Below are 270,584 nucleotides of genomic sequence, written 5' to 3'. Positions count from 1 at the left end.
TAATATTACCATAGGTGTGTCCCTTGAATCTCATCAGCTGAATGGAGAGCTACTGCCCAAAGGCCATTTCAGCTTCCATCTGTATCAAAACAGTCAAGAGGTCCTGTTAGGTTAGGGTACAAGCACTAGACCCTAACATCATCCTGCATTATTTGTCGAGTCTGCCTGATGTATTTCCTTAAACAGCTGACGCCTATCCTTTGCCTTCGTCCTGGAAGAGAATCCCTCTAGTCTGCTCATTCTATTTTTTTAAAGATTTTAAAATTTATTTATTCATGAGAGACACAGAGAGAGGCAGAGACATAGGCAGAGGGAGAAGCAGACTCCCTGCAAGGAGCCGGAGGCAGGACTCAATCCTAGGACCCCAGGATCAAAACCTGAGCCACAGGAAGATGCTCAACCACTGAGCCACCCAGGTGCCCCAAGTCTGCTCATTCTAATTAATACAGAACTAATGGGCTATTTTGACTTCTAGGTAGTCATGCTGGTATTGACACCCAAGTAGTCATACTGGTTTCTGAAAGCTTTGTGTCCTTTTCTGAGTGGAAAAATACAGATTCATAGTGGTGAATCACATCTCTTTTAGTCCAGTGCTCTGGACATTTGTCTGTTGTAGCATGGTAGTAAGATGTTACTTTTTTTCTGGAAAACACATGTTTCTTTGTTCTTCTGTAAGGCCTCTTCTGTTTTTCCTTGGCTTCTCTAAACTGGGGATTATGCATGGGAATTTCCTGGATTTGGTGTGAAAATTCCTTTAGCTCTCCAATCCCTGGAGATTGCATGTGGGGGTTCACTTGGCTCCCTGTCCTGAAGATTGCATGAAGGGTTCCCTAAACTCTAATCTTGGTTTAACTATCTGTTAATCCCATAGGTAACTCATTCTTTTAGGCACCTTCCTTCCTCTTCTTCCCTGTTTACTACATGATTTGCCATTACTGCACTTACTCAGTTTAAGATCTTCACAAATAGCAAAAATTTACCAAAGGCAATTTGGAACTTCAGTAACCTCTGGAAAACTCGAGGCTTTCCCAATCTGGCTCATTTAGGATCTGATCTATCTATCTATCTATCTATCTATCTATCTATCTATCTATCATCTATTATTTATTCATGAGAGACACACAGACAAAGGCAGATACACAGGCAGAGGGAGAAGCAGGTTCCCTGTGGGGAGCCGATGTGGGACTCAACCCCTGGATCCCGGGATCATGACCTGAGCCAAAGGCAGATGCTCAACCACCAAGGCGCCCTACAACCCTACTTTTCATTGCTGGTTATGTGTTCTCTTTTCTTCAGGAGCCTCCAGTTTTCCCTAAATTCCTATGCCCTTTCAGATTTAAGGGCATCCTTAGTGCTATCACTCAGAGGTGCTTTAGCTTTTCTCCCTAGATATAAGGAATCTCCTTCAATCTCAATACTTTTCAAGAAGGGCAATCTATGCTTAACCAGATTGATTTCTTTTTTCCTTTTTAAAAAGATTTTATTTATTTATTCATCACACACACACACACACACACACACACACAGAGGCAGAGACACAAGCAGAGGGAGATGCAGGGAGCCCGATGTGGGACTGGATCCTGGGACTCCAGGATCATGCCCTGAGCCAAAGGCAGATGCTTAACTGCTGAGCCACCCAGGCATCCCTCTTTTTTCATCTTAGGTACTCTATTACTTCTGATTTAAGTTTTCCAGACTCTAGATGAGCCAGAAGGTTTATAAAACCATGTTATATCTATATGTTTAGGCATACTTCAAGTCCCAGAAGGAGGCTGTGGCCCTTTTTTCTCATCATATTCTTAAGAAACCTTAGAACAAGAGACTAGACTAGGAGTAAATCTAAAAGTTTTGCTGCAGCAAATAATGTATGGGCAACCTCCATACTTAGACCTGCTGCTGCCATGTGGGCCACTCTGAAGTTCACCAGAACTCCTGCATCTTCCATACTCTGCCACAGGAATTAACCATGACTGTGGACAATTTTATCAGAACTACCAGGATGATTACCAAAGAACTCCAGGAACTCCAGGTCATCCTTCATAATTTTCTAGCATTGGACATGATCCTGGCTTTTCAAGGGGGCACCTGTTTAATGGTTGGAAGGTACTGCTATGCATGTACTCCCTGAAACCTCCCTGATGTTTATGCCATCCACAAAAACATTCAAACATTTCAGGAAATTCTTCACATCACCACTGTCATCCTCACTCCACTATCTGAATATGCTTCAGGCCCAATGTTTATGAATCTTCTTGACAGGATCTCTCTAAACTCTAACTTTTGCTTTTATTCCTTTATTTAACCTTTAATAACTATTATTTTATTTTATTCCTAGGTATATCTCTTGTTAAATGCCTAATCTCTAAGACATTCCAACAGGTGGTGGCCTGACAGCACAATCAATAGATGATACAACAGGAACAACAAGGAGAAGAAGGTCAGTACCTCTTGAAACTATTTGGACCAAACTCAACTTCCCAATGAGTCTTATTCCATCCCCTAATAGTGTTTAAGGACAGACTTGTCTGTCTTAAGGGGGGGACTAAGTGTTCAAAATTACCCGTTGCTTACCCTCTGCTTTGTCTTGACCTAACTTTAGTCAGGCTTCTCCTTTCTTCCAGGTTCCTGAACTCTGCTTATCTCCAAGCCTGAACAAACATACAAAAAGCAGAACATGCCCCCCTTCTCAGCTTCTCCTGGGAACTGACAATTCTTTGCTGTCAGTCCCCACTGGTCATTTTCCCTTCCAACTTCCCCCTCAAAGATTCAGCTTGTCTTTGGTTGCCTCCTCCTTATCCTATAAAATAAAAGCCTTGGGACACCTGGGTGGCTCAGTGGTTGAGCATCTGCCTTCGGCTCAGGTCGTGATCCCGGGGTGTTGGGATGGAGTCCCACATCAGGCTCCCTACAGGGAGCCTGCTTCTCCCTCTGCCTATGTCTCTGCCTCCCTCTGTGTCTCTCATGAATAAATAAATAAAATCTTTTTTAAGTCTCTTTTTCTGCTTCATTTTGAGACCCTTGCAAACTTAGTTACAGCACTCTCCCCATTGCGACCACCCTCCCTCCACCATTGAAATGGTCCTTTTCCCTCCCTTGCAATAATTATTTCTGAAAAAAAAGTTTCTCCTTACTAAGTCCTGATTTGTTTTTCTTTGACAACCAACATGGAGCAAGATGTATTAATAAGGGCTCAGACCTCTCTTTCAGCAGCCAATAGGTAATCCAGGCCTATGTTGTTGTCTAACACCATGTCTGCTAAAGTATGGTATGATTTGGTCAAGAGATGCAATTCTTGACAATTTATTTAATTTGTGTGGATAACTCCTAGGACACAGCTATCTGGATTTCTTTTTTTTTTTTTTTGGATTTCTTTTCATTGCTGTGTGGTGTCTTATACATATGCTGTTCTTATTGCTTCCCCCTACTCCAATTAGTGATCCTTAAGTGGTTGGTATTAGGGAAATAATTTTTAAGGATTTATTTATTTATTTATTTATTTATTTATTTATTTATTTGGGGGAGGGGAGAGAGAGAGAGAGAGAGAGAGAGAGAGAGAGAGAGAGAATGAGCAGGAGGGGCAGAGGGAGAGGGAGAGAGAATCTCAAGCAGTCTCCACACTGAGCATGGAGCCTGTCACAGGGCTCAATCTCAGGATCGAGCTGAAACCAAGTGTCGGATGCTTAACTGACTGTGCCACCCAGGTATCCCTATCAGGAATATTTGGAAAGCTTGTTTGTAGTGATAGCGAGTTGTGGCTAGTGTGGTTGCTGAGGGCAAGTCATGGGGGGGGGTTGATGCTGAGGAAAAATCTACTGGAATTTTGACTCAAGTCCAGTGTCCAGTGTTGGACAAGGGGAAGCCTGTAATAGGGGAAGACCTTTACAAAGGATTCCCTTATAGGCCCACCAGGCTCCTTCTGTTGCCTGTATTCTGTGTTCCTGTGAAGGCAAGTTGTGTGGCTTAATGCAATTCCAGGTGGTATCAACAGATGCTTATAATGTTATATATAGTATAGCCAAAAAAACCTATGTGCTATCCACTTCATATTCACTTCCTGGGTCAAATCAATTGGTTATGTCAGACCATGATTTGCCACATATTTGAAGTAAAAGTTGGCCCATAGGGTTAGAGGGCACTTGTGAGTCACAAGCTGTATGTTGTTTCCAGAAAGACCTTGTCAGCAGTAGGGTGTAGATTGCCAGGGCAGGATGATCCATCAGTGGGTGTGTAGCTGACACTGGTGAAGGTAGGAAGTTCTCAGGTAAGGAGGAGGCAGAGCAGCAGAGCAGAGGTGAAAATCAGAGGTCACCTGCGGGCAGCAGTGGGAAGAGAGAGGAGGGGCAGGTATTTGTCCCTTGGGAATCAGTCAAATGGCCCTACTGGTCTAGGAGGGATTAGTTCTACCTCCTGGGTTTGGGGAGCAGGCCCAGGTTTGTTCCATGGTGTTTTTAGTGGAGTATGTGGGCAGCAGATAAGGATGCCTCTCTCCAGACAGTGCTGAGTGCTTTGCTCAGCTTACACTAGATGAGGAGCAGAAGCAGGCTGAGAGGATGGTCCTGAAACCAGTGGTCCATGGCTGGTCCCTGTCAGGTTGGAAGTTCCAGTGGTTAGGCTCTGGGTTTTCTATAAGAGAGAAAAGAAAGGTGAAAGATACCATGTGGACATTGCTTTGCTGTGGTGGCAATATAAGGGGTCCCACATCTGTGAAAACTGATCATTGAGGGGTGCCTGGATGGCTCAGTTGGTTAAGCATGTGACTTCTGATATCAGCTCAGGTCTTGATCTCAGGGTTGTGTGTTCGAGCCCCACAGTGGGCTTCATGGAACCTACTTTTAAAAAAATAGGTAATTAAGTTGTGCCCAGTATGGGTGTGTACACTAGCAGGAGTCGTAGTATCTCTATTAGTGGTCTCTTTCATTTGTTGTGAATTTTAATATAGTGCGGTTATGCCATAGGGGGTGTGAATTTGATGTAATCAGGACCATGGGCAGTACTTTTGAACCCGAGGAACCATTGTCCTCCGTGTTTTCTTAGAAGAGTTTTAAAATACCATTATATCTTCCTGTGATACCTGCTGTTGTAGGACAATAGGGTAGATGAAAAACCCAAACAATGTTATTTTTATCATGCTTGTTGCATTTTCTCTGCAGTGAAGCAGGAGCCTTGATCTGATTATATAACTCGTGGCACTCTCAAAAGCTATCACTGCCGAGAGAGGCCTAATGAAATTGATTTGCTATTTCAGATGTAGCCCCCCTTCTTTGTGAATCTTTCTCCTGTGAGTTAAGCCCAGTGTCTAGATTTCTGGCATCTAGTGCAGTCCCTAATGGCTTTGTTTAAATAACTCCCTGTTGCATAGACTCCTGTATTAATAACCCATTAAATAAAAGAAATCCAGGATGCCTCGGTGGTTCAGTGACTGAGTATCTGCCTTCAGCTCAGGGCGTGATCCCAGGGTCTTGGGATCAAGTCCCACATTGGGCTTCCCACAGGAATGCTGCTTCTCCCTCTGCCTATGTCTCTGCCTCTCTCTCTGTGTCTCTCATGAATAAATAAATAAAATCTTAAAAAGAAAAGAAATCCATGTTTATAACCACATGATGCTCAAATGCTCTGACCTCTCATGTGTCCACTGATAAAATGGGTAGGGTGTTTCCTCTCAAAGGTCTGGAGACTCCCCTTCTTTCTAGAGCCCTACCTCCTTTGGTGGTTTGGTTAATTCATAAGGTCTGGCATTGTAGCATGCCTCCTCTGTCACTTGTTTGGCATGAATAGAGATACGTTGTACCCAGATGGGATAGCGGGAGCCATTGGGGTGATTTCCTCACATCTCTGTATCCCAAATGGATCAGCTTGTATTTTTTAGCCTGATTTTGCCAGAGTCCTGACCAAGTATTACACATAGTTCCACCCCCTGGGCACTTTGGTATGTCCCCCATATGGACTTTGGAGTGTTTGAATAGGAGTGACAGGCTGTAGCTATCCATTGCTGCTCACTCCATTGGTAAAGGAAGACCACTGCCTTTCTTGTTCTGAGAGTGTGAACCATCCTCCCTGTTGTCCCCATTGAGCAGAGGCAGAGGCATTTCTGCGATTTGGGCAAGTTAGCCTCAGTGGCAGGGTATGTAGCTATTTCTTCATGGAGTTTATAACATTCCAGTAGGGCTGGGTTTACCTCCACCATTAGATACCATTTCCATTAAAATAAGGGGGCCTCTATTGCTGATCTGATTTTTATGAGGAGCTTTTTCCTTTATGCAACTCATACTAGAAATCGCTGTCTGTGGGTAACTGGCTTTGCCCCAGAAAGGGCCTCAGTTTCCATAAATGCCTTGTATGCTAACAGGAGTTGCCTCTCCAGTAGCAAATACATTTGGGTTGAAACTGGGAGCCGCTTACAGCAAAAGCCCATAAGTAGGAGTTTGCCTGCCCATTTGGTCTAGAGGCATCAGGAAGCAAATTTTTTGGTGGCAGAAACTTCTCATTTTTTTCTAAAGTAGGCTCCACACCCAGCGCAGAGCCCAGTACAGGGCTTGAACTCATGACCCTGAGATCAAGACCTGAGCTGAAACCAAGGGTTGGATGCCCAACCAACTGAGCCACCCAGGCACCCCAGTGGCAGAAACTTCTAACTGTATGTGCTGCCCTTGGGGCACTATTGGGAGAGCTAACGTGAAAGCCCCCCTTAGTTTATCTGGTGCCTGTTGTTACTCAGGTCCTCACTGAATATGGAAGAGTTATGGACTAATCAGTAGATAGGGCTTAGCAGATAGTTAAGGTTAGGAATGTGTTAACACCAAAATCCAAAATTTTCTAGCAAATGTTGAGCCTCCTTACTGATGTGGGAGTTTGGAACGCTAGAGCTTTTCTTTTACCAGACTGGGAATAGTTGCTCTTCTCAGTTCCAAATGTAACCTCCGAATTTAACAGACTAGGAGGACCCTTGTATCTTATGGGAGGGGAATTGCCCATCCCCTCTCAGTGAGGTGTTCATTCAGCGTTGTGACAGCTCATGAGACAGAGTGTTGGCTAGATCCAGCGAAGAGGATGTCATCAATATGATGCCAAAGCCGAGTTTTTGGTAGGATAGGGGGCAGGCATTGAGGTCTTGTCTGCAAAACCCATGTGCAATGGCGAGACTATAGATGTTCCCCACAGGCAATGAGGAAAAGGTCTGTTGTTGATCTTCAAAGGTGAAGGCAGATTGTAGTCAATTCTCCTGTGATATTTTCGCTGAATGGAACATGTTATCCAAGCCTGTAACTCCAAACCATTTACCCATGTTATTTTGAATGTTGTTCATTAAGGTGGTGCTATGTGGTAGAGGAGCTCTAGTGAAGGGAAAAGCCTTGTTTAATCCTCTATCATTTATAATTAGCCTCTACTCACTAGCAGAGTCTGTAAGCACAGGCCATAATGGGGAACTGAAAGGTGAGAAGGTAGATACTCCTTCTTTCACTATGTCAGCCATGACAGGATGTGATCCTTAAGTGCCTTGCTTGTAGCTGTTACTGTGGTTTATTTACTGCCCACACAGATAGGGAAACATTAACTCATTTCTGCTGGGTGGTGCCCATCAACAGTGTAAAAGCCTTAGGTCTATTCCATGAGTTTATCTGCTGACTGAGATGGTCCATTCTAATAACAGAACAGGCATAGTCTCCAAGGGAACAACCAGGAGAAAAACATCTTTTAGCAAATCTGGGCCAAGTTTATTTTTTATTTCTTTCTCCCGCCCCCCCACCCCCAGGGCCAATTTTAATAGTTAAGTTGGTAATTTTCCCTTTAATTAATTCTCTCCCAGAGCACCTGGGTGGCTCAGTGGTTGAGCATCTGATCCCAGGGTCATGATCTTGAAGTCCTAAGATCAAGTCCCGTATCAGACTCCCTGTAGGAGCCTCTCTGTCTCTCTGAATAAATAAATAAAATCTTTTTTAAAAAGCAGACATGCATGCTCTAAAAAAATTAATTCTCCTCCCTATCTGGTCACCTCCTTTGAATAGCGCCTTTGAAGCATGAGTGCTCCCTCGGATTAGGGAGGATTCAGCACTCATGTCCAACAGAGCCAGCCAGTATACTTCTTTTTTGAGCCCCAAATCAGTTATTATGATACAAGGGTGATTTTCTTCTAGAAGGCTCCTCACTTCTGTGGCTGCTGGATCCCTATGTGGGGGCTGTCCTGGGTACCAATGGAGATAAGAGGTAGGTCCTGAAAGTAAGGCTGCCTCTGAAGGGGAAGCCTGCTGTAGCTAATAACCTAATCCTAGTATTGTGATTACTCGGCTTATTTGTTAGACAACATCCAATTTGGGACCCTCTTGTCTCTCAGGGTTTGATATAATCTGTGATGGTTAAGTTTATGTGTGAAGTGGACTGGGCCATGGAGTGCCAAGGTATATGGCCAACCATTATTCTGGGTGTTGTCTGTGAGGGTGTTTCTGGATGAGGTTATATTTGAATCAGTAGATTGAGTAAAGCAGATTGCCCTCCCCAATGTGAGTGACCCTCATGCAATCAGTTAAAGGCTTGAATAAAAAGGCTGACCCTCCCATGAGTGGGAAGGAATTTCTTCCTGCCTGACTGCCTTGAGCAGGGACTTTGTTGTGGTGGGTTTATTTTTTCTGCTTTTGGACTCAAACTGAATCATTGGCTTTTCCTAGGCCTTGAGCCAGCAAGTCTTTGGACTGGAACTATGCTGTTGGCTCTCCTGGGGCTCTAGCTTGAGGACTGTAGATTTTGGGGCTTGCCAGTGTCTCTAACCACATGAGCCAATTTCTTATAATAAATCTCTTTCTATATGTGTACATCCTATTAGTTCTGTTTCTCTGGAGAATCCTGACTAATGTATAACCTGTCTTGTTTTCTTAGGGTTTACGCTTAAGCAGAGGCCTGGCTGTAGGTGATTTGTTTGGCTCAGGAGAGGGGCGGCTTCACTGTTGATAGTAATTTTGATTTAGGTCAGGTGGCCTTAAACACTTGACTTGGCTCTATGTTTTTTATGAATTTCTATTAAATTCAGGGCAGCTATGGCTTCTTGTATTGTTTTAGCATTAGCTATCATTGTCAGTAAAGATGACTTATATTTGTCAGGAGCCCCCCCTGCCCCCCTCCCCCGAGAAACAACTGTGTGGACTCAGGATTCAATTCTGCCTCCTCTGACTTGCCAAGTCATGCAGCACACCATCTGTTACCTGATAAGCCCACTCCAGCATTCCCACCTGATGGAGGAGATCTTTGGCCTCAGCTAGCATTTTCTATTGACAGTCTGCTCAGGTGGCAATAAAGCCTCATGTAGGATTGGTGGTCCTCTAAGCCATAAAAATCTGCATCAACAAGGTGTATGTGGACTGGGGTCCAAAGTCTTCTCTGGGGGCTTCCTACCTTCCTTATCAATTGTGCAGGATCCTTTAGCAGGGACTCCACTTTTCCATCCTGTACTATGGAAGCCAGTTGTTTTTCTTTCAGCCCCTATTAGGTGGATATCTGAGTGAAAGAGCAGGGTGGGGGTGGGCGTAGAGAGAGAGAAGAGGGAGGAGGAGGAGGAGGAAGAGGAATCTCCTCCTTCAAATGAAAACCAGCCCCTCCTTCTTGACCCTTCCCATTTGTCTCTTTTGTCTATATTACCTTGCAGGTGGTAATGGGGAGAAGGTAGAGTCTTTTCTTTGCTACCGCTGTGGTATAGTGCTGCCTCTTCCTCTAGAGGACACTAGTCCTCTTCTCCTGGGTTCTCCCCTCTATCTTGTCGCCCTGTCCTGATGAGAAGCTGCCAAGGGGAAGGCCTAGTGTGCCTCTCCTGGTTTGGAGCCCCTGTTCAGCGGGACAGCCCCCAGTTTAGGAGTCTCGGAAGGAGCATGCATATAAACTTCCTTGTCTTTAGTCACTTTAATGATTTGGCCACCTCAACCCAAGGGGGGTCTGGACACCTCTCCAGGGAGAGACTAGAATGGGATCTGCAATAGCAGATCAGAGTCAGGCCAGCAGCTGTGTGCAAAGGGGCTTCCTCAAGCCACACTTAGGAGACCAGCCTTGGCCTGATGTCTCTGCCTTATAAGCTTGTTTAACTGCCACAGTGGTCCCCAGAGATGAGGATGAGCTCTCCTCTCAAAGTACCCCTGAGTGGCCAGTAACAGGGAGTTCCTCCCACCATAGCCTGTGATGGGGTGGGGGTAGCACACTCTTGGTCCAGGGGCATGCACTTCTCCCTCTTTTCTTTTCAGGCCTGCAGGTCTTACTTCTTCATCGCCCTGTTTAATGGGGCACCTAGGCAGGCGAGCTGACTTCCTTCCTCAGGCAGCTCAGTGCCTCTGACCTCAAAAGTCACTTACAATGGCTTGGATTCATTCAAATACTGGTATAACTGCCTGGCTAAGGTGATGAGGCATGGGGAGATGATGCAAAATACGTAATGCAGCACAGAGTAATGTCATGCCAAAATGCAGCAGTGGCATTTCAAATTTTGAGTTCCAGCCATTAGAGGCTGTCCAGGATTTTTGCCAATTGGTTGTCCTACTGACTGGGTGGCCCCCATCTCTATTTCCTAATTATCTCCAGAGATCCTCTCTTCCTCCTCATTGCCACTTGCAGGAGTTTGAGGTATGTGGGGGCTGATCAAGGAAAACTATATGACCACAAGGTGGCAGTAGCACACACAAGCTTTATTGGGTGACACTTGGACAGGGTTGGCAGGCAGGGTAAGTGCTTCACCGTGAGAGTCTGTACAGAGGCTAACGTTAAGGGCCACTAAGAAGGGCAAGAGGGCGAGGGAACTGCTGGGGGATAGAGGATCAGAGAGGGAACTTCTGTATCTAGGTGATGCCATTCAGCAGCAAAGTGGGGAGTCTCTAGGTCAGAGAGCTCTGAAGGGGAGTGGCAACTTGGGTCTCTTATAGCCCAGGGCTTACCTTACCTATTGCCAGCAGATGTAGGGTGAAGTTTCATGGGATGTGCAAAGCAGGTAGGTTCTAATTGGTGAAAAATCTGCTTGTTTGGGTTATAATTGGATTTGCAAACATTTAAGTTTGGCACCAGCAGGCTTTTGGGCTATTTGGTCTCAGCTTGCAGTGAAGAAATAAACAACCTAGGGACCAATACACAGAGGTCATCTTTGGCCCATTTATATAACAGGCAAAGGCATAATCCATCCTATTAGGTCCTTAGGAATGCTGGAATAAAGTTTAGAAGTATAGTTACAGTCTCTCATTTAAGGATCATGCCTGCTTCTGGCATCTGCAGGTGTAGCTGGGGTCTCAGGATGACTGCTTCAGGGAGGGAAGAAGAAAATTGATGTCAGATTGGGAAAGAATTGTATTGTATTACCAGCATCTTCCCCACCCTCAGCTTCAGACCTCTCAGAAAACTGTAGGAATCTAGTGGAGACCCTCCTCTGGCCCATCTTGTTAAATGCAAGCATATGTTCATGAAAGGGTGTAAGGCAACTCTCCATGCCATTATCTCCCTCATTTTACACAATTGCCTGTTCTAATTCTCTATCAAACCAGTACTCTGAGGATGATATGCAAAATGATATATCCATTTGATGTGATAGCTCGTTGTCCATTGTTAGACACTATGAGCTGTAAAATGTGTTCTTCAGTCTGAAAAAATGTAACACAGGGGTTCCAATTGCTCTAGCATCTTCTATTCCAGTTTAAAAAATAGTATTTGGGGGACGCTGGGTAGCTCAGCAGTTGAGCATCTGCTTTGGCTCAGGGCTTGATCCTGGAGTTCTGGGATTGAGTCCCACATCGGGCTTCCTTCATGGAGCCTGCTTCTCCCTCTGCCTATGTCTCTGCGCCTCTCTCTCTGTGTGTCTCTCATGAATAAATAAATAAAAATCTTTAAAAAATAAATAAAAATAAAAAATAGTATTCTGAATATTTGCAGCTACCACCAAGTATGCAAAGCCCGGCACAGTGTCTATTCCTGTCAAGACCCATTTATAAAAGAAATAATTATGTGATATGATAGAGGCATTAGCTAATGCTATAGCGGTAATCATATCACAATATGTAAATGTACCAAATCAACACCACTGTATACTTTAAACTTACATGATGTTATATGTCAGTTATATCTCAATTAAAAAACAGAGACCTGTTGACAGCCTCCCAGAACTATCAGCAGTAGTCTGCCATAATCTACTTGCCAGTTTATGTGTGGGACCTTCCCCAAAGGACTATCTGCTCCATAGTTATCTGAGGTCTCCATCTTGTCTTCGACAGGACAGTTCTTATTGACATTTTGTGTCTCATTGGGTGCTGGAGGAATATGTCAATGATTAGCTCATGTCTATATTGTTGCATCTATCCCACATCCACTCATTTCATAGACCCAGAGGACTGCCTCGAGCCAACACACCAGGATATCCACTTGCCAGTTCCTTTGGTTTCTGGAAAGGGGTTCTTCTGAGGGGCATTGACATATTCTACTTTACTGCACCGTTTAAATTCCACTAGTGATTTTCACAGGACTGTGACCCATATGGGGACCCCTTTAATAATCCAATTTTCTGTTGCCCATCTGCCTGACCATATGGCCAAGCCAGTGGCTACTACCCATTATTCAGTAGAAACTCAAACATAGTGATTCTTATCCTTGTGCTATTTCTTCTATCACTGCAAGGAAAACAGCATGCAATTCAGCCCACTGAATTGATTTGTTCTCACCATCTTCCACCAGCGTTTTTACATCAGTCAGTTGCAGTGTGGTGGCCTTCCACACAGGGTGTCATCTGTCTACCTTGGAACTGCCATCTGTAGACTAAGCAGCTTTTTGTTGTTCAATTTCGAGCTGTTTATAGGACACCATCCACATAGCTATAGGATTTGGGAGTGCCTCAGGTGATTCCAAAATCAGCCCTCAGGAGAGGAGTCTATCTGCTTATGAATATGATTTCTTGCATTCCTCTGGGAGTGTGTTCCTATGTAAACCATTTCCATTTCATTATGGAAATTTTCTGGGCACTGCCTTCTTTCTTGGAGCATTTCTCTGACATTACCCAAGACATTATGGGTATTTCATATTTCAAGATCATTGTATGACCTTCAGTCATGGGGACAGTTTCAATTGATGCCTAATAGCAAGCTAGTAATTGTTTCTCAACCAGTGTCTATTATTTGGTGTCTGGAAATTTTCTGGTCCAGATTCTTAGTGATTGCCACTGGGTGGCACCCATGGACTTTTGTCACAAGTTCCAGTCTATTACCTTTTGTCCACCAGGTATTCTATACTGTTTCAAATTAAGAACCTGTGTGGGCTCTGGCAATTCTGTAGGTTCCTGTTTAACATGTTCAGTTAATGGAGGGTAAATTTACATGCCTTCTGTCCTACAATACTAGGTAGGAGAAGTGTTCTGCAGTCAGACTTATCCCAATAACACATTCAGGTAAGGGAGATGGCAACCACTTCACATCAAGTCCATTTACACATTTCAATTTTCTCTTATTTTAAAGATTTTATTTATTCGAGAGAGCACACATCCACAGAGAGAGTGAGAGAGAGAGAGAGGAGAGAGAGAGTGAGAGAGTGAGCACAGGTTGGGGGGGAAAGGGCAGAGGGAGAGGGAGAAGCAGACTGAGCAGGGAGCCCAACATGGGGCTCGATCCAGGACCCTGGGATCATGATCCAAGCTGAAGGCAGACACCTAACTGACTGAGCCACCCAGGTGCCCCAAGACATTTCAATTTTCATCCAAACTTTCATCTTAATTTCCTCAACTACTGCAGCTCAATATTCTCCCAATATAGGTGTGAGGACTTCACCAACAAGTTTTGGAAAACTGTGCAATGGGATTCCATGTCAAGGAATCCCAGAAAGCTTTTCCCTACCCTGGCCACTTTACTCACTCATGTTCATATAGCCTTACTCATGTTCATATAGCCTTGAGTCCCCAGTCCAGGGATCTGTCAGGGACCCTGTGGCTCCTTCATCAATCCATATCCTGATAATTTTGCCAAACCATTACCCATAGTAACTCAAGGTCAGTTTTCCCATCATTACCTTTGCATTCTGGCTTTTAAAATTTCTCCAAACTAGGGAGAATAGAGTGGATTTGTTTAGGGCACGTCAATGTTGGTGGACCAGCAGAGGGTCCCATCAGTCCACCCAACCTCCAATAGAGCTGCATTAAGGCCTTGGTTTTGGCTCCATTAATATCTGCTTTATTAATCCCATTTCCACCCTGTTAAAGTTCCTTGACCCTCCCTTATTTATTTCTCCATTCTTTTGTGAATCACTCTAATTTTCTTAGCATCTATGATATAGTAATTGATAAGAAATATGTATTTGGTCATTCAGATGACCAAAATATATTTCTCAGATACACTTGGTTTTCATCAACAGTTCCTAAGAGGGCTTCAGAAACATAAAGGTGACATGGGTGTCTTGTTACTAATGAAGGTGACTCCTGGATCCCACTCTTGGTAAGCTTGTTGTCGAGAGGACCAACCATGTGATTAGAAGTTTGGAAATTTCAGCCCCACCTCTTGACCTATGGGGAGAGGAGAGGGACTGGAGGTTGAATCAGCCAATAGCCAATGACTTAGGCAATCATGACTATGCAATGAAGCCTCCATAAAAATTCAAAAGGACTGGACTCAGAGAGATAATGGGTTGCTGGACACATGGAGACATGAGGACAGTGGTGCTCTTTCCCCCCATACCTTGCCCTATGTATCTCTTCATCTGGCTATTGATTTGTATTTAATAAACTGGTAAATGTGTATAATATAATATAGAATAGAACCAATAATAAGAGACGCCTCCATGGCCCAGTAGTTGAGAGTCTGCCTTCAGCCCAGGGCGTGATCCTGGAGTCCCAGCATCAAGTCCCACATTGGTCTCCCCACATGGAGCCTGCTTCTCTCTCTGCCTATGTCCCTGCCTCTGTGTGTGTCTGTGTGTGTGTGTGTCTCATGAATAAATAAAATCTTAAAAAGAACCAATAATAAATCAAAATCTAAAAACATATATAATTGGTTTTGTTTCTCTGGAGGACCCTAATACATTCAGTGACCCAACTGCTCAGGAGTTAGGTCTGTCATTTCTGAATTTCATTGGTAACTTTTACCTCTAGTAACTGATCACAGTATAGCTACCATTTTATACCATGGGTGACTTAGTAGCTATCCAGGCATCAAAGGTTCATGAACTCCCACTGCCTCATCCTTTTCTCAAACAATGCCTTTGCCATGTTTCAGTGAACCAGGGTCATTCTAGTGAACATCACTCCTGATGCCAAATATGTGGTCTCCAGGATCACTCTTAGGTTTAATGACTCACTGGAAAGACTCATAGAACTCAGAAAAGTGATTGTATGCACGATTGTGGTTTATTACAGCAAAAGAACACAGATTAAAATCAAATGAAAAAGGTGCACAGGGCAGCCCAGGTGGCTCAGCGGTTTAGCGCTGCCTTCAGCCCAGGGCATGATCCTGGAGACCCAGGATCAGGTCCCACGTTAGGCTCCCTGCATGGAGCCTGCTTCTCCCTCTGCCTGTGTCTCTGCCTCTCTCTCTCTCTCTCTCTCTCTCTCTCTCTCTCTCTGTCTGTCTCTCATGAATAAATAAATAAAATCTTAAAAAAATAAAAAGGTATACAGGGCAGAGACCAGGAGAAACCAGGTGCTACCTTCCAGCTTCTTCTCCCAATGGAGTTACATGGACAGCACTTAATTTTCCCAGCAATGATGTATGACAACATGTATAAAGTATTGCCAATCAGGGAAGCTCCCTGGAGCCTTGAGTCCAGGGTTTTTATTAGGGGTTAGTCTTAAGCAATGGGCACTTACGTGACTCAGCTATTTAGTCTCTAGCCCCCTAGGGGCCAAACTAATACAGTGTGGTCTGAACACCCAGACATATAAAAATGTACATTCTCCATAAATCAGATTGTTAGCATAGATTACCTGGTGTGGCCTGAGGTCTTAGGTATACAAAGACATACCATATCTATCAGGCAAGATGTTCCAAGGATTCAGAGGTTATCTCTCAGGAGCTGCTTATTAAGTGCCAGTCCTGAAGACATTTGGAAGGTGTCAGGTTTGGAAAGCCCAGGCCTTATGAATTAAGTCTCAACTGCACATCTCAGTAGGGACTGTATCATTTTCTATTCCTGTTTAGAAAGGACATAAAAGGAAGAATAGAGTGTTCAGAGGCTAGTGTGGCAGATACTTTTATATTGGAAAGTATATATGGACAAATTATTGCCCTGATGAAAGGAAATAAATCTGCCAACCGAAAATTCTATACCCAATCTATCCCATTAGTTTAAAAAATCAGGTGAAATAAAGCCTTTTACATACAAAGAAACCTAAGAGAGTTGATCACCAGTAGGCTTGTAGTACTAGAAATACTAAAGGGAGTTATTTAATCTGATCCCAAATGGAAGCAAGAATTATAGAAAGGAATGAAGAGGTATAAAAAAGTCAAACATAAAAGGGTGGAGAAAGATATGCCATGAAACCAATAATAGAAAGCTGTTATAGCTATACTAATAGTCAAGTAGGCTGTAAAGTAGAAGTACTGCTACATATAAAGAGGGAAATTTCATAATAATAAAAGGGTCAAGTCAAGGGAAAATGTAACAATTCTAAATTTTTAATCTACCTGTATAATTCATTTTTTGTTGCTATTTTAACAAATAACCACAAACTTGGCAGCTTAAAATAACACCCATTTATTACTTCACAGTCTCCATAGGGCAGAATTCCAAGCAACATGCAGCTCAGCTGGGCTCTCTTCTTAGGGTCTCATAAGGTTGAAATTATGGTGCTGGCAAGGTTGCGTTCCTTTCTGGAGGCTTTGGGGAAGAATCCACTTTCAAAATCATCCAGTATATTGGCAGAATTCAATTCTTTTGCACATGGCCACCTCCATCCTTAAGCCTACGATAGCACATCAACTTCTTTATGTGCTCCAAATCTCTAACTTTCCCTTCTGCCTTCCTTTCCCACCTCCCAGCATCTGCTCTTTTATCAAGTTTTCATTTAAATTCCAGTCAGTTAACATACAGTGTTACATTAGTTTCAAGTGTACAATACAGTGATTCAACACTTCCATACAACACCTGGTGCTCATCAGGACAAGTGCACTCCTTAATCCTCTTCACTTATTTTATGTACCCCCCCACCTTCCCTCTGATAACCATCAGTTTGTTCACTATAATTAAGAGATTGCTTCTTGGTTTGCCTCTCTCTCCTTTTCCCTTTGCTCATTTGTTTTGTTTCTTAAATTCCATATATGAGTAAAATCATGTTATATTTGTCTTTCTCGGGCTTATTTCACTTAGCATTAGTATTTTATTGAGAATTTTTACATCCATGTTTATCAGGGATAGTGGCCTGTTCTCTTTTTTAATGGTATCTTTATCTGGTTTTAGTATCAGGGTAATGCTGGCTTCATAGAATGAATTTGGAAGTTTTCCTTCCTTTTCTATTTTTTAGAATGGTTTGAGAAGAATAGGTATCAATCCTTTTTAAAATAGTAGAATTTGCCTGCGAAGCCATCTGGTCCTGGACTTTTGTTTGTTGGAAGTTTTTATTTTTATTTTTTTTTATAAATTTATTTTTTATTGGTGTTCAATTTGCCAACATATAGAATAACACCCAGTGCTCATCCCATCAAGTGTCCCCCTCAGTGCCCATCACCCAGTCACCCCCACCCCCCGCGCACCTCCCCTTCCACCACCCCTAGTTCGTTTCCCAGAGTTAGGGGTCTCTCATGTTCTGTCTCCCTCCCTGATATTTCTGTTGGGAGTTTTTAAATTACTGATTCAATTTCTTTGCTGGTTATTGCTCTGTTCACATGTTCTATTTTTTCCTGTTTCAATTTTGGTAACTGCTTGCAAGAACTCATGAAATTCAACCCCTCTTGTTTTCCAATCCAATGGCTTTGGGGAAATTTCCTTGTGTGTTCCCCTGTGTGTTCTTCTTCTCTTGGCCTTCTCAGTGATCATGGCTCCCTCCCCTCTGCAAAGCCTGTGATCCATCCGTTTGGTCCCCTAAACTAAATCCACACACTTCCTACCTTTTTCAAGGTGGCCTCTTCTCTCCCTTTAGTTGTGGAGTTTGTTTTGTCAGCCTTCAGGTTGGTTTCTGGGGTATTTAGGATGATCTGATGGATATTCTAGTTTTGTTTGTGGGATGAGGCAAGCCTAGGGTCCTCCTACTCTGCTGCCATCTTCCTGCCTCCACCCCCCAACATCGGCTGTTAAGGGCTCATGTAATTACACTAGGCCCATATGGGTAATCTAGGATAATGTCTCTACATTAAGATAAACTGATTAATAATCTTAATTACATCTGGAAAATCCCTTTTGTCAATATGACAAAACATATTCATGTATATGGCAACTCATATTCGTTTCTGAGAATTAGGACAGGATATCTTTGGGTGTCCATTATTCTGCCTGTTATATCACTTAATCATATAGGTTCAAAATAAATAAAGTGAAACTCAATAGAATTAAAAGGAGAGATAGGCAAATCCACAACATAGTTAGGCACTTTAAAGTATTTCTCTGAGTGATATAATAAGCAGAAAAAAATTGATATAAAAGATTTGAACAACACAATTAATGAATTTCATATAATTGGTACATAGACAACACCACACCCAGCAACTGAAGAATTCACATTCTTTTCAGGTGCACAAAGAGAATTTACCCAAATAGATCCTATGCTCATCTATAAAAAAGTCCCAACAAATTTCAAAGGATGAGGTTCTATAGTGTATGTTCTCTGACCACAATGGAATTAAATTATATATCTATAACATAACTAGGAAATCCTCAAATGTTTGAAAATAAGTAACACACTTGTAAATAACTCAGGAAAAAATCACATTAGGAAATGTCTTGGACCACATGTTAATGAAAATATGTCATCTCACTGATGCAGAAAAATATTTGACAAAAATCCAACATCCTTTCATGATAAAAACACTCAACAAACTAGGAATAGAAGCGAACTTCCTCAACCTGATAAAAGGTATTTATGAGAAACCCATAGCTAACATTATACTCAATAGTGAAAGAACAAAAGTATTTCCCTAAGATCAGGAACAAGGAGGCCCACTTCTGCCAATTTTATTAAACATTGTACTCAGAGTTCTCACCAGAGCAATTTTCAGACAAGAAAAAGAAATTAAAGGCACTCAAATTGGAATGGAAGTAAAACTATTTCTATTCCCAGATAATATTTCATATATATATATATATATATATATATATATATATATATATATAATCCTAGCAAATCCACAAATAACTATTTGAGCTCATAACTGAATTCAACAAATTGGCAGAATACAAGATAAACAGACAAAAATACTTGTATTTCTGTACACTTGTAATGAACAATCTGAAAAAGAAATTAAATTAATTCTATTTATAATAGGATCAAAAAGAATAAAATACTTAGGAGCAAATTTAAGCAGGTTCAAGACTTGTGCACTGAAAAGTACAAAACATCAGTAAAAGAAATGAAAGGAGACTTAAATAATGGAAAGACATCCAGTGTTCATGGATTGGAAAACTTAACATTGAGGAGTATTGTGGCAAATACTCCTCAAAGCAATGTACACATTTAATGTAATCGCTATCAAAATTCCAATGGAAACAGTGTGGTACTGGTACAAGGATGGACATATATATTTCAGTGGAATAAAATTGAAAGTCCAGAAACAAACCCATCCATGTATGGTCAATTGATTTCAACAAGTGTGTCAAGACAATTAAATGGAGGAAAGGACAGTCTCTTCAACAATGTGCTAGGACAACTGGATATCCACATACAAAAGAAGGCAGTTGGATCCTGACCTCACATCACATATAAAAATTAACTCAAAATGTATCAAAGACCTAAATATAAGAACAAAAGTATAAAATTCTTTGACAAAAACATAGGAGTAAGTCTTAATGACCTTGGGTTTGGCAATGGTTTCTGAGATATGACACCAACCATCAGCAACAAAGAAACAATACGTAAACTGGACTTCATCAAAATCGAAAACTTCTGTGCATCAAAGGACATTATCAGGAGAGTAAAAAGACAACTTAGAGAATGGGAGAAGGTATTACTAATCATATATCTGATAAGGGTTTGGTATCCAAAATATATAAAGAACTCTTACAATTTAACAACAAAAAGACAAAAATCCATTTTAAAAATGGGCAACAGTGCCTGGCTGGTTCAGTTGGTGGAACAGATGACTCTCAATCTCAGGGTCGTGAATTCAAGCCTCATGTTGGGCATGGAGCCTAGTTAATTTTTTTTAATGGGCAAAGGATTTGAAAGGACATTTCTCCAAAGAAGATATACACCTGGTCCATAAACATATGAAAGTATTCTCACCATCATTAGTCATCAGGGAAATGCAAATCAAAACCACAATAAGATACCACTTCATACCTACTGGGATGGCTATAAAAAAAAAACAGAAAATGACAGCTGTTGGGCAGGATGTAGAGAAATTGGAACCCTCCTACATTGCTGGTGGGAATGTAAAATAGTGTAGCCATAGTGAAAAACAGTTTGGTAGTTCCTTAAGTAGTTAAACATAGAAATACCATATGGTCCAGCAATCCCACTCCTGGGTATATAGGTATATACACAATAAAATTAAAAACAGGTATTCTGGGATGCCCGGGTGGCTCAGCGGTTTGGCACCTGCCTTTGGCCCAGGGCGTGTTCCTGGAGACCCAGGATTGGGTCCTGCTTTGGGCTCCCTGCATGGAGCCTGCTTCTCCTTCTGCCTGTGTCTCTGCCTCTCTGTGTGTGTGTCTCTTATGAATAAATAAATAAAATAATTTTAAAAAAACAGGTGTTCAAACAAAAATTTATACACAAATGTTCATAGCAGCAGTGTTCACAATAGCTAGAAGATAGAAACAACCCAAATGTCTACCAATCAGTGAATGGATAAACCAAATGTGGTATATCTCTACAATAGAGTATTTAAAAAGGGAATGAATACTGATACATGACACCACATGGATGTATCCTGAAGACACTACGCTCAGTGAAGGAAGCCAGACACGAAAGCCATGTAGTGTATGATTCTATTTATATGAAATATCCTGAATAGGCAAATCCATAGACAGAAAACAGATTACTGTGAAGCAGGGGCTGAGGGTGACAGTGGTGGAAGAATAGGGAATGACTGCTTTATGGGTACAGAGTTTCATCTTGGGGTGATGAAAATAGTCTACAACTAGATAGTGGTGATGGTTGCACACCATCAGGAATGTACTAAATGACACTGAATCGTATACTTTAAAATGGTTAAAATAATAAATTTCATGTTATATGTATTTTACCACAATAAAAAAGGTGTTAATTCTCTCTCCCTTTCTTTGCTATTGTGGTGTGCATGATTGATTTTGTTCCTCGTCATGTCTTTTCATGAGACTTTCAAGATCAAATGATTCTTGACCAAGAAATGTAAGCAGAATCATCTTATTCCTCAATGGGTTTGAATGAAAACTGGTGATAAAACCAGGTGCAACTCCAAGAGGAGACATCAGGGAAGAACCAAGGTAGGTGTGTAAGGAATTGTACATGAGATTGCACACATATTTATGCTGTTTCTTTTTTTAAGATTTCATTTATTTATTCATGAGAGACAGAGAGAGAGAGAGAGAGAGAGAGAGAGAGAGAGAGAGAGAGAAGCAGAGGCACAGGCAGAGGGAGAAGCAGGCCCCATGCAGGGAGCTCGATGCGGGACTGGATCCTGGGACTCCAGGATCATATGCTCTGGGCTGAAGGCAGGTGCTAAACCGCTGAGCCACCCAGGGATCCCCTGTTTACGCTGTTTCAAGGTCACTAGCATCTCACCCTATCAAGCTGAAAACATCACTCCTGGACAGCTGGACATGTTTAATTGGGAAAATGATTTTTCTGTACTTCTGCATTTGCAGGTTGTTTCAATAATAGATATGTGAGACCTTTTTTAAAAAAGGTATTAATATGGGGTACAGTATGTGTGAATGATGGCCATGAAGCAGAGTGGATGGAAGTGAATAAACAGTGGGACTGAATGAGGAAATCTGGGGCACAGTGGGATGACATAGATTTAAATGATTGGTAGAGTAGGAAGGAATGGGAGCCATAAGGGGCAAAGGTGAGCTGGACTGGAGGGGCCTGGCAGAGTCAGACTTTATATATGAATGAATCCTGTTCTTCCAGAAAGCACCGATCGAGAAGAAATACCACCACATGTTTGTGTTCCAGGAAATAGAGAACTGCAAGTTTCCCAGTATTAGTAAGCTCAGGTTGCCATAACAAAATACCATAGACTGGGGGGCTTAAACAACAGAAAATAATTTCTCACAGTTCCGGAAGCTGGGAAGTCCAAGATCTATGCACCAGCTGATTTGGTTCCTGGGGAGAACTCTCTTCCAGGCTTGCAGAGAGCCACCTCCTCAATGTGTCCTCACATGACCTCTTCTTCATGTGCAGAGGTGTCTCTTCTAAGGATGCTAACCCATCCAATCTGGGTCCCCTGTATGATCTCATCTAACCTAATTAACCTCCCAAAGGTCCCATCTCCAAATGTCATCATTTTGGGGACAAGGGCTTCAACATATGAATTTTGAGGGGTATACAATTCAGTCCATAGCAATTCCCAATGCTTTTGCATATTCCAAGATAAGACCCATCTCTGTTGTTCATGACTCAAGGATGACTTTTTTTTTTACCTGCCTCTTGTTAAAACAAAAACAAAAACAAAACAACCCACAGGCTCAAAATGGTGTCACTTAGACCAAGTTCTCAAATATATTCCCAAAAACATAATCTTTTAAATTATTATTTAAATTTTGTTAGTTAGCATACACTTCAATATTGGTTTCTGGAGTAGAATTCAGTGAATTATCACTTGCATACAACACCTGGTGCTCATCACAACAAATGCCCTCCATAATTCCCATTACCCATTAGCTCATCCTCCACCCACCTCCATCAACCCTATTTGTTCTCTATTAAGAGTCACTTATGTCTTGTTTCCCTCTCTTCTTTTCTCCTATGTTCATCTGTTTTCTTTCTTAAATTCCACATATGAGGGAGATCATATAATATTTGTCCTTCTCTGACATATTTCACTTAGCATAATACCCTCTAGCTCCATCCACATCATTGCAAATGGCAAGATTTCATTCTTTATGATGGGCAAGTAATAGTACATTGTTTGTATATATACCACATCTTTATCCATTCATCAGTTGATAAACATTTGGGCTATTTCCATAGTTTAACTATTGTTGATAATGCTGCTATAAACATTGGGGTGAATATACCCCTTGAAATCTGTATTTTTTTATTCCCCCAAGACATAATCTAATTGCAGCTTCAATCTCCTGCAGAAGTATAGTCTTAACCAGACAGCAAGGGATTTTTCAATCCATACCAATGAATCTGCCACTTGGGCCCTTTCCATCCTCCTTTCCAAGAAAGATGAGATAATCTGCATGATAAGACACCTTGCTTTTCCCTCTAGAGTGAGGCTTGGTTTGGTACAATCCTTTTCTTTGGCTAGTAACTTTCTTACCTCCACCCATCTTCTGTGCAAACCTGCCATTTTTTACAACTCCTTAGAGCACCTCTCCACTTGCTAGGTGAGGTGCTGCTGGATTTATGAACCATTTAACAAAACCAATTAGATCTTCAAATTTACTTGGTTAAATTTTGTTATTTAACACTTTCTGAAACCCCAGGTCCCTTTTCTTGCCTTTGAGATGTTCCTCATTAACGAGTTTCCCCCACTGCAATAGCCTGAAAAAAAAAAATCATCTCCTTAATTAGCCCGTGCATTTTGCCTTTCACACGACTAAGTGGTAGAGTGTGATTAATAGGGTAGAGTGTTTAAGACACCCAAGCACTGTGTCCCCTTTGCTCCTCCACAGGTAACTGAGACCTGCAGGCCTGGAACGGGGGGGGGGGGGGGGGGCGCTATCGGACTCTGACTTGGCATCTCGACCCTCCCACAACACAACTTTCTGGGGGCAGATTCCTAGAAGGAGGGATGGAATGTGTGCCTGGTAGATCACCGTCAGGTTTGGATTCTTATCTAGGTCCAAGTCACCCCAATCCCCCCAGGCTTCTGTCTCTGACTCTCCTTGCACTTATGTTTACCCTGGTCACTTCACACATCTCGTCCTCCCAGGACGCAATTTCTTTCATCTGCACTTCCGGAATCTCCCACAGAGGACGGCTAGCCCAATAGTATCTATTAGGACTGGTGCTCCCCAGTTCTCCCTCTCCCCTCTCCCCAGTGTTACTTTTGTTTTCAAGATTTTATTTATTTGACAGAGAGAGAGAACACAAGCAGGATGGTGGCAGGGAGAGAGAGACAGAGAGGGAGACGCAGAATCCCCGCGAAGCAGGGTTCTCCATCCCAGGATGCTGGATCCCAGGATGCGGGGATCACACCTTAGCCGAAGGGAGACACTTAACTCCCTGAGCCCCTCAGGCGCCCCCCAGTGTTACTTTCTTGCAAGGTCCACGACCCCTCCACTTTCTCCCCCTCTCCCAGTGGTGCCGATCTGTAGAGGAAGGGATCACTCCCGGTTTCCCTCCTTTCTTTCCACTAATGGTTCCCGGGGATATCTGTGCTCTTCCCGGTCCCCCCAGCCCCAACTCTGCCGCGGTATCTTCCCGCGGAGGGGGTGGTCTTGTCCTGAGCCCTAGTTTGTCCACATCAGCTCCCATTAAACCCGCCTTTACGCGCGTAACTCGCCCACCACTAGCCTTTGCGCCGAGGACCTCACTCCCGGCAAGTTTTCAAAGTCCTCCCGAAATCCCCTCTCTTCTGAACTTTCCGAGGCGCAGACCTCCGCTGAACGGAACTGGAACTTTCGAAAGATGCCTGCTCCATGACAAATCAGTTTAGGGGCGCGGCCATCCCCCTCCCCCGCCTCCCCGCCGTGCGGTCAACGCAGTTGCAGAACCGCAAACGCACGGCGACGCCACTGGCTGCTGGCACTGACCTCTCGGGCGAGGCCAAATGCGCACGCGGAGGCCAGAGCCCCAGCCCCTCGACGGTGGGGTAAAAGACCGAGACAGGGCTCGTCCCAGGAACTTGGGACTGATTTGAGAAGCTCCAGGCAGGCCTCGCCGGAATCCAGGTGGAAAACCGGAAGAGTAGGGGATGGAGGGCGGAGGGTTCACTGGGAGCGGCGGGGAGACGGCGCTGGTCTGGGGCTGCAGCGGCACCGGCGAGTGTGGGCTTTGCAAAGACGCGAACTTGCCAGGTGAGTACTTGGAGGGGGCTCTGAGATGGGTCATGGGAGTCTGGTGGGGTACGTGATGGGGAGCCTCTAAGGTGAGCGACGGGGGCTGTGGAGGTGGGGTCTCTGGGGTGTGGGGGGTGTGGTGGGAGGTCTTTGGAGTCGGTGACGGGGGATCTGTGAAGTGAGTCATGGGGGCTGTGGGGTGAATAATGGGGGTATTTGGGGCGATAGGGAGTGTCTAGAGCCAGTGATGGGTGAGGGGGGAGTGTTGGGAGGTCTGGAGGTGCATAACAGAGCGGAGTTGTTGAATGATGGCGCTCTGTGAGGCAAACGAATGTTCTTTCCCGTTTTTCTTGGCTACAGCATGGCCATTTTACCAGCTGGCATTTATGGATTGCCAGCCTGATGATTTGGTGAACTTTCCATTTTCCCATGCTGTTACAAACTCTTCTCTTTCCTTTCCCCCTCTCTCAATAGCTTTGCTTTTCTAGGCCACTGCCCTCCCTTCACAAGGCAGACATGACTAATTTCCAGGTGAGTTCTTATTTGCTCCCCTCTCCCTGACCTGTGTGAAAACACTTAGAAGCAAAGGAAGGGTAATGTGTGGTGGTTAAGAGCATGGACTCTGGGCCAAAATGTTCATAATAGCTGCTTAAGTCTATTAGGCAGTCTCTAATTTCTCTGTGCCTTAGTTTCCCTATTTGTTTTTTAAAAAGATTTTATTTATTCATTTGAGAGAGAGCGAGTACGAGGTGGGGAGCAGAAAGGAGAGGAAGAAGCAGACTCTCTACTGAGCTGGGAGACTGATGCGGGGCTTCATCCCAGGATCCAGAAAGGAGAGGAAGAAGCAGACTCTCTACTGAGCTGGGAGACTGATGCGGGGCTTGATCCCAGGATCCCGGGATCATGACCTGAGCTGAAGGCAGATCCTTAACCCACTGAGCCACCCAGGCACCCCTCCCTTATGCCCTTTTTAAAAAATGTCTATATTATTTTGTCATTTTTTCCCCCTCATGGCAATAGAAGTGGCACCGAAACCTCAAACTCTTTTAAGAATGTACAATATAAAAAAAGAAAGTATCTCAGGATTTCATATCATTGCTCATTCCAGATAACCAATTCTATGGTGAATTTAATTGCCATCTCTGGACACCTCTCTGTCCCTCCTTCTTTATATTTACATACACATAAAAGTATAGAGTTGATATAAACCTTCCTTTGCTAACATTTGCTCATAATACACAAACTTTTGCAACTCGTTGTTTTCCCTTCACATAGTAACATTGATGAAGGTGGTAGGAGTAATGATAATGATAATGATAATACAGATGATGATGAGAATATTAGTGGCAGGAACAGCAGATAACACCTAAAGAGCCTGCACCGGGCCTGGCACTATACTAAGTACTTTATACACATGACCACCCTAGTCCTCACAACCATCCTGAGAAGTGGGTACCTTTAATATCCGCATCTTACAGATGAGAAAACTTGAGTCCCACAGTAGATAAGCAAGTGGCGTGGGGTTACAGAGCTGGTTACTGGCATAGCTGGGATAGTCCCTACTCCATGAATACTTGTTGATAGAACATATTTCACTGCCAAGACAGAGATTTTTAACAGCTGCACATTTTTTTGTCTTGTATACCTGTGTCATGTTGCATGGCAAGGCAATAATCTTTCATGTCCTGTCTTGTACTGTGCTGAGCGTTTCTAGAATTTCTGGTTCAAAAGATGGGCATGTTTTGAACTTTTTTTCTAAAGATTTTATTTATTTATTCATGAGAGACATATATATAGAGAGGCAGAGACATAGGCTGAGGGAGAAGCAGGCTCCCTGGGGGGAGCCTGATATGGGACGTGATCCCAGGATCCCGGGATTAGGACCTGAGCCAAAGGCAGATGTTCAACCACTGAGCCATCCAGGTGCCCCCCATTTTGAACTTTCATAGACTTTGCCAAACTGCCTTTGAAAAAGTTCATGCAAGTTTATACTCCCTGCTACTGAGTGAAAATACCCTTTCTAATCTGTCATGTTTTTATTTTATTTTATTTTATTTTATTTTATTTATTTATTTATTTTTGGTGAAAAGAGATGTTTCGTTATTTATTTGGTATTTTCCTCATTACTCTGTTGTCAATACTTTGATTTATTTGTAAACTTTTTTGTTTTCTGGGACACCTGGGTGGCTCAGCAGTTGGGCCTCTGCCTTCGTCTCAGGGCATGATCTGGGAGTACTGGGATTGAGTACCACATCGGGCTTCCTACTTGGAGCCTGCTTCTCCCTCTGCCTGTGTCTCTGCCTCTCTTTCTGTGTCTCTCATGAATAAAAAAATAAAATCTTTTAAAAGAAAACTTTTTTGTTTTATTTTTTCTTTTTTTCTTAAAGATTTTATTTATTTGAGAAAGAGAGAATGAGCAAGTGTGAGCGAGTGGGGGGAGGGGCAGAGGGAGAGGCAGAAGCAGACTCCCCACTGAGCAGAGAGCCTGACATGGGGCTCCATCCCAGGACCCTGAGATCAAGACCTGAGGTGAAGGCAGACACTTAACTGACTGAACCACTCAGGCACCCCTTTTTAAATTTTTAAAAAGATTTTATTTATTTGAGAGAGAGAGAGAGAGAGAGAGTTGGGAGGGGACAGAGGGAGAGGGAGAAGCAGATTCCCTGCTCAGTGCACAGGGAGTCTGATGGGCCAGGGGCAGGGAGCTAGATCCCAGGACCCTGAGATCATGACCTGAACTGAAGGCAGATGCTTAACCAGCTGAGCCATCCAGGTGCCCCAAGGTGACTCTTAATGTACATCAAAGAATCCATTCAGGAAAAAAACTGATGGATATGGAAAGGTCTTCTCCTGGAAGTCCTATTTCATGTTACATCAGAGAGCTCATATAGAAGAAAGACTTGAGAAATCCTGTGAATTTGCATTCATTGCTGAATGTGTGAATGCAATGAATGTGATAAAGCTTTGTTACAGAAATCACATCTCATTATTCATCAGAGAGTTCACACAGGAGAGAAGCCCTATGAGTATAATATATGTGAGAAAGCTTTCTCCCAGAAATCATATTTAATTATACATAAAAAAAAACTCATATAAGAGAGAAGCCCTCTATGTCTGAGAAGTGTAGTAGAGCCTTCAGGATGAAGTCAAAACTCACTATATGTTAGAGAACCCACACAGGAGAAAAACCCTCTGACTTCTCTCTCTCTCTCTCTCTCTCTCCTCTTTTAAAGATTTTTATTTATTTATTCATGAGAGATACACAGAGAGAGGCAGAGACATAGAGGGAGAAGCAGGCTCCCCACAGGATCAATCCCAGGCCCCTGGAATCACAACCTGAGCTAAAGGCAGACTCTCAACCACTGAGCCACCCAGGTGCCCCAGACTCTCTTGAATATGAGAAAAACTTTCTTCCATAGTAAAAGCTCATCGTGAGTTAAAGACCTCAGAGAGAAAAGAAACTTTGTGAAAGAAATGAAAATGGGAAATCCTTTATAGAGTCAAAGGAAACGAAAAAGGCAGGGTGAGGGATCCTGCTTTAGCTAACATGGTCAGGGAAGGCCTTTCTGAGAAGGTGCCATTTGAGCTTAGACCTGAAAATGAGGTGCCAGCCATACTAGGGGTAAGAACATTCCAAGAGGAAGGAGTAGCATGAGCCAAGGTCTTGATGCAAAAATCATGGCCTCTGTACTTGGCTACCATGGGTGTGTGTTGAATGACTATTTTACATCAGAGAGGTGGTTCATGTCTTCAGTCTTTGGGGCCTTGAATATAATGAGAAGCTTTAGCTGGAAGCCAAGCCTCGCTATAAATTTGGGCACAGGTATCGAGAGAAACCCAATTTAATTAACTTCAATAAACATAGTCCTCTGGGGAGGGATATAGTCCAGATTTAACACCAAATTCTCATAGAAAAAAGTAACAAAATCTGTTTAGATATTTTGACGGCTCTCATGATGGGGAATAAGTGCCATCCACAAGAAAAAGAGAGTTTGCCAATTGATATAAAGCTACAGATTTAAAGATAATTACTAGGGGTGCCGGGGTGGCTCAGTCAATTAAGCATCTGCCTTCTGCTCAGGTCCTGGGATGGAGCCTGCATGGGACTCCCTGCCCAATGGGAAGTCTGCTTCTCCCTCTCCCTCTGCCTTCTGCTCTACTTGTGCATATTTTCTCTCTCTGTGTGTCAAATAAATAAATAAATAAATAAATAAATAAATAAAATATTTTTTGAAAATAAAGATAATGAGGATCCCTCGGTGGCTCAGCGGTTTAGCACCTGCCTTTGGCCTAGGGCCTGATCCTGGAGTCCTGGGATTGAATCCCACATCAGGCTCCCTGCATGGAGCCTGCTTCTCCCTCTGCTTGTGTCTCTGCCCCTCTCTCTCCCTCTCTGTGTCTCTCATGAATAAATAAATAAAATCTTTTTAAAAAATAAAAATAAAATAAAATAAAAAGATTTTGGCTTTGTGTCTATGTGTATACCTCTCCTCTTCCTGGGCTTGATCACGCAGTCTTTCCAGAAATGCTATAGGCTACCTATAGGCTTTTAGGAGACCCACTTATTTACTTAAATTCAGCAGAATTTATTTTTGCTGCTTTTGATAAATACAGAAATTGGTACCGAGAGTGATGGCCCCCTTTATGGATCCCCAGGGAAATGTGAAATTTGGTCATCTAGGCTGGTTGGGGCTGAAGGCAGAAATCAAATTGGCATTTTAGGAAGGAGGCTCGGTCATTCTTACACTGGTGGATATGTGCTTTAATGATCACCTGTGCTTACCTTGGAGGAAACAAACACTGAAAACAAGGCTTTAGGTGGGTGAATATCCACCCCCAACCAAAAAGTACAAAAGACGTGAGGGGACTGCTTCCTCACGGGGATGGCGGCTTCTGATGGGGCTGGTACAAAGAGAAAGAGTGGCAAGTTTAAATTCCTAAATTCTCTGCCCAAGACACATCAAAATCCAGGCATTCGTGAAAAGAAATTACTACCCTGTGTATCCATTGAATTCCTGGCCTAAATTCCCACCCTGTCATTTGAAATTTAGGATACTCATAGTGAAAGAGGGAGTGGTGGGGTGGGGCTGAGGGGGTGTGCAGAATGTTAGAATGGGAAAGTGTGGGAGGATGTGGGAGAATGTGAACGCTTTAATTCCCACTGAGCCTCCAGTGTAAGCTGAAACCAATATTATTTTCCCTGGGGAATACCTTAATTAAAGACCCTATAGTGACTTCTGAAAGTGATGCTTTTTAAGGAAAGCCAATTTTCACAGACACTCATCCCGCCCTTCTGTTTCCAGACCTATACCTGCCTTGTGTACCAAGCACTTTATGTGCTTGCTGAACACTCATTAATTTGATTCTCCCAATGATCCTATGAAATAGTTGCTATCATTATCATCCTCATTTTGCCAATGAGGAAACTGAGGCACAGAGAAATTAAATGCCTTGCCCAACACAACACAGCTCATAAATGGTAGAGATGATATTTGAACCCAGGAGAAGCTGCGCTCTTACTTACACCCTGAGTTATCTGGTGTCTCTGATTAGAACTCTGAATGTATGGAGGAAGTGATTGAATGGGGATACTTCCAGGCACTGGGAAAATGAAGAGTTAGGCATCAGAGGTCTCTTGTATTATTTATAGATAGCATCCTTTATTAAATCCAGGAAATCTCTATCTCTGGGAAACTGAGTCATGAATTAATTTTCTTTGAGTCAGATTTGGCATGCATATTGCATCCCTTGAGCCATTCAGATAAATAATGGCCAGAACAGTGCCGGGTCCAAGAATCCCTGGGAAATGAAGGGAGGGAGGATGGGAGGATGAAGTGGATAGGCTGATGGGGTGGCAGTGCCATTATCCCAGCTGCCCAGGGCCCAAGCCACCCCCATGAACTTACCAGGCAGTCATACCATTCTTTGATAATGCCACCTGCCTGGCACACAAGATATCATCCAGAATATGGCGGTTGAGCAGGTCTGGGAGGAAGGAAGAAAGTGACATAGTGATCTGGTGCTTTGGGGACAGGGTGACAGTATATGGCTGGCCCAGGGGTTCTGGATTCCTTGGAGCCTGAATAACTTCAACCACTACATTGGCTGATTCTGGATGACCTTGGATTCACTTGTCAGCTGGTTGTGAATTCAGTCTTGCTGACTTCAAACATTATGTTGTTAGTTCCTAGATAACCTCAACTGCCACTTTGGTTACAAATGACCTCCATCTGCATGCTGTCTAGTTCCAGTCAACCTCAGTCATTATTGTGTTTGGTTCTTGATGATCCCAACTGCTCAACCAGGGTGACCTTCACTACCCTTCTGACTGGTTAATGATCTTAACCACCATGGTGACCAGTCCTGGACAACCTCAATTGCCATTTTTTTTTTCACAGCTAGTTCGTATTTTATTGGACTGTTGATTTCAGTGCTTCTGTGATGTCAACCTAACAAAGGACTAAATGTTTAGTCAAGGGGATGAAGCTACCCACAAATCTGAGCAAACTTAAGGTAGTTGGAATTAGGGAAAAGTCTACTGAAGGGAGGCCCTTGGTTCCTAACAGTTCTAGAGATTTAATGATCCAACGATCAAGCTTTATGGAAAAATTCGAAGTGTCCAGATGTCCTTTTGGCAGGAGAAACGGGCAGGACCGGAGGACATAGGCAATAGGGGCAGACGGTCTGCAGCACGGATGGCTGGGCTGGAGAAGCCACTTTCCCATCAGTCCATAGGATGAGGATGCTTTCCTCAGACAAGGTCAATTGCCATTTTGACTAGTTACAAATAATTCCAACCTCCATGTTGACCATTCTAGGACCTCAACTTCCATTGGAGCTGATCCCTCCTCAACTTCCATGTGAAGTGAAACACACAAAGTCCTCAAAGTGAACAACCTTAACCCATTTTAGCCAGTCTTGAGAAACTGTACTATTCATGTTACCCTGTCCTAGACAGCTTTAACCTCTGTGGTGGCTAGTCCTGGACAACCTCAACCTTCAAGCTGACCAATCCTGGGTAACCTCTTCTGTTATTGCAGCAGGACTTGGACAACCTCAACCTCCATTTGGTCTAGCCCCCAGTAACCTCAGTTCCCATTTTGGTCTGTCTCAGACAACCTCTAGCACCATTTTGGCCAACCCTGAACAACTACTGCCATTAAATTTTGTCTGCAATAACACCACACTCTTGTCTGGAAAGCTCTCTCCTTTCTGCACAGATACACTTTATTTCTGTTCCTATAGCCAGATACGTGTTTCTTCCCTCAGAGCCTGAACAACCTCAGCCCCAAATCAGGACAATCTCCCCCTCCATTCTGCATGGAGCCAAGTTTCCTGCTTCCTGAGTCCCAGAAAACTGCAGCCTCCATTCTCAGTGAGGTCCAGGAGCTCTGAGCCCTCCTGACCTGGACAACATCTCAGTGTAATCAGTAAAGATACAGGATCGTGTCTCTAATAGCCCAGGCAAGTCTGTTCCTTTCTCTATCATGTTTCTGCTTGTTACCGGAGATTATGGCTTAGGCAACCTTGCACTCTGTGTGTTGGGCAGTGGGGCCAGGCAGGGCTTCAGGGTGTCCCCAGTGCTGCCTCACCACGACACTCCATGTGACAGAGGTTCTGGGTGGGTGTAACACCATTGTTACACCACCAGGCGGAGTTCAGCTGGAAAATGCCATATTCACTGCTGCCGTCGGGATTGTGGTCCACGAAGGAGGTGTCAAAGCCACTCTCATAGTGTGCCATGCACAGCCCTGGGACAGGGAGGGGGTAGGTAGCAGGTAGGCATGGGTCCTGGGACAAGGGGATGGCAGGACAAGGGGGAGGGGGCGGGGATGGTTGTCATCTCAGTTGTGGGGGTGATGATCCTGGTTTGGTGGTGGTGATGATGTTGGTGATTCTGGTGAGATCTCAGTGATGGCAGTGGTGATAGTACTTGTCATGATTTTGATGGTAGCGATGGTATTGATGGTAGAGATGAGGGTGATGGTTGTGAAGGCAGTGATGGTAAGGACATGAGAGAAGTCAGTCTGGGGATGACCGAGAGGATGGTGCCCTGGCCCAGGGAGATGATAAGTGACAAGGGGGGCCTGGGTCTGAGTGTGATGGGTGGCTAGGGGGTGTGTGTGGGACTTGGGGCAGCTGGAGTCTCACAGTCTTCAATGCTGTAGCCCTTGAAGCCATTGAGGCCCGCCTTCTCCAGCTTCATTGCCAGTTCACAGCGTTCATAGATTTTGGCATCCACAGGGGCAACTGTCAGCGTGGCCAGGGTCACCACCATGGTGACCCAGGCCTGCATTATAACATCCATAGGCCCTCCTGCCCAACTCTTTGCTCTAGACTCACCCTGCCCTGTTTAGAACTAGGGGCATTCTGGAACTCTGGGCTCTATGAAGAAATAGCTACATGGTAGATTCTGGAACACAGAGCCAGAGGTCTGGACACCTCAACATCTTTCCCAGTGCTACCCTTATTAGAGACAGGCACACAATGAAAAAGAAAGATACTGACCTATACACAGAGAAGGGAGGAGGAAAAACCAGGGAGAAACCCTGAGATGTCAGAAAGAGATGCAGGAAGAGAGGGGCCAGAGATGCAGAGCACAGACAGGACTCAGGCCCTGGGCTTCATGATCAGCCCACATTCCCCCACATTCTTTAAATACTGTCCCACTCCACTGTTTTTAATCATGCTGTACCACTTGGTTACCTCCATTTCCACTTACACTGCCCCTCATCGTCTCCCTTCCCCCCACTCTGCTCAGCAGTCAGTACTGTTCACGACACTGTGCCTACTATGGCCTCAGTTTCTCCCGCTCCATACAATATGACCACCATGCCCTTCCATTCTCAGCACTTCCTGCACTTCACTTATTATGCACCGTTCCACCCCAGTTTACTGGAATCTGGCCCACGTTAGCCCCATTCACTCTCTGCCCTCCATTACATACTATACACAACACATTACATGTAGATGCACACCCTACCACTGTTTCCACCTCCATTCTTGTTCCATCATTTATTCCCTCGTTCACTTATAGTGCCTCTCGTCCACCTACCTTCAGTCACCCTGGGCCTCATATTGCCACAGTTCCTTAACCCTCTCCTTACATGACCCCAATTCTCTCACATCATATTTCTTCACCTCCGTTCACTCTCAGACTCTCATTTTCTACTTCCCCCTCCACTTCTGGACACTGCATGAAGTGACTCTCATTCACTCTCAAAGGGCCCATCCTTCGGCTTTGTTCATGGACTCTAGGCCTCATTCTTTCCCTCCTTCATTCTCTTTCTGCCCCTTCTTCCCCTTTATTCTCTCAAATGCTACTCCCATGTTATCCCCATTCCCCATATTACTCCCAAACACTAGCTCGCGTTGCCCACGGATTCTCATTCTATGCTTGCTCACCCCCATTCCTCACATTCTCTTCATCGACTCCATTTACTCTCACTCAGCCTCTCATTCATTGAAATGATCTCATTCATTGGAATTCATTTCCAATGTAACCCCTATTCCCACTCACCACTCCTGTTCTGCACCTGATTGCCTGTCTAGTTGTTTCTGTTGTGCCCCATAGTGCCTTCATTCAGTCACATTCTGCCTTGAATTCACCACTTTTTTTGCTAACACTGGGCCCTATCCCCCCCTTTATTCCCGTGGGGCCATGTGACTTTCATCTTGCCCTTTGACTCACAACACCCACAGTTCCTCACGTTCTTCTGCTCTTTGCTTCCATTCCCTCTCATTCTTCCCAGAATTAGCTCCATTCATGCACATGCATCAGCTCCTTCACCTGAGCTGATTGAATCTGGGATCCCTGGACATTCCTAGAGCCCCTCATTACCCTAGTCTGCCCCTTATTCACCTCTAGTCACTCCCTTTCTCCTTCAGAGTGTGGCCACTCAACTCAACCTGATTCACATATTCACATTCTACCTTGTATACATCTTTATTCCCTCTTCTTTGTCCCTTGTGCTCCCCATTTTTCCCTCTATGGCCCACATTACCTCCATTCACTCCCACTCTCCCCCTAAATTCACCTCCCTTGCTCTTATATGCCCCATAAACCATCATTTATTCACACTCTGGTCCTTAGTGCTCAGAATAACTTGCACTCTGCTGCTTTATTAGCTCTATTCACATTCACCACCTTGAATTGCTCCATTCACTCAGTTTGCTCCCATGTTCATTTTTTGTCACTTTAGACCATGCCTCATTTTCCCACCGTTTACTCAGCCCTTATGCATGATCTCACATTAATTCAAAATTAAATGCATAGTCATCCCCTCATGCTGCTCCACACTACCCATTTTCACTCCACTCTACTCATTCACCTCACCTTTCATCACCCTCCATCTCTCCTTGCTGCATTCACCCACAATTTGTCCTTCATTCACCATTATTCACCCCTGCCCCCAACCAGTCCCATAAGCCCCTGATTTAATGACACTTGCATTGGCCAAGACAGAGAAGTCTGACATATTGTTCAGGATTCATATACAAGTGATGGTATATACTACAAATACCAGTGGCTTCAGAGGAATGGAAGGGGAAGCAAGTAGTTCAGAGCTAGCATGGCAGCTTCAAAGAACTGGCTCGTGTGCTCTGACAGACTCACCTGTTACCTTATGGCCCAAAATGACTCCTCCTCACAATTGGCCACACTAATATAATTTGTTTGTTTGTTTATTTATTTATTTATTTATTTTTCACACTAATATAGTTTTGATGAAATGTATCTTTATTTTATTATTGTTTTTTTAAAAAGATTTTATTTATTCATGAGAGACACAGAGAGAGAGGCAGAGACACCGGCAGAGGGAGAAGCAGGCTCCATGCAGGAGGCCCGATGTGGGACCTGATCTTGGGACTCCAGGATCACGCCCTGGGCCAAAGGCAGGCGCTAAACCGCTGAGACACCCAGGGATCCCCAGTATCTTTTATTTTAAAATAAGCTCTATGTCCAATGTGGGGCTTGAACTCATAATTCTTAAGATCGAGAGTCACATGCTCTACTGACCAAGCCAGCGAGACACTCCTTGGATGAAATGGCTCTTAAGAGCAATTGTGATAATGACTCACTAGTGAGGTGGGGGGCCTTTGGGTGGGAATGTCACATTTTACAGATTCTGTAGTGGGACCAGTTACTGTCAGCTTTCCATACCCGTCCACCTAGCCATGTGCTGCTTAGACCATGGTATGAGGAGGTTGCACCTGTGGGGATTGACGGCAGAGGATGCCCAGGACAGAGTGGGAGTCCTGGCTCCGTGCAGAAAAGCTGGCCTCACAAAGCTTGTGGTTGTGCATTGTGAACCCTGGGACAGTTTTTGGGGGGCTGTATCCCTGGCTCAGGGACATTTCTGGAGCTGGCATTCACTGTATCCCAATACCCACCAACCCTAAAAGATTCTCTCTACACACAGGAGTGTGTGAACAAGGTTGGGGGGATGATATTTGTAAGATGGAAGAGGCCAGGCTGGGATGAGCCCTACAGGTCCAGCCCTTCCTACTTCCCACCTTCTAATGCATTCAGAGAGAACTGACATGTTTTGTACCCAAGAAGTGCTGATCCTTCCGGGAGCAAGAGGTAGGAGTTATTCCTCTGTTTCCTCTCTTTGCTTTGTCTGCTAGGAAGCTCCATCTAGATTTCTGATAGAATCATTTCCTTGGCTACTTTTAATGGTTCTGGGATGAAGACCCTCAGATACTTTCTGGAAGTTGTATTGGATACTAAATAAACAAAAGAGGAATATTATTGAGTTGTATTGGATACTAAGTAAACAAAAGAGGAATATTATTGGGTAGAAGTCAAGGATCCAACCTTAGGAAACTGTGTGACATTGGGCAAGTTACTTAGTCTCTCTAGGACTCAGTTTCCTCATCTGACAAATGGAGGCCATGGGACTGTTCACAGATAGTGGGGACTATATGAGTGAAGTAGGTCGTGTCCTGTGCTTTATACAGCATGTGGCACACAGGAGATACTGAGCTAGGTCCGAGCCACCATTATCACTTTGCTGGGCCTGTTGGCTGAAGCCACACTGTTTTTCCTGCTTTTACCCTTGCCATCTGTAGTCTGTTCTCCAAAGGAGCCTGCAGGTTATCTTTTAATTTTTTTCCTTTCTATTAAAAAAAGCTTAATACTTATACACACCTAATTTTATTTAAATAATCATGATAATAAAACATGTAGTGCTTGCTATGTGCCATGCATTGTTCTAAACATAAATGATACGGGAAAGCTAGGTTCTTGTCTCATGGAGTGGAAGAATGAATCTCACAGACAACAGAATGAGTAAAGCGATAGAAGTTTATTTATTTATTTTTTATTTTTTTGCAATAGAAGTTTATTAAGCAAAGATACAAAGAAAGCTCTCAGAAGTGAGACAGGTCCTGACAAGAGTTGTGACTGAGGGCTTTTAGTGGCAGTCTTTTATTGAGAAGCTAGCCAGGTAGCCCATGGCCTTGAGATTCTTGTGCAGTCTTAGTTTGAGCAGGGACTGTTGATAACACCTTAATGACTTATTTCTTTGTGGTCTGGTGAGTTTCTTTGATTATTACTTAGTAACTATTAAAGGGAGATACTCCCTAACATTTTGGAGCTAGGGAGCCAAGTTTCTTTTTGTTTTTGCTGCCCTATCTCTATTTTCTTGGGATGAGTAGAAGCCTGACTCTAGGGCCTCTCAGTGTCCTTGGGGTTTATGGGAGCCCACAGATTTATGGGAGCCTGACTTTGGGCCTTTCCCTTATCTTTCCCTGTCTAGCCCCATCTGCCCCTAACTCGTTCCTACATCATAATTATCAATTCATTTGTCACTGTCCCCGTTTTTTGGATGAGGAAACAGCACAGAGGAGAGTTCTGCCCTAATTAGTTACAAAGCTGGTAGGTGGGGGTTTGAAACCAGGCCATCTCCATCGTGTTTGTTTGGTTCTGTCCTCTCCCTTGCTGTATTCCTAATGTCTAGAATACTGTCCTACAGGAAGTGCTTAAGCAAATCTCGGTGAAGCTCATGTTCTAGTGGTCCAAGATTCGCAATAAACAATGAGAGAGATTGCTTCTGAGGGGGTCTTTTAAAAATCTTTCCCCTGGGCAGCACCGGTGGCTCAGCGGTTTAGTGCTGCCTTCTGCCCCGAGTGTGATCCTGGAGACCTGGGATCGAGTCTCATGTCGGGCTACCTGCATGGGGCCTGCTTCTCCCTCTGCCTCTCTCTCTGTGTGTCTGTCATGAATAAATAAATAAAATCTTTAAAAAAATCTTTCCCCTTTTACGCCTTCGCATTCTGTCTAGAATGAAGCATGAGCTCTGTTCCTGGCAAAGGAGGTCCTGTGCATCTGGCCCCCACCTGCCTCTCCCTCCCTCACACCTCCTACGCTCCCAACACACTGCCAGTTTCCATTCCTCCAACACATGGAATTAGATCCCACTTCCGGGCCTTTGCAACAAGATGTGCCCTCCATCAGAAAGTTCATTGCTCGGATCCCTGGGTGGCTCAGTGGTTTAGCACCTGCCTTTGGCCCAGGGCGTTATCCTGGAGTCCTGGGATCGAGTTCCACGTCGGGGTCCCTGCATGGAGCCTGCTTCTGTGTCTCTGCCTCTCCCTCTCTCTCTCTCTCTCTCTCTCTGTGTCTCTCATGAATAAGTAAAAAATCTTAAAAAAAAAAAAAAAAGAATGCTCATTGCTTCAGCTATTTGTGTGGCCAGCTCCTTTTGGTCAGCAAAATTGTCACCTCCGAGGAAAGGATTTCGTTCCTGGCCATCCAGAGAAAGCAACCCGTCAGCCCCTGCTTAACACATTCCCTTCACCCCAGGGTGTGGGAATCCTAGGTTGCCGTTTATTTATTCTTCAGCTTGTTTTTTATGCCGTCCCTCAAAACTCCCAGCTCTAGACACTGGAGGGAGCCAGTGTGATCTTTCTCCACCTCCCAGCCTTTGTGCACGCCGCGCAGTTCTGCCACGCATCCCGGCTTCCTATTCAGTTACACCTGTACACCCGATGCTGCCCTTCGGGTTCAAGACACCAAGTTCCCGCCCGCCAGAATTTTCCTCAATTGGGCAATTCCCCTCCCTGCCATAAGGAAAATGGTTTTCGAAGTCTCAGGAATGACAGCCTCGGCAGAACAAAGTAAACACCTGCCCCACGCAGCAGCCCTCGAGGGGAAGAGCCCCCGTGGGCGCGGCCATCTCAAGGCAGGGACCGCGCGGGTGCGGCCATCTTCCCTCCGCGCAGGCGCCGCGGCCCCGCCGCGTTCGCGTGGGGCCAGGGGGAGGGGGGCGGGAGGGGGCCCAGTGGTGACTATTGGCGGACGCGGGCTCAAAGCCCCACTGAGCGTGCGCACGCCCAGCTGCTGCAGCCCTGTAGGCTGCGGAGCCCGAGTCGGTCCCGAAGCGGAAGTGCTTTTCGGAGCCAGTTCTTGTACTGGTCTTCTCTGCAGTGAGCAGAAAATCTATTGTCGAGAGGGTGAGAGGGGGGTGGAGGTTGAGAGGGCGAGCGCTAGAGGTGATGGGCTGTGATGGGGACTTGTGTGGGGGACGAACGACGGGGGATTTGGTGTTGGGGGGTCATTGATGGGGGGAGTTGGGGGGTGATGGGGTGATGGGAGACCGATTGAAGGTCTCTGGGCACGATAGTGAACAAAGTTATGGGACTAGTCAGGGTTGAATGGGGCTTGCTAAACGTTGACTTTTACACATTTTCCAGCACAGTGACCTGCGCTAAGGGTTCATACGCACTCCTCAGGCCCCTCCTTAGGCGCGCCCCCCTCTCTTGCCCCTCTCCCCTTGCCCACGCGCCCCAGGGTAGGGGCCTGGTGTGAATACCACCTCTGAAGTGAATCTGCACCCGAAGGCTTCCTTCTGACTCCTGGGCAAGCCGGCCCCAGTGAGGTGAGGAGAAGGAAGAGGCACCTGAGAGGACTCACCTCAGAGCTTAAAGCTTGGGGTTGGGGGGGCGGGGTGGGAGACACTACTGCTACCGGGTCTGCGGGGGTGGGGCGGGGGGGGGTTGGGATCGTCGGGATTCAAGTATCACGAGGATGATAGTTTTCAAAGTTCAGTGTTCTTGGTGTTTAACAAATGCTAGCACTTTTGAATTACAGATTAATTAAAAATAGAGGGAAAGAAAATCAGAAGAAATTGATTTTATCCCCCTAAATTTAAATGTCCATTCTTAGACAGTTTTTAGTGTGTATTAGGGGTATGCATTTTTAAACATTTCACGTATACTTTGAAATGAGTTCCTGCAGTTTTATAACCTACCTTTTTTTCATTCAGAAGTTTACTGTGATTCAGCTTAAAAATTTATTGTGACATTTTAAAAACTTTTAATTTAGAAATATGTACAGAAAAGTACACAGATACTAAAGTATACAGTTCCATACAATATTTTAATAGCTGTGTAGCATTTCTTCCCTTGTATTTTCTTAATAATCTCTTACCTTGAGTCATATAAGGTTAATTTTGGCATCTATAAAGTCAGTGATGAGATGAAAGTACTTATAGAGGAATCGTGAAGCATTAGAATACATTATTTCATTAAGGAAAATGGCTGGAAATACAATTTTTGGGTCAGTACACAAGTGTATATAGGAAAAAATCTTTTGTGTTAGATGCTTATGTGAGGAAGAGTCAAGAATACACAGGTGGGTGTTCAAACCACAAGGGTGCCCAAACTTCCACAAATTGGCTTCATTCCCAGCCAATGAGGGGATTTCTAGGCAGATAATTCCGGGCAGATAAGCCTGATGAGTACTCTCATATGCTGTACACTTCTCCATTCTTCCAGTTCAGCCTTCACACGTCTCTGCCTTTTCCCAAGAAGAGCAGGAAATGGCCAAGTCCCAGGTAAGTATGTTGTCTGTTCCTCCCCACCGCACCCCCCCTTTTTGAACCATGGATGTGATGAGCTATGTAGGAATTTCTTACATAAAATAGGAAATTATTTGTAAATAAGCATTAGGATTGGGAAATGAGAGGCAGCCGCAAGGCCAAGTTAGAATGTAGACATGGAGGACTTAGGATGTAACATATACTAACATTGACTTACAGATATCTCTTTGAGCCTCTGGCTGCCAGAGGGAAACTTAAAGGAAGCTGGCTCCCCTTAGTTATCAGGAGAGAGCACACCGAGTCCTCAGGGAAGTAAAGGTTTCCTGTAATTGCCTTCCAAGGCATTTCTTTTCTGAGTCTTCATATGGATGGTGGAATTGTCTTCAGCCACAGCAGTGATAAATGCAATCCGTGGTTTCCTGCAGATATTTCTTATGGCATTCCTCAGTGAGCTGAAGACACAATGTCAAACTGGAATTTGGGAATGAAATATCTTAGAGAACTTGCTTTTCTTGGAATCGTTTTCCTGACGTAATTTTATAAGTCAGACTTAGGATTTTCACTTGGCCAAGAGACAGAGTCCTGTAGGTGCTCACAGCCAACCATCTTTTTCTATTCACTTAAAAAAATGTTTAAAATTAGTGTGCATTAGTAATTGTTTTTGTTGTTATTGTCCAGTACAATAAATGTGAACACATTTGGCATTGTTAAAGTCAGTGCTGGGATGAAGGCATGTCACCAATACAGACTGGTGTAACTAATCTATGGGATAGAGAATGGTTTCATCAAGCCAAAAAAAATGCCTTACGCTACCCCTTTATGTCTAATCCTTCCCCACCTATAACTTCAGGCAACCACAGATTTGTTCTGCGTCACTATAGTTTAATCTTCAAGAATGTCATATAAAGGAATCATATGGCACGTAACCTTTTTTAAAAAAATTAAATGATCTTTTGAGATAATCCACTGATGTGCAATTATAAAAATAATACAGAGAAATCCTGTGTATCCTTTACCTAGTTTCCCCCAATGGTACATCTTAACAAAGCTATGGTATAATGTCATGACCAGGATGTTGATTGTGATATGGTCAAGACATAGTTCCACCACCAGAAACATCCCTTATGTTGCCCTTTTATTGCTAAATCCACCCCTTTTCCCCAGTCCTTCCATTCTTTTTAGACTCCTGGGAAATACCATTCTTCATTTCTAGAATTTTGTCATTTCAAGAATGTGATAAAAAAATTAAATCATAGAGTGTGTGACCTTTTGAAACTGAGGGTATTTTACTTGCTGTAATTCCCGGGAGACTGAGATAAGTTGTGTGTATCAGTTCTTTTTTTTTTTTTTTTTTTTTTTTTTTGCTGGATAGTATTCATGGTATAGAGGTACCACAGCTTATCTATCCATTCTCCTGTTGAAAGACATTTGAATTGTTACCAGTTTTTGGAAATTATGAGTACAACTAAACATTCATACATAGGTTTTTGTGTGAACATATGTTTTCATTTCTCTAGAATAAATATTGGATTGCTGGGTCATACGGTAAGTGTATGTTTAACTTTTTAAGAATCTGCCAAACTGTTTTCCAGAATGATTGAGTCATTTTTCATTTCCACCAGCAACGTACAAGAATTCCAGTTGCTTCACATTTTTGCCAGCACAGGATATTGTCAGCATTTTTAATTTTAGTCATTCTAGCAGTATAGTTGGTATCTCATCATGGCTTTAGTTTGCATTTCACTAATAGCTAGTGATGTTTAAGATCTTTATATATGCTTATTTACTTTTCGTATATCCTCTTTGATGAAGTGTGCAATCAGCTCTTCTGCCTATTTAAAATTGGATTTTTTGTTTTCTCACTATTGAGACTTGAGAGTTATTTATATAGTCTGTGTACAAGTCCTTTGTCAGATACATAGTTTGTATGGTTTTTTTTTAATTCTCTTAACAATGTTGTTCACAGAGTAAGAATTTTTAATTTTGAAAATGTCCAGTTTATGAATTATTTCCTTTATGTGTTGTGATTTTGGTGTCAGGTTTAAGAACTCTCTGCTGGATTCTAGGTCGTGAAGATTTTTTCCGATTCTATAAGTTTCACAGTTTAAAATTTTACATTTAGACCTATGATCTCTTTTGAATTAATTTTTATATAAGGTGTGGAGATTAGGTTGAGGGTTATTATTTTGTATATGGAATTCCATTTGTTCCAACACCATTTGTTGAAAGGATCATTTTTCTCTTTTGAATTGCTTTTGGAGTTTTGTCATAAATCTGTTGACCATATTTGTGGATCTATATTCGGATTCTGTTCTATTGATCTATATATCTTACCTAACCCTTTGCCGGTACCATGCTGTCTTTTTTTTTAAGTTTTCATTTAAATTCCAGTTGGTTACCATGCAGCTGTTTCCATAATTTAGCTATTGTAGATAATGTTGCTATAAACATTGGGGTGCATGTATCCCTTTGAATTAGCATTTTTTAAAAGATTTTATTTATTTATTCATCAGAGACACGGGGCGGGGGCAGAGACACAGGCAGAGGGAGAAGCAGGCTCCCCGCAAGGAGCCCGATGTGGGACCCAATCCTGGATCCCGGGATCATGCCCTGAGCTGAAGGCAGATGCTCAATTGCTGAGCCACCTGGGCGTCCCAGTATTTTTTTATTCTTTGGGTAAATACCTAGTAGTGTGATTGCTGGGTTGTAGAATAGGTCTATTTTTTAATTTTTGAGGAACCTCCATACTATTTTCCAGAGTGGCTGCACCAGTTTGCATTCCCACCAGCAGTACAAGAGGGTTCCCCTTTCTCCACAACCTCACTAACACCTGTTTTTTTAAAAAACGTTTTAAAGATTTTATTTATTTGAGAGAGTGCAGGAGCACGGGGAGGGACAGAGAAAGAAGCAGACTCCCCACTGAGCAGGGAGCCCCACGGGGAGGGACAGAGAAAGAAGCAGACTCCCCACTGAGCAGGGAGCCCCCTCCAAAAAAAAAGCTGAAGACAGATGCTTAACCCACTGAGCCATCCAGGCACCTGACACTTGCTGTTTTTTTATGATTGTTGATTTTAGCCATTCTGACAGGTGTGAAGGGATAACTTACTGTAGTTTTGATTTCCATTTTACTGATGATCAGTGATGTTGAGTGTCTTTTCATGTGTCTCTTAGCCATCTGGATGTCTTCTTTTGAAAAAAGTCTATTGTCTTCTGCCCATTTTTTTTTAAAGATTTATATATTTGAGAGAGAGCGAGTGTGCAGGGGAGGGGGGCAAAGGGAGCGAGACAGAGAGAATCCCAAGCAGACTGTGTGCTGAGCATGGAGCCCAATACAGGGCTCTATCTCACAACCCTGAGATCATGGCCTGAGCTGGAACCAAGATTGGATGATTAACCGATTGTGCCACCCAGGTGCTCCTTCTGCCCATTTTTTAAATTGGATTATTTGTTTTTGGGGTGTTGAGTTTTGTAAATTTGTTATATGTTTTGGATACTAACCCTTTTTCAGATAGGTCATTTGCACATATATTCTCCCATTCTGTAAGTTGCTTTTTAGTTATGTTGATTGTTTCCTTCACTGTGCAGAAGCCTTTTATTTTGTTTGAAGTCCCAATAGTTCATTTTTGCTTTTGTTTCCCTTGCCTCGGGAGATACACCTAGAAAGCTGTTTCTGCCCATGTCAAAGAAGTTACTGCTGGTGTTCTCTTCTAGGATTTCTATGGTTTTGTGTCTCACATTTCATCTATTTTGAATTTATTTTTGTGTATGATATAAGAAAGTGATCTGGTTTTATTCTTTTGCATGTTGCCTTCCAGTTTTCCCAACACCATTTGTAGAATGCAAATTCCTGCTTTGTCCAAGATTAGTTCACCATATAGTGTGGGCTTATTTCTGGGGTTTCTCATCAGTTCTGTTGATCTATGTGCCTATTTTTGTGCCAGCACCATACTGTTTTGATTACTATAGCTTTATAATATAACTTGAAGTCTGGAATTGTGATGCTTCCAGCTTTGCGTTTCTTTTTCAAGGTTGCTTTGGCTATTCGGGGCCTTTTGCGGTTCCATACAAATTTTAGGATTGTTTGTTCTAGCTCTGTGAAAAATGCTGTTGGTATTTTGATAGGGATTGCATTAAATATGTAGATTGTGCTTTGGGTAGTATAGGCATTTTAACAATATTTGCTTTTCCAAACTATATGCACAGAATGTCTTTCCATTTCTTTGTGTCATCTCCACAATTTCTTTTTTTTTAAGATTTATTATTGGAGAGAGGGAGAGTGAGCGAGCAGGAGGAAGGCGCAGAGGGACAGGGACAATCTCAAGCAGGCACCACGTTGAGCATAGAGCCTGATGTGGGGCTTGATCTCACAACCCCGAGATAATGACCCGAGCCGAAATCAAGAGTCTTAGCTCTAGCTGACTGAGCTATCCAGGCACCCCTGTCTTTCCATTTCTTTGTGTCATCTTCAATGTCTTTTATCAGTATTTTAGTTTTCAGAGTTCAGGTCTTTTACCTCTTTGGTTAGGTTTATTCCTAGGTATCTTACTGTTTTTGGTGCAGTTGTAAATTGATTCTTTAATTTTCTTCTGCTGCTTCATTATTGGTAAATAGAAATGTAACAGATTTTTGTACATTGATTTAGTATCTGAGACTTTACTGAATTCGTGTATCAGTTCTAGCAGTGTTTTGGTGGAGTCTTTCAGGTTTTCTATAGACAGTGTCGTGTCATCTGCGAGTAGTGAAAATTTTACTTTTTCTTGCCAATTTGGATGCTTTTTATTTATTTTTGTTCTCTGATTGCAGTGACTAGGACTTCCAGTACTCAGGTAAATAAAAGTGGGAAAGTAGATATTTCTGTCTTGTTCCTGACTATAGAGGAGAAGCTCTCAGTTTTTCCCCATTGAGGATGATATTAGCTGTTGGTTTTTCATAGATGGCCTTTATGATGTTGAGATATGTTCCCTCTAAACCTACTTTGTTGAGAATTTTTATTATGAATGGATATTGTACTTTGTCAAATGCTTTTTCTGCATCTATTGAAATGATCATTGGTTCTTATCCTTTGTTTTATTAATGTGATGTATCACATTGATTGATTTGTGAACATTGAACCACCCTCACAACCCAGGAGTAAATTACACTTGATCGTGGTGAATGATTTTTTTACTGTATTGTTGGATTTCGTTTGCTAGTATTTTATTAAGAATTTTTACATCCATGTGAATTCATCAGGGATATTTGGTCTGTAGTTCTCTTTTAGTGGTGTCTTTATCTGGTTTTGGTATCAGGGTAATGCTGGTTTCCTAGAATGAATTTATAAGTTTTCCTTCCTTTTCTATTTTTGGAATAGTTTGAGAAGAATAGGTAGTAACTCTTCTTTAAATGTTTGGTAAAAAAATTTGTCTGTGAAGCCATCTGGTCCTGGACTTCTTAGTATATCTGCTGCCGAAGTGAACACTCTGGACTTTGTTTGTTGGGAATTTTTTTGATTACTAATTCAATTTCCTTGCTGGTTAGGGTCTGTTCAAGTTCTCTATTTCTTCTGTTTCAGTTTTGGTAGCTTATATGTTTGTAGGAATTTATCCATTTCTTCTAGGTTGTCCAATTTGTTGGCATATAGTTTTTCATAATATTCTCTTATAATTGATTTCCATGCTGTTAGTTGTGATCTCTCCACTTGGATTTGTGTTTTTATTTATTTGGGTCCTTTCTATTTTCTTTTTGGTAAGTCTGGCAAGAGGTTTATCAATTTTATTATTTTTTTCAAAGAACCAGCCCCTCATTTCATTAAACTGTTCTATTGTTTTTTTTTTTTAGTTTCTGTATCATTTATTTCTGCTCTAATCTTTATTATTTCCTTGTTTCTGCTAGCTTTGGGCTTCATTTGTTGTTGTTTTTCTAGCTCCTTTAGGTGTAAGGTTAGGTTTTTTATTTGAGTTTTTTTCTTGCTCTTTTTTGAAGATTTTATTTATTTATTCATGAAAGACACACACAGAGAGAGGGGCAGAGACATAGGCAGAGGGAGAAGCAGTCTCCCTGTGGGGAGCCTGACAGCGGACTCGATCCCAGGACCCTGAGTTCACGCCCTGAGCTGAAGGTGGATGCTCAACCACTGAGCCCCCCAGGTGTCCCTTATATCTTACCAGATTTTTTCTTGTGGTTGACTTCAAGTTTCATAGCATTGTAGTCAATCTTTTTGTATTTGTTGAGTCCTATCTTGTGACCTAATCTGTGATTTATTCTGGAGACTCTCCCATATGCACTTGAGATTTTTTTTTTAATTTATTCATGATAGGCATAGAGAAAGAGAGGCAGAGACACAGGCAGAGGGAGAAGCAGGCTCCATGCCAGGAGCCTGATGCGGGACTCGATCCGGGGACTCCAGGATCGTGCCCTGGGCCAAAGGCAGGCACTAAACCGCTGAGCCACCCAGGGATCCCCTCCCATATGCACTTGAAAAGAATATATATTCTGCTGTTTTGGGATGGAATGTTTGAATATATCTGTAAGTCTATCTGGTCCAGTGTGTCATTCAAAGCCATCGTTTCCTTGTTGATTTTCTGTCCCTTGATGTAAGTGAGGTGTTAATATCCTCTACTATTATTATCAATTAGTTTCTTTATGTTTGTTATTAATCATTTTATATATTTCAGTGCTCCCAGGTTGGAAGCATAAATACTTTCAATTGTTCTATCTTCTTGTTGGATTGTCCCGTTTATTATGCTATAGTGCCCTTCTTCTCTTGTTACAGTCTTTGTTTTAAAGTTTAGTTTGTTCAGTATAAGTAGTTACTCTGGCTTTCTGTTGACATTCATTTATGTGATAAATTTTTCTTTATCCCTTCACTTTCAATCTATAGATGTCTTTCAGTCTAGAATGATTCTCTTGTATGAAGTGCCTGGCTAGTTAGGTCAGTAGTCATGTGACTCTTGGAGTTGTGAGTTTGAGCCCCATGTTGGGTGTAGAGATTACTTTAAAAATAAATAAATGAATGAATGAATGAATGAATCTCTTGTAGGCAGCATACAGATGGGTCTTGTTTTTTTGTTTTCTTAAAGATTTTCTTTATTTATTCACAAGAGACACAGAGAGAGAGAGGCAGAGACATAGGCAGAGGGAGGAGAAGCAGGCTCCATGCACGGAGCCCGATGTGGGACTAGATCCCTGGACTCCAGGATCATGCCCTGAGCTGAAGGCAGACGCTCAACTGCTGAGCCACCCAGGCATCCCCAGGTCTTGTTTTTTTTAATCCATTTTGACACCTTATGTCTTTTGAAACATCTAGTACATTTACATTCAGAACAATTATTGATAGATATGCATTTATTGGCATTTTGTTTCTTTTGTTGTTTCTGGAGATTTTCTCTGTTCCTTTCTTGTCTTTGTCACTTTTGGTCTTTCCTTTCCACTCAAAGACTTCCTTTTAATATTTCTTGCAGGGCTAGCTTAGTGGTCACGTACTCCTTTATTTTTTGTTTGTCTGGGAAACTCATTATCTCTCTTTCTATTCAGAATGATAGCCTTGCAGGATAGAGTATTCTTGGCTGCAGATTTTTCCAGTGATCACTTTGAATATATTATGCCACTTCCTTCTGGCTTGCCAAGGTTCTGTTGATAAATCTGCAGCTGGCCTTATGGGTCTTCCCTTGTACATTAAGGACTAATTTTTTTAAAGATTTCATTTTTTAAGTCATCTCCATACCCAAAATGGGGCTCAAGCCCACAACCTCAAGATAAAGAATTGCATGCTCTACTAGCTGAGCCAGCCAGGCATCCCTAAGAACTTCTTTTGTTTTACTGCTTTTAAGATTTTATTCTTTATCATTATATTTTACAAATCTAATTACAGTATATCTTGGTGTTGGCCTGCTTTTGTTGATTTTGATAGAAATTCTCTGTGTCTTGTGGATCTAGATGCCTGTTTCCATCCCCAGATTAGAGTAGTTTTCAGCTACTATTTCTTCAAATAAATTTTTTGCCCCCTTTTCTCTCTTCCTCTTCTGGGACTCCTACAATATGAATGTTATTACATTTGATGGTGTCACTGAGTTCCCTGTCTATTCTCATGTTGCATAATTCTCCCCTCTCTTTTTTTCAGCTTCGTTACTTTCCGTTACTTTGTCTCCTACATCACAGATTCTTACCTCTGAGTCTTCCAGCCTGCTGTTTGTTACATCAGGTGTGTTTCTAGGGTTTTTTTTTTAAGATTTTATTTATTTATTCTTGAGAGACACAGAGAGAGAGTGAGGCAGAGATACAGGCAGATGGAGAAGCAGGCTCCATGCAGGGAGCCCGACATGGGACTCGATCCCGGGTCTCCAGGATCACACCCTGGGCTGAAGGTGGCGCTAAACCACTGAGCCACCAGGGCTGCCCATGTTTCTAGTTTATTGCACTTTTCATCTCTGATTATTTATTTTTTTAAAATTAGCCCCCCCTCCCACAGTGTGGGGCTTGAACTCACAATGCTGAGATCAAGAGTTGGACACTTAACTGACTGAGCCACGCAGGTATCCTTGATTCTTTTTTTTTAACTTGTATCTCTCTTTTTAAGTGTCTCACTGATGTCTTCTCCTCTTTTCTCAAGCCCAGTGAGTATCCTTATGTTTGTTGCTTTAAGTTCTCTATCAGGCCTTTTACTTATATCTGTTTTGGTTAGATCTCTGGCCATGGCCTTGCTCTTTTCATTTAAGAGTTTGCTTTATCTTCACATTTTATCTAAGTCTCTGCCTTTTTCTGTGTGGTGGAGAACCATTTATTTATCCTGCTTCTGAAAGTAATGGCCTTATGAAGAGGCTGTGTAGTGCCCAGGGCCTGGCACTTCATGGAGTGTGTCCTGTGTGTGCTGTTTGAGCCCTGCTGTTGTAGTTTCAGCTGCTCTGTCCTTCACACCAGTTATCTGCAGAGGCTCTCCTTGCCTACTCTGGGCAGCATTTGGTCCCTGGTCTGAATGTAGCGAGTTTGAACTAGGTGTGCTGTGGTCTGCCTGTGAAACGAGACCCATCACCAACTTCACTGGAACTAAGGCCCTGCAGAGCCCTCTGGTCAGGAGATGGGTGGACAGGGGTTTGTGCTGGCCTCTGAGGAAGGGGCATGCCGTGCTGGGACTGAGGCTGGCGTGACTGAGAAGGGCAGTTCCACCCGAGTGCTGGAGCAATAGACTTGTTGTAAGCAAGTCAGATAGCCGGCATCAGCGACACATTCCTTGCTACAGATGGCCCTGTGTATGCTGAGGGGTAGGGAATTGAAATGGCATTGGCCAGCCTCTTTGTTCCCATGGAGGTGTCTCCATGAGTGTTGCCTCTCAGGCATACCCTCCAAGAAGAGTGAATAATCTTCCTACTGTGTTCCCCAGGTATTGAGCTTATTTTTGTATATGCTATATGAAAGCGGTCCAGTTTCATTGTTTTGCCTGTAGCTGCCCACTTTTCCTAGCACTCATTTATTGAAGAGACTGTCTTTTCTGCATTGTTCTATTCTTGCCTCCTTTGTTCTCGATTAGTTGACCATATAAGCATGGGTTTATTTGTGGGGTCTCTATTTCATTCCATGATCTATGTGTCTCTTTTTGTCCCAGTACCATACTTTTTTGATTTCCTTTGTAGTATAGTTTAAAATTAGGAAGCAGGATCCCTGGGTGGCGCAGAGGTTTGGCGCCTGCCTTTGGCCCAGGGCGTGATCCTGGAGACCCGGGATCGAACCCCACGTCGGGCTCCCGGTGCATGGAGCCTGCTTCTCCCTCTGCCTATGTCTGTGTGACTATCATAAATAAATAAAAAAAATTTAAAAAAGGATATAAAATGTTTAAAAAATAAATAAAAAAATAAATAAAATCAGGGAGCATGATACCTAGCCTTGTTCTTTCTTAAGATTGCTTTGTCTGTTGGAGATGTTTTGTGGTTCCTTTTAAGGTTTAGGATTATTTGTTATAGTTCTGTGAAAAATGCTCTCAGTATTTTAATAGAGGTTGCATTAAATCTGTAGATTGCTTTAGCTACAGCATTTTAACAATATTTTTTATTTCAGCCTATGAGCATGATATCTTTCCATTTATTTATTTGTGTCATCTTCCATTTATTTTGTCAAAATACATGGTTTTCAGAATACATGACTTTTGTATCCTTGGTTAAATTTATTCCTAAGTATTTTAGTTTTTTTGATGCACTTGTAAATCTGTTTTTTTTAAGATTTTATTTATTTATTCATGAGAGACACTCAAAGAAAGAGAGAGAAAGGCAGAGACACAGGCAGAGGGAGAAGCAGGCTCCACACAGGGAGCCTGATGTGGGACTCAATCCCGGGTCTCCAGGATCAGGCCCTGGGCTGAAGGCGGTGCTAAACCACTGAGTTACCCAGGCTGCCCCTGATTTACTTTCATTATTAGTAATTGTTCTTCAGATTTTCTAATTCATCATGATTCAGTCTTGGAGAATTGTATGTTTCTAGGAGTTTATCCATTTCTGTCTGATTTGTTGGTGTATAATTGTTGATAGTATTTTCTTAATCCTTTGTATTTCTGTGGTATGAGTTGTAATTTCTCCTTGCTTGTTTCTGATTGTATTTATTTGGGCTCTCTTTTCTTAAGTCTGGCTAACAATTTGTTGATTTTGTTTACCTTTTCAAAGAAGCAGCTCTTAGCCTCATTGATGTTTTTTTTCTTTTTCTTTTTTTAAGATTTTACTTATTTATTCATGAGAGACACACAGAGAGAGGCAGAGACATAGGCAGACATAGGCAGATGTGGGACTTGACTCCAGGACCACACCCTGAGCCAAAGGCAGATGCTCAACCAGCCACCCAGGTGCCCCAAGATAGTGTTATATTAGTTTCATATGCACAATATGATTCAACATTTACATATAACACCTGGTGCTCATCACAAGTGCCTCCCTTAATCCCTATCACCTGTTTCACCCATCCTCCCACCCACCCACCCTCCTACCTCCCCTCTGGTAATCATCAGTTTGGTGTCTGTAATCAAGAGTCTGGGGCAGCCCGGGTGGCTCAGCGGTTTAGCGCCGCCTTCGGCCCAGGGCATGGTCCTGGGGGCATGGTACTGGAGACCTGGGATCGAGTCCCACATCAGGCTCCCTGCATGGAGCCTGCTTCTCCCTGTGTCTCTCATGAATAAATAGATATAAATCTTTGGGAAAAAAAGAGTCTGTTTCTTGGCTTGCCTGTCTCTCTCTCTCTCTTATTTTCCCCTTTCCTTGTTCATTTTGTTTCTTAAATTCCATATATGAGCGAAATCATACGGTATTTATTTTTCTTTGATGGACTTATTCCACTTAGCATAATACTCTCTAGCTCCATCCACATTGCAAATGGCAAGATTTCATTCTTTTTTTATAGCTGAGTGCTGTTCCATTGTATACATATACCACCACATCTTCTTTGTCCATTTGGGCTCTTTCCATAATTGGGCTATTGTAGAAAATGCTGCTATAAATGTTGGGGTGCATGTATCCCTTCAAATCAGTATCTATGAATCCTTTGGATGAATACCTAGTAAAGCAATTGCTGGATTATAGGGTAGTTCTATTTTTAACTTTTTGAGGAACCTCTATACTGTTTTCCAGAGTGGCTGCACCAGTTTGCATTCCCACCACCTTTTCTCCACATCCTTGCCAACATCTGTTGTTTCTTATGTTAATTTTAGCCATTCTGACAAGTGTGAGATGGTTTTGATTTGTGGTTTCTCATCGTGGTTTTGATTTGTATTTCCCTGTTGTACTTTTAATCTTGTAACATTTATAAACCTTTTCCTTTATGAGTAACATTTTTCACATCTTGTTTTAGAATTCTTTCTCTACCCCAAGACTATGAAAACATTTTCCTGTACTCTTTTATAGGCTCCTTATTGTGTTATCTTTCACATTAGATTTATAATTTCTCTGTAGCTTATTTTTGTGTATGGTGAGTTGGTGGCTAAATGTGATTTTTCCCCCTATAAAGGTATCCAGCTAATCTGTCCATATTTATTTAAAAAGATCATCTTCTCCCCACTGCCTTGCCAGTGTCAACTTTGTTGACACTCAGGTGTCCATACATACTTGGATTTTCTTTTTAGTCCTACTGGACTATTTGTCTATCCTTGTGCAAATACTACATCGTCTTACGTATATCCTGTATTCTTATGGAATATTCCATATACTTGATGGAATAGTTTTTTTTTTACCCTGGTTTGTAATTTTCCAAGGAAGTAGGCATCCTGTATTAAATCATCATCATGAACTGGGAACCCAGTCAGCATTTCCCTACATTGCATCCTCATCACCCAGTTGTCAGTGTTTTAGAGTAAAAGGAATGTGCAATTACAGGAACTCGTGGCATTTGAGGATGTGCTTGTGGATTTCACCCCAGAAGAGTGGCAGTACCTGAACTCATCACAGAAGACTCTGTACAGAGAAGTGATGCTGGAGACCTACGGCAACCTGGTCTCTGTGGGTAAGAATGGCTCCATCGAGTAATTTTGCTGCTTCTGATTATTGTGTATGGTAGAGGGCCATTCTTTTCTCAGTTTGGAAAACTTGTAAGGTCTCTGAACTGCTTGAAAAGTTTGACATTGAAACGTTCTGGGATCAAAGTTTCCTGACAGGGTGTTTGTGAACTCAAAACCCAGGTGAAATGGTTTGACTTGACCATTGAGTCAAGTGATAGGTCTCTCATGCTGCCCCAAACTCCACCTTCCTATTTCTCAGAGGCTCTGAAGACCCAAGGAGGTATCACTGTCATTTATCATTAGCAGGGCAGCAGGATACCAAACCAGATCTCATCCTCAAATTGGAGTTAGAAGGTCCATGCCTGGCAGAAAGAAAAATCTCAGTTTGGAGCTTTCCAGGTAAGTGGGGTTGACTCAGATGATGAAGACAAGAGGTGCCAGCTTGTCAACCAGGGGTGAGGACCTCTGAAAGAGCTTTCAGGGGTGTCTGGAGAAGGGTTGTGACCCTTTGATGTTATTGGATAAGAGACCAGAACACCCCAGACATGAGACTGACATTCCTCACCCTTGTCCCACACCTACCAGACCACTTCCCTTAAGTTGGTGCTTACCCAGAAGTTTACTTTCCCCAGTGGATACATGTCAAGTGCCAGTCCCCACCCCCAAGCCCTGCCACTTCTCTCATTTTCATTTCCCATTGCCTTATCTGAAGCCAGGCCCAAAGGAATCATAGGCCAAGGGACTGATAGTCTAATTCCAAATTGGATTACCTACTTCTATCCAGTTTAGATAGTCCTATCAGACTTGTTTGCCTAAAACATCTTGATTGTCTTTTTTTTTAAAAAAATAGCTTTATCAAGATATAATTCACAGACCATAACATTCACTCTTTTTGAAGTATACAAATTCAGCGATTTTTAGTATACTCATCAGGTTATGAAGCCATCACCATTATCTAATTCTATAATGTCATTATCACCCCCAAAAAGAAACCCTCACCCCTATCAGTCAGTCTCCATTTCCAACCACCACTCCCCTCAATGCCCTGGCAACTACTTCCTGCCTCAATAGTTTTTCCTATTCCAGAGATTTCATATAAATGGAACCATACAAAATGTGGCCTTTTATGTTTGGTTTCTTTCACTTGACATGGCTTCAAGTTTCATTCATAGTGTAGCACATATCAGGACTTCAATCCTTTTTATGGTAGAATCATATTCTCTTGTCTGGATATGCCACTTTTGTTTATCCATTTATCTGTTGATGGATATTTAGGTTGTTTCCACTTTTTTGGCTATTATAAAGCTACTATGTGGGAGCTTGGGTGGCTCAGCAGTTGAGCGTCTGCCTTTGGCTCAGGGCATGATTCTTGAGTCCTGTGATGGAGTCCCACATTGGGCTCCCTGCATGGAGCCTCCTTCTCCCTCTGCCTGTGTCTCTGCCTCTTTCTCTCTGTGTCTCTCATGAATAAATAAGTAAAATCTTTTTAAAAAGCTGCTATGAACATTTGCATAGAATTTTTTTAAATTTATGATAGTCACACAGAGAGAGAGAGAGAGGCAGAGACACAGGCAGAGGGAGAAGCAGGCTCCATGCACCGGGAGCCCGACGTGGGATTCGATCCCTGGTCTCCAGGATCGCGCCCTGGGCAAAGGCAGGCGCCAAACCGCTGCGCCACCCAGGGATCCCTGCATAGAATTTTTATGGCGATGAATGTTTTGAGTATGTACATGGGAATGGAATTGTCAGACACGTGTTTAACATTTTGTAGAACTGCCAAATGGTGAATATCCTGTTCTCAAAAATTTTTGTCCAGTATTTTAATACTCACAGATGATTCTTGCCTGAGTCAATTTATAAGATGGTTGGAAGAAGGGTGAATTTTCTATCATTCCTTATATATTTATAACTAGGCATTCTTCTCTTACCCCATCCCATTAATGAACTAATTTTAGTATCAGTATGGATTCAGGTTTTTATTTTCTAGTATGCTCCAATACATTAAAGTCTACTGTTATTATACATCTTGTTGGGTTTATTAAAAAAAGATTTTTGAGAGTGAGAGTAAGCAAGAGAGAGCATGAGCAGAGGGAGGGGGCATAGGGAGAGGGAGCAGCAGGTTCCCTGCTGAGGAGGGAGCTGATGCGGGGCTCGGGGGCTCGATCCTGGGATACTGGGATCGTAACCTGAGCTGAAGGTAGATGCTTAACTGACTGAGCCACCCAGGCAACCCTCATTATTCATTTTGATGTTCAAATTGACCTCAGTTTGTCTAGTAGGAGTCCTTTCAGGCTGGCTCCTCTGTCTTTTAACATGACCCCATCTTTCTTTGAGTACTTTCTAACACAAAAATATGTTCTAGGTTCACGCTGTACTTTCCCTGTTTCAGACCTAGAATCAGCAACGTCTCCAAGGATCTTTGATTCCTTTTAGTGGGGAATATCATTGAGAAATCAGGATTTGAGTGCAGAGTGTGCTCGGATTCTTGTTTCTCAAAACCTACAAATGATTCCTGTCCATCTTTCCCCCGCCCCCCTTTTATTTTTTTTAAAGTAACTAGTCAATTTGTCTTTTAGTTTCCCACAATCTGGACTTTACTGAGTACCTTATGGTATTTAACATATTCGTCTGTCCCTTGTTTTTCTTGTAAATTGGTGGTTAGATTCTGAAATTTGATCAGATTCAGGGTTCTACTTTTTCTTTTAACAAGTTTACTTCCTAGCTGGTGTGACATACTTCCATCAGGAGGTGTGTAATGCTTGGTTGTTTATTGTAGTTAACAGTAGTGACTATTGCTTTTATCTTCATTAGTGTTTGCAAAATGTGGGCAGCCCTGGTGGCTCAGTGGTTTAGCGCTGCATTCCGCCCAGGGTGTGATCCTGGAGACCCGGGATCGAGTCCCACCTCGAGCTCGCTGCATGGAGCCTGCTTCTCCCTCTGCCTCTGTCTCTCTCTGTGTGTCTCTCATGAATAAATAAATAAAATCTTTAAAAATTTTTTAAAAAATGTTTGCAAAATGGTGATATTTTGTTCCTTCTTTGTTGATTAGCTGGAATACTTCTATAAAGAGGACTGCCTTTCATCTGTTATTTGCTTATATGTTAGTTGCATGAGTTCTGTTTCAGTTATGTATGTTTTTCTATTTGTTTACCAGTTTTAAAAGTAATGAGTTGGTTTTGTAGCATTATTCAAAAGATGACTATTGTGTGTTTTAATCCATTGCCTTATTCTCACTATGAATCAAACTGCCCTATCTCTGGCCAACAGAAACCCCTTCAAATTGGCTCCTGAGTCTTTGGTAGCTTCCTTGCTTTCTGATGTTACAAGATGTTCCAGGTTCATTTCATGGCCTGGAATCAGCCATTTCTCTAAGGAACCCTGTGTTTTTTCCTTTTTTGTGATAAATACTGTTTTGAGACCACAATTTGGATGTTAGGGAATTGTTTCTAGGCCTTTTAAAAATTGACAGGGCTTGGAACTATGTAAAAAATATTTTTAAAAAAATTTTCTTTCTTTATTTGAGAGAGCATGAGCAGGGGGAGGGGCAGAGGGAGAAGCAGACTGTCCTCTGAGCGTGGAGCCTGATGCAGTGCAGGGATTGATCCTGTGACCTTGGGATCATGACCTGAGCTGAAGGCAGATGCTCAACTGACTGAAACACCCAGGTATCTCACAAAAAGGCTTTTAAAAGAAAACATATCATGTTTTCAAATTGGTATTTCCACTTCATTTAAAAAAATCGGTATTTCCAAATCTAATTCCGGACTTAAAGGTTTTTAATTTGTTAATCTTACATCTTTTTTTAAAAAGATTTTATTTATTTATTCATGAGAAATACAGAGAGAAGAGAGAGAGGTAGAGACACAGGCAGAGGGAGAAGCAGGCTCCATGCAGGGAGCCCTATGTGGGACTTGATCCTGGTCTCCAGGATCACGCCCTGGGCTGAAGCCGGCGCTAAACCGCTGAAACACCTGGGCTGCTCTGTTAATCTTAAATCTGATGGTAATATTGTTAATATTATTCTGAGACTGCTGTCTATAGTGGTTTGAATCAATTGAGGTAATCATGTTGGTATCATTGATAATCAAGACTTCATGGTTGGAAATGATTTAGAAATACAGATGAGGATATATTATTATTGTGGAATCCTTTTAAATTCAGTTTTGCTTTATGATAATATAAAATACTTGGTTCCAAAGTCAAGTCTAGAAAACAAGGTGTATTTGAAGCAGTTCAGCTTCTTTCCCTTCATTTCACTCTTTTCCTTCCTTCTGTAGGTAACCATTCATTAAAATTGAAAGGTATATTCTTCCATTGTTTACATGATGAGTGTATATAAATATATATTTCTTTCCTTAGAAAAATGGTAGTCCACTATGTACATTTTTTAAAAGATTTTATGTATTTATTTTTAAGGATTTATTTATTTATTCATGAGAGACACAGGCAGAGGGAGAAGCAGGCTCCTCACAGCCCACAACTCCAGGATCATGCCCTGAGCCGAAGGCAGACGCTCAACATGGCTGAGCCACCCAGACGTCCCAAGATTTTATTTATTTAACAGAGAGAGAGTGCACAAGCAGGGGGAGTGCCGGCAGGGAGCCTGATGCAGGTCTTGATCCCAGGATTAAGTTAAATATAATTCCTTTTTATAGTAGTGTAGTGGCTGTTAATCAAATAGTTGTTCTTGCAGTAGTAGCATCAGTTGTTTTAGTAAACAGTTGAAAGTACTTCCTGTGTGCCATGCATGCCCTGTTATAAATAGTTTAATCCCATCAACATATTTAGGTGGGTACTGTTATAATTCCTGTTTCCAGGTAGGAAATAAAATATGAATAGATAAGTAAGTTGCTAAGGTCACAGAGCAAGTGAGTGGTTGAGTCAGGATTTGATCCTGGATTAGAAGGTTTATGGCCCTAATTATGCTGCTTCTTACCACCTAATGACATCCAGATTTAGTAGATGCTTGGTGGAGCTTGTGTTCTATTAGGTGTACTTTGAAAGTTTTTTTTCTGAACCTGGGTGGATCAGTCGGTTGGGCATCTCAGAGTACTGTGATCAAGCCCCGCATGGGGCTTCCTGCTCATCAGGGAGTCTGCTGATCTGTCTTCCACCTCCTTACCCCTCACCACTGCACAGCTCAGTCTGTCTCAAATAAGATCTAAAAAAAAAAACCTTTTTCTGTGATTCTGATGTTCATGTGTGACTAAGAATTAGTGCTTTGCTAATGAAATTAAGGATGTCCTAACAACATGCTCCATTTTAAAATTCAGTTTTACTATTTCAAATGTTATCACTATTAAATCTAAGTGGTAGTATGAGTAGTTTTCTACTGTTTCATCTTCTCTGTATGTTTGATAATTTTGTTACAAAATTTTAGGAAAAGGTGAAAACTACAGAAATCATTAAAATTCATTATATATGCAAAAATTATTTACCATATTTTACTGACTTCAAGATCCAATTGATTTTAATACATACTACTAAGAAAAATTGGCACCAATTAATTGATGACATGCCATTGGTTATAAGGTACATTTGGATTCAGTGATGTGTTAAAATGTGAAATAATATGCATCTTACAGTTGATGAAATATGGTATATTTAAGGCGAAGCTTTGCAACTTTAACTGTCTAAATGAGCAGTACAGATGACTACTTTAGAAATTTAAAAAATTAAAGTTAGGAAGATCAGAGTAAGCTTTTTTGAAAAGACTGAATTGTTTCTTGAAAGTTATCTAAATTCTGATTATAGCATAACATGAGGAAGGAGTTGGCATTAATATAGACATAGTTTTTAGTGAAAATAGTGAAAACAGGAGCAGAAAATAGTGAAAACAGGAGCAGAAGGTAATATTGAAGTATGAATGCAAACTTAGATGAATCCAGATTGGGGAAAGTTCTTTAAGGTTTTTTTTTTTTTTGTTTTTTGTAAGGTTAATTATTCTAGATCTTTGTCCTATTCACTAAGAATGTGGATTTGGGATTGTTGTAAGATTTGAATCCACTAACCACAGTTGCATTTTACCTAGTTATAAATAGCGTAAGTCATGTACGCTTAAAGGTTGATAAGTTCCCCAGAGTTTATGGAAATCCGAGATGATGTAAAAGTAAAGGTAAGAAATACTGAGATGTCAGGGTAAGATTGTTCTTGGTAACAAAGAGACTAGCAGGTGGGATTTCAGTAAAAGAACAAGATTTGATGGTTAAGACTCTCTCTAGGAACTCAGATAAAATGAGATAATACTGTCAGCATTTATAGGGTAGGGTATTTTTAAAAAAGGTCCATTATAGAATGTTAAATTACAAAAATGATTTATTTATTTATTTTATTTATTTTATTATTATTATTTAATAATATATAAATATTATTATTTATTATTTATTTTATTATTTATTATTTTATTTATTTATTTCCTTCTAGAAGAAGCCTGTCAAGTTGATGAACAGATTGAGAGACAGCACCAAGTTGACCAAGATAGATATTTGTTGATGCAAGTTGGATTCCCTGACAAAACAATTATCACCAAGACTGGCTATGACTACAATGAATTTGGAAATGCATTTCATCTGAATACAAACCTTGTTGCTTCAATACAAAGATCCCATAAACATGAGTCATTTGGAAATAGTATGGTAGATAATTTAGACCTATTTACCAGAAGCTCTGTAGGAAAGAAACATGATAATGGATGTGCAAAATTATTCTTCCATACCGAATATGAGAAAACAACTCCTGGAGTAAAACCCCATGGATATAGAGAGTATGGGAAAGCCCTCAGGCGAAAGAAAGGTCTTAGTCTACAAGAGAGAATTAAAAATGGAGAGAAACCCTTTGAATGCACCGCGTGTAGGAAAACCTTCAGCAAGAAGTCACACCTCATTGTACATTGGAGAACTCATACAGGAGAGAAACCTTTTGGATGTACTGAATGTGGAAAAGCCTTTAGCCAAAAATCTCAGCTCATTATACACTTGAGAAGTCATACAGGAGAGCGACCTTTTGAGTGTCCAGAATGTGGAAAAGCCTTCAGAGAAAAGTCAACTGTCATAATACATTACAGGACTCATACAGGAGAGAAACCTTATGAATGTAATGAATGTGGAAAAGCCTTCACTCAGAAGTCAAACCTCATTGTCCATCAGAAAACCCACACAGGAGAGAAAACTTACGAATGCACTAAATGTGGGGAATCTTTCATACAGAAGCTTGATCTAATTATACATCATAGTACGCATACAGGAAAAAAACCCCATGAATGTAATGAGTGTAAGAAAACTTTCAGTGATAAGTCAACCCTCATTATACATCAAAGAACTCACACGGGGGAGAAACCTCATAAGTGTACTGAATGTGGGAAGTCTTTCAATGAGAAGTCAACCCTCATCGTGCATCAGCGAACTCATACAGGAGAGAAACCCTATGAATGTGACGTGTGTGGGAAAACCTTCACCCAAAAATCAAACCTTGGTGTACATCAGAGAACTCATTCAGGAGAGAAACCTTTTGAATGTAATGAATGTGAGAAAGCATTCTCTCAGAAATCCTATCTCATGCTCCACCAGAGAGGTCATACAGGAGAGAAGCCCTATGAATGCAGTGAATGTGAAAAAGCATTTTCCCAGAAATCATACCTCATTATACATCAAAGAACTCATACGGAAGAAAAACCCTACAAATGTAACGAATGTGGCAAAGCCTTCAGAGAAAAATCTAAGCTCATTATACATCAGAGAATTCACACAGGAGAGAAACCCTATGAATGTCCTGTATGTTGGAAAGCTTTTAGCCAAAAGTCTCAGCTCATAATACATCAGCGAACACACACAGGAGAGAAACCCTATGCATGCACCGAGTGTGGCAAAGCCTTCAGAGAAAAATCCACGTTCACTGTACACCAGAGAACTCATACTGGAGAGAAACCCTACAAGTGTACAGAATGTGGAAAAGCCTTTACCCAAAAATCAAACCTTATTGTGCATCAGAGAACACACACAGGAAAGAAGGCCCATGGGAAAGGCCACAGCCGTAAGTCAAAGCTCATTGCACATTAGAGAGTAGGATCAAGGGTGCCTGTTTACGTTCACTGAGGGAAAGTTTTGTCCATTGAATTAACACTTCAAAAGTACATTCTGACTTCTGGTTCAAATACAGGGAGTAAAAGTCAGCCTCTCTTCTTTTTAGCTCAGTCTTCACCAAAACACTACAAGGAGCAAAAGCAAAAGTGTAATCTCTAATGTGACACAATGAGAAGATAGCCGAAATCCCGATGAGAGAACTGCCAGAGGCAGAGGAGATTGAGCACCGGGGCAGGAGACGTCAAAGGGAACACTCAGGGCTGCAGCTGTGAGACAGCACTGGTGAGGACACTTAGTAGAGGTTCAGGATAGCCTCTGAGTGCAAGGCCAACCACCATCCACAGCAGTACCAGCTGGCATGGGCAGGAAGGAGGTAGGAGGTCTCTTAGACCCATTTGGGGGTCCAAGGAGAGGCCTCGACAAGGGATTGCTCAGACAAGCCATATTTGTAGAAAGTAGTCTGTACTCATGAGCAGAGCACTTGGCAGGGGCTAGGGTGAGAGAAGGGGAGTGTTCCTTCTGAAGAACCCTACAGCTGCCCAGTTTACTGACTCTTAGAGGTCAACTCTAAAAGAAATACCAAATGGAAAAAGAAAAAAAAAAGCAATTTTAAGAAAAACTTATCCGCCTAGAATGTGGCCCTGGTTTCTTACCCCACATGAACCTCCAGGAAGCAGCAAGTCCAGGAAAAACTCTTACTTAAAAACTATTCTGAAGTAATGAAAACCACAAATGCAATTCCACGTCTGGAAATGTATATACTCATGCACGTACAAAATGATGAATGCACATCAGATACTCACTAGTGCATGGTTTGTGAGAGCAAAAGGTTGAAAGTTGTCCAGGTGGTAGGGGTCTGGATCCTGAAATCCATTTAATGCAGCAAACTCCTAGGTAGACAAAGTGAATATATAAAGAGAACTTGGACATCAAGTGTCCTGAGTGTACTGATGTGGGATGATCTCCAACATACATTATTATTAGGTGCAAAAAGCAAGGTTCAGGATGGTGAATATAATAGGCTACTGTTCGTATATAAAAAGAATAGATGGCAAGTACGTAATTGAGCATATATGCATAAATGAGCTCTGGGAAGTTACAAAAGAAGCTGAGTACCCTGATTACCTCTGGGGAAGGGGAAGGGAAGTGGGTGGCTTAGGGGTATGGAACCAGGAGGGAGACAACTGTATGTCCTTTCATAACTTTTGAAAATTGTGCTATGTGGATGTACTACCTTTTCAATGAATTAAACTTTTAAAAATGAATATTTTGTTCCATGGAAGTGATTATGAAGTTAGATTCTAGACATGGGATTTCATAACATTTAACACACATATGTTCAATGGAGAGTTTAATTATTTTTGAGTGAATAAGGAGAAGAATCGGTCAGAACAACAGGTACCCAGCCAGTTCCGAAGGCTCACAGGCATTGCTTTCCTGAGGGTGCCAAATAAGGTGATTCTTAGGTCAGTTGGGATCACATCATGGAAACCGGAAGTAATTGAGACCAGAATACATTTATTTGGTGAGCCTGGTGACCTCTGAAAATATCCTGTAATAAAGCCCACCATTGTCTTTCCATATTTGAACAAAATGATTTTAAATCACTTCACTTGTAGTTTGCGTGTATGTATATTTTTATGAGATAAAAGCATGAATACACAGGGAGATTGGGTAGCTCACCCCCTAGGTCACACTACTGCTGTTGATGTATCTGTAGCCACGGTCTGAATGCTACCAAAGACCAGGTAGAAGCATGTCTGCTCCAGAATAAGAGCTCCCACCATGTGCCATATTGTGGCCCTCACAGTTCTGTGGCTTTTCTCTGGGGCTCTACCGAGCTATGTAAAACCTGGGTATGGTCAGTGTTCGGATTTAACAAAACAAGTGAGTGAGTCAGACCTCCAGGACCTGTCTGTGCCCTTCTGGGCCTTTTTTTTTCCTGTAAATTATCCTGCAAGAAAAAGAGGTGTGGGCCCACTTTTATGAGCTCTGTAAGTCAGACATGTCCCATTTAGTGCCTTTCTAGGAAGAAGGAAACTTGGGAGAAAAAATATGCGGCTGGATGACTTGCTTCTGGTGCAGTCAGCTGAGAGGTTACCCAAAGGTCCTAAGAATGAAGCCTTTCATCTTCCTGCTCAAAAGGAATATTCCTGGGGATTCAGGCCTCTCAAAGGTCATCCTGAAGTGCGGTGTGAATAGGGTGTTGGATCTGCCGTTTCAGGTTGATCGTGGACACCAGTGTCCTGAGACACAGATGGCAGTCTGATGGGCCATGTGTGTGAGTGGAAGTGAGTGCAGTGTGGACCGAGGAGGGAAACGGAGTGTGACAGCAGGATGTGGGTAAATGGATGAATTAGGGGAAAGTAGAGGAGGGTAATGAAGGGCCAAGTGTTGGAGGAATGGGGGGACTGAAGAGGCGGGGTGGGGCGAACAGGGAAGAGTAGGGGGAAAATGGGTTAAATAGCCAGTGGGGTGAGTTACTGGGGAAGAACGAGTGTAAGTCAGTAGGAGTGATGATGGGGAAAGTGGGAGTAAGTAGTTTGAGTGAACGGGCCAAGAGTGGATGTTGGACATGTGGACAGCATGGAGTAAGCTGGGATGTGAAGCCTACTGGGGATGATGGTGGTAAATGGGGCTAAGAACAGAACAGTCAAGACAAGTGGCAAAACGTGGCCGAGCATTAGCAAGTGTGAAGAGGAAGAGTATGGGTGTCAGTGCGGGACAGGCCACTGGATCCAGGGAACAAAGGGTGCTCTGTGGTGAGCAGCTGGGATCTGTGGAGTTGGGCTTTAGGGTCTTGGGGTTTCGGTGATGCAGGATCTTGTGGTATTGGCAATGAGGGTTAGGGGGGACTGAGTGGAGGAGGCAGGAGATGGTCACGGGTTTCTGCACAAAGAGGAGCTGCCCCCGAAGACCCTGCAGTGATTATAAGCATATAGGATGGGAACAGCCCACATTTGGGATGCAGTGCTCAGCAAATGTTCCTCCCGTGTTCTATGTTCTTGTTCTTATTTGTATACAGTGGGAGAGGGAGAGGCCCCAGCACAATGTATCCTTGATACCACCCCCAAATCAGCTCTGCTGTGCCCATAGGCCAGCTTCAAGTCCTGTCTCCCATTATTTATGCCAGTTATTTGTCTTACTGCTTTAGCTAAAACCTCTAAGATGATAAACATAATGACGTCTTTAGCCTGTTTCCCAGGATCCTAGAGACTACTCAGATTCCGAAGATCAGCCCTGTGACCCTTGACTGGCCCTGTAAACCACCCAGATCAGCACTGCCCCCCCACCCGGTTTTTTAGCCAGCTACTTCATATTATCTCATTTCTTTGGGAAAACTCCACACTGATTTATGATCCCTTTTCACCTCACCCTTTGGGAATTGTTACTATGAGAAATCCCCCTGATACAATGATGGACTCCAACATACTACCAGGCAAGCTATCCAAAGGTCACAGAGTAGGATGGCTCACAGACCAAAATAAAATGCTCCAGTCACGTGGCTTATTGTCACTTTAAAAGCACAAGATCTATATAAAAACCCAAGAAGCAAACGGAAAGAGATGGGTAGTTAACACATTTAGAATAGGGCACAAACAGGGTGATGGACATTTCCCTGATTCCTTTGTTATGTAATGTTCATACACCCTTAGCTCCGTGTCTCCGGATCTCTTGCATCAGCCTCACTGGTTATGAAGACCCGAGTTGAAGTTTAAACAAGGGGCCAATGACATCCCCTGCTTGCCTCAGCTGTAGCTCACCAGTTAGCTTCCTGCAGTGTTCTGGGTTTTATCTGTGATCAATGGAACAATACTGTCACCAACTGGTGGGGAATTGAAGTAAAATGTGGCTGTTTCTTTGGGTTGCAGGATACCTCATGACCTAGTCTTCGCATTCCTCTCTATCTTAAACTAACACCCTTGTTCCATCATGTATTTGATATATTCTATTCATCTTTAGTGTACCCTATCACCTACTAACTTACTTGCTAACTAGTTAATACATTGTATGGGGCAGCCTGGGTGGCTCAGCGGTTTAGCGCCGCCTTCGGCCCCAGGTGTGATCCTGGAGACCGGGGATCGAGTCCCACATCGGGCTCCCTGCGTGGAGCCTGCTTGTCTCTGCCTCTCTCTGTGTCTCTCATGAATAAATAAATAAAATCTTTAAAAAATACATCGTATGAATTCTCAAAAGTAGCTTGTTATATATATATATATTTTTATTTATGATAGTCACACACAGAGAGAGAGGCAGAGGAGGAAGCAGGCTCCACGCACCAGGAGCCCAACGTGGGATTCAATCCCGGGTCTTCAAGATCGGGCCCTGGGCCAAAGGCAGGCGCCAAACCGCTGTGCCACCCAGGGATCCCAGTACCTTGTTATTTATACTTCACTCCTTAGGGTGAAGCTTAGCTATTTCAAGCTCCTAGCTTATTATCTATGCTTAACACTTAGAGGAATTTCCTCCATCACATTTGTTTTCATGTCCTCTAGAGGACAAACGATAAGAGAGAATCAAAGGGAGTTCTTTGAAAGGGTTAAGAAACAGGAGAAAGGGCAGCCCCGGTGGTGGCGCAGCGGTTTAGCGCCGCCTGCAGCCTGGGGTGTGATCCTGGAGACCCGGAATCCAGTCCCATGTCCGGCTTCCTGTATGTGGCCCCTTTCTCCATCTGCCTGTGTCTCTGCCTCTCTTTGTGTGTGTGTGTCTCTATGAATAAACAAAATCTTTAAAAAAAAAAACACGAGAAAGCCTAAACTGATCAAGAAAAAGGGAAAACAAACTTTCAAATTAGGAGCGGTAATAGTGGACTTCCTTACAGATTTCATAAACATTAAAAAAGGGAATTGTGAAAAAAAACTTTATGCCAACAAAATTGACAATTTAGTCAATGTAATTAATGGAGAAAATCACATAATAATCCCCATAGATGCAGAGAAGGGGATCTCATACAATTCAACACCCATTCATAATATAAATTCTTAGCAAACTAGGAATAAGAGAGAACTTCCTTAGTCTGATAAAGGGTGTCTCAAAAAAAATGGTAACAGTAAAAACTTTCTTTTTGAGATTGGGAATGAGAACTAGGATGCACTGTACTGGCAGACTTAGTGACATACAGTAAGAGGGTGAAAAGGAGTAATGACTGGAAAGGAATAAACCCCTCAATTTTTACAGTTGATGTACGTACACAGAAAAACCCAAAAGCATCTATAAATGAACTGATAGACTTAAGTGAATTTTGCAAGGCTGCTATATATAAGCTTGAACACAGACATTCTTTTCTAGTTGTTGTCAGTACAAAGAAAAATACCATAGCGTCAATTTGGGGAATAGAAGAGCAAATAATAGATGGGGCCAGGTAACGGAGATCCCTGAGAGGAGGAGTTTACATGTGGGTGGGGTGGAATCTGATTGAAATCTGAAAAAGCAGCTTACAGCTTCTCACAAGGAGGAGAGAAGGAAGCAGAAGGAACAAAGGTCACAAAGGTAAGGTATCAATGTCTGCATAAAAAAAAAAGACTGATGACAACTGGAGGGTTGGAGAATGAAAAGGCCTGGGAAAGGGAGAATGACCTAGAAGGGCTTGTTCCAGCTGAAGGAGGCAGGGATGAGATCTGAGGAAAAAGGAAGGCAGGTATGTTTCTTTCTCAAAGCTAAGCAAAGAATACGGGGTGGAAGGGCTGTGGGAATGTGGAAAGGTCATTTAAACCAAGGAGCTCACCCTCTTGTCCTATAATCACCAGTGGCCTACCTCCTCTCCTTTAAGGAAGACCAAAGGTATATGTCGATGGCATGTCAAATCTCCCTCTCACCAGCTAGAACCTTCCACCCACCATCACCAACCTTCTTAGTCCTTACCTATGCAACTGTAGATTTTTTTTCTGCCATTCAAGGCTCTTTCTCAAAGGTGAAGATCAGGTCTGGTTTGGTAACTTGATCACCTACTTAGGCTCAGGGGCCTCTGAAGACTGAGGAAAGGGTAGCTTCATGGACTACATAACAAAGCTGCCCAATTATATCTTGTCCAAGTCTGGTCATTTCCCTTGGGAGGTGAGAGACCATCTCCAGGGGCCAAAGGGGATAAGGAATCTTTTGCCCCTGAAAATTTTCAGAACTCTACAGGCAAGAAGCTCCCATCATCACCCACGGATGATGTTGGTTTGCCAGCTGGCCACTCCACACGGAATGCAAGGAGAGACCAAAGAGGCAGACTGTTCTAGACTGGTATGCGGTGAGTTTGATAAGCAAGGGAACTTGCTAAGAGGCTTGTCTAGGGTGGCTACAAGATTAGTGAGTAGATCTCCACACCCACTGGCCACGATCTTAAAAGTTTATACAGAGACCTTAACTAGGTTTGGTCACATATACCAACCAGATGGGCTCAACAGTACATTATTCTCTGAGGTCTGCATCCTTGAAAATGGCTCCCACTGTGGGAATGGTGGACATAATAAATCCCAAGGACAGGAGATGGGGTGAGAAGCCTCTCACTGCCTGGGTCCAGCTCACAGATGAACTGGAAGTCCTCCTCCAACACTCCAGCCCTTGCAATTGGTTCTTATAATCTTACACAAGCCCCTCTTCTGTGATGGGCCGTGATCAGTCACCAAGAAGTATCACTAGCATGGAAGTGGCTCCTTTGGAGGCTCCTTTGGGCCCTGGAGGCAGACACCCACAGAACAGAATAGGCACATGTAAGAGAGAACACAGATTAAAATGATAATTCCCAAAATAAGTTTTTTCCATCAAGAACCCCATGACCCAGATCACTGATTTATTTATTCCTATAAGCTGGGGACTGGATCACTCAGTGATCCAGGTGCCTCCTTGCAAGGCAGTAATAATGTCCAAGGCTACCCTATTTTGGAGGACATTTTTTCTCACTAGAGACCCTTTAGTGTTCAATAAAAGGTGCTGCTGGCTATCATTTTGTTGGGTGAATTGAGTAAGGTTTCTGTGTATGCTATAACACCCTCCAGGTCAATGGAAGGGACAAAGACAGCAGCCAGATTATCATACTAGTGGAAAACAGAATGTGCCCACCTGGTCTTGAGGAAAGGGAGATTGGAAGCTTTAGGAACTTGACCAGGTTATGCACACCATATATGTTGGCTGCTGGAGACAGTACTGTCAGACCAGAGGAGATGGATTAATGACAGGATCTCCTTCTTTTCCCTTCTTTCAATAGTGCATGTTCCATTCCAGGCATAGTGCATTTCAACGGGTCCAGCTTATAGCAGGACAGTGGGATCTCAATGGAGAAGAGAACCACTGTTCCCTTTCACCAAGGGGTGTGAAGTAATTCACCCATCCTGGTGAAATGTCCCATTGCAAATTTCAGTACATAATGCCTTTCCCAAGAGTGTTAGCAGCATAGTGTGTCGAGCCATGGTGAAAGGGCAATGGCTGTCTCCTGTGACTTCCATACCGTTAGAGTGTTGGGTGTCTCCATAGTGCCCCCCAGTCTGGCATAGGGGACAAGTGGCCCTACTGGTTGACCATCCAACTATATTAAAGGCTACAACACCTGGCCAATGTGTGTTCACCTGTTAGTAATTTAACCTGCTGCTTTAACATTCCATTCTTCCTTTCTGCCAATCTGCTTCTTGTGGGTTGTAGGGGAGATGGAACCTCTGTTCAAGGCCATGTTCTTTTGCCCAGTCTTGCCCATCATGACCTTGGAACTGTGACCCCCCCCCATCACTGTCTGCTCAACGAGGGTACCTGTACACAGTATGCAGCTTCTCTACCCCTAATGGTGGCAGCCTGGTTTGCACAGTGATGGAGGGAAGCTTGGGTTGGGCCAGATGCAGTGTCCATACAAACCACAGCATATATAGAACCCTGATTCGGGGGAGGCAGGGGCAATATGATCAATTCACCAATCTCTCACCAGTTGGGAACTCCAGTAGATGGTTCAGACTCCCATCGGCAGCTGTCTTGGGCTCTGTTTAGCACACACAGGACATGCTGTTACCGCATTAACCGAGTCACTGTATTTCAAGGACATGTACCATCCCACACAGGAGATAGAGTGGCCACTCTTCCTTTGCACCTAATGTGCTGTATCTACTGAAGGATCTGTTGCTAGGGCTTGTACCCAAGCAGGGGCATCAGCTGCCCGATTGCCAGGGGGTGTCAGAGCCTTATGACCCAGGGTGTAGAAGACAGTGAAGAAGGCCTCACGCTCTTGAAAGTGAACCCAAATGCCTTTCCACTTATCTTGACCTGAAGAGGACTTATTCATGACCATCCACCACTCGGTTTCCCATTGTCTAAGCCATAGAATTAAATACCTTTAAAACAGCCAACTGTCTGTGCAAAAGGTTAAGCTGCAGCTCATGAGTGATCACCAGCCAAACCACTCTGAGTTAAGCCTTATGGCTTCCATGGCTTGTTCCTGTTTCTAGGCACCTGTCTACCAGGCATCAACAGGAATCCCCCCCACTCCCACTCTATGAGCTTCAGGGTTGCCACAGGACTAGGGGTAGGGGCATGTGGAAGAGCTTCGTAGCACCTGTATTTCTAGAGACAGTGGGCTGGCGGGCAAGGTGCTCTTCTGTTGCAAACAGGCATGTGACTCGTTCAAAAATGAGGGCTTGAAGCATGGCAGACGTGGGTAGATGGAGCATACTCTGAACTGACCCTTTCACAGGGAGGGAGGTTCTTACCAAGATGTGTTGTTCCTTCATGAGAGGCTCTGCCTGAAGGAGCACTATGCATACTGTCAGAAACTGTCACTCTGTGGGGGTATACTTGGCTTTTGCCCCATTCCAGAGCTGGGACCAAAATCCTAGGGGTACTCGCTTTTTCTGTTGTTTCTGCCACAGGTGCCCAACTCATTCCTCTGGAGTCACATCTAACTGAAATGATAGCTCTACAGGCTCGGGAGATGTCCAGAGCTTTAATCTGCTCCATTAGTATTTTTGCCTTCTCAAAGGGGGCTTGCTATTCTGATCCCCAGGCCCACACGTGCCCTTTCTTTATGAGGCAGTATAAAGGATGAAGGAACCGTGCCAGGTGGAGAATAAAAGTCCCCCCCCCTCAAACCGCAAAACTCCTACAAAGGTCTGCCTTTCTTTCATGTTCTCAGGGATTGGGGAGGCTTGCACTCTATCAATCACAGCTTCTGAGACAAGGCACACCTTACCCAAACAACTTGCCAAAACTACAGTGGTGCCTGGGCTTTGGATTTTCTGTGGGTTCATGGTTCATCCTCTGCCTCACCAATGTTCCAGCAAAGTCTGCAGAGTGTCCTACAGCAGAGGAAAGTCTTCGCATGTTAACATTATATCATCAATGAAATGGGCTTATTTCACCACGTGAGGAAAGAGAACAGGAACAGGTCTCGGGCTATCATCCCATGACACACTGTGGGGCTGTGCAGGTAGCCGTGGGGAAGCATTCAAAAGATGCATTTTTGCCCCTCCCGCATGAAGGCAAATTCATCTGTTATCAGAAACCTGCACCAGTCTGTCTTCTCTGTGAATCTCCTTGAAGATGATGTACTTTTGCAGGGACACTTTTGCAAAAGCATAACCATCTATAAATGACAGAAGACTTAAAAAAAATAGTCCTGATTAGAGATCTGATGAGAGTTCATTATAATGCAATTGACAAGGAAATTTCTTTCTTTCTTTGGAGAGAACAACTCTTACGTATCTTTCATTTATACAAACAGGGCATGTTTTGTTTTGTTTTGTTTTGTTTTCAAACAGGGCATGTTAAGGAAAAGACACATCAAGACAAATTTTGCTATGGCCCAGGAGACAAGGAAGGGAGTGACAGGCCTCTTGAGGCCCTGTTGGGAGAGAGGGAGTCTGGGAAGCGTGGTGAAAAAATCTGGGGGAAATTTGATTATTTCTGTGATAGCCTTTAAAAAATAACAACTAGAATTATTATTGGTAACATTATACCAGGAAATATCAGAGTTTTAGAAATTTCTCTTTTTAAAATATTTTATTTATTCATTCATGAGAGACACAGAAAGAGACAGGTAGAGAGAGAAGCAGGCTCCATGCAGGGAGCCCAATGCGGGACCCGATCCCGGGTCTCCAGGATCATGCCCTGGGCCAGAGGCAGATGCTCAACCACTGAGCCACCCAGGCATTCCAGTTTTAGAAATCTCATATAATTTCTGGAACACTTATATTTATACAAATATAATGTATTTATATGAATATAACCCAATTAAAGTTTAGTATCACTTCTAATTTGACAATGCTTCCCATGTAATTTAACACATCAAATAAGCCTAATCACCTTAATACCTGACTTTTACAAGGAGAGAGAACACATCTTTTGGGATGTTCCAGGGAACCTCTAGAAAATCCCAAAGTTAGTTTGAGGTCTAAAAGACTTCAGGGGCACCTCCTGGGTGGCTCAGTCTGTTAAGCATCTGCCTTCAGCTCAGGTCGTGATCTCAGGGTCCTGGGATGGAGCCCCCCTCATTGGTCCCTAATTGGGCTCCCTGCTTGGCAGTGAGTCTGCTTCTCCCTCTCCCTCTTCCCTTCCCCATTTGTACACAATCTGTCTCTCAAATAAATAAAATCTTTAAAAAAATAGACTTCAGAATTTGGGCCGCCGGGGTGGCACAGTTGGTTAAGGGTCTGACTCTAGTTTCAGCTCAGATCGTGATCACAGGGTCATGGAATCCAGGCCCCCATCCCCCCTCATCAGGCTTTGTGCTCAGCATGCAGAAAGATCTCCCTTTCCCTCTCCTTCTCCTCCCCCTGCTCATGCTCCCTCTCTCTCTAAAATAAATCAATCTTGGGGGAAAAAAAGACTTCGGAATTTGATTTTTGTGAAATTTGTCAAAAATATCAAAATAATGTAAAAACACTTGATGAAACAGAATCATAGATCACTGTGAAACAATAGCTGTCCATTTAATCAGTGACAAAGACATCAAAGCCAAATATAGAAAGTTACATAGTTACAAAAAAACTTAGCTCTTTCAATAGAGAACACTGTTTTCTTAAGCAAAGACATGATTAAGACAACATTTGCGCACAGGGAAGTATTTTGATAAAACACAGAGTCTGTTTCCTAGGCAAGTTACTGAAAAGGTAAAGGAAAACCTTTCACAACTTCATTAGGAACAGACCACTGGGGCAGCCCGGGTGGCTCAGTGGTTTAGCGCTGCCTCTGGCCCAGGGCCTGATCCTGGGGCCCCAGGATCGAGTCCCATGTTGGGCTCCCTGCACGGAGCCTGCTTCTCTCTCAAGAATAAATAAATAAAATATTTTTTTTAAAAAGGAACAGACCAATAGTACAAGAAAACTTTTTCTAGCAGATGAGAGAAAATTAAGTTTTAGTTTTACCTACATGTACTATTAAAACTCAATTTTCTTTAAGCCAATTACATCAAGCTCTTTTACAAAACAATTTTAGCAATATCCTCCACAGGTAGGAAAACCTCACGTATATATAACATGTATCCATAAACATAGAGACACAGAGACCCCATAGCTTTCATTCCAAAGCTTTAGTCATGAATCAGGAACAAGGCAAAGCTCATTAGTTTATAGATAACAGCTGAATCCAAATTGTGTCTGTGGAAGATGGAGCAAATTAAGGTTACCGGCTTACATGGCTAAGGCTTTTCACTAACGTTTGGGGAGAAGACTTTTAAGATTTGAATTTGCCCTTGACATACAATCTTATGGAAGCTGTGGACTACATTTTGGGCAAGGGAGCTTCTGTAGTACTATTTTAAAAAGCTTCTTTCTCCTTTTTTTCTTTTCAGCCTCACGCAATCATGGGCAGCGTTTTAGTTATCTCCCAGGGTGTTTACTTTTCAAAGACACAATAAATATGATTTACAATTTCAAGGGACAGAGAAAGAATGCAAGATTTCACCTATGAGTTTTGGGGTACATTTCTCTATCAGAAGTCTAGGATTGGGCACCTGGGTGGCTCAGTGGTTAAGCATCTGCTTTCAGCTCAGGTCATGATCCCGGGGTCCTGAGACCAAGTCCTGCGTCAGGCTCCCCGCTGAGCTGGGGGTCTATTTCTCCCTCTTTCTCTGTCCCTCCCCATGCTTGTGCCCTCTCTCAAATAAAATATTTTTTAAAAGTCTAGGATTATTATTTAAATTTTTCCTTTGTATCAGGGGTCATATGGCACGGGGCACTTCACCTTTTCTACTATCAATCACCACAACACCCCCCTCTTCACTCTCTTCACCTTCCCAGGGACTCCACCTCTCGGCATCTTTATCAGATTTTACCCCGAGTGCTCAGACCTTAATCTGTTGCAGCTTGCCCCCTCCCAGCTTTGCAAAATGGCATGCGAAGGTCTCCAGTTTATTCTCTTGTTCCCCTACCTCGTCTGCCAGCCCCGAAGCTGGTGAAGCAGTAGACCACTGCATGCCTTTCTGTAACCTCAGCTCCTCTCCCAGCTTTCTAACTCAAGCTTCAGCCTCCAGTTGGGCAGATGAACTGGTGCAGGCAGCAGCCAGCTCACTGAGACAGCAATTTGTTTCCCTTCTCTGGGGCAGTACACTCTGCATGGTTCCCCAGACACACACATCAGACCAGCCAGTGTTATGGGGCATCCCGACACCCACATGGCAGCCCGGGAACATCACCACCTCCCCACAGAGAGGCTGTGACCAGCTCAGGATTTCCCCTATGGATGCTTCCTTCCCAAGGCCCATCGTGTTGGAGAAAGTCATCGAAAGGAAGTGTCTGACAGTTAACTTGTGGGCCAGCCCCAGACCCCTGGAGGCTCCTTATTCCCCACCCTGTCCTTGAAGCGTGGGCTCCACTTGCCTTTCCTGCTCACAGAGGCGGCTCCAAGGACACAGCCTTGAGATAATGAGGTGCTGTTGAGAACACCTGCAAGTATACTCGACTGAACAGTTAAACCCCCTCCCTCCCTCCTCTCTCTCTCTCTCTCTCTTTCTCTCTCTCTCTCTCTCTCTCTCTCATCTCTCGGGGCACCTGGGTGGCTCAGTGGTTGAGCATCTGCCTTTGGCTCAGGTTGTGATCCTGGGGTCCTGGGATCAAGTCCCCCATCAGGCCTGCTTCTCCCTCTGCATATGCCTTTTGCTCTCTGTGTCTTTTGTGAATAAATAAATCTTTTAAAAAAACCCACTCTCTCTATATATAAACTTTTAAGATTTGCTAGGCAGGCACGGGGGTCTACTCATCTCACTTTTCCCCAAGACAAATCTTGTAAGTTTCCTTGCTTATTAAATCGGCTGGCTACGTACTAACCTGGACTGGCCTGCCTCTTTTATTGTTCTCTCGCTGCCCTCTGAGTACCAGGAGCCAGTTTCAGAGTATGCCCTGGAAGGTTCTGGGAGGGTTGCAAACTGGTGGATTTGTTTGGACTTTTGGACAGCTCACCAGGTGTTGTCTCACAATCCGGCCCCCATACACGGAGAGCAACGACAGACCAGAGAAGGAGGCCGCCCATTCCAGATTGGTAGGTGGCAGTTTTAATAAATCAGGGGAACTTCCGAGGCTTGTCGTGGGTGGCCATGAGATGAGTGGATCTCCATATCTGCCTGCCCAAGTCTTATAAGTTAATATAGATGTCTTAGCGGGGTTGAGTCATGTATCACCCTTAAGGCTCCTTGAGAACAGCTCCCACTATGCAAATGGCAGGGATTCCAAGGGCAGGAGAGGGGGGTGGGAGCCTCTGATTGCCTGGGTCCGTCTCACAGGTCCCCTGGTGGTCACATCCTCTGGATGACCTTCTTTAATAGAATGACAACTTCAGATGGAGTCATCACTAAATTGGGGACATTTGAAGACAAGGCTGAGGACTTCCCCTGACAGGAGTGGTAGCACACAGGCCCTGCTCAGAGAACTCCGTGTGGAGATGTGATCTTACAGAAGTACAGCCACCGGGCCTCTGGGCAAGGTAGGCTTGCCCAGGTAATTTGGTGTTCATGATTATTGTGTCCTACACAATACCTTTTATTTGTACGTTTTGAAAGCTATCTTTTGTCCTTATCCTCAAACATCACTGATTCTGTAATGACATGTAATGACTACATCTAAATGGCCATCGCTGGGTGATGAGGAAAATATATGCAGGAACATCTTCTCTGTTCAAGAAAGAATGCCTGCGGGGTGCCTGGGTGCCTCAGTTGGTTAAGTGTCTGCCTTTGGCTCAGGTCATAATCTCAGGGTCCTGGGATGATTCGGGCTCCCGCTCTGCGGGGAGTCTGCTTCTCCCTCTGCCCCACCCCCTGCTGATGCACATTCTCTCTCTCTGTCTCTCTCTTAAATAAATTTTTTTTTAATTTTTAATTTTTGTCTTAAAAAAAAAACAAAAACCCACAAAAAAGAACACCTGCACTCAACCTGGTTTTTGTCACATGTTGAGAAACAAAAATCTAATTGGAGAAAGTTCTGCTTTTGGTGATGACACAGAAACTTTTAGCAGACCAATTATCCTGCTGAGATCAACTAAAAAACTGGATAAAATACAGTATTTATTTGGAGGCACCATAAAGCTGCTGAGGGGATGGAGATCTGAGAGGCCAAGAGCACAGAGAATTAAAAGACCAAAACTGTCAGACCAGTTGAGTACTGAGCCCAACTATAGCATATGCTACCTATGAGAGACAACTTTCTTTAGTCTTGCCCATAGACACTGCAAATGGGGACTCCAGGCCCTGAGTGGGTAGCTGCTTCTAAATTTTCTAAGTCTCTCTCCAGTGCCTGAAACCAGCTGGGGCCAGTGCTATCTGGGTGGGTCCCCAGGTCTGGTTCTAGTACCACAAACAGATTGCACTTACTACATAGCACCACATTTCTTTCAAGGGCCCTCATGAGATCAGGCCACCAGAATGGTGCTGACATACTAATTTTGGATGATGCTCACAGAGAACGTGGGACGCGTTCTGGGCTCTGAGTGATAAAGGCCCACCACCAAGCCTGTGCTTGAGCTACATGTGTGGGCCTGTGTATTGGCTCATCTGCTGGTGTTCTGACTATAGTGCCACCTCTGACTTTCAGCATTCAAGAACAGTGAGGTGTCTTTATTATTTAAAAAAAATGTAGAGAGCAAAAGGATGGAGAAAGATATAGGATGTAAAGACCAACCCAAGAAACTAGATGCATCTGTACCAGCAGACTTGGCTGGGATGGAGCCTGGAGAGCACTATCCCAGCACCTGGAGAGAAGGGGCCAAACAACTCAGGGGCAGTTGGCATGGAAACAGTGATCTGAAAAATGCCTGGGACACATGGGGGAAGATTATTCGCTCTTCTTGGAGTTCTTCCCTGATCAGGCAGTGGTCACAGAGATGCCTCTCTGGGCACAAAGGAGCTGGCTGGTGCCATGTCCCTCTCCCAGTCTCAGCATACCCACGGCCACCTAAGGGAAGCAGCATGGCACTGACAGTGGCTTCCTGACTTGCTCATACTAAGTCCCCTGCCCCTCCACTCTGGCAGGACTGCCCCTTCTCAGTCACACCTGCCTCAGTCCCAGCACAGCGGGCCCTTCCCCCAGAATACCAGCCCAAACCTACGCCCATGTCATGTCTCCTGACCAGAGAGTGCTACAGCCCCTCAGTTCTGGTGCTAGTGGTATCCGGTTTTATTTAACAAGCAGACCAGAATACAACTAGTTAAAACTCCCCACAAAACAAACAAACAAACAAACAAACAAACAAACAACCAAACAACAACAAAAAACAACTCCTCACATTCTGGCCAAGGACAAAATGCTGCCCACAGCAGGCAAGATGAGCCTTTATGGGTGACTGGCCTGAAGGAAAGAACAGTGAGAACATAACAGCAGAGCGCAAGCAGCACACACCAGAGGCACTCCCTAAAGCATCAGGCCCTGGACACAACATGCCCTCTTCTTCATAAAGCCATTACTGCCAGGAGCAGGAAACATAACTGGCTTTTCTAACACAGAGAAAAAGGTAAAGACTTAGACAAAATGCCAAGACACAGGAATTCATCCCAAATGAAAGAACAAGATAAGACCATGGCCACAGATCTAACCAAAACAGATATAAGTAACAGGCCTGATGGAGAATTTAAAGCAACAATCATAAAGATACTCCCTGGGCTTAAGAAAAGACTGCAAGACATCTTGGAGGCGCTTATCACAGAGATAAATAATAAAAAAGAATCAGAAATGAAAAATGCAGTAACAGATTGGAAACAGGCCTGATGCAATGAACGATAGACTAGAAGAAGCAAGGGAATGAATTAGTGATAGAGAAGACAAAAGTGATAGGGAAAACAAAGATGCTGAACAAAAGAGAGAAAGAATAATTATGGAATATGACAATAGACTTAGGGAACTCGGTGACTGCATCAAATGTAATAATGTATTATAGGAGTTCCAGAAGAAGAAGAGAGGGAAAACGGGGCAGAAAATTTATTTGAGGAAACAATAGTGAAAACTCCCCTAATCTGAGGATGGAAACAAATATCTAGATCCACAAGGCACAGAGAACTCCCATCAAAAGCAACAAAAGCAGGCCAACACTAAGACATATTGTAATTAAATTTGAAAAATATACTGATAAAGAAAAAATCTTAAAAACAGCAAGACAAAAGAAGTCCTTGACTTACAAGGGAAGACTCATATGGCTAGCTGCAAATTTATCAACAGAAACTTGGCAATCAGGAAGGGAGTGACATGATATATTCAAAGTGCTGAATGGGAAAAATCTGCAGCCAGGAATACTCTAGCCAATAAGGCTAGCATTCAGAACAGAAGGAGAGATAAACAGTTTCCCAGACAAACAAGAAATAAAGGAGTACGTGACCACTAAACCAGCCCTGCAATAAATATTAAAGGGGACTCTTTGAAGTGGGAAGGAAAGACCAAAAATAACAAAAAATAAAGAATCAGAGAAAATCTCCAGAAACAATGACAAAACAAGTAAAAAATGCACTAAATTCATATCTATCAATAATTACTCTGAAGGTAAATGGACTAAATGCTCCAATCAAAAGACACAGGTGTCAGAATGGATTAAAAAAAAAAAACAAGATCAACCTATATGCTCCCTACAAGAGACTCATGTTAGATCTCAAGACACCTGCAGATTGAATGTGAGGGGGAAGGAGAAATATTTACCATGTAAATGGATGTCAAAAGAAAACTGGATAGCAATACTTATATCAGACAAACTAGACTTTAAAACAAAGACTGTAACAAGAGATAAACTTATAGATAAACACTATAGGGCAGCCTGGGTGGCTCAGTGGTTTAGCGCCGCCTTCGGCCCAGGGCGTGATCCTGGAGACCTGGGATCGAGTCCCACGTTGGGCTCCCTGCGTGGAGCCTGCTTCTCTCTCTCTCTCTCTCTCTCTCTCTCTCTCTCTCTCATGAATAAATAAAGTATTTTTTTAAAAAGGCACAATATCATAATAAAGGGGACTATTCAACAGGAAGATCTAACAATTGTAGGTATTTATGCATCCAACATAGGTGCACCCAAATATATAAATCAATGAGTAAACATAAAGGAACTAATTGATAATAATACAATAATAGTAGGGCATATTAACACCCCACTTACATCCAGGAACAGATCATCTAAACAGAAAATCAACAAGGAAACAGTGGCTTTGAATGACACAGTGGACCGGATGGACTTAACAGATATATTCAGAACATTCCATCTCAAAACAGTGGAATATCCAATTTTTTTCATGCATGCATGTGATATTCTCCAGAATAGGTCACACATTAGGACACAAAACAGGCCTCAACAAATTCAAAAAGATGGAAGTCACACCATGCACCTCTTCTGACCACAATGTTAGAAAACTTGAAGTCAGTCACAAGAAAAAATCTGGAAAGACCACAACTACATGGAGGACAAACAACATGCTAGAAAAGAATGAATGGGTCCAGTAAGGAATCAAAGGAGAAATTTAAAAAGTACATGGAAACACATGAAAATTAAAACACAACCATCCAAAACCATTGGGATGCAGCAAAAGTGATGCTAAGAGGAAAGGCATACAGGCCTACCTCATGAAGCAAGAAAAAGCCCAAACAAACTAATCTTACACCTGAAGGAACTAGAAAAAGAACAACAAAGCCTAAAGCCAGAAGAGGGAAGGAAATAATAAGGATTAGAGCAGAAATGATATAGAAACTAAGAAAAAAAAAAAGAAGAGATCAATGAAACCAGGAGCTGGTTCTTTGAAAAAATAAAATTGATAAACCTCTAGCCAGACTTAACAAAAGGAAAAGGGAAAGGACCCAAATAAATAAATCATAAACAAGAGAGGAGAACTCACAACCAACACCACAGAAATACAAACAATTATAAGAGAATGTTATGGAAAACTATATGCCAACAAACTGGACAACCTGGAAGAAATGGATAAATTCTTACAAACATATAAACTACCAAACTTAAACAAGAAGGAATAGAAAACTTGAACAGAATGATAACTAGCAAAGAAATTGAAATAGTAATAAAAAATCTTTCAACAAACAAAAGTCCAGGCCCAGATGGTTCAAAAGTCAAATTCTACCAAACATTCAAAGAAGCGTTAAAATTTATTCTTCCCACACTTTTCCAGAAAAATAGAAAAGGAAGGAAAACTTCCAAATTCATTCTGAGGCCAGCATTACCCTGATATCAAAACCAGATAAAGATTCCACTAAAAATGGGAACTACAGAATATCCCCAATGAACATGGATGCAAAAATTCTCAATAGAGTACCAGCACACCAAAACCAACAGTACATTAAAAGAATCATTCATGGGATCCCTGGGTGGCGCAGTGGTTTAGCGTCTGCCTTTGGCCCAGGGCGCGATCCTGGGGACCCGGGATCGAATCCCACATCGGGCTCCCGGTGCATGGAGCCTGCTTCTCCCTCTGCCTGTGTCTCTGCCTCTCTCTCTCTCTCTGTGTGACTATCATAAATAAATTTAAAAAAAAAAAGAATCATTCATCCAGTGAGATTTCTTCTAGCTTTTTTTTTCTAAGATTTTATTTATTTATTCATGAGAGACACACAGAGAGATGTAGAGACATAGGCAGAGAGAGAAACAGGCTCCCTGTGGGGAGCTTGATGGCGGGACTTCCTCCCAGGATCATGCCCTGAGCCAAAGGCAGACACTCAACCACTGAGCCACCCAGGAGTCCTTTTTTCTTGTTTTGTAAAGATGGTTCAATATTCACAAATCAATCTCATTCATCACATTAATGAAAGAAAGGAAAGAATCATATGATCGTTTCAATAGACACAGAAAAAGCGTCTGACAAAGTACAACATCCATTCATGAAAATCCCTCAACCAAGTAGGTTTAGAGGAACATACTTCAACATAATAAAGGCCATCTATGAAAAACTCACAGTTAACATCAACTTCAAAGGGGGAAAACTGAGAGCTTCTCCTCTACAGTCAAGAACACGACAGGGATGTCCACTCTCACCAACGTTATTTAACATAGTACTAGAAGTCCTTGCCACAGCAGTCAGACAACAAAAAGAAATAAAAGACATCCAAATTGGCAAGAAGTAAAACATTTATATTTGCAGATGACATGATAGTCTATAAAGAAAACCTGAAAGACACCACCAAAACATTGCTAGACCTGATATACTAATTCAGTAAAGTTGTAGGATATAAAATCAATATACAGAAATCTGTTACACTTCTATACACAAGTAATGAAGCAGCAGAAAGGAATATTAAGAAATCAATCCCATTTACAATTGCATCAAAAGCCATAAGATACTTAGGAGTACCCAAACAGGTGAAAGACCTGTACTCTTAAAGCTGTAACACGCTGATGAAAGAAAGTGAAGAAGACACCAAGAAATGGAAAGCCATTCCATGCTCATGGGTTGGAAGAGCAAATATTGCCAAAATGTGTATACTGCCCAAAGCAATCTACACATTTAATGCAATTGCTATCAAATTACCAACATATTTCCCCAGGGCTAGAACAAACAATCCTAAAATTTACATGGAACCAAAAAAGACCATGAACAGCCAAAATAATCTTGAAAAAGAAAAACAAACCTGTAGGTATCACAATTCCAGACTTCAAGGTACAGTACAAAGTTGTGGTAATCAAAATAGTATGGTACTGGAACCAAATAGATAATTATACAATTACATGGCTACAATTATATGGTTAATCTTTGGTAAAGGAGGAAAGAATATATAGTGGGAGGGGCACCTGGGTGGTTCAGTGGTTGAGTATCTGCCTTTGGCTCAGGTCGTGATCCCAGAGTCCTAGGATCCCCACAGGGAGTCTGCTTCTCCACTGCCTATGTCTCTGCCTCTCTGTGTCTCTCATGAATAAATAAATAAAATCTTTAAAAAAATTAAGAATAGAACTACCCTACAATCTAGTAATCATGCTAGTGTAATTTCTCCCCAAAACAGAATAACACTAATTCAAAGGGATATGGGCACCCCCATGTTTATAGCAGCATTCTTTAACATCAAATAATAGTCAAATAATGGAAGCATCCCAAGTGTCCATTGACCAATGAGTGGATAAGGAAGATGTGATGTGTGAGTGTATGTGTGTGTGTGCACGCACACACTAGATTATTCAGCCATATAAAGGAATTAAATCCTGCCATTTTCAACAACATGGATGGAGCTAGAGAGTATAGTGCTAAGTGAAATTAGTGAAAGACAAATGCCATATCATTTCATTCCTATGTGGAATTTAAGAAACAAAACAAATGAGCAAAGGAAAACAATGTGACAAATCAAAAAACAGACACTTAAGTATAGAGAACTGGTGGGTACTAGAGGTGAGGTGGGTGGGTGAGGGATGGGTGAAATAGGTGATGGGGATTTAAAGGGTACACTTATGATGAACACTAAGGAATGTATGGAATTATTGAATCACTACATCATACATCTGAAACTAATATAACACTGTATGTTAGCTCTACTGGAATTAAAATTAAAATCTTAATAAAAAAAGAACTTAGTCAACTAGAAATAACAAGAACTCCCTTAATCTAATAAAGGGCATCTATATAAATCCTACAGCAAACATAATTGTTACTGGTGAATGAGTTAAAAGTTTATCCTCAGATCAAGAGGAAGGAAAGAATATCGGCTATCACTACACCATTTTTATTCAGTATTGAACTGAAGGCCCTAGCCATGCAGTAAATCAAGAAAAAGAAATTTAAAAAGTAAGGATATGAAAGAAGAAATAAAACTGTCATAATTTGCAGATTATATTTTTAATGTAAAAAATTTTAAATATCTTCAGAGATCTATTAGATTTTATAAGTGAGGTTAGCAAAATTAATAAAATGTCAATATATAAAATTGTATACACACAATTGTATTTCTTTTTTTTATTTTTATTTTTATTTTATTTTATTTATTTATGATAGGCACACAGTGAGAGAGAGAGAGAGAGGCAGAGACATAGGCAGAGGGAGAAGCAGGCTCCATGCACCGGGAGCCCGATGTGGGATTCGATCCCGGGTCTCCAGGATCGCGCCCTGGGCCAAAGGCAGGCGCTAAACCGCTGCGCCACCCAGGGATCCCCACAATTGTATTTCTATATTACAGCAACAACTGGAAAATTAAAGTTTAAAATTATGCAATTTACAATTATAGCAAGAAATGTTTTTTAAAAACCCCAAGGAATAAATATAACAAAATATGCATGAGATCTTTGTAGAGAAAATTACAAACATTAGTGAAAGAATGTCAAGCCCTAAATAGCATTTATTGGAATACTAAACATTGTAAAGGCATCGATTTTCCCCCAACTGACATTTAGGTTCAATGTAGTCCCAGTACACTTTCTGGAGAAGTTGACAGCTTCTCAAATATACATGGAAATACAAAGGACCTAGAATATCCCAGATGATCAGGAAAAACAAAATTGGAGGACTCACACTACTTGATTTCAGGACGCACTATAAAGCTACAATAATCCAGACTTGAAGAACAAGGACAGACCAGCAAATAAACAGAACAAACAATCTAGAAATAGATGTACAAATCAGCTGAACTGCAACAAATTCAATGAACAACAAACAATGAAATTCAGTAGAGAAATTACAGTCTTTTGGAAATAAGCAATGTTGGAGTAACCAAGTATCTATTTGCAAAACAAATGCTCTTATTATCTCGCATAAAATTTAAAGGCTATTACATAAATGAAGCAAATATGGCCCCTAAATCCTGGCCTTCTTCTATTTGTTACTTCTTCATAGCAAACTAGGACCATTACTTCAAAGCTTGCCAGTGCCAAACTCAAATTTTACAAATCTGCTTGCTTTGAATTAGCCCAAATAATGTTTTCAGCCATTTAGAGCCTGCCTGCTTCACGGACCCTGCAAATCTGTACCCCAAATCTGCTAGCCATAGATGAGACAAGCCCTGGGGCCACGGACACTGAGCAGCTGTGGCCTGTAAAAGCCCTCTGACAAAGGCTCCCATCTTGCTGCTGAGTGACATCACTGAGTGCAATACCCCATTCACCCAAAACCCCTCCTCACTGGGAGTTCCACTGCCTTCTTGCTTTTCTAGCTGGTGGCCCTAAGCCATTAAATTGGGAGCTTTCCTGCTATGAGGGACCTCAGTCACATGCACCCTGTCCTAGCACCACTACAAAAACGAAACAAAACAAAACCTTGCTGAGAAATACTGACATATTATGATCATGTCTTTTCTTTGATTAGCCCCAAATCCTCAAACCCACTACGTGAGGCCATAAGCACGGGGAACTGGCATGTCTACCTAGTCAGGAGGACACTCAAATGGCAAATTCATTTTGGATGGTTTCAAGTGGTTGGGGCTCAACTCTGGAATGCCTCCGTGTCAGTTTGGCATGGCACTGTTCTTTTCAGTTGCTCCAGTGTGTGTGTGTGTGTGTGTGTGTGTGTGTGTGTGTGTTCGTGGTATGCTCTCTCTCTTTTAAAAAATATTGTATTTATTTATTCATGAGAGACACAGAGACATAGGCAGAGGGAGAAGCAGGATCTCTGCAAGGAGCCCAATGTGGGACTCGATCCCGGGATCATGCCCTGAGCCGAAGGCAGAGGCTCAACTGAGCCACCCAGGTGCCCTTGTGGTCTTCTCTTGTGCTTCATTAGCCCGGTCAAGCAGTAACACCAGTATTTGAATGAACTCACACCATTAGAACTGACTTTTGGCATCAGAGGTGCTGAGCTGCCCAGGGAAGGCGATCAGCTCGCCTGCTTGGGTCTCTGATACCAGGCAGGTGCTGGATACCATAAGGCCTGTAGGCCTGAGAGAAAAAGAAGAGGAGTGTCTGCCCCTGGACTGAGGGAGGGCTACTCCTGACTCCATATCAGGCTATAGAAGGAGGAGCTCCCCGTGGCTGGGCCAGGGGCTTGGGGATGAGAGGATGTCCTCTTCCCTGGAGACCACTGTGACAGCCTGAGGCCAGTTGCCTTAGTGCAGTTGTGGTTGTGGTGGGGTGGGGTGGGGGAGACATATTTGTAAGCAGCCAGCATGTCTCAGCTGTTGTGACATTGAATTATTCTGTGGCAGAATTATAATTATAATAGAATTATAGTGTCAACCGGCTAGCCTGTCCCTGGAGGGATATCCAGAGCGCCACCTTTGGGTTCATCCAGGTAAAGCATTACTTAAAGTGACCAAGGCAAGGAAGTTTTCATTCCTGACCCTCACAGAACCACTAAGGAGGTTGCTGTCTTCCTGGATAGGGGCTCAGAACCCACGAGAGGCGTGCTGGGCCTTGCTTCCAGGCAGCTTCTCACCAGGATACAGCCTGGAGAGGACTAACAGCCCAGACTCTGGGGGAAGACAAGATGGAGGTGAGGGCCCCGGGGAGGCAAAATGCCAAAAGATCTTTTTGTCCTGGTTGTTCCCTTGGAGACTATGCCTGTTTCCATTATTGGAATGGGCTGTCTCAGTCATCAGGGAGTAACAGACTAAGGCTTGTACGCTATTGGTGGGCACTGATAACCAGTTAACATTCCCTCATTGGCGTGGGTGGTTAGGACACCACAGTAGCAATTATGGCAAGGTGCTAAAGGATGACGTACTGTCATGGCTGACGTGAAGAAGCGGTACTACCATTTCATCATTCAATCCCCTGTCTGCCTGTGCTGACAGCCACTGGTAGTGAGTGGAGGCTATAAAGCTATAAAGCTTTTTCCCTTCACTAGAGCTCCTTTACCACATAGCACCACTTAGTTTTTTTAATTCTATTCTTTAAAGATTTTATTTACTCATTTGAGAGAGAGAGAGTGCGCACATGCACGCAAGTGAGAGAAAGCATGAGTGAGGGGCAGTCAGAGGGAGAGAGGAACAGAGAGAGAGGGAGAAGCAGACTCCCCGCTGAGCAGGGAGCCCAACTGGAGGCTCAATCCCAGGACCCTGGGACCATGACCTGAGCCAAAGGCAGATGCTTAACTGACTGAGCCACCCAGGTGCCCTCAGATAACAGCACTTTAATGAACAATATTCAAAATAACATGGGTAAATGGTTTGGAGTTATAGGCTTGGCTAACATGTCTCATTCAGTGAACATATCACAGGAGAATTGACCACAATCTGCCTTCACCTTTGAGGGTCAACAACAGACCTGTTTTGTTCCTGGTCGTCCGTGGGGAGACGTCAATAGTCTTGCCATTGCACATGGGTTTTGCTAACAGGACCTAGATGCCTGCCCCTCACTCCTACCAAAAGTGGCTTTGGCATCATATTGATGATATCCTCTTCACTGGACCTAGCCAAGTCTCTGTCTCAAGGACCCACAACAATGAGTGAATGCCTCCCAGAGAGGGGATAGATGATTGTCCCATTCCATAAGGTACAAGGTCTAAGGTACTCTATATAAGGTTCTTCTACTCTGTTATGCTTGGGGGCTACATTTGGAACTGAAAAGGGTAAACTATTTCCAGTCTGGTAAAAGAAAATCTCCTAGTGCTCCAACCTCCCACATCTGTGAGGAGGCTAAATGGTTGCTAGAAGTTTGGATTTTGATGCCTACACATTCTTCACTCATGCTATCTGCTGGGCCCTATCTACTGGGTAGTCCAGGGGTCTTCCATATTCAGTGAGGACCTGAGTAACAAGAGGCACTAGATAAACTAAAGGGGGCTTTAGTTTCAGCTCTCCCAATAGTGCCCCAGGGGCAGGACATACAGGTAGAAGTTTCCACCACCGAAATTTGCCTCCTGGGGCCTCTGGGACAGGCAAACTCCAACCCATGGACGTTTACTATAACCAACTTCCAGTCTCAGCCCAAATGTATTTGCCACTGGAGAGGCCACTCCTGGCAGCATACAGGGCAGTTTGGGAAACTGAGGTCCTTTCTGGGGTGGAGCAAGTTACCCCACAGACCTAGATTTCTAGTATGTCCTGCATAATGGAAAAGGCCAAGAATCTAAGTGTCTACTGATAAATGAGTGGATAAAGAAAATATGGTATATATAAAAATACTATTCAGACACTAAAAAGAATGAAATCTTGTCATTTGCAACAATATGGATGGACCTTCAGAGCATTATCCTGATGTATATATGTATGTGTGTGCGTGCGTGCGTATGTGTGTGTATGTGTGTGTATGCAAGCTCCATGTGTAATGTGGGGCTTGGACTCATGACACTGAGATCAAAAGTTGCATGTTCTACCGATGAGCCAGCCAGGTGCCCCCCAGAGCATTATTCTAAATGAAATAGCTCAGACAGGGAAAGACAAATACCATATGATCTCACTTATATGCAGAATCTAAAAAGAAACCCAAAACGAAAACCAAGCTCATAGATACAGAGAATGGATTTATGGCTGCCAGTGGCATGGTTGTGAGGTGGGCAAATGGGTGAAAGGAGACAAAAGGCACAAACTTGCAGTTATAAGCTAAATAGGTCCTGGGGATGCAATGTCCACCATGGTAACGAGAGTCAATAATATTGTATTGCATATTTGAAACTTTCTAAGAGAGTAAATCTTAAAAGTCCTTAGCGCAAGGAAAAAATATTTTTGTAACAATGTATGGTGATGGATGTTAGACTTTTGTTGTGATCATTGCACGATATATGAAAATATTGACTCACTACACAACATACTTGAAACTAACATAATATGTGAAGTATACCTCAATAAAAAATAGCATAGCTTAGATTTTCCACCTACCCTGCCATCCTACAGGCAAGAGAGAGCATAGAAAAAAAAATGGTATTTTAAAACAAGGACTCCTGAGAGAACAATGATCCTTCAAGTTCAAAAGTACTGCCCGCAGTCCTGATTACATTAAATTCACACACACACACACACACACCGTGGCATAACTGCATCATTAAAATTCACAACAAGGGTACCGGGGTGGCTCAGTCAGTTAAGCATTGCCTTCGGCTCAGGTCATGATCCTGGCTCCAAGTCAGGCTCCCTGCTTGCCAGAAGTCTGCTCCCTCTCCCTCTCCTCCACTCCTGCTCTCTCACTCTCTTGCTCTCTTGCTCTCTCTCTCAAACAATAAAATAAAATAAAATAAAATAAAATAAAATAAAATAAAATAAAATATTAAAAATCACAACAAATGAAGAGGCCACCAATAGAGACGCTATGACCTCTGCTAGTGCACACATCCACACTGGACATAACTCAATCTGTTCTCACAGATGTGGGACCCCTGACATTGTCACCAAACAGCAAAGCAATGCCCACATGGTATCTTTCACCTTTCTTTTCTCTCTTATAGAAAACCCAGAGCCTAACCACTGGAACTTCCAACCTGACAGGGACCAGCCATGGACCACTGGTTCCAGGACCATCCTCTCAGCCTGCTTCTGCTCCTCATCTAGTGTAAGCTGAGCAAACCACTCAGCACTGTCTGGAGACATCCAGACATCCAGCATCCTTATCTGCTGCCCACATACTCCACTAAAAACACCATGGAACAAACCTGGGCCTGATCCCCAAACCCAGGAGGTAGAACTAATCCCTCCTAGACCAGTAGGGCCATTTGACTGATTCCCAAGAGACAAATACCTGCCCCTCCTCTCTCTCCCCACTGCTGCCCGCAGGTGACCTCTGATTTTCACCTCTGCTCTGCTGCTCTGCCTCCTCCTTACCTGAGAACTTCCTACCTTCACCAGTGTCAGCTACACACCCACTGATGGATCACCCTGCCCTGGCAATCTACACCCTACTGCTGACAAGGTCTTTCTGGAAACAACATGCCACATGCACAGCTCAGGGTGACAAGTGACATAGGTCAGGATGGGGAGCACAAGAACTATGCCGTTGGCTATTCAGATGGCTCAGTCCTACTAACATGATCACAGACACCAACACTGAGGCTAGCGCTCCTCCTCTTCCTCTACTACTACCAGCACCACCCATGCTGGCTAAGCCAGACTCTAACACATGGCTTGTGACTCCCAGGTGCCTTCTAACTCTATGGGTTAACTTTTACTCCAAATCAGATGAAATTGACTATCACCAACTAGTGCCATCAAACAAATAGAGCAATGGGCCACTACTTATGAATCTCATTTAAGGTATTCCCAGAGAGGGTGTGCACCAATACTACAACCAGGATGCTCATGATTGGTGCAATCAAATTAAAAATGTTGTAGTCCAGACCTAATACCAACAAACCCTACAGGGCTTACAGAAAGAAAATTCCACCTCTTACCTATTCTCCAGATGATGATAAATTAAACCTTGCCAACAATGTACACCCTTAAAATTGGCCTCTCCTCCTATTAATAATAACGATCTCTTTCCTCCTTCGAAACAAGTCACGTTTATTGAAGGAGAAAGAAAGTGTACTAACCAAGTGACCCAGGGGACTTTACCACAAACTTCCTTCCTGGCTGCTAATCAATATATACAAGGAGAGCAATGTATACTACATCTTTCCTAGGTCAAAGCATGCCTAAAATATCAGTCTATGATCAGCTTGGGAATTCCTAACATTCCACAACACCGAGGACAACTTGACCCTACACTCAGTGGAAGCGGGCTCTGCAATAGATGCAACATTCATTAGCTGCCACAGTGAACAAGCAGAGCTCCTAGGTATTACAGCAAGGACAATTCCCACAAAACCCATATACGATCCCATGGAGAAATCTAACTGCTCTCTGCCTGGGAGTCTTTCCACCCAAATCCACATCTACTTGCTTACAGCTACAATCACATTTGCTGGGCCTACCAAGACCATTAACAAGGCTTCAGAAATATTTGAGTGAGACTGTCACTCTCCTTGGAGAATCCTTTTAAAAATGTCCAGAATCCCATAATAGAAGAGACAGAAACAATAATCACAAGATTAGAGGCAAGGCTAATCTGGGAGGAAATTTAGTGGTGGGTACCATCACCTTCTTCCAAGGGGCAACCTCTGAGTCTGCCTTAGAAAAATCTCCTTTAGAACAGAAGTGATAGAGCAGGTGGTCTTCTACTGCAACACAGCGAAGTCAAGATAAAAAGGGACAGAAATTGGCCAAATGTATAATACAGTTAATGTCTATTTTGGAGATACTTTGGTCCCCATGTAAAGATCCTATCTATATGTTAGTACCCCGTAGTTCACGATATAATTTGGTGTGTGGCTAAATTAACAGCTTTTTATTTTTCAAACTGCCGAGAGCACCTGCAAAGTGTATCCCACACACTGGAATCACACTGATGCTACATACTACTACTGGCAACTGGCAGGGAACCCAAGCATCAGAGCCCACTTATCAGAAGAAGGAGAAGATACAATTTACCCACCAAACCAAACCTGCATATTGCCTTTGCCACAACCATCCACAAGATGGCACATTTAACTTCATGCTGTCCTTGCTTCTGCCAACCTGATTTTAGTACACGTAGCATAACTGCCTGGCCAAGCTCCTCCATCAACGTCTTTTACCAAGAGAAGCCTATTCCTGTAAGTATCCACATCCAACAACAATATCCAGAGGCTAATCTCACAGAAATATGTGGTTAACCGTGGGCTGTGCCCATGACTATTTTAGTTGACCTAGGTGCTGAATCCACAGTAGAGAACAAGCAAAGTTGTCCGACGGCAACATTCTATCCTTCTATTAACACTCCCTGGAACTTCAGTAAGCCATGCAAACTGACCTTCATAGGAATAGAGATGCTTTACACTGCTCCCAAGCTCATGTGTTAAGAATTACAACTTAAAAAAAAAAAAAGAATTACAACTTTAGCTATAAAACAACATGGGGACAGGGGACAGATTGTTATATAAATGAGCCAATGACAGTCTCTATATATTGGTCTTATGTTGTTTACTTTTTCACAGCAGGTCAGTACCATTAGTTCAAAAATCATTGTTTCCAAAAATTTTAATATCCACATGTGGGTTTTTTTGACTTATTTAATTTAAATTCAATTTGCCAACATATAGGATAAATACTCAGTGCTCATCTCATCATGTGCTCTCCTTAATGCCCTTCCCCATCTACCCTATTCCCGTACCCACTTCCCTTTCTGGAATCCTTTGTTTCCCCATGTGTTTTTTTAAAAGATTTTATTTATTCATTCATGAGACACACACACACACACACACACACACACACACACACACAGAGGCAGAGACACAGGCAGAGGGAGAAGCAGGCTCCATGCAGGGAGCCCGATGTGGGACTCGATCCCGGGCCTCCAGGATCATGCCCTGGGCCGAAGGCAGGTGCTAAGCCACTGAGCCACCAAGGATCCCCTCCCTATGTGCTTTTTTAAAATATTTTATTTATTTATTTATTCATGAGAGACACACAGAGAGAGCCAGAGACATAGGCAGAGGGAGAAGCAGGCTCCCTGTGTGGAGCCGGATGCAAGACTTGATCCCAAGACCCTGGGATCATGCCCTGAGCCAAAGGCAGATGCTCAGCCACTGAGCCACCCAGGTACCCCTCCCTATGTATTTTAAATATAGCCCCAATAAGCAGAATTTTTGCCAGTTAGAGCCTGTCTGCTTTGTATACCCTCAAAACTGCAGGCAAAATTTGCCTGCCATAGATAAAATAAACCCTAGATCTATCTATAAAAGACACAAAACCACTGCTGCCTTTGGAACTCTTTAACCAGGAGATTCCCCACCTATCATGACATATAAGTTCCCTCTCAGATACCTCTTGCTGGGGAGTTCCCTTGTCCTCCTCCCTTTCAGATTGGTGTGGCCTTCTCCTGCTGTGAAGGAAATCCCCTGCACACATACTTTTTTTTTTAAAAAAAAAAAAGATTTTATTTATTCATGAGAGACACACACACACAGAGAGAGGCAGAGACACAGGCGAGGGAGAAGCAGGCTCCATGCAGGGAGCCTGACATGGGACTTGATCCCAGGTCTCCAGGATCAGGTCCTGGGCTGAAGGCAGACTCTAAACCACTGAGCCACCCAGGCTGCCCCCATCCTTTTCAGGCTTGTCATAGGCTATTGCCAGTTTGTGACCACATCTTTTTCCTTGAACAGCCCTGAAATCCCTTGAACTAATTATAAACAACCAGTAAATCCATTAATGAGAAACATCCTACTAATAGAATAAAAGACAAAAACCACATGACCATCATCCCCACAGACACAGAGAAAGCACTTATCAAATTTCAATACCCTTTCATCTGTAAAAGCCTTAAAAAACTAGGAATAGGGATCCCTGGGTGGCTCAGCGATTTAGCGCTGTCCTTCGGCCCAGGGCATGATCCTGGAGTCCTGGGATCGAATCCCACATCGGGCTCCCTGCATGGAGCCTGCTTTTCCCTCTGCCTGTATCTCTGCCTCCCTCTGTGTCTCTCATGAATAAATAAATAAATTATTTTTTTAAAAAAGAAAAAAGGCAAGAATATCAGTACTCCCCACTTCTACTCAACATTGCATTGGGGATTCCAACCAATATAATAAGGCAAGGAAAATGTATTAAAGGCATACATACTGGAAAAGAAGAAGCAAAATTGTTTTTATTCACAGACAACACAATCTTTTCATAGAAAATCCTGAGTTACCTACAGTAAGAAAAAATCTACTAGAATTAATAAATGGGTCTAGTGGGGTCATAGGATAATAGATAAGTAAACCAAATCAATTGCATTCTATACATTAACAACAATTTAAGAAGAAAATTAATAGTCATTCCATTTATAATGGAATGAAAAAAGAATAAAATATTTAGGAATAAATTTGACATAAGAACTTCATGACCCATACACTGAAAAATACAACACATTATCACCAGAAATTAAACAAGACCTTTCAAAAATGGAGAGATATACTATGTTCAAGGATTGGAAGACTTAACACATTTTTGAGAGAGAGAGAGAGAGGAAGAGAGAGAAAGCGGGGGAGGAGCAGAGAGAGGGATAGAGAGAATCCTAAGCAGGCTCCATGCCCAACACAGGGTTCAATCTCACAACCCTGAGATCATGACCTGAGCTGCAATCAAGAATCGGACACCCAGGTACCCCAGGAAGATTCAATATTTTTAAGATGTCAATTCTCCCCAAATTGATTTATAGATTCAGTGTAATCCCTATGAAAATCCCTGCAGGGTTTTTGTTTTGTTTTTAGAAGTTGACAAACTGATTCTGAAATTTATATGGAAATGTAAAGAACATAGAGTAGCCAAAATAATTTTGAAAAAGAGCAATATTAAAAAAAAAAAGAAAAGGAGCAATACTGGAGGACTTACACTCCCTGAATCCAAAGCTTAACAAAAAGATACAATAAGCTATATTTTTAGCTAAGGGTAGACATAGAGCTTAATGGGACAGAATAGAGTTCAGAAATAAATCCTTACATTTTTGATCATCTGATTTTTGACAAAGGTGCCAAGGCAATTTAATGGTAAAAGGCTAATCTTTTCAACAAATGGTCCTGAAACAATTGCATAACCATATGCAAAATAGAACAAAAATGAATTTAGACTCTTCTATCCCACCATCCATAACTCAAAATGAATTATAGACCTAAATGTAAAGTCTAACATGAAAAAATCTTGCAAAAGAAACATAGGAGAGGGCAGACCAGGTGGCTCAGCGGTTTAGCACCGACTTCGGCCCAGGGCGTGATCCTGGAGACCTGGGATCGAGTCCCACGTCAGGCTCCCTGCATGGAGCCTGCTTCTCCCTCTGCCTGTGTCTCTGTCTCTGTCTCTCATGAATGAATAAATAACATATTTTTAAAAAAAGAAACACAGGAGAAAATCTTTGTGACTGTGGCTTACACAAAGATTTTTTAGATGGGATGTTAAGAGTGCCATCCATACAAAATGATGAATTGGACTCCACTTAAATTTTAAAAATATTTCCTCGAGATGCCTGGGTGACTCAGTGGTTGGACATTTGCCTTTGGCTCAGGTCCTGGGATTGAGTCCCACATCAGGCTGCCTACAGGGAGCCTGCTTCTCCCTCTGCCTGTGTCTCTGCCTCTCTCTCTGTGTCTTTCATGAATGAATAAAATCTTTTAAAAAATATTTCCTCAAAAGACATCATTAGGAAAATAAGAGGACCAGCCACAGACTGTGAGGAAATACTTGTAAATCATATATTGCATAAGGAATTATATCCTGAATATACCAAAAACCTTACAATAAGATGACAACCCAATAAAAAAATGGGGCAATGGGAAGAAGTTAAGATAGTGGAGGAGTAGGGGGACCCTAAGCTTTCCTCATCCCTCAAACACAGCTAGATAAATGTCAAATCATTCTGAACACCCGAGAAATCAATCCGAGGACTCAGAGCAAAAGACTGCACATTTAAAGGTAGAAAAACAGCCACATGATGGAAGGTAGGAGCTGTGGAGAGCTGATTTGAGGGAGAAAAGAATTGCAGGTCTGGGGAGGGGAGGGAGCCCTGATCACAGAGAGAGGAGTGAGAGAGAAAGAGAGAGGGGGGAACCAGAGTGAAAGCTGTGCACAGGGGATTACACAAGAAAAACTCTTCCCCAAAGCCACTGCCTGGTAAAAGGAGAAATGCTGACTACTGCAAGTTTTTATTAGCAATAGAGCTCAAAGTCTGAAGTTTTGGAAGTCTGTGTCATCACTGGGGTCACGCCTGGCGGGCTTAGAAGGCGTGGGGAAGGAGGGCAGAGGCCTGGGAGTGAGCAGCATGGTCTGAGGATCCCCTGGGTCACACGGAGAGAAACAGTTCCCCTCCTTGTAGTGTATCTGGGAGAGGTGGCACAGCCTTGTTGGGGACAAAAGAGCTGGTGGGCACCAATGTGCTGCCCCGTTCACCAGCATAGGAACAGAGACACCTGCTGAGGGCAGCAAACCTTGGTGCCCACTGTCTGCTGTGCTTTGCCATTAATTTTGAACTGCTGTGTGGTCATGGGCCTGCCTTCCTGGGACAAACCAGCACTAGCCACAGTGTGGCAAGATCCTCCCTGAGAGGATCTGTGTGGGTCTGCCCTGTGCGGGTCCCTAAAATTTGGAGCTTTGAAACACAGTGGTGTGACTGTGATAAAACCCAGGAGTAGTGGGCTGCCTGGCCGGCAGACAGCTCGGGCACAGACAAGGTGAAGCCAGGGATCTGACGGAAACCAGGGACACAGGAGAGGAGATTGTTTGCTCTTCTGTGAGGATTTCTGAAAAGTGGTGAGCACCAACTCTCCACTCCGGGGAAAGACAGCAGGGTGAAAGACAGCAGGGTGACACCATACACCCCACCCACTTGCCCATCAGGACGGACCAACTTCAGTGAGCAACACAGTGCCCCCGAGTGGAGGCTGGAGCCACTTACACCAAGCCCCGCCCCCCTGCATCCTGCAGGTGCAAATCCACCTGAGAATCAGCAAAGAAGTATCTCTCCCAGAAGACCAGCACAAACCTCTTGCATGCACCAAGTCTACTGCTGATAGAGTGCTGCAAAGCCTCAGATCTAGGGGAAATAGGATCCTGCTTCTTTTAACAGGCAACCCAAACTCACCTAGTTAAACTTGCTACACAGTGGACAAGGCCGAAACATCCCCCACTGCAGGCAAGGAGACACTTTGCAGAGGACTGACCTGAGGGAAGGAGCAGCCACAACACAGCAGCAGAGTGCACACTCTGAAACAGGCCCTGAAGCACCAGGTCCAAGACAGTAGAGGATTTCTTCCTAATATAGCTATTACTCTCAGGAGCAGGAATATAACAGGCTTTCCTAACAATCACAAACAAACAAAAAAAAATTGACCCAGACAAAATGACAAGATGGAGGAATTCACCCCAAAACAAAGAAAATGAAGACATCACGGCTGAGGATTTAATCAATACAGATACAAGTGAGATGTCTGAACTAGGATTTTAAACAATCATCACGGGACGCCTGGGTGGCTCAGTGGTTGAGTGTCTGCCTTTGGCTTGGGTTGTGGTCCCTTGGTCCCAGGATCAAGTCCCACATCAGGCTTCCTGCAGGAAGCCTGCTTCTCCCTTTGCCCATGTCTCTGCCTCTCTCTCTGTGTCTCTCATGAATAAATAAATAAAATCTTTAAAAATAAATAAATAAAAATAAAACAATCATCATAAGGATACTAGCTGGGTTTGAGAAAAGTATAGAAGAAACTAGAGAATCCCTTACTGTGGAGATAAAAGAACTAAAAACTAGTCAGGCTGAAATTAAAAATGCTATAAATGATATGCAAACTGACTGGATTTAATGAGAGTGAAAATAGATGAAGCAGAGGAACAAATCAGTGATGTAGAAGATAAAATTATGGAAAATAATGAAGCTAAAAAAAAGAGGGAAAGAAAGGTATCAGATCACAAATGTGGACCTAGGGAACTCAGGCAACTCCTTAGAGCATAATAACATTCATATCATAGGAATTCCTGAAGAGGGATCCCTGGGTGGCGCAGCGGTTTGGCGCCTGCCTTTGGCCCAGGGCGCGATCCCGGAGACCCCGGATCGAATCCCACGTCGGGCTCCTGGTGCGTGGAGCCTGCTTCTCCCTCTGCCTGTGTCTCTGCCTCTCTCTCTCTCTGTCTCTCTCTCTCTCATAAATAAATAAAAATTTTAAAAAAAGGAATTCCTGAAGAGGAAAATGGAGCAGAAGGTTTATTTGAGGAAATTATAGCTGAAAACTTCCCTAATCTGGGGAAGGAAACAGACAGCCAAATCCAAGAAGCACAGAGAGCTCCCATTAAATACAACAAAACCTGGCTATCACCAAGACATCATAGTCAAATTCAGAAAATACACAAAGACAGAATCCTGAAAGTGGCAAGGGGGGAAAAAAGTCCTTAGCCTACAAGGGAAGACAGATCAGATTCATAGCAAACCTATCCATAGAAACATGGCAGGTCAGAAGACACTCGCAGGATATATTCAACATGCTGAATAGGAAAAATATGCAGCCAAGAATACCTTATCCAGTAAGGCTGTCATTCAGATTAGAAGGAGAGATAAAGAGTTTCTAAGACAGGGGTGCCTGGGTGGCTCAGTCAGTTGGGTGTCTGCTTTTGGCTCAGGTCATGATCCTGGGTTCCTGGGATTGAGCCCTGCATTGGGCTCCCTGGTCAGCGGGGAGTCTGCTTCTCCCTCTGCCCCCTCTCACCCTCTTATGCTCTCTCTCTTGAAGAGAATGTGCACACACATTCAAATAAGTAGATAAAATCTTTTATTAAAAAAAAGAGTTTCTAAGACAAAAACTAAAGGAGTTTGTGACCACTAAACCAGCCCTGCAAGAAATATTAAAGGAGACTCTTTGAGTAGGGGGGACAAAAGACCAAAAGCAATAAAGACTAGAGAGAAACAGAGACCATTACCAGAAACACCAACTTTACAGGTAACACAATGGCACTAAATCATTTCACCATCATAAAGGCCATATGCAAAAACCCACAGCTAATATTATCTTCAAGGGGGAAAAACTGAGAGCTTTTCCTCTACAGTCAGCAACAAGGCAGGGATGTCTTGTCAACACAGTTATTTTTTTTAATTTTTATTTGTTTATGATAGTCACAGAGAGAGAGAGAGAGAGGCAGAGACATAGGCAGAGGGATAAGCAGGCTCCATGCACCGGGAGCCCGACGTGGGATTCGATCCCGGGTCTCCAGGATCGAGCCCTGGGCCAAAGGCAGGCGCCAAACCACTGCACCACCCAGGGATCCCAAGACTGTTATTTAACATAGTACTGGAAGTCCTAGCCTCAGCAATCAGACAACAAAAAGAAAAAGTATCCAAATCAGCAAGGAAGAAATCAAACTTTCACTATTTGCAGATGACATGATACTCTATATAGAAAACCTAAAATACACCATGAAAAATTTTCTAGAACTAATACATGAATTCAGTAAAGTCACAGGACATTAAATCAATGTACAGAAATCTGCTGCATTTCTACACACTAGTAATGAAGCAGCAGAAAGAGAAATCAAGGCATCGATCCCATTTATAATTGTACCATAAACAGTAAGATACCTAAGAATAAACTTAACCAAAAAGGTAAAACATCTGTACTCTGAAAACTATAGAACACTAATGAAAGCAATTAAAGATGACACAAAGAAATGGAAAGAATTTCTATGCTCACAGATTGAAAGAACAAACATTGTTAAAATGCCTCTATTACCCAAAGCAATCTACACATTTAATGCAATGCCTATCAAAGTATCCATAGCATTTTTCACAGACCTAGAAGAAACAATCCTAAAATTTGTACAGAAACAAAAAAGACCTCGAATAGCCAAAGCAATCCTGAAAAAGAAAAGCAAAGCTGGAGGCATCATGGGATGGTTGGGTGGCTCAGCAGTTGAGTGTCTGCCTTTGGCTAGGGGTGTGATTCGGGAGACCCAGGATTGAGTCCTGCATCAGACTACCTGTGGAGAGCCTGCTTCTCCCTCTGCCTATGTCTCTGCCTCTTTCTCTCTGTGTCTCTCACAAATAAATAAATAATCTTTTAAAAAATAAAACAACAAAGCTGTAGTCATTAAGGCAGTATGGTACTGGCACAAGAACAGACACATAGATCAATGGAACAGAAAAGAAAACCTGGCAATGGATCCACAACTACATGGTCAACTAATCACTGACAAAGCAGAGAAGACTATCCAATGGAAAATAGCCTCTTCAACAAATGGTGTTTGGAAAACTAGACAGTAACATGCAGAGGAATGAAACCGGACCACCTTCTTACACCACACACAAAAATAAATTCAAAATGGATGAAAGACCTAAATGTGAGACAGGAAACCACCAAAATCCTAGAGGAGAACACAGGCAGTAACCTCTTTGACCTCGGCTGCAGCAACTTCTTAATAGACATGTCTCTAGAGATGAGGGAAACAGAAGCAAAAATGGACTTTTGGGAGTTCATCAAGATAAAAGCTTCTGCATAGTGAAGGAAACAATCAACAAAACTAAAAGACAGCCTATGGAATGGGAGAAGGTATTTACAACTGACATATCTGATAAGGGTGAGTATCCAAAATCTATCAAATAGCATTCATAACTAAAGTTTTATTAGAACACAGCCATGCCCACTTCTTTAGAAGTTGTCTAGACTGCTTTCCCACTACCATGGCGGAGACAGGCAGAGACCATATATGGCCCAGAAGGCCTGAAGTATTTCCTACCTAGCCTTTCATTGAAAAAGTTTGGGGGATCCCTGGGTGGCTCAGCGGTTTAGCGCTGTCCTTCGGCCCAGGGCCTGATCTTGGAGACCCAGGATCGAGTCCCACATCGGGCTCCCTGCATGGAGCCTGCTTCTCCCTCTGCCTGTGTCTCTGCCTCTCTCTCTGTGTCTCTCATGAATAAATAAAATCTTTAAAAAAAAAAAAAGAAAAAGTTTGCCGACTCCTATAGTAAACTACATGAAACATAGAGTTTCTTTAGATCAGTGGTTCTCGGATGGGGTCAGTTTTGTCCCCCAGGGGCCATCAGTCAAGGCCTAAAGACTTTTTTGGTTGTCACAACTGGGAGGGATGCTACTTCATCCAGTGGGAGACCAGGGATGCTGGCAAACATCCTATGATGCACAAGTCAGCCCCCGCAACAAAGAATGATCCAGACCCAAATGTCAATAGTACCAAGGTTGGAAACTCCGGTCCAGAAAACAGAGACAACTGCATATTTAAAGGTGGATACCACGGCCTCGCCCTGAATAAACTAAACACTATACTCTTGCCCTTGACTCTACTAACTATGTCCAGCCTCTACATCCCTACCCTCCATGTCACTATAGCCTGACTCCATGCAAGGTATGTTCCCAGTGGGCCCTGCTCACGGCCCTCACAATTCCTCATCAGCCTCCTTAACCTCCCATCCTTGCTGCCATGCTCTGCTCATCTAATTCCATATAGCATCACCCTTCCATGTCTCTACTGGTCAGGTTCTTTCAGTTCAGACCTATCCACCCCTCCCCTGGCTCCCTGGTTGACTAGCTCTCCTGATTCTCCATCATTGCCCAGACCAGGAGGGTCTCAGTGGCAAGCCCATTCCCAGTGCTGGGAAGGTAAGAAGCTGTACCTCATACCAAACTGACTGACCCACTCCCAATTTTTGTCCTGGGGGACATTGGGTGCTTGAGGCAGAGCTTCCCGAGTCAGGGGTAGGTATATTGCCCTCCACCCAGATCACTGGGGCTGAAAGTTCAATGGGGGAAAGCATAAGAGAGAGAGAGAGAGAGAGAGAGAGAGAGAGAGAGAGAGAGAGAGAGAGAATGCTGCATAATGGCCTATTAGGTCTGGCTCTAAAGCTATGAATCCTACCTCAGATGCTTGTGATATGTAGACACTTGAGCACCTTATTCCTAGGCCTTTCTGGGACTTGGCTTTCTAAATTTTTGAGAAGAGAAGGGTGATCACACATACTGTGTGTGAGGATTATAAATACCAAGGATTATTGGGCACCAATACTATTGGTTATTAGTATTATTAGTCAGTTGAATGTTTGACTTGATCTCCACTCAGGCCTTGATCTCATCATGGTCATGAGTTCAAGCCCCACATTGGGCTCCATGTTTTACTTAAAAATAAATACCAAGGATTGTTATTACTGTAATATAGTAATAAGTATAGGATTCAGAATTAGGCTGTGAGCATCCTGAGGAACTTGTGGGGGTTTCTAGGGAGAGAAGGGGACATTCTGGTTGGGGGCAGGGGGATGGGGATAGGCATGCGGTAACAGAAATAACAACAGGGCAGCCCCAGTGGCTCGACGGTTTAGCGCTACCTTCAACCCAGGGCGTGATCCTGGAGACCCAAGGATCGAGTCCCATATCAGGCTCCTAGCATGAAGCCTGCTTCTCCCTCTGCTTGTGTCTCTGCCCTTCTCTCTCTCTCTCTCTCTCTCTCTCTCTCTCTCTCCCATAAATAAATAAAATATCTTTTAAAAAAAGAAATAACAATAATAATAGCCAACACTTACACAGCCTCTACTATGGCTCCCCCTGACCACTGTGTGAGGGGCTTTCTACCAGTAAGTTTGTCTGATCCTCCCAAAAGCCCTGTGAGGCAAATATCCCTATTTCACATGTCAAATGTTTTCGTCATGGGACACCTGGGTGGCTCAGTGGTTGAGCATCTGCCTTGGGCTCAGGTTGTGATCCCGGGGTCCTGGGATTGAGTCTCCCCACAGGGAGCCTGCTTCTCCCTCTGCCTATGTCTCTGCCTCTGTTTCTCGTGAATAAATAAATAAAATGTTTTTTTTTTTTTAAAAAAAACCCACAAATGTTTTCATCACTGGAGCAATCTCCCAGCCTTCAGAACCCAAGAGGTAAAAGCTCTGAATGGAAAATACCAACCTGAAATGCCCACGTGCACAGGGAAGCTATCCTTGCCCATGGAGACCAGGTGGCTCCAACTCTCCAGCATCAGGCTCCTGAGAATGGTCCAGCTTCCTCCAGCTGGAGGGCCATCCACAGCCACATCCTCAGGTGGCACAGCTTGTAACCATACATTCCTGTCCACTCTGGGCAATGTAGGAAACACAGGTGGGGGATTTCTCATCGCTTTCCTAGTCATACTGCTCTGTGAGGAGTGAGGTAGGGTTCCTACCTGAAAACAAGTCTGTGTTACACCTTGGGGAAAAACCAAAATCAGAGAGGAAATGATGCCTCCAGATATGAAGCACTGAGAAGGACACAGCATCACTTCTGGTGGCATTCCTACCAGAGGTGCATGATCTGAATCCAATCATGAGAAAACATGACATAGATCCAAACTGAGGGCCATTCTCAAAGCACATAACCTTCAAAAGTGTTGAGGTCACACAAATCAAGGATATTACCTTGCTTGGACTGCCATGACAAGGCACCACAGGCTGAGTGGCTTCAACAGAGATCTATTTCCTCACAGTTCCAGAGTCCAGAAGTCCAAGATGAAGATGTCACCAGGTTCAGTCTTATTCTGAGGTCTTGCTCCTTCGCTTATAGATGGCCACCTTCTCCCTGTCTTCACATGGTCTTCCCTCTGTATGTATCTGTGTCCTAACTTCCTTTCCTTATTTTTAAAAATATTTTATTTATTTGTTCATGAGAGACACAGAGAGAGGCAGAGACACAGGCAGAGGGAGAAGCAGACTCCCTGCAGGGAATCCGATGTAGGACTCCATCCCAGGACCCCATGATCACCCCTGAGCCAAAAGCAGATACTCAGCCACTGAGCCACCCAGGTGCTCCCTAACTTCCTCTCCTTATAAGGACACCAGACAGATTGGAGGAGGCCCACCCGTATGAATTTATTTAACCTCAATTACCTCTTTAAAGACCTCATCTCCAAATAGAGTCACATTATGATATGCTGGGAGTTACAACTCCAACACATGAATTGGCAGGGGGTAGTGGGCAGCTGGAAACAATTCAGCCTATAACATCAAGGGAAGATTTGAGAAACTGTTCCAAATTAGAGGAAACTAGAGAGACATAACTAATCCAATGTGTGGTCCCAAATCAGATCCTGTACTGGAACTGGTGAAAATGAATGAGATCTAGGGGTGGATGTAACACAGTTGTGTCAATGTTAAATTTCCTGATTTTTTAAAATATCTTTTTTTAAAGATTTTATTTATTTATTCATGAGAGACAGAGACATAGGCAGAGGGAGAAGCAGGCTCCATGCAGGGAGCCCAATGTGGGACTCAAACCCAGGACTCCAGGACCACACCCTAGGCTGAAGGTGGCATTAAATCACTGAGCCACCTGGGCTGCCCAAATTTCCTGATTTTTATAACCACTGCATTGTGTTGGTTGTTGTTAATGGACTCAATGTTTGTGCCCCTCCTCAAATTTATATGTTGAAGCCCTAACACTCAGTATGGCTGTGTTTGGAGATGGGGTCTCTGAAGAAGTAATTAAAAAGTAATGAGGTTAAGTGGAGATTGTAAGGGAAGGGCTCTGACCAGGAAGATTGTAAGACTTTAGAGACCTTGCTCACACGGGTACACCCCCCTCTCCCCGATGTCCACACACAAGGAAAGGCCACGTGAGGACACAATGAGAAGGGAGTTACCAATACATCAGGAAGAAAGCCCTCATTAGAGATGGAGTTAACTAGAACCTTGACCTTGCACTTCTCACCTCCAGAACTGTGAGAAAATACATTTTTGTTGCTGAAGCCACTTAGTCTGTGGTATTATGTTGTAGCAGCCTGAGCTAAGACAGTGGTAGGTAGAACATACTTGTCCTTAGGAAATGCACAGAGACGTTGAGAGGCATGGAAGCATCATGTTCACAACTTACTCTCAAATGGTTTGGGGTAAAAAATACATACATAATGTGTGTGGGGGTGGGGTGGGGGGGAGATAGAGGGAAGAATCTTAAAACAAATGTGGCAAAATACTAACAACTGTTGAATCTGGCTGAACGGCACATAGGAGTTCTCTGTATTGTTTATGGAAATTATCTCTAAGTTTGAAATTATTGGTAAATAAAAGGTTAAAAGTTAACTTTGTTAGTTCCATTGGGATATGGGATCGATAGGAATTAAAGTATTTTTTTATTTGAGAGAGTGCATACAAGTAGGGGGGAGGGGCAGATGCTTAACCAACTGAGCCACTCAGGCACCCCTAAAGCAGTATTTTAGAACAATATTTATGGAGTCTTTCCAATCTGGCTGGGTTCTCTGTATTGAAGATAATCTCCATGGGGCACTCAGGTGGCTCAGTTGGTTGGGTGTCTGCCTTCAGCTCAGGTCACTATCTCAGGGTCCTGAAATCGAGCTTTGTGTCCGGCTCCCTGCTAAGCAAGGGAGTCTGCTCCTCTGCCTCTCACTTGTGTGCTCTCTCTCTCAAGCAAATAAATAAAATTTTTAAAAAAGATGACCTCCTTACTTGGGTACAATATTGGTCCCTTGGGCCTACACTTTGAGTGACCCCATCTTTGCTCTCTCTGCAGTCCTGTGTCTATAAGACAAGCAGATTCCCATCATTCTAAAGATGAAGTTGTTGCTGCTGAATGGGTGGCCTGGGTCATCTTCATTAACTCTCCCAGCCTGCTAGGAGGGCCACTGCAGGGAAATTCATCCAGAGCACTACAAAGCATTTCCCTGTTCCCTAAAGCATCTTGACACAGCTCTCTTTGCTTTGTGTGAGACAGAGGGCACAAGCCCCTACCTATGCTCACCAGGAACACGATAATGACTCAGGACACTTCCTCTTACCACTTCTTCCTTCCCTCTCACCCAAACGAAAAGGCCATTGCCCTGACCGGAGGAGACCCCACCAACACACTTTGTCTCCTTTCCACAGGGGGGCAGAGCCCAAAGTCTTCAGCATACAGAGAGCCTGGCAGAGCCAGCTAGGGAGATGGAACATGCTCAGGACTCCTCTGGAAGAGCCCCATGGCCCTCAGTGGCTGGCTTTCACCTGGCGTACGGCTCCCTGTCAAGCCTCCCTCTGTTGCTGAGGAGCACCCTCTGCTGCTGAGGAGCACCCTCTTCTGCTCCCTTTGCTTAGAGGGCTTCTTGGGGCTCATTCCCTGAGGGGTCATCCAGCCCTGCCCCCACATCCTGGGAAACCTCTGCCCACCCCCTCTTGGAAGAGTGACCCCCAGCTGGCACCGGAGCTGGCCCCCCTTCAGCCCTTCCTGGGTGCCCCCACCCACAACCATTTCTGTCCATCCACAAGGCATTCTCTTCTTTCTTTAGATCGTGGCTGATATCCCTACTCCCCAGGCCCTTCCTGCACACTCCTTCTCAATTGCAGTTAATCCCCTGCTCCCTCAGGACCTTTCCCAGAGGAGCGCCTGGTGGCAGATGCATAGTACTTTTGAAAGCTGTTGTGCATTGGTTCTTGGAGTCATTTCTCAGTCAAGTGCTGGATTCTATGTTAGGAACTACGGTTCAGCCTCTGCCCCTGGGGGACAGAGGGGCTGCATTGCAACAGCACCCTTGTAGGACACTGTTCCTGGTGTATCAGGAGCCAGTTTCAACCACTGCCCTGCCAATGTGACCTGGGCTCTTCATTCCGGTGGTCTGGGACCCAATAAGCCTCACCATGCAGCAGATGGAGGCAGTGCTCTGGGGAACAACAGTGTGCTTTGTGACCCTCTACCCACAGAGGGCCACCGACCACCTTGGCCTCTTGATGGGGGTGGGAGGTGAGGGAATGTGCCTTATTTGAGCCTGGATCAAAGCCCTCTGAAGTCTTTTCATTATGGCAGTTCCACCTCCACCCTAATTCCTCCCCCCTTCTCAGTACCAGCAGCCTCGGGCCACACTACCCTCCCAGCCAGTGCCAACTCTTGTCTTCCTTGCTCCTCATAATGTTCATGGTGGTGTCGTCAGGATAGATTTCTCAGCTCCTTCAGAGCAGATTCCATTTTATAGTGCTCTTCATCCCTTCACTTGGCATAACCTTGGCATATTGTAAGAGTCCGAAGATTAGCGTTTCTGAATGTGTGGAAGAGGAAAGAAATTTCCTACTCAGGCCTCAAACATCACCTATTACTTCACCTGATTTCTGTGTCTGCTTTCTGTACCTGCGTGGCTCAGTGGTTGAGTGTCTGCCTTCAGCTCAGGTCATGATCCTGGGGTCCTGGGATCAAGTCCCGTATCAGGCTCATCGCAGGGAGCCTGCTTCTCCCTCTGCCTGTGTATATGACTCTCTCTCTCTCTGTCTCTCATGAATAAATAAATAAAATCTTAAAAAAATAAATCACTGATTTTTAAAAACCCGGTCTCCCCTGTGAAACCCGAAGATCCATTTTTCTCAGAGCACTGACAAATGGCGTGCCTATTATTCTTAAAGGACTTGGAAGAAGAAGAGCCAATGTCCAATGATCAATCACTAGTGGAAGACACAGTGTCATGGAAGTTCCATCCTTGCTGTCATTGGCAGTAGGCCCGACATACAGGGCAAATCAGGGAGGGCCACAGGGTCTGCGTAAGAGCCACCCAGCTGTACGGTGAAAGAATTGGGATCCACCCCCAGGTGACCTGCCTCCTTGACTTTACCATCTCACACCCAGTGGACCAATAACCATTGCTGCAGCCACTCTACCCAGCACAGAAAAGGCTCAACTGTGGGCAGAGACTCTTCTGGGGCCCTCTGCCCCCTGGCTGTGTTAAACACATTGGTACAGGGGATGGCAGTCTCTTTTAAGTGAAAGCTTCAATGACGCTCACTTGGTATAATAGCCTCAGACAGAAGTTGCCAGTTTCTAGTGGAGAACCAGATCGGCCTGTGTGAAGAAGAGCAGAAGAGAGCAGGAATGCCATTGCTCTGGCCTGTCCCATCTAAAGATGCCAGGCATGGGTGAGGGAGAGCAGGCAATGAAAGACTCTGACCCACTGAAAGGGAATATAGAGCTCACTGTTCAGGACCTGGCTGTCTAGATAGCAGGAGACCAAACAGGTGCTGAACAGATGAAGGGTCTACTTGGGTACTTTGAACAGCCCTGATGTGTCGTTAAACAAAATCTTGCTCTTTTGCTTTTTGCTTTTTTGCACGAGTGGTATACACATCTTTGGGCCCCTTTATGGCCTCCTGCGCTGGCCCCCACCTATGGCTAGTGTTGGCTGCAAAGGGCAGACCTGGCACCAATGGTGTGCCCATGCTTTCTGTCTCTGTTAAGCCTGTATCACACTGGAAGTATTATTTGGGGTATAAAATTTTTATTTAAAAAAGATTTTATTTATTTATTCATGAGAGACACAAGACGGAGAAGCAGGCTCCCTGTGGGGAACCCGATGCAGAACTCGATCCCAGGACCCCAGGATCACAACCTGAGCTGAAGGCAGATGCTCAACCACTGAGCCACCCAGGTGCTCCGGGGTATGAAATTTTATTTTATTTTATTTTATTTATTTTTTGGGGGTATGAAATTTTAAATAAAATAATCTCTCCATAATTCAACCCAAGTAATCATTGCCCTCTAGAACAAACAGAATAAAATTTGAGATATCCACTTGTAAAGCTATTAAAAAGAATGAAATTTTGCCATTTGCCACATGGGTGGACCTGGACGGTATTCTGCTAAGTGAAATAAATCACAGAGAAAGACAAATACCACATGACTTCACTTTTATGTGGAACATAAGAAACAAAACAAACAAACAAAACAAAACATAGCCCAGACTTAGAAATAGAGAAAACAGATTGGTGATTGCCAGAGGGGAAGAGGATTAATGGGTGGAGATAATGAGTAAGGGGGGATCAAGAAATAGGAACTTCCAGTACTAAAATATGTAAGCCATGGGGATATAATGTATAGCATGGGGAATATAGTCAATAATATTGTGTTAACTTTGTAACAGATGGATTCTTCCACCTTCATGTATTCCAAAAAAATCAACAAAATGAAAAGGCAAGCTACTGAATTGGAGAACGTATTTGCAAATCCTCTATTGGATAAGGGGCTACTCTCCAAAATACATAAAGAATTCAAGTTTGAAAGTTGCCGAGAGAGTAGATATTAAAATTTTTTTTGATTGCGGCAGAGATTACTAAAGCAGGAGAACCCCAGTGGAGGAAGGTACATTTCAGGACAGAGTCAGGACCACTTGTTCAGCTGCCTCTCCACACCAGGGAACTCTGCTTCCTAAGTTAAAGCCCCGAAGGTCCTAGAGTGTGAGGAGACAAATATTGTCAATTATACTTCAATAAAAGTTTGATGCTCCTGTGTCTCTGCCTCTCTCTCTGTCTCTCATGAATAAATAAATAAAATCTTAAAAAAAAAAAAGAACGGACAAAGGACCTGTGGTAAATCTATAGAGTGGAATACTCGAGAGTAATGGAAACAACAGGTCGATGCAACGATGTGGGTGAAAGTCATAAAGATAACGATGGCTGGAAGGCTGACCTCAAAGGGCACATACCATGCGATGCCATTTAGATAAGTTCAAACACAGACACAACTAACCTAGCCTGGGAGAAATCAGGATAACAGTTACCTTTGGGGGGGCGGGGACTGTTATGGAGAGTAGATAGGAAGGGAATTCTGGGATGCTAGTAAGAAAGGAAGCTGGCCTGACACAGCTGGGCCTTGGGATTCCTCTGCTGAACGGGAACATTTTTACAGAAGAAAAACAGACCAGGTCACTCTACAGCTGGGATGAATCAAGACAACATCTCTAATCATGTCTGACCACAAACAAAAACACATTGTCCAAACCACAAAAATGATCGAATACCCTCCCTTTGTCAGCTAGTGTGAGTGACTCGTGCTTCTTTACCGATTACTTTTAGCGTTTCTTCACTCCTTCCACCATACAGGCTTCAGACACTCCCTGCTTCCTGACAGCACCCAATCTAGAGCCACATCTGGCTTCTTTAATCCTCCCCCAAATCACCTACAAGAGGCCCATATCCTGCAGGTCTTTTATCACACCCCCTTACTGAGACACCACACTGTTGTGCATTCTTCCTCGCTGCACTGAGTGATAAATCCAACTTGCTCAACCTCATGTGTGTCCCTGGTGGTCTTCGGCTAGAGCGCTCGGACACACAATATGCTCTGTTCCTTGAAATGAATAATGTCTACATGGAAGTGTTCATTTGAGAGATTCATCATGCTTATGTGCTTGTTACTTATGCCTTTGTGTGTGTGTGTATATATACACATATAATTGCAAGACCTCCTCCATATGGATCTCCATAACCTCTTCCACCATACCCTCCTCTTCCACCATAGCCCCCTCCTCTTCTACCATAATCTCCCCTCCCACCATAATCTCCTCTGCCTTGAAAACCTCCTCCTCTACCTCCCCCTCCCCCACTTCCTCCCCACCCTCCTCCTCCTCCTCCTCCTCCTCCACTACCACCACCACCGCTGCCTCCCCAACCTCCCCCACCTCTCCAGCCACCTCTTCCACCCCCACCACCTCCTCGACCACCCCCACCACCCCAACCACCCCTTCTGCCCCCTTCTTGTCTCTTTTGCCAAGGGGGCATTTCAGGGGGTGGTGGTTCAATTTCATTTGGCCATCCTCCTCGGTCAGGCACCCTTCCCATCAGCATACCCATACGCATGCTTATGGCAAGTTACCCAGTGTATTAAAGCTTCCCAATTAAAAAAAAATTAATGTAACAAATACCAAACCACTGAGTGTTCATATAACGAAACTTCTTTGAACTCCTGTAACGCACTTGGGACTTTTCTGGGTGTCTGGGTGCACAGAAATGCAGAATACACATTTCCTGTCCTCGAGGGGTTTATAGCCAGTGAGTAAGGGACAGGGGAGGCAAAGTAGGGAGTGACAGGTAGGGGGCTACGAACCAAATTTGCAGAAATCCCAGTTGTTGAGAAATGTTATAGACAAGATATTAACCAGAGAGAAAGGAACATAACAAATCTACCTTGTTTTAAATATAGGTGAGATATTCTCATAATATTTATAAATCCACCTTGTTTGTCTTAAATGTTATAGATATTTACCAAGGTCCCTGGTTAGCTTTCTATAAAAGACCGACCAGAAAAGCCCTCAGTGGCAACCCACTCAGAGCCCCACTCACTCTAGAGTGCTTCTTTCCTTTCTGTTCTAACCCTCTCTTTTTTAAAAAAAAGATTTTATTTATTCATTCTTGAGAGAGAGAGAGAGAGAGAGAGAGAGAGAGAGAGAGAGAGAGAGGCAGAGACACAGGCAGAGGGAGAAGCAGGCTCCATGCAGGGAGCCTGACATGGGACTCAACCCCGGGTCTCTAGAATCACACCCTGGGCTGAAGGCGGCGCTAAACTGCTGAGCCACCTGGGCTACCCCCTGTTCTCACCTTCTCACCTTCACTTAATAAACTTTCACCTCACACATAGCCAACAAGCATATGAAAAAAAGCTCCACATCACTTGCCATTGGGGAAATATAAATCAAAACTACAATGAGATATCATCTTATACCAGTGAGAATAGCTAAATTTAATAAGACAGGAAACAGCAAATGTTGGAGAAGATGTGGAGAAAGAGGAACCCTCTTGCACTGTTGGTGGGAAGGCAAGCTGGTGTAGCCACTCTGGAAAACAGTGTGGAGGTTCCTCAAGAAGATAAAATAGAGCTACCCTATGACCCAGCAATTGCACTACTGGGTATTTATCCCAAAGATACAGATGTAGTGAAAGGATAGCTGTACGCCAATGTTCATCGCAGCAATGTACACAATAGCCAAACTGTGGAAGGAGCCAGGATGTCCTTTGACAGATGAAAGGATAAAGATGTAATACACACACACACACACACACACAATGGAATATTACTCAGCCATCAGAAAGGATTAATATTTACCATTTACATCAGCATAGATGGAACTGGAGGGTATCATGCTGAGTGAAGTAAGTCAGTCGGAGAAAGACAATTATCATATGGTTTCACTCATATGTGTAATATAAGAAATAGCGAAAGAGACTATAAGGGAAAGGAGGGAAAGTGAGTGGGGAAAAAATTAGAGAGGTAGACAAACCATGAGAGACTCCTAACTGGGAAACAAAGGGCTGCAGAAGGGGATGGGGTAACTGGGTGATGGGCATTAAGGAGGGCACATGATAAGATGAGCACTGGGTGTTATACTATATGTTGGTAAATTGAACTTAAAAAAATATTTAAAAATTAAATTAAATTTAAAAATAAAACAAAATAAACTCTCACTTCATCCTTTGTCTGCAAGGTTCATTCTTTGGCTCCATGGGACAAGAACCCAGCAAATATGCTGCAAAGCTGTGGAAGAGCTGTTTTGACAGGTGCACCGTGTCCCTCGGCTGATTGGGAAAAGGCATTTCCCTGTGGTCACATCAGGAGGGACAGGATGCAGCAAGTGCTGGATAAATGTGGTAGGTAGCTGCCCACACCCAGGAATGAAAAGTCTGGAATGGAGGGTTTAAGAGGCCTTTAGTTTCTGGTTTCAAAACCAAACACCACTAAAAAGAAAAAGACCGTTTTTTAACATATATATTTTAAGATTTTATTTATTTATTCATGAGAGACACACAGAGAGAGGCAGAGACATAGGCAGAGGAAGAAGCAGGCTCCCCGTGGGGAGCCTGAAGCGGGACTCGATCCCAGCACCCCAGGATCACGACCTGAGTCCAAGGCAGACGCTCACCACTGAACCACCCAGGTGCCCTGAGACCAGTCAAATTCAATTAAGATAAAATTAAGATGAAAACAGAATTAGGCATGAGAAAGGAAGTATAATTAAAATATCTAGAGATTTTTTTTTATGATAGTCACAGAGAGAGAGAGAGAGAGAGGCAGAGACATAGGCAGAGGGAGAGGCAGGCGCCAAACCTCTGCGCCACCCAGGGATCCCATATCTAGAGATTTTTAAAGTGTGAGAACACTATGTGAATTTTCCAAAGAAAATGGGGATAATGATAGTCCTCACTTGATAGCTTCTTAGTAGATAAAATAAAAGCCGAAGAAAGCAAAGCACTTAGCACAGGGCAGCCCGGGTGGCTCAGCGGTTTAGCGCCGCCTTCAGCCCAGGGTGTGATCCTAGAGACCCGGGGTTGAATCCCACGTCAGGCTCCCTGCATGGAGCTTGCCTGTGTCTGTATCTTTCATGAATAAATAAATAAGATCTTTTTTAAAAAGCACTTAGCACAGTGTTAGCACCTAAGGGCTGAACTGTAGCTATTATTTCTGTTAGCACCTGCCTATCTCCCCCAATCAGGATGCCCCCTTTTTTGCCCTAGAAAACCCATCATTCCGTGAGCTCACAGCCTAGCTCAGGACGCTCCGCACCAGTCACGAGTTAGCTATTACTACCATCTTCATTTCAAAGTTGTAACTGAAGAAACTGAGGCACGGATAGGAAAAGAAAACAAAAACACAGTGGCCAAGTTTACAGAAACCACAATCTTCAGAGACTCGGTCCGGCCACAGATCGAGCTCCTAAATATTAGGTAACGCCGCAGCCACCCCGCTAGTGGGCGCAGCTCTCGCCCCGAAAGACAACGCCCACAAGGAAGCGCAAGGAAGCCCTTGCTCTGGAAGCCCCATCCAGTGGGCTGCGAACCGTAGTGGGCAGGGCGTATGGGGCGCCTAGGAACGCCCCGCTTTCGTTAGAATGCCCCTGGACTCCCCACCCCTTACTTGACGCCCCGCCCTCACGTAGAGCTCCCAAACGAACTTTCCCTCACGTACACCGGCCCCCCACGCCCCGCCCCCCACGTCCTGCACACCCCGGCCCCTAGAGAACGCCCCACGTGCTCCGCCCATCACGCAAGAGTGCGCCGGTGCACCGCCCGCCACGTTAGACCGCCCCACTCGCCACGCCCTCACGTAGAACGCCCCAAACCCCACCCTCACGTGGAAAGACCCACAGGTCCTGCCCACCACGTAGCGCGGCACTCGCCCCGCCCACACATAGGACGCCCTCACCTGCCCTGCTTTTACATTAGACCGCCCACACGCCCCGCCTTCTATGTAGAACCGCCCACATATCCCGCCCACCACGTTAGACCTCTGCGCTTACCCTGCCCCCACGTAGAACGCCCTTCACGTAGAACCCACATGTCCCGCCCACACGTAGAGCGCGCCACTCCCTCCGCACACACGTAGCAAGACGCCTAACCCCGCCCACTACGTTAGGCCGCCCCCGTGCCCCGCCCAACACGTAGAGCGTCCCGCTCGCTCCGCCTGCCCGTAGGACACCCCCCCACATCCCACCCCCTACGTAGAACCACCCACTTGTACCGCCCCCCACGTAGAGCATGCCACTCGTTCTGCCCACGCGTAGAATGACGTCACAGTCCTGCCCACCGTTAGATCGCACACCCTGGCCCCGCCCAACACGTAGAACGCCTGCTCGCTCCGCCTCCCGTAGAACGCCCCCACACCCCACCCCCTACGTATACCCCTGTCCCGCCCATCACGTAGAGCGCTCCACACGCCCGCCCACCCTTAGAACGTCCTCACATGCTCCTCCCAGCACACTCCCGCCCTTCACGAAGAACGTCTCGCTCGCTCCGCCCACACGTAGAACGCCCCCAAACCCCACCCACCACGTAGACCTGTCCATAGCCTGGCCCACTGCGTAGACCACGCCACACATCCCGCCCTTCACGCAAAACGTCCCGCTCACCCCGCCCTTCAGGTAGAACGCCACACCGGTTTCGCCCAACTTTTGATCTCGGTGCTTGCCTCGCCCTCTTCGTGGAAAGGCCGCCCAGGTTGTAGCCTTTCTAGTCCCTGGAATAGACTCGCACCTGGGACTCCTGCTGCTTCAGTCCCCGCGAGCACTGTCTTTACCACCTCTCCACGGATGGCGTAGAACCAAACTGAGCAATGGAGAGAGGAGAAGGGCTGTGCTGTATAGAATTGGACGGGCGGGCGGAGAACTCTAGATTTCTGTCCGAGTGGGGACAGGTCTAGTGGGAATCCTATGGGGAGCGTGCTCGGCAGCGGGACGGGCATCAGGGGATTGCAAACGACGGTGAGAGGCGGGACGCACAGGTTAATCCCAGGCAGGGGTGAAACGGCTATGTGAGGGATGGGGACCTGGATGCACCCTTATGTATGTAATGGCAGGGGCATCTTAGCAGTTGAAAGTCCCCAGTTATAGGTGAAAATAGCCTAGTGGGTCTGGGGTCAGTGGGAGTCTGTTTATCCCTCTGCCCCTCACCCGACTCATGGTCTCTCTCTCTGTGTCTCTCAAATAAATAAATAAAAAAATTTTAAAATTTAAAAACCCCACCTTTTTGTACTGAAAATGTCTTAAGGATTCTTTCTTGACTGCCACTTCTGGCCCACATCACAACAGGTGTCAACGGGGGCAAAAGGCCTTCAGAGCACATGTGTTATGTGTAGAAGGGGAACTGGCATACACATGAGCTACTCTTTGTGGTCCCTTGTGCCACACGTGGGTTTTACAGGGTCAAGGGTGGGGGTTTTCAGAGTACCAGATCTGTATCCAAAGGGCTGTGGGCTGGCTTTTGCCAGGCTGAGGCTGCCAAGTCACAGTGAGATAGTGCTCTGGGCCCGTGACTCAGGCAGGATGGATGTCTTTAAAATCCACATGGAAGGGATCCCTGGGTGGCGCAGCGGTTTGGCGCCTGCCTTTGGCCCGGGGCGCGATCCTGGAGACCCTGGATCGAGTCCCACGTCGGGCTCCCGGTGCATGGAGCCTGCTTCTCCCTCTGCCTGTGTCTCTCTGCCTCTCTCTCTCTCTCTCTCTACCCCCCCCCGTATGACTATCGTAAATAAATTTAAAAAAATTAAAAAAAATAAAATCCACAGGGAAGACTCCTTCCCCCCCTACACCATAAACTGTAGGAAGCATCTTCCTCCTGTCATGTCCTTTCAGTGAGCGAGTGCCCTCTCCTGAGAAATCTTAACCTTCTGCTCACTTCAAAGAAGAAATGTTCGGGCAGCCCCGGTGGCTCAGCTGTTTAGCACCGCCTTCAGCCCAGGGCCTGATCATGGAGACCCGGGATCAAGTCCCATGTTGGGCTCCCTGCATGGGGCCTGCTTCTCCCTCTGCCTGGGTCTCTGCCTCTCTGCGTCTCTCTCATGAATAAGTAAATAAAATCTTAAAAAAAGAAATGTTTATAGGAAGTTGGTTGCTTATCATAAAGTATATATTGAAGAGTGCTCACAGCAAAGAGGCAATAAATTGATAATGCCACAGATATAAAACAGCAATAGTAACATAAAGGGGGCTTTCTACATTCCGCATGAAGTTTTAAAATATGAATTCCAATCAGTCTGTGAAAAGCTAATATATATTTAAATTCATAGCAATACCGTTAAAATATACATTAAAAGGGATATAGTCAAAAATTTACTAGACAAATTGGAATGCTGGAAATATACAAATAATTTAAAAAGGAGTCAGGAAAAAAACAAAAATAGAGGAAACAATCAGAAAAGTAATAAACTATAGGACATAAATCCTAACAATAATTACATTAAATATAAATATCCTACAAATTTTAGTATTATTTGTTATAGTTCTGTGAAAAATGCTGTTGGTATTTTGATAGAAATTACATTAAATCTGTAGATTGCTTTGTGTAGTATAGACATTTCAACAAAATTTTTTCTTCCAAACCATGAACATGGAGCATCAGTCCATTTGTTTGTATTGATGAGGGAGCAGAAGGCAAGCTGAGGACAAAGCACAAGCTAACACCTCCCTGCCCCCGCCCACTTCCTGCCCCAGGAGGGATGTGTGTGACATTCCTCTGCACTCCTAGCTGCACTAGAACAAAAGAAAGGGAAAAACAAATAGTTAACTGATAGGATCAGAGTCCTGCCTGCATGATTCCATGAGTTTGCAACTGTCTTAATGATTGATAAGAAGAAAGCAATCTTCAGAAAACCTATAAACTCGATTTCCTGGAGTCCTAACATCACCCTCCCCTCCATAGGACAGAAAATCTTATATAATCAGTCATTCCTCACAACCCCAGTGCAGCTCTTTGCACCCATGGGTCCTGTCCCTGAGTTTTAATAAAACCACCTTTTTCCACCAAAGAGTCTCAAGAACTCTTTCTTGGCCATAGGCTCCAGAGCCCACAACTCCAAACCACATCATCAGGGTGGAAGAATGTTGTACCTACATTCCAACAGACTCTCTGGGATCTTTAACATTACTAAAAATATCAGAGAAACAAACAAATCAATACATTTGGTGTTTTTGCTAGCACCCCAACATCTGATTCTGTATGCTCTTCTGATTAGAAGTGGGATCTGCTCTTTTCGTGTAACTTGGGTAAATGTGGCTCCTGACTTATAAGTGGACTACACATTCTTGATGAAGTTTTGGAATAGAGGTGAGGTCCGGAGCCAACAACCAAGAAAGAATTCTTGAGACATCTTTGGTGCAAAATGGTGGTTTTATTAAAGCACGAGGACAGGTCCCATGGGCAGGAAAAGCTCCTGCCCTGGGCCTGTAAGGGGTGGCTGATTATATACCTGAGAGTTGGGAGAGGTTTGAGGATAGCTGTACTCTCTAAGGAATTTTGGAAGCAAGGTTTCCAGGATGTTGAGAGGGCTAGCTATTGTTGGGAAAAGGTCATTTATTACCGTCTAATAAAACCTGAGTCATGAGACCCTTCAGATGTGTATCGGTGGGCCGTGTGCTTGTGCCTTGTCCTCAGCTACCCCTGTGTTCCCCCATCACCAGGACCTCAGGATCACAACCTGAGCCAAAGGCAGACATTCAACCACTGAGCCACCCAGGTGTCCCACAGTGTAGGCTTTAAAACGTTTTCTATTTACATAATCTCCACACCCCATGTGAGGCTTGAACTCACAACCTTGAGATCAAGGGTTGCATGCTTTTCCGACTGAGCCAACCAGGTGCCCCAGTTTAAGCTTGTTAAACACAAAAACCCAGCACTGGCTCCAGGCCAAGTCAGCAAACCAGGGCTTAATACCTAACCTAACTGCAGTTTAAACCTTCCCCGGAAATGTAAGTCTTAACCTGTCTAATCAGGAATGTTCTGATCAGCAACAATAAGGTAATCTGTTACCCTCTCCATTACCCTTTCCATTGCCCAAAGGAAGATGAGGTAATCCACCTAAAGACCCCTGTCCTTCCACTGAAGGGAAGGTGACTTTGCTTGGAACAAGCCTATCTTCTCTTCTGCTAATAACTTTCTTGACCCACTCTTTTCTCTATAAAACCTTCCATTTTGTACAACTCCTTACAGCTCCCCTCTACTTACTAGGTGGGGTGTTGCCCTGCCCCATGCATGAATCACTTAATAAAGCTACTTAGATCTTCAAACTTGGTTGGAGTTTTGTTTTTTAACAGGCTGCTATAACAGAATATCATAGTGGCTATATAAACAACAGAAATTTATCTCTCATGGTTCTGATGGCTGGGAAGTGCAAGATCAAGGTGCTCACAAGATTCTTTGTCAGGTCAGAGCTTTAGTTCTTCATTCAGAGATGTCAGTCTTCTCACTGCGGTCCTCACACAGCAGAAGGGGCAAGGAAGTTCTCTGAGGTCACTTTTGTAAGGGAACTAATCCCATTCATGAGAGGTTCACCCTCATGACCTAATTACCTTCCAAAGCCTCCACTTCCAAATGAATGACATGGGGGATTGCTTTCAACATATGCATTTTGAGAGGACACAAATATTCAGTCTGCAGCATTATGCCCCTGGTCCTCCAAAGTTCATGTCCTTCTCACATGCAAAATACATGCATTCCATCCCAGTAGCTCCCAAAGTCTTAAGTCATTACAACATCAACCCTAAGTCCAAAGTCTCATCTAAATATCATCAAAATCAGATATGGGTGAGACTCAAAAGATGATTCTTGCTGAGGCAAAGTCCTCTTCAGCTGTGAACCTGTGAAACAAGTTATGTGCTTCCAAAACACAATGGTGGGACAGGCATGCGATAGACATTCCCATTCCAAAAGGGAGAACTAGAAAGAAGAAAGTGGTAATGATCCCAAGTAAGTCCCAGATCCAACAGAGCAAACAACAGTAAACTTTAAAGCTGGAGAATAATCCTATGTAGCTCAATGTTCTCCCTCTGGGCCCTTTGGGGGGGGCAGTGTGACCCCTACAGGGTACTGCCCACAATAAAGCTCTCTGAGGTGGCCCCACTCATGCTGTTACACCCTTTTTATATAAAAAAAAGATTTTATTTATTCATGAGAGACACAAAGAGAAAGGCAAAGACATAGGTGGGAGGGAGAGAGACATAGAGGGAGAAGTAGGTGGGTCCCTGTGGGGAGCCCAGTGCAGGACTTGATACCAGGATCCCTGGATCATGACCTGAGCCAGAGGGAGATGCTCAACCATTGAACAACCCAGGTGCCCCACAGTCACAGCCTTTGAGACTGCTCGGGGCCACAGGGCCTAGCACTCTGGGGCTGTGGTGGCAGCAATAGCCCTGAGGATCTCTGAATCACCTTCAGGGTCATTCTTCCATAGTCTTGAAGAATAGTGTCTGGCTTCTGTTTGGATGGCTGGTCCATACTAATTTCCTTATCTTTGGCCACACCATTGATGTTCCTGATTGGATCCAGAATGCTATAACTACATACATAAAAACGCTACCAATGTTTTGATTTTTACTTTCAATCATAATGCATATTTTAAAGAACTCAAGAGAATAGAATATGTACCTAGCTATTTAACTAAGTTTGTTGCTCTTCCTTCATTCCTGATGTCCCAAGTATCCTTCTGTTATCATTTCCCTTCTATTTGAAAAACTTTCTTTAATAATGTTAGAGGGTGGGAGACTGGGAGAGAAAAGGTAGCGCATAAGCGCTCTGTTTTTTTAAAAAAATTAAAAAGATTTTATGTATTTATTCACGAGAGACACTTAGAGGCAGAGACATAGAATGAGACTAGAGAGAGAAGCAGGTGGGTCCCTGTGGGGAGCCCAGTGCAGGACTCAATCCCGGGACCCCTGGATAGCCACCTGAGCAGAGGGCAGATGCTCAACCACTGAGCCACCCAGGCGCCCCCTCCCCCCCTTTTTAAAATAAAGGTATCAGTCCCATCAGGGGGACTCCATCGTCATGATCTCATCCAAGCCCAAGCACCTCCTAATACCATCACATTGAGGGTTAGGGTTTCAACACACAAACATTCCATAGCAGCAATCAGTCTGACTGAGGTAAGGCTGCTGGTTGCAGTTTCATTTTCAAAGCCTTTTCAGTACTATTTGGATGTGTCCTATGTGTGTGTCAATCTATCTCTTAGCTCAGAGAAAGCCTTTGGAACAGATCCATGCATGTACAACTTGTGGGTAAGCAAAACCTCAGTTTTCAAATTGACTTGCTTCACCTTAAGAAGTGTCAGGAAGGGGATTAAGGAGTACAGTTGTCATGATGAGCACTGTGTAATGTGTAGAATGTAGAACTGTTGCACTACCTTGTACACTTGAAACTAACACAATGCTCTATGTTAAAAATACTGGAATTAAAATTAAAAATACTAATTAAGAAGAAGAAAAAAGTTTCAGGGAACTGTTTTTTTTTTTCCTGTTAACTGTGGTAATTCATACCACAAGTCTCAGAGGAGAACAGAAAACTTGAATATTTCTCAGGCGGGGGTCCCACAGCATCACCCCCACTTCACTCTTGGCAGGGGAGGGGATAGGGGGTAGGGCAAATGAACTCCAACCGTGCTCTATCCAAATGCTTGTGAGGGTTCTGGAGAAAATCCCTCCCCCATGTGCTTTATCTGAGTCTCCACCCTTAGCTCTCCAGCTTTTGAAAGTGGCCTGGATAGGGAAGTTGTTTTTCTTTCAAAGAAGGGCATATAATAATAATTTTTTCCCATGCCAGAGTGTAGAGATGAAGCATGAGACCAGATTGATGGGCCCAACACATGAACCACTATATTCTGTGGGGAGGGAATCTCTCAGGGGTAAGGCAGGGTTTTTCCATATCTTCTCTCATAACCCACTCTTGAGATATGGTGCTGAGAACTGTCCCAAGCAATGGGTTGTGACAGTAGCCACAGGGATTGTTGGGGGAATACCTACAGACCTCCTGCTCCTAAGCTTACTCCCACCCATTCTTGGCCAATAATATTTCATTTATTTGCTCCCTTGGACAACCACACCTTGGGCCCCACTTTGTCCAGGATGCCAACTGTACTACTTGTGTGCAAATGACATATCTTGTGCATTTTCACTTTTTTTTCCTAATATAAATATTCTGGCTTTCTAGAAAGAAAAGAAAAGAAAGAAAGAAAGAAAGAAAGAAGAAAGAAAGAAAGAAAGAAAGAAAGAAAGAAAGAAAGAAAGGTTGCTAAAGCAACTCCCAAAAATCTCCTGAATATCACTGGTAAATTGTCACCCCTTAGAATGGTGTTGATACATTTAGTCACCCCATCCCATTCTCAAAGACTCTGTAGAAGCTCCCAGCAGAAATTTCCCCATGTCAGTATCTTGGACTCTCTTGTTAAAATACTACTGAATCTAGGACGCCTGTGTTGCTCAGAGATTCAGCGTTTGCCATTGGCTCAGAGCGTGACCCCTGGTCCAGGGATGGAGTCCCACATCGGACTCCCTACAGGGAGCCTGCTTCTCCCTCTGCCTATGTCTCTGCCTCTCTGTGTCTCTCATGAATAAATAAATAAAATCTTTAAAAGAAAAACTACCAAATCTGATTTCACTTACATGTGGAATCTAAAAAAGAAAACCAATAAATAAACAAGAGCAACAGAATAGACTCATAAATGGAGAAAACTTATGGTTGCCAGAGAGGAGGAAAGCTGGTGAAATAGGTGAAAGGAATTAAGAGGTACAAACTTCCAGTTATAAAATAAATAAGTCACAGAGATGAAAAGTACAGCATAGAATTATATACTCAGTTATGTTGTGAAAACTTTGAGTGGTGATGGATGGTAACTACACTTCTTGAGATGAGCATTTTACTTTTTTTTTTAAAGATCTCATTTATTTATTCATGAGAGATACAGAGAGAGAGAGGCAGAGACACAGGCAGAGGGAGAAGCAGGATCTATGCAGGGAGCCTGAAGTAGGATTTGATCCCAGGACCCGATCCCGGGACTCCAGTATCACACCCCAAGCTGAAGGCAGATGCTCAACCACTGAGCCACCCAGGCGCCCCTGTGATGAACATTTTATAATGTATATTAATTGCCAGATAACTATGTGGTATGCCTGAAACTAATATAACTAATAAAATTATATGTCAACTATACTTCACAAAATTATAATTATATATATATATATATATATATATATATATATAATTTCCCTCCCCCCAGTTTTAAGCCATTCTCACATTTCTGATGCAAACACTATTTGGTCTTAGTTTGGTCTACAGTTTATTATTTTAGTATATTTAGCATATAACTTATCATTTTTGTATTTATATTGAAAATGAGATTGATACTGGTTTTCCAATTGGAGGTTCTCTGTCAGTTTTTGCTATCATGATTGCTACCTTTGTAAAGTGAATTTGGAAGAATCCCATCTTTTTCAAAGATTTAAAACAATTTAGAATGGGAATAATCAGTGCCTTGAAAATTTGAGAGGATGGCAATCAGACAATAAAAAGAAATAAAAGGCATTCAAATTGGCAAAGAAGTCAAACTCTCCCTCTTTGCAGATGACATGATACTGTACATAGAAAACCCAAAAGACTCCACCCTGAGATTGCTAGAACTCATACAGCAATTCAGCAGTGTGGCAGGATACAAAATCAATACTGAGAAATCAGTGGCATTTCTATACACTAACAATGAGACTGAAGAAAGAGAAATTAAGGAGTCAATCCCATTTACAATTGCACCCAAAAGCATAAGATACCTAGGAATAAACCTAACCAAAGAGGTAAAGGATCTATATCCTAAAAACTACAGAACACTTCTGAAAGAAATGGAGGAAGACACAAAGAGATGGAAAAATATTCCATGCTCCTGGATTGGAAGAATTAATATTGTGAAAAGGGCAACGATACCCAGGGCAATTTACACATTTAATGCAATCCCTATCAAAATACCATGGACTATCTTCAGAGAGTTGGAACAAATCATCTTAAGATTTGTGTGGAATCAGAAAATACCCCGAATAGCCAGGGGAATATTGAAAAAGAAAACCAGAGCCGGGGCATCACAATACCAGATTTCAGGTTGTACTACAAAGCTGTGATCATCAAGACAGTGTGGTACTGGCACAAAAACAGACACATAGATCAGTGCAACAGAATAGAGAATCCAGAAATGGGCCCTCAACTCTATGGTCAACTAATAGTCGACAAAGCAGGAAAGACTATCCACTGGAAGAAAGACAGTCTCTTCAATAAATGGTGCTGGGAAAATTGGACAGCCATGTGCAGAAGAACGAAACTAGACCATTCTCTTAACCCATACACAAAGATAAACTCAAAATGCATGAAAGATCTAAATGTGAGACAAGAATCCATCAAAATCCTAGAGGAGAACACAGGAAACACCCTTTTTGAACTTGGCCACAGCAACTTCTTGCAAGATACATCTAGGAAGGCAAGAGAAACAAAAGCAAAAATGAACTATTGGGACTTCATCAAGATAAGAAGCTTCGGCACAGCAAGTGACAGTCAACAAAACTAAGAGACAACCTACAGAATGGGAGAAGATATTTGCAAATGATGTATCTGATGAAGGGCTGGTTTCCAAGATCTATAAAGAACTTATTAAACTCAACAGCAAAGAAACAAACAATCCAATCATGAAATGGGCAAAAGACATGAAGAGAAATCTCAGAGGAAGACATAGACATGGCCAACATGCACATGGGAAAATGCTCCGCATCACTTGCCATCAGGGAAATACAAATCAAAACCACAATGAGATACCACCTCACACCAGTGAGGATGAGGAAAATTAACAAGGCCCCTGAAAGCAGCAGGCGCAGCCCCCTCCAGCCAGAGCTGCTGCCTGACCCACCGGCTTCTCCCCGAGGCCCCGCCAGGCACGTGCTCCAGGCGGCGGGGTGTGGCACTCTCTCCCCTGGGCGCCGCCTCCTCCGTTAGTGACCCCGGGAACCTGGAGGCCCCACTGCCCCTCCCGCGATCCTGCCCAAGTTCCCTGCTAAGCGCCTTTCAGTCTGGGAAGAATCCGGGGCGGATTTTTAAAGTTCCTGCTTCTCTGGGGCTGGGCTTTCCTGTCCCAGAGGCTCTCGCCCAGCTCCTCGCGGGACCCCTCCCCCACTGGATTCTTTTTACATTTTTTCCCATCTTCCTACCTTGTTAGAAGCACAAACTCTTCTCTCTGTAGTGTTCCAGCTGTTCTCTCTTTAAATCTCAGGCCGAATTCGTAGGTTTTCAGGATGATTTGAAAGTTATCTAGATAAGGTGGTGGGGACAGGTGAGTTGGGGACCCTAGTCCTCCGACATCTTGCCCCGCCCCCTTTTTAAAATTTAAATTCCAGTTAGTTAATATACAGTGTAATATTAGTTTCAGGTATACAATTTAGTGATTAATCACTTATATCCAACACCCAGTGCTCATCACATTGTGTCCTCCTTAATACCCATCATCTATTTAACCTATCCCTCCACCCACCTCCCCTCTGATACGTATCAGTTTGTTCTCCATAGCTAAGAGTCTGTTTCTTGATTTCCCTCTCTTTTCCTCGCCATGTTCATTTGTTTTGTTTCTTAAATTCCGTGAGTGAAATCATATGGCATTTGTCTTTCTCTGACTTATTTCACTTAACTTAGTACTCTCTAGTTCCATCCACATCATTGCAAATGGGAAGATTTCATTCTTTTTTATGCCTGAATGATATATATATATTATCTCATCTTCTTTTTTTAAGATTTTATTTATTTATTCATGAGAGACAGAGAGAGAGAGAGAGAGAGAGAGAGAGAGAGAGAGAGGCACAGACACAGGGAGAGGGAGAAGCAGGCTCCATGCAGGGAACCTGATGCAGGACTCGATCCTGGGTCTCCAGGATCATGGCCTGGGCTGAAGGCAGGTGCTAAACTTCTGAGCCACCCAGGGATCCCCTCATCTTTTTTAAAGTAGGGCTTGAACTCACAACCCTGAAATGAAGACCTAAGCTGAGATCAAAAGTCAGACACTTAAATAACTGAGCCACCCAGGCACTGCCCCCACCTTTTTTTATACCACATCTTTATTCATTCATCAGCTAATGGACATTTAGTCTCTCTCCATAGTTTGGCTATTGTTGATAATGCTGCTATGAACATCAGGGTGCATGTATCGCTTCAAATTAGTATTTTTGTGTCCTTTGAGATAAACCTAGTAGTGCAATTGCTGGATTATAGGGTAGCTCTATTTTTAACTTTTTGAGGAACCTCCATACTGTCTTCCAAAGTGGCTGCATCAGTTTGCATTCCCAACAGTAAGAGAGTTCCCCTTTCTCCACATCCTTGCCAACATCTGTTGTTTCCCATGTTGTTAATTTTAGCCATTCTGTGTTAGGTGATATCTCATTGTATTTTTGATTTGTATTTCCCTGATACCAGTGATGTTGAGCATCTTTTCATGTGTCTGTTGGTTATTTGGATGTTTTCTTGGGAAAAATATCTCTTGTCGGCTTATTTCTGGATTTTCTATTCGATTTTATTTTTGTGGAGTACCATATTGTTTAGATTACTACAGCTTTGTAATATAACTTGAAGTCCAGGATTGTAATGCCATTAGCTTTGCTTTTCTTTATCAAGATTGTTTTGACTATTTTGGGCCTTTTGTGGTTTCATAGAAATTTTAGGCTTTTTAAAATTCTAGTTTTGTGAAAAATGCCGTAGTTATTTTCATAGAGGTTGCATGAAATGTGTAGATTGCTTTGGGTAGTATAGACATTTTAACAATGTTTGTTCTCCCAATCCATGAGTTGGTAATTCTTTTCATTTCTTTGTGTCATCTTTAATTTCTTTCATCATTGTTTTATAGCTTCAGAGTAGAGGTCTTTTAGCTCTTTGGTTAGGTTTATTCCTAGGTATCTTATTATTTTTCGTTCAATTGTATATCAGATTGTTTTCTTAATTTCTCTTTCTCCTGCTTCATTATTAGTGTATAGAAATGAAACATCTATTTCTGCAAACTGATTTTGTATCCTGCAACTTTGCTGAATTCATTTATCAATTCTAGCATTTTTTAGTGGAGTCTTTGGGGTTTTCTACATATAGTATCATGTCATCTGCAAATCGTGACAGTTTTACTTCTTCCTTACTGATTTGGATTCCTTTTATTTCTTTTTGTTTTCTGATTGCTGTGTCTAGGACTTCGAGGACTATATTAAATAAAAGTGGTGAGAAGGGACATCCTGATCTTGTTCCTAACCTTAGGACTTTATCGACTGAGACACCCAGGTGTCCCTATATGAATGTGTTATTAACCCATGCCATACACATTTTGTCTTTCTTTTAAAAAAATTATTTATTTATTCATGAGAGACACACAGAGAGAGAGGCAGAGACAGAAGCAGGCTCCATGCAGGAAGCCTGATTTGGGACTCAATCCCAGGACTCCAGAATCACGACTTGAGCCAAAGGCAAAGGCTCAACCGCTGAAAACCCAGGCATCTCCGTCTTCCTTTCTTTCTGTCTTTTTCTCTCTTTCCTCTCCCTTCCTCCTTTCCTACTTTCTTTCCTTTCTTTCTTTCTCCCTCTGTCTTCCATCTACCTACCTACTTCTGTACTTACCTACCTACCAGGCTCTGATTCCAAACCTACACCACAGGGCTCATTCCAGCTTTACCTTTTCCTTAATTATAATTTCTTTCACTCACAGTGAGAAATCTGGTTCTCATTAACTACAGTATATTTACTTATTTGTTCAACTATAGTATTCACATAAGGAAATTTCAAAATTGCCAACACATACCCCTGGGAGAAACAAATTTATTATAGTATAGTATTTATGCGCAGTTCTTTTCCCTTACATCCAGTGAAAATGTTGTTTTCCAATTTATGTAGGTTATGTCTTTCTTCTCCATCATCTGCAGTGTAATGTTATTAATTTGTAAAGTAATTAGGTTCATATTTAAAAGTTTGTGATCCATTTTGGTTTCCCCCCACATCCAACTTAAAAATTTATGTATTGTAAAATTCACATTCTGTGGTATATATTTCTATGGGTTTTGACAAGTGCAGAGTCATTTGTGCACTACCACATTCATGATACACCAGTTGAAGAACATAAATTGTTTCCAGTTTTTGGCAATTATAAAGGAAGCTGCTTAGACATTTACATATAGGTTTTAGTGTGAACATAAGTTTATCTTGGGTGAATACCTAAGAGTGAGATTGCCGTTTAATTTTATATGAAACTATGTAATGTATGAAGGCTCTAGTTGGTCCACATTTTTCAAAGCAGTTGTTATCATCAGCCCTTTCTATTTTTTTATTTTTATTATTTGTTTAAGATTTTATTTAATTCATGAGACACACACACACACAGAGAGAGAGAGAGAGAGAGAGAGAGAGAGAGAGAGAGAGGCAGAGAGAGACACAGGCAGAAGGAGAAGCAGGCTCCATGCAGGGAGCCGGATGTGGGACTGGATCGGGTCTCCAGGATCAGGCCCTGGGCTGAAGGCGGCGCTAAACTGCTGAGCCACCCGGGCTGCCCTCGTCAGCCCTTTTTAAAAGTCATTTTAATAGGTGTGTAGGGGTATTTTGTTGTGGTTTTAGTTTGCATTTTCCTAATGACAAATAATGTTGAACATATTTTCATGTGCTTATTTGCCCTTTGGGTGAAGTGTCTGCTCAAGTCTTTTGCCCATTTTTATGGGTGGTTTGTTATAAAGTCTTATTATAAACTTTTGATTTTTTTTTTACACATTCTGGATACAAGTCAGATACGTGTTTTGAAATTATTTTCTCCTAGTCTTTGGATTGTTATCCTTTCAAGAACAGTTTCTTTGATGAAGTCTAATTTATCAAATTCATTTTTTACTGGATTGCGGGTTTCATGTTATATCTTCTTAGATTTCTTAATCTTTGCTAACCCAAGGTCACAAGGTTTTCTTCCATGTTTACTTCTAGAAGTTTTTTATTTTTATGTTTCACAGTTAGGTCTATGGTCCACTTTTTTATGGTAAAATATACATAATATTCATCATTTTATCCATTTTAAAATGCACAATATGGTGGCATTTAGTATATTCACAATGTTCAACAATCATTACCTTTATCTAGTTCCAGAATATTTTCATCACCACACAAGGAAACCTATCCATTAAGCAGTCACCCCTCATTCCACACTCTCACCAGTCCCTGACAACAACTACTACTTTCTGTCTCTACAGATTTGCCTATTCTGGATATTTCCTTTCAGTGGAATCATACAATATGTGGCCTTTTGTGTCTGGCTTCTTTCACATAGCATAATGTTTTCAAAGTTTATATTGTGGCACGCATCTATGCTTCATTCCTTTTTATGGCTGAATAATATTGCATCATGTGAATACACCACATTTTGTTTATCTACTTAACAGCTAATAGACCCTTGGGTTATTTCCACCTTTTGGCTATTATGAATAGTGCCTCTATGAATATCTGTGTATGAGTTTTTATTCAAACACAGGTTTTCAACTATTTTGGGTATATACCTATAAGTAGAATTGCTGGATCATATGGTAATTCTATGTTTAACTTATTGAGGAACTGCCAAACTATTTTCCACAGAGGTGGCTCAATTTTACATTCCCATAAGCAAGGCATGTATTTTCTCCATATCCTTGCCAAAATTTCAGAATACATCTTTTTTTTTTTTTTCAGAAAAAAAGGAGGGAATACTTCCCAACTCATTTTATTAGGCCAGCATTACCAAATACTAAAATAAGAAAAAAATATGACAGAAAAAGAAATCTGAAGACCATTACCTCTCACAAACATGACACAAAAGTCTTCATTAAAATATTGATAATATAGGGGCGCCTGGGTGGTTCAGTCAGTTAACCGTCTGACTTAGTTTTGCCTCAGGTCATGATCTTAGGTCGTGGGATCGAGCCCTGCATTGGGCTCTGTACTCAGTGAGGAGTCTGCTTAAGACTCACTCCCCTATTGCCCCTTTCTCCATCCTCTCTCCAAAATAAATAAATCTGGGACACCTGGGTGGCTCAGTGGTTGGGCCTTTGGCTCTGGGCATGATCCCAGAATCCAGGATCGAGTCGCACATTGGGTTCCCTGCAGGGAGCCTGCTTCTCCCTCTGCCTATGTTTCTGCCTCTCTCTGCGTGTATCTCTCATGAATAAATAAATAAATCTTAAAAAAATAAAGTAAATAAATCTTTAAAAAATATTAGCTACATATATGTAAATATATTTTATATATATTTAAATTTATTAAAATATATAAAAACATACAGGAGACTTATAAAAAGATGACACACACATATGTATATATCTCATACATCATAACAATGAGGATTCATACCAGGAGTGCAAGGCTGTTTCAACATATGAGAATCAATCATTTTAATTTACCATATTAACAGACTAATAAGCCAAACCATATAATCACCTCAGAAGATGCAGAGAAAGCATTTTATGAAATTAAATATCCATTTATTATAAAAGCTTAAAGCAAACTAGGAATATAATGGAAATTCCTTAACCTAACAAATGGCATCTACACAAAACCTACAAGTTACATCATGTTGAATGGTGAGAAATTGCATGCTTTCTTCCTAAGATCAGAGAAAAGGTAAGGATGTCTTCTCTGACTACTCTTATTCAATATTTTGCTGGAAGCCCTAAATAGTGCTGTTAGATAAGAAAAAGAAATAAGAGGCATTCAGATTAGAGAGAAATAAGACTCTATTTCCAGACACATTGTTGTCTATGTAGGAATAATTTAAAAATCTACAACTAGAACTAGTGAGTTTAGTAAAGTTTCAGGATACACTGTCAGTATACAAAAGTCAATTATATACTATATACCAGTTATGAACAGGAGGAATTTGAAATTTAAAAATATAACATCACAATATATCCCCACAAAAATGAACTATTTAGGTAGATATTTAACAAAATATGTGTGAGATCTGTATATTGAAAAGTAAAAAGCATCAATGAAAGAAACCAGTCATCATTTAAATAAAAGAGACGGCACCTGGTGGTTCAGTCAGTTAAGCCTCCAACTTGATTTTGGCTCAGGTCATGATCTGAGTTGAGAGATTGAGCCCCAGGTCAGACTCTGTGCTGGGTGTGGCACCTACATAAGATTCTCTCACTCTCTCTCTCTGCCCCTCCCCTCTTTCCCTCTATAAATAAATAAATAAATAAATAAATAAATAAATAAATAAATAAATAAATAAGGTAGACCATGCTTAAAAATTGTAAGACTCAAAAAATTATGATGCCAATTGTCCCCAATTTGACTTATCGATACTACATAATTCCAGTCTAATACCCAACAGACCCTTTTTAAACCTTATTTAATTTTTAAAAATTTTAAAAATATTTTATTTATTTATTCATGACAGACACAGAGAAAGAGGCAGAGGCAGAGGAAGAGAGAGGAGAAGCAGGCTCCCTGTGGGGAGCCCTATGCAGGACTCAATCCCAGGACTTCAATCCTCAATTCCAGGATTATGCCCTGAGCCAAAGGCAGATGCTCAACTGCTGAGCCACACAGACGTCCCAAAACCTTTTAGATATCAATACACTAATTCTAAAACTAATATAGTAAAATAAAAGAGTAAGAATAACCAAAACAATTCTGAAAAATAAAGCAAAGTTGGAGTATTTGCATTATTTAATTTCCAGACTCACTATAGAGCCTCAATTATCAAGACAGTGTGGTATTGACACTGCAAGAAACACAGATTGATGGAACAGAATAGAGAATGGAGAACAATATAGAGAACCCTAAGATTGGCCACACAAATGGAGTTGTTTTTCTTTCCTGTCAGAGAAAAAAGTACAAATAAGCGAGGAAAGGCAAAGGGCTAAAGGAAACCTGTGGTATTGGGTTTGAGTCAGAAATATCAGTATAAACTCATGTTTATTTAAAAAAATATATAGCTAAAGAAGTAAAAATAAATATGTAAGTATACATGGGTTAGAATATATATATATATATATATATATATAATGTATTTCCTTGCTGTTTGACATCACTAGCAGTGATATACCAGTAGCAATGAACGCATCTAATACCAAGAATTTGGTTTCTAATGCTACTTTCCAGGAAAGGAATAAGATCTCATTGGAGAAATTTATAGCTGATTCTAGATCTGGAATAGGGAAAATACAAGATAAATCTGGACCAACCTATTGTTCTAGTAAATAAGGAAGTGCTCTCCTCTACAGTAGAAGGATGGTGGCATGTCAGAGGGATGCAGGAGCCAACCTCAAAGACCTAACAATGGCCAAACCTGTTTGTGCCACACGGTCATAATAAAAAATGCAGTATTGGATTATAACACAGAATAAAATGTCCATTCATATTGATATAAACAAATAACTGAATGAATAAATAAATAGATCGAGGATGGAAAGGGCAAATCTTTTTTTAAGATTTTATTTATTTATTTATTCATGAAAGACAGAGAGAGACATACAGAGAGGCAGAGACACAGGCAGAGGGAGAAGCAGGCTCCATGCAGGGAGCCGGACAAGGGACCAGATCCCGGGACTCCAGTATCACACCCCAGGCCAAAGGCAGGCGCTAAACCGCTGAGCCACCCAGGGATCCCCGGCAAATCTTTTTTTAAAGACTATTTATCAGGCTCCCTGCGGGGAGTCCGATGGGGAACTCGATCCCAGGACCCTGGGATTACGACCTGAGTGGAAGGCAGATGTTCAACCACTTAGCCACCCAGGTGCCCCAGGGGCAAATCTTTCTAGGAATCCCCCCTGCCAAAAAAAATAACAGAGGAATCCCAATTAATAAGTGTAGAAGCAATCAGAGAAACAGAAAATCACTATTAAAACAAGACAGGAGTATTGCTGAAGGGAAGATCGACTGATGAATGCTAAAATTACTGAGTAAAACTTTAAGGAGAAACAAGATATTTTCATAACTTCAAAATAATTCCTTGTGGTAGTTTTATTTATTTTTATTTTTTTAAGATCTTATTTATTTATGAGAGACACACAGAGAGAGGCAGAGACATAGGCAGAGGGAGAAGCAGGCTCCCCCCTCCCCAGGGAGCCCTACACAGGACTTGATCCTGGATTCTGGGATCATGCCCTGAGCTGAACTCACCGCTGAACTCACCACTGAACTCAACCGCTGAACCACCCAGGCGTCCCCTTTGTGGTGGTTTTTTTTTTTTTTTTTTATGATAGTCACAGAGAGAGAGAGAGAGAGAGGCAGAGACACAGGCAGAGGGAGAAGCAGGCTCCATGCACCGGGAGCCCGACGTGGTATTCGATCCCGGGTCTCCAGGATCGCGCCCTGGGCCAAAGGCAGGCGCCAAACCACTGCGCCACCCAGGGATCCCCTTTGTGGTGGTTTTATTTATTTTTTATTTTTTTTGAATTTGTGGTGGTTTTAATATATGACCATAAACTCGTTGATACCCCTCCATCCAGATGTGGAGCTTAATTCCCCTTCTCCTTTACTATTGAGGATTTTGATTCATTTCTAATGAAGAGTAGTATGGAAAGAGGAAAAATAGTAACTTTATGACAGAGAAACTTAGGAGATACCATTATAACAAAGCAACCAAGGTGAGTATAACCAGTAATAAATCATATTGATATCATCTGTCCCTGAAATAATGCAATAAGGGCACAGGATCTCTGTGATTTCATCCATCCCCCAAATCCATAATCTCATCTCATCTGTTTATGATAAAACGTCAAACACAAGATACATGACTACTCTTCAAAGGTGTCAAGCTCATGAAAGACAAAGAAAGACCAAGACCAAGAAAGTCACAGACTGGAGGAGACTAAGGAAACATGACATCTAAAGGAATGTGAGAGGTAGCTGGGTGGCTCAGTGGTTTAGTGTCTGCCTTTGGCTCGGATCCTGATCCCAGAGTTCTGCTGGGATCGAGTCCCGAATCAGGCTCCCAGACATAAAAGCCTGCTTCTCTTTCTCTCTCTCTGCTTCTCTTTCTCTGTGTCTCTCATGAATAAATAAAATCTTAAAAAAATAAAAAGAATGTGATATCCTAGACTAGATCCTGGAATAGAAAAAGCTTAGTAAAGGATTAACCTTGCCCAAAGAAAGGTTTGGCTATTTGCCCTGGCTCCTAGGAGGTACCTCTAAGCCTTTGGAGTGTCTTGCTTGATAAGAGAATCTGTTTACCTGAAGGCTTGAGCCATGCTGGACAATTTATACTAACTATATAATTTATGGTATGGGTTTTGGGCCGTGGTATCAACTTAGCCAGCCTCTGGAGGGCTAAAGACAATATATATCATGGGAAAAGACATACTTACTAAAAACTAATTGAAAGAAAAAAAATGGAGTGGAGAATATATATATATATATATATATATATATATATATATATATATATATATAAATTTATAATGAAATAAACCCTGTTTATGGATCTGAAAGCTCAATATTGTTAAAATGTCAATTATTTCCAAATAGATCTATAGATTCAATTCAATTCCAATCAAAACCCAAGCAGGCTTTTTTACAGTAACCAATAAACTGATTTTAAAATTCATACGGGGGCACCCCCAGTGCGGTTTAGCGCCGCCTGCAGCCCGGGGTCTGATCCTGGAGACCCAGGATCGAGTCCCGTGTCAGGCTCCCTGCATGGAGCCCGCTTCTTCCTCTGCCTGTGTCTCTGCCTCTCAGTCTCTCTCTCTCTCTGAATAAATAAATTAAAAAATACTTAAAAAAATAAAAAATAAAATTCATACGGAATTTCAAAAGACCTCGAATAGCCAAAACAACTGTGGACAAGAAGAGTAAAGTTGGAGGAGTTACACTATCTGATTTCAGACTTATTATGAAGCTACAGTACACAGTAATGCTATAGTGATACAGAAGCTACACAATACCAGGAGTGGTACTGGCATTAAGATAGACAAAGAGAAAAACAGAACTGAAGTACTGCCAAATGATCTTTTACAGAGATGAGAAGGAAATTCAATGGAGAAAGAATAATCTTTTTCAACAAATGGTTCTTGAACAACTGAACAGCCATATGCAAAACAAAATGAATTTAACTTAAATCTTTTCCTAAGTAAGACCATATAGAAAATTAAATCAAAATGGATGATAGAACTAAAAGAGTCATTATTATAAAATATCTAGATGAAAGCATAAGACAAAATCTTAGTGACCTTGAGTTCTATAAAAATTTCTTATCATTACTCAAAAGCATGAGCTATAAAAGAAAGTATAAATGAGGGATCCCTGGGTGGCGCAGCGGTTTAGCGCCTGACTTTAGCCCAGGGCGCGATCCTGGAGACCCGGGATCGAATCCCACGTCCGGCTCCCGGTGCATGGAGCCTGCTTCTCTCTCTGCCTATGTCTCTGCCTCTCTCTCTGTGTGTGACTATCATAAATAAAAAATAAAAAAAAAAAATTTAAAAAAAAAAAAAAAAAAAAAAAAAGAAAGTATAAATGAATTGGAATTATTAAAATTAAAAACTTTTGCTATTCTGTTATTCGAATGAAATGGCAAACCTGGAAGAAAATGTCTGCAAATTATATATCTAACAAAGGATTTATCTCTAGGATATAAAAAGGACTTTTCCAACTCAATAACAAGACAAACAGCCCAATTTAAAAGTGGGCAAAATATTTTAAGGGAAACATCAACCAAGATGATATATAGATGGCAGAAAAGCATAAGATTCTCAACAGCATTAGTTATTAGGAGAGTGTCCATTTAAAACCACAGTGAGATACCACTTCACTCCCACTAAAATAGATAAAATTCATAGGAATAATCATACCCAATGAGGGCAAAGATATGAAGCAAATGGAACACTTATATACTGCTGGTGGGAATATAAAATTGGTACACCACTTTGGAAAACAGTTTAGCAGTTTCTTAAAAAGTTAAATATACACTCACCATATGACCAAATCATTCATTCCTAGATATTTATACAAGATAAATGAAAGCTATGTCCACACAAAGACTTACATATAAATGTTCATATCAGTTTTATTTGTAATAGAAACAACACATTTTAATCAACACATGAATGGATAAACAAATTTGGCTATTATATATACAATGAAATACCACTTAGTAATAAAAGGAAATGAATATAGATACCTATAGCAACACAAATAAATCACAAAATAATTAGCTAAATGAAAGAAGACAAGAGTGCCTATTATATGATTCCATTTATACAAAATTGTAGAAATTGAAACTAATCTATGACTGAAAACAGATCAATGGTTGCCTGTGGATAGGGGAAGGGTGTAGGGAGGGATAGTTGGATGACAAGGGGCATAAAGAAACTTCTGGGGGTAATGACAATGTTTATTATTCTTTTGTAATGATGGTTTTAAAGGTGCATATATATGACACAACTCATCAAAATCTATTTACTGTGTGCTAATTATACCTCAATAAAGCTGGAAAATACATTTGAGGACAATGGGAGAAATTTGAAAATAGGTTGGCTAAGAAATATAGAATTAGGTTGATAATGATAATCCAGTTATATGGGAGAATGTCCTTATTTTTATGAAATGGATGCTCAAGTATTTATGAGTATAATGCTATGTCTATAAACTTACCATCAATTTTTTAGGAAAAATGTACATATACATTGTTGAATCAAGGTAAAACTTATATGTGTGTTCACTGTACTGTTCTCTTAGTATTTCTACATGATTAGGAATTTGTGTAATTAAAATTTGGGAAAAATAATATTGCTATATTGTTTTATTGCCCATCCTCCTCTTCAAAGAGAGAAACATTTACTTTATTGTACTAGAATGTAGGCAAATCTTTTCTGGGAATTTCTCCAGGGAAAAAAACATTCTCTATCTTTACTGCCCAGGGATATAAATAAATCTGAGCACACTGTCTGTTGATGTCCAGACAATAAGAAACATGAGAGATTCATGGAGAACTATCTTTGAACACAAGGCCAGAGACAATCACTCATAACTATAAAGAATAACGATATGAAATGAAAGTCGACAGGTATGAAATGGATGGAGATGACAAAGACATATTATATATGCAATAATTGATGCCCTTGAAGAAGAGAACTGGATCAGAAAAAAAATGCATCAGAAAAAAAGTTTATAAAACTTCACTGAAATGAAAAGCTTGAATCATGATTGCAACAGCTCATTGTAACTAAAATTAATTCACAAAAATCAAGACCAAGGCATATGTCTCTAAAGATCCTTAACTTCGAGCATAAAAAATTATACGGCAGAAAGGTACAAGAAAAAAAGAGAGATTAGTCTAAGACTTCTCAATGGCATCACTCAATTTTAAAAGATTTTCAGGAAAAGGAAGTAACTTATCAATCAGGGTTCAATCACGGAAGTGGATTCACTATAATTATTATGGAATAAGTAATTTTTATAGAAATTCGACCATGCACAATTGTGGGAGTAGCTAAGAAAGTAAAGGTATAGAAAGGGGAGATGGAAGATTAGAGAAGTCACTAATCCAGCCCTTTTGAAATGCTGGCATGGATAGGTAAATCCCAGCTTGCAGGCAAATCTGAGAAGCCAGGCACATCCAGCTGCTGAAGTGAGACTGTCAAGGGAGAGCTTATAGAGAAGTCTATGAAAAACTGTTGCCTTTGTGGGCCTCAGCCAAGCATCTGGTGGTTGGCCTGGGACCACTGTGGTCAACAGTGTTGGGAGATACAAAGAAGGGCTGAATACTGAATGAAAGCGAGTAAGTAAGGAAAAATTAAAACTTTCTGGGTACCTCTGCATCTGTCCTTCACTGTATGTAACATTAAACTTGTAGAGTAATGATTGCTCCTTCACTTTGAACTCTCAAATCTCATGCAATCTCTACTTCTGGCCAACTCTAACCTGGAGTCAAATAGAATTCTTGAAAATGCATTTCTTTGATATGTGCCCAGACAACAATAGAGTAATACAGCCCAAATGATCTAGTATTTTTCTATCGAAAAAGTTTTGAAGTGAAGTAACATTACTGAGTTCAGAAATTTCTTCAGATTTGCTCAGTTTTTTTTCTTTAGTTAAATTCACTTTGAAAATAATATTCATCAAAGTTAACAGTGACCTCCTTGCTACAAATTCCAAGAATCAGTTTTCCATCTTCATATGAATTGATCTCCAGTCTGGACAATTCTTCCACTGTGACATTGCTTCCATAGTGTTTCCAACACTATCTTCTTTGAGCCTCTAAGTTTTACCTCTCTGGCTGCTCCTTCCCATTATCCTCTATTGATGAATCCCTCTTAACCTGGTCCTCAAATGTTGGTAGCACAAACCTTGGTCCTAGGCCTGTGTTTCCAGTTACCGAATAAATTTTCTTTAGGTAACTAGATGAGACTAAGATACCACAGACGAGCTCTCAGGTCCTGCCATTTGATTAGAATAATGCATCTACTTGCCAAGGAATGCCTGAAGCTACCAGAAATTTGGAAGAGAGGCATGGAACAGTTCATTTCCTAGAGCTTTCAGAGGTAATCTGGCCCTGTAACACCGATTTCAGACTTCTGGCCTCCATAACTGAGACCAAGCAATTTCTATTGTTTTGAGCTAATATACTTCTCATGTCAAATCTGTGAGGTAGGTACTACTGCGAACATCCTTTACAGCTGAAGAAATTAGGACAAAAAGGTTAACTAAACTGCCTAAGGAAACATTGCCAGTAACTAGTAGAGCCAGGATTAAAACCTTAGCAGACTGGTTCCTGGGCCCATCTACCTAACCACTATGAAAACTACCTCTTCATATTTTTTTTAAATTTATTTATTTATGATAGTCACAGAGAGAGAGAGAGAGGCAGAGACACAGGCAGAGGGAGAAGCAGGCTCCATGCACCGGGAGCCCGATATGGGATTCGATCCCGGGTCTCCAGGATCGCGCCCTGAGCCAAAGGCAGGCGCCAAACCACTGCGCCACCCAGGGATCCTGCTCTTCATATTTTTAACAACATTGCTCCTTGTGACAAAAAAGTTTAAAAATAAAAAGGTGTGTATATAAATCTTAATAAGAAAAAGGTTGAATAAATTATTGTATATCCATCCCTATGAACTATCATGCAACAAAATTCTTGTTGAGTAATAAAGCAAGATGCAGATACAGTTGTAGGACATGATCCTGTATTTGAAAATCAAGGAAGAGGAACATCTGGGTGGCTCAGCGGTTGAGCATCTGCCTTCGGCCCAGGGTGTGATCCTGGAGTCCTGGGATCAAGTCCCACAACGGGGAGCCTGCCTCTCTTTCGCCCTATGTCTCTGCCTCTTTCTGTGTCTCTCACGAACAAATAAAATCTTTAAAAAAAGAAAATCAAGGAAGAAAACAATCCATATATAGCTTCTATCTGATTATAACATGGGAACATATATGTCTATATATATAATTAAGACCACAGATTAAAACATGAAAGTATTCATAGTAGTTGATTAGTACTGGTTATCTGTTGGAGATGAATAGTGGAGGAGGAAATTCAATAAATAATAAATATATTAGTTAGCTTTTTCTGGGTTACAAGTCACCCAAAATTTAGCATTTAAAACAATCAATACTTAATTCATGATTCTACGAGTTGTCTGGGATGGGTGGGATGGAAGGCAGAGCTCTTCTAGTCCAGGCCAGTGTATTACTAATCTATTACTATGTAACAAGTTGCCCTAAAATTTAGTAGCTTAAAACAACAAATATTTATTCTCTCACAGTTCCTGTGGGTCAGGAATTCAGGTGAGGTTCAGAAGGGTGTATCTGGTTGAAGGTCTTCATAAGGTTGCAGCCAAGCTGTCATTTAGGGCTATGGTCTCATACAAAGGCTAGACTGGGAGGATATGCAACCAAACTTATTCACTTGGGTCTCTCCATAGATCTGCCTCATGAGATGGCAACTGGCCTCCCCTAGGGTGAGGCATCTGAGAGAGTACCCAAAAGGGATGCCACAGTTTCTCTGTAACCTAACCTTGGAAGTGACATCTCATAAATTCGGCTTCATTCTATTTATTAGAACCAAATTCACCAAATCCAGCTCAAGCTTGAGAAGAGGGTTATACAAAGGTGTGGATACCAAGAAATGGGGATCATGCAGGGTCATCTCAGATGCTACTGACCACAATGGGCTTGAACAGGGTTGGATGGCTAGTATAGCTTCATTTGCATGTCTGGCAGATGAAAATCTGGTTGGTGTAGGGAACCTCAATTGGGATGGTTCATCTCTATTCCATCACTGCTCCATGAAGTCTGCCATTATCTAATAGCACAGCCCAGGCCTTTTCACACTTGTCCTTAGGATTCCAAAGAGGAGCAAAAGTGGGCAAACCTCAATGTGCAAGCACTTCTCAAACATCTGCTTGTATCATATTTGCTAATGTTCCATTGGCCAAAGAAATGGCCAAACCCAGTATTTTTTTTTTAGGATTTTATTTATTTACTTGAGGGAGACAAAGAGTGCGACAAGCAGGGGGCAGCAGAGGAAGAGGTGGAAGCAGACTCCCCACTGAGCAGGGAGCCCAATGTGGGGCTTGATCTCAAGACCCTGAGATCATTACCCAAGCTGAAGGCAGCCACTTAACAGAGCGGGGGCTAAAAAAAAGGGAGGAGGGAACAAAAAACAAAAAACAGAGCCACCCAGGTGCCCCTGGCCAAACCTAGTTTTAAGGTTTAGAGAAGTGGACTCTATCTCTTGATGGATGAAGTAGAAGAGTCACATTGAAAGGGGAGCATATATTCTGATGTTAGTGGTCTAAAGGAGACAATCTAGACTCCTGGCTTCTGCCCAGGATGTAGATATCTGGAAAGAGCATAGGTCCCATTCTTATAATCAAAAAAATGGGTAATCTACAAAATCATAATTTTTGAACTTATCAGAGAACTATGATCACAAGGCAACCAATTAGCTTGATACATAAAACAACTGCTTCAATCCTCAACAGGAAGTTGTCACTGGGTCACTTGTGGCAAAGCAAGAAGGAAGATGGGTCCACTATACCAGCATTAAGATTTCAGCATGAAGTTTAATGAAGTTCTAAAGGCTGAGTGTAAGATAGTACAAAAATAGAGAACACCTGAGAGCTGGAAACCTAAGAGTAGTTGGCCTTCACTTGCAGGCTCTTTTCTACATACCTCCACTGGATGCTTACAAGAAATAATAGGGGTAGAGAAAGAGACAGGAGAAAGCCTCTCTCAGTGATGTAGGCCTGCAAGGGGACAGCTGCAGATAAAGAAATGGCACAAAGCCCCAGTGGGACCCTACTGCCTTACAGAGCAAAAGCCTTAAGCCACTGGGGGAAGTGATGTAAACCCAGCTGCCTCCAGGACACAGGTACAGATCCATTGTGGCTAGAGAAAAGGGAAACGGAAAAAAAAAACTTCCATTCATGGGGGAAGGGCAGTTAATCATCCTGAGTTGAAACCATTAAAGACCTTATACCAATGGGGAGGAGCAAGATCACTGAAAAACCCCCACCCTGAAGACCTAGGGATATAAGGCCTGCCTAAAAGTGAGGTTGGCCCAGGACAACTCCTGACCCCCTACTCATCAGGTCACCAAGAACCAAGTAATAACAGCAGTCTACTACTAAGGGAGAGACAAGGGCATAGAGAGAGATCTTCCCTGAGTTGCAGGCACACAGGCCTAAAGGCCTAAAGGCAAGTGTGGTATAAGAATATTGAGAAAAATTATCTTGAAAACCATTGCCTGCTCTAAGCCCAAGGTAATACTTGAGAAATTTGATGTCTATGGTACAATGAAGATATCATAGCAGCAACAAAACCTAAACCCAGACCAAATTCTGACTAGATGAACTCACCCCCTTCCCGCTTAACGATTTATCAGAAGAGCCGTCATAACTATTTCCAGGAATAAATATTATTTACCTCAGTTTCTACTCTCCTACATACAACATCTGAAATTTGGCCAAAAATTATTAGATGCAAAACAGAAAGAAAAAACAGTCCAGGGATCCCTGGGTGGCGCAGCGGTTTGGCGCCTGCCTTTGGCCCAGGGCGCGATCCTGGAGACCCAGGATCGAATCCCACGTCGGGCTCCTGGTGCATGGAGCCTGCTTCTCCCTCTGCCTGTCTCTGCCTCTCTCTCTCTCTCTCTGTGACTATCATAAATTAAAAAAAAAAGAAAAAGAAAAAACAGTCCACTATAAAGAGACAGAATAATAAAAAAAAATCCAGACTCAGCTGACCCAGTTGTTAGTACTATCAAATAGGGAATTTAAATTAACAATGATTAATATGTTAGAGAGGATGGTGGGAAATGTGAACAACAGGTATGAACAGATGGCGAATTTCATCAGAAAAATGAAAACCTGAAGAGTCAAATGGAATACTAGAAATAAAGAAAACATAACTGAGATGAAGAATGCCTTTAATGGGTTCATCAGTAGACCTAACAGAAGTAGGGATTAAACAGATTGAACAGGGTAGGGGTCAACATCCATGAACCTGAAGATAGGTTAACAGAAATTATTCCAACTGAAACACAAAGCAAAATAAAGATTGAAAAGGGACACACATAGAGGGATGGTAGAAATTTGTAACATTTTTCTATCTAACACAACCTATTTTCTGGTCATTAATTATTTATATTACCACACCATGCAAAAATATGTTCACCCTCATTCCAAGACTTCCAAACTTCTCATCCCAAATTGGCATCAGGCTCAAATCCAGGACCTCGAGTCTGAACCTGCATCAAGGTTCAGATGTGGCTGAAGCAGCTTGGGTGCAATTTCTCAGTTTCTTGATCCAGAGACCTGTGAGCTAAATGACAAGTTATATGACTATCACCACCCCCCCACATACACACTCAACACACACACACACACACACACACACACACACACACACACACACACTGGTGACATAAGGATTGAACTGTAGTAGATACCCTCATTTAAAAGAAGGGAAGAATAAGAGGCACATGTTAATCACTGTTCCATAACAATTCTGAAATCCCACAGAGCTAATGTTGTCAGATTTCCCCTGCCCACTCCAGGGGCAGATGTTTCTGGATTGGGTCACAGTTCTATCTGGGAACAGCTTCCCAGTCTATTTTAAGATATTGTTCTTGGGTCTTCTCTTTGAGACATCTGTCTTTTCCCATAAGAAACGGCAGCTGAGTAACTTTCTCTGCTTGCTTCATGTTCATAGAAGTTAGAGAAGGTAGTCCAAGGCTGCTTTTCATTTTGGACTGTTTCAATTCCTTTAAGTCCAACTTGGAGGTAGTAAAACTCTATTAGAAACTTTATAGGTGTTTGTGAATCTCATTTGTATTTACTCCATGCCCCAAATGCCACATTAACAATTCTTTTTTAGACAGGCCCCTCTCTACATCAGCAATGTATCAGGGTGCTGGACAGACAGTGTCATGAAGTTTTTAGAAACCATTTGGTTTAGCTGAGAGAGTCTCCCAAACACCAACTTAAATATTTCACACATTTTAACAAAGGGTCTTAGAGCCGCATCCATGATTTGATCTCTAACCTGAGACCATTTTTCACCTTGAGAATATTCTGATGAATGGAGAGACTGGAGGTGTGAGGAATAGTTATTTTCCAACCCAGCAAGTCCTGGCTTTTTTGTATTTCTTTTTAATTCTCTGCTTGTAAATGGTACAGTTATTTCTGTAGTTCATCTCTCCTTTGGTACCTTGCCATATGTGGCTTTTTAGAAGCAAACTGGTATTTCCAACATTCTGTTGGAGATATCCTTAGCCAGATCCACAAGTTCATTTGGTATATTCTCTATCTTCTCACAGAGCATGGTGACTGTTTTGCTATTCTTTCCTTAGTAAATAACATGAGCTGCCATCTTTTCCAGCCTTTTTAACAGTTTTCCTCATTATTTCCAGTCTCCATCTGCCACCCAGGCCCAAAGCTAATGCCACATGTCTTATGTTTTGGTATAATACCCCCCTACACACACACACAAGTATACACTTTTAGGTATTACTTAGCATTTTCTGTGCAACAAACTACCCAAAACAGTAGCTTAAAACAATTATCATTTTATTTAAGTCATGATTCTCCAGGTTGGCTGGGGTAACTGGTATGGCTCTTTTGGTGTGGGCCAGTTTGGTTGGGGCTGGAGGTTGAGGACGGTCTCACTCTCATGTCTGGAAGTTGATCTAAGAGGCCTCATCTGTGCTGGCTTATCTCTTTTACATGTGGTTTCTCATCCTCCAGCAGAGCACTCTTGAGTTTCTTCACATGAAGATCTCAGAAAGAGCAGCAAGGGAAGACAAGCCTCAAGACACACTTCTCTCCAGCTTCTTGAATCTCTTTGCTAATGTACATTGGCCAAAGCAAATCACATGGCCAAGCTCAGGGTCAAGGAAAAGAGAGAGCTCTACCTCTTAATAAAAGAAAAAAAAGTAACATTTCAAAGGGGTATGCATAAAAGGTTGGGAGAGGTCTGTGGCTCTTTTGCATTGTACCACAATGAAAAAAAGATAAACAATGTTGTGGAAACCAGTATGAATAATAGGATTAGAGTTATGTATTAAAGTAAGATTGTATTTGTAGATGTGTGTGTATATATGAAACCATAATGGCTTTAAAACTGTGGAAAGACATTTGACAGACACAATTATATTAAATTCAAAACAAGAATTTCAATTCAATTATCCCTCCTGTGGTGCAATGTCTTCTGCCACAAACACCCTACAGAACTGAGAGTTGGTCTACACATCAAATACATTCTTCTGTTCTTTCATTTTGTTGCCACTTCAAATCGCTTAATATAACACAGTACACAGGACTGTCATTTATATACTTTTGCTCACTCCATTTATAAAGAATTTGATAACAATTTGCTTTATAATACTTTCTACAGGAAAGGTTTTCCTAATGCATCAAACTGACAGCATTTTTTCCAGTAGGAGTTCTATTATCTTTTGTGAGGCATGTAAATATGAAAAGTCCCTTTTATTCTGTGCATTTTGAGAGGATCTCTTTTGAATAATTTTTCTCATGTCAGGTGAGAGAGCTGATGAATGCTTTTTATCATGCAGTGTATTCATATAGGATCTGTCTTGGATGGATTTTATAATATACACTAAGACCTGACTTCTGGGATAAGGCTTTCTCATTTTTAAGAAACGGGTACTTTCATGCATGGATATTGCGATGCATACTCAGAACTGATTTCTGAGTGAAGCCCTTTCCACAGTCACTGCATTTATAGGGTTTATCTCCAGTATGAATTGTCTGGTGTTTATTGAAATTTGACCTGTCAGTGAATGCCTTCCCACATTCTGCACACATGTATGGTTTCTCTCCTGTGTGAATTCGCTGATGTACTTTGAGATGTGGTTTCTTGGAGAAAGATTTCTCACACTCAGGACATTTATAAGGCTTCTCTGTAGTATGAATTCTCTGATGTGTAATTAACTCTGACTTCTGGATGAAGGCCCTCCCACAATCACCACAAACATAGGGTTTCTCTCCAGTATGAATTGTTTGGTGTTTATTGAAATTTGACCTGTCAGTGAAGGCCTTTCCACATTCAGCACATATGTAAGACTTTTCTCCAGTATGAGATTTCTGGTGAGTATTGAGATTTGACCTGTTGGTAAAGGCCTTCCCACATTCAGTGCATATATAGGGTTTTTCTCCTGTGTGAATTCGCTTATGCATCTGGAGTTGTGACTTAGAAGGGAAAGATTTCCCACAGTCACTGCATTCATAAGGCTTCTCTCCAGTATGAATTCTTTGATGGGCAATCAAGTGTGCTTTTTGGATGAAGGCCTGCCCACATTCAGTACATATGTAAGATCTCTCTCCTGTATGAATTCTCTGATGCATCCTGAGCGTTGATTTTTGGGTAAAGGCTTTCCCACACTCACCACATTTGTGGTGTCTCTCTCCAGTGTGAATTTTCTGATGTACATTGAGGGCTGAGTTCAGGGAGAAGCCTTTCCCACATTCACTGCATTCATAGAGTTTTTCTCCAGTGTGAGTTGTCTGATGTCTAAGTAGAGAGGACACCTGGAAAAATGATTTTCCACATTCATTGCATTTATAGGGTTTTTCTCTAGTATGAGTTTTCTTATGCATGATTAATTCTGAATTCTGGATGAAAGCCTTCCCACATTCAGGACATATATATAGTTTTTCATCTCTATGAACTCTCAGATATATACTGAGTAGTGGCTTCTGTGTAAACACATTTACACATTTGCTAAGTTCATGAGGTTTTTCCATAGTATGGATTCTCTGAGGTGCAAAGAGGTGTGACTTCTGAGTGAAGATCTTCCCAAAATCAGTACACATATCTGCCTTCTCCCCAACAGGAAATTTCAGATTGTGACTGAATGCTTGTTTGAGACTGAGGACTTTTCCACACTGATCACTTTCACAGAATTGTACTCCTGTACAAGTATTTTCATGGTTAGTATAAGAAGAGCCCTGTGTGAAAACGTGACCATGCCCCATATTTGTATCAAAGTTCTTTGTTGCATTGTTTTTACTAGGAATATGTAAGTCTAAATTATGCCTAAAACTCTTTCCAAATGAGTCACATTTCTGGGGTCTTTTCTGTGAAGGAATACGATTTGGGCTTGGATGAATAAATTTTCCATGGTCTTTATATTCAAAATCCCACTCTGTATTCAATACTTTCTTATTGATGAAAGCAGAATGACTCAGAGGTTTGCTCTGTTTTTCCTGATATCTTTCTATCTGTTCAGAATCTTGCCACAGTTCTTCTAAAATGGAATACAATGAACCGTCTCTTGTATCTTCACCCTCTTTTTCATTATGAAATGAAGCTTTTCCAGAAATTCTTTTTTGTGGGGTCTTAATCCCAAACCTCCCATCTAAAAAGAGAAAGAAAAAGTAAAATTGACACAAAGAATAGATAACAGAGGATTAAAAGGTAAACAAGCTATTCAAAATTGAATACAGGGAAACTGGTAAATATGATGATGATGACCACAGTGATGACAAGAAAAACACATATAGCACATACAGTGTGCCAAGTTCCTGCATAACATTTATGATGTTCCAGGTATTACTCTAAGAAATACACACACACACACACTCAATCCTTTCAAAGACCCTTTGAGGTATTTTCTATTATTAATCCACCTATTGTAGATAAGGAAAGTGAAGCTCAGAATAATTATTTATATAATTTGCCCTAAAACATAGTTATTAAGTGTTGAAGGCTGGAGTTCAACATAAGCAATCTAGTTCTATTTTGGCTGGAGGCTTGGATATAACATAGACTGAAGATTAAAAAGACAAAGGTTTTCAGGGAAAATGTCTGTGGAGAGAGTAGGTTTGGAGGGGATGATTCAGAGTCTAAGTTCTCATTAGCTTTTGATTCTAAATCCTCATTAATCTTGTTCCTTTTTACTTGTTAGCAGCAATACCAAGTTAATGCGATCAAACAACCAATTTAATTTGCTAACAGAGTAGATTCTAAAAGTTCTCATTACAAAGAAAAAACACTTTTTCTTTTTTTGGTATCTTTATGAGATGGACTATAACTAAGCTTCTCCTTTTTTAAAAGATTTTATTCATTTATTCACGAGAGACACACAGAGAGAAGCAGAGACATAGGCAGAAGGAGAAGCAGGCTCCCCATGGGGAGCCTGATGTGGGACTTGATCCCATTACCTGGGATTACGCCCTGAGCCAAAGGCAGAGGCTCAACAGCTTAGCCACCCAGGTGTCCCTGTAACTAAGCTTCTTGTAATCATTTCACAATGTATTTAAGTTAAGCCACTATGAGTACACCTTAAACGTATACAGTGATATATGTCAATTATATCTCAATAAAACCAAGAAAAAACTAATTTATTCATGCCTATAGGAAAAATACTGTAGTCATAGCCATCCTGACCTATACAAACAATAAATAGCTATTTATACTCCAACTCTCCATCTAGGTATAATTGTTTTCTTGGACCTGAAAATATTTATATCTAATAAAGTAGCATGAAATCAGAGAAAAAACAAGCTATCCGTGGTAGACTAAAAGCTGTTCCACCATCCTTTTGTATTAACAGAGTAGTAGCCAGGCATATGGCTGCCTAGTCATATAACATCTCTCAGCCTCCTCTGAAAACTGGTATGGCCACGTGACAATGTTATCATCAACAGAACGTGAGAGAAAATGATGGGTGCCATTTTCAAGCCAGAGCATGGAGACAGCAGGCATGTTTTCTCTACACCCTCTTCTACCTTCTTGCTGGATTTGGCAGTAACACAGATACAAATATGCAGATGCCACACACACACACACACACAAAAAAAACCCCAAGAGATGGTGGGGTTATGTTAATGGAAGGAACCCAGAATCTGGAATAAACATGAGCAATGAAGTGTTCCAAAGGCCTGTGATATTAGAAACTTTATATAAGAGAGAAGTAAAATTCTTTAGCATCTAAGTCACCATCTTATAATCTCTTTATTACTGCAAATAAGTTTTAATTAATATACTATTTTCATCCAGAGTGGGGATCACAGATATTTCCATTACCAGCATAATGCATGAGGTGTATTAGATTCTCGATAATTTTAAAGTGGAGAAATTACACATTATTTCATTAGCAAGAGATGTGAAATAGTGAGAATGTTCTGAGTCATCAAATCCAGTTTTCCCCTGTTGGTCACTTTGATATTGTATTCTAGATACATATCCCATCCAAAATCTCATCCTCTTATTTTTAAGTTGCATTTTTATTCTCATGCACTTGGCTTTAATTTATTCTGTAGATATTAAGAACTGGATTCCTAGGCATGGCTTCAAAAGTGGTTCTGCTTTTCACTTTAACTTATAAATATATAGAGAAAGTATAACTTATGGATAATTAAGTTAACTTCTAAACCCCTCATGTATCAGACAATGTTTAGATCACCAGTACCAATTTTCATCGTAAAAAATCTGCTCCTGCGGGGGGGGGGGGGCGGAGCGCCCTGCAGGGGGGGAGCCAAAAAAAAATCTGCTCCTGCAATAATAAGCTCCTCTACACCTTTCCTGAGCCCACAGATTCAATGAACAGTATATAAATGGAGAGTCAACAGTCTAGATAACAGCTGTGTGTGCAAGCTTGCATTCTATTTACCACTCCAAAAGTCCCGTTTATTCTTAAATCAAAAGACACATTCATGCCCTCTTCCTCCATTTAGCCTGCTTAGCATTTTCTTTTGTGCCTTTTTTGTGCCCCTTAAAAGGTATTCATGCTTCATTAAGCATTTTTGAGTCTTTTACTTTGAAAATTAATCTGATCATATTGCTACTGAGACTTTTTTCCCCTAAATTTCAAAAGCAGACACCTTCTGTGCTATTCATTTTGCCAATCATTTTAATAGATTTCTGTTATAATAGAAACACAATACACAAGCAGTAAACTTTTAATATTTGATATCATTATTTTTACTTTCCAATTATAATCTATGTCCTATTGAAACCTCTCAGTCAAGTTTTTAAAAACACTCTGAAATATAGCAAAAAACTCTTAAGATCTTATCCCCCACAAACTCAATTAGTTAATAGTGCTAAGTATTTCCTTCATGCTTAGTGTTCAAATAATGAAAATAAGATAGACGCTCTTGTTTTCAGGGACTTTCAAAATTACTAGGGGCAGAAGCATCTGAGAGATAGAGGAAGAGAAATGGAGAAGAGCAATGAATTTGCCATTCCATGGGATAGATGATAACTTTAAATGAAACAAAAAGTGTCTATTACTTTAGGCAGAACACAAGATAAAGATCCTAGATGCAGAGATAAACTTCATATATGGTAGGCATTAAAGGCAAGGTGAAAATCTGAGGAAAGCATGAATTAAGAAACTGTACAGATACAACTTTATTTATTTTTATTATTTTTTAAAGATTTTATTTATTTTTTCATAAGAGACACACAGAGAGAGGCAGAGACACAGGCAGAGGGAGAAGTAGGCTCCCTGTGGGGAGCCCGATTCAGGACTTGATCCCAGGACCCCAGGATCACAAACAGATACAACTTTAAATGGAAATACATGGCCACACTGGTCATGTGTTATATAATACAGAGTAATTGTAAGTTTACTTTATTAAGCTGATGCCAAAGATAATGGCAATGTTTTAGGTAATGAAATATAGCAGGAGGATTTAAGATGAACTAGATACAAGAATAGAATCTGCAAATCTCATTAGGAACAGAATAATCCAAGCATAAGAAAATATACATCTGTTTTTGGGTGGTGCTAATAGGAATTAAGATGAGAGTACATCTGAATAGTATTCTTTTAAAAAATAGGAATTGCAGAGTAATTAGAGAAGATAACTAAGAGGGAAGAAACAAGAAAACAGCAGAATCTGACAGAATTTAGAACATGAGGGTTCCTGATTTGGGTAATGATGATGCCAATTTTTCACATACTAGTAAGGATGAATAAAGTAGAATATTCTATGGGAATTGTCTAATATGCAGGTAAATGTCATACTAGAACCCACTTATAATATACCAACTAGTGGTGTCAATATAGAAGTCATCAGAATACAAATAAAAAGCTTAAGTGTTCAGAATGGAAGACTCCTTTGAGTTAATTACTATAGGAACAAATACCCAGAAGATAGTAAACAGCATCCATAACCAGGGGGATCTCAATGGGGGTAAAGCCTCCATGGAAAAGGAAATGACCAAATTAGGTGCAAATCAAGAAGAAAAAAATGATATAGTTAGAAAAGACAAAATAATCGGAACAAGCAATTCGCAGAAGGGGAAACCCAAATGGATAACCAATATTAGAAAGAACAAGAAACAATACTACTTCACATTCATTAGATTGGCCACAAAATAAGAAATCTGGATAATTCCAAGTGTTGCCATAGATGTTATGAAATGGGCATATTTGTGTACTTCATGTATATCCCAATGATCGAGTAGTACCATTTCTATATAAATATCCCCAAGGAAAAATCTCATAGGCTTGTAAGATGTGTATAAAAAATTCTTTGTTTTGTTTTTTTTTAAATTGAGGTATAATTTCTACATAGTAAAATGCAGATCTTAACTGTAGAGACCAATGAGTTTTTTATTTTATTTTTTATTTATTTTTAATTTTTAATAAATTAATTTTTATTGGTGTTCAATTTACCAACATACAGAATAACACCCAGTGCTCATCCCGTCAAGTGTCCCCCTCAGTGCCTGTCACCCATTTACCCCACCTCCCCCTCCCCTTCCACCAAATGAGTTTTTTAATATGTATATACCCATGTAACCTCTACCTAAATGAAAATCTAAAACATTTTAATTGTCCCACAAAGTTCCTTGTAGCTTTTCCCAGTCAATAACTGACTCTCAGAGATAATTACCACTCTGATCATAGGCCACTAATCATTTATCACCATAGATTAGTTTTGCTTGTCCTTGAACTTCACGTAAGTTGAAATTCATCTGTATACCTGGCTTTTCCGTTCAATACACTTTTCTGAGATTCATCCAAGTTCTTGTGTCTGTCAGTAGCTCTTTCTTTTTCATTGCCATGTATTATCATATTATAAGAAAATAGCACAATATTAACCCATTCTCCTGCTGATGGACACTTGGGGTGTTTCGCATTTTTTCGCAATTATGCCAATGCCAATATGAACATTCTGTACATTTCTTTTAGTGGACATATATATTCACTTAAGTAAATGCCTAGGAGTGGCATTGCTGGGATACAGGAAAGCCATACATTTAGCATTAGTAGATACTGACTGTTTCCCAAAGTGGTTGAAGGTATTTACATTCCTACCATCAATGCATGTAAATTCCAGTGGCTCCAAATACTCGAGTAAGTATTGATATTGTTAAGTCTTTCTAATTCTATCCATTCTTTTATATGTATGTATCTGTGTACGGTTGTCCCACTGTGGTTTAATTTTCAGTTCCTTGATAAGCAGCGATGCACAGCATTTTTTCTTTTTTAAAGATTTTATTTATTTATTCATGACACACACACACACACACACACACACAGAGAGAGAGAGAGAGAGAGAGAGAGAGAGAGAGAGAGCAGAGACACAGGCAGAGGGAGAAGCAGGCTCCATGCAGGGAGCCTGACGTGGGACTCGATCCCGGGTTTCCAGGACCAGGCCCTGGGCTGAAGGTGGTGCTAAACCGCTAGGCCACCCGGGCTGCCCCAGCACTTTTTCATATATAATGGCCATTTATTTGGATATTTCTTTTAAAAGTACCTGTTTGGGACACTTGGGTGGCTTAGTGGTTGAGGCATCTGCCTTCAGCTTAACATGTGATCCTGGAGTCCTGGAATTGAGTTCCACAGTCCCACATCAGGCTCCCCACAGGCTGCCTTTTTTCCTTCTGCCTGTGTCTCTGCCTCTTTCTGTGTGTCTCTCATGAAAAAATACATAAAATCTTAAAAAATATAAAAGTACCTGTTCGTATCTCTTATCCATTTCTTTTTCTACTGGGTTGTCTGCCTTTCTCTTTTTGATTTCTAAGTTTTTTTTAATATATTCTAAATATAGGTCATTTATCAAATCTATGTATTGTAATTATCTTCTCCCAGTTTGTGGTTTCATATTTACTTTCTTAATATGTTTTGGAGAAGTGTAATTCTTCAATCTAATATAGTTCCACTTACTATCAAATGAGATGGGAAGTGCTCTCTCTCTCTTTTTGTCTTCAAAAGAACTTGAATAATATTGGTATTATTCTTTCTTTAAATAAGAGGAAGAATTCACTGATGACATGCAGGCTGGGAGCTTGTTTGTAGAAAGATTTTATTTATTTTATTTTATTTATTATTATTATTTTTAGATTTTATTTATTTTAAAGATTTTATTTATTTATGAGAGAGAGAGGGGGAGAGAGAGTCAGGAGAGGGGCAGAGGCAGAGGGAGAAAAAGAGAGAGAATCTCAAACAGACTCTGCACTGAGCGCAGAGCCTGACAGTGGCTCTATCCCTTGACCCCGAGATCATGACCCAAGCAGAAACCAAGACTCAGACACTTAATTGATTGAGCCACCTAGGTGCTCCTGATGTGCTATATTTTCATTATCATTCTGCTCAAAACATTTTCTAATTTCATTGTGGCTTCTTCTTTGACTTATGGGATATTTGCTTGTGTGTTGCTTACTTTTCAAACATTTGGATATTTTCTGGTTGTCTTCTGTTCAGTTTTAATTTATTTCAATAGTAATCAGAGAACATTTAGCATATGATTTCAATCCTTTGAAATCTGCTGCAATAAGCCTTATACCCTAAAATTGAGTCTATTTTGCTCAGTATGCATATGTACTTGAAAAAATGTATATTCTATAGTTGTGGGATGCAGTGACTTATGGTCTGTCAATTAGGTCATATTGGTTTATCAAGTTCAAATCTTCTATCTTTTTTAAAGATTTATTTGAGAGAGAGAGAGAGAGAGAAGTATGCATGGGGGGAGAGGGACAGAGGGACAGGGAGAGAGAGAATCTCATGCAGACTCCCCACTGAGTGCAGAGCCCAAGGTGGGGCTAGATCCCATGACCCTGAGACTATGACCTGAGCCATAATCAAGAGTCAGACACTCAACCGACTGAACCACCCAGGTGGACCTCAAATCTATATCCTTAAAGATTCTTTCGTCTGTAAATAGACAAAAATTAGTTATAGAGATAGGTATGTTAAACTTTCCAACTATAATTATGCATTTTGTCTATCTCTCCTTTTAGCACTGTCAATATTCACTTTATATATTTTGAAGCTACATTATTAAGTGCACAAAAATATAGATTTTTAATATATTCCTGTTGAACTGAAGTTTTATCAATTTCAGAGAAAGACAGTACATTGTGGAAGATACAAAAAACATTAAAACAATGATAGAGGAATATTATGAAAAAACCACATTCCAAAAATTTGATAACATAGATAAAATGTACAAACTCAAAGAATCAAAACAAGAAGAAAACTAGAAAATCTGAATATTTCTATATCTATTGAAGAAACTGAATTTGAGGGGCTCCTGGGTGGCTCAGTGGTTGAGCATCTGCCTTTGACTTAGGGTGTGATCCCAGGGTCCTGGGATCGAGTCCTGCTTGGGCTCCCAGCAGAGAGCCTGCTTCTCCCTCTGCCTGTCTCTCTGCCTGTCTCTGGGTGTCTCCCAATAAATAAATAAAATCTGGGGATCCCTGGATGGTTCAGCGGTTAGGTATCTGCCTTCGGCCCAGGGCGTGGTCCTGTAGTCCTGGGATCGAGTCCCACGTTGGTCTCCCTGCATGGAGCCTGCTTCTCTCTCTGCCTATGTCTCTGCCTCTCTCTCTCTGTGTCTCTCATGAATAAATAAATAAAATCTTTAAAAAACTGAATTTGAAATTAAAAGTGATCCCACAAAGAAAACTTCAGACCCATATGAATTCACTGGTGTATTTTTATCTTATATTTAGAGAAAAGTTATAAAATTTATTTTTATCTTTTTAAAAGATTTTATTTATTTATTCATGAGACAGACAGAGAGAGGCAGAGACCTAGGCAGAGGGAGAAATAGGTTCCTCGCAAGGAGCCTGATGTGGGACTCAATCCCTGCACCTGGGATCACGCCCTGAGCCAAAGGCAGACACTCAACTGCTGAGCCACCCAGGTGCCCCAAAATTATAAAATTTAAAGCAATCTTACACAAAATAAAAAAACAGAGGAGTGAAGATTTAAAAATCCTAGCAAATATAGCGGTTTTACATAAAGTCTTTCAGAAGATAGAGCAGGCATGAAATTTCACAGCTCATTTTATGAGGCTAGCATTAACATGATACTAAAAGTCAAAGATATTATAAGCAAAATATCCCCCAAAACTAAAGACTAATACCTCATTTAAACAGAGAAGTAAGAATCCTTACCAAATATTAGCAGATTGATTCAAGAAACATAAAAAAGATAATATAATCATGATCAAGTAATGTTTATCCCAGTAAGGCAGTCAGTTTAACATCTGAAAATCTGTGAAATTCACCATATCAGCAGAATAAAGTGTTCATCTTAATAAAGGCAAAAAAAAGCATCTGGAAAACCCAATATCCATTCATGTTAAAGACCTTCACCAAGCTAGAAATAGAAAGAAATTGCCACAAATTAATAAAGGACATCTAAGGAAAACCACAGCTAATATACTCAATGCTGAAAGAGTGAAAGCTTTTGCCCTTAAGATAAAATAAAAATAAAGGGCATGCAGACTAAAAAGGAAATGATAAAAAGACATGGTAATTGATGCAAAAACTTTGTAAGGAATTTACAAAAATATTCACTAGAATTAATAAGTGAATTCAGCAAGTGTCAGAATACAGGATCAATGTACAAGAATCAATTAAAAAATTTCCACCTCTAGTATGGAGAAGTAAGCTCCTTAAAAAAAGTCCTCTACGGACAGTAACTGTATTCTCTAGGAAAACAAAACAAAACGTGTAATGGTAGAGTGAACAAAAGCAAGTGGATTTTGAAGAGGAGTTAGAAGTCAGAAGAAGTCTGAGCAGAGATCTAAGTTGCTACCCACCATAGGTGAGGCAGCATCTCCAGTTTGAGTTAACTGACTACTATGACAACAACACAGAAGAATATCACAGAAAATGGTGTTATTATAGCAGAATCTTGTTAATATTTGGGATAACAATCCAAAATTACTCAATATAAGATGACCCAGAAAAATGTTTGGTCACTTTCCAGTGTCTTCAGTAGTTTTTTTTTTTTCCTCAAATTTTTATTTAAATTCCAGTTAGATAAGGTATAGTGTAATACTGGTTTCAGGAGCAGAATTTAGTGAGAAATCACTTACATACAATACCCAGTTCTTATCATAACAAGTGCCCTCCTTGATACCCATCATCCATGGGTATCATTCCTCACTTACCTCCCTCCATCAACCCTCAGTTTGTTCTCTATCATTAGAGTCTCTTATGCTTTGCTTCTCTCTCTTTTTTGCCCCTTTCCATATGTTCATCTCTTTTGTTTCTTAAATTACACACATGAGTGAAATCATATGATATTTGTCTTTCTTTCTGTAGTTTTTAAAGTATGTTTTTCATAGTTAACAGGATTTATATCTTTTAGATAGGTGGGTCTAATAGAAATGATTCAATCATATTAAACTCAAGTTATTTTTATATATGGTGTGAGGTCAAGGGTATTTTTCCTCCAATACTGATATCCATTTGTTCTAGCTCAATTTGTTCAAAAACAAAATTCCTTTCCCCCCACTGAATTGTATTTGTACTTCTAACAAAACTCAGTTGTCCATATATGTAGTGGGTCTATTTTTGGATTCTCTCTTCTATTCCATTTATATATCTGTTTGTCCTTACATGAAAACCACACTACCTGGATCATTGTAGCTTTACAGTAAATCTTAACACTTCTTTTTAAAGACTATGTTGGCTATTCTTGGGCCTTTTCTTATCCATAACAACTTTAAAATCTCTGTCAGTTTTTATTCCCTAAAATTATAAATAATTGATTGAACAAGTAGAATACAATTCATTAAGCAATAGATTTCAACAACATGCAACCAACTCGATTTATACACTATAGAATACAACACTGAACAACAGCTGAACACACATTCTTTTCAGAGACACATAGAACATCCCCCTACATAGACCATACACAGAAATCATACAGAGTGTATTCTCAGACTACAACAGAATTAAATTAGACAACATAAAGTAAATAGACAAATTCCTAGAAAAATACAACTATGTCTGACAAAAGATGAAAGAGAAAATCTGTGTAACTCTATGTCTATGACAGATTGAATTTGTGGATTTTTTAAAAAAGATTTTATTTATTTATTCATGAGAGACACAGAGAGAGAGGCAGAGACACACAGGCAGAGGGAGAAGCAGGCTCCCTGCGGGGAGCCCGATGTGGAACTTGATCCCAGGACCCCAGGATCATGCCCTGAGCCAAAGGCAGATGCTCAACCACTGAGCCACCCAGGCATCCCAGATATTGAATTTATTATTAAAACTTTCCCATCAAGAATATTCCAGGTCCAGATGGTTTCACTGGTGAATTCCATGAAACAGTAAAAGAAGAAATAACAATCTTACACAAACTATTTCAGAAAATAGAAAAGGGAACACTTCACAACCATTTATGTGTCCAACATAGTCCTAACACCAAAACCTGACAAACACACTGCAAAAAAAAAAAAAAGAAAACTAAACTAGTATCACTCATAAAAATGCAAATACTTTAAAACAAAATATCAGTAGATATAATCCAACAATATATAAAATAAGGGTTATACATTATAATCAACTAATGTCTCAGAAATACAAGGTTAATTTAACATTTGAAAATCAACTCACATATTAACAAAATAAAAGCAACAATTCATATGATTAATAAAGATGAAGAAAAGGATTTGACAAAATTCAACATGTAACCGTGATTTTAAAAAAAAAGCTCTTCAACAAGCTAGGATTAAAAAAGAACTCACATAATCTGATAAAGGGCAGCTTCAAAAACATAATAGAGAATGGAATGATTTTTTTTAACTCTAATATTGGGAATAAGGCAAGCATGCCCTCACCACTTCTATTTAACATCAAACTGAAGTTGTTAGTGAAATAAGAAAAGAAATAAAAAGCATGAAATTGGAAAGGAGAAAGTAAAAGTGTCCCTAAAGTGATAATGATTACTTACATAAAAAACCTCAAAGAACCTACAAGAAAACTAATAGGTGAATGTAGGAATGTCTCAGGATACAAAGTCAATGTACACAAATCAATCACCAGCAATTTATACTAGTTATGAACAATCCAAAATAAACTAAAAAAACCAATGTCATTTTACCACAGTGTCAAAAAGCATCAAATATGTAGGAATAGGGACACCTGGGTGGCTCAGTGGTTGAGCGTCAGCCTTTGGCTCAGTGCCTGATCCCAGGATTCAGGATAGAATCCTGCATCGGGCTCCTTGTGGGAGGCTTGCTTCTCTCTCTGCCTGTGTCTCTGCCTCTCTCTCTCTCTGTCTCTCATGAATAAGTAAATAAAATCTTTTAAAAAAACTATGTAGGGATAAATTCAATGAAGGACGCAGAAGATTTTTTTAAAAGATTTTATTTATTTATTCATGAGAGACACACAGAAAGAGAGGCAGAGACACAGACAGAGGGAGAAGCAGGCCCCATGCTGGGACATGCTGGGCTCCATGTGGAACTCAATCCAGGGACTGCAGGATCATGCCCTGAGTCGAAGGCAGATGCTCAACCAACCGCTAAGCCACCCAGGCATTCCTGCAGAAGATTTCTACACTGAAAACTATAAAACAACAACAAAAACAACAAAAAAAGAAAACTATAAAATACTGCTGAAAGAAATCAAACATCTAAATACATGCAGAAAATATGCCATGCTTATGGATTAGAAGGCTCAATATTGCAACGATATCAATTCCCCTAAAACTAATCTATAGCGTCAACTCCAAACAAAACCTCAGCAGGCTTTAAAAAAAAAAGCAAACTGATTATAAAATTTATATGGAAATGCAAATGACCTAGAAAAGCCAAAGTCATTTTTTAAAAAAAAATGTAAAGTTGGAGAACTTACCCTGCCTGATTTCAAGACTCATTATAAAAGCTATAGTAATAAAGAATATATGGGTTTGCCAAAAGGACAGTATATTAACTGTTTTCTGTATTTTTTAAAAAAGTTTTTAATTTGAATTCCAGTATCGTTAACATAGTGTTATATTAGGTTCAGGTATATAATATAGTGACTCAACAATTCTATATATTACTCAGTGCTCATCATAAGTGAATTTTTTAATTCCTATCACTTCTTTTACCCATATTCCCACCCACTTCCCCCCTGAGAATCATCAGTTTGTTCTCTATGGTTAAGAGTCTGTTTCTTGGTTTGTCTCTTTTTTTCCTCTTTATTCATTTGTTTTGTTTCTTAAATTCCACATACGAGGGGCACCTGGGTGGTTCAGTTGTTGAGTTTCTGCCTTCAGCTCAGGGCATGATCCTGGAGTCCTAGGATCTGGTCCTGCGTCAGGCTCCCTGCAGGGAGCCTGCTTCTCCCTCTGCCTATGTCTCTGCCTCTCTCTGTGTCTCTCATGAATAAATAAAATCTTTTTTAAAAAAATTCCATATATGAGTGAAATCATATGGTATTTGTCTTTCTATAACATTAGCATAATACTCTTTAGTTTCATCCATGTTCTTGCAAATGGCAAGATTTCATTCCTTTTTATAGCTGAGTAATATACCGTTTTCTATATATCACATCTTCTTTATGTTATTTCTGTATTCTTGATGCTCTGCCATCTGGTGCCTTCCTTGCTCATCCTGGAGAAACTGCCTTTCTCAGTGCTAGTTAATTCCTAGAGATAGCACATGACTTCCGTTACAGCACATCTTTCATATGCAAACTAATCCAGAGCCCACAGTCACCAACTCTCCTCCTTTGTTAAGCTTTCAAAGGTTGAGCTACCATCCTCCAGCCCTAATCACCTCAGTATCAGGTATCAGGTAACTAGAGACAGTCCCTACATCTCTGGTGCCCTGCTGAAATGACTCAAACTAGTCAATACTCAGCCTCCCCAGCCTGCTTACTCTGCTTCACCCATTCTTTCCCATGAAAATAACAATAAAGGCTCTTCTCCATGCTTTCCCCTTAAAACTTTGGCCTCCTGATGGACCCTAGTGTTTCCTGGTGTGGCCTTGCATGGTGTGGCAGGTCTCCTCTTCTTGGGAACTGTGAATTACAAATTATCTTTTCAATGGCAGTCATCTCTGGATCTGTTGGTCTCCCCAGACCCAAATAATATTAAAACTTACATTTTTGAAAGATTTTTTATTTATTTGTTTGTTTGTTAGAGAGAGAGAGTGTGTGTGTGAGAGCATGTGAGCATCGGGGGTAGGGGCAGAGGGAGAAACAGACTCCCCTCTGAACAGGGAGCCCAACCTGGGGCTCGATCCCAGGACCCCAGTCTCATGACCTGGCCCAAAGGCAGCTGCTTAACTGACTGAGCCACCCAGGTGCCCCTAAAACCTACATTTTAATTTTTTTTTAATTTTTATTTATTTATGATAGTCACAGAGAGAGAAAGAGAGAGAGGCAGAGACATAGGCAGATGGAGAAGCAGGTTCCATGCACCGGGAGCCCGATGTGGGATTCGATCCTGGGTCTCCAGGATCGCGCCCTGGGCCAAAGGAAGGCGCCAAACCGCTGCGCCACCCAGGGATCCCTAAAACCTACATTTTAAAACAGAAAGACATACAGATCAATTGAGCAGAATAAAGAGTCCAGAAATAGGTTCACATATATAAAGTCAATTGATTTTGAAAAGCACGACGAGGAAATGCAATGGGAAAAAAATCTCTTCAGCAAATGGTTCTGGAACAAGTGGATGTTGTACTGATAAAAATGGATTTGTAGGTCTAAACTGAGAAAGATAAAATGCTAAAACTTATGGAACATGAGAAAATCTTTGTGACTCTGTGGGAGGCAAAGATTTCTTAGATAGATCACAGAAAGCACTAGAAAATTTTAAAAGATGATAAATTAGGGCAGCCCTGGTGGCTCAGCAGTTTAGCACCGCCTTCAGCCCAGGGCATGATCCTGGAGTCCCAGGATCGAGTCCCACATCGGGCTCCCTGCATGGAGCCTGCTTCTGTCTCTGCCTCTCTCTCTCCCTCTGTATGTGTGTGTGTGTGTGTGTCTCGTGAATAAATAAAATCCTTTTAAAAAAGATGATAAATTAGACTCCATCAAAATCAAAATGTTTGCTTTTTGTTTAGGCACCAGTAAGAAAAGTGAAAGCCATAAATTGTAACAAGATATTGGCAATGTATATATCCGGCATAGGAGTTACATCCAGCAAATATAAACAACTCTGAAAACTCATTAAGAAAATAACCCAATTAAAAAATGGGAAAGGTATCGGAATAGATGCTTCAAACAAAAATGAACAAATGGTCAATAAGCACATAAAACGATACTTATCGTTACTCATCAGAGGAATGCAACTTAAAATAATAATGAAATACCATTACACATCCACTATAATAGCAAAAATTAAACAGATCTATAGCAGTGAGTGTTGGCAAGGATGTGGAGTGACAGAAATTCTTGTATGCTGCTGCTGGAAGTGTAAGATCATACAGCCATTTTGGAAGGTAGTTTGGCAATTTCTTTTTTTAAGATTTTATTTATATGAGAGAGAGAGAGAGAGAGAGAGAGAGAGAGAGAGAACACACCAGCTGGGGGGAGGGGCAGAGGGAGAGGGAGAAGCAGACTCCCCATTGAGCAGGGAGCCAGATATGAGGCTTGATCCCAGGACTCTGGGATCATGACCTGAGCTGAAGGCAAATGCTTAACTGACTGAGCCACGCAGGTGCCCCAGTTTGGCAATTTCTTACGAAGACAATCATACATTCATACAATTATATGACCCATCAGTGCCACTCCTAGGTATTTACCCAAGAGAAATGTAAACATATGGTCAAAGACATACCAGAATGTTCACTACAGCTGCATTCATAATAACCAAATAATAACCACCTGTCATCAACAGGTATGGAGAGAAACAAATTGCAATCTATTCATATCATGGAATAGTGTTCAGCATTTACAAGGAATAAACTCTCAATATACTCAGTAACATGGATGAATGACAAAATCATTAAGCTGAACAAATGAAGCCAGACCCGAATGGGTATTACCGTAGGATTTCACTCGTATGAAACCCTAATAAAGACAAATCTAACCTATAGTGACAGAAAGCATTTAATGGTTTGCCTGGGGCCAAAGTGGTGGTGCATACTGACTGCAAGGGACAGAGGTTCATTTTTATGAGACAAAATGTTCCCCATATTGTGATTAGGGTGGTGGTTAAACCAGTATGTGCTTTCATCAAACTGCATACTTTAAATAGATACATTTTACTGTACATAAACTAGACCTTAATACACTTAATTTATTTAAAAGACAAAAATGCTGAGGCACCTAGGTGGCTCGGTCAGTTAAGAATCTGCCTTTGGCTCAGGTCATGATCCCAGGATCCTGGGATAGAGCCCCGAGTTGGGCTCCCTGCTCAGTAGGGAGTCTGCTTCTCCCTTTCCATCTGCCTTTCTCCCTGCTTGTGCTTGCTCTGCTCTCTCTCTCTCTCTCAAATACATGAATAAAAAATTTTAAAGCTTTTATTTATTTGAAAGAGAGAAATTATGAGCAGGGGTAGGGCCAGAGGAAGCAGACTCTATGCTAAACAGGGAGCCCAATGTGGGACTCAACCCCAGGACTCTGGGATCATGACCCAAGCCGAAGGCAGACACCCAACCAACTGAGCCACCCAGGCACCCACATAAATAAAATCTTAAAAAAAAGACAAAAATGCTAAGTGACAGTGATCCTAAGGTCAGAAGATGGGAGAGAGGCAGGGCAATAGGGGAGGTGGAGAGGAGTAAGGTATCTGAAAGCAGTACCTTCAAAGAGAAGAGGAAGTGAGGCTGGTTGTGGATGAGTTTACTGGTATCTTAGAGTTAAGAAGAAAATGAGGAGGAAGAAAGTGAAAAGGTCATTGGAGGAACAGGAATGGGGCAATCAACTGGTTTTCAGAGAAGGCAAAACCATTAAAACCTGACAGTATATATTGTAAAAATCTAAGACTTTGAGGGTGGGGTTTAGGTAATGAAGCATAAAAATGTGATGGAAGGAAAGAACATTCAAAGAAACAAGATCTATAGGGAGGAAGCCTGGCATATGATCCTGAGTGCAGGAATTGTAGCAATCCTCCAGGAGGAAAGCCAGCCAAAAAAAGACACTGATCACAGGAAATAAAGGGAGAGAGCAGTCGGGTACCTAAAAGGCCAATGTTCACTCTTCTTAAGCAGTTTCCAAAGTTGAAATCCTTCAAGAAGGTAGCAATAATAGCATTTTAAAGGCATAGGCCTTTTAGGAAAAGAAAAGTGTCTCCATGTCCCCCATCTGTCTGGGTTGTACTCACTCACCGGAACAGCTCTGATGTGGGGTTTTCCTCTCCAAAATCCACGGCTCCTCTCCTTGTTCCAACTTGAAGATGACTTCTGGTTTGGGAACTTCATATCCTGTTAATAGGACATGATAGAATTGGGACTGGCTAACTGCTTTCCACTTGTTTTTTTTTTTTTTTTGAAGTAACCACATTTCATTGGGAAAATGAGTAGTCATCACAGAGGTTAATGGACTGAAGGATCTCAGGCTAATCAAAGGACACCACCAGCACACCCTTCAGATGGCTCAGATTACTCAGCAGCTCAGAATGGAAATACTCTCATGGAGGCTCTGTGTTAGTTTCCTAGGGTGGCTGTAACAAAATGCCAAAAACTGGGCGGCTCAAGACAGCAGAAAGTCAGTCTCCTGCTGGAGCCTTTCAAGTCTGAAATCAAAGTGTTAGTAGGGCTATGATTTCTCTGGCGGATATAAGGGAGGCTCTCCCTTGAATCTTTTAGCTTGTTTGCTGGCAATTTTTAATGTTCTTTAGCTTCTAAACGCATCACTCCAGTCACATGGCCATCATATATCCCTGTGTGTCTCCACATACTCTTCCCTCTATATGTGTCTATTTCTATGCCCAAATTTCTCTTTTTTATAAGGACAGCAGTCATTAGATTAGGGCCCACCCCAAGAGACTCATTTTAACTTGATTACCTCTATAAAGACATTATATCCAAATAAGGTCATATTCTGGGGGTACTGGGGGTTCAGATTTCCATATATTTTTTCCAGGGGGACACAACTCAACCCATAAAAATATGCCCTCTAAGCCACCTGGGTGGCTCAATGGTTGAGGGTCTGCCTTCAGCTCAGGTGGTGATCCCGGGATCCTGGGATTGAGTCCTGCAACAGGCTCCCTGCAGGGAACCTGCTTCTCCTGCTGCCTCTGTCTCTGCCTCTCTATGTCTCTCATGAATAAATAAATAAAATCTTAGAAAAAAATCTGCCCTCTGATCCTCCCCACCAAATTCATGTCCTTCTCACGTGCAAAATATACTAACCCCATCCCAATATCCCCCAAAGTCTTCATCATTCTAGCATCAAGTCTGAAGTTCAAAATCTATCTAAACACCAACTCAAAGTCTCAAATCTTATCATCTAAATTACCCAAATTCATTATGGGTGTGATGTGAGTGTGAGTCATCTTGGGGCAGCTTTTCTCCGCACAAACCTGTGAAAGCAGACAAGTTATTTGCTTCCAAAACACAATGGTAAGAGGCATAAACTAGACATTCCCACTTCAAAAGGGAGAAATTGAATGAAAAAAGGGATCATATCTGCCCTACGACCCAGCAATTGCACTGCTAGGGATTTACCCCAAAGATACAGATGCAGTGAAACGCCAGGACACCTGCACCCCGATGTTTATAGCAGCAATGTCCACAATAGTCAAACTGTGGAAGAAGCCTTGGTGTCCATCGAAAGATGAATGGATAAAGAAGATGTGGTTTATGTATACGATGGAATATCACTCAGCCATTAGAAACGACGAATACCCACCATTTGCTTTGACGTGGATGGAACTGGAGGGTATTATGCTAGTGAAATAAGTCAGAGAAAGACAAACATTATATGGTCTCATTCATTTGGGGAATATAAAAAATAGTGAAAGGGAATAAAGGGGAAAGGAGAAAAAATGAGTGGGAAATAATCAGAGAGGAGACATGAGAGACTCCTAACTGGGAAACAAACAAGGGGTGGTGAAAAGGGAGGTGGGCAAGGGGTGGGGGTGACTGGGTGACGGGCACTGAGGGGGGCACTTGATGGGATGAGCACTGGGTGTTATGCTATATGAAAAAAAAAAAAAACCTCTACATTTTCCTTCAAAAAAAAAAAAAAAAAGGATCATAGATCCCAAGAAAGTCCAAAACCTAGCAAGGTAAATTCCATAAAATTTTAAGGCTTGAGAGTAATTCTTTTAAAAAAATTAAATTCAATTAATTAACATATAATGTATTATTAGTTTCAGAGGTAGAGGTCAGTGAATCATCAGTCTTTTTTTTCAGACTTTATTTACTTATTCATAGGAGACACACAAAGGGAGAAGCAGAGACACAGGCAGAAGGCGGCTCCCTGCAAGGAAGCCTGATGCAGGACTCGATCCCAGGACCGCAGGATCACACCCTGAGCCGAAGGCAGATGCTCAACCACTGAGCCACCTAAGTGTCCCTGGGATTCATCAGTCTTATATAACACGCAGTGCTCCTTACATCAAGTGCCTTCCTTAATGCCCATCACCCAGTTATCCCATCCCCCCTACTGACCTCCCCTCCAGCAACCCTCAGTTTGTTTCCTGTGATTAAGAATCTCTTATGGTTTGTCTTCCTCTCTGATTTTGTCTTGTTTTATTTTTCCCTCTCTTCTCCTAATTCTTATTGGCTTGATGTTCTGTCCTCCAAAAGCCTACCAGTGGTGACCCCCACCCTATTGACCCAGGGCCAGGAGTGGCACCATTCACTACCTCCTCTACTGGTCCACTAGCAAAATATTTGCTTCCTGTTCCTGTGACCTTACACTCTGCTGTTCTCTTAGTTCCAAAGGGAGGAATGTTTCCGCCAGGAGATACATCAGTGATTCCACTGAACTGGAAGTTAAGTCTGCCTCCAGGATGCTTTGGGCTCCTCATGTCTCTGAATCAAAAGCCAAATCCATAGAATGTTCAACACTGAGTAAATGATGATGTATCAATGTAAGTTTGTTAATTGCAATAAATGTATCCCTCCGGTGGGGGATGTTGTTAATGGGGAAAAAAAAGGCAAAGAAAGGAGTTACTGTGCTGACTACTGGGGTGACTGATCCTGACGACTCAGGGGAAATCGGACTGCTACCCCACAATGGAAATAAGGAAGTCTGGAATACATGAAATCCCTACTTGTGCCCTGTGATTAAAGTCAATAGGACCTATAACAATCCAATTCAAGCAGGACTACTAGTGGCCCAGATCCTTTAAGAATGAAGTTTTGGGGGGTGCCTGGGTAGCTTTGCCAGTTAAGCATCTGTTTTTGGCTCAGGTCACGATCCCGGGGTCCTGGGATCGAGCCCCGTGTCGGGCTCTCTGTTCAGAGGGGAGTCTGCTTCTTCATCTCCCTCTGCCCCTCCTGCCCTCTTGCATGCACACATGTGCTCTCTTTCTCAAATAAAAAAAATAAAATCTTAAAAAAAAAGAATGAAGTAGGTAAAGAACCACAGTCTTTTGAGGTGTTTGCTGTGGGCAAAGGGAACAAGAAATGGTTAGTGAAAGAAGGAATTCTTTCTTAAGACAGCAACACAGACACCTTGTCTCAGTTTGCAGTCTACTGGCCTGCCCTGCAGATTTCACATTCAGGATTACAACATCAACTCACTTGAATTTCCAGCCTGCAGGCCTGCCCTATAAATCTCAGACTTGTTGGTCCCTGCAATCAGGCGAGCCAGTTCCTTAAAATAAATCTCTTCCTCGGACTCTGTATTTGTATTCATCCTCTCTGTCTCTCTCTACATATGTGTGTATGTATATGTGTGTGCATGTGTGTATACACTCTGTATATGTATATACCCATATCTTATGGGTTCCATTTCTCTGGAGAACCATAATACAGATTTTGAAGAATAGTACTAGAGGAATAGAATACTGAGTTTTTTGAATGGGTTATGGGGTTTCTAGAATTGTCTCTCTACTCTGATTAGATTTGAAGGCACTAATGACTCTATTTCCCATAAGTAATGAGGGCCCAGATAGTCCATGGAGTGATGTGGCAAAAGAGATGTGTAAAATATCACCACATTGATACTCCTAATCAAATGCTTGTGAGAGGCATGGTTCTGGGTGACCTTGTATTTGACACCTTAGAAATTTTTGTCAAACTTACAAGCATAATAAGATTGCCAGGTTGTTCTTTTTTTTTTGCCAGGTTGTTCTTAATCATGCTGGCCAAAGGGGTTGGGGTTGTGAGAGGATATGATTTCCCAGCTCAAGCACTGCATAAACAACCTGAAAATTTCTACATCTGTCCTGAAAGAAACCCCTAACTTCTGTAGCTACAGAACTGATACTGCTGAAAAGCAAATCTAGAGTCTCATTCTGTGGGTGGCTACATTACAACATAAGTTGAATTCCCAACCTTACAAGGTGTCTGCTATTAAGGTAAGGGAATTGACTGAAAAGGAATGGGATCCAGAAAATTGGAATGGACACATATGAGGACACTGAATTTCTAAATTCTGATGAGCCTTCTTCATGAGTAGAAGCAGCCCTCCTACCCCCATCTGAGATTAACCCTACCTTGCCCAAGGACCCCTCAGTGGCCTTCTCTGAGGTACCTGCCTTGCAAGGTACTGCTGATTTCTCTCACGACCTACCCCTACTACCCTTATTTGCTTCTAGACCTAGAACTAGACTCGAGTTCCATCAGGGTACAAAGGGTGAGTGAGGTATAGTGTAATCCATGAGGAAGTGCAAAAGAACTGCACTATTTGTCTAATTTATCCAGACAGCTGGGAAATCTGGGTGAAAATGGATATTTAAGAGCGTGGGATCATGGAAAGAACATAAAGTTGGATCAGGCCAAATGTGTTGGTATGTTTGCACTAAGGAGATTCTGAATTTAATGTTGCTGCTTGAGGGGTTAGACAGGGCTTGAACATTCTGTTTGATTGGCTGAAACATGGATCAAAACGTGGCCTGTATGAAATGCAATTGAAATGTAGAAGTGCTTTGGAAAAACTCTCTATACTATAGAGGAAGGCATCCAAAGGCTTGGGGAAATTGATGCATTAGAGTGGATTTATCATGTAAGACATGCTCTCCCACCCTGGGAGGGTCCAGAAGCCACGCCTGTCACCATAACTGGGACACAAGAATTTGTGTATGTGTGTGGCTCAGTATTCTTGAAGAGCTCTGTGATTGCTCTTCTCTGGAGGACACAAATTATAACTGGAACTGCTGCCACTGAATTGGGAAACCCCAATGCAATACGAGTAATTGGATTACTGGGGTGACAAGGGCCAAATGGAGGCAGTGAATTGCTAAATGAAAGGTGGACATGGTAACTATAACGGACAGCATTGTCAAAGCAGTGATCAGAATAATCTGACTTGTAGAGACCCATGGTGTTGGCCAGTTGATCATGATGTCCCCTAGAAAAGAAATAGATGAACAGTCTATTACATTCTTACTTGATGTGCAAAAAGAGAAGAGTTCTAGATCAAGTGACCAGAAGTGTAATTTGAAACATAAAAACAGAGTCTCAGCTCCTCAATCAATATTCAGACTTCTGTCAGTTTACAGATCCAGAGTCTTTTGAATGAAGGGGAGCCCAGGTCCCTTGAGGAAGGATCCCACTACACTGTCAAAATGTAGACTACTAAATTTTCTCTTCCCTAAAGGAATTTACAGCCCTTTGTCAGGTTGCAGGGAGGGAGAAGACATAATGAGGCTTTTCAGAGATTACTGGATACCAGTTCTGAATTGACATGAATTCCAGGAGACCCAAGATGTCACCGTGGCCCACCAGGCAGCAGAGGGGCTTATGAGAGAGAAGTGATCAACTGAGTTTCAGCTCAGCTCTATCTCATAATGGAGGACAGGGGACACCCAGCAGGCCCCCCAATCCATCCTGCAGTTATCTTCCTGGTTCAGCAATGCAAAATTAGAACACAGATACTCAGAAATTGGCAGAATTCCCATACTGGTTCCCTGAACCACAGGGTGAGGGCTATTAAGGTGAGAAGGGCCAACGGAAAGCCGCTAGAACCGCCTCTACTAGGAAAATTGTAAAGCAAAAGCAGTACTGCATTCCTGTAAGAACTGCAGAGATTAGGGCCACCATCAAGAACCTGAAGGATGCAGGGGTAGTGAGTGCCACCATATCCCTATTCCACTTGCCTCTTTGGCCTGTGCAGAGGACAAACAGATCTTGGAGAATGATTGTGGCTTGTCAAAAGCTTAACCAGGTGGTAACTTCAGCAGCAGCTGCCGTACCTGATGCAGGTTCAATGCTTAAACAAATTAACACCCCTTGGGACCTGCTGAATAGGTACTGATTTGGCAAATGTGTGGGGGTTTGTTTTGCCATAACTATTAGTAAAGACTACTAGAAACATTTTGCTTTCATCTGGCAAGGCCAACTATATATGTTTGTGTGTGTGTGACACACACACACACACACACACACACACACACACACCCCTTCACTGTCCTACCTCAGAGGTATTTCAGCCCTCTAGCCCTATGTCATAATTTAGTCTGCAGGGATCCTGACTGACTTTTCCTTACACAAGATATCACATTGGTCCATTACACTGATGACACTATGCTGACAGAACCTGATGAATGAGAAGTAGTAACCACTCTTGACTTATTTATTGGTAAGGTATTTGTATGTCAGAGGGTAGGAAATAAATCTGACAAAAATGTAGGGGCCATCCACCTCAGGGCAATTTCTAGAGGTAGAGCGGTATGGACCCACTGGACTGCTCATTTATTCATGAGAAACACAGAGAGAGAGGCAGAGACATATAGGCAGAGGGAGAAGCAGGCTCCCTGAGAGGAGCCTGATGTGGGACTCAATCCCAGGACCCCAGGATCACGACCTGAGCCAAAGGCAGACACTCAACCACTGAGCCACCCAGATGCCCCTAGAAATTTCTAAGTGAAGAATAAGTTTTTGCCTCTGGCTTTTCCTACAAGTAAAAAGAGGGACAATGCCTACTGGGCCTCTATGGACTTCAGAGGCAGTAATATTACTCATTTGAGTATGTCACTCTGGCTCACTTACCAGGTGATCCAAAAAAAACTGCTAGTTTTTTTTTAAAGATTTTATCTATTGATTCATGAGAGACAGAGAGAGAGGCAGAGACATAGGCAGATGGAGAAGCAGGCTCCCTGTGGGGAGGAGCCCAATGAGGGACTCGATCTCAGGATCCCACGATCACGACCTGAGCCAAAGGTAGATGCTCAACCACTGAGTCACCCAGGCACACACAAACTGAGCAGAGCCCAGAACAAAAGGCTCTGCAACAGGTCCCAGACTGTCATATAAGCTGCTCTGCCACTTGGGCCCTATGATTGGGCAGATCCAGGGGTACTTGAAGTGTCAGTGGCAGGTAGGAAGGGAGCTTTTGGCAGGCCCTTATATGTGAACCACAGAGCAAATCTTAGGATTTTTGAACAAAGCCCTGCTACCTTCTGAGGATAACTGTTCTCCTGTCGAAAACCAGCTTCTGGCTTGCTACTGGGTCTCAGTTCACTTGCTCATTGAATTTAAGCATATTAGTCAGTGGAAGAAAGGAAACTTACAAGGACTCCTTTAGTAATGGTTAGTGAACATGGAAGAGTCCAGTGCTGAATCCTCATAGTGGTGGGACACAGGAAATATGGCAAGAGGTAGAGACTCCCTGGTGCCACTCACAGGGGACCCACATCCTTCTGATCAAACCCCAGCCTGTAGATGGTGTGGTCAGTAGCAGCCCCTGAAGCACTGAGCCTGAATCTCCCCGGAGTTGTGTTGCTTGGGCATGCTGCCCAGGGTGAGTGGCAAAGTCCTTCTAAGGCTAACTAATGGCACAACTGCAACTCTTCACAAGCACCAGAAGGGAAAGCTGACACGCACTTTGAAGAGAGAATTCAAGAGAGCATGAAGCTGTGACCTCAGATTAGATGCAGCAACTTCATCCCCTTAACCCTGGGTGGTGGCTCTGCCCCTTCGGGCCTGGAAGCAAGTCGGTGGCTTGCCCTCTGGAACTGAGGATTTATTGGTAAGTCAGGATGGGCTGTCACATCCCATTTTCCCAGCCTGTGCCCTCTGGGCCTGTGGTGGCAGCAGCAGCACTGTTGGCCTCAGAACCATCCCTGGAGTCAATCATTCATCCCTCTTCTTGAAGGCTGATGTGTGTGCACAGCCAAACACTTTTCCCAGCCTATCTTCTACCTGTAGAATCCCAGATGTCTTCCAGCCCCCTCATTTTTTCCTGTCTTCTTCAGTCTAAGCTGACAGCATTTCTAATGACATGGTTGATGGTATCCACAAGCTGGCAGCATTTCTAATGACATGGTTGATGGTATCCACAAATCATACATCTGATCTCTTTAGCAATTAGTTGCCCACATCTTTGGGGTTCTTTTCAGAGTCCATCTCATTTTTTGCAATATGGATAGGCTGAGCATTTTCCAAATCTTCAAGTTCTGGTTCTCTCTCTCTCTCTTTTTACTAATAATTCCTCTCCAATGTTCCTCTTTCCTCCTACATTTTACTGTCAGCAGCACAGGAAAGCGCAGGCCATGCCTTTAACATTTTGCTGAGAAATTTCTGCAGCTAAATATCCAAGTTTAGGGATGCCCAGGTGGCTCAGTGGTTGAGTGTCTGCCTTTGGTTTAGGTCCTGATTGCGGGGTCCTGGGATTGAGTCCCGCACTGGGCTTCCCGAAGGGAGCCTGCTTTTCCCTGTCTCTGTCTCTACGTCTCTCTGTCTCTCATGTATAAAAAAAATAAAATCTTTAAAAAAATAATATCCAAGCTTATCACTTATAATTTCTACTTTCCACCCAACAGGACACAATTCAGTCAAGTTCTCTCCCATTTTGTAATAAGGATCTCCTTTCCTCCAGCTTCCAGTAACATGCTCTTCACTCCATCTGAGACCTCACCAAAAGCCCCTTTAATGTTCATTATTTCTAGCAGTGATTTTTTTTCAAGGCAGTCTAGGCTTTTTCAATCAAGCACCTAAAACCTTTCTAGCCTCTACCTATTATCCAATCCCAAAGCCACCTCCATTTCTTTCTCAGTATTTGTTATGGCAGCTTCCCACTTCCCAAGTGCAAAAATCTGTATTAGTTTCCTAGGGTTGCTATAACAAAGTAGCACAAGCAAGATGGCTCGATATAACAGAAATTTACTGTCTCACAGTTCTGGAAGCCAGAAGTCCAAAATCAAGGTGTCAGTGGGCCATGCTCTTTTTGAAGCAGAACCTTCAAAATAGGAAGGAACTGTCCCATGCTTCTCTCTGACCTTCTGGTGGCCCCAGGCATCTCTTGGCTTATAGATGCATCACTCCAGTGACATGGTATCTTCTTCTCCTTATGTGTCTTCACATTGTCTTTCCTCTGTGTATGTCCGTCTCTGTGTCTAGATTTCTCTTATTTTAAGTACACCAGTCATACTGGGTTAGGACCCACCCTAAAGACCTCGTTTAAGCTTGATTACTTCTGTAAAGACCCTAATTCAAAAAAGATCACATCCTAAGGTACTGGAGGTTAGGACTTCCAACATTATTTTACATGCAGGATAAAATTTTACCTGTAATGTGCTCCTTGTAGATTCTTAGGAGGGCTATGCTTACCCACTGAGAGCAGGTGGCTGTAGTTCTCCAGCATCACATCCTGGTACAGGCGTCTCTGAGTAGAGTCCAGTTGCTGCCACTCCTCTCTGCTGAAGTCCACAGTCACATCCTCGAATGACACTGAGAGCTGTAACAATACAATCCTGTTCAGGGTGACATGGTCAGCACTGGGGATAGGGAGAGGATCAGTAAGAAATTATTTTTAATGATTTTCTGCCAGAACATGCTTATACCATATGCCCATGAAATACCTAGGTATAGGCAATGTGTAGCTACAAATATCTCATCGTACATTTTTGCCATTCATTGTATACATTGAGTCAGTCTTTCTTTTTAAAAATAATAATTTTGTACAAGATTTGACCTTGATCCTATTTTTTTTAAATTTTTATTTATTTATGATAGTCATACACACAGAGAGAGAGAGGCAGAGACATAGGCAGAGGGAGAAGCAGGCTCCATGCACCGGGAACCCGACGTGGGATTCGATCCCGGGTCTCCAGGATCACACCCTGGGCCAAAGGCAGGCGCCAAACTGCTGCGCCACCCAGGGATCCCCCTTGATCCTATTTTGTTGTTCATTTTATTTTTATTTATTTTTTTAAGGTTTTTTTCTTAATATCTTATTTATTTGACAGAGAGAGAGTGCAGAAGCAGCAGAGCAGCAGGCAGAGGGAGGGAGGAGAAGCAGGTTCCATCTGCCTGTATTCTGCCCTGGCAGGGAGCCGGATGCAGGGCGCCGGATGCAGGGCTCGATCCCAGGACCCTGGGTTCATGACCCTAGCCAAGGGCAGATGCTTAAGTGACTGAGCTATCCAGGTGCTCCTTGTTGTTCATTTAAATAGGAAGTTTGTATTCTAGAACTTTCATTTATTTTTATTTTTACTTTACAGCCATTTATTGTGCTCTAGTGAAGGAGAAAAAAAAGTGCTAGTGTTACAAATGCCACTGTCACATCCACAAATGCCAGTCATTGCAAACCAAACCATGTGTGTCTGTAGGGTGTCTGAGCATGCAGTTTGCTTTCACTGCAGGAATGGGGTGGGGGCAGGCTGAGCCTGGGCTCTGAGGGTTTTGCTTAGGGGGAACTTCCTGTCCTGGGTACCCACCTGTGAGGGAGTCAGGGGACAGGTAGGGGTAGTTTTGCTCAGTGCGTCTTTTAGGTCCTGCTGGGAACACCTGGCTGGATGTTGGACTCTGAAGCATTCTGAGGAGGAGGGCCCCTTAGTATTAACCCTGTAGGGAGGTGCCAGGGGGCCTCCCAGTGATAACCCTGTAGGCAGGTGCCAGGGGGCTGGAGGATGCCATGCAGGGGGAGGGGGTTGGTGGGGCCTGCTCAGCCCTGCTGAGAGCAGCAGCCAGACTCCCTGGAGGAAAGACAGAGTAGGGGGCCCAGGGCCCAGGGCCCCAGGCAGAATTGTAGTAGTTGGTGGGTGGTGGTTGTGGGCAGGCTCCCCCAGGTCTAAGTATTCAGGTGTCAGGCAGTCATAGGGGTCATAGACCTGACACAGCAGCCTATATGCTGTCATGCCCTGCTGCGAGGCCCCCTTGTTGCTGCCCATCTGCAGACTGGTGTTGAGTATGTCACAATGCTCCATGCCTAACCCTGACTTGAAGATTGTCACTTGGTCCCAAGTACAGTCAGGCTGGACTGGCTGGCTCCCTTGCTGGTGATGGCGGCCTAGTCCAGAGGCTGGTGTTGGCCCAGCCTGGGGTCACAAAGGTAGTGCTGGGTGCCATAGGCCATCGTTCCCTGCTGGCTAGCAAACTTGTTGGTGCCCATCTGTAGCCCAATGATGCTCTGTCCTTCTCTTAGCTTCCCTAGTTCAAATTTTAGTTCCTGCTCCTCTGCATACTTGACCCCTATGTTTACCTTATTCCCTTTCATCTTGGCTATGCTAGCCAGGGCTGTCAGGATGAACTGCACTTGGGTGTGGCTGGTGTTCTCAAACAGGTCACTGGCCTCAAAAATGTCATGGGGCTTCACCCTATACTTGGTGATGCCTTGATGAAGTTGCTGATGTTTTCCAGCTGATGCCCATTTTGGGTCAACTCACTGACCTTCTTCATGGGGTCTGGCTTGGAGCTTACTGATGCATTTGCAAAGAATGATGCCATCTTTGAGGCTGTCCATCAAGTTGTTGCTGATGCGGTGCCCTGTCACCTCCTCGATGCACTCTCGAATCTCCTGCTCACACTGGTGGTCATACTTCTGGGCCAGCTTGTTCTTGGCCTCAACAGATAACCTATAGGCAGGGCCCTGGTTGAAGTGAGCAGAGGACATGCTGGCTGGTGGTAGGCAGCAGTGGCGGGGGTGCGGAGGACCAAGGCAGCAGCTAAGACTCCATCTGTCTGTGTTCTATAACTTCTAGAAGGAAGCATGCATACTTTTTTTCTTTTAACTTCACATAGCTCCCTCTACTGTTGCTTTAATTAATTCTTTAAAAATATGGCATTTTCTCTTGATGCTTTTTTATTGCTTATTTCTAATTTAATCCTATAGTGGTCAGAAAATATGCTCTGTATGATTTTAACATATGGTCTATCTAGGAGAATGTTTCATGTGTCCCTAGAAAAGAACTATAATCAACTGTGGATGGCTGTAGTATTCTATAATATATAAATCAAAGCAGCTGAGTGTTGCTGAAATTTTCTATCACCATACTCATTTGTCTTCTATTTCTTCAATTATTTGTCAACTTTTTGGTAAAAACAGGCAAGGAAATGTTAAGGTTTACATGGCTATGCAAAGGACCTAGAATACCCAAAGCAAGGAATAGTATGGAGGATTTACATGTAATGTTAAGTCTTACTATAAAGCTACAATACTTCAGACAGTGTTGTATTGACCTAAGTATGGACAGATATATCAATGGAGCAGGGTAGAGTCCAGAAACAGAACCACACACATATGGACAACTGTTTTTGACAAAGGCACCAAAGTAATTCAATGGGGAAAGGAAAGTCTTTTCAAAAAATTGTGCTGGAACAATGGACATAAGTTTTGGAGGAAAAAAAAACAAACCTTGACCAATACTTTACACCACATAAAAAATTAACAATAATTAAGTTCCAGTATGACTGGATTAATTTTATCAGACCAACTTTCATATAGATAATAACTATACTCTGAACAAAATATTTAAAAAAAACTATCTGGAGATGCTGAATAGCAACAAAAATCAGCTATTTACTGGAAGAGAACTGATAATTAGGAGAAGAGATGGAACTGGATGTGATTACCAAATTTACAGCCTTTTACTTGTAAATAGACCTAGTCACTGCTATGCAGGCTAACTGAAATTCCAATAGAAAAACTTCACTCTTACTACTTGAAGAATCAGGGAGTTTTGCAGTCATCATGACCATCAGAAAGTCCAGGGAGAATTTAGACAGAAAAAGGTAAATTCTGTGTGTTAACTCTTCCAAATCTCTGGTTGACTACACAGATTAACTAAAATTTGATTTATCACATCACAGAGGAGACAGTTTCCAGTTTGAGTCCAGCCAAATTAAGTGCTTGCTAAACCAAATGAAACAAAAACTCAGCGATCCTCAGTGGAACTAAAACAGAATTCAAAATGTCTACAATATATTATTCACAATAACCAAGATACAGCTGAAAATAATCAACATAGAAAGAGAGAGAAAGGTATCAAGAGAAATAAAAGAGGCTCAAGAGGAAAAGCAATCAGACTGACCCTGAACTGATTCAAATGCTGGAATCAGCAGTAAAGGATTTTAAACCAGTTATCTATAAGTATGCTCAAGAACATAAAGAAAAATATGTTCACAGTGAAAGAATAATAGGATAGTTCAACTGAGAAGAACTATAAAAATAACCAATTAGAATACTATAAACAATTATGTGTGAACAAATTGGACAACCTAGAAGAAATGGATAAATTCCTAGAAACACACAACCTACCAAGCCTGAATCATGAAGAAATAGAAAATCTAAACAGACCAAATACTAATAAGGAGACTGAATCAGTAATCAAAAACCTCCCAACAAAGAAAAGTCCAGGACCAAACAGCTTCACCAATGAATTCTACCAAACATTCGAAGAATACAAATCCTTCTCAAAATCTTCCAAAAAACAGAAGAGTAGGAAACACTTCAAAATTCATCTAATGAGGTCAAATTATCCTGATACCAAAATTAGAGAAGGATACCACAAGAAAAGAAAATTACAGGTCAATATCCCTGATGAATACAGATGCAAAAATCCTCAACAAAATATTACCAAAATGAATTCAACAATATGTTAAAAGAACCATACAAAATGAACGAGTGGGATTTATTCCAGTGATACAAGGATGGTTCAACATCTGCAAATCAATCAATGTGACACATTACATTAACAAAATAAAGGATAAAAATTGTATGATCATCTCAATAGATGTAGAAAAAACATTTAATGAAGTTCAACATCCATTTATGATAAAAACTCAATAAAGCAGGTATAGAGAAAAGATATCTCAACACAGTAAAAACCATATATGACAAGCCCACCGCTAACAACATAATCAACAGTGGAAAACTGAAAGCTTTTCTAAGATCAAAAACAAGACAAAGATGTCCACTCTTGCCACTTTTATTCAACAGAGTACTGAAAGTCCTAGCCAGAGCAATTAGGCAAGAAAAAGAAATAAAAGGCATCTGAATCAAAAAGGAAGAAAAACTGTCACTATGTGCAGATGACATCATATTACATATAGTAAACCCTAAAGACTCCACTAAAAAACATGTTAGAACTAAAAAATGAATTCAATAGAGTTGCAGGACATAAAAATAAATATATAAAAACCTGTTGTATTTCTATACACTAATAATGAATTACCAGAAAAAGAAATTAAGAAAACAATTCCATTTATAATTGCACTAAGAAAAATACCAAGGTTAAAAAAAAGAAAAAGAAAAAAGAATAAAATGCCTAGGAATAAATTACCCAAGGAGATAAAAGAACTATATATTGAAAATTATAAAACATTGATGAAGAAAACTAAGAAAGACAAGAAAATAGAAAGATATTCTGGCTCATGGATAGGAAGAATTAATATTGTTAAAATGTCCATATTACCAAAACCAAACCACAGACTCACTGCAATCCCTATCAAAATTCCAATGGCATTTTTCATAGAAACAGAACAAACCTAAAACATTTAGGAAGCACAAAAGACTCTAAGTAGCCAAAGCAATCTTCAGAAAGAACAAAGCTGGAGGTATCATAACCTAGATTTCAAACTATATTACAAAGCTATGATAATCAAAACAGTATGTTATTAGGATAAAAACAGATGCATAGCTCAACAGAACAGAAGAGAGAGCCCAGAAATAAAACGACCCATATGGTCAATTAATTTACAACAAAAGAGACAAAAAATATACAATGGAGAAAGGAAAATCTCTCTCCTTTTTTGAAGATTGTATTTATTTATTCATGAGAGACACAGAAAGAGAGAGAGAGGCAGAGACACAGGCAGAGGGAAAAGCAGACTCTGAGGGAAGCCTGATGTGGAACTCGATCCCAGGACCCCGGTATCACGACCTGAGCCAAAGGCAGAGGCTCAACCACTGAGTCACCCATGCATCCTGAAAATCTCTTTAATAAATGGTGTTGGGAAGAGTGGACAGCTATATGCAAAACATGAAACTGGATCACCTTCTTATACCATATACAAAAATCAATTCAAAATGGAGTAAAGACTTAAATGTGAGACCTGAAACCATAAAACTCCTAGAAGAAAACATAGGCAGTAATCTCTTTGATATCAGTCTCAGCAACATTTTTGTAGTTATGTCTCCTCAGGCAAGGGAAACAAAAGCAAAGATAAACTATTGGGACTACACCAAAATAAGCTTTTGCACAGCAAAGAAAACCATCGACAAAACAAAAAGGCAGCCTAGTGAATGGGAGAAGATATTTGCAAATGATATATCTGATAAGGGGTTAATATCCAAAACATATGAAGAACTTAAACACCAAAAGAACACCCCCAAATAATCTTATTTAACAATAGGCAGAACACCGGAATACAAATTTTTCCAAAAATGATATACATGAAAAGATACTCAACATCACTGATAAACAGGGAAATGCAAATCAAAACCAGTGAGATATCACCTTATACTTGTCAGAATAGCTAGAATCAAAAAGAAATAATAAGTGTTGGTGAGGATGTGGAGAAATAGGAACCCTTGTATACTGTTAGTGGGAATGGAAATTGGTGTAGCCACTGTGGAAAACAGTGTGGAGGTTCCTCAAAATTTTAAAAATAAAATATCATATGATTCAGCAATTCCGTTATTATTTACCCAAAGAAAATGAAAACACTAATTTGAAGATACATGTACCCCTATGTTTATTGCAGCATTATTTACAATAGCCAAGATATGGAAGCAACCCAAGTGTCCATTGATAGGTAAATAGATAAAGAAGATGTGGGATATATAAAATGAAATATTATTTAGCCATAATAAATAATGAGATCTTGCCATTTGTGACAACATGGATGGACCTAGAGGGTATTATGCTATGTAAAATAAGTCAGATAGAGAAGACAAATACCATATGATTTCACTTACATGTGGAATCTAAAAAACAAAACAAATGAATGAAGAAATGAAAAGACAAGCTCTTAAATACAGAGAACAAACTGGTGCTTGTTCCCTAACAGAGGGGAGGTGAGAGGGGATAGGTGAAACAGATAAAGAGGATTAAGAGATATAAATTTACAGTTATAAAATAAATAAATCATGAGATGAAAAGTACAGCATAGGAAATATAGTCCATGATACTGTAATAACGTATGGTGACTACATTTATTGTACTGAGAGCTAATATATAGAATTGTTGAATCAAGATGGTGCGCACCTGAAACTAAGATGACATTTTATGTTAGATATATTTTAATCAAAAAAAGGAAAAAAGTGCCCTATAAGAAAACATAAGGGAATATCTTTGCAACACTGGGTCAAGCAAGAATTCTTGACATAGGACAAAAAACAAATGTAAAAGAAAATTTTGATAAATGGGACTTTACCAAAATTAAAACTTCTGCTCATCAAAAGATGCCATTAAGAAAATGAAAAATCAAGACACAGAGAAAATATTTGTAATATATATATAAAACACCCATAGTAAGAATGTAGAAAGAACTCCTACAAAGTAATAACAAAAAGAAACATAACCCAACTTTTTTAAATGGGTAAAATACTTGAACAGACACCAAAAAAGATCTACAAATGGCCAATAAAGCATATGAAAAGATGTTCAACATCATTATTTATGAGGAAAATGCAATGTATTTATTTTGTAAAAAAATTAATTCTGGTACATTTAACATACATTGTTATATTAGTACGAGGTGTACAATATAGTGATTCAACAACTCCATACATCATCCAGTTCTCATCATGACAAGTGCACTTCTTAATCCCCATTACCTATTTTATCCATCCTCCCACCCACCTCCCCTCTGGTAACCAGCAGTTTGTTCTCTAGTTAAGAGTCTATTTTTCTGTTTATCTCTATTTTTTTTTGTTTCTTAAATTCCACAGAGGAATGAAATAATATGGTATTTGTCTTTCTCTGACTCATTCTGCTTATCATTATACTCTCTAGATCCATCCATGTTGCTGCAAATGGCATGATTTCATTCTTTTTTGTGGCTGAGTAATATTCTATTGTATGTATATAGCACATTCTTGTCCATTCATCTATTGATGGACACTGGGGTGCTTCTATAATTTGACTATTGTAAATAATACTTCCATAAACATAAAGGTGTATAACTGGAAGAAAGTATGGAGGTTCCTCAAAAAATTAAACATTGAATTATATGACTTAGAAATTGCACTAATTGGTATTTACTCAAAGAATATGAGGAAAATTCAATTTAAACTACACTGAAAATAGCACTATATGCTCACTAGACAAGCTAAAATTAGTAATGAATTAAAAAATTGGGATGCCTGGGTGGCTCCACAATTGGGTGCCTGCCTTCAGCTCAGGTCACGATCCCAGGATCCAGGATCAAGTCCCACATTGGGCTCCCTGTGAGGAACCTGCTTCTCCCTCTGCCTGTGTCTCTGCCTCTCTCTCTCAGTCTGTCATGAATAAATAAATAGATCTTTTAAAAAAAGAATTTAAAAATTGCTGATAGGCATGTAAACTGAATCATCACTGGAGAACCTTGTGTGGCAGTTTCTAATAAAGTTAAATATACAACCACCCTATAATCTAGTGTTTACATTCCTTGGTAGTTACTGAAATAAGTTGCAAACATATTCACTCAGAAAAATTCTACAATAATGTTCATAGCAGGCTTTATGCATGATAGCCAAACACTAAAACATTCAAAATGTTCAAAAGCAGATGACTGCATAAACAAATTGTGGTAGATTCATACAATGAAATACTCAGCAATAAAAAGGAAAGAGCTGGTGACAGACACAACCTGAATGACTCTCCAAAATATTTTGTTATTTTAGAAATAGAAGCCAAACACAGACCAAATGATTCTATTTATATGACAATCAAGAACAAGCAGAGCTGGGTGCCTGGGTGGCTCAGTTGGTTAACCCTCTGCCTTTGGCTCAAGTCATAATCCCAGGGTCCTGGGATGGAGTCCCATATTGGGCTCCTTGCTCAGGGGGAGTCTGCTTCTCCCTCTCCCTCTGCCACTCCCCCTGCTGTGCTTTCTCTCTAATAAATAAAACCTTTTTAAAAAAAAGAATCAGCAGGGGCAGCCTGGGTGGCTCAGGGGTTTAGCACCACCTTCAGCCCACGGCATGATCCTGGAGACCCAGGATTGAGTCCCACGTCAGGGCCCCTGCATGGAGCCTGCTTCTCCCTCTGCCTCTCTCTCTCTGTGTCCCTCATGAATAAATAAATAAAATCTTTTTAAAAAAGAATAAGCAGAGCTAATATATAGTGATTAAAAGTCTTAAAAATGACCAGGATACTGACTGGTCAAAAGGGTGATGGACCTATTCCGTATTTTAGTCTGAATAATGGTTACACATATATATTCGTCAAAACTCATCAAACTATACATAATCCAATGTCTTTCTAATATAACTCAGTTTCAAAAAACACAGAAAACAATAGTGCAAATTAGAAATATATTTAGGGTACACTGTGGGCCCCAAAGAGAAAATAGTTCTACTGGGGGTATAGGTTTAGGGTCCTTAGACTTGGATAGTTTAAATAGAATCTTGGGGGAAAACATTAAGTATGATGGAGATAAATGGGGGAAATATTTTCTAGAAAAGACAAAGAGAAAGGTATGGAGAAAGGAAAATACATGGTAATTAAAGAAAGAATGAATAGCTCTGTAAAAAGGAGAGAAGACTATAAAATATGTGAGGCAGGTGATTTTAAGAGAAAAATCCAAGGAAGTATGTTAGAGTCTGATCATGAAAACAGTGCAAATTCTTTTCGTAATACAAGCATATCTTGTTATATTGGGCTTCACTTAATAAAGTGAAGCATTTTGCAGATACTGCATTTTTTACAAATTGAAGGCTTGTTGCGACCCTGCATTGAGCAAATCTATCAGTGCTGTTTGTCCAACATTTACTCATTTTGCATCTATATGTCACAATTTGGTAATTCTTGCAGTATTTCACACTTAATTATTATTTTATTTCTTTTGGTGATCTGAGATCAGCGATCTTTGATGTTACTATTGTAGTTGTTTTGGAGTACCATGAAATACATCCATATAAGACAGTGAACTTAACTGATAAATGTATGTGCTCTCTTTTTTTAAAGATTTTATTTATTCATGAGAGAGAGAGAGAGAGAGAGAGAGAGAGAGAGAGAGAGAGAGAGAGGCAGAGAAGCAGAGATGGGCAGAGGGAGAAGCAGGCTCCATGCAGGGAGCCCAAAGTGGGACTTGATCCCAGATCCGGGGATCATGCCCTGAGCCAAAGGCAGATGGCCAACTGCTCAGCCATCCAGGAGTCCCTAAATGTGTGTGATCTAACTGATCCACTGCTCAACTGTTCCCATCTCTCTCCCTCTCCTTATGCCTCCCTATTCCTTGAGACACAACAATATTGAAATTAGACCAACTGATAATCCTACAATGGCCTTCAAGTGTTCAAGTGAAAGGAAAAGTCACATGTTTTTCACTTTAAACCAAAAGCTAGAAAAGACTGAGCTTAGTGAAGAAGACATGTCAAAACTGGAGATAAAACCAAAAGTTAGGCCTCTTGCACCAGTTAGCCAAGTTGTGAATATAAAGAAAAGTTCTTAGAGGAAATTTAAAGTGTTCCTTCAGTGAACACATGGATGATAAGAAAGTGAAACAGCCTTCTTGCTGATATGGAGAAAATTTTAGTGGTCTGGACAGAAGACCAAATTAGAAAAAACATTCCCTTTAGCCAAAGCCTAATAATCCAGAGCAAGGCTCTAACTCTATTTAATTCTGTGAAAGCTGAGAGAGGTGAGGAGGGTGCAGAAGAAAAGTCTGAAAACTCAACAGCAAAGAAACAAACAATCCAATCATGAAATGGGCAAAAGACATGAACAGAAATCTCACAGAGGAAGACATAGACATGGCCAACAAGCACGAGAAAATGCTCCGCATCACCTGCCATCAGGGAAATACAAATCAAAACCACAATGAGATACCAGTGAGAATGGGGAAAATTAACAAGGCAGGAAACCACAAATGTTGGAGAGGATGTGGAGAAAGGGGAACCCTCCTGCACTGTTGGTGGGAATGTGAACTGGTGCAGCCACTCTGGAAAACTGTGTGGAGGTTCCTCAAAGAGTTAAAAATAAATCTGCCCTACGACCCAGCAATTGCACTGCTGGGGATTTACCCCAAAGATACAGATGCAGTGAAACGCCGGGACACCTGCACCCCAATGTTTATAGCAGCAATGTCCACAATAGCCAAACTGTGGAAGGAGCCTCAGTGTCCATCGAAAGATGAATGGATAAAGAAGATGTGGTCTATGTGTACAATGGAATATTACTCAGCCATTAGATACGACAAATACCCACCATTTGCTTCAACGTGGATGGAACTGGAGGGTATTATGCTGAGTGAAATAAGTCAATGGGAGAAGGACAAACATTTTATGGTCTCATTCATTTGGGGAATATAAAAAATCGTGAAAGGGAATAAAGGGGATAGGAGAAAAATGAGTGGGAAATATCAGAAAGGGAGACAGAACATGAGAAACTCCTAACTCTGGGAAACAAACTAGGGGTGGGGGAAGGGGAGGTGGGCGGGGGGTGGGGGTGACTGGGTGGCGGGCACTGAGGGGGGCACTTGATGGGATGAGCAGTGGGTGTTATTCTGTATGTTGGCAAATTGAACACCAATAAAAAATAAATTCATAAAAAAAGAGAAGTCTGAAGCTAGCAGAGGTTGGTTCATGAGGATTAAGGAAAGAAGCCATTTCCTTAACATAATAAAAGTGCAGGGTGAAGCAGCAAGTGCTGATGGAGAAGCTGCAGCAAGGTATCCAGAAGACTCAGCTCACAGAATTAATGAAGATGGCTACATTAAAAAACATATTTTAATGTATATGAAACAGCCTTCTGTTGAAAGCAGATGCCATCTAAGACTTTCATAGCTAAAAAGAAGTCAGTGCCTGGCTTCAAAGCTTCAAATGACAGGCTGTCTCTTGTTAGGGGCTGATGAAGCTAGAGACTTAAAAGTTGAAGCCAATGTTCATTTATCATTCTGAAAATCCTAGGGCTCTTAATGATGCTAAATCTACTCTGCCAGTGCTCTATAAATGGAACAACAAAGCCTGGATTACAGCCTGTTTATAATATGGTCAACTGAATATTTTAATCCCACTCTTGAGACCTGCTGCTCAGAATAGAAGATTCTTTTCAAAACATTACTGCTCATTGACAATGGCACCTGGTCACCCAAGAGCTCTGATTGAGATGTCCAATGAGTTGAATGTTGTTCTCATGCCTACTAACGTAATATTCATTCTGCAGCCCATGGATCTAGGAGTAATTTTAACTTTCAAGTCTTAGTATTTAAGAAACCCATTTTTGTAAGACTACAGCTGTCATAGATAGTGATTCTTCTGATGGATCTGGGCAAGTAAACTGAAAACCTGAAAAGGATTCACCATTCTAGATTCACCATTCATCATTCTAGATTCACCATTCGCCATTAAGAACATTTATGATTCATGGGAAGAGGTCAAAACATCAACATTAACAGGAGTTTAGAGGAAGTTGATTCCAATCAACCCTCATGGATGACTTTGAAGGGTTCAAGACTTCAGTGGAGGAAGTAACTGCAGATGCTGAGAAATAGCAAGAGAACTAGAATTAGAAGGGGAGCCTGAAGATGTGAGAGTCTCACAATGAAACTTTAATGGATGAGGAGTTGATTCTTATGGATAAGCAAAGAAAATGGCTTCTTTTTTTTTTTTAAAGTAAGCTCTACACCCAACATAGGGCTTGAATTCACGACCTCGAGATCTAGAATAACATGCTCTACTGGCTGAGCCAGCCAGGTGCACCAAAAAGTGGATTCTTGAGATGGAATCTACTCCTGGTGAAGATGTTGTGATTACTGAAATGACAACAAAGGGTTTAGAATAAATAAATTTAGTTGTTAAAGTAGTGGCAGAGTTTGAGAGGACTGACTCCCAATTTTGAAAGAAATTCTACTGTGGGTAAAATGCTATCAAACAGCATCACACACTGCAGAGAAATCATTCATGAAAGGAAGAGTCAATCGACACAGCAAACTTCACTGTTGTCTTATTTTAAGAAATTGCCACAGCCACCACGGACTTCAGCATCTACCACCCAGATCAGTCAAAAGCCATCAACACTGAGGCAAGATCCTCCACCAGCAAAAAGATTATGACTTGCTGAAATCTCGGGTGATGCTTAGTATTTTTGAGCAATAAAGTATTTTTTAATTAAGGTACTCTTTTTTAGACAGAATGGTATTGCACACTCTATAAACTACAGTATAGGTTTTTTAAAAAGATTTTATTCATTCATGAGAGACACACAGAGAGAGAGAGAGAGAGGCAGAGACACAGGCAGAGGGAGAAGCAGACTCCATGCAGGGAGCCTGACGTGGGACTTGATCCCGTGTCTCCAGGATCACACCCCGGGGCTGAAGGCAGCGCTAAACCGCTAAGCCACCGGAGCTGCCCAACCACAGTATAGTTTAGCATAACTTTTATATGCACAGGGAATTAAAAAAATTCATTTGACTTGCTTTAATACAATATTCATTTTATTGCAATGGTTTGGATCTGAACCTGAGATACCTCCAGCATATGCCTGTAGATCACCACTGAAGTGTTTTATATACCAGAAAAGAGATATGACTTGAGTTTCATATTAAAATGTTTATCTTTCTGGGGTGCCTGGGTAGCTTGCTCAATTAAACATCTGCCTTTGGCTCAGGTCATTATCTCGGTCCTGGAATTGAGCCCCCCATTGGGCTCCCCACTCAGTGGGGACTCTGCTTGTCTCTCTCCCTCTGCTCACACCCTGCTTGTGCTCTCTTTCTCTCTCAAATAAATAAAATCTTTAAAAATTTTTTAAAAATGACTATCTTTCCTCTAAGGCTGCACTTTAGGATAAATAGTTGATTATGGAACTTTATTCTTTGCAGAAGTATTCCAGCTAATAGGTGCTAATAAAAGCAGAGATCTTCAAAAAGTGGAAAACTATTAGGTAAAAGACTAAAGGAACTTTACAATCTGGCTGGGGATGACGACTCCTGAATACACTGAGAGAGATAACCAGGCATTTTGTGCCTCCTAGAGGTGTGAATCAGCAAGCATTCACCATTACCTATGAAGTATTCTTTTCTTTTTTTAAGATTTTATTTATTTATTCAGGAGAGACACAGAGGGAGGCAGAGACATAGGTAGAGAGAGAAGCAGGCTCCCTGAATGGGGCCAGATGTGGGACTCCATCCCAAGACCCGGGATCATGACCTGAGCCAAAGGCAGATGCTCAACCAGTGAGCCACCCAGGTGCCCCGCTATGAAGTATTCTTGCCAAGAAATTAAATCCGAATTGTTCAAGCCTCTAGATTCATCAGTTCAAATTAAAACGGAGATACAGGAACTGTTTATTATATAAACAACCACGAGAATACAATTAGCAAATTTCAAAAACATGGGACCTAAGTCAGGGCAAATGGCCCAGTTTCTTCAACAAATAAATAGCAAGGGGAAAAATACAAGGGAAGAGAATGTGTCAGATCTGTTACAAATTAAAAGGAACTCAAGAGGGTCACCTAGGTGGCTCAGTGGTTGAGCATCTGCCTTTGGCTCAGGTTGTGATCTTGGCATCCTAGAATCGAATCCTGCCTCAGGCTCACTGCAGGGAGCCTGCTTCTCCCTCTGCCTATGTCTCTGCTTCTCCATCTCTCATGAATAAATAAATAAAATCTTTTAAAAAGGGAGGGGGATTCGAGAGACTATTAAGGGACAATTCTCAAGGGGTCTCACATTTCTGCATGCCTTGCAAGCAGCCTCACTGACTGCCTTTTGTTCTGAACTGTCTTTTCTCTCTTTTTTTTTTAAGATTTTATTTATTTATTGAGATAGAGAAAGCACACGCATGAGCTGGGCAAAGGGCAAGGGAGAGGAAGAAGCAGACTCTCTGCTGGCAAGATTTCATGCTTTTTTATGGCATATATATATAGATCTCACAACTTATTTATCCATTCATCTGTCGATAGACATATGGGCTCTTTCCATACTTTAGCTATTGTGGACATTGCTGCTATAAACACTGGGGTGCAGGTGCTCCTCTGGATCACTGCATTTGTATCTTTAGGGTAAATACCTAGTAGTGTAATTGCTGGGTTGAATGGTGTTCTATTTTCAACTTTTTGAGGAACCTCCACACTGTTTTCCAGAGTGGCTTTATCAGCTTACATTCCCACCAACAGTGTAAAAGGGTTCCCCTTTCTCCATATCCTCATCAACATCTGTCGTTTCTTGAGTTGTTAATTTTGGCTGCTCTGACCAGTGTGAGGTGGTATCTCATTGTGGTTTTAATTTGTATTTCCCGGATGTCAAGTGATGTTGAGCACTTTTTTCGTGTGTCTATTGGCCACACGTATGTAGACAGAAATAAGCCTTCTGTCAGCATTACAACCCAGGAATGTTTTTCTTAGGGGCCTAGAAGCCATCGCTTTGAAATGTAAATATCAAGGAAGATGATTCCGTCACGTTGGGAACTTAGCTTGGGCACCTGGCTTGAAACTAACTGTACTATCTACTTATCACAGAGACAGAGGAAATTTGATTTTGCCTTTTAGATAAAGACAATTAACTAGCACAAATGGCCACTCCACTTACCAGGGGAAGTTAGGAGGAACTATGAAAGAATGTAGAGCAAATGGTGCTGTCAAGTCCTCTCCATAAGGACTAGTTACCATTTATCTTGAAAACATGCATATAATGGACTGTAACTGCTCAGCTATGAAAGAGAGTGAGATTTCTTTCTGTCCTTGCAATCTCTTTAGCAGATTACTCATAAGGCAAATCACAGTCTGGTTTAACACTCAGCAATAAAATTCTTTACCTTCTTTTTTTACATTTGTAGAAAGAATTTCCTAGGTTGCCAGGAGATTTTATTTTTAATTTCCCCCAACAATCTACTGATAAGGATGGTATGGCCTTAAAGTTCCTGACCTGAGGGGCACCTGGGTGGTTCAGTCAGTTAAGCATCTGACTCTTGGTTTCGGCTCATGTCATGATCTCAGGGTTTTGAAATCAATACCAGCATTAGGCTCCACACTCAGCTTAGAGTCTGCTTGAGATCTTTCCCCCTCCCTATCCTTCCCCCTCGGCTTCTCCCCGTTCCCCTGCCCTCTTGTCTCTCTCCCAGGCACACTCTCGCTCTCTAAAAAATAAAAAAAAAAAGTTCCTGAACTGAGCAGAGAGGAAGGTGAATTTTAAAATATCTCCCTTCTAGTTCTGTGCATTTGTCAAATACTAGCTGGATAAATCATGCCCTCCAAATCCTAGATTTTATACTTGAGGAAACGTGTAATACAGGACCTAAAATCCATCAGGATTACCACTAGCTTTGATGGTGGAAAATATGGTAAGCCAAGAATGTTGCCTGCAGGTCTTTCTTGTAAAGAGCTAATGTATCACCATATAACATTTGGAATGGGATCTATTTGGAATGAGAATCCAGTATTACAGTGGCTTGAGGACAATACCTTTGGTTTGAGTGAACTGACTATCTGTGGTAGTTTTTAGAAGGACCTAGCCTCAGCAAATGAATTACTTGTGTTCATGGGATGACTATCATTCCAGGGAAAAGGTAAAAATTACCTGGAAACAATGAGCAAAACAGAAGAAGAAATGAAATAATTAAAGTCATTTTTTCTTTACCAAACTCTCCTCCTTTCTCTGCTGTCCCCATTTCCTTGCTCCCCTTCCCTTGGATGTCTTTATCCCTTCCTGTCTCAAACTAACTCCTGCTAAGAGGGAAGCTATGATCTCTGAGCTAGGCAGTTTTGTTAATTAGTAGATTTCCCTGCAAAGAGCGACAAGGGCACAACTTTCTTGAGCCAGTAATGAATTATTTGCCCTGTGAGAGGTTTGTGTGCCTCATGCCCTAGCTCCGTTCCTATTTCATGATTAACCTAGAAGCTAGATTCCACCTCCAAGAGTCCGTTCTTACCACATACCACATAGCTAGGAAAACAGAGATGATAAAGCAACACCATGAAGGAATAATTGGGAACCTGTATAAAAGACCATGTCCTCACGTGAAGGCAACAGGCTAAGAGAGTAGCAAGAGCAGTCACTTGGAAAAGACACAGTAAAAAAGGTGGCAGGCTGAAAAATACCAACAAGGGATACCAAATCTCCCATGCATGACATCAAAGTGTCATCTAATTCTACATTTTTCCTGATTTGGTGAGAAGACGGGAAGCCCTTCCTAAGCTCATAAAGCTGATGTCATTAGGAAGCTACCTGGGTTCCCCAGAAAGCCTTGAAAAAGGAAGAATGCCCTTCTACTCTGCCAATGTTACTCACCAAAGGCCTGCTCTTCCTGTGCCCAGGGAAGACCCACAGAAGTTTGCACAAGTACGTGGCAAGGTTTTTTTCAGCTTACAACCCCACACATGAGGATGTGCAGAATTCTGCAACCAGCAGGCTTTGCTTGTTTGGTGGAGCAAGCCTATCAGGACCGGAATTAAGCTGCTGCATCAAGGGGTATCATGGCCAAAAGACTCTAACTATCTACTGCCCCCCCCACCATAACTGCGGAAGAACTTAGGGCTTTGGCGACCCACTTAAAGGGCCTGCAAATGGCCATACTTGAATCCATTCTGCTAAAAGTAAGTTGAGAGAAATTAAAGCAGTGTACCCAGGAGATGAGTGAATTCCCTGTTGATGTCCATCAGCAGTTTGTTGAGGCTTTCTCAAAATTTACTGCAAGGGATCCAGGGGCAGATCAAAGTCACCTGCTGGTACTACCCACCTTTGTCTCAGCCTAGGACAGACCATTGACAGACCAGCATCAGCTGCTGAATTTGAAGACAATCTAGAGAAAGATGACGAAGAAGAGAAGCAACTAAAAACCACTGTGTTAACTGCTCAGTTACAACCATTTTCTAAGGGAATATTTCTACTCTGGGCAACATGAAGGGAGCCAAGGCAGATGGGAAAAGTGTATGTCATTATTGCAAGAAGCCAAGACACCGGAAGAAGATTTATAGAGACTCCAGAGGACAGTGATAAGAACAAGGAATGAGGGAATCAGGAAAGCCCAGGAGAAAGCCCTCGGCCAGGTAATAATAGGCAAATGGCTCAAAATTGACAGCTCCAGGAATTCCTGGAGGTGGGAACTGGTGAACCACAAGTTCAAGAACTTTCCCTCAGGCTAAACTATGTTTGTCTTTTCTGGTAAATACTAATGCTACTTATTCTGCAATTCCCTCAGAAATGTGTCACTTTGATCTAGTGGTAGGTCCACACACGCTGCTGACATTTCAGGTCAGCCTTCTACTTGCTCCCTTTCTTTCAAGGTTTCCATACAGATAAATCATCTGATGAAGAACATGCTTTCTTACTTTCTCCTGCAAACGTACTGGCAAGAGATTAGCTTCCAAATTTGTTGTACAAAATAAGAACCACCATATTCTGTACTCTGAACGGAGTTCTATGGTGCTTCCCTACAGAAAAGACACCTGATTTGGTGGCTCTGTGCCTTTAGAAAGAAAAGAGGTGTGGGAGAGAGTGGCAGTCTCACTCTGTGCTATAAAAATATCCCAAACTGGGACAAATCAATGCATTGCTTTGGGCCCTGGAAAATGATATTAGTTCAATTAAAGACCTAGAATCAATAAAAGAAACTTACCAAAAAGATAAGCTCTGGCCATGTGTAAAACAATATCCTTTGTTGAGAGCCGAATTAGAGAGAATAAAATTGATTATAAGAGAATTAGAAAAACCAGGGATAATTTAAAAAGGGAGTTCACCCTCTAATACTCCCATAATTCCAGGAAAGAAGGAAGGTAAATTTGATGAAGATAGACAATGTACATAGATCTGTAACAAGATTTTAGAGAAATAAATTTGTTGTCCTATTAGCCCCTATAGTTCCTAACTTAGCAACTATTCTGATGTTAGTACCAGAGTCAGCAAAGTTTGTCTCTGTAAATAATCTGTGCTCTGCTTTTTTTTTTCTGTTCCTCTAGCTTATGAGTCTAAATTCTTAAGGATTTTACTTCCTTCTTTTTAAGATTTTATTTATTTATTCGTGTGAGACACACACACACACACACACACACACAGAGAGAGAGAGAGAGAGAGAGAGAGAGAGAGAGAGAGAGAGAGAGGCAGAGACATAAGCAAAGGGAGAAGTACGCTCCCTATGGGGAGCCCGACACAGGACTGATCCTAGGACCCCGGGATCATGACCTGAGTCAGAGGCAGATGAACCACTGAACCACCCAGGCACCCAAGGATTTTACTTCTTAAGCACTCCAGTATTTATGGCAAGGGGCTCTCCTACTACTCACTCTAGCCATTTGTAGGAAAGCTTAGTGAAGTCTATTTCACTAGAGGAAGTGATAATTATTCAATATGTAGATTATTTGCTAGTGGCTTCTGAAACTGAAGAGCAATGCAAAACTGGTACTTTGGCTTTGTTACAATTCCTTGCTTCACTAGGCCATATGGCCTCTCTGGACAAATTCTAATATTGCCATGCTGAAGTAAAATATTTAGGGTCTCTGTTATTAGGTAAAGGCTGTAATTTAGTAGATGAAAGGCTCTATTATGGGACGTCTGGGTGGCTCAACAGGTGAGTGTCTACCTCTGGCTCAGGGCGTGATCCCAGGGTCCCGGGATCAAGTCCCACATCAGGCTTCCTGCAGGGAGCCTGCTTTTCCCTCTGCCTATGTCTCTGCTTTTCTCTCTATGTTTCTCCCGAGCAAATAAATACAATCTTCCAAAAAAAAAATCAAGACTCTATTACAGTAAGACACTCAATCAATCAGAGGGACTGGTGGGGTACCGTACACAGTGGATCCCAGTTTCTGCGGAGGGAGCAGAACCTCCAGTGGAGCACTGGCAAAGTGAATCTACAGACTCTCTGACTTGGTCCCTAGAACCTGCAGAGGCTTGTAAACAACTGAAATTGGGTAGTCTCTCCTTCCTCCACCTTTGGAGATTCCAAACCTTGAAAAACCTTTCCACTTGTTTTGTGGAGCTTTAACTCAAAAGATGGGGTTAAACTATACACCAGTGGCAATTTTTAGGTTCCAGATGCTTTGGAGTGGTGGAAGCAGCCACCATACTTAGTGAAAAGACTCAAGCCCTTACTTTGGATCACATGATTTATTTGCATGTCCCACATGCTATGACAGCTATCTTACAAGTACATAAGACTAGTATTTATTTGTACCCCATCTAATTATGAATAAACATTATTATCCAGTCCTAATATTGTGCTTAGAAGATGTAATCTCCTAAACCCTGCTACTCTTTTACCAGGTCTTGACCAAATGGATGATCATGAGTGTAAAACAGTAATAGAAGACACTAGACAGCAATCTGATTTTTCTGGTATTCCTGTTCAAAATGCATATTTGATAATGCTTACTGATGGACCATTTACAGGGGAGGCAAAGGGCCATCTTGAGGCTTCATGCATTGTGGCAACCGCTCAGGAAATCTTGGAAGCTTACGTTTTGCCTAGAATCAAATCGGCGGTAGCAGCCAAGTTAATAGCAGCTTTAGGGCTGTAGTTCTCGGTTTAGGACTTAAAGTGAATCTATATGCTGATAGTAAATATGCATGTGGTGTCTGTTATGTAATAGGGAAAATGTGAAAAAATAGGGGATTCTTGACTTCAATGGGAACTAAAATATTTCATGGAAAAATAACATCCGAGTTGTTAGTAGCTTCCCAACTGCCTGCTTAGGTATCAGTAATCCATTACAGAGCGCATATAGAATTGAATGACTGAACTTCCAAAGGGAAGGATTTTGCTGACAGAGCTGCAAAAGCCACTGTTAAAATGTGATACACTCACTTTAGAAGCCCCACTTCTAATACAACAGGAAACTTTCATTCTTTTTTAAACAGATGCCTTCCAAAAGAAAATGTACAAACAGATTAAGGCACTGAAAAGAAATTCAACTGTACCATGATTATCACCTAACAATATAATTCCTGGTCCACAGTCTCTACAAACCTGCTTGCTATTGTTGACTCACCAACAAAATCAGCCAAGTCAGTGAGGGATTTTAAAGACATTAGATTCTTACTATGCTCACCAAAAAGACAAATTTATTCAAAACATATTAAAGAGCTGTGCTATTCATCAGGCCATTCCCAAGGTAAGTGCCATCAGTTTCTTCCAGGCCATTCCCAAGGTAAGTGCAAGAAGTCTTCCCCAGCCAACTTTACCAGGACCTGGTGGTAGTTGGATTTCACAAAATCAATGCTTGCAGAAAAAAGGTAAGAAGTTTTGTCTAGGTATGGTATATATAATGTCAGGAGGGCCTGAATTTTTCCTTTCTTCAAAAGTCAATGCTAAGGATGTATGGGTGGCTCAGCGGTTGAACATCTGCCTTTGGCTCAGGGCGTGATCCTGGAGTCCCAGGATCGAGTCCCACATCAGGCTCCCTGCATGGAGCCTGCTTCTCCCTCTGCCTGTGTCTCTGCCTTTCTCTCTGTGTCTCTCATGAATAAATAAATAAAAATCTTTTTAAAAAGCCAATGCTAAGGCAATGGTAAACATTATTTTATTTTACTTTTAAAGATTTATTTATTTATTTACTTGGGGGAGTTATGCATGAAAGAGAGAAAGACAGAGACAGAGAGAGTGAATACACAGAGGAGAAGCAGACTCCCTGCTGAGCAGAGAGCCCAGTGCAGGGCTTGATCTCAGGACCCTGGGATCATGACCTGGGCTGAAGGCAGATGCTTAACCAATTGAGCCACCCAGGTGCCCTGTAAACATTATTTTAATAAACAGAATTCCCACTTTGGGAATACCAGAGCATATTGAATCAGACAGAGTAAGTCAATTTATTTATACTCTTGTTCAGAAACTATGCAAATGATTTCTATAAGCTATTATATACCCTATCATTCTTTGTTCTGTAGACATACAAAGCAAATGAATCAAACTCTAAAAAGACTCACTGGCCAAAATTCAGTGACCAATTAGGATAAAAATTACCTACAGCTTTATCACAGACTTTGTTAAAAATTAGAACCCCTGCTAGCAAGGGCAAAATCTCTCTCTTTGAACTTAGGGTTGGCAGGCCTATGAATTTTGGTCTGAGACGATGTCCTGTACCTAATTTAGCTGAATTCTCTCATAATCATATTCAATACTTAAAAGGGGTTTCTCTCTTCCCTAGAAGACCTCAGACAAAAGGTCATGAGAACCTAGAAGGACCTCTTGAAAGAAGACTGCCACCTCTACCAACCAGGAGAATTCATCTACATAAAAGTGTCTCAGGAAAGACAGGCTGTCATGACATTGGGAGAACAAAAACTGCAAGTCTACAAGTAGAAAAGCGACCACCTTTTGGAAGGTAGGAGGTGCGGACAGTTGACTTGAGGGAGATACAACTATGGGTATGGGCAGAGGGGAGGGAGCCCAACTTATAGAGGCTACCGCAAAGTATTATAAGCAGTGAATCACAAAAATCTAAACTTTTAGAAGTCCAATACAGTGGGGGACATGCCTGGCTTAAAGGTGCTCAGGGGGTGAAGTGTGGCAGGATTCCAGGTATGACACTATGGTCTGAGGATCACCTGGGTCACAAGAAGAATGGGTGGCACCAATGTGCTGTACTGTTCCCAGGCACTGTAGCAGGAATGTCACTGAGAGCATTGAGTCGTGGTACTGGCTTTCTGCTGTTTTTGCCATAAAATGCAAACCACTGTGTGACTGCTTTCCTGGAAGGGGTCAGCAAACAGCAAAAGTTTGGCGAGACCCACCCTGCCGAGTGTACGGGTCTGCACTGCAGGAGTCCCTAAAATTTGGAGTTTCGAAACTCAGTTACCTGCCTGAGATTAAAAAAAAAGAAAAAAGAAAAAAAAAGCTTGGGCACAGGCAGGGTGAACACAGGAGTCTTATTTCTTAAATATTTTATTTATTTATGTATTTATTTATTTATTTATTCATTCATTCATTCATTCATTCATTCATTCATGAGACACACACAGAAAAAGGCAGAGACATAGGTAGAAAGATAAGTAGACCCCTGGCACTAAATTCTTTTCTTTCAGTAATCACTCTGAATGTAAATGGACTAGATGCTCCAATCAAAAGACACAGGGTATCAGAATGCATTAAAAAAAAACCCAAACTCCATCTATATGCTGCCTAGAAGAAACTAATTTTAGAACTAAACACACCTGCAGATTGAAAGTGAGGGGATGGAGAACGATTTATCACACTAATGGACATCAAAAGAAAGCCAGGTAGCCATATCAGACAAACTAGATTTTAAAACAAAGACTGTAATAAGAGATGAAGAAGAGCATTATATCATTAAGGGGTCTACCCACCAAGAAGATCTACCAACTGTAAATATTTATGCTCCTAATTTGGGAGCGCCCAAATATATAAATCAATTAATAATAAACATAAATTCGTTGATAATAATTTAATAATAGTAGGAGACTTCAACATCCCACTTACAGCAATGGACAGATCATCTAAGCAGAAAATCAACAAGGAAACTATGGCTTTGAGGGTTTTTTAAAAAAGATTTTATTTATTTATTCATGAGAGACAGAGAGAGAGAGAGAGGCAGAGACACAGGCAGAGGGAGAAGCAGGCTCCATGCAGGGAGCCTGATGTGGAACTCGATCCCGGGTCTCCAGGATAAGGCCCTGGGCTGAAGGAGGCGCTAAACTGGTGAGCCACCCGGGCTGCACAGAAACTATGGATTTGAATGATACACTGGACCAGATGGACTTAACAGATATATTCAGAACATTCCATCCTAAAGCAGCAGAATACACATTCTTTTTGAGTGCACATGAACATTCTCCAGAATAGATCACGTACTGGGTCACAAATCAGGCCTTAATCAGCACAAAAAGACTGAGATCATACCATGAATATTTTCAGACCACAATACTATGAAACTTGAAGTTAACCACAAGAAAAAATTTGGAAAGACCTCAAATACATGAAGGTTAAAGAATATCCTACTAAAGAATGAATGAGTTAACCCAGAAATTAAAGAAGAAATTTAAAAAATACAAGGAAGCAGAAGATGGTGGAAGAGTAGGGTCCCCACTCACCTGTCCCCACCAACTTAACTAGATAACTTTCAAATCATCCTAAAAACCTACAAATTCAGCCTGAGATTTAAAGAGAGAACAGCTAGAATGTTACAGAGAAAAGAGTTCGCGCTTCTAACAAGGTAGAAGACGGAAAAATAAATAAATAAATAAGAATCTAGTGGCGGAGGGGCCCCCCCGCGAGGAGCCGGGCCAAGGCCGGGCAGCAAGAGCCTCCATGACACAAAAGCCCAGTCTCAGAAAAGCAGGAACTTTAACAATCTTCCCGGATGGAAAGGCACTCGCAGGGACCTCGGGCAAGATCCCAGGGGGGGCACTGGAGCTTCCAGGTTCCCGGGGTCTCTAACAAAGGAAATGTGCCCCGGGGGAGAGTGTGCGGCACCGTAAAGGGCTGGAAAGCGTCCCGGCGGGGCCTCGGGAGCAGCTCAGGCGGCGGCTCCAGACAGAGGGGACTGCGCAGCCGCAGGAACGCAATTCCAGCGGTGCAGGCCCTGGATCTCAGGACGCCGGGGGACACAGCCCAGGATCCTGCACTCCCCACAGGACAGGCGGAGCCCAGGAGGGCACAGGACACCGAGGACGCTCCTGCTGCCAAACGGGAAGGAGCTGTGCAGACCAGCACACACACCCCCCCACCCCCCCCACCCCGCTCCCAGAGCATCCAGGCCAGTGTGGACTGGGAGACTGCGGTAGTTACTGCGGGAGGTGTTTCCAGGACTGGAAGGCTGGCCGCTGCCAGTCTTCTTGTTCCTCCTCGTGTCACCCTGTGCCTGGGAGGGTCGAGGCTGCCAGGGTGCAGGGGCCTCACAGGATACACAGCTCCCACTGAGCCGGACACCTGGCAGGGGGTGGGGCAGCTCCCCCAGGTGCACACACCTGAGAATCAGCACAGCAGGGCCCTCCCCCAGAAGACCAGCTGGAAGGACAGGGGAAGAGCAAGTTCTTGACTGAGCAGCACTGGAAATCTCCAGGGGAAGTCAAGGGATTTACAGTATATAGAACCAGAGGATACCCCTCCTTGTTTTTTGTTTGTTTCGGTTTGTTTTTCTTTTGTTTTGTTTTCTCTTTCTTTTCCTTCCTTTTTCCAGTACAACTTGTTTTTAGCCACTCTGCACTGAGCAAAGTGACTAGAAAGAACTCATCACAAAAGAAAAAATCAGAAACAGTACTTTCTGCCACAGAGTTACAGAATTTGGATTACAATTCTGTGTCAGAAAGCCAATTCAGAAGCACAATTAAAAAGCTACTGGTGGCTCTGGAAAAAAAGCATAAAGGATTCAAGAGACTTCATGACTGCAGAATTTAGATGTAATCAGACCGAAAATAAAAATCAATTAAATGAGATGCAATCCAAACTGGAGGTCCTAATGACGAGGGTTAATGAGGTAGAAGAAAGAGTGAGTGACATAGAAGACAAGGTGATGGCAAGGAAGGAAGCTGAGGAAAAACGAGAAAAACAATTAAAAGATAATGAGGATAGGTTAAGGGAAATAAATGACAGCCTCAGAAGGGAAAGTCTATGTTTAATTGGGGTTCCAGAGGGCGCCAAAAGGGACAGAGGACCAGAAAGTGTATTTGAACAAATCATAGCTGAGAACCTCCCTATTTGGGGAGGGAAACAGGCATTCAGATACAGGAAATAGAGAGACCCCCCCCTAAAATCAATAAAAACTGCTCAACACCCCGACATTTAATAGCGAAACTTGCAAATTCCAAAGATAAAGAGAAAATCCTTAAAGCAGCAAGCGACAAGAGATCCCTAACCTATATGGGGAGAAGTATTAGGTTAACAGCAGAGCTCTCCACAGAGACTTGGCAGGCCAGAAAGGGCTGGCAGGATATATTCAGGGTCCTAAATAAGAACCTGCAGCCAAGAATACTTTATCCAGCAAGGCTCTCATTCACAATAGAAGGAGAGATAAAGAGCTTCTAAGATAGGCAAAAACTGAAAGAATATGTGACCACCAAACCAGCTCTGCAAGAAATATTAAGAGGGACTCTGTAAAAGAAAGAGGCAGTCCAAAGAAGCAATCCACAAAAACAGGGACTGATTAGGTATTATGATGACATTAAATTCATATTTTTCAATAGTAACTCTGAACGCGAATGGGCTAAATGATCCCATCAAATGATACAGGGTTTCAGACTGGATAAAAAAGCAAGACCCATCTATTTGCTGTCTACAAGAGACTCCTTTCAGACCTAAGGGCACCTATAGCCTGAAAATGAAAGGTTGGACAACCATTTACCATTCAAATGGTCCTCAAAACAAAGCAGGGGTAGCCATCCTCATATCAGATAAATTAAACTTTATCCCAAAGACTGTAGTAAGAGATGAGGAGGGACACTATATCATACTTAAAGGATCTATCCAACAAGAAGACCTAACAATCATGAATATTTATGTCCCTAATGTGGGGGCTGCCAAGTATATCAATCAATTAATAACCAAAGTAAAGACATACTTAGATAATAATACACTTATACTGGGAGACTTCAACACGGTGCTTTCTGCAAATGACAGATATTCTAAGCACAACATCTCCAAAGAAACAAGAGCTTTAAATGATACACTGGACCAGATGGATTTCAGAGATATTTACAGAACTTTATATCCAAACACAACTGAATACACATTCTTCACAAGTGCACATGGAACTTTCTCCAGAACAGACCACATACTGGGTCACAAATCAGGTCTTAACTGATACCAAAAGACTGCGATCATCCCCTGCATATTTTCAGACCATAATGCTTTGAAACGAGAACTAAATCACAAGAAGAAACTTGGAAGAAATTCAAACATGGGGAGATTAAAGTCCATCCTGCTAAAAGATGAAAGGGTCAACCAGGAAATTAGAGAAGAATTAAAAAGTTCATGGAAACTAAAGAGAATAAAGATACAACCATTCAAAATCTTTGGGATACATCAAAAGCAGTTCTGAGAGGGAAATACATCGCAATACAAGCATCCCTCAAAAAACTCAAATACACAAGCTAACCTTGCACCTAAAGGAACTGGAGAAAACAGCAAAGAAAGCCTACACCCAGCAGAAGAAGAGAGTTAATAAAGAGTCGAGCAGAACTCCATGAAATAGAGACCAGAAGAACTGTAGAACAGATCAACAAAACCAAGTATTGGTTCTTTGAAAGAATTAATAAGATAGATAAACCATTAGCCAGCCTTATTGAAAACAAGACAAAAGACTCCAATTAATAAAATCACAAATGAAAAAGGAGAGATCACAATCAATACCAAGGAAATATAATCGATTTTAAAAACATATTACAAGCAGTTATACGCCAATAAATTAGGCAATCTAGAAGAAATGGATGCGTTTCTGGAAAACCACAAACTACCAAAACTGGAACAGAAAGAAATAGACAACCTGAACAGGCCAATAGCCAGGGAGGAAATTGAAGCAGTCATCAAAAACCTCCGAAGATACAAAAGTCTAGGGCCAAATGGCTTCCCAGGGAAATTCTATCAAATGATTAAAGGAGAAACAATACCTATTCTACTAAAGCTGTTCTGAAAGATAGAAAGGGATGGAATACTTCCAAACTCATTCTATGAGGTCAGCATCACCTTAATTCCAAAACCAGACAAAGACCTCACCAAAAAGGAGAATTATAGACCAATATCCCTGATGAACACCGATGCAAAAATTCTCAACAAAATACTAGCCAATAGGATCCAACAATACATTAAGAAGATTATTCACCATGACCAAGTGGGATTTATCCCCGGGATGCAAGGCTGGTTCAACACTCATAAAGCAATCAACGTGATAGATCATATCAACAAGAGAAAAAACAAGAACCATATGATCCTCTCAATAGATGCAGAGAATGCATTTGACAAAAGACAGCATCCATTCCTGATCAAAACTCTTCAGAGTGTGGGGATAGAGGGAACATTCCTCAGCATCTTAAAAGCCATCTACGAACACAGCGAATATCATTCTCAATGGGGAAACACTGGGAGCCTTTCCCCTAAGATCACGAACACAACAGGGATGTCCACTCTCACCACTGCTATTCAACATAGTACTAGAAGTCCTAGCCTCAGCAATCAGGCAACAAAAAGAAATAAAAGGCATTCAAATTGGCAAAGAAGAAGTCAAACTCTCCCTCTTTGCAGATGATATGATACCATACATAGAAAACCCCAAGAATGCTAGAACTCCACCCCAAGAATGCTAGAACTCATACAGCAATTCGGCAGTGTGGCAGGATACAAAATCAATGCCCAGAAATCAGTGGCATTTCTATACACTAACAATGAGACTGAAGAAAGAGAAATTAAGGAGTCAATCCCATTGACAATTGCACCCCAAAGCATAAGATACCTAGGAATAAACCTAACCAAAGAGGTAAAGGATCTATACCCTAATAACTACAGAACACTTATGAAAGAAATGGAGGAAGGCACAAAGAGATGGAAAAATATTCCATGCTCCTGAATTGGAAGAATTAATATTGTGAAAATGTCAGTGGTACCCAGGGCAATTCACACATTTAATGGAATCCCTATCAAAATACCATGGACTTTCTTCAGAGAGTTGGCACAAATCATCTTTTTTTTATTTTTTGTAAATTTATTTTTTATTGGTGTTCAATTTGCCAACATATAGAATAACACCCAGTGCTCATCCCATCAAGTGCCCCCCTCAGTGCCCGTCACCCAGTCACCCCCACCCCTGCTCACCTCCCCTTCCCCCACCCCTAGTTCGTTTCCCAGAGTTAGGAGTCTCTCATGTTCTGTCACCCTCTGATATTTCCCACTCATTTTTCTCCTTTCCCCTTTATTCCCTTTCACAATTTTTTATGTTCCCCAAATGAATGAGACCATATAATGTTTGTCCTTCTCCGATTGACTTATTTCACTCAGCACAATACCCTCCATTTCCATCCACATCGAAGCAAATGGTGGGTATTCGTCGTTTCTAATGGCTGAGTAATATTCCATTGTATACATAAAACACATCTTCTTTATCCATTCATCTTTTGATGGATACCGAGGCTCCTTCCACAGTTTGGCTATTGTGGACATTGTTGCTATAAACATCGGGGTGCAGTGTCCCGGCGTTTCATTGTGTCTGTATCTTTGGGATAAATCCCCAGCAGTGCAATTGCTGGGTCATAGGGCAGATCTATTTTTAACTCTGAGGAACCTCCACACAGTTTTCCAGAGTGGCTGCACCAGTTCACATTCCCACCAACAGTGCAGGAGGGTTCCCCTTTCTCCACATCATCTCCAACACTTGTGGTTTCCTACCTTGTTAATTTTCACCATTCTCACTGGTGTGAGGTGGAATCTCATTGTGGTTTTGATTTGTAGTTCCCTGATGGTGAGTGATGTGGAGCATTTTCTCATGTGGTACAAATCATCTTAAGATTTGTGTGGAATCAGAAAAGATCCCGAATAGCCAGGGGAATATTGAAAAGGAAAACCAGAGTCGGGGGCATCACAATGCCGGATTTCAAGTTGTACTACAAAGCTGTGATCATCAAGACAGTATGGTACTGGCACAAAAACAGACACACAGATCAATGGAATAAAGATCTAAATGTGAGACAAGAGGGGATCCCTGGGTGGATTAGCAGTTTGGTGCCTGCCTTTGGCCCGTGGTGTGGTCCTGGAGTCCTGGGATCAAGACCCACATCCGGCTCCCTGCGTGGAGCCTGCTTCTCCCTCTGCCTGTGTCTCTGCATCTCTCTCTCTCTCTCTCTCTTTTTCTCTCTCTCTGTGTGTGTCTCATGTATAAAGAATAAACTCTTTTTAAAAAATTAAAAAATAAAAATAAATAAATGTGAGACAAGAATCCATCCAAATCCTACAGGAGAACAGAGACAATATCCTTTTTTAACTTGGCCTCAGCAACTTCTTGCAAGATACATCTAGGAAGGCAAGGGAAACAAAAGCAAAAATGAACTATTGGGACTTCATCAAGATAAAAAGCTTCTGCACAGCAAAAGAAACAGTCAACAAAACTAAAAGACAACCTACAGAATGGGAGAAGATATTTGCAAATGACCTATCAGATAAAGGGCTAGTATCCAAGATCTATAAAGAACTTATTAAACTCAACAGCCAAGAAACAAACAATCCAATCATGAAATGGGCAAAAGCCATGAACAGAAATTTCACAGAGGGAGACACAGACATGGCCAACAAGCACGTGAGAAAATGCCAACAAATTGGGCAACCTGGAAGAAATGGATAGATTCCTAGAAACTTACAAACCACCAAAACTGAAACAGGAAGAAAGAGAAAATTTGATCATATCCATAACCAGCAAACAAATTCAATCAGGAATCAAAAATCTCCCAACAAACAAAGTTCTGGGCCAGATGGCTTCCCAGGGGAATTCTACCAAACATTTAAAGAAGAGTTAATACTTATTCTTCTCAAAGTGTTCCAAAAAATAGAAATGGAAGGAAAACTTCCAAACTCATTCTGTAATGCCACCATTACCTTGATTCCAAAACCAAAGACCCCCACTAAAAAGGAGAATTAGCGGCCAATATCCATGATGAACATGGATGCAACAAAACACTAGCAAATTGGTCCAAATAGCACACTAAAAGAATTATTCACCATGATCAAGTGGGATTTATTCTTGGGCTGCCTGGGTGGTTTAGTATTCACAAATCAATCAATGTGATACACCACATTAATAAAAGAAAAGATACGAACCATGTGGTCCTGTCAATAGATGTAGAAAAAGCATCTTTCAAAGTATAAGCATCCATTCTCAGTAAAAACTCTCAATACAGTAGGGATATAGGGAACATACCTCAACATCATAAAGGCCGGATATGAAAGACCCACAGCTAATATCCTCCTCAGTGAGGAAAATCTGAGAGCTTTTCCCCTACAGTAAGGAATACAACATGAATGCCCACTCTCACTACTGTTACTTGCCATAGTACTGGAAGTCCTAGCCTCAGCAATCGGACCACAAAAAGAAATAAAAGGCATCCAAATTGGCAAGGAAGAAGTCTAACTTTCACTATTTGCAGACAACCTAATACTGTATGTACAAAATGCAAAAGATTCCACCAGAAAATTGTTAGCACTGATACACAAATTCAGTAAAGTCACAGTATACAAAGTCAACATACAGAAATGTGTTGCATTTCTATACACCAATAACAAAGCAGCTGAAAAAGAAATCAAGGAATTGTTCCCACTTGTAATTGCACCAAAACCAGTAAGATACCTAAGAATAAACCTAACTAAAGAGGTAACAGGTCTGTACTCTGAAAACTATAGAACACTTATGAAAGAAATTGAAGAGGACATAAAGAAATGGAAAAGCATTCCCTGCTCATGGATTAGAAGAACAAACATTGTTAAAATGTCTTTACCCAAAGCAATCTACACATTCAATGCAATCCTTATCAAAATACCTCCAGCATTTTTCACAGATCTAGAAGAAACAATCCTAAAATTTGTATGGAACCAGAAAAGATGCTGAATAGCCAAAGCCATCCTGAAAGAGAAAAACAAAGCCAGAGATAATCACATTTCTGGATTTCAAGCTATATTACAAAGCTGAAATCAATGCAGTATGGTACTGACATAAAAACAGACACATAGATCAATGGAACAGAACAGAAAACCCATAAATGGATCCACAACTCTATGGTCAACTAATCTTCAACAAAGCAGGAACAAATATCCGGTGGAAAAAAAAATGGTCTCTTCAATAAATGGTATTGGGAAAACTGGAAAGCCACATGCAGAAGAATGAAACTGAACCACTTTCTTACACCATACATAAAAATAAATTCAAAATGAATGGAAGACTTAAATGTGAGACAAGAAACCATCAAAATCCTAGAGGATAACACAGGCAGCAACCTCTTTGATATTGGATGTAGAAACTTCTTACTAAATACGTCTCTGGAGGCAAGGGAAACAAAAGCAAAAATGAATTATTGGGGCTTTGTCAAGAGAAAAAGCTGCATGACAAAGGAAACAACAAAATGAAAAGGCAACCTATAGAACAGGAGAATATGTCATTGCAAATGACATGTCTGATAAAGAGCTAGTTTCCAAAATCTATAAAGAACTTATCAAACTCAACACCCAAAAAACAAATAATCCAGCTAAGAAATGGGCAGAAGACATGCATAGACACTTTTCCTAAGACATCCAGATGGCTAACAGACACATAAAAAGATGCTCAACATCACTCATCATCAGGGAAATACAAATCAAAACCATGATGAGATACCACCTCACACTTGTCACAATGGCTAAAATTAGTAACACAAGAAATAGCGGGTATTAGAGAGGATGTGAAGAATGGAGAACCCCCTTACATTGTTGGTGGGAACGTAAACTGGTGCAGCCACCCTGGAAAACAGTATGGAGGTTCCTGAAAAAGTTATATCTATCATATGACCCGGCAATTGCACTACCAGGTGTTTACCCAAAGGATACAAAAATATGGATTTGAAGGGGCACATGCACCTTGATGCTTATAGCAGCATTATAAACAATAGCCAAACTATGGAGAGTCTAAATGTCCATCAGCTGATGAATGGATAAAGAAGAGGTGGTATATATATACAATGGAATATAACTCAGCCATGAAAACAAAGAATCTTGCCATTTGCAACTATGTGGATGGAGCTAGAGTGTATTATGCTAAGTGAAATAAGCCAGTCAGAGAAAGACAAATACCGTATGATCTTACTCATATGTGGAACTTAAGAAAGAAAACAGATGAACATATGGGAAAGGAGAGAGGGAAACAGATCATAAGAGACTCTTAATGATAGAGAAGAAAGTAAGGGTTGAGGGTGGGTGGGAGATATGCTAGATGGGTGATAGGTATTAAAGAGGGCACTTGTAATGAGCACTTGGTGTTGTATGTAAGTGATGAATCAATGAATTCTACTCCAATAACTGATATTGCACTGTATGTTAACTAAAATTTAAATAACGAAAAAATAAAGTGGAAACTTGGAAAAAAAGTTAATCAGTGAAGACAACTTTAGATCCTATCAACCTGGAGATGGCACCTACATAACAACAAACTTGACTAGCCTTTATCTACCATTAGTTTCTTCCCATATATTTACCTTCCCACAGTTTGGTGTCATTAGAAGCCTAACACTGTTGTTATTGTTGTTGTTGTTGTTGTTTTCTTGTCATTTCTCCATTAATGTATTGTTCTTTGTTGCAGATGCTCTATAAGCCAGAGTTCTAAGTTACCACTTTGTGTTCCTCATTCTCCCTTGGGTATCTCCCAGGTATACATGAGATATACATGTTAATAAACTTCTTTTTGTTTTTCTCTTGTTAATCTGTGTTTCAGAAAGGGGCTCAGCCAAGAACTTAGAAGGATGGGATGAAAATTATTTTTTCCTCCCTATAAGGTACTCTAGTGAACTTATGTATGGGGCTATTTTAGTTACTTAAGAATCACATTTTAGGGGTAACTGGGTGATGGGCATTAAGGAGGGTATGTGATGTGATGAGCATTGGGTGTTATACTATATGTTGGCAAATTGAATTTAAATTTTAAAAAAAGATCCAGAAGACTCAAAAAAGGTCACATTTTACTAGAAAACATGTTATTTGTTACACTGCTTTTTTTTCTGTATTCCCAATAATGGTCTTTGCAATAACATATTTCTGATCGATTCATATTGTATTCCCAGAATAGACATGACTTGGACTTGTAATTCCAACCGAATTATTGGCAGACTAAAGATGGAACCATCTTCATTAGCAATTTTTTATAATATCAAAGTAAAGTCACTTATATGCATCAAGATACTCAAGCCCTAAATCTGACACACAATGTTCTGTTAACTGGTTTGATCAAAAGAATCCTTACAGAAGAAAGAAATTCTTTAACTACATAACAATCGAGAGAACTGTAGGAGTAAACCCACCAGCAAATTATTCTCTCACCTTTACTATGGTGTTTGGTTCAATAAAACTAATGGCCGTAAAGAGAGTGATAGTAAGTTACATCCAAACTGGTGGAAATCCTTTCAACAGACCCCTCAAGATACATATTTTTATATACTACCCATATATAATATAGAGGTCTACTATATTTGGAACATGGCAATGCCCTGAGCCTATTTTAATAGCCCTCTAGAATTATAGGTTGATGGTTTCTCTTAATATATATGAGCCCAATATCCGTTGTCACAACCAGACATGTATTCTTTGAGCCCTCCCATTACAGAATCTATCTAAGGGGCAAACAAGGGCAAAAGACTTATTAGAATACAGTCCTGGGAGGAACAGGAATAAGCACAGGTACAGTGATCCCTTATAATTATTGCAACTTTGAATAATAAACTTAGTGCTTTGAGGGAATTACAGAAGCACATAATACAACTGCAAACTGGGTTGAATCATATCATGCAAGATGGTTAAATGCCATGGGAGCTCAAGTAGGATGGAAATGGAGAAAATTCTGGAATTGGATTGCTTGGAATAATTTAATAATGGAACAAAAAATCACCACAAAGGTCTCAGAGCCACCCATCTGTACAGTCAAGAAGCAATTAACTACCAAATAGTTCCATGATAGCATCACAGTTCAGTTACACGACTGTTCATCTTTAAGGAAACAAACGGGTATTAGACTATGACTACACCAGAATGGATAGAAGAATGGTCTAAAAAAAGCATCTAATTAATAAACAAACAAACCTGGCATTTATATAAGTGAAATAAATCAGTCAGAAAAGGACAAATACCATATAATCTCACCCATATATAAGATTTAAGAAACAAAACAAATGAGCAAAGGGAAAAAGGAGAGGCAAACCAAGAAACAGACTCTTAACTATAGAGAACAAACTGATGGTTGCTAGAGGGGAGAGGGGTGGTGATATAGGTAATGGGGATTAAACAGTACACTTGTGATGAGCATTGTGTCTTGTATGGAAGTACTGAATCACTATATTCTACACCTGAAACTAATAACTAGTATTACACTATATTAATGAGCTGGAATTTTTTAAAAACTTGAAAAAAAGAAGAAAAAATTTGGCATTTATAGAGGCTGCAGAAGATAGGTCTAACATTACTGGATTAATTTTAAGATATAAATTCTCTCCATTCCCAGTATGGAGAGATTCACAAAAGTGGATGCCTATTATTCATGGAGATTTGTGTGCCCATTATAATAATATAATTATTGATTTGGACCAATGCAAAAAAATGGCCCATTGGCTGGGTTTTTCCTCAAGACTTAAAACAATTAGGGTCCAATACATTAATCACTGGAAATTCAATCTACACCCTTCAAAAAGTGTCGCGTAATAATACACTGCATAATGACCATGGGTGTCTTTGTGCTTTGCACCTGGGAAATATTATGTGGGGAGACAGAACAACTAATGCAGGGATAAATTATGTAAATGTGATGTTACTTATTGAATGATGGGAACTCAGGAGAAATTCATTGGACCTTATAAGAAAAAACTCTTTCAAAATTAGATTATCAGGCTTCCAAAGAGCTAGTCTTTAGGCTTGGATAAGATTTCACAAGGCATTACAAAATAATCCTTAATTATTTGAAAAAGCAAGCAATAGACATCACGACAGTTTGTAAAGGTACAGTTTGTAAAGGTACCGTGCGGGGAAAGGGCAATTTTTGCACACAGCTAATCAAGAATGTGCTTTAACTACTGGTAAACATACTTAAAGGTTTATTCCCTAAGGGAAATACTACAGATTTTTCCACTCATGTTATGGATGTTTCCATAATTGCTTTGCTTTGTTATTGTGTAGACTTGCTGGATATTTAGGTGGCTGCAAATTGCCTTGAGAAAGGTCGAAAGTTCAATGGACATAGAAAATTGTGGTATTATTATTTTTAAAAAGGGGAAATTGTAAGGATTAGAAAACTGAATTTTCCTTGTTGTCAAAAGGGAAAAAGACCTTTTCTTCCCTCTCTTTCCTTAGAGCATTTCTTTGAGACAACTAGTATTTGGGGTTTTTTTTTTTTAAGACTATTTATTCATGAGAGACACAGAGAGAGGCAGAGACATACGTAGGCAGAGGGAGAAGCAGGCTCCCTGAGGGCAGCCCGATGTGGGACTCAATCCTAGTACCCCGAGATCATGCCCTGAGCCTAAGGCAGATGGTCAACCACAGAGCAACCCAGGTGCCCTGACACAACTAGTATTAGTAAATACTTCCTCTGCCCCTTAGATATGCACATAAATCTTTTATTTTTTTAAAAAGATTTATTTATTCATTCATTCAGAGAGAGAGAGAGAGAGAGAGGCAGGCAGAGACACGGGCAGAGGGAGAAGTAGGCCCTATGCAGGGAGCCTGATGCAGGACTCCAGAATCACACCCTGGGCTGCAGGCCACGCTAAACCTCTGCGCCACTGGGGCTGCCCACGTAAATCTTTTAAAAGGCTAAATAGGTCTCCTGTCAGCATTACAACCCAGGAATGTTTTTCTTAAGGGCCTGGGAGCTATCTCCTTGAAATGTAAACATCAAGGAACAAAGCGTCCTTATCTCCCCATCATGCTGGGACCTTAGCCTGGCTCTGAGCTGTAACTACCTGCTTGTCACAGAAACAGAAGCTTGACTTTGCCTTTGGATAGTGGCAATGAACTAGCACAGATGGCCACCCTAATTGCCAAGTGAATTTAGGATGAAAGAATCAGAGTGAAACGTGCTGTCATCCCTCTTTCATGAAGACAAGTAATCATTTACCTTGAGAACAGACTGTATCTGCTCAGCAACACAAAAGGTCCAAGATTTCCATCTCTGCAATCTCTTTAGTTAATTGCTTGTGATGTACATTTCGATCTGATTTAATGCTTTGCTTACTCAAGAAAATGGTTTTCTTTCTATTCTCCATTTGTGGAGATTTCCTAGGTTGCCAGGAGATTTCAATTTTTTTCCCTAACGTGCAACCAAGCTGATTCTGGCCACTGTGTTTTCTGTAACAAAGTCTTTCATTGATGACTCAGGAGTCTTCTGAGTTCTGTGGACACTGGAAACCGTGACAAGCCAACTTGTTAGGTTATAAGTAGCGGCGGCAGGGGCAGTGCGGGGGAGTCTTCACAGTTCTTGACACCAAGGACCAAGACCAATCTGTACTCACATGGCAAGGCCTATGAAGTGCTTTTGCAGTGTACTCTCAGAGTTAATGGGAGTACCTTGGTATTTCAAACCAGTGAGTGGGTTAGTTAGCAAGACTGCCTCTATCTTCTCCTGTACAAACTTTTCACCAGATAGATGAAGTCCCTTTGGTTGGCCAGTCAGAAGCCTTAATCTCAATGGCTCTGCTGGTGACATTATTATGCCTTTGCCATCAGAGGTGGCTGGCAAACCCTGACAAAATTTAGGGGTCTCCTCACCAAGTCAAGTGCCTGGGAACTCTTGGTGGGTTAACAATACTCTACCCTTCTTGCAATCAAGGAAAAAGTTCCACTTCTTTGAACTCAACACCTAAAAGGTAGCCCAGCATCATACTGGACTCTTTTGGTATGGGAGACAGTTTGTGTCTTCCCTGGACATTCTGCTTGATACTTTATGTTGGCTAAACAGCAAACCAATGTTTTTTTAATGGGGCTCAAACCAACAGGCTGTATAGATAGGATGCTGTCTAGCAAGCTGTGGCACATTCTCTGTTCCCTTTCATGGTCTTAAAAGCTTGATGAGCCTATTGAGCTAACAGTTTATATAACTCCTGATTTTGCCTACTGGGGTCACTAGCAAAGGGAGGTAACCACTACTTGGAAAAGCCTATTGGGGTTTTGGCCTTGTCATCTTCCTTCCACAGCTACTAGCAACATCCCTTATGAAAAACAACTACCAGCTTGTTATTGGTCCCTTGTCAAAACTGCACACCTGACCCAAGGAGGCCTTAAAACTCTCTAGCCTGATAGTCCCAATTTGGGGTAGGTCAAGACTCGATGACTAACAAGATGGAAAGGACACCCCCCCCCAAATCATCACTTGTCAAAAGGAAAGAGTATATTCAAGAGCACAGCTGGCCTGACACCAACAGCATCTTAGCTTTTTATGATAATGAGACAGCTATCCCTTTGGAGGAAATTTCTTTCCCACTCTGCCATGTGGAGCAATGCTGCTGGACTTAATGGAGCCCCTGGTTCACAGAGGTTTCCCCAAATACCTGGACTTAATCCACTAATGGTTTGGCCAAGCTGGAATCTAGCGGTTTCCACTGGGTTCTGTAGCTGTGCTACCTCAACAGAACCGAGAATGGATGTGGACACTCTACTCAGAAGGCAGAACTCAGGGCCATTCCCATAACCCTGGCTAATATTCCCTTTGATATTTATTGATCCTTGACCTATTGCCAATGTCCAGCCATTCAGTCTCCTACGTGGAAGACTACACACTGAGAGATTGGACAGCCCTTTGGTATCATGGACTGTGGAAACAAATTGCAGCTACTAACTGGAACAGTCTGGGTTACCCAGATAGATACCTATGGGAAGGGACCATTCTCTAATAACACTGACTGGAATCAGGCTACTGGTTGAGCCTTCTCTGTCCAGATTACTGCCACTGTATTCTGCACCCATCATCACATTGGACACGGCAACACATCCATCAATATAGACTACTACCTTTCTGATGCAGAAGCTACCACTGCATGCCAAACTTGTGACTCCTTCTGAAAGATGACTGGTTTGATGAGGGAGGGCACATCCCATGAAGTATGGCCCCGCTTGCCCATGACAAACTGTATCACACCTCAGGCCCCCTCTCAGAGCTGTTTCACTGGTGTTGCACCATTGGTGACATTTTTTTCAGGTTAGAGTATTACCATTTCAGTCTGCTCATTTCGCTCCAGCCACACAATTGTGGCTCTTAGAATTAATGTGTGTCTGGTTTTCAGCTTTCTAGACTCTTGGCAGCCTGAAGATGGTTTGCCTTTTATTGCAAAAGCCATGTAGCAATAGGCCAATAGTCAAGGTATCAGTGGACTTCCACACTGGTATTTTTTTGCACTTGAATGGTCTTCTCAAAAATGGACTCAAAAGAATTTCAGACTCTATCTGCCCCATCTCTTCCTGGTCCATATACCCTAGCAAGGCAGTTTGGTCAATGAATATGGCTGTCCTCAGAATAATCTTTCAGTCACTCCCTGGGTACTGATCAGAACAAAAAGTGTTAGGGGTTATATGGACATATTTTGACAATTTGGGATCCTGTCTTAAACATTCCTGGGTATAATCCTCTTTTTTCACCTAATGGCAACCCAGACTGTTTGGTAACCCTCTGGGTGGCAGCCCAGCCAGAAAGCAGGGAGCCCAAGAGATGTAAATCAAATTCTGATTCAGTCATTTTAATTCTCTGGTTGGAGTGACACTGTTCTAGATCCTAAGGATAATTGGTTTAGCATATCACTCACTGTGTCTCCCCACAATGACTTACATGGGCCAAAGTACAGAATGGAACAGATATCTGTAAATTTATTAAAAAACACCCTTGCCCCTCAGGCACCTGACCGCATCAGATGAAAAGTCTGGGAACTAATAGGAGATGGGGCGGGGAGGTTTGAATTTATAGTTACTAGACTAGGCCATATGATTTTTTTATCAGTAGAGGGTGAGCAACAACAAAGAACCTGAAGAGGAAACAAATAAGACCCCAAAGGGTACAGATAAAGGAGGGACATTAATGATCTTGGTCTTTCAGAACCACCCCTGTAGACTTCCTCACAAAGGAAAGTGCCCTGGTACACTTCCCCAAAACAGCTGTAAGGGCCTTCAATTTAACTATCAGGCCTGGCAATACACGCAACCAGGTTCCCAGTAACCTTGCTCCATCAGAAACAGCAGGGAGGGGTCCCAGCTCTGCATCCCACAAGCAAAACAGCTGTCAACACATCTAAATGTCTCCTTTGAGCCACTTTCCCTCAGCCATCACTCAGTCATTCTTGGGAGGCAGAAGAATGCCACGTGGCTGGTGACACAGACACACAGGACTAGCCTCAAGTTCCCAAACAGTACTGAGAACCCTTGACAATGCTGAACTGCACCTGAGCCCTGATAATAGTCAGTGACAGTTAAGAAATACCCCCACTTGTTTGTGATCTTCCTCAAGAAATGACCTGCCACCAAAAAAAATCATCCTTCTCATATAACTTATATAAGGCTGGCTTGTCCACTCTTTCTCATGCCTCTCATAAGATTCCCAAATAACTCCCTTGTTTACCCATGACAAGGTCAAATGCAGACCTTTCTCCTTTTGCCTGAACCTGTGGACAAGGCCAGCACAGACCCTCTAACTCCCTGTTCTTTGTTCATAAATGATTAACTGAGATGAGAAAGCTATCCCTCTTAAACTAGGCAGACACAGAAATAAACATTTCTTTTTCAGCTGACTGAATTGAGAATTTCCCTGATTGCCAAAACAATCCCACCCATAAACCTCCCCACTATAGCTTTCTTACTCCTCCCTGTGAAAGTAAAAGACAAAACCACCCTGCCAAGACACTCCAATTTTCACATCTTAAGTACTCTCTCAACAGCAATAGCCTGAGTAAAATCAGTATTCTGACTTGTTCAGTTTTTGTCTTGGACAGTTAGGTGTCATGACTTGAATAGGACTGGAAGCCTATCTCTGGAACCCCATCTTCCCCACTTAGGTAGTGAGGCTGCAAGCACACTGTGTTCCTTCCCTGACTGGTGATCCAGGGATCCCATGATGAGTTCAGCTCCTCATCCCTGTGTTCTGGACACCATCCGTGGTAGCACAATAAGGATGTGATTTTCATTCTTCCTGTGGTTTTATTTTGCTGCCAGATTTTGTTTAACCTTGGTATTCATTGGAAGCTCTCAATCCAGTTCTCAACCCCTTCATAAAACTCCTGCCAATTACACGCCTCACCACTATGGCAACAATTCACTGCCTCCAAAAACAGCAGAATTTTATAACTAAGGACAACTCAGAATTCCAATGTCTCCTTTGGGGCATGTGAGATCTCCCCAAATGTGTTCATTTATGAAGCACCCTCAAATCTTGGGGCTCTAAGACCTCTCTTTTCACCAATGGTCAGCTTATTCTGTTTGGTACAAAGAGGCTGAAAAATGAGAAAATACCTCCAATCTATCCCAAACTGTATAGTCCCTTAAGGACTATCTCTCTTACTACCAGTCTGCCCCTCCTGCTCCTCCTTCATCCCTAACTAAACTTTACAACCCTTCCTTCACCAGAACCCTCCATGTGTACCACTCTAGTCCTTTCCCCTATTCACCATTCCTCCTCATTCTATAGATTCCTTTTATCCCCACTTCAGCCCCCTACTCCCCCTCTTCTACTGTCTGTGGCTCCATTAAACTCTCCTGCTCCTAATTACCCTCCCTAACCTAGATTACTGCCCTCCTCCAACTGTGATAGAAGGTCAACAACCTGAGTGTGTCGCTGAACAAGGCTTGGTCTTGTTCAGATTTACATGCTGTTGTTAAAGACTTTCAAGGAGCAGCCTGGGTGGCTCAGCGGTTCAGCGCTGCCTTCAGCCCAGGGCATGATCCTGGAGACCTGGGGTTGAGTCTCACGTCGGGCTCCCTGCATGGAGCCTGCCTTCTGCCTGTGTCTCTGCCTCTCTGTGTCTCTCATGAATAAATAAATAAAATCTTAAAAAAAAAAGACTTTCAAGACCCCTGTAAGAACAGAGAATTTAGTAATGGATTCAGACTGGCCTTTGGGGGATAGTCTCCTGGGTTCCCTGATTTATATCAACTAATAAAACTGCTTAGTGGGCCCCAAAGATAGACCTTCAAAAAATCAGAACGCCTCCAAGGCTAACATGCAAATTAAAATCAGAGGGGAGAACAAAGCAATATATAGATTCAATGCAATCCCTATCAAAATACCAACAGCATTTTTCACAGAGCTAGAACAAATAATCCTAAAATTCATAGAGAATCACAAAAGACCCTGAAAAGTCAAAGCAATCTTGAGAAAGAACAATGCTGAAGGCATCACAATCCCAGATTTCAAGATTTACTACAAAGCTGTAGTAATTAAACAGTATAGCACCAGCACAAAAAAAAGACACACAAATCAATGGAACAGAATAGAGATCCCAGAAATAAATCCACAATTTATGGTCAATTAATTTATAGCAAAGGAAGCAAGAATATACAGTGGGCAAAGACAGTCTTTTCAATAAATGGTGTTGGGAAAACCGACAGCTACATGCAAAAGAATGAAACTGGATCACTTTCTAACATCATTCACAAAAATAAACTCAAAATGGATTAAAGACCTAAATGTAAAACCTGAAACCATAAAAATCTGAGAAGAGAACACAGTCAATAATTCTCTAACATCAGCCCTAGCAACATTTTTCTAGATATGTTTCCTCAGGCAAGGGAGACCAAAGCAAAAACTTTTGGTACTAGACCAAAATAAAAGGTTTTGTAGAGCAAAGGAAACCATCAGCAAAACAAAAAGCTAACCGACTAAATGGGAGAAGATATTTGCAAATGATATATCCAATAAGGGGTTAATATCCAGAATACATAAAAAATATACAACTCAACACGAAAAAACCAAACAGTCCATTTAAAAAATGGGCAGAGGGGAACCAGGGTGCCTCCATGGCCATGATCCTAGGGTCCTAAGATCGAGTCCCACGTCAGGCTCCCTGCAGAGAGCCTGCTTCTCCCTCTGCCTGTGTCTCTGCCTCTCTCTATGTCTCTCATGAATAAATAAAATATTTTTTAAAAATGGGCAGAGAACCTGAATAAAAGACATAGAGATGGCCAACAGACATATGAAAAGATACTCAGCATTACTAATCACTGGGGAAATGCAAATCAAAATCACAATGAGATATCATCTTACACCTGCCAGAACCTTTAGGCTCAAAAGATAACAACAGCTGTTGGCAAGAATTTGGAGAAAAAGGAGCCCTCATGCACTATTGGTGGGAATTCAAGCAGGTGCAGCCATTGTGGAAAACTGTATGGAGGTTCCTCAAAAAATTAAAAACAGAAATACCATATGATCTAGTAATTCCACTACTGGGTATTTACCCCAAGAAAACAAAAATACTAATTGAAAAGATCTACGCAGCCCTATGTTTACTGCACCATGATTTATAATAGCCAAGATATGTTAGCAACCTCAATGTCCACTGATAAACAAATGGGTAAGGACGATTTTGTGTGTGTGTGTGTGTGTGTATACATATATGTGCGTGTGTATATATATATATAGACACACATACACTGGAATACTATGCAAGTATAAAAAAGGATGAGACAAGCCATGATGCCATTTGCAACAACATGAGCAGACCCAGAGGGTATTATGCTAAGTGAAATAAGTCCATCAGAGTAAGTCAAATACCATATGTTTTCACTCATATGTAGAATCTAAAAAAAATGAACAAACAAAAGGCAGAATCAGACCCATAAATACAGAGAACAAACTGATGGTTACCAGAGGGGAGGGGAGTGAGGGGATGGGCAAAATGGGTGAAGGGAAGTGGGAGATCTAGGTTTCCAGTTACAGAAAGAATAAGTCAGGGGAATAAAAGGCATAGCATAGGCAATATAGTCGATGGAATTATACTAGCATTACATGGTGACAGATGGTAGCTATACTTGTGGTGAGCATAGCATAATGTATTAGAGAAGTTGAATCACTATGTTGGGGAGAGACTTTTAGAATCCAGTCTCACTGTCTTCCCCTCAAAAATGTATTAGAGATACAAGATTGCAGGGACGCCTGGGTGGCTCAGTGGTTGAGCATCTGCCTTTGGCTCAGGTTGTGATCCCAGAGTTCCAGGATTAAGTCCCATATTGGGATTCTTGCATGGAGCCTGCTTCTCCCTCTGCCTATGTCTCTGCGTCTCTCCCTCTCTCTGTCTCTCTCATGAATAAATAAAAATCTTTAAAAAAAAAGAGATTGCAGACAATGAAGACATAACTTGATCTCTAACTACAGACACAGATTAGAAAATACTTGAAAAGATTACTCTGGTCTTGCTCTTGACAATTACACTGCATCCACCTTGGTCAGTAACTGTTCATGGCTTACATCCAGAAAGTAAAGACATTATCCAAAAACATAAATTGGTGAACTACTCTTCCCTCCTAAATACATACACTAGCTCAACACCAGAAGGACTCCACAAATGAACACAGTGCAAACCCATGATTAGAAGGAAACAAGCCAGGGCAGTCTGCTCCCTATAAAAATTCCACAGACAGGGACACTTGCAGATATCATTATTAAAGAAAAGCAAAGGGGCCCTAGACTTGGGATTTCTTGGCCTTAAAATACAAAAGGGAACAAAAGTCCAAAAATCCCTCTCCCCAATGGCTTTCCTCAAAGGGACCCTCCCACTTGTGCCCACAGCTGACTCAGTGTGCAAGGGGAAATGATCATCTCTGAGCCATGGACATCCTACCATCTTACTAGTGGAAGCAAGGCAACACATTTCACTACTAATACCTCTTCTTCTCCTACTGCCCTCCCTCAGAAGACACAAACCATACCTGTGGTGGAAATGGATAACGTGCAACACAACTTCCTTCCATCTAAACCTCCTCCTGTCTTACCAGGTTCTCTCAGTACCCAGCACCATGTTCTGCTTAGCTCCACTACTGCAGTAAGCCTCCTGGCAAAACACAGCTCTTTTACGTGAACCAGTGAGCTATAAGCTCTCTATTTGTGTCTGTATGTGTGTTTACGTGTCTGTGAGTAAGTAATACTTTCCTACCTCTAGGCAAAAATGAATAGCCCTCAAATTCCCCCAAATTAGGTAGCTCTGAACTCCTAGTACTCTCAATGTGCTTAAAACAAAGTGTTCTTACAGACCTGAACTCAAATATTTTAAGAATTCAAGTTCAAATAATTGAGGTAAATCTTTGATGAATGAGACTAGTTTAATATTGTCAGTTAATAAAAAACAGCCACATCTTCTACATTCCCAGAATCAAGTATAATACAAGCATACTTTTTTTATTGTAACCAGCTTTTATTTATTTTTTTTAATTTTTATTTTATTTATGATAGTCACACAGAGAGAGAGAGAGGGGCAGAGACACAGGCAGAGGGAGAAGCAGGCTCCATGCACCGGGAGCCCGACGCGGGATTCGATCCCGGGTCTCCAGGATCGCGCCCTGGGCCAAAGGCAGGCGCCAAACCGCTGCGCCACCCAGGGATCCCCCAGCTTTTATTTTTAATGATATAGAGGAGAAAAAAAGAGAAAGTATCCCAGCACATTATTTCTAAAGGGTACTACTTTTAAAACTTTGGTTTATTACATTTGTGTGTGTATGTGTATGTGTATAGCATGTGCATATGTGTGACTACAGTCAGGGTGTATACACTGGTCACCATGTAAAATGTACTTCGCCCCCTGAATCATAGTTCAAAATGTTTAGAAAAAAAGACATTTTAAAACATACTTGAAAGCCTTTGCTTTATTTGCAAGACTGCCTTTAAGAGCAAGCAAAGCAACAGGCTACAATGTCATTTTCCATTATATAAAATATTTGCCTGAAGAATCCAGGATGTCTGACTGAAGTCTACAAACTGAGCATCTTTCTCTGTCCATCAAACAGCATTACTGGGGAGGTTCTCAGTACATCAGTGCTTTGTAGACAACTGCCACCATACTTTTCATTCCAAATTGCCATCAATTGCCAAATCACTGACTTCTTTTCAGTCCACTGGAGGCTGACTCTTACATACTCATGTTAAGAGTGGACATGACTGGACAGAAGAGATGAATAGACATTTTTCCAAAGAAGACATCCAGATGGCCAACAGACACATGAAAAGATGCTCAACATCACTCATCATCAAGGAAATACAAATCAAAACCACAATGAGATATCACCTCACACCTGTCAGAATGGCTAAGATTAACAACTCAGGAAGCAACAGATGTTGGCAAGGATATGAAGAAAGGGAACCCTCTTATACTGTTGTTGGGAATGCAAACTTGTACAGCCACCCTGGAAAAGTGTGGAGGTTCCTGAAAAATTTAAAAAGAAAACTATCCTATGACCCAGCAATTGCACTACTAGGTATTTATCCAAAGGATAACAAAAATTCTGATTCTAAGGGATACATGAACCCCAATGTTTATAGTGGACTATCAATAATAGCCAATTACGGAGAGAGCCTAAATGTCTATTGACTGATGAATGGATAAAGAAGATGTGGTATGTGTACACACACACACACACACACACACACACAGAATAGAATATTACTGAGCCATAAAAAAGCATGAAATTTTGCCGTTTGCAACGACATGGATGGAACTAGAGTGCATTATGCTAAGTGAAATAAGTCAGTCAGAGGAAGACAAATACCACATGATTTCATTCATATGTGCAGTTTAAGAAGCAAAACAGATGAACATAGGGGAAAGGAAGGAAAAATAACAGATAAAAACAGAAAGACAAACCATAGGAGATTCTTTACTACAGAGAACAAACAGGATTGCTGGAGGGGAGGTGGGTAGGGCTAAACAGGTCATGGGCATTCAGGAGGGCACCTGTGATGAGCACTGGGTATTAAATTTTTTTTAAGTCATGAGAGGCACATAGAGAGAGACAGAGACATAGGCAGAGGGAGAAGCAGGCTCCCTATGGGGAGCCTGATGCAGGACTTGATCCCAGGGCCCCGGAATCATAACCCAAGCCAGAGGCAGATGCTCAACCACTGAGCCACCCAGATACCCAGCACTGGGTGTTATATGTAAGTGATAAATCACTAAATTGTACTCATGAAACCAATACTACACTGTATGTTAACTAACTTGGACTTATATAAAATCTTGGAAGAAAAAAATAAAATCTTTAAAAGAAAGTTGACCAACAATCTAGACAACCATTCCCCTCAGCACATCCCATTTGCCCTTAATGATCCATACTGGTATTTAAAACCACCCCACACTGTCAACCCCTACTGTTCAGCATATGCTAACTACACCTTATCCCCCAACATAGTTAATGCTTGAGATCTCCAAACTCCATAACTCCATTTTCTCAGGATTGAGTGTAAAAAATATATATAGGGGCACTTTTCATCCCTGGTAACCATCATTTTCTCCCTACCACTTTCCAGTCAGCCTTATGGACCTTGCTTGGTTCTACCCAAAGACGCTTCCTCCTGAGGAGTCATGCTAAGGTTAACCACAACCATTTATTAATAACAGTTTCCACAATGCAAACACTGGCTGTGATCCCTATGATACTACTTTTTATGTGGCTGCCAGCCTACCTCTGCCTTCCTCACACCAACCTTTCCTGTGTCTTTGCAATCCTTGTTCGGGACCTTCAAATGTTGAAAACCAACAGCCCACCTGCTGACCACATGTCCCTTTGGAGACTTATACAACCACTCCAAAATAAGCCAACTATAGTGTGTTCTTGAACTTCCCTGGGAAATCAGCAATTCTCTCTTTATGCACCATTTCTTCATGAGGGCCATTTCACCCACCAAGGGAATTCTCCAACTAGAAAAAATAATTCAAAATCGCTCCTTAGCCCTTGCAGAAGTAATAAATACCACTTCTACCTTAGGAGTACTGTAAATAAATTTAAACTCACTGGCCCAAGTCATTCTGGCAATCATGTAACTCTTGACTTCCTTCCTAGTCAGGGAGATATCTGTGCCATAGCCAACAACATATCTCATTGCACTTGGATGCATGCCACAGGCCAAACAGAATAGTTAGTCATGATATTCAAGAAGGTTAGTTGGCTTTCTAAGGTTGATATGAACAGTTTGTGAAACATGTTCTCCTGGCCAGAATATAGGATCCTGCCTTTGAGGTATATTGCAAAGATTATTAATCCTTCTCGTGTTTATAATCTTATGCCTTGCAGTTGGGGATGCATCCTTCCCATAGTCTTAAATGCTACTATTCAGGCAGTCTTGACAAATGATTCAACAACATATCATAATCCAGCAGACCCGAGAACAACTACACCTCCAACTGACTTTGCACACAGAGATCAAAACTAAACTGACAGCTTTACATGTAGATTGACAATCCACAAACCTGGATTGATAATCATAGACCCAGGCATTCCCATATTGCCTTATTTTCCAGATATATTTAAGGACAACCTTATTGTTATCTTAACAAGAGATGATATTGAATTCCACTTGAGCCCTGAAAACAGCAATAGTTTAAGAAATCACCTCATCCTTTTGTGTTCTTGAAATAATTTATAGCAAAGAACACTTTTCCCCATATGCTTTAGGTAAGACTTGCTGTCCACTTGTTCTCATGACCCCCATAAGACTCCTGGATTTACCTGTGACTAGGCCAAACACAGACCTTTCCCCTTTTGTTGAAACTGCTGAAAAACCAAACACAGACCCTCAAACTCCTTATTCTCTCTCTCATGAATGATTCACTGACATTGGCTTAAAGTAGCCAGACACAGAGAGAAACATTTTAAGCAGAGATTTCCCCTGAATGCAGAAACAATCACACCTGTAAATCACCCTACTATAACTTGTCTACTCCTCCCTCTAAGAGTAAAAGGCAAAACCACAATACTGAGACACTCTGCTCTTCAGATCTGGGGCACTCTCCTGACTGCAACAGCCTGAACATAATCAATTTCCTTTCTTGCTCAGTTTTGTCTTCAACAGTTAAACACTACCAGCTGGCTGACAGGTCACATTGGAGGCAATCTCAATCTGTGTCCCCAGACTGCTAAGGGTCCTATTTAGAGGGCCCCCCCCCCATTGTAAACAACACTTTCATCCAGGGGCTACACCCTGGAATTGTACTTTATGTGTGAAAGCCAGCTATTAACTTGCCTTCCCCTCGCCAAAAAAAAAAAAAAAAAATCACAGTGCTTTGCATCTTAGGGGTGGTCGTTAAGATGGAGACTGGTGGTTGAGGTAGCCCTTAAAACAACTCTGGAGATCTCTCCAGAAGGAAGCTATCCTTGGTTTGCTACAAGGAGCTTCCTAGAAGGATAAATGGCTTGTATATTTATGTGCATCCTGAGGGAAGGTATTCCTATAACAGGGATCATCCAATTAGAAAAGGTGGTAAGAAATTTGTTCCTGGGATCCCTGGGTGGCGCAGGGGTTTGGCGCCTGCCTTTGGCCCGGGGCGCGATCCTGGAGACCCGGGATCGAATCCCACGTCGGGCTCCCGGTGCATGGAGCCTGCTTCTCCCTCTGCCTGTGTCTCTGCCTCTCTCTCTCTTTCTGTGTGTGTGACTATCATGAATAATAAATAAAAATTTAAAAAAAAAAAGAAATTTGTTCCTGATTTTAGCTGAGGTGATCAATCATACTACTTTGGCCCTGGAAGGCATTCCGGTCAGCCTCAACTTGCTATACAGATGATGAAATTGCCCCACTGGGCCAAGGCAGAAACTGTGCAATTACTAACACGTGCTGCTGCATCTGGATTAGTGCCTCAGGCCAAGCAAAAAGGTCACTATAGAAACCTAAGGAGAAAAGCACCTGGCTTTGTGAGGTGAACCTTAATGACTTATGGGATTTGTTCAGCTGATTGAGTCTGGAATCCTGGAGGTTGTGGCTGAGCAAAATACTGCAGCATGGCCTCATTCTGCCACTTGGAACTCTATAATCGCTTTAATTAAATGCTGCATGAGACAAACAACAGATTTGGCCCTGGCCTCCATGAGTCAGATTAATCAGAGTGGCCAATGGAATAGCGTACTTATGAGAAAATTTGCAGAAAGCAAAACAATATAGAAATGGTATTAGATATTATGGATATCCAGTGGATATTGCTGGGAGACAATTCTCCACGGGACTTGCACAGTTCTGCATGTCTAGTGAGCACAGGCATGGACCGCCCTTTGTTCTGGACTATCTTTTCAAGGATGTTTGCATGGCAAACAGCCTTAGAACATATTTGTGCCACCCTCCAAGGCAAAGGCCAGGTTTGCTTACTACTCATTATAAAAGATTCAGGTAATCTAAGGAACCCGCTGTGTGGGCAGATGTCACACAGGCCTTTTCATATCACCTCATAGGGAACTGGCACAAATGCGAAGACACCGGCTACTATTACCATGGGTATTAAGTCCTCTTTCTCTGACCCAGGAGTCTCAAGACTTCCGCCAGCATCCAGGCCACTGTGGCAGGCTCACTCGTTAGTTTGCAAGTAGAATAAAATCTCAGACCCGGGGATCCCTGGGTGGCTCAGTGATTTAGTGCCTGCCTTCAGCCCAGGGTGTAATCCTGGAGTCCCGGGACCGAGTCCCACATTGGGCTCCCTGTGTGGAGCCTGCTTCTCCCTCTGCCTCTCTCTCTCTGTGTCTCTCATGAATAAATAAATTAAATCTTAAAAAAAAAACTCAGACCCATTCCAGTTCTTGACGAGACACAGGACCACAATGCAATGATATGGATGGTTCTAGACAGTATGATGCTAAGTAAAATAAGTCAGAGAAAGACAAATATTCTCTGATTTCACTCATATGTGGAATTTAAGAAACAAGACAAACGAACAAAGGGGAAAAAAAGAGAGACAAATCAAGAAACAGATTGTTAATCATAGAGAACTGAAGGTTAACCGAGGGGGGGAGGGAGGTGACAGAGATTAAGGAGGCCACTTGTCATGATGAGCACCAGGTATTATATGGAAGCATTGAATCACTATATTGCACACCTAAAGCTAATATAACACTGTTCACTAACTGGAATCAAAATTAAAACTTAAAAAAATGCAATGTTTGGACTTCATTTGGATTCTGATTTGAAGGAACCAACTTCAAAAAGACACCTGTTCAGCTGTCTTAAAAATTTGTGTAATATGTTGGCAGACCTCAATAAAAAAAATGAAGTAAACAAACAAACAATATAGAAATGAAGTTCCTGCCCCAATAGTAGGTAACAAAGAAAGAATTATGACTAGTAAACAAAGTGAAGTGGAAATGAATAAAGATTTTTAAATATAATACAGAAAAATATGGAAGAGAAGAAATTCAATATGCATATAATTTGTGTCCCTAGAGACTGACCCAAATTGGACAAGCTCTCAGAATTCAAGGAAAGCTTATAACAAATAAAAGAACTCTTGAAATAGCAGTACAAGACTCTTATCATGACTCATACTGGACAATTAATAGATACTGTTTCAATAATTAGATTATTTTTTATAACATTAATGTTATAAAGGTACCCACTGAAAGAACCAAAAAAGAATTCAACCCTTTCAAATTACTAGAAGGAACCCAAAACAAAGCAAAATGGACCATATAGTGAAAGATATTTTAAAAGTAGCATTAAAACTAGAAGGCATAATATTAAACACACCTTTTCAAACATATAGAAAAAAATGCGCAAGGACTCAGAATGACAATGGTAAAAAGGATGAGCAAAGGTGTATCAGGAAAAGCCAGCAGAAAGGAAGCAAGGTCTCCATTTCAAAACCAACCAGAGGAGAATTCCGGGACAAAAAAACTAAATAAGACAGAGGAAGACAATTTATAAAGATAAAAGACTAGATCCAAAATAAAGAATTCTGGACATCATCAAAGTATAAGGAAGTGCCCACAGAAAGGAAGCAAGGTCTCCATTTTAATGTCAGTCAGAGGTGAATTCTGGACAAGTATTAAATAAGACAAAGGAAGGCAATTTATAAAGATAAAGGACTCAATTCAAAATGAAGAATTCTGGATGTCATGAATCAACCCCTATTGCATCAGTGACAATCCCTACTGTGAGTTTTGGGAAGAGACTTAAGTGTGAAGTGCTCAACTTTGATACTTTTTAGAATCAAGAATGGATGCTGGGGAACCCTGGGTGGCGCAGCGGTTTGGCGCCTGCCTTTGGCCCAGGGCGCGATTCTGGAGACCCCGGATCGAATCCCACATTGGGCTCCCGGTGCATGGAGCCTGCTTCTCCCTCTGCCTATGTCTCTGCCTCTCTCTCTCTCTCTCTCTCTCTCTCTCTCTCTGTGTGTGTGACTATCATAAAATAAATAAAAATTAAAAAAAAAGAATGGATGCTGAATTTTATCAAATGCCTTTTCTCCAATGATATGTTAATATTGGCGAATTACATAGAGATTTTGTAATACTGAACGGTGTGCTCAGAATGAAAGCTCTTTCAAGGAACTGCTAGATTCTCTTTGGTAATATTTCATTTATAATTGCCCCATCACTCACTATTCATAAGTGGGAATGATCTGTAATTGGTGTTCCCTTTGTCAGGCTTCTGTACCAAAACATTAAACAGAGAGTATTAAGAAGCCCTCAGGAAAGCAAGATTCTGGCAAGGATGTAGGGTATGAAGCAGGAATAAGGAAGAGTTGAGGGGTGGAGGCGGGGATGTTGGCTTAATGGAGGCTCCCAGGATCTGTAGAGAACTGTACCGGGAGGAGGGTCATAGGGGGAGTGATCCCCACCCCAGTTTGGGGAAGCAAGTCCCTGACCAAAAATCCAACCAACAGGAGAGGAAAAATAAATGGCTGTTTAAACACAGTCAAATATATTCAACCTCAGCTATACTAAGAGAAATGCAAATTAAATCTGTACTGAGATACCATATTTTAACCTATCTGATGTGCCAAAAAGAAAAAAGTGAATATGACAAGACATTGTGCTCCACAGGGTAAGGTAAAAACAGGCACTCTTCTATAACTGGTATGACCTACAAGGTAGGCCACTTTGCTATACCTCTCAAAAATGAAAATGCATATATGTCATTTGTCCTGAGAATTCTATTTGCAGAAATTTCTCTTTAAACATACCCCCTTGCACCCACCCCTCTCTATCTGTATGATTCTGACTACTCTAGGTATCTTATGCAAGTAGAATCTACGCATTTATCTTTTAGTGACTAGATTATTCATTCAGGTCAATGCCCTCAGGGGTTCTCCATATTGTAGCATGTGTCAGACTGAATACTATTCCACTGAATGTAAAGACCGTTTTGTTTATCCATTCATCTGTCGGTGGCCACTTGGGTTACTTCCACCTTTAGGTTATTCTGAATAATGCTTCTATGAATGTGGGCATTCATATATCTCTTCAAGTCCTGCTTTCAGTTCTTTGCGATATAGACCCAGAAGGGAATTGCTGGATCATATGGTAATTCTATTGTTTTAATTGAGATATAATTGACATATAACATATTTTATTGGTGTCAGTTGCACATGATGATTTGGTATTTGAATATGTTGCAAAATGATCGCCACGATAAGTCTAGCTAACAACCACCATCAAATATAGTTGAAGAGATATATGACAATTAAGTTATTTCTAGGTTCTGGCTGTTACAAATAATGCTACAGTGAGCATTTATATCTGTGTCCTGGTATATCAGCCAAGGATTTCTCTTGCATATTTTCCTAGGAGAATTGTCTCTTCACATGGTCTACATGCACCTGGATGAAGAAGGCTAATATGTTTTTCCAAAGAGACTGTGCCAATTTACAGCCCCACCAGCAGCACAGAACTACAGATATGAGCTAATACAGCAACAGCTGTACATGCTGACATGAACATATAAGCTGCTTATAGGGCTCTACATCCTCTCAACGCTTGTTATTGTCAGTCTTAATTCTTTTTAAGGTTGGTATTTATTCATTTCAGAGAGAGAAAGACAGAAAAAGAGCACAAGCAAAGGGGAGAGGCAGAGGGAGAGGGAGAAGCAGATTCCCAGCTGAGCTGGGAGCCCAACGCGGGGCTTGATCCAGGACCAAGAGACCATGACCTGAGCTGAAGGCAGATGCTTAACTGACTGAGCCCCCCAGGTGACCCTCAGTCTTCTTAATTTTAGCCATTCCAGTGAAAATGTAGTGTTATTACATTATGCTTTAAATTGTGCATTTCCCTGATGACTAATGAGACTGAGCACCATCTCAGGTGTTTATTAGCTATTGGATATCTTCTTTTGTTACATGCCTGTTCAAATAAGGCCTCTGACTACTTAGTAGTCTGCTTTTTTATTATCTTGTTGTTCTTTATATATTCTGGGTATAAGGCTTGCTTGTCTATCTCTTCTCTCACTCTGTGGCTTGTGATCTTCTTAATGGAAGTGATTGGTGTACAAGTCAGGATAGTAGTAGTTATCTTTGGGAGTAGGAGGACTCTGGAATGCTAACTCTGGATACTTTCTAGATCTACACAGTGAAAAATCACTGAGCTATACATGTCTGCTTTGTACACTTTTCTGTATTTATGTTGTATTTTACAATAAAAATCTTTTAAAAAGGGCCACCTGGGTGGCTCAGTTGAGCATCTATCTGCCTTTGGCTCAGGGCATGATCCTGGTATGGAGTCCCACGCTTCTCCCTCTGCCTATGTCTCTGCCTCTTTCTATGTCTCTCATGAATAAATAAATAAAATCTTTAAAAAAAATCTTTTAAAGATAGGCTTAATCTATGACCCGTTAACTCCACCACTATGTATATAGTTAAGAGATAGGGGTACACATGTATATAAGGGAACATGAAAAAAATGTTCATGGCAGTATTGTTTGTAATTCATATTATATTTCACCTAAATTAACAAAATTGATACAAATTTATTTAGTAGGCCACCGTTTTATGAAATAAAAAATAAAATAAATAAAAAATAAAAGGATAAAATAAGAATGTGTTTTCAGCTGCTTTTATTTGCATAAAAAACTGCTAATCATTTATAGAAAACTAACTAACCTGGTTAAATGTATTAGTATTCAGCTGAGAGGAAAAAGAAAGCTAGACTGTATACTTTTATATTTTTAAATTTTATAGAGTTGTATGTTTTTTAAATTTTTTAGTCATGTGTCTATATCATTATTCAAAACATTAAACTAAAAAATTCACTAATATCCTTAGAGTGATAAGATGCTGTATCCATAAAACAAAAACAGCATGTGGGGTACCTGGGTGGCTCAGTCATTAAACTTCTGACTCTTGATTTCAGCTCAGTTCATGACCTCAGAGTTGTGAGATCAAGCCCTGAGTCAGGCTCCTCATTCAAGCGGGGAGTCTGCAGAAGATTCACTCTCTCCCTCTGCTCCTCTCCCACATGTACCCTCTCTCTCTAAAATAAATAAACAAACCTTAAAACAAAACAAAAACACTATGCTATTTAAAAATTGTGAAAACAAAAAGGGCTATTTGAAATAAAAATATATAACAGCATTAATGAGACACATGAAAGAAGAATTGGAAGATAATTAAAAAAACTACTAGTGACAACAGCAAGAGAGAAAGAAATGGACATTAGTAGAACAAAGAATTTTTTAAAATGGAAGATCAACCAAGTAAGCAGAGTTTTTTGAAAGACAGAGAAAAATGTGTGACTAGAAAAGGACTAAACTGGAAACTAGGCTTTTAAAATTCTGCACAAAAATGATTTCTAACCTAGAATTCTACACCCAGCCAAAAATATAAATATACTCTCAGGGTCGAGTAAATATATTTCCATGGTATATATTACTTTTATATTTCTATAAATATATTTATAAAATTATATATATTTATATATTCTTGTGTGACATTGTCAAATATACAAAGTTTTGTGAAACCTACCTGTCACACATCCATTCTCAAGGATACACTGGAGGATGTACTCCCACAAAATAAGAGGATCAAGAATGAAGAAGACACAGGATCCGGGAAACAGGAAGGAAGACAGAGGGTCCCCAGGAAAGGGAATTGGACACAAGACAGAGGTGAAAGGGATTTCTTGGGGGATTTCTTCCCTTCAAAGGGAAGGCACCACCATAACAGGTGCCTGTGAAGTTGAGAGCAACCTGACTAGTCTTCAACAAGCCAACCAGCTCCAGGAGAGACTTCTTCAAAGACAGGCCACTAATGTCCAGAGTTGAGAACATCACCACCTATTACCAGCTGTGTGCACATGGGCCAGATATGTTTATTCTATGCCTCAGTTTCCTCTTCTATAAAATGGGAATAACAATGGCATCTATTTCTCCAGGTCGTTATGAAGACGAGTTAGTATATGTTGTGTGCACATAACACTGCTGGCACAGAGTAAACACGATATGAGTGTTTATTGTCATTATGATTATTACCTATTATGTTTGAATATGCAGAGAGGAGATTTAAACAACTTTGAAGGGACTCCTGGGTGGCTCAGTGTTTGAGTGTCTGCCTTTGGCTCAGGTTGTGATCCTAGGGTCCCAGGATCGAGTCCCACATTGGGCTCCCTGCATACAGCCTGCTTCTCCCTCTGCCTATGTCTTTGCCCCCCTCTCTCTCTATGTCTCTCATGAATAAATAAAATCTTTAAGGAAACCTCAAGAATTCAGAGTTGAATCATTGATATATATATAGTAGAGCAAAGAAATGACTCCAGAAAATTATTAATTCCAGGGAAAAGAAAGAATTGTGCAGAAATAGTAATCACAGCATAGATACCACATGACTCAAATATAAATAATCACAGTAATAAACACTGATAAGAAAAAAATAAACACTGATAAGGAATCTGATCAAAACAATATTTATAGGCAAATGTGTATGTTAGTAGAGGTGTATGGAAAAGCTAAATCTCTACCTTCCATAATGGAAGTCACTAGATAATGGCCAAAACTTTAAAAAAAAATCAAATCCATTAAAAAGATCAAGAGTATTTGCCTCTAGGGAGCCAGAATCTGGCAGAAACAAAGCAGAAAAGAGCCATTTTTAAAAGATGAGTTAGAGAATTGTTTGACATCCTTTACCACTTGTAAATAAAACTAAAAACTAATTTCAAATGACAAAGTGGCAAAAAATATTCACAAAAATATATGAAAACTATAATGGGTCATGAACCCTAATTTAAAAAAAAAAACCTTAAAACTCCGTAAGCAGGGATCCCTGGGTGGCTCAGCAGTTTAGTGCTTGCCTTTGGCCCAGGGCGTGATCCTAGAGTCATGGGATCGAGTCCCACGTCGGGCTCCCTGCATGGAGCCTGCTTCTCCTTCTGCCTGTGTCTCTGCCTCTCTCTCTGTCTCTCATGAATAAATTTTTTTTCACAGGCTCAACACAAAGTTTATTTTTTAGTTTTGTCACAATGCGGGATTCCTCATCAAGTGGCTTTCCAAAGGGTGATTCAGTGACCCAGGTTCCTTTCTTGTGGCTCTGCCCTCTTTTTTAAAAAAATTTTTTTATTGGAGTTCAATTTGCCAACATATAGCATAACACCCAGTGCTCATCCCACCAAGTGCCCCCTCATTGCCCATCACCCAGTCACCCCAACCCCCTGCCCACTTCCCCTTCCACTACCCCTTGTTCATTTCCCAGAGTTAGGTGTCTCTCATGTTTTGTCACCCTCACTGATATTTTCACTCATTTTCTCTCTCATGAATAAATAAATAAAAATCTTTTTTAAAAATCCATAAGCTATGAAACTGGAGATCAAGTAGGAGAAAAACTCTGGAAGAAACACAGACACATGGAAGCTAAACAACATGCTACTGAACCACAAATGGGTCAAGCAAGAAATCAAAGAGGAAATCAAAAATACATACAGACTGATGGAAATGAAAACACAATGGTTCAAAATTTTTGGGACTCAGCAAAAACAGTTCTAAGAGGGAAGTGCATAGAGATACAGGCCTATCTTAAGAAGCAAGAAAAATCTCAAATGAATAACCTAACCTTACACCTAAAAAGCTAGAGAAAGAAGAACAAAGCCCAGAGATAGAGAAGGAAGGAAATAATAAATATTAGAGCAGAAATAAATGAGATAAAGACTAAACAAAATAGAAAAGGGCTATGAAGCTAAGAGCTGGTTCTTTGAAAAGATAACAAAATTGATAAACTATGATCTCATCAAGAAAAAAAGAATATTCAAATAAAATCAGAAGTGATTTTAATGATTAAATGATTTAAAAAGGAGATATAATCAGTGACTTCATTGAAATACAGAGGATCATAAGAGACTACTATGAAAAATTATAAGCCAAAAATTGGATGAACTAGAAGAAACAGATACATTCCTAAAAACATATAATCTCCCAATACTAATTCAGGAAGAAACAGAAAATTTGAATGGACTGATTAACAGCAAAGAAATTGAATCAGCAATCAAAAAACTCCCAACAAATGTCCAGAACCAGATGGTTTCACAGGTGAATTCTACTAAACATTTTTAAAAAGTTACTTCTGGGGCACCTGGGCAGTGCAATTGGTTAAGCATCTGACTCTTGGTTTCAGCTCAGGTAGTGATCTCAGGGTTGTAGGATCAAGCTCCTCATCAGGCTCTGCACTCAGCACAGTGTCTACTTAAGATTATCTATCCCTCTCCCTCCTCTTCCTCTGTCCCTACCCCTGATCTCTCGCTCAAATAAATAAAATCTTAAAAAAAAGACTTACTACCTATTCAAAAACTATTCCAAAAAACAGGAGAGGAAGGAAAATTTTCAAATTCCTTCTACAAGACCAGCATTTCTCTGATACCAAAACCAGACAAGGACATTACCAAAAAAAGAGAACACTGATGCAAAAATCCTCAACAAAGTATTAGAAACTGAATCCAACAATAACATTTAAAAAATCCTCACCCTAACCCATAGTCAGTGAAATTTATTCCAGGGAAGCAATGGTGGTTTAATATTCACAAATCAGGAATGCCTGGGTGGCTCAGTGGTTGACTGTCTGCTCAGGGCGTGATCCCCAGGTTTGGGGATTTAATCCCACATCAGGCTCCCTCTGGGGAGCCTGCTTCTCCCTCTGGCTATATCTCTGCCTCTCTCTGTGTCTTTCATGAATAAATAAATAAAATCTTAAAAAAATAATATTCACAAATCAGTCAGTGACATACATACATTAACAAGAAAAAAGATAAAAACCATATAATCATTTTGGGATACCTGGGGGATCAGTCGGTTAAGCATCTGTCTTCGGCTCAGGTCATGATCCTAGGGTCCTAAGATTGAGCCCCGCATCAGGCTCCCTGCTCAGTGGTGACCCTGACATGAGGCTCGATCCCAGGACCTCAGGATCATGACCCAATCCGAAGGCAGATGCCCAACCGACTGAGCCACCCAGGCGCCCCTGCCTGTGTTTTCTTTTAGGAGTTTTGTGGTTTCAGGTCTCAAATTTAGGTCTTCAATCCATTTTGAGTTTATTTTTATATATGTTGTAAGAAAGTGGCCCATTTTCATTCTTCTGCATGCAGCTGTCCAGTTTGCTGAGCACCATTTACTGAAAAGACAGGTTTCTCCCCATTCTATATTCTTGCCTCCTTTTGTTATAAATCAATTGACTGTATAGTTGTGGGTTTATTTCTGGGCTCTCTATCCTGTTCTCTTGATCTGTGTGTCTGTTTTTGTGCCAGTAGTATACTGTTTTGATTCCTACTTATTATATATTGAAATCTGGGATTGTGATACTTCTAGCTTTGTTCTTCTTTCTCAAGGATGCTATGGCTATTTAGAATCTTTTGTATTTCCATGCAAAGTTTAGGATTATTTAAGTTTTATGAAAACTATCTGGTATTTTGATAGGGATTGCATTGAATCTATAGCTCACTTTGGGTAATAGGGACATTTTAACAATATTAGTTCTTTCAATCCATGAGCTTAGTGTATCTTTCCTTTTGTTTGTGTCATGTTCACTTTTTTAAATTAATGTTTTATAGTTTTCAGAGTATAGATTTTTTACCTCCTTGGTAAAACTTTTTCCTAGATACTTTATATTCTTTTTGGTACAATCATAAATGGGACTGTTTTCTCATTTTCTCTTTCTCCTACTTTGTTATTAGGATACATTGATTTTGTATCCTGTGACTTTACTGAATTTATTATTAAGTTCTAATCATTTTTTTGTGAAGTCTTCAGGGTTTTCTTTTTTTAAAGATTTTATTTATTTATTCATGAGAGACACAGAAGGAGGCAGAGTCATAGGCAGAGGGAGAAGCAGGCTCCCTGTGGGGAGCCTGATGTGGGACTCAATCCCAGAACCCTGGAATCACGACCTGAGGTGCCCCCTCTTTAGGGCTTTCTATATATAGTATCATGTCATCTGCAAATAGTGACATTTTACTTCTTTGGATGTCTTTTATTTCTTTTGTTGTCCGATTGCTATGGCTAGAATTTCTGGTATGTTAATAAAAGTGGTGGGAGCGAGGGCACCTGGGTGGCTTAGTCAGTTAAGTGCCTGCCTTTGGCTCAGGTCATAATTGCGGGGTCCTGGGTTTGAGCCCCACATTGGGCTCCCTACTCAGCAGGGAGTTTCCTGCTCCCTCTCTGCTCCACCTCACTCGTACACCCTCTCTCTCTAATAAATAAATAAAATCTTTTAAAAAGTGGTGAGAACGGATATCTTGTCTCATTAATGATCTTAAAGGAAAAGCTTTCAGTTTTTCATCATTAACTATGTTAGTTGTGAGTTTTTCATATATGGCCTTTATTATGCTGAAGCATATTCCCTCTAAACCCACTTTATTGAGAGTTTTTATTATGAACGGATGTTATTCTTTGTCAAATGCTTTTTCTGCATATATTGAAATGACCACTTTTTTTGTGCTCACCCAACTCTGGACAAGGTCCAAACACTCCCTACTGCAGGCAAGGAGAAACTCTGAAGAGGACTGACCTGAGGGAAAGAGCACCCACAAAACAGCAGCAGAGTGCATATAGTATAAACGAGGGACACTACCTGAAGCGCCAGGCCCTGGATATTATATGACCTCTTCTTCATTAAGTCATTACTCTCAGAAGCAGGAAACATAACAGGCTTTTCTAACAGAGAGAACAAAACAGAGACCTATACAAAATGCCAAGGTGAAGGATTCATCCCAAAAGAAGGAATAAGACAATGTCACTGCCAAGGATCTAATCAAAATAGAGAAAAGTAATATGCCTGATCCAGGATTCAAAGCAACAATCCTAAGGATACTAGCTAGGCTTGAGAAAAGCATATAAGATACCAGGGAAACCCTTGCTGTATAGATAAGAAACCTAAAAACTAGTCAGGACAAAATAAAAAATGCTATAACTGAGATGTGAAACCAATTGGATGTAATGACCACAAGGATGAAAGAATCAGAAAAATGAGTAAATGATATGGAAGATAACATTATCGAAAATAATGAACTAAAAAGATTAGGGAAAGAAAAATATTGGATCACGAATATAGACTTAGGGAACTTAGCAACTCTATAAAGCATAATGACATTCATATTACAGAAATCCCAGAATATGAGGCAGAAGTTTATTTGAGGAAATTATAGCTGAAAACTTCCCTAATCTGGGGAAGGAAACAGACATTCAAATCAGGGAGGCATAGAGAACTCCATCAAAATCAACAAAAGCAGGCCAACACCAAGACACATTGTAGCAAAATTTGCAAGATATAAAGATAAGGGAAAAAACCCTAAAAGCAGCAAGGGAAAAGAATTTCCTAACTTGTAAGGGAAGACACATAAGGTTAGCAACAGACCTCTTCACAGAAACGTGGCAGGCCAAAAGAGAGGGGCAGGATATATTCAGTGTGCTGAATGGGAAAAATACGCAGCCAAGAATACTCTATCCAGCAAAGCTGTCATCCAGAATAGAAGGAGAGATAAGAGTTTCTCAAACAAAGACTAAAGGAGTTCATGACCACTAACCTAGCCCTGCAAGAAATATTAAAAGAGACGCTTTGCATGGGAAAGAAAGACTAAAAACAACAAAGACTAGAAAGGAACAGAAAATCTCCAGAAAAAAACACTTAACAAGTAATACAATAGCAATAAATTCATACTTATCAATAATCACTTTGAATGTAAATGGACTACATGCTCTGATCAAGAGATACATGGGGCCAGACTGGATTAAAAAAATAAGATCCATCTATATGCTGCCTACAAGAGACTCATTTTAGACCTAAAGATACCTGCAGATTGAAAGTGACAGGATAGAGAACAATTTATCATGCTAATGGATGTCAAAAGAAAGCTGGAGTAGCCATACTTATATCAGATAAACTGGATTTTAAATCAAAGACTGTAACAAGAGATGAAGAATGGCACTATACCATAATAAAGATCTATCAACAAGAATATCTAACAACTGTAAACATTTACAACTTGGGAGCAGCTAAATATATAAAACAATCAATAACAAACTTAAAGGACCTCATTGATAATAATACAATAATACTAGGGGACTTTAATACCCCACATACAGCAATGAACAGATTATCTAAGCAGAAGATCAACAAGGAAACAAGACCTTTGAATAACACACTGGACCAGATGGACTTAACAGATATATTCAAAGCATTTCACCCTAAAGCAGCAGAATACACATTCTTTTCAAGCACACATGGGACATTCTCCAGAAGAGACCACAAATCAGGCCTGAACCAGTACAAAAAGATTGAGATCGTATCATGCATATTTTCAGACCACAACATTGTGAAACTTGAAGTCAACCATAACAAAAAAATTTAAAAGACCACAAATACATGGATGTTAAAGAACATTCTACTAAAGAATGGATGGGTTAACCAGGAAATTAAAGAAGAGTTTAAAAAAATATATGAAAACAAACAAAAATGAAAACACAACAGTCCAAAACCTTTGGGATGCAGCAAAAACAGTCATAAGAGGGAAGTATATATCAATACAGGCCTACCTAAAGAAATCAGAAAAATCTCAAATACACAACCTAACATTACACCTAAAGGAGCTAGAAAAAGAACAACAAATAAAGGCTAAAGCCATCAGAAGAAGGGAAATAATAAAGGTTAGAGCAGAAATAAATGATATAGAAACAAAAAATAGTAGAATAGATCAATGAAACTAGGCCAGCAAAGAATTAATAAAATTGATGAACCCGTAGCCAGACATATAAAAAAGAAAAGAGAACAGACTCAAATAAATAAAATCATAAATGAAAGAGATCACAACCAACACCACAGAAATACAATTATAAGTGAATATTATGAAAAATTATATGCCAATGAATTGGGCAATATGGAAGAAATGGATAAATTCCTAGAAACATAAAATAGCAAAACTGAAACAGGAAGAAATAGAAAATTTGAACAAACCAATAATCATCAAACAAACTGAATCAGGAATAAAAAAAATCCCCCAATAAACAAAAGCCCAGGGCCAGATGGCTTCACAGGGGAACTCTACCAAAATTTAAAGAAGAATTAAAACTTATTCTTCAAAAACTGTTCCAAAAAATATAAATGGAAGGAAAACTTCCAAACTTATTCTACAAGGCCAGCATTACCTGATTTCAAAACCAGACAAAGACTCCACTGAAAAGAAGAACTATAGGGATATATCCCTGATGAACATGGATGCAAAAATTCTCAATAACATACTAGCTAATCAAACCCAACAGTACTTTAGAAGAATCATTGACCATGATCAAGTAGGATTTCTTCCTGGGCAGAAGGGTGTGTCAATATTTGCAAATCAAACAACATGATATACCACATTAATAAAAGATAAGAGGTCAATAGATACAGAAAAAGCATTTGACAAAATTCCCCACCTTATCTTAATAAAAACTAAGTAGGGATAAAAAGAATATACCTCAACATCAGAAAGACCATATATGAAAAACTGAGAGCTTTTCCCCCTGAACTCAGGAACAAGAGGGGGATGTCCACTCTCACCACTGTTATTTAACATAGTTCTAGAAGTTCTAGCCTGAGCAATCGGACAGCAAAAAGAAATAAAAGGCATCCAAATTGTCAAGGAAGAAGTCAAACTTTCACTATTTGCAGACAACCTGATACTGTATGTAGAAAACCCAAAAGACTCCACCAAAAAATTGTTAGCACTGATACACAAGTTCAGTAAAGTCACAGTATACAAAGTCAACATACAGAAATCTGTTGCATTTCTATACACCAATAATGAAACAGCAGAAATCAAGGAATCCACCCCATTTACAACTGTACTAAAAAATATAAGATGGGGCACCTGGATGGTTCAGTGGCTGAGCATCTGCCTTTGCTCAGGTCGTGATCCCGGGGTCCTGGGATCGAGTCCTACATTGGGCTCCCTGCTTCTTCCTCTGCCTAAGTCTCTGCCTGTTTCTCTGTGTCTCTCATGAATAAATAAATAAAATCTTTAAAATATGTATATAAGATACCTAGGAATAAACCTAACCAAAGAGGTAACAGGTCTGTACTCTGAAAACTATAGAACACTTATGAAACAAATTGAAGAGGACACAGAGAAATGGAAAAGCATTCTATACTCATGGATTGGAAAAACAAACCTTTAAAATGTCTCTACTATACAAAGCAATCAACACATTAAATGCAATCCCTATTAAAATACCAATAGCATTGTTCACAGAGCTAGAGCAAATAATCCTAAAATTTACAGAAACCACAAAAGACCCTGAATAGACAAAGCGTTCTTGAAAAGGCAAGGCAAAGCTGGAGGCATCACAATTCCAGACTTAAAACCATATTACAAAGCTGTAATCATCAAGACAGTATGGTAATTGGCACAAAAACAGACACATAGATCAACAGAACAGAATAGAGAACCTTGAAATGGACCCACAACCATTTGGTCAACTAATTTTGAACAAAGCAGAAAAGAATATCCAACGGAAGAAAGACAGTCTCTTAACAAATGATGCTAGGAAAACTGGACAGCAACATGCCAAAGAATGAATCTGGGCCACTTTTCTTACACCATACACAAAAATAAATTCAAAATGGATGAAAGACCTAAATGTGAGACAGGAAACCATGAAAATCCTAGTGGAGAACACAGGCAGTAGCTTCTTTGACCTTGGCCATAGCAACTTAACAGACAAATCTCCAGAGGCAAGAGAAACAAAAGCAAAAATGAACTATTGGGACTTCATCAAGATAAAATGCTTCTGGGGGCTTCTGGGTGTCTCAATTGGCTAGGTATTCCTCTCCTGGTTTTGGCTCAGGTCATGTTCTTAGGGTCCTGGGATCAAGCCCTTTGTTGGGCCCCTTATCAGTGGGGAGTCTGTTTCTCTCTCTCTGCTCCACCTCCCAACACTCATGCTCTCTCTCTAAATAAATAAATAAATCTTAAAGAAAGATAAAAAGCTTCTGTACAGTGAAGGAAACAATCAATAAAACTAAAAGGCAACCTTTGGAATGGGAAAAAGATATTTGCAAATGACATATCTGATAAGGGGCTAGTACCCAAAATCTATAAAGAAGTTATCAAACTGAAAAACCATAAAACTAATAATCCAGTTAAGAAATAGGCAGAAACCTGAACAGACATCTTCTCAAAGAAGACATACAGATGGCTAACAGACACATGAAATGATGCTCAACATCACTCATCAGGGAAGTACAAATCAAAACCACAATGAGATACCACCTCATACCTGTCAGAATGGCTAAAATTAACAACACAGGAAATAGCAGGTGTTGGCAAGGATGTGGAGAAAGGGGAACTCTCTTACACTGTGGGTGGGAATGCAAACTGGCACAGCCACTATGGAAAACAGTATGGAGGTTCCTCAAAAACTTAAAAATGGAACTACCAAAAAAAATGGAACTACCATATGACCTAGCAATTGCACTACCAGGTATTCACCCAAAGGATACAAAAATATTGATTCAAAGGGGTATACATACTCCGATGTTTATAGCAGCATTGTCAATAATAGTCAAATTACAGAAAGAGCCCAAATGTCCATCCGAATGGGAATGGATAAAGAAGAGATGGTATATATACATACAATGGAATATTATTCAGCCATTAAAATGAAATTTTGCTATTTGCAATGATGTGGTGGAGCTAGAGTATTATCAAAGTAAAATAAGTCAGTCAGAGGAAGACAAATACCATACAGTTTCACTTCATCTGTGGAATTTAAGAAACCCGATGAACATAGGGGAAATAAAAAAAGAGAGTGAGAAATGCAAACTATAAAATAGACTCTATAAGGAACAAACAGGGTTGCTGGAAAGGAGGTAGGTGGGGTTATGGGCTAAAAGGGTGATGGGTATGAAGGAGGGCACCTGTTTGATAAGCACTGGGTATTATATGTAGTAATGAATTGCTGAATTCTACTCCTGAAACCAATATTACACTATATGTTAACTAACAAGAATTTAAATAAAAACTTGAAACAAACAGGGCAGCCTGGGTGGCTCAGCGGTTTAGCACCGCCTTCAGCCCAGGGCCTGATCCTGGAGACCCGGGATCGAGTCCCACGTCAGGCTTCCTGCATGGAGCCTGCTTCTCTCTCTGCCTGTATCTCTTTCTGTCTCTGTGTGTGTGTGTGTGTGTGTGTGTGTGTGTGTCATGAATAAATAAATAAAATCTTTTAAAAAAATACTTGAAACAAATAAAAATGAAATAGTATAAGAATAAAAAAATGAAATCTCACTATTTATGACAATATGGATGGACCTAGAGGGTATTATGCTAAGTGAAATAAGTCAGAGAAAGTCAAATACCATATGATTTCATGTATATGTGGAATCCGAAAAATAAAACAAATCAAAAAATCAAAAACAGATTCTTAAGTACAGAGAACAAACTGGTGATTGCCAGAAGAGAGGTCAATGAGGTAATGGCAAGATAGATAAAGGGGATTAAGAGATACAAACTTCCAGTTATAAAAATAAATAAGTCACAGGGATGAAAGGCATAGCATAGGAAATAGAATCAATAATATTGTAATAATATTTTATGGTGAAAGATGGTGATTAGGCTTATTATGGTATTCAGTAATATATAAAACTTTCCAATCAGTATGTTGTACATCTGAGGGGTGCCTGGGTGGTCAGTTGGTTAAATGTCTGACTCATGATTTTGGTTTAAGTCATGATTTCAGGGTTGTGAAATCAAGCCCTGCGTCAGGCTCCACATTGGCCATGGAGCCTGCTTAAGATTCTCTCTCTCCCCTCTGCCCCCACTGCTCCCCCTTAAAAAAATTTTTGTGCATCTGAAACTAATATAACATTGTATGCTAATTATACTTCAGTAAAAAAATCCACAAGCTAAGATAAATAAATGGACAAGATAAGAAAATTCACACAAGGGAAATGAATGACCAATAAAAATTCCCTGATTATACTGGTTAATTAAAGAACAAGTTATACAAATTAAAGTAATGAGATACTATCTTTCATTCTGGATGAACTCCTGCCTCTAGGCACCTCTTCCTCCTCACCTCACAGGAGCTGTCACATCTCTCCCCAGCTAGAGCTAGGGATGGCCCAGGAGAGCTCCGGCTGGCTGGCATGTTCCTGCTGGGCCTCAACCCTCCGGTTCTCTTGCTGATGCTCGTGCCACAAACCCGAAGCCAAATGGTGTCCGTGGACTCAATAAGAGCTGCTGGGGCCGGAGGGAAGTTCTTGCAGCCTCCACTATGGGGTCTAGCCCAGGAGTTCCATAGAGTACTCCAAGATTCCTGGAAAGATAGTATCCACACAGACATTCAGGATTCACCCTGCAAACACTTCCTAGAGGCACCAAAGTACAGTTCCTGGCACTGGATACCATGGGGTGGACAAAGTTCAGTTAATACCTATTCTAGTTATTCATCAAAATGGAATATGAGCAAGACCATGAGATTGAGACAAAAATTATTTTTTAAAAATTTGTATTTATTTGAGAGAAAGAGAGCCCATGAGCATGACAGGGAGGGAGGCAGGGAGAGAAGCAGACTCTCTGCTGAGCAGAGAGCCTGATGTGGAGCTTGATCCCAGGACCCTGAGATCATGATCTGAGCTGAAGGCAGATACTTAACCGATTGACCCACCCAGGTGCTCCGAGACAAAAATTATTAAAGCCCGAAATTCTAGTCCTGCCAATTTTCAGCTATGAGAATATAAAAATGTTTCTTCAGCTTTCTTTTCAAAATGAGTCAAAATTATTCACCTCAAGGGGTTGTGAAAATTAAATGAGATGATGTTTATAAGGCACTTAGCAGCAGGCTGGACCAAGTAAATATTTAATTCATATTAGCAAGTATTGTCATTAAAAGGAATCAGGCCATAAGCGGAAGTAGGTAATTCTCTTAATTTGCACAACAATCCTGTTACCCATGTGTTGCCATTATTATTATTTCATTTTATGCACACAGAAACAGAGGTTTAGTGATATTAAGTCAAACCCAGTCTACCTGGCTTCAAATTTTACATTCTCAACACTACAGCATATAGCATCTTTTGTATGGTAGGCTTAAAATAAACATGGTTCTGTTTAACAGATGTTGAAAACATGACTGTGATTTGGAACAACAAAAACAATTAGTTTCTTAAAACAGAAGAGATATGCCATAAGGAAAATGCTAATGGCCTTGGACTACAATGTTTTCACTACCTTGAAATATTCAGAGGTAAAATTGTTTCTCCTTTTATAGGATCTAAGGAGAAGGCGGCATCTCTTTGTCTACGTCAAGGAACAATTTTATTGTCAAGGAACAATTTTATTCTGATCAACTAATAGAAACACTACGGATTTAGTCATTCTTGTTGGGAAAGGGAAAATATCCTTTATAAAATGAAGAGGAACTTGATTATGAAGAGGAACTTAATTAAGACAACAGAGTAAGAAATGAGATAAAGAGGAAACAAGTAAATAAATAGTAAAATAAAAGACATGAGTAAGTTGAATTTTAAACATATAAACATGATGTTATAGCAAAGAGAGACCTGCTTTCTTTCCTTATGCCCTTGGAACTTCTACAAAATTCCATCAAATAACTTGGCCATGAAGAAAATATGGCAAGGGCACCTTGGCGGCTCAGTCAGTTAAGTGACTGACTCCTGGTTTTGGTTCAGCTCATGATCTCATAGGTCTTGGGATTGAGCCCTGCATAGGGCTCTGCACTCAGCAGGAAATCTTCTTGAAAGATTATTTCTCTCCCTCTGCCCCTTCCCTCCCCTCAAATAAATAAATCTTAAAAAAAAAAAAGAAAATCTGATAGATATCTTAATGTTGGGAACTGACAGGCTATATTATTATATTGATCATAATATAAAATGTTCAATATCATTAGTCATTAGGGAAATGCAGGGCAAAACCAAAATATTCCATTCATTAGGAGAGAGCTTCGCATCCATCAGGATGGGTAAACTAAGGGGGGGAAAAGACAATAACAGGTATCGGTGAGATGTGAATAAATTGAAGCACTCATATATTGCTGGTAGAATTGTAAAATGGTAATAGCCACTCTGAAAAACAGTTTGGCAGTTCCTCAAAATGTTACCCATAGGGTCACAGCAATTCTACTCCTAGGTACCTTGCCAAGAAAAATGGAAACATATGTCCACTCCCAAACGTATATACACAACTATTTACAGCAGTATTATTCGTAGTAGCCAAGAAGTAGAAACCACCTAAACGTCCATCAACTGAAGACAGGTAAACAAAATTTAGTATATCCATACAAGGGAATATTATTTAGCAATAAAAAAGAAGTACTGATACATGCTACAACATGAATAAACCTTGACATCATTATCTTATGTGAAAGAAGCCAATCACAAAAGACCACATATTTTATTATCCTATTTATGTGAAATATTCAGAATAGGCAAATACACAGACACAAAAAATTGGTTAGTAGTTGCCTAGTCTGGGGGTGTGGGGTGACATGAATGCTGAATGTCTGCTAATGTGTATAAGGTTTCTTTTCTGGGGTTTGGAAAATGTCCTAAAATTAGACTGTGGTGATGATTGTACAATTCTGTGAATGCACTAAAAGCCACTGCTCTAAATGGATGAATTTTATGGTACTGGTATATATCTAAATCAATCTGTTTTAAAAGAAAAGAAAGACTTGCCTAAATAACCCAGGATCAAAGTGGGAAGTCAATACAGAAGCTACACAATTTTTACCAGAAGTCATGGAACACACTAAAGTCATATAGAGTGAAATTTACAACTTTAAATGGCTTGATTTTAATCAAAAATAAATGTAACAAAAAGAGTGATGTATTCAGCCTAAAACACTGGAATTAGAAAAAACAAAACCAGGCAAAGCCCCCCCTCCAAAAATAAACTAGTTATTAATAAAAATAAAATCTTAAATAATTCAAATAAATATAATAGGCGGTTTAAAAAAAAAAAACAAAAACAAAGAGCTGGCCCTTTGAAATGACCAATGTCATAATCACCCCCTAGCAAACCAGATAAAGGAGGACAGTTTAAAATAAAGAAATACACACACACACGGAAAATCTTTCCCAGACAGGGCAGTGTTTCAAAGTAGTTATTGTGAGTTATACATAACTGTATAGCAACGTATTTTAATATTGATGTGAAACAGGTGATTCCCTAGCAAGGTGTAAATTAACAAAGTTAATATAGGAAAAAACAGAAGAGAACAATCAACGTAGAAGAGATCAGGAAAAAAAATGACATAACACAACAAACGCAAATAATAAGACTCTGACCTGTAGAAAGGAAAGGCAAATAGCCCATGGATTTTAGGGCCTGAGGAACAACAACACACTGTTGAGTTCCCTAGGTCTCCTTTTCCTCCCATATATCACAAACAGGACACTGGAGAAGCTTATAACTCAGAACTGTTAAAAGGCACAGACAAAAAAATCTCTGAGAAATGCCTACTTCCCTTAATCACAGGGCCAAGAAGAGGGTGGCCTAACTAAATATACCACCCCACTCCACCCAAATACTAAGAGAATACACATTCTCTTCAAGCACCCATACAACATTCTCAAAGACATATCACACTCAGGGAGGGTCATAAAACAAACCTCAATAAATTGAATTTATATGGTGTATGTTCTTTAATATCATCAAACTAGAAATCAGTAACAGATAACAGGAGAGTCTCCAAGCACTTGAAAATGACACAATACATTTCTATATAATCCATGGATCAAAGAGGTGATCTCAGGAGAAATTAAAAAGTAATGAATGAAAATTAATATACAACATATCAAAATTTGGGGGATGGAGATAAAGCAATGTTGAGAGGGAAATTTATAGTACTAAAATGTTTATATTAGAAAAGAATTAAGGTCTTATATCAATCATTTAAGCTCCCATCTCAAGAAATTAGAAAAAGAACAAAGTAAACCCAAAGCAAGCAGAAGAAAAGAAGTAATAAATATATAAGAGCATAAATCAATGAAATTGAAAACACTTACCAAATTGTTGAATCACTCTATTGTACACCTGAAACAAAAATAGTTGAGACAAAATATATATGTAAATACAGAAAAAAAGAAATGAAAACAGAAAAACAATACAAAACAATCACTGAAACCAAAAGCTCGTCCTTTGAAAATATTTATAAAATTGATAATCCTCTAGCAAGACTGATGAAGATACAAATTACCAATATCAGAACTGAAACACAAGGTATAAAGATGCTGCAGCCATTAGAAGTAAAGTAAGGGAATACCACAACAAATGTGCATAAATTCAACAGCTTGGATGAAATTGTCCAATTCTTCAAAAAACACAAATTCCCACAAGTCACTCACTATTAAATAGATACTCTGAAAAAAAATAATAGATAACCTGAAGTCACATAACTACTACAGATGTTGAAGCCATAATCAAAAAGCTTCCAAAAGGGAATGTCCAGGCTCAGATGGTTTCACTGGAGGATTCTATCAAACAGTTAGAGGAAAATTAACATAATTCTACATAATCTCTTCCAGAAAATACAAAAGGAGAGATTACTTTCCACCTCATTCTATGAGGCTAGTATTATCCTAACACTAAAACCAGACAAAGACAGTATAAAAAACTAAAACTGTAGGCCAATGTCTTTCATATACCGAGTTGCAGAAAATCCTCAAAAAAAAAAAAAGCATTAGTTCATCAATTCCTGCAACATATAAAAAGAATTACACAGCACAACCAAGTGAGGTTTATTCCAGGAATGTAAGGCTGGTTCAACATTCAGAATTCAATCAGTGCATTCTCCCATATTAACAGGCTACAGAAGAAAAATCACAAGATCATGTAAATTCATACAGTATTGACAAATTTCAATACCCTTTCATGATAAAACTAGATAGACACATAGATCAAAGGAACAGAATAAGGAACCTAAAAATAGCCCCACACAAGTATGGCCAATTTATTTTTCACAAAGGTGCAAAACAAGTCAAGGAAGGAAGGATCGTCTTCAATAAATGGTGCTTGACATTCAAATAGATGAGTTTCAGTCTTAGTCTCACTCTATACACAATACTGAACTCAAAATGCACCATGGACAGCAGGAAGGAGAAATGGAACAATCACCAACACACGGGAGAATTTCTCTCTCCTCTCTCAGTAACGGGAGACAAGGACACCAAAGAGTACAAATTTTGTATGACACAGCTGACAACTAAACAACTAAATATAATTTTTTATTAAAAGAAGGAACATTTATAAAAATTCACCACGGCCTAGGCCATGAGTCTCCTCCTGTTTCAAGAAATGAGCTTCATAGACATTTTTCTGACCACAGAAAACTAAAGCTAGAAATCTATTAAAAAGATAAACTTTTGGAAACTAAAAACGCACTTCTAAATAACCTGTGGGTAGAAGAAAAATCAACTCTCAGGGAACACTTAGAACATAATGCACCGAACCTCTGGGTCTTTAGAGTGAACTTCAGGACTTTAACGTCGAGAGAAGAGGAAAGCCTGCAAAATAATGATCGAATCATCCAACTGTTAGACAACCGATTCCACCACTGACCATACAGAATGCCCCAACACTCACGCTCCCCGGGCCCCATCGCTTCCACATCCCTCGGACGCAGAGCACTGAGATCCTCCTGACAACTATTAAACACTGCTGAGAACCATAGCCGCTTCCGGTCACCACCCCTAGCACTGCCCCTTCTGAGGGTTTGGGAGCGATGGACGAAGGGGGCGTGGTCCTGCACAAGCGCAAAACCACATTCGAAGCCGCTCTCAGCCCAGAGTCAACATGGGGATGTTACAGATCGGTGCTTCGGGGCGTTCGGTGCCCTACAACCGCGTCGTCAGGCGGGGAACATGGCCGCGCCTGTGTCGCGCTTCCCCGTCGGGTGCGCCATGTTGGGGGAGTAACTGTTCCGTACCAAGGGTAAAGAAGCCTCTAGACTCACAGAGCAGAGCCGCGGAGCTGTCTCCGTGGCGGGGAGCGTGGGTGGCGACGTTCTTTGGGGCGGGCTTCCTGGAGGAGGGGTCTTTGGACCTATACTCTGGATCTGTGTAATAATGTTCAGAGAAGCTGAAGGGCTTCTGACAAGGCGCAGAGGTGCCGCTGGCTGTTCTCTCCCGGCAAATACCACAGGATGAGAAAGTGGGGGGGGGGGAGAAGTCAGACTGGTTTACAGTCCTCTCCTGGAACATACCACGAGCCAAGAAGGGGAAGAAATTGGGGGTGTGCAAGTCTCCTTGGGATATAGCCCTAAGGGAAAAAGGGGGAGAAGTCAGTGTCAGATACTCTTCTGTTGTTCTTGTAGGGGTTGGCTGCGTGGGATCTGAATGCTCCCATAGTCTACATTATCTCCCACTCCAGCGACCTCAGATAAAATATGTACCAATAATACTTTTTGGTTTTCCTTAATCTAAAGCAATATGTCAATAAAACTGTAGGAAACTATTATTTTTATTTCCATATAAAATAAAATCTGCATAGTGATAATGCCCTTTGAAAATGTAGCTTTAACATAAGACTGATTCTGCCCTTCAACCAGTTTGCTGCCCCTAACATTACTTCTAATATGGAAATTCTGGAGATGCTCATATCCTTCTAGGAGATGTCAGTGGGGGCAGAAAGGGAAGTCCTGTTGCCCTTTAGCTGGGAATGCCTACTTTTCCTTCAAAACCCAAGTTCAGAGGATCCCTGGGTGGCTCAGCTGTTTGGCGCCTGCCTTTGGCCCAGGGCGCGATCCTGAAGTCCCGAGATCGAGTCCACGTCGGGCTCCCGGCATGGAGCCTGCTTCTCCCTCCTCCTGTGTCTCTGCGCCTCTCTCTCTTTCTCTATGTCTATCATAAATAAATCTTAAAAAAAAAAACAAGTTCAAGTATCTCCTCCTCCAGGGAATCCTCCTGACAGAGGTCAAAGGCTCTGTACCCTCTGAAGGCTTTTCTGGATCCTCAGATGAGGAAGGTATTTTGAGGGGACCTGACACAGGCTGGATGCAGTCCAGTCACCTCCCCTCTGAGGCTCAGTTTAACAATCTGGAATGTAAGGGTGTCCTACTCAGCCTAAGACCATCTGGGACTAATTTGTAGTCTGATCCATCAATCAATGAGGGAGACCACACACCAGAGGAACTATAGAGTATCTTACTAAACAAAGGAAAAGGTAGAGTTACAGGATTTTGAGGAATGGTGAAGTTTAGATGAGATAGAAATGAAGCGGTGTTTTGGTAACCTTAAAGCAAAACAGGGCTGTATGTGAACCCCAAAGTGAATGGAGTCCTGTTTTCCTGAAAGCAATAAAGCTAAGATGGATGTAAAATGTCGTGTCTAGATACCCCTTATCTCTGGTCAGAGTTGGAAATCCTGGCTGCTTCTTCGTGTCTAAGTGACTTAGAGTCTCCAGTGGGAGCAGGATGTTTCATTCATACTGATACCGTTTCAAATGGCAGCTTTCTGATAGTCTGTGATTGTAGAGATGGAAGTTTCCCAGTGACTAAGAAAGCAATAGTCACTCATAGTAGAGTTCTTTATGGCATTACAGCTGCAGAATGTCCTTGGGAGAAATAATGTTTCCTGTTAACTCTGCATCTTAGTTTATCTGTGATTATTCTCCCAGCCTGTTGAATGGCAGGGCAGATTTTTATAGTTTGAGCTAATTTTTGCTATCTTAGAGGGTTGGACTCTCATCATTCCAAATTCTCTTTCTACATATATATCCCTGGTCTGATAGTTTATTGAATGAATAAACAGAAGGAATTGAATCAGTGGTAACATGTCTGGCATACCTCTATATAGAGTTCCAAGAATCATTGTCCATGTTGTTGAGCATCCTAATAGTACTACAGTTATATTAAAAAATAAGAGGTCTGTTAGACCATTTCAGAGAAGAAGGAAAGATAGAGCCAATAAGCATATGAGGAGAAGTTCAAAGTCATGAACGATCAGGGAAATAGAAATCAAGACATGCTGAGATGACATTTTATACCCATTCACTTTACAAAAATTTCAGTCTGTTAATACCAAGTGTTGAAGAGGATGTGCACCCACAAGATTGTTTTGCCCTGTTGAAGGAATGTGAATCAGTGTAAGTGCTTGTAGAAAGCAAAATGGAGTCTGTCCTGTCAAGCAGGAGCCTATGTCAAGCAATGACCAACCAAGTAGTTAAAGTTACTGCAGCTGATAGATATCACCAGGATCAGCCAGCTGACACCCTGGAACTTATAACAAGCAGAACTAGAGGAGGTCTGCAGAGGCCCAATTAAACCCCTTTAAAAGGGGATTTTTTTCAGGGGTCCAAGACTAATTAATCCCTTTAAATGGGGGAAGATTTTTGCAGCAAACTGTCAGACTCTTCAGACATGACCTTTTTTATGTCTGACCACTTTTAAAAAGGCAACTGCTACCAAAGGCTCTGCCCAACTCATCTCCGAGCAGAACTGAGATCCTTCACTGGTTGAACATAAGAAGCAATAAGTGCTAAGAACTGACCCAGACTATACGGAGACCTTATCTCAAACGTGCGCTCACAGACTGTCTTTGCGTCTGGTTCATTAACTTCCTACACCCTTCTGTTATCTTGTTTGTTGTGCAGTTTGTCTCATGTCCTGCTCTTTGTGCTGTGTAAGAAGCCAAGTTTTTTTTTAAGATTTTATTTATTTATTTCACAGAGAGAACGCGTGTACAAGCAGGGGGAATGGCAGGCAGAGGAAGAGGGAAAAGCAGGCTCCCTGCAGAGCCAGGAGCCTAAGGCAGGACTCAGTCCCAAGACTCTGGGATCATGACCTGAACCAACTGACTGAGCCACTCAGGTGCCCAGAAACCAAGTTTAAGCACTAAGCACATGGTAAAATGTCATTGAGTTTAAATCCTGAACGTGCTATATGATTGTGATTAACTTTGCTTTATTATTGAATAAAGCTGATATTGTGGAAAGACACAACTCGTGTATACACCTTCATACCATGTTTATGGCACCGCTTTAGAAAATAGGCATTCTGGGACACCTGGGTGGCTCAGTGGTTGAGCATCTGCCTTCCACTTGAGTGGTGATCCTGGAGTCCCGGGATCAAGTCCCACATCGGGATCCCTGCATGGAGCCTGCTTCTCCTCCCTCTGCCTGTGTCTCTGCCTCTCTTACTCTGTGTCTCTCCTGAATAAATAAATAAGATCTTAAAAAAAAAAAGAAAATAGGCATTCTCTCCTACAGTGAATATTTACATACCTCAGAATTCAGCCAGTCCACTCTTAGGAATATATCCAAAAGAGGGTAGGGCACCTGGTTGGTTCATTCAGTTAAGCGTCTGACTCTTGATTTTGGCTCAGGTCATGATCTCAGGGTCGTGAAGTTGAGCCCCACGTCAGGCTCTGCACTGGGTGTGGAGCCTGCCTAAGATTCTCTCCCTCTCCCTCTGCCCCTCCCCACCCCCTCACACCCTCTCTTTGTCAAAAAAACAAAAAAAATCACTCCCACATGAAACCTAGGATATGCATGACAATCTGTTCACAATAGCAAAACCTAGAAACAAAAATGGATGCACATCAACAAGAGTCAAAATGAATAAACTAGGATAATACTCAATATGGATGAATATTAAGGGAAAAATACCCTGTAATTCCCGAAAGATTATATAAAGTGTAACACACTTTTATAAGATTAAAAGCTACTAATATAAAGGACATAAGCTATTTAAGACTGTATGTAGTTACAATAAAATTATAATAAAATACTATATTAAAAATAAAAGATTTATGAACTTGGGATTCAGTTCAGGGGAGGCAGAGCAATGAATTGGGGGCCCAGGTTACCATCAAGGCCATACAATGGGTAGTAGGCACATTAAGTGCTAACTTTATTATTACACCTATTTACATTAGGGGTACCTGGGTGGCTCAGTCAGTTAAGCGTCTGCCTTCGGCTCAGTTCATGATCCCAGAGTCATGGGATGGAGCCCCACATCAGGCTCCTAGCTCAGAGGGAAGTCTGTTTCTCCCTCTGCCCCTCCCCCGCTGCTCATGCTCTCTCTGTCTCTCTCTAATAAATACACAAAATCTTTAAAATAAATATAAAAAATAAAATAAAGTAAATAAAAGCTATTTAAGTCAATTGGGAAAATAAGGCTATTAGATAAATATCTAAATGTAAAAAGACAAAGTCTGCTTGGAGAAAAAGTGCTGTCCCTTCCTTGAATAGAGCAATGAAATTTTTGGCCCCAGACCAGAGATGCCATCCAGTGGTGGGAAGAGCAGAGAGACAGGAGCCCCATGACCTTGACACTTACTGAAGTCCCTGCTAAAGATGCTCTGGCTCCATGGCTCACTCCATCATGCCTGCTCAAATGTCCTTTCTCTTGATGTCTTCTTTCCCTGACCTACCCCCCCCCACTCTCTAGCTCCTCACTATGCCTTAGTTTTCTTCATAGCCTTCTTTTTTTAATCAGAAATTATCTTATTCAGGCAGCTCTGGTGGCACAGTGGTTTAGTACTGCTTGCAGCCCGGGGTGTGATCCTTGGAGACCCAGGATTGAGTCCCACGTTGGGTTCCCTGCATGGAGCCTGCTTCTCCCTCTGCCTGTGTCTCTGCCTTTCTCTGTGTGTGTGTCTCTCATGAATAAATAAATAAAATCTTTTTAAAAAAATTATCTTATTCATTTACTATTTGCTCATTTACTTGTTCATGCTAGTACTGAAGTGATTTCTGCCTCTCATATATGTGGAGTAACTGCTTTATTTTTGGTATCTTTACTAGAGATGTAGACAGCAGTAAAATACACACAACCAGGGTCATTATCTTAAAAGATTAATTATTCCCTTCAAAAGATTCTGCAGGCATCTCTGGATGACATGACTAATTATAAAATTGATTTGGTAGGAGTAACGTAGGAAACACTAAAGAGATGGAGAATTTAAGACCCTATTTGTTCATCAAATATTTATTGTACCTATTTGGTACTTGATATTTGGTAAAATAAAATAGACCCCAAATTCCACCCAACATCCTAGTGGGGAAAAGAGCTTCACCAACCCAACATCCTAGTGGGGAAAAGAGCAATAAACATGGTTTTCTCAAAAGTTGATAACTACTACAGGGGGTGGATGGGGCAGTAATGTGAGTTAGAAATAGGGGAGGAGGGGGGCTACAACTTTAAATAGAGAGATCAGAGTCTCCTTTTAAACTCTACAACTGGCCCACTCCAGGATTCAGGACAGTCAATCCTGAATCCTGGAGTGGGCCACTTGTGAATCTTCACATTTATGCTGGCAACCAGTTGAAAACAAGGAAAAATGCAAGGTCAGAATATTTACAGATCTGCAGCTAAGGACATAATGATGAGCACCTCTTTGTCCTATGGTAAATGCAGAGTGATATCCACAGTCTTTATTTATTTATTTTTAAATTTTATTTAAATTCAATTAATTAATATATAATGTATTATTGGTTTCAGAGGTAGAGGTCAATGATTCATCAGTCTTATATAACACACAGTGTTAATTATATCATGTGCCCTCCTTAATGTCCATCATCCAATTACCTCATCCCCTCTCCCCCACCCCTCCAGCAACCCTCTGTTTCCTATGATTATGAGTCTCTTATGTTTGTCTCCGTCTCTGATTTCATCTTGTTTTATTTTTTCCTTTTTTCACCTATGATCCTCTATTTTGTTTCTTAAATTCCACATATGAGTGAGATCATATAATAATTGTCTTTCTGTGATAAACTTATTTCACTTGGCATAATATCCCCCAGTTCCATCCATATCATTGCAAATGGCAAGATTTCATTTTTTGATGGCCGAGTAGTATTCCATGATATATATATCACATCTTCTTTATCCATTCATCTGTTGATGGATATCTGGGCTCTTTCCGTAGTTTGGCTGTTGTGGTCATTGCTGCTATAAACATTGGGGTGCAGGTGCCCATCGGATCACTACATTTATATCTTTAGGGTACATACCCACTACTGCAATTGCTGGGTTGTGGGGTAGCTCTATTTTCAACTTTTTGAGGAATCTCCATACTGTTTTCCAGAGTGGCTGCACCAGCTTGCATTCTCACCAACAGTATATGAGGGTTCTGCTTTCTCTGCATCCTCGCCAACATCTGTCATTTCCTGACTTGTTAATTTTAGCCATTCTGACAGGTGTAAGGTGGTATCTCATTGTGGTTTTGATTTGTATTTCCCTGATGTTGAGTGATGTTGAACATTTCTTCATATGTCTGTTGTCCATTTGTTTGTCTTCTTTTGAGAAATGTCTATTTGTGTCTTCTGCCCATTTTTGATTAGATTATTTGTTCTTTGGATGTTAAGTTTGATAAGTTCTTTATAGATTTTGGATACTAGCCCTTTATCAGATATGTCATTTGCAAATATCTTCTCCCATTCTATCAGTTGTCTTTTGTTTTTTTTATTATTTCCTTTGCTGTGCAAAGGCTTTTTATCTTGATGAAGTCCCAATAGTTCATTTTTTAAAAAGATTTTATTTATTTACTCATGAGCGACAGAGAGAGAGAGAGGCAGAGACACAGGCAGAGGGAGAAGCAGGCTCCATGCAGGATGCCCAACGCAGGATTAGATCCTGGGTCTCCAGGATCACACCCTGGGCCGAAGGCAGGCGCTAAACCACTGAGTCACCCAGGGATCCCCCAGTAGTTCATTTTTGCCTTTGTTTCCCTTGCCTTTGGAGACCTGTCTAGTAAGAAGTTGCTGCCTGTGTTCTCCTCTAGGATTTTTATGGATTCCTGTCTCACACTTAAGTCTTGCATCCATTTTGAGTCTATTTTTGTGTATGATGTGAGAAAATGGTCCCATTTCATTCTTCTGCCTGTGGCTGTCCAATTTTCCCAACACCATTTGAGGAGTGGTATCCACAGTCTTCTGATCAGCCTTGTCTTACATGCTTTCTTCCTTTAGTAGACGAAAAATATCTTACAATACTAAAAAATATTATCTGTCTTCCACTGACAGAGGTAGAGGAAAGCCTGGTAAAAGTATCAGGTTCAGTGGCTAAGCAGGGACCTCTGGACCAAAAGCCACAACCATTTACACATGTCAGTAGACAACAGGCAATGATGGCTTATTTATTTTACACCCAACTTTTTAATGGAAAATTTTTACACTACACAGAAGTTGAAAGAATTGTACTACAAACATCCAAATGCTCTCCACCTGGATATAACAACTGTTAACTTTTGCTACATTTCCTTTATCTCTTTTTGTACATTCATACAGGCCCCATCATTTCAAAATAATGTCCAAAATAAGTAAATACAAAAATATAATATCCAAAGAAAATTATTTAAGTAACTGAAGTAGAGGTTAAAGGCTGTATTCAGCTGATGAGCATCAGGTAACCCCCACCCCACCCCACCCACTCCACCTTGCATTGAAGCAGGATTAGGGTTGGTTTTTTTAAAGATTTTATTTACTTATTTTGACACAGAGAGAGCACGAGCAGGTGGAATGGCAGGCAGAGGAAGAGGGAGAAGAAGTAGGGAGGAGGGCAGGCAGAAGGAGAGGGAGAAGCAGGCTCCCCACTGAGCAGGGAGCCTGAGTTGGGGCTCAATCCCAGGACCCTGGGACCATGGCCTTAGCCCAAGGCAGATGCCTAACCAGCTGAGCCACCCAGACACCCCAGGATTAGGATTTTTATAGGGAAAAGTTAGATACGTGTCTTTGCACTTTGGGCTTAGGTGATGGTTTTTTTTTTTTTTTACCTTAAGAGAAATTCACAGTTAGGGGGTTGTTCTTGTTTTTGTGCTTTTCTCTCAATCAGAGCTGCACACCATCAGAACAGTACTTTCTGAGAATTGTTTTTATAAGCCTTGTGGCTTATCCATTAATCAAAGTTCATGCGGGAGGGGAAAGAATAGATAGCAAAAGAAAGAAAGGACTCCAGCATGTTTGTTGTATAATACCTTTCTACAGTAAACTGGACATCATGCTCCCTAAAAGCTAAATACTCAGCATGTATCTCCTCAGGGACTGAATATACAAACAGACAATGGCCAGACCTATACAGTTGATCCTTGAACAAGGGAGTTTTGACTGCACAGGTCCACTTATAGGCAGAATTCTTTTTGATAAATACAGTATAGTATTGTAAATGTATTCTCTCATGATTTTCTTAATACCATTCTTTTCTCTATCTTACTTAAATGTAAGAATACAGTATATAATATACATACAACATACAAAATATGTGTTCATCAACTATATTATCAGTAAGGCTTCCAGTCAATGTTAAGCTATTAGTTAAATTTGGGAGGAATCAAAAGTTATTCCACTGTGTGAGGGGGAGGTCAGTCCCCCTAAACTCAGTGTTGTTCAAGGGTCAACTGTATGTAACACTAGAACTCTGACCTACAACCTCTGTAGCAACAATCCTGGGAAGCCAAACCACTGCCTCTGCAGCAGTGGTTCTAGACGGTCAGAACTTGGTCAATGACTACCAGCCTCCTCATTTTTTGCCCCCACTCTCCACTTCCAACTCAGGTCCAACCAGAGAAAACAAAATCTGCTCCCCAAACCAATCACCTAAGATGCGCTGCTTCTAGTTAGCCTGCCTACAGCTTCCCCATGCCAACAGCGTTATAATCAGGGCATACCTGAAGCCTTCCCTTTTTTTACTGTAAAGCTTTTTCCACTCCTCTGTCTGCCTTTGAGTCTCTGCCAAAAGGCAAGTGACAATGTCAGACTTCCTTGCCATGGTGAGCTCAGAATAAATGGCCTTTGCTGTTCTCATTTGGTTTGTCTTCATTTATTTCCACAGGACGTGCCTGAAGTCTTTCTTTTCTTCACTATAAAGCTTTCCTACATGTTGGTGACTGATTCCCTTGCTATAGAAAGCTTTGTAGCCTCTTTCCCTTTTGGAGTCATCTTTGTATATTTCTACACTCCTAAGAAAAAGGACCTTGTTTTTTTGTGTGTGTGTGTGTTTTTTTTGCATAGCCACAAGCCCATTCCCACATCTAAGAAATCCAAGATATGAATTTCAATTTTTTAAAAAGGATTTTATTTATTTATCTGAGAAAGAGAGAGAGTGCTCGCAAGCGTGCGTGGGAGGAGGGGCAAAGGGAGAGGTACAAACCGACTGAGCACAGAGCCCTATGTGGGGCTCCCCATACAGGACCCTGAGATCATGGCCTGAGCCAAAGTCAGACGCTTAACTGACTGAGCCACCCAAGCACTCTAACTTTCAATTTTATTTAAAAATTATCATACAGTAAAATTAACTTGTGTACAATTCATTAGTTTGAATACATGTATAGATTTGTAAAACCACCACTACCATCACGTTATAGACAGTTCCATCACCTTCTCCAACTCCTCCCAAAAACTGCATCACACTTAAGAAATTTAACAATCATAAAATAATATATGCATCCCAACTTCAAGTTTTTCTAATTATCCTCAAATTTCTTTTAAAGTCCCAAATACAAATAGGGTTCATTCATGGCATTTGGCATCATTCATGGCATCACACCTCTTTAGTCTCTAATCTCTTTTTAAACTAAGAGTATTTCCCAGCCTGTTTTTTTTGTTTGTTTGTTTTTGGGTTTTTTTGTTGCTGTTGTTTTTGTTTTTTTGTTTTGTTTTTGTTTTTTTAAATCTGTCATGACCTTGGTATTTTTGAAGAGTTTGCCAGTTGTGTTGTAGATGGTTCTGCATTTCTAATTGTTTCCTCATGAATAGATTCAGGTCAAACAGCTTGGGAAAGAAATCTGCATGGGTGATTTGTCCCTCTCAGTGAGTCATGTCTGGAGACATGTGTCCATGCATCCTATATTTGTTAATACTAAATTTAATTTCTTCATTGTAAAGAAATCTTTTTTTCTTTTCTTTTTTATTTTTCTTAAGATTTATTTATTTATTCATGAGAGACACAGACTGAGAGAGAAAGGCAGAGACATAGGCAGAGGGAGAAGCAGACTCCTCACAGGGAGCCTGATACGGGACTCGATCCCAGATCCCAGGATCACAACCTGAGCCGAAGGCAGGTGCCCAATTGCTGAGCTACCCAGGCGTCCCATTCTTTTCTTTTCTTTTTTTTAAGGACTTATTTATTTATTTTAGAGAGAGAGCTCAGGGAGGGGCAGAGGGAGAGGGAGAGAGAATCTCCAGCAGACTTCTGGCTGAGCTTAGAGCCAGACATGGGGTTTGATCTCACAACCCTTGGACCATTACTTGAGCCAAAATCAAGAGTCATAACGTACACTTAATTGACTGAGGAAGCCAGGTGCCCCAGAAATCCTTTTTCTTTTGTATTTAATTATTTATCTGTTGGGTAATTCATTGATGATCCTGTGAATAATCTCTTCCCCCAATGTGTTAGTTTGCTAAGTCTGCCATAACCTAATTCCATAAAACTGGGTGGCATAAACAACAGAAATCCACTTTCTTACCATTCTGGAGGCTAGAAGTCCAAGGTCAAGGTGTTGGCAAGTTTGGTTTCTTCTGAGGCCTCTCTCCTTGGCTTGCATATGGTCCCTCTCTTGCTGCATTTTTACATGGTTGCTCCTTTATGCATTTTTGGCATGTTTGGTGTCTCTCTGCAAATCCTAATCTCCTCTTCTTATAAGGATACCAGTCAGATTGGATCAGTGCCTACCCTTAAGGCATCATTTTAACTTAATCACCTCTTTAGAGGCCCTATCTCCAAATATGTCACATTCTCAGATACTGAGGATTAGGGCTTCAACATATGAATTTTGGGGGAACACAATTCAGCCCATGACACACAGGTAAGCATTCATAAAATTGTTTTATCATCCATTGATTATGTTTGCCTAAAACAATGATTAACTTGGGATTTGCAAATGGTGGTTTTCTAATTCTGTATCTTTCTATATTAGTTGACATTGTTCTGTAAAGAGTTTTCCTTCCTTGCATGTTCATTTGTTTGTTGAGAATTATTATATTCATGTGCCAGCATCATAATGTATTTGCAGATACATTACATAACATACAACTAATGCTTAAGAAATATCAGTGCAATTAATGAATAGTAAGTACTATCATAACATTCTACTGGAAATCCTACACACAATACTCATTGATTCCAGTTTCCTTCCCCAATTGCAATTTGTTATATATACTGGTTCTCGGGTCTTTCTTTACCTTGCTCTCTCTGAAACTATGTTTATTCTTACCTCTAATATTACATCTTGATGCTTCTTGAATCTCCTGATTGGAATCATACTGATTATTTGACTTCATTGATTTCTTTGAGTCCTACTGATGCATACTTGGATTTTTCTTTTTTTTTCTTTTTTTTTTACACTTGGATTTTTCTATATTTTTCTATTTCAAACAATGCCACAGTGAGCGACCCTATAATATACCTTCCAAACATGTATAGGTAAATTCCTCGAATAGAATCCCAGAAATGTAGCTTCTGAGTTGTAATTAAATGCATTTGTAATTTGCTAAATATTTTCAGGTTCACCTCCATAGAATTGTATCACCGACTATGCCCAACATAGAGTGTCGGTTTTCCCACAACTTCACCAACAGAGTGTGTTATTAAACTTTTAGGTTTTTGCTAATCTTGATAGATGAGATATGATATTCCAAGTGTTGTTTAAATTTTCATTTCTCTTAGTATGAAAGTGATTGAGCATCTTTTCATATGTTTCGAATCCCTTGTAATCCTCCTTTAGTCTTACTCGGTTATGGCATATGATTTTTTTTAATGCACTGTTAGATTCTGTTTCCTAATGTTTTACTTAGGTTTTTTTTTCTTTGATGTTTCTAAATTAGAATGCTCTAATTTTTTCATTTTTGTGCAAACTCCACAAGTCAATGTACACACATGTAAACATCACCACAATCAAGATTACAAATATTTCTATCACTGTTCCCCCAAAGTCTCTTCTTGCCTATTTGTAATCTATAAGTCCTCCCCATCCTCACCTCCAAATAACCACTGATGTGTTTTCTGTCATTATAGATTCATGTGCACTTTCTAGGATATTATAGAAATGGAATAATACAGTATTTTCTCTTCTGTGTTTGGTTTCTTTCACCCAGCATAATTATTTTGAAATCATTCAGGTTGTGTGTGTCAGTTACTTTTTATTGCTGCATAGCATTATAGTATATGGATCTACCACTATCTATCTATCTTTATCTATCCATTTGACTCTTTTTTTTAAAAGATTTTATTTATTTATTCATGAGAGACACTCAAAGAAAGAGAGAGAGAGGCAGAGACACAGGCAGAGGGAGAAACAGGCTCCATGTAGGGAGCCCGATGCGGAACTCCATCCTGGGGCTCCAGGATTAGGCCTTGGGCTGAAGGTGGCGCTAAACCGCTGAGCCACCTGGGCTACCCCTATCCATTCGACTCTTAATGGACTTCTGTGTTCTTCCCAGGTTTAGGCTCTTACACATAAAGTTATTTTAAACATTCATGTACAAGTCTATGTATGGGCATAAGCTGTTAAATCTTTTGGGTAAATACCCAGAGTGGAATGGCTGGGTCATACAGTAGGTGTATGTTTACCTATTTAAGAAACTGCCAAGCTGTTTTCCCATGTACTTTTATAATTTTACAATTCCACCAGCAGTGTATGACAGTTCCAGTTGTTCCTCACCCTTGCCAACACTGGTGAAATTGTCTTTTTAGTTTTAACCATTCTAATGGCTGTGAAGTGATATCTCATTGTGATTCTAATTAGCATTTTCCTGCTGTCTAATGAATCTTTTCATGTGCTTAATGGTCATTTGTATGTTTCCTAAGGAGAAAACTTAGATTATGGATGTCACTCTTTCTCCTTTTCCAATATATGTGTTCAAGGTTACAAATTTCCCTTTAAGCATTGCTTTCACCATATCTTTTTTAAGATTTTATTTTTTTTTTTAATTTACTAATGAGAGACAGAGAGAGAGAGAGAGGCAGAGACACAGGCAGAGGGAGAAGCAGGCTCCATGCGGGGAGCCTGACATGGGACCCGATCCCGAGACTCCAGGATCACACCCTCGCTGAAGGCGGCGCTAAACCGCTGAGCCACCTGGGCTGCTCGCTTTCACTGTTATCTCACAAATTTTCATTAAGTTGTATATTTCATTTTATTTACTTCAAATATTTTTCATTTCTCTTGAGGCTTTTTCTTTGACCCATGTTTTATTTAGAATTATGTTATTGAATGTCTAAATATTTGGGGATATGGATAGAGATAGAGAGAGATATAGAGATATATATTTTATGAGGGGAGAGAGAGAGCCTGTGTGAGTGACAGGGGAAGGGCAGAGGCAGAGGCAGAGGGAGAGAGAGAGAATCTATTGGACTGTGTTTTTCTTGCTTTTAGCATGCTATTATAATTTTTTGTTGAAAGCTGGACATTATGTGTTGGGTATCTGATGTACATGGGCCTTTGGTGTGAAGTTTTATGTTAATCTGACTACGAGTTGAGCTGTGTTTACTGTTTGCTATAGCTATAGCTGCCAGAGCCTTGAGATACCTCTAGTGTCCTTGTTTTTGTTTTTCTTCTCTCTCTAAGAAGAAAAAAAGTGTCTTTGAATTCCCATAATATATTAATTAATATATAATATAATAATATAATTAATATAATATTCTGTCATATAGAGTCTGTGTTCTTCAGCTCTTTCAGTTTTAATCCACTGTCATTATTCTGGAGGCCAGTTGATGTGGTGGTATGGAGTGAAGGAAAGGAAGCATTCTTTTTTTTTAAGATTTTATTTATTTGAGAGAGAGAGAGATAGAAAACAAGCAGAGGGAGGGCTAAAAGGAGAAGCAGGCTCCCCGCTGAGCAAGGAGCCAACACAAGGCTCCATCCCAGGACCCTGAGATCATGACCTGAGCAGAAGGCAGACACTTAACTGACTGAGGGACCCAGGCACCCAGGAAAGAAAGTGTTCTGTAATTATATAATTAAATCTCATTCTTTTACTGGGCCTGAGTGTCTGGAATGTGACCTTCAGAAGTGTTTTTTAGCCTTTTTTCCCCCTCACTCCCTTTAGATCAGAGAGGAAGGTTAGAGAGGGCTGGAGTTGACTGCCTTTCCCCATATAGACAAATCTCTGGAAAAAAATTGTTTCTTTTGGAGAACAGTCCCTCATTACAGAGAAATCTCTGGGTGTACATCAAAATGGTAACTTTGATCCTCCTCTTACCCACAACCTAAGGGAGTTTTCTTAGATTTTCACTTTGAGAATCCGGTTGGGTTCCTGGAGGTAAAATCTGTAAAAGTGTGAGGCCTCCCTAAGACTGGACCCCCAGACATTTCTCCCTCACAAGCTGATCTACTCTTAGCCTCTGGCAATTTGTCAAAATTACCAGTGAAAGGTCCTACCAGTTTATGGCTCCAATGGCTTCAGCTTCAGATAACGTAAGCTAACATTGGCTGTGATTCCCTGTATTTGTTTGTCTCTCCAAATTTTGGGGTGACTGTTGGCTCCATAATCCTGAATCTCTGAGAAGTCTATGAAAAGTCAATGATTTTCAGTTTGTTCAGCATTTTTTTCTTGTTGTTAGAGTGAGAATAATGACCTCCAAGTTCTTAATACACCAGAGCTGAAACTAGAGGTCTGTATGTACTTCTAATCTCCAGTGGTTAAAATAAAATCTTGAGTGGTGCATTTTACTGCATGTAAATTTTTCCTTAAAAATGTAAATTAATACTGACCTCCAGTTTATGATATGCATGTTGAAGTTTTTAGGAGTGATGCGTACTGGTGACTGGAAAATATATTGAAATGCATCCATAAAAAGCTGAGTTGATGAATGGACAAAAGGGTGGATAAATGAATAGAAGAGATATATTTAATAAAATGTGTTTTTCTGCATGCTTACTTTAAAATTCTTTCAACTTTTCTTTATACCTGGAAGTGCTCATAACAAAATGTTGGAATTAGTGTATCATCTTGTATATAATTGTTTCTGATTAATTTTTCCCCATAATACTGCTCATACTGTTGGGTCTCGCTGTAGTTTGACCTTTGGTGAGCATCTGGTTTGTTTCCAGGTTCTGATGGTGTTAATAGGCTTTCATGAATGTCTTTTTACATGTTTTCTGGGCATATGGGCAAGAGTTTCTCTTGGTGTTATTCCTAAGAGTAGACTCACAGTGTGTTGAGGTATTTGTAGAAGGGGATGCCAAATAATTTTCCAAAATGGGTTCACTAACTTATACTCCCATGAACACTGTAAGAGATATTGTGGGTCTGCGCTCTCACCAACATTTAATCTTGTTCAATTGCTTAATTTTTGTCCAATGAAAGGGTATATATGGTAACTCACCATGGTCTCAACATGAATTTCTCTGACCATTCAAGATTTGCTAATTATCTTGCTTATTTCTTTTTTAACTTCTACTTCATTGTGGATATTTTGTTTTCCTGTCCTACAGTTTGTACTAAAAGCTTAAATAATTGGTTTCAGTCTTTCTCATTTACTAATAAATGCACTTTATGATATAAATCATCTTAAGTATATCACTCTGCACATCACATAGGTGTTATGTAGTGCTCTTGTAATTCCAAGTAGCTGGTAATCTGTTTCCACATCCTCCTTAACATAAGTATTGTTTTTAGAGATTTTATGTATTTATTCATTAGAGACACAGAGAGGCAGAGACATAGGCAAAGGGAGAAGCAGGCCCCCTGCATGGAGCCAGATGCGGGACTCAATCCCACACCCCAGGATGACGACCTGAGCCAAAGGCAGATGCTTAACCAATGAGGCACGCAGGTACCCTCCTTAACCTAAGTATTAATTTTGTGTGAGTGCTTTCACTGTCCAAGCATTTGAGATTTTTGCTGTCTCTTTGTCTTTATCTCCATTTTTATTGCATTCTAGTCTGTGAATATGGCCTGTGTGATATAATTTGTTAAGATTTGTTATATACTTTGTGGCCTAGTGCAAGGAAAATTTTTTCAGAATATGTCATTTATGTGTAAAACATGTGCATTCTCTGTTGAATATGAAATAAGGATTGAATATAGACATATAAAATATCAAGCTTTTAAGTTGTATTATTCCAATATGAATACCTTGCATATGTCATCCCTTGACCTGTCCATTTCTGTGGGATATAATATTTTTATACTGTAATTGAATATTTGCAAAATTTTTCCTGTTGAATTAGTTTTTATTTTATATATTTCAAAAGCATATACACACCCCCACACATATAGATGCTCAGATTGGTGGATTTTCTCAGTGGCTGCATGCTTTATTTCTCTTAAAATTCTTCACTTTGAAATCTATTTTATTAGTATTATTAGTTGTGAATATTTCCATCCATTTCTTGTCCTAATTAAAAAAAATTCATGATGAACTTCTTACATATATACTAAAATAGAACAAAAAGCATGCCGAATCCTCATGTACCCATCACTCAGTTTGAACAGTTATCATCAACATTCTGTCTTTCTTGCTTCATCACTCCTTCACCCCTCACTCCTGTCCTCCCTTGTTTGAGTATTTTAAAGATAATACCAGACTTCATATCATTTCACCCATATACTTCAGTATAAATCTCTATCATCAAAGGATGCTTTGCTTTCATCTTCTTTATCTCCTCCTCCCTCTTTTTTTTTTTAAGTTTTAATTTAAATAATCTTTACACCCAACTCGGGGCTTGAACTCATGACCCTGAGACCAAGAGTCAGGCACTTAACTGACCAAGTCACCCATGCACCCTGGCCTAGGCCCTTTCAAAAACCTTTCCCCACTGCTGGGTCAGAAGGGCCTTCAGCTGGCATGGACTCTCCTACCACAGTCAGGGAGGGCTTCCCATAAGAGGTATGTGAGTTGGGTTTTGAAGAATGAGTAGCAGTTCATCCATTGAAGAGATATGATGGCTTCTTCTCATCTCTGCACCAGAGGGGCAATGGTATCTCCATATTTTCCATATTTGAGGTACTACAGGGCAGTAAACTCATTGTGGGGCAATGCTGAAAATTGGTTGTAATGCTGCACCAGCATAATTATCACTTAGATTTAATTTTATAAGTGACCCTAACTGCCTTTAGGGAATTAGGAATTAGGATGATGACTGCTCTGGCTGCTTCCTGCTGAAATGAGGTGGCGGTTGTGCAGCAGTTAGAATCTATCCAGGGGTCAGTTCAGGGATGGCAGTATGGCTCCAAGGGGGGGGGGTCACAATTGACAGCAAACAGTGTATGCATCAGCACATGCAAACGGATAAGCATTAAACAAGTTTGGGGGGGCACCTGGGTGGCTCTGTGGTTGAGCCTCTGCCTTTGGCTCAGGTCATGATCCCAGGGTCCTGGGATTGAGTCCTGCATCAGTCTCCCTGCAGGGAGCTTGCTTCTCTCTCTGCCTATGTGTCTCTGCCTCTTCTTTGTGTCTCTCATGAATAAATAAATAAAAATATTTTTTTAAAAAAGTGTTAGGTTCAAAACTGTGATCACATCTCTTAGTTAAGATCCCCAATTACCAATTCCGTCAAATAGACCAGTGGATATCTTGATCTTATTTAATTGATCATGAATGTCTCCTATAAATTGGGACACCTTGTGGGGATTATTTGTAATTTTAAAACAACACATGGGAAGAAACTTAGCACACCTCAAATGGCATAGCAATAGCAGATAGTCGGTAATGTCCTGGTTTTCAAGAAGTCCCTATCTGACTTCACTTAATTCTTGGTTGAGTGTGTCTAGTGCCTGGGAAGTATCATTTAGAGTCCTGCTGAGCAAGCATACTGTTTTGGTTATTTTGTGTTGCGGTCCCAACATAAGTCCTAGAAGTGCCATAGTGAGCTTTGAGGCTCCTCTCACCATGAAGGCTGTTTTATGTTTGGCTAAAGCCTTTGTTTGCAATTGTACATCAATAGAGGTGGCTTCTGGATGAATATGACTAAGGGATAAAACCATGAAGAAGCCCCTTTTTGGGAAATACATCGCAATACAAGCCTCCCTCAAAAAATTAGAAAAAATTCAAATACACAAGCTAACCTCACACCTAAAGGAATTGGAGAAAGAACAGCAAGTAAAGCCTACACCAAGCAGGAGTGAGATAATAAAGATTTGAGCAGAACTCAATGAAATAGAGATTAGAAGAACTGTGGAACAGATCAATAAAACCAGGAGTTGGTTCTTTGAAATAATAAGATAGATAAACCTGCCAGTCTTATCAAAAAGAAAAAAGACTCAAATTAATAAAACCGTGAATGAGGGGCACCTGTGTGGCTCAGTGGTTGAGTGTCTGCCTTTGGCTCAGGTCATGATACTGGGATCCAGGAATCGAGTCCCACATCAGGCTCCCTATAGGGAGCCTGCTTCTCCCTCTGCCTATGTCTCTGCCTCTGTGTCTGTATCTCTCATGAATAAATAAATAAAATCTTTTTAAAAAAACTCATGAATGAAAGAGGAGAGATCACAGCCAATACCAAGGAAATACAAACGATTTTAAAAACGTATTATGAGCAGCTATATGCCAACAAATTAGGCAATCTAGAAGAAGTGGATGCATTTCTGCAAAACCACAAATTACCAAAACTGGAACAGGAAGAAATAGAAAACCTGAACAGGCCAATAACCAGGGAGGAAATTGAAGCAGTCATCAAAAACCTCCCAAGACACAAAAGTCCAGGGCCAGATGGCGTCCCAGGGTAATTCTATCAAACATTTAAAGAAGAAATAATATCTATTCTACTAAAGCTGTTTCAAATGATAGAAGGGGATGGAATACTTCCAAACTCATTTTATGAGGCCACCATTATACCTTGATTCCAAAACCAGACGAAGACCCCACCAAAAAGGAGAATTATAGACCAATATCCCTGATGAACACAGATGCAAAAATTCTCAACAAAGTACTAGCCAATAGGATCCACCAATACATTAAGAAGATTATTCACCATGACCAAGTAGGATTTATCCCTAGGATGCAAAGGGTGCTTCAACACTTGTAGAACAATCAACGTGATAGATCATATCAACAACTACAACAAAAACAAGAACCATATGATCCTCTCAATAAGTGCAGAGAAAGCATTTGACAAAATACAGAATCCATTCCTGATTAAAACTTTTCAAAGTGAAGGGATAGAGGGAACATTCCTCAATATCTTAAAGCCCATTTATGAAAAGCCCACAGCGAATATCATTCTCAATGGGGAAAAACTGAGAGCCTTTCCCCTAAGATGAGGAACTGACAGGGATGTCCACTCTCACCACTGCTATTCAACATAGTACTAGAAGTCCTAGCCTCAGCAATCAGAAAACAAAAAGAAATAAAAGGCGAGGATCCCTGGGTGGCGCAGCGGTTTGGCGCCTGCCTTTGGCCCAGGGCGCGATCCTGGAGACCCGGGATCGAATCCCACATCGGGCTCCCGGTGCATGGAGCCTGCTTCTCACTCTGCCTATGTCTCTGCCTCTCTCTCTTTCTCTCTCTGTGACTATCATAAATAAATAAAAATTAAAAAAAAAAGAAATAAAAGGCATTCAAATTGGCAAAGAAGTCAAACTCTCCCTCTTCACAGATGACAAGATACTGTATATAGAAAACCCAAAAGACTCCACCCCAAGATTTCTAGAAGTCATACAGTGATTCAGTAATGTGGCAGAATACAAAACCAATGCCCAGAAATCAGTGGCATTTCTATACACTAACAATGAGACTGAAGAAAGAGATATTAAGGAATCAACCCCATTTACAATTGCACCCAAAAGCATAAGATACCTAGGAATAAACCTAACCAAAGAGGTAAAGGATCTATACCCTAAAAACTACACAACACTTCTGAAAGAAATTGAGGAAGACACAAAGATATGGAAAAACATTCCATGCTCATGGGTTGGAAGAATAAATATTGTGAAAATGTCTATGCTATCCAGGGCAATTTACATGTTCAATGCAATCTCAATCAAAATACCATGGACTTGGGCAGCCGGGGTGGCTCAGCGGTTTAGCGCCGCCTTCAGCCCAGGGTGGGATCCTGGAGACCAGGGATGGAGTCCCAGGTCTGGCTCCCTGCATGGAGCCTGCTTCTTGCTCTGCCTGTGTCTCTGCCTCTCTCTCTCTCTCTCTCTCTCTCTCTCTCTCTCTCTCTCTCTCTCTGTGTGTGTGTGTGTGTGTGTGTGTGTGTGTCTCATGAATAAATAAATAAAATCTTTTAAAAAAATACCATGGACTTTCTTTGGAGAGTTGGAACAAATAATCTTAAGATTTGTGTGGAATCAGAAAAGACCCCGAATAGCCAGGGGAATATTAAAAAAGAAAACCAATGCCGGGGGCATCACAATGCCGGATTTCAAGCTGTGTTACAAAACTGTGATCATCAAGACAGTGTGGTACTGGCACATAAATAGACACATAGAACAATAGAACAACTATTTGTTCTATAGAGGGCAGTGTGATGGTGATTTTGTGCATTTCTTTGTGTTTTTGTGTATTTGAACCTTATTAGGTACAGATTGTGTGTGTGTGTGTGTGTGTGTGTGTGTGTGTGTGTGTGTGTGTGTATTTAAGTAGGCTCCAAGACCAATGAGACACTGGAACTCAGGACCCTGAGATCAAGACCTGAGCTGAGATCAAGAGTCAGACCTTTAAAGGATTGAGCCACCCAGGTGCCCTGAGGTATGTGTATTTTTAGATTAGATATTGTCAAATGACTTTCAGAAATATCATATACATTATATTACATACATTTTGTATATAATATATATTACATACCCAATATATGTAATATATACATATATATAAATAAAGGCATATGAAATACTCATACTAGCAATGTATAAAATACCTCATTTTCCCAAAGCCTCTCCAGCACTGAATGATGTTCTTCTTTTTCATTTTATATCATTCTAAGGAATGAATAATTATATCTAGTTCCGTTTTACCTATTTTTTTTTCACCTATCAGTGAGGTTGAGCATCTTTTCTAGTTAAATAGGCCTTAGATTCCTTCTGTGCACTCCCCTATCCTTTGTTTATTCCTCTTCTCCCCCTGGCTTTTACATAATGAACTTTCCTATACTCCTTCATTTGAACATCACCAATGTCACATCTATTCCCATATACTTTAAGATCAATGTCTGGACATTTTCCTATATTTTACTGGCCTATTTATCCTTGTTTTGGTTGCATTTGTTTTCATTGTGAGTTTTAATATTTGCTAAACATCCTCTCAGTATTTCTTTACATAATTTTCATGGCTTCTTACACTTCCTTTTTTTTTGGTATATTTTTTAATTGGAATTCGATTTGCCAACATATAGCATAACACCCAGTGCTCATACCCACAAGCGCCCCCCTCAGTGCCCGTCACCCAGTAACCCCATCCCCCACTCACCTCCCCTTCAACTACCCCTTGATCGTTTCCCAGAGTTAGGAGTCTCTCATGTTTTGTCACCCTCTCTGATATTTCTCACTCATTTTCTCTCCTCTTTTCCCCTTTATTCCCTTTCACTACTTTTATATTCCCCATGAATGAGACCATATAATGTTTGTCCTCCTCCTATTGACTTACTTCACTCAGCATAATACCCTCCAGTTCTATCCACGTTGAAGCAAATGTTGAGTATTTGTTGTTTCTAATGGCTGAGTAATATTCCATTGTATACATAGACCACATCTTCTTTAACCATTCATCTTCCCATGGACACCGAGGCTCCTTCCACAGTTTGGCTATTGTGGACATTGCTGCTATAAACATCGGGGTGCAGGTGTCCCGGCATTTCACTGCATCTGTATCTTTGGGGTAAATCCCCAGCAGTGCAATTGCTGGGTCATAGAGCAGATCTATTTTTAACTCTTTTGAGGAACCTCCACACAGTTGTCCAGAGTGGCTGCACCAGTTCATATTCCCACCAACAGTGCAAGAGGGTTTCACTTTCTCCACATCTTCTCCAAAATCTGTTTCCTGTCTTGTTAATTTTCACCATTCTCTCTGGTGTGAGGTGGTATCTCATTGTGGTTTTGATTTGTAGTTCCCTGATGGCAAGTGATGCAGAGCATTTTCTCATGTGCTTGTTGGCCATGTTTATGTCTCCCTCTGTGAAATTTCTGTTCATGTCTTTCACCCATTTCATGACTGGATTGTTTGTTTCTTGTGTGTTGAGTTTAATAAGTTCTTTATAGATCTTGGATACTAGCCCTTTATCTGATGCGTCATTTGCAAATGTCTTCTCCCATTGTGTAGGTTGTCTTTTAGTTTTGTTGACTGTTTCTTTTGCTGTGCTGAAGCTTTTTACCTTGATGAAGTCCCAATAGTTCATTTTTGCTTTTGTTTCTCTTGCCTTCTTAGATGTATCTTGCAAGAAGTTGCTGTGGCCAAGTTCAAAAAGGGTGTTGCCTCTGTTCTCCTCTAGGATTTTGATGGATTTTTGTCTCACATTTATTTATTTTTATTTTTTAATTTTTTTAAAGATTTTATTTTTTATTCATGGGAAACACACACACACACAGAGAGAGAGAGAGAGAGAGAGAGAGAGAGAGAGAGAGAGGCAGAGACACAGGCAGAGGGAGAAGTAGGCTCCACGCAGGAAGCTGGATGTGGGACTTGATCCCAGGACTCCAAGACCATGCCCCGGGCCAAAGGCAGGCACCAAACTGCTGAGCGACCCAGGGATCCCCTCTTGTCTCACATTTAGATCTTTCATCCATTTTGAGTTTATCTTTGTGTATGGGGTAAGAAAATGGTCTAGTTTCATTCTTCTGCACGTGGCTGTCCAATTTTCCCAGCACCATTTATTGAAGAGACTGTCTTTCTTCCAGTAGATAGTCTTTCCTGCTTTGTCGAATATTAGTTGACCATAGAGTTGAGGGGCCATTTCTGGATTCTCTATTCTGTTTCATTGATCTATGTGTCTGTTTTTGTGCCAGTACCACACTGTCTTGAAGATCACAGCTATGTAGTACAGCCTGAAATCTGGCATTGTGATGCCCCCGGCTCTGGTTTTCTTTTTCAATATTTCCCTGGCTATTCAGAGTCTTTTCTGATTTCAGACAAATCTTAAGATGCTTTGTTCTAACTCTCTGAAGAAAGTCCATGGTATTTTGATAGGGATTGCATTAAATGGGTAAATTGCCCTGGGTAACATTGAAATTTTCACAATATTAATTCTTCCAATCCAGGAGCATGGAATATTTTTTCATTTCTTTGTGTCTTCCTCCATTTCTTTCAGAAGTGTTCTGTAGTTTTTAGGGCATAGATCCTTTACCTCTTTGGTTCCGTTTATTCCTAGGTATCTTATGCTTTTGGGCACAATTGTAAATGGGATTGATTCCTTAATTTCTCTTTCTTCAGTCTCATTGTTAATGTATAGAAATGCTACACTGCCGAGTTGCTGTATGAGTTCTAGCAATCTTGGGGTGGAGTCTTTTGGGTTTTCTAATGTACAGGATCATGTCATCTGCAAAGAGGAAGAGTTTGGCTTCTTCTTTGCCAATTTGAATGCCTTTTATTTCTTTTTGTTGCCTCATTGCTGAGGCTAGGACTTCTAGTACTATGTTGAGTAGCAGTGCTGAGAGTGGACATCCCTGTCTTGTTCCTGATCTTAGGGGAAAGGCTCCCAGTGCTTCCCCATTGAGAATGATATTTGCAGTGGGCTTTACGTAGATGGCTTTTAAGATGCTGAGGAATGTTCCCTCTATCCCTACACTCTGAAGAGTTTTGATCAGGAATGGATGCTGTATTTTGTCAAATGCTTTCTCTGCATCTATTGAGAGGATCATAAGGTTCTTGTTTTTTCTCTTGTTGATATGATCTATCACGTTGATTGCTTTACCAGTGTTGAACCAGCCTTGCATCCCGGGGATAAATCCCACTTGGTCATGGTGAATAATCTTCTTAATGTACTGTTGGATCCTATTGGCTAGTATCTTGTTGAGAATTTTTGCATTGGTGTTCATCAGGGATATTGGTCTATAATTCTCATTTTTGGTGGGGTCTTTTTCTGGTTTTGGAATCAAGGTGATGCTGGCCTCATAAAACGAGTTTGGAAGTATTCCATCCCTTTCTATCTTTCGGAACAGCTTCAGTAGAATAGGTACTATTTCTTTTTTAAACGTTTGATAGAATTCCCCTGGGAAGCCATCTTGCCTTGGACTTTTGTGTCTTGGGAGGTTTTTGATGACTGCTTCAATTTCCTCCCTGGTTATTGGCCTGTTCAGGTTGTCTATTTCTTCCTGTTCCAGTTTTGGTAGTTTGTGGTTTTCCAGAAATGCGTCAATTTCTTCTAGATTGCCTAATTTATTGGCGTATAGCTGCTCATAATATGTGTTTAAAATCGTTTGTATTTCCTTGGTAGTGGGTGTGATCTCTCCTTTTTCATTCATGATTTTATTAATTTGAGTCTTTTCTGTTTTCTTTTATTAAGGCTGGCTAATGGTTTATGTATCTTATTAATTCTTTGAAAGAACCAACTCCTAGTTCTGTCGATCTGTTCTACAGTTCTTCTGGTCTCTATTTCATTGAGTTTTGCTCGAATCTTTATTAACTCTCTTCTTCTGCTGGGTGTAGGTTTATTTGCTGTTCTTTCTCCAGTTCCTTTAGGTCCAAGGTTAGCTTGTGTATTTGAGTGTTTTTCGAGTTTTTTGAGGGATGCTTGTATTGCGATGTATTTCCCTCTTAGAACTGCTTTTGCTGTGTCCCAAAGATTTTGAATGGTTGTATCTTCATTTTCATTAGTTTCCATGAATCTTTTTAATTCTTCTCTAATCTCCTGGTTGACCCTTTCACCTTTTAGCAGGATGGTGTTAACCTCCACGTGTTTGAGTTTCTTCCAAATTTCTTCTTGTGACTGAGTTCAAGTTTCAAAGCATTATGGTCTGAAAATATGCAGGGGACAATCCCAATCTTTTGGTATCAGTTAAGACCTGATTTGTGACCCAGTATGTGGTCTATTCTGAATAAAGTTCCATGTGCACTTGAGATGAATGTGTATTCAGTTGCGTTTGGATGTAAAGTTCTGTAGATATCTCTGAAATCCATCTGGTCCAGTGTATCATTTAAAGCTCTTGTTTCTTTGGAGATGTTGTGCTTAGAATATCTGTCATTTGCAGAAAGTGCCCTGTTGAAGTCTCCCAGTAATTGTGTATTATTATCTAAGTATGTCTTTACTTGGTTATTAATCGATATACTTGGCAGCTCCCACATTAGGGCCATAAATATTCATGATTGTTAGGTCCTCTTGTTGGACAGACCATTTAGGTATGATATAGTGTCCCTCTTCATCTCTTACTACAGTCTTTGGGATAAACTTTATGTGATATGAGGATGGCTACCCCTGCTTTGTTTTGAGGACCATTTGAATGGTAAATGGTTCTCCAACCTTTTATTTTCAGGACGTAGGTGTCCTTAGGTCTGAAATGAGTCTCCTGTAGACAGCAAATAGATGAGTCTTGCTTCTTTTATCCAGTCTGAAACCCTGCGTCTTTTGATGGGATCATTTAGCCCATTCATGTTCAGAGTTACTATTGAAAGATATGAATTTAGTGTCATTGTAATACCTATTCAGTCCCTGTTTTTGTGGATTATTTCTTTGGGATTCCTCCTTTTTTTAAAAAAAAGATTTTATTTATTTATTCATGACAGACACAGAGAGAGAGAGAAAGAGAGAAAGGGAAGCAGAGACAGAGGCAGAGGGAGAAGCAGGCTCCATGCAGGGAGCCCAATGTGGGACTCGATCCCGGGTCTCCAGGATCACGCCCTGAGCCAAAGGTGGCACTAAACCAGCGAGCCACCCGGGCTGCCCCCGTCTGGTTTTCAAAGGCAAATGTAATGGGAATTTGTCTTCCCAGTGTGGATTCCCCATGCCTGGTGTGCCTAATATAGGGTCTGCTTTTCCCCCTTTCTGCACCCACGGTGTCCCTCCCTCCATGAACAGTCCTGCAGGTCAATTTGTCTCCCAACCATGTCTCCACCCTTCTTTGATGTGGTCTCTCTCTACATTTAACTGTGGAGAATCTGTTCTGCCCATCTTTGAGGGCATTTTCTGGGATATTTACAGTAATGTGGGTATTATCTGTGGGATGAGGTGAGCCTGGGAACCTGGATTCTCCTACTCCATCATCTTCCCCAGAAGTCTAGTTCCCTATTCTATTGACTCATATAGTAATACCTTTAGTCCTTGCATTACAACTGTACTGTAGTATCATATTTACCCATGGAAAAGGACATTTCTCACAACTATTCAATTCCCTCATTCTTAGTATAGTAACTGAAATCATCATTGTCCAAATAAGAAAATTTTCTCCCCTTCTAAAGTCTGCACTCTGAAATTCCAACCCTTTTTTACTCTTTCTGAAGGTTCTATTTAAATGTCTTTTCTTTGAGGATCCCTGGGTGGCTCAGCAGTTTAGCACCTGCCTTCGGCCCAGGGCGTGATCCTGGAATCTGGGGATCAAGTCCCACATCGGGCTCCCTGCATGGAGCCTGCTTCTCCCTCTGCCTCTCTCTCTCTCTCTCTCTCTCTCTCTCTCTCTCTCTCTCTCTCTCATGAATAAATAAATAAAATCTAAAAAAAAAAATAAATGTCCTTACTTTTCAAGTCCCATCTGTGTTACCTTAAACCAAGTTTATATTTTATCATGTTTGGATTATTCTGTTCATAATGGAATTATCTTTTTTAAAAGATCTGTATTTATTTATTTATGACAGAGAGGCAGAGATACAGACAGAGGGAGAAGCAGGCTCCCTACGGGGAGCTCCATGCTGGACTCCATCTTCAGACCCCAGGATCACGACCTGAGCCAAAGGCAGACACTCAACCACTGAGCCACCCAGGTGTTCCCTCATAATGGAATTATCTAATTATCTAATTCATCTAATGAATTTTTAACAAATTCATTTTAAATACTATTGACAGATTTCATTACCTGAACCATTATATTTATCTTGTACTTGCTTTATGAAATAAAATTGCAGTTACTCCCTATTATGCAGCACATAATTAAATTCTCCTCTCAGTGACAGCAAGCCACATATTTCCAATTTAACCTTATATCTATATATCTTCCATAACTTATGTTTGACTTCAGTTTTCTTAATGTTTCCTATATGTGAAATTCCTTTCTGCATCTAGGCTATTGACTATTTAGGGCTCTGACTATTTAGATATAGGTTTCCCTATTCCATAAAACTAGTTCTTAATTAATCCAGCATCTAATATTCTTTTCTTTTCTTCATCCCCATTCTGTAGAAACTCAGAACAAATAGAAACTTTTCCCACTTATTTTATTTTTTAGTTTAAAATTTTTGCAGAAGTAATATGTGCATAAGTTTTGAAATTCAAAAAGTGTGAAAGAGTACACAGAGAAAATTCTCACTCCCACCTCTGTCCCCAGTTCCCTTCCCTAGGGACTAACCAGTATTAATGATTTCTTAAGTTTCCTTCCAGAAATATTCATATACAAATAATACTTTTTAAAATTGTGTGGTATATGATCACTTCTATCCTAGATCCTTTTTTTAATCTCTAAGAATAAGAGCAATAGTAATATTCTATTCTTAAGTTTTCTAACAGAAAAATTGAGAAACCAGTTCAAGTGCTGAAATTATTGGTTTTGTGAAGATAGACAAACCAGAGTGTCTTGTTTCAGTAGGTGTTTTTTAAGTGTGTCAAAAAGAATTCAAAGAAACAGATTATTAGCGGTAAGGGAAACCTTGGCTTGAAAACAAAAAAGAATTTAGCCTTTGTTCATTAGTTATGCCAGTAAAGTGAACAACTCTTACTAAAAAGGCATTAAAGAGAATAGTACAGATAGTGTTGCTTTTAAAATTCAGAGAAAATGGGACACCTGGGTGGCTCAGTGGTTTGAGTGTCTGCCTTGGACTCAGGACATAATCCTGGAATTCTGGGATCAAGTCCCGCATCGGGCTCCTGTGTGGAGCCTGCTTTTCCTCCTATGTCTCTGCCTCTCTCTGTGTCTCTAATGAATAAATAAATAATTTTTTTAAATGAGAGAAAATAATGTCTTCCTACAGGTGTGGTGAGGTTGTGAATTAATATCAGAGCATAAGAGTCTTAAATGATCTATGAATCACACATACATTTTGGGTTTTTTAATTTCTTATTTAAATTCAATTAGCCAGGGATCCCTGGGTGGTGCAGCGGTTTAGCGCCTGCCTTTGGCCCAGGGCGCGATCCTGGAGACCCGGGATCGAATCCCACGTCAGGCTCCCGTTGCATGGAGCCTGCTTCTCCCTCTGCCTGTGTCTCTGCCTCTCTCTCTCTCTCTCTCTGTGACTATCATAAATAAATAAAAATTTAAAAAAA

At 41.1% G+C, this 270,584-nt stretch overlaps 3 protein-coding genes and 1 pseudogene across 11 annotated transcripts; 1 reads left to right on the top strand and 3 right to left on the bottom strand.

Annotated features, from left to right (window-relative positions):
- The first annotated feature begins 24,650 nt into the window (after nucleotides 1-24,650).
- Nucleotides 24,651-62,836, top strand: ZNF182 (zinc finger protein 182). 2 transcript variants are annotated; one of them, XM_055337461.1, is made up of 7 exons: nucleotides 24,651-25,245; nucleotides 25,702-25,758; nucleotides 39,925-40,109; nucleotides 41,008-41,066; nucleotides 53,372-53,498; nucleotides 53,800-53,892; nucleotides 59,920-62,836. In XM_055337461.1, the coding sequence occupies exons 4-7, from the start codon at nucleotides 41,052-41,054 to the stop codon at nucleotides 61,545-61,547; spliced, it is 1,863 nt and encodes a 620-aa protein (XP_055193436.1). In that variant the 5' UTR covers nucleotides 24,651-25,245; nucleotides 25,702-25,758; nucleotides 39,925-40,109; nucleotides 41,008-41,051; the 3' UTR covers nucleotides 61,548-62,836. The 2 variants fall into 2 exon arrangements, with proteins under 2 accessions (XP_055193436.1, XP_055193435.1); XM_055337460.1 differs by having other exon boundaries at nucleotides 24,657-25,245; nucleotides 53,797-53,892; nucleotides 59,917-62,836.
- On the bottom strand, nucleotides 30,390-35,940 carry LOC129517566 (sperm acrosome-associated protein 5-like). The gene is made up of 4 exons (XM_055337462.1): nucleotides 33,379-35,940; nucleotides 32,820-32,978; nucleotides 31,134-31,212; nucleotides 30,390-31,026 (listed from the first exon to the last, which is right to left on the bottom strand). The coding sequence occupies exons 1-4, from the start codon at nucleotides 33,533-33,535 to the stop codon at nucleotides 30,927-30,929; spliced, it is 495 nt and encodes a 164-aa protein (XP_055193437.1). The 5' UTR covers nucleotides 33,536-35,940; the 3' UTR covers nucleotides 30,390-30,926.
- A 76,617-nt stretch (nucleotides 62,837-139,453) lies between the features above and the next one.
- ZNF81 (zinc finger protein 81) lies at nucleotides 139,454-242,349 on the bottom strand. Of its 8 annotated transcripts, XM_055337452.1 has the most exons (7): nucleotides 241,954-242,042; nucleotides 241,821-241,874; nucleotides 240,378-240,405; nucleotides 236,426-236,665; nucleotides 169,583-169,709; nucleotides 160,244-160,339; nucleotides 139,454-144,129 (listed from the first exon to the last, which is right to left on the bottom strand). In XM_055337452.1, the coding sequence occupies exons 4-7, from the start codon at nucleotides 236,495-236,497 to the stop codon at nucleotides 142,421-142,423; spliced, it is 2,004 nt and encodes a 667-aa protein (XP_055193427.1). In that variant the 5' UTR covers nucleotides 236,498-236,665; nucleotides 240,378-240,405; nucleotides 241,821-241,874; nucleotides 241,954-242,042; the 3' UTR covers nucleotides 139,454-142,420. The 8 variants fall into 8 exon arrangements, with proteins under 8 accessions (XP_055193427.1, XP_055193430.1, XP_055193431.1 ...); XM_055337455.1 differs by lacking the exons at nucleotides 241,821-241,874; nucleotides 241,954-242,042 and adding an exon at nucleotides 242,324-242,349; XM_055337456.1 differs by lacking the exon at nucleotides 241,821-241,874 and having other exon boundaries at nucleotides 241,930-242,042.
- Nucleotides 170,813-171,866, bottom strand: LOC129517618 (calponin-1-like; annotated as a pseudogene).
- Nucleotides 242,350-270,584: the final 28,235 nt, after the last annotated feature.

This window comes from Nyctereutes procyonoides, unplaced genomic scaffold (assembly GCF_905146905.1).
Source record: "Nyctereutes procyonoides isolate TBG_1078 unplaced genomic scaffold, NYPRO_anot_genome, whole genome shotgun sequence".
Lineage (NCBI taxonomy): Eukaryota > Metazoa > Chordata > Mammalia > Carnivora > Canidae > Nyctereutes > Nyctereutes procyonoides.
Note: the sequence above shows the minus strand (reverse complement) of the source record. Positions and strands in the feature narration are given on the sequence as shown.

Bases quoted from the DNA above. Each gene is read 5' to 3' on its own strand.
- LOC129517566 (XM_055337462.1), bottom strand. From the start codon at position 33,535: ATGGATGTTATAATGCAGGCCTGGGTCACCATGGTGGTGACCCTGGCC. The intron at 32,979-33,378 runs GTGAGACTCCAG...TCCCTGTCCCAG, and splicing joins GGGCTACAGCATTGAAGACT to GGCTGTGCATGGCACACTAT. The intron at 31,213-32,819 runs GTGAGGCAGCAC...CCTTCCTCCCAG, and splicing joins CTGTCACATGGAGTGTCGTG to ACCTGCTCAACCGCCATATT.
- ZNF182 (XM_055337460.1), top strand. The intron at 53,499-53,796 runs GTAAGAATGGCT...ATTTATCATTAG, and splicing joins CGGCAACCTGGTCTCTGTGG to CAGGGCAGCAGGATACCAAA. The intron at 53,893-59,916 runs GTAAGTGGGGTT...ATTTCCTTCTAG, and splicing joins CTCAGTTTGGAGCTTTCCAG to AAGAAGCCTGTCAAGTTGAT.
- ZNF81 (XM_055337455.1), bottom strand. From the start codon at position 236,497: ATGCCAGCCAGCCGGAGCTCTCCTGGGCCATCCCTAGCTCTAGCTGGG. The intron at 169,710-236,425 runs GTGAGGAGGAAG...GTATTGTTACAG, and splicing joins GATGTGACAGCTCCTGTGAG to CTCTCAGTGTCATTCGAGGA. The intron at 144,130-160,243 runs GTGAGTGAGTAC...TTCTCTTTTTAG, and splicing joins CCCACATCAGAGCTGTTCCG to ATGGGAGGTTTGGGATTAAG.